At 38.2% G+C, this 243,793-nt stretch overlaps 2 protein-coding genes across 10 annotated transcripts; both read left to right on the top strand.

Annotated features, from left to right (window-relative positions):
- The first annotated feature begins 6,254 nt into the window (after positions 1-6,254).
- Positions 6,255-95,158, top strand: LOC306888502 (myocyte-specific enhancer factor 2A-like). 7 transcript variants are annotated; one of them, XM_079446844.1, is made up of 11 exons: positions 7,616-7,802; positions 11,517-11,659; positions 32,793-33,013; positions 45,017-45,220; positions 70,715-70,846; positions 72,984-73,209; positions 85,130-85,314; positions 87,837-87,863; positions 89,719-89,845; positions 90,088-90,211; positions 91,291-95,158. In XM_079446844.1, the coding sequence occupies exons 3-11, from the start codon at positions 32,960-32,962 to the stop codon at positions 91,631-91,633; spliced, it is 1,422 nt and encodes a 473-aa protein (XP_079302970.1). In that variant the 5' UTR covers positions 7,616-7,802; positions 11,517-11,659; positions 32,793-32,959; the 3' UTR covers positions 91,634-95,158. The 7 variants fall into 7 exon arrangements, with proteins under 7 accessions (XP_079302972.1, XP_079302971.1, XP_079302970.1 ...); XM_079446842.1 differs by having other exon boundaries at positions 85,127-85,314; positions 87,834-87,863; XM_079446846.1 differs by lacking the exons at positions 70,715-70,846; positions 87,837-87,863 and adding an exon at positions 70,912-71,046 and having other exon boundaries at positions 6,255-7,802.
- A 1,338-nt stretch (positions 95,159-96,496) lies between these two features.
- Positions 96,497-150,717, top strand: LOC306888474 (multiple C2 and transmembrane domain-containing protein 2-like). 3 transcript variants are annotated; one of them, XM_079446809.1, is made up of 25 exons: positions 96,539-96,641; positions 103,434-103,610; positions 103,721-103,807; positions 103,910-104,498; positions 105,203-105,256; positions 105,417-105,528; positions 110,811-110,953; positions 111,553-111,629; positions 111,720-111,831; positions 111,927-111,962; positions 114,717-114,887; positions 115,602-115,732; positions 116,566-116,752; positions 116,940-117,033; positions 117,170-117,272; positions 117,361-117,463; positions 117,556-117,657; positions 117,743-117,817; positions 118,096-118,215; positions 134,450-134,569; positions 136,566-136,607; positions 142,836-142,945; positions 145,034-145,143; positions 146,380-146,477; positions 150,038-150,717. In XM_079446809.1, exons 4-25 carry the CDS (start codon positions 103,938-103,940, stop codon positions 150,104-150,106), a joined length of 2,730 nt encoding a protein of 909 aa, XP_079302935.1. In that variant the 5' UTR covers positions 96,539-96,641; positions 103,434-103,610; positions 103,721-103,807; positions 103,910-103,937; the 3' UTR covers positions 150,107-150,717. The 3 variants fall into 3 exon arrangements, with proteins under 3 accessions (XP_079302933.1, XP_079302935.1, XP_079302934.1); XM_079446808.1 differs by having other exon boundaries at positions 103,895-104,498; XM_079446807.1 differs by lacking the exons at positions 103,434-103,610; positions 103,721-103,807 and having other exon boundaries at positions 96,497-96,641; positions 103,895-104,498.
- Positions 150,718-243,793: the final 93,076 nt, after the last annotated feature.

The raw sequence follows: 243,793 nt of genomic DNA, 5'->3' as shown, positions 1-243,793 counted from the left end.
TTGTGAAGTGATAAAAGCCTCTGTGTTTTAGTTCTGTGTTTGGCCTTATTGATCAAATGCGTTTTATGGTGTCTACCTTACTGTCCTAACTTAAGATACTGTAAAGTGCACAAGGATATTGATTGTTCTTATTACACTTTTTGTTTTTATTTTTAGAGAAAGGTGTTCAATATTTAGCTTGATAACAGGCTGCATTAGATAGAGGGCACTTGAATACAAGCAGAGGCCATCTGACCAAAACATTATCATGAAGGTTGTCAAGGCAAACATGAATGATTTATTACGCATTGTATATTGGAGATTAAATAGGATCTGAAAATAACAAACAAGTGGTTTGGAAAACCTGACCGCATGTATGTGGTAATATAATTATTAGGTCAGTTTTATTGCATTTAACAACTCTAAGTGAACAGTTTAACATTGTCACACTTTTTTTGTGTGAATAATAATAATAAAAAAAATCTCTATGTAGTTTAACAAGAGATCATTTCTGTTGATAATTTCTGCCACAGTTTCAATCTTGTTTATCAAGTAGATCTCTAGTCACGTTACCCGACAGCTGTGTCAAAGTAAATTAATTTGAGGCCATTTTGCGAGATTAATTAAATGATTCTTGATATTAAGGACTGAATGAAAAATGAGAGGAATGGTTTCATTTCTGACCTTACTAAATTTTTAATGAACTCGCTACGGCTCGTATAAAATCTCTCTCTCTCTCTCTCTCTCTCTCTCTCTCTCTTATAAATGGTGCTGTACAGTAACTTCAACAAATGGTGGGCAAATTAAAGGGCTTTTATTGTCTCTGGAAGCAGCTGTCTATAAGTCGTTGAAAACTAGACGATTTGAAGGATACGCTAACGTACTACATTTATAAGTTGTGAAGTAAAAAATTTAAAATTAAAGTTGTGAGAGTGTCAGGTGTATAATTACGAGTTCTGATATTAGTTACTTGAGAGTGGAAAGGAGAAAAAGTCAAGTCACCTTTATTTATTTATATAGCGCTTTTGACAATGTAAATTGTGTCAAAGCAACTGCACAATATGAAAAAAGGAAAATAGTGTGTCAATAATGTAAAATGAAAAGATTAAAAAAAGATTTTCAGTTAAAGGCATTTCATTATTGAATTCAGTGATGTCATCATCCAGCTCAGTTTAGTTTAAATAGTGTCTTTGCAATCAGGTCGCTGGAAATGAAGTGTCCCCAACTAAGCAAGCCAGAGGCGACAGCGGCAAGGAACCAAAACTCCATCGGTGACAGAATTGAGAAAAAAACCTTGGGAGAAACCAGGCTCAGTTGGGGGGCCAGTTCTCCTCTGGCCAAACGAACCAGCAGTTCAGTTCCAACTGCAGCGAAGTCAGATTGTAAGGGCTCAACTGGTTCCAGTGGCTGGTTCCTGGTCTCTGGCACTCATCTAGGTGTCCTGGTCTCCGCTCACGTTCAGGGCTGTAGAGGTCGTCTCTGTGTGCTGATCCACCATCTGATCTGGATACGGACTGGATCGGGTGGCTACGGTGACTAGGGATATGTCCCTGGGGCTCATCCAGGTGCCCGGCCTCCGCCGACGATCAGGGCCACATACATCATCTCCCGGCGCCAATCCACCATCTGATCCAGACACGGACTGAGAAATAGAATAGAAATAATATTAGTTATATTAATATTAATACAAATATTAGCGTAGATGCCATTCTTCTTATGATGTAACGAGTACATCATGTGTTATGGGGAGTGTTCCCGGTTTCCGGTTGATCTAATTAATGCAGCCTAACAATCCTTTAACGGATTTGAATAATAGAAGTGTATTAGTGTGTTGTGTAAACCAGGTTAAAGAAATGTGTCTTTAATCTAGATTTAAACTGACAGAGTGTGTCTGCCTCATGAACAGTATTAGGTAGATTGTTCCAGATGCTAAATAGGAAAAGGATCTGCCGCCCGCAGTCAATTTTGATATTGTAGGTATTATCAAATGGCCAGAGTTTTGAGAACGCAGCAGACGTGGAGGACTATAATGTGATAAGAGCTCGCTCAAGTACTGAGGAGCTAAGCCATTCAGGGCTTTATAAGCAATTAACAAGATTTTTAAATTTATACGATGTTTGATAGGGAGCCAATGCAGTGTTGACAGAACCGGGCTAATATGGTCGTACTTCCTGGTTCTAGTAAGGACTCTAGCTGCTGCATTTTGGACCAACTGTAATTTGTTGATCAAGCGTGAAAAACACCCACCCAATAATTACAATAGTCTAACCTTGAGGTCATAAATGCATGAATTAGTATTTGTGCATTTGACGTTGAGAGCATAGGTCGCAATTTAGATATGTTTTTGAGATGGAAAAGTGCAGTTTTACAGATGCTATTAGAAACATGGCTTTCAAATGAAAAATTGCTATCAAACAACACACCTAGGTTCCTAACTGATGAAGAAGAATTGACAGAGCAGCCGTCAAGTGTTAGATAGTGTTATTACATGTGGGGTTTTTAGGTCTGATAATTAACACCTCTGTTTTTTCAGAATTTAGCAGTAAGAAGTTAATCGTCATCCAGTTTTTTTATATCGACTATGCATTCCGTTTGTTTTTTTTAATTTGGTGTGTTTCACTGGGCCGCGAAGAAATATAGAGCTGAGTATCATCAGCATAACAGTGAAAGCTAACACCATGTCTCCTGATAATATCTCCCAAGAGTAACATGTAATGCGTGAAAAGTAACGGCCCTAGTACTGAGCCTTGAGGTACTCCGTACTGCACTTGTGATCGATATGATGCCTCTTCATTCACTGTTACGAACTGATGGCGTTCAGATAAGTACGATTTGAACCATGCTAATGCACTTCCACGAATGCCAACAAAGTGTTCTAGTCTATTTAAAAGAATGTTGTGGTTGATAGTGTCTAACGCAGCGCTAAGATCCAGTAGAACTAATAAAGAGATACAACCACGATCAGATGATAGAAGCAGGTCATTTGTAACTCTAATAAAAGTAGTTGGTGAAAACTTCTGAGGTTTTGATAAGATATGTTACATAGATGCATGAGTATGTGACAGTTGTGCGCAGTGCTGCGCTACTCAGTGCTGGCAGGGCATGCTCAGTGTTAATTACATGCGGTAATGAGAGAACAGAGCCAGACTGTGAGACACAGGGTATTTTTAGAGCCTCTGCAAATTTATCTAATGCACAGACTCAATCTGCACAGAGACATACTGATGTACTTTTGCATTATTCCAGTTCCTCTCTTTATTTTGTCATCCTACCTTTAGGCTCTGTCTACTGATAATTTCAACAAGTGTGTAGATGGTGACAATTTTAAAATAATGTGTGAAGAATGGCGTTATTATTAACACTTCACTATAAGGTTTAGTTAATACCATTAGTAAATGTGTTTTTTCAGCATTTATTTGTCTAGGTTATGTTAATTTATGCTATTTTTCATTACTCACTCATGTTAATTTCTAATAACTAATGTTCATTTGTACAACTTGAAATGCTAAAATGTATTAGTTTATAGAATTTAACATTAACCTAGATACCTAGTGCATTAACAAGTGTTAACTATTGTATCAAGGTGCTCTTTTATAATATATGAATATTTCAATATTTTTGGATAAGGTTAATAAGGTCAGATAACACTTAACACTGAGAAACATTAGCTGGGAACTGTGGACAATGAGCGGGGTATTTGAAAGAGTTTGGCTAGTTCTAATTGTAATGATGTATTAATCAAGAATCTTCTGTCAAAACAATGACCTTAAGTGTGTTTATGAGTCCAATGAGCCTTTTGTTCTTCAAAAAGAAAGTTCAGACAGAAACTCTAACTCTGAATATGGTGCTCTAATAGTCTGTTATATAAGCGATATTAGAAGATCCTTTATTTATTTGGTGGCGTAGTATCTAAGCAGTCTGGAGCTATTTGTGGTCTGGTACAATGCTGAAAATGTCAGACGTCTTCTATTTGAGTATGTTTTATAAACCCCACTGCAATTCTCTGGGTCTTTATGACCTATCAATACAAAACTTTAACTTCAGCTGCCAGGGAAATATAAGTGTTTCAGCTGGCTTGTTTTTCACTACTCTGTTGAACTCAAAACTTTATGGCAACATAGTCTTTATTATGAGAAAGCGAACCGACAGGGAATTCTTTTCTTCTTTCCTCCATCTCTTGTGAATAGTCAGGCATTGTTGTTCTCTGATCAGCACAATTTTTCACTTTTATTAATAATAATAACAACACAAAACACATCCAACACCCTCAGTATTGGTGAGTGACAGCTGCGGCTGGTCCACCACTCCCCTGAGCCAAGCCCTGTCACATACACGCATGCCCAGCATGTCAGCGTCCATCTGGGATCCTACCCTTCAAACTTCTGTCGCCCAGCTCCCTTCCGGCAGAAAGACCCAGGGACGAGAGTGTGAAGTCAGGCCTCACAGGGGCAAGAAGAAAGCCATCCAAAGCCAGCTGGTCTGGCTTTGAGGAACGCGAGGGAGATAGAAAGCAAAATAGAGAAAGAGAGAACGTGAGAGAGGAAGGCAGACAGAAAGAGAGACAGAGAACGAGAGAGAAAATTCAAGCAATACAAGGGAAATAAAAAAGTAAGAGTGGCACACCTGAGAAAGATACCTGAGGAAGGACTTAGCAGCAGGTACTGTGAAGGTAATCGATCATCGCAAGAAACAGGTGAGATACACAGCCATTCACAGATGGGGAGGGGCAATGGGGAAGATGCAATGCATGCAAAATATTAACCCATGACCTGACTGCTGGTGATTGGTAAGTAATAGAATAATGGAATAAAGATGGCCATAATCTTTATAGCTATCTTTTAACTTTCTATATTTTGTTTTCTTCATATTTTCTGTTTTCTTCATCATAATCACGCTCAAAATAATAAAAAAAGCGAAACACTGCAAGTTGTAATTTTTTTGCAGGATTGCACCACTTTCATTTTACTTTAATAAAACTGTGAATAGAGGGAACCAGTTTTCTAGGAGGATCTTTTAAAGGTTTTCAGCTTCTTTTGGTTCAATATTGAAGTATATATATATATATATATATATATATATATATAACTGCAACACATTTTATTATGTTATTTAAATATTATTATATATATATATATATATATATATATATATATGATTAATTGCTAAAAACTTAAAATTAATGTTGCATTTCATAATCTTTTCACTCTGCTTACTGGCTATTATCTACAGTATTTTCAGTTACAGCTGATTAAACACTAAATTTGATGCAAGAAGAACAAATTGTTTCTTTCTATCTAATCTCTTGACCACAGGTGTTCATTGTAGTTTGTTAGGGTTCTGGTGCCAATGGGTGTTTGCACAGGGGATCCGGAGTATGTGCCTTGCCCTGATGTGACTATTTTTATGTACAGCTCCAGCTTTACAAGGCTCCAAATAGAATGTGAAAAAATGTGAAGTCACAGAGGGCACATAATCAGAAATTTCATCAATATGCATTTTCCAGGGATTACGTGAGTTTGCTGTGGATTCTACGGCTATATCTTCTATTAGTTTATTTCATGTGGCACTGGTTCTTGTCTTAAGGAACTGATATAATTAAGTACTTTTGACACAAGTACTTTGACAAGATTTGTTACTATCGTTCTAAAATTCTGCTAAAATGTCAATAAATTTACTATGTTCTTAAGATGAAATATAAAGTGCATCCATGCAATTGCTCATATTTACCTCCATGATTTAGCCTATGTCCAGGTCCAAAAGTGCTTAAAACACTTGATATTGAGGGCAGTGTGTGTTATTAGTAATATCCTGGTGAATTAATCTGCATTGTTGCATAAATTAAACTGTACTGTGGATTAGAAAGTTAGGACACTCTAACAGTATTTTAGTAATAAGATAGGCCTAATGTAGTGTTTCAAAGTAAAACAAACTTAATTTTATATATGTAAATCATTTATGAAGGCCTCAGACTGATTCTGGTTTGTTTTATTTACTGCTCTCTGTATAACCTCTTTGCATTATTTTAACGTGTTGTAATTCCTTTGATCTCCTGCGTGTCCAATTTCACATGTGGTAAAACAAATTCCCTTAAGTCCCAGCAAAAACAACTCATGTTCAGTCGGCTACCACACCTCATCCACAGATCCTACAACTACACGTGACACTGCCACATGCAACGTAAACCGCAGCCAACCTCTTTTCTCTGATTGGTCACTGACAAGCCGCTGAGGGATTCGATTGGATGAGAAACATGTCACTTCAAAAGCACTGGCCCTATTGTTACTGTTGTTTTATAGAACTTGCTTCAATCGTATCTAAGGTAGTGTCAATCTAACAACCATAATAAATATTAAAATTGCTCTGGACGTAACGGGCTTTTAGCAGCCAGCCAGTAATCGTTGCTGTGTTGGATTTTACTCAACAGTGACGTCTTTGTTAACTTTTTGCGCGACTGTGCCTGTGACTTCCTCGATTCCATAGCATGCACATATAGTTGGCTATAAAGGGTTGTTTCCTCGCTTTCTCAAGCTGTTAAACACGGTGATGTCATGGTGTGGCGGTTAGGGAGCCGTTTCCTTTCTCACTTCATTTCTCGCGCTCACTTGCTTTGTATCAGTATCGGAATACTTTCGTGGGGTTTTCATCATGTTTAAGTCACTATTCTTGAGTTTTTAATATTTGTTTTTAAACTGAAGATGAGACACGAGTGGAGGTTGATGAGGCGGTGTTTTATGGCAAGCTTAAGTAACAATTATTTCTTACATACTACGAAGTAGCCTAATCCAAGAGTGACCGATAGTTTGACACTTTTTTTTTTGGGCTACTAGCTACTATCCTGAAACTGCTTATTTTTTCCTCATTGAATTCTAGTTTAGATAACGACTGTGCACTTTTAACTAATAGTCTCTGTTTTCAAGTTATTGGTGGTACCTTTCCCAGTTTTAGTTGTAACTACTTTATGAACTAGTATGTCTTAGTTACTCCAATAGTTTTCCTAATAGCAATTAAATAGACAGTACCTATTTACTAGACACTAATATGCAGTCTGATAATAACTTATAAAACGTCCAACTTTACTTATAAGATTCAAATCAGTCTATAAAGTAGTCAGTTTGACTAGTTATTAAGTAATATGACATCTTTAGGAACTAGATCTAGTAACTAGTACTTGTAGTAGCCTACTTGTATTCTATTGTATTCTGTGTTCACGCCAAGGATGATAACTTGAAGATAACGATAAAGATGTAGTTCTAAAAATCATTCTCAATATTAAAAAATTGGCACATCTATCTATAAAGTAGTCTGTTTGACTAGTCATTGCATAAAATATAATTAAAAATGCATTTGTACATAGGGATATAGTAGTGACTATTAAGTTTAACGTGGAATTTGCACCAGTGTCTTAACAACAGGTACAGTAGGTCTACTATCTAATAAATAAGTAGGCCTACTAGTAGAGCTATGGATTTCAGTAACCTGGTATGGTTAATAGGAATAGTTACTAGTGAAATTGAAAAATAACCTATTTCATATTTTAAAAATCAAGTAACAGTAATGTGGCGATAGACAGTTTTGTTTTAAAGAATATATGTTAAAAGGGCTTGCCATAGAAGGTTGACTCCGTCAAGCGTTCGTCATATTGGGGGAGGAGCTTATGTTGTGACCAGAGCGACTGCTGCTTCTTCTGAGTTTGTCAGCTCAGCTCCCGAAAATAGAAGCCGTGTGTCAATGTGACTGAAAATACATTTATGTCACAGTGTATCCACGGGAGCCACCGATACACAGTATCTATATACAGCGAGGGGGACCGCGAAGAAAAAAAGGTGAGTCGCAAAAATAGCAACAATGTTACACAGCAGCAGAGTCAGAGAGAGAGGAGGGAGTCGTGGAGTGAGACTAAATGAGCGCAAATTAAACGCGTTACAGTTCGTTTGGGAAGCTAAACATGTTTGTCATATGTGTGTCTCGGTGGTCGGCAACACGTTTGGATGTGTTTGGTGCCGAGTCGCGAGCTCCAGACTGAAGGACAACAATGTTTTTCGTGCTCGTAATTCACTGTGAAGAAGAGCTCGTGCGTGGTTTTGGGTTAAGTCCACTTTGACACTTGGCAAATGTTGCGCTCTAGTCTCGCATCATTATTTCCCGGGCGGTGTTAAATATTTATGCAGGGGCGATTGAAAACGACAGATATTAGGAAAGCCAGCAAATATTTACTGTAAAGTTAGAATTTGTGTGGATATAGCCTACTTTAAAAATCGGCAAGCTTTCGTTTCTGAATATGGTTGGAAAGTGTCACCTGCAGATGCTTCGAACTTCATAACAGGGCGAGATCAACTTCAGGACCCGTGTGACATTATATTTCTGTACTTTGTTTGGTCTTCGAAGACTGGTTGAAGTTGCAAGACAGATATTTATTGCATTCTATCTTGCTTTTTGGACGGAACAGTTATTTAAAACATCCAAACTAGGAGAGACAACTAGATATACTAATTTATTTTACTTCGGACACTATAATTAGGGATTAGAAAATGTTTTACATTTTAAGACACTTTTAAACACGCACAGTCAACGGGGTTAAAATGTAGGATATAATCTCAGTAGCCGCTAAAGCACGTACGGCCACTTTATGAATATTATGGAAAGTTATTGATCTTTTATTATGCCGAACTTCTAGAAAGATTTTGAAATTTGCAAGTGATTGTAGATAGTTTTCTCTGTGAAATCTAGATGTGCTGGTCTCTTACAGAGCTTTGGATAGTTGACACCAGTAACAGCACGAAGTGTCACGTTGGTGAAGCTTCGCAGGGTTTATTGGAGTCTCTCATACTGTATGTTAGTGAATAAACTGAGACAAGTGTAAATTGATGCCATCAATTATTTTATAATAGCATATTAATTTCAGTTGTGATTTAATGTTATTCTTGAAGACACAAGGTCTTGTTACAAACTAGTGAGAGGTCTAGCTATTGTGTGGTACATGATTGTGACTCATTTGCAAGTTCATTATTACTACATTAAAGTTATTCAATTAAATATAATTTTAATTTCATTCGTGTTTAATTTGGCCATTAACCAACAATGGGGTCATTCATGGTAGTTAAAAAAAAATAACATACTGTTTCACTTTATGAAATTTAAAACTGATATTGAATTAATAGTTTGGTATTTGTCTCCGCACCTTAATAAAAGCTTGTTTAAAATGTTAGCTTTATTATTTACTTTACTTATGGACAGAGACAAACTATAAAAGAAGGTTAAATAAAAAAGTTAGTGCTTTAAATGCTTTACCTTTATGTACAACAAGCATTTATTGTTTTTTTTTGTTTTGTTTTTTTCTGTAAGAGCTGCTGACTTTGACATGCACAGTGAAGGAACAGCCTAAAATCCAGAGGCAGAGAGTGTAGTACTTGTGCTTGTAGGATTACACATGCCTCTGTCAATGGCCCTGTAGCCCGCCATTTAGTTATCGGTAAAGTGCCTTAGACTCGCCTTAAAAGCAACATTTCAAGATGGTGTCATTTTGACCTTTACAGAATGTTTTGGGCATGTCAATTCTAAATATTTAACAATAAAATATTTATCAATAGATACAGATATAAAATTGATCAAACCAATACTAAAGTAAGCCACAATGTCTCGACCTGTTGTCCGAATGTCAAAGGCTAAATGGGGCTGTGTTCATAGGGTTGCTCATTGCTTATGTCTGACAAGCATTGTAATTACGAGCCACACGAGGCAGGCAATCAGGTCACGGTACATCATCATGAAAATGACCTCCGCAAGAATGTTTTTCTGTCCCACTGATTGTTCGGCTTTTAAAAGGCTTACAACCAGTAGTCAGGGCCCAGCACACCATAGATTCATTGATTAGTTCAATATTTCAAGCTGCGCAGAGAAATAATAGGTTTAGGTAGGTATAATAGGAAATGAAGTGCCAAAAAAAAATAATCTTGCACATGATTGCTTATTTAGCACTTGCTTGTTTTCGTAGTGATATATTATAAAAAATAATTGTATGTTATTAATTGTAATTAATTGTATTAATTTCTGTAATTATTCTCTAATTATCAAATCTATAATTACACTGTTGACCCTATCCTTACTCTTTAACTCACCCTTAAACCTAACCATACAGCGAATCCATATAACACATATTGCACCTCAATAGCAGCACAAGTATTTTCCAGTACAACTTGAATAATAAGAACGTTGTACCAAACTCTCTTTTTTTAACGTAAATACATAGTAGTTAAAGACACTTAATATAAAGTTCGACCCAAGTTTTATGTAATATCATAAGTGAATATGAAGTATGTATTTGTGAAGGACAGGAATTTAATCAGCCTTGATGTCATAACTGGTTCATTTTGATTGTTTGATGTCCGTGCACTCTGACTGAAATATTGGTTCATGAACTGTGCTTATAGCACGCACAGAAGCTATTTTGTTGCAAACCACGTTAAAATATGTTTTAATTAAATTTGTTTTGCTGCCCTCGTTTTCACCTGAGGTACATTGTAAAGAACTAATATCCCAGTCAAGTGTATAATGCCATCACACTTTTTCCATCTGGCTTTCTGTGCGACTTCATTATAGTTTATTAAGCCCAAACTAAACATGGGTGCAAAGTTAGCACGGAAAACATCACACTGAAACTCAATAGCTTTCTCTTTACACACTCGACAATGAATTAGTCAGCGAAGGAATTCTTTTAATATTCTGAATGCTGTTCACCCAACATGCCCCTCTTCAAATCTGATAAAGCACAACATCACACTTGAAATTGGTGTCGTGTTGTGCTCTGTTAATAAAGCATCTTTTGTTTATGTATGGTTTCTTTATTACTAGATGCTGACAATATCAGTGCTTTTTTTATCTGTACATGACGCTGCTGTTTCTGTTTTTTTCATGCATTCATTTAATTTAAATCACTCCTCTTTTCGACCCCAGTTACTGCTAATCTAGTTGATTCAATCAGTATATAACAAGATTTCCAAGTTAGACTCAACTGCCTTAATTGTCATTCTAACAGACATGTGACTTTTTGCATCTTCCAGCTTGAGCTCTAAATGCACTTTGGCTGTAAAAGTTTTCTCAGGCCCGCTTCTTCACATTTCTCCCACAAGCTTGCTGTAGACTGTAGCTTACACTTCATCCGGTATAACGCAACAGATTTATAGCATATGCTATACGATGCACTCTCAGTGTGCAACGTCCCATGGGCGTCTGTCCATGCCTGTGCCGTTCTTGTGAAATAAAGTCAGCCGTGGTGAAGTCGAGCTCCAGAGGTGGTGATTGGTGTTGCGCAGAGTGGGGGTTAGAGCATCTCCCACTGTGCTGTTCATAGCACTCCAATCTCACAGCCTGCTCTCAGCTCCTTCCAGGAGAGAGTGAATAGAGAGAGTCTGGAGTGTGTGGGCGAGTCTGATCTGCAATTAACGCTGGTTGTCAGAAAGAGAAGGCTGGCGTTTACACCATGCTTCTGAATCACTGAGCGAAACATTTTTCCTCTCTTTTTTCCTTCCCCCCACAAACAGGGCATTTTACCCGAGGAGGAGAAAGCACCAGGAAGCTCCAAGTAGAGAGAAGCACTGAAAGCGAAGGAAGAAAGAACGTAAATAAGACTTGAGCTGGATATATTGGGTCCAGGACCGAGGATTGCACTGATTCGTTTGTTAGGGTAAGCTCAGCTCAGCTCTTCTCTTCCTGTCAAACAATGCTGCATCTGTTTTAATTACACAGAGGCTCACTTTTTTGTATTAAATCTAATGAAGTAAACATGATACAGTGCCATATGGTCAGTTGACATCTAATGTTGAGTGCCTGCCGTAATCTACATGCACAATATGATTTATATGGTGAAATTCTGTTGAAAACAAGTTGTTTGTCTTGTTCCAAATAGGAGTTACACTGGCCATGCAGAAGCTGTAGTGTTTAATTTGACGTTTAATTTGACGTTAGCTGAATTTAAAGTGAAACACCCTGTTCTTAAGTGTCTTATTTGAGTCAGCTGCAGCTGGCAAAGGATGCATTGTTCAGTCTCAAAGTTAGCCACAAATGTTATTTAACAAGTGGAGGCTGGACCTTTTTTTAAAACAAGGGTACTGGTATGTAATTTTGCTAGTCTGTAAGTTTTTCTTTATTTATTTTTTTATTTGTATTTTTTTAGAAGTAAGGTTTATTCATTTATTATTTGTCACTGCTGATAATGTGATGCAATCTATTATTTAGAGACTCAGATTGTGTAAAACCTGTATGTTTCATCTGCATTAATTATCTGTAAGTTAACTGAGCTTAAGCGAAATGTTTGAAATGTTAGTTTGCTGTCATTGCAATATAAACCAAAACAAGCAACAACAAAACCACTCAATGACACATTTAATGACACATTTGTGCAGTCCTTACTGGAAACAAGCCGTTTTCAGGGGACGTCATTGACTCTGTATTTGACGCGTCATGATCATTAATTGTTTGAACGCTCTTGTTGCAGGCCTATTCTTTTTCCCAGAGTGTGAAGACACTTTAGCAGTTCTGTTCTAAATATTTTTCAGATCAGCCTAATGGAATGTGCACCACGTCCATTAAATCACGCTCGGTTTTCTTTTTGCGCAACGGCTCTCTTTCACGCTTGCTCAGAGCAGCATGATTCATTGTTTATTGGAACCCTATCATTGAGCTGGAGATTCCAGCATTCTCCCGTGAGACCTGGAGGCAGGATGCAGAATCTTGAGCCCAGCAGATAATGTTTGAGCCATAGTTTGCTTGTGTGGGCAATGCAGGCCTTTTTCCCTCCTCTGGGAACATCTATGAGGATTTTTTTTATTCGATAAAAGGCGTATAAATGGGCCGCTTTTATCACCATAAAGGGCAGAGTTATGAATATGCATCCACATGCATATATTCAGTTGATGTTACTCTGCGCTGACTCTTCCCTCTCTATTATCTGAGGTTTCTGGATCGGCTCTCTAACCCAGCGGAATGTACGATGTCCCAGCGGGGTCACCCCATAAGTAGCAGCTCCAAAACCAGAAACCTCTGGCTGCCTCCTGTCCCACCACCACGCCACATTGCCACACTTTTGATTCTAAATAAGTTACCAAAGGATATGAGGAACATGTTAGGCAAACAGAAAAGCCATCATTTAAGACGTGTATCAAAATATTAGCTCCTCATTTACCTCGCATGCACACACAACTGCGTCTGTTGCAAGCCGTAAATAGGTTTCCACTGCACTTGCCAAATAAAACCATCTATCAGGTTCTTAGGCTGCTCAGTTTTAGCTTTATTAGGCAGCTTCTTAATATGTAGTGATGATGATTTCCAAACCATTGGCCTGGGGATTAGCATCCAAGTTGGCAGAGGCCTCCTCACCACATGAAAATACAGCTCACTTTTTGACATGAGGTTAAGATTTCAGAGTTAATATTGGTTAAATCGTATTTAAAGTGCATAGTCAGTGTTGCAGAATGGCTGGGGCAAAAAAGCATGCACAAAATTATAATTAAATAAGAGCATGTGAGAGGGACTTACAACTGAGAATTATCTGGCTAGACACACGTCAGCTGAATGTATTCATGTTTCTCTATTTGTCACTACCTAGAAAAGCCGTTGGGTCTGTCTGGGTCATCAAGAACCAAATTTAGGCAAGAATGCTGGGATAAGTTGTCAGTGTTACCCAACCAAAACAATTGTAAACACAAACTTTCTACTTCCATCTTTGTAGTTCAAATATGTTTATTCAATTTGTCAATAACCTCCATTTAACTTCTGACATTCATTGAAGGCTATTAAACATTAATGACCATCAGAAGTTTAATGGAGACTTTGTAGTCCCAGAGTGCCATAGCCACACTGTATCAAATTTCTATTTAAACAATATGAAGATCATTTTTAATATTGTAAGCATTTCAGAGCTTCTAGCAAACATTGTATCGTTAGGTTCAGTTTGTAATTTTGAACTGCATTGGCCAACCAATTTGGTTTTTCCATGCATAAAAACACTTTGGAAACCCATACATGTTTGATGTAATGGCAGAGTGAAAGCTATGCCTGCGTTGTCTAAAGAGACAGCTAGCATTGACCTTTCGACTGCCCTGCCCTTGGCTGTGACCTCTGGTGGTAAGCCACCCATACGGTCCACTCAGCACATGTCCTGCTGAGCAGTGCAGAGCGGCTTAAGGATCGACAGCCTCTTTCCTGTCTCCTTCGCCCTTCCCAAAGATGCAGTCATGCTTGACGACCTGGCTTCAGGTGTCCCTTTCGCTCTAGGCCATGGCTGGGTCCTCGGCATCATGAGTGTGAGGTTGGAGCCAGAGCAGCAGCCCAAAGCTGCTAATCCTCTTTCCCTACTGATCCTCTTCCTCTCTGCCTCCTCACCCTGCCACCATGCTGCCCTCTCTGGGTTAAGAGGGCAGCTTAGGGAGGAGTGCCATGTTACTCAACACCAGACCAAAACAAAACAAAAACCTTCAAGTGTTGAACACTAATCCGTCTAGTCCATGAAGGGTAATTTACCATAGATTATCTCATTTTGCGGGTCAACGATTAGCTTTGACACAAGCTTCATTATGAACTCCTATGAGTGCCGGTTTATCTTGAAGTGCCACTGTGATCAGGATTATGTCTTTTATCTGTTGTTGTACTTGTCATCAGAGTGTCTCTTTATCCTTCTGGGACCCAGCAAATCATTTTTGTCCTCTGTCGGGGACATATTTATTTATTTAAATTTGATAGAAATATCAGTTTTATAGTAAACTAATCAAAAACGACAGTCAATATGTATCATTTTACAAAATATTTCTATTTGAAATAAATGCTGTTCAATAAAGAATCCTGAAGAAATTTAAAAAAATGCTGAAAAAAATTATCATGATATTCTCCAAAAATAAAGAAATGTTTATTGAGCACCAAATCAGCATAATATAATGTTTCCTAAAGGATCATGTAACGCTCTTTATCCTTCTGGGACCCAACAAATCATTTTTGTTCTCGGTTGGGGACATACTTATTTAAGTTTTATAGAAATATCAGTTTATAGTAAACTGATAAAAAATGACTTCAAAGAGTATCATTTTACAAAATATTTCTATTTCAAATAATTATTTTGAAGTTTCAAGAAAGAATCCTGAAGAAAAAGAATGCTGAAAAAAATCATGGTGTTTACAAAAATAAAGAAATGTTTAACTTTTTTTTTTAATAGTTAAACATTTTTTGTCATGTGATGTCACTGAGGGTACACATAAGCAAGTGGGGCTTTGAGGTGGGCTTGTGTGAATGCGTGGTAGAGACAGGCACGGCTGATGGCTCGGAGGAGTGACGCAGACTGCACCTGTGTTCCGCCGACCCCCCCACTGTCTCTCATTACCTCTGCTCTGTGGGCACTCATATGTGCTTCAAACTGCAGCCGTGTACTGCTCCGCGTGCTCAGGATATCATATCAGCATTGAATGCTATCGTGGACACACCTAAAGAGAGAAATGTGTCCCAGTAGAACCATACAGTAATGTTGTGCTTTATATTGTTTTGAGCCGACTTCCCTTCTGGCTTGTTGTTTTTCTGTTATATCATAGTGGGTGGGTTTTGAATGTGATGTTGTTTTCATGCCATATTATTGGTTTCTATCACCACTGTGTTTGTAGTTTTAAGGAATTAATATCGCATAATGGCAAATCATCTGTCACTCATGACAGAGTTGTAATGACAGAGTGTCTGTAATGCTTTCAGCTCAAAGACAAACACTTCTTCTAAAAAGATACAATACCACTATTTTTAATTTCTACTAGTTAGACTTCCTTCACAATTAGTGATGACAAAATCACTGTAGCATTTAGCATAGTACTGTATACATTTTTGTGTTGCAGTCACACAAGTGAGATTTATAAATTGTTTTGAGTGAACCCTCGGATATTCACAAATTGCAGTTTAAATCAGACACTAGTGCTGGGTGAAATAGCTAGACAAAACTCTTGATGATGTTCAGTAAATAACTTAATATTTATTGCTTAGAATTTTATATTAATATTATTTAATATTTTGATATTTATTGATTGAGGAACTGTCAGTAAGTGCAACTGAGCAACCACTGTAGCAAATTTGAAAAGTTTAATGCAAAAAGTCAAATTCAGTATATTTAGTTTCAGTTAGTTACAAATACAAATAATCTAGATAAAAATAAACAAGGTATATTTTCCAAAATTCTAACTAAATGTGAAAAATGTAAAAGAAGAATATGCAAATAATTAGTTTATATGCAATGATATAACAACACATAATAATAAACAACATTTAAATGTCTGCATATTTATTACTAAAACTTTTTTTTAAAGTCACAGGGACAGCAGATTAATCATTTGATTGACAAAAAGTACATTAATCATAATTTTGAATTAGTTAATTGAAACGGACAGTTTGATTCACAGAAATTAATTTAATTTACCAACTCAAATGCTGTTGACATCAGAGGCTAGGCAAAAGTGCATTAAACTCATCACAGTGTTCACAATGTTGCTTTGTTTTATGGTGGCAACAAAAGTGTTGTGAATAAATTGTGAAAATTCAATAAATTGCCCAGCCCTATGTCTCAGTGAGCTGAAAGCATGTTTGGCATGTAAATCATAATAGCAAATAGGTGTGCCTTTTTTTTGTTTAACAAGACTTTTCCTTCTTGCCAGAAGCATAGTTCTCTTAAACTCACTTGAACCTGACAGAATGATAAAATGATAATGCTAGAGTAACGCATCCAGTCATGAAGGAAATAAAACTATGATTAATTACTGATGAAAAAGATCATTCCAAAAAACGTTTTTGTCACACTGTATCAGTTAATCACGAATGAGCATTGTTGCGGTTCAAGTCATGTCAGAACCTGTGGCACAGTAGGAAATAATGCAGCTGTGCTCCACAAACAGGAAGAAAAGGAGCCCTCGTCCATGTTTTTCCCAGTTGTTGGAGAGATTTGGTGAGTTTGTGGTTGCAAAAGGATATAAAAGATGTGATACATGACAGTCAGAGAGCCATACTGTAAATTGTTATTAGTGGACATTTAATTATTGACTTTCCTTCTTTGGATTGAAGTTTTAGCACAGAGTTATTCTGATCACGAGCCACTGCGAGAAGAACGAGAAACCCATGCTGGAGATGAGGCCATTATATCATTGTAATGACAGGAAGATATGTTCAGAATATAAAATGCTAAATTACTGTCTTTTGTACAGCGCGATTCCTCTCTAACCCTAAACACATGTCCGATCTGGCTGTGAACCCTGCCGATATTCTTATGGCACGATGTCAAATCTAACTGTGAGGGAGTTTTAAATTACCCTAATCCCCTGAATTTGCGAAGACGTAAATTCCAGTAATATATGACTCCAATGATTTGTCAAGGCCACCTGGAATATTTTCCATCTTTCCACTATCTGCAGCACACTGATAGCAGGATGTCCATGTAAAAAGCTCCATCCTGGATGTAAATGGAGCTCTTTGTCTTAACTGTGCTGAGAGGGAAATTGCCCGTGCTTTTAGATCCATATTCAACACGACGCTATTTCAATGGGGTCTTTTATTTTACTGGTGTTCAGCTGAAGAATTCACACTATAGCTGGGCCCTCTTCCATCTTTATTTCTATTCTGTTGCCGAATGGAAACAATCTTCAGAGCTTCAGAGAAACATCAGCCTGTTTTCTGTCCATTCAGTCGAATTCAGCAAATTTAATTGATTTAAAACCAGTATGACATGACTTGACTAAGAACAGTATCTGCTAGCTTCAGGTGCTTTGGCTGTCGTTGAGATTTTCTCTCCATAGTCTTGTATCCTGTTCTGAGCCGTAACCGAATATCGTAAATAGTTAACCATAGTAAATATCTGTAGTGTGTACATGTTTTATTAGGTTTCCCCTTTTATTGATTTTGCACATTGATGAGATTAACTCAAACAGGTCAGCAGCGTCCATCTATTTATCACTCGGCTTGCAATGCCGATACCCTGATATCGCAGAGGAAGCATGGTGAGATTGGTACGGGCTGAAAGGCCGATATGAAGTAGTTGACCTCTGCCATGTAAGGAGAAAGAAGTGGAAGCCAGGACAGGGAGGTATCAGTTTTACAGGCATGACATCACCCTCCCTCTGGTGCTGGCACTTTACAGTGAGGGAAAACATGACGCCACTCCCTCAGTAAAAGTCTGAGCAGTTTAAAACACCGCAAAGTACATAGGACAAGATGCACATGTGACTTTTTTCAGTGAAGTATTTTACTAGTACTTTAATATGGGTCAATCTTCAAATATGGTGACAGGCAAGTATTCTAATTGGTTATATGTACATTGTTTCGGTATTTTAGTGAGAAAATTGAGGTCATCACATTCCGCCAAGTGTACAATGTCATGTCACTGTGTTCTCAAACTCTTGGGTTGTACTACACCCGTAAGTGCGTAAAGTTCTGCTTGTTGCCAGCTTTCTCTCTCTCTGCTGATCCAGGTGAAATAGAACTCGGGGCCTGGTATCTCAGCTGCTCTGTGGCCATACTTGGCCAGCATCTCTGACACCCGGGGTCTTATCTCTTGCTCAGCCGCCCCCCTCCCCCTCTTCGCCGATTGGCTGTCTGTCAATGGCTTAGCTGCTAGCCTGCTTCAGAGCACACATGGGAAGAGAGCTAGGCCGTCACTAACCACCCAGTCAGGCCACAGGCTATCAGGGAACAGTTGGGCTGAAAAGATTCCTGGGAAGGCAAACAGCAGGGCCTCACTCTTGCTGGCACAATGTCACACTAGACCCTTTTCTCTCTGTATTTTATTTTTAGATGTTCCTCTCTCTGTCTTAAAGCTAGTTTTATTGACGTTGATGATAGAAATGAGACCTGTCAGGTCAGGAACAAACCTGCATTTCCCATCAACCCCTATGCCACATCTCTTTCACTGGTGCGTCTGGACCTCTAGTGGCACATGAAGTCAGCAGTATGCAAATCCCGTCGGATTCAGTGATGAATTGGTTTATCAGACGCTCTCAGGAATAACCATATCGTGTTCCTAAACCAATGTTTGCACTTTGTTTCTCTGCATATTGGAAAAGTCATTAGAATAAGGCAGCTGAAAGATTTGCCTTACCTAAAGAAAGCATTATTTGTTATGCTACACAGACCGAAGAATTCCCGCTAACCGAAAAGCAAACATACACAGAAAACGCATATCTGTGCACTTCAAACATTAGTTCATTGTGTAGAGTTAAGAGAGACTACATTTAGAGTCCATTAGTTAAAGAGAAGCATTTTCTAAAGAAGTGCCTCCATTGTACAGTACATTGCATAAACACCAGCGCAGCTGCAAGCAGACGTTTATGTAAGAGCATATCTATATTTTAAAATTGTTTTGCGCTGAATGGAGGAAGTAAAAATCGTCACGGCAGCCTCTCCAGAGCATGTATGCTACGGCGACATTCTTTTCTCTCATTTCTTCTCGAACCATTTCTCATCAGGCGGTCTTGTTCTGCATAACAAAGAGTCAGTGGTTTTAACCTTCCGCAAAACTTAACAACAGACTCCAGCTAAATAACGCTAAGTGGATTCTACCGTTTCAGCCCATAATGAAATTAAAAGAACAGTTTGACTTGCCAAAAATATGTTATTTTTGACATTCTCTTGAAATTGTAGGGTACTCTGCAATTTCATTTTTCTTCAAGGGCCCCAGAGAGATGCAGCTTATGGGTCGGGTTGCCATCATGTCATTTTGAAAAATCACACAAGGGGAAGCATTTTTATCCTGAACAGCTTTTTGCTTTAGATTTCAAGCAAATGACATGTAGCTTTATTGTTGCTGCCTTCTTTTCTTTCATACAATGTATTTTTTTTTACCTGCTACGCTGTCTGTGTTTGTCTGTTGAGAGATTATTGTGCATCAGTCTTTCTATATATATATATATATATAATATTAAAAAATCTCATCAGTTCACAACCTTTCCCAGTTTATGAGTCATTGGCATCCATGCTGCCCGGATTGCATAAACCTTTTACATAATGGAGTATTGTCGAACAGTGGGACTGAAGAGGATTGAAATGTCATAGGGAAAGAGCATTGAATCAAATATTTATTGTAAGCCGTTCTAAAGTTTTCCTGTAAAAAGCTAAAGTATCTCACAGGTCAGGCAGAGGAAAGCATTCGGTGTCTGCTGTGACAGCTGGAGTTCTAAAGTGAGGATTTTTTTGTTGTATTTGGCTGCAGAGATTACCTTAGTTATCGGACTGTAGATGGTTAGTCATCTGTTTTTATATATTTTTTAGATTGCATAATTTTAGCGCCGGTGGTTTAATAGCACACTAACTGCAGGCTGTGTTTTAGTTGTTAGACGATTTTTGGTAAAAGTGGCTTCTTTAAATCCATTCCTTGTAAAGCACAACTGTACTCTAAATAGGCAGCTCACTAGATTTTGGAAAGCGGTCACAGCATTGTGAGTGATTTGTCTGTGCAGAGGAGGTTTCTGTGAGTTGTGTGCGCGTTATGCATTAATGCACGGCATCTTTAATACTCATGCGCCACTGTTCCCTGAGGAGAAAATCTCAATTCATCTCCACTGTTTATCATTTCTGAGCTGAGATCTGTGCGACATCAAAAGACCGCCATGCCAGTTAACACAGCTCACAGGGTGGCTCTGGGCAAAATGGGGGGTAGTTCTGAGGGTGGGCAGACACTTTGTGCATCAGTGGGGGATTAGTTATCTCTGGTGATGACTCTGTTTCTCTCTATGATGATGGACAGTCATGCAAAGAGAGCCAGGAACACATGCCATCACTTCATACAACAAGTCCAAAAGAATGCTTTCATGCAAACATCTAGAGATCACACCGACTGTGTGTGTGTGTGTGTGTGTGTGTGTATAACGCTGTTAGTGTGTGAGAGAGTAGGTGAGCGAACAAGAGGAAAGTCAGAATAAATCTTTGTATAAATCATGCAATTGAAATGAATCGCAGTAGCTTCGGTTTCATTTATCGACATATTCATAAAAAAACTTGAAAGATTGAAAGTTTTAGTGCCAAAGTTTGACCTGTGAACTCAAAAAAATAAATAAAAGTATAGTCGAAGAGCACATCAAATAAAGTTTAATAATACATAATCTTGAGACTCACCAAAGTGGGGAGTAAGAAAAATCCTATGCTGACTTTTGTGTCAAGACATTCTGTCGGCACATTGACATACTGTCATAATGGATTTTGGTGATGAAATTATTTTCAAGACAAACTCACAGTTCTTTCCTTTTGATTTCTCTTGTGATGGATATGTTGAGTGAGCTGGTGTAGATACGATGTCAAAGACAATCACACATCAATCAAAGACCCTGATATTTTGGTTGGTAAGCTTAAAGACAAAATAAAATTGCATTTGCAACTGATTTTACTCCTCTGATGTGACACATTTCTGAGTAAAATATTCATTGAGGAAAAAAATAAGGGCATGACTTAATTTATGCATCAGAAATTGATTGGCTCATAAAAAGTTTGTTTGCACCAACATTTGCTTAAAATAGTATTTTAAAAACATACTGTTTTAATAAATGTCTCAGTGATTCATCAAAGCATATTACGGTAAAGAAATTATTGTTTTCATATTTTTTTATCAAAATGTAATAACTTGCTCCACTTTTGAAATTACTTTTCTTTTCTGCTGATGTAACCAAGGTCACTTGGGTGAAAAAAAAATTAGAAAATTATAAAAAGAGAATGATTTTTTTTAAAACATAATTTCCCACTGAAATGGTTTCATTCGAAAATATGTCACATAATGTAAGCTAAATGTGTCTTTGTCAGTTTGTTGTCTTTACTGTAGATCATGTTAAATAAACTCTCTCGTCACATTTTAGCTGGAAATTGGCCGATAGTTGAACACAGCCTGTTTCAAATATTCAGTTGTTTAGTTGATACCCATTTAAAGACTTCTGCACTAAACTGATGGCTTGGAGTTCCATCACTTTTATTATAAACTCTAAAGTCCCAGATCCCAGTCACAATTAACATGAGCAAACATTCACCCACCCAGCGCAGTGGTCTCCCCACATGAAATGGATCTAAATGTTCGGAGAGGGTCATCGCTTTATCCTTGAGAAACTGAGAATCCATTCATCGGCTCGGCTTGGAAACCTGACTGACGCAAATGGATCACTGGGAATATGAGTGTCCCAGCAGTAATTATGTTACAACGCTGCTACCGCACACGACCAGAGGGTAGGGGGGGTGGGCGGTGGTGAAGAGAATAGTGATACTTCTCTTGTTTCATTACAAGTTTTTTTCCCCCTCTTTTGTCCTTTTCTTATTGCCTGTCATATTCACACACACACACACACACACACACAGACAGTACACAACGAGTGCCTGCTTTAAATCAGTCATGACATTTACCATGTGCTGAATAGTGAACTTCACAGTAGCACGTCACACCTAACGACTGTGCAATCAAAGGGTAGTTTTAAGTGAGGCTAGTTGCACTATTTCTTTTTGCTCTTTTCTGCTTGTGACTTTCTACATTTTCAGATGTCTTTGTCATTTTTTTCTGTGAAACATTTAGCGAGAGCTGAAAGAAATGATGTAATGGATGATCAAGGAGGGGACAGTGGTGGGAACAAGAGCCATATTGAAGTTTTCTCCATGGCTTTTTCAGCTCGGCCCCCAAGGCATCTTCTCAGTCAAAGTCACCTTGTGTAGTCCGCCCCTCTCCCAGCTCTCGACCTTGCTGAAATCCTTGATTGATTGTGGGCACGTCTAGTGCGCACTCTGCATTCTTTCACTCTGAATGTAGCATGTTTGTATTGCTTTTATAATTTGAAATAGACATTCTATTCATGACAATAGCTTGGTTTCTAGTGTATTTTCCCTTTAAATTTTGCAATATTGGTTAAAAAATTGGATGTTTTTACCCTGAATTTTTGCGCTGATTTACAGTCTAGAGAAGTTGACGCTAGCTGCCGATAGTCAGAGCCATTCTGCAGATTTGAGTTGAGAGATTAGAAAATCACTTGGTTTATGGTGGTCACAGACTCTATTTTTTTAACTTCGGATTTATGAATCCATCCAGTCAGAGGATGGCAAACGTGTGATATTTTGAGCCAATTTTAGAGCACACATTGTTTTCATAGTTTCTGCGCGAGTCTGTTGTAATTGGAGCGACTTTAAAGTCTGGTAGTGTATGATGTGATTTTCTTCTGTGACTACTTAGAAATTCAGTAGTGTATGATGCCTAGTGTTTTATAATCTGTTCAGATTTTAAAAGTCGTGTAGTGCATAACAGCCTGAAGATGTGAACAACTTTTACAGATTGCTTATAAAACTTAATTGAGCCTGATAAATGTTTAATTTTTTATCCATTCATCCATCCATTCTCCAAACTGCTTGTCCTATATACAGGGTCACAGTTAATGTTCTATTAATTTATTATTTAATTGTTTTTTTTTAATTAATATATAGCTTTTCATTGACTATACAGTAAATTAAATAATTGATAACATTTAATAAAAGAGCCTCAGTGGCTATACCTTTTAGTTTCTAATTTGCTGTTTTAATTGTTTTTTTTTTTTTTTTATAAATTTTGATGCATTAAAGCCACAAAATTGAATAGAAACAGATTAAGAAAGTTAAAGGTAGCAACAAAGCAAACAGAAGCCATTCAATTTAATGATAATTGGCATTTTGAGATGGCACTTACCTATAAATGCCTCTTCGCATTTTAAGAATAGAAAGAAACCTGATTAATCATGCATTTTGGGAATTTTTCTCTCTTGTTACCGTACCTGCAGTTATTACTGCCGTTCAAGCCTGGGAGAGTTTGGATGTGGTGATGGCATTTTGGAGGTGAGAAGTGGCTTTCTTTCCCTCACCTCCCTGCCTCTGACACAGAGCTGTCCCCTGTTATAGTTATATGCGAGCTGTGTGGAAGATCGTCTCGGCTGGCATTGATCCGGACAGGGAGTATAGCGTGGTCAGAGGAGAGTTGTTGAATGGAGCCTGTAGTCATTAGCAGAGATTAACCACCCAATGGCTGTCTGCTCAGCAGTATCAGAGAGCTGCTCATCAAACAAACACTATATGAGCATCTATATCACACCACACACACTCTTAAATCCAAGAGTATCGCACAGAGTATCTAATGCAGAGATAATGACAGCAATCAGACTTAGAACATCGGCGGAGGGTTTGAATGAGGGGTTTGCAATATCAATGGCGCAAGGTTGATATGGGTCATCTTGTTTTCTTGGGAATGTCTTTTTTTTGGTTACACAGGACTTTGTTTCTCAGAACTGTGTCCAGCTTTGTTTTTGGGTCAGCCAAGGATAGACACAGTCTCCCGTAGTAACCTGGAGCTCTAGGGACATGTCTTTAGATCATATTTCACAAATAGTATAGTATAAAGTCCCCTTTAAGCAAATCTTCACCTCCTCTGTCGTTTTCCATGGTGTTAAATGAAACTTGTTTATTTTTAATCACATCCTTCCTTTTTGTGATGCAAATGGCAAGTTTCCAGATTTAAGCATGACATCAGCTTTGAGTTTAGAATTAGTCACATTTTTGAGAACATCATTCAGTGACTTATAAGATTTAGCATGCAAATGTGGCCTCCTAGTTTTTTATTGTGTGCCAATCTATCGCATTGATCCAGTTACGCCTCTGAAACCGTGTGAGATTTTATATAGGATCATTTAGTTTTTCTCCTCGAACATTATCTACACACTCTGCCTTATTCTTTTATTCTGTTCTCTTATTATATTTTGCATAATGAAATGCTGAAATATAAATGTAGAGAATCTCTAGTTCACGCCTGTGTAAGAATCTTCATATTTCAGTCTCCCCTCCAGGGCTCTTTTTTTGTTGACATGTACATATGTACCATTTTCCTGAAACACTGCTCATATCCTGATCATCTCAACTTGAGAAGAATGTGTTTCAAACTCATTTGTCCTGCCGCGTAACATCACCTTAAGCCATGTTTTAAAAAGGAAGTTAACATGGTGTGAAAAGTTCGTTACGAGTGAGCGCGCGCAGCGTTATTCCATCTGCGCTCGCACACGCTCCTTCTCCGAGCCTCATTTTCACTCATTTCTTCAAGCACACCCCTTTGCTGGATCTTATTAATTATATCTCATTAGTTGCCTTGGAAACAGAGGTGAGGGAATGTAGAGAGAGGAAACTGAGAGACTTAACAAGGGAAAGAATGAGAAGATGAGAGCCACAGAGAAAGGAAGCAAGGAAGAAAGACAGCAGAAAAAAAAGTGTGAGGTGGAAGAGAGGAAAGTGGCGTTGTCAGATTAGCATCGGGAGACATTAACAACGACAAAGCTGCCCGGGCCGGATGCTTTACCATGGACTGCTGGAGAGGAAGATAAGCACATGTTCACAAAGGCAGACACCAGCAACCCTGCTCCCTATCCAGGCCAGGGCCGCCACATCTGCAGGTACACAGCCACCTCTTAGAAGCCAGAGAACAAAAGCCCAGGCTCTCCACCCTCCCCTTCTCCCTTGTGTTCTTATGTCAACGTCTCAGTCCAAATGAATCCTAAAAGTCTTCCCACCAGACCCGCAACTGCAAGACCATACTAAATGGAGGCAACATAAATCCATTTATGTTAGGAATCTGCTGATTGCTTGTGATCAGTAAGTGTGGTCATTTATTTTTCAAAGTTCTACATGGTCTACTGTCCCACTTTGCGGCTTCATCCTTCTTTGGTGTGTTATCGAATGGTGATTCATAGTTATGTAAGCTGGGAAGGTTTGAGCTTCTTATCAGTGGAGGCCAAAAAAAGGGAAGCCTGGTGTTATAGAATAGAAAGTGAGCAAGAGCTCGGAAGAGCGTGCTGGAGTCGCCTGCGAAATGGCCCTGGTTGTAAACATAATAAACATGGTGGGAGAATACACAGGAGATGGACTTGTGTAGTTGTTTAGTCTCCTACAGACAGGAAGATAACAAGGGGAAGGATCAGAGCAGATGCTTGTCCCAATGGCTTCTATTTCTCCCTTTCTTCTCTCTCTCTCTCTCTGCCTCTCGCTTTCTCTTTCCCACCCTGTCTAGCTCTTTCTCTAATGTCTCTGGCTGGCTGCTATTGGTCATCTGAAGGGGTTTGAAAAACAGGAAGTTGAGGAGCAGGATGTAGGGAGAGCGCTCTGCCCACGGCTTGTTCTGGGACGTTAAGCTTTCAGGGCGGCTGTGCACAGGAAGCGACGCTGTCATGATGGTGCCCGAGATTCTGGACACTGCCTGAAAAGTAAAAAGAAAAGTGACCCTCTCTTCTTTTTCAAGTGATGTCATTAGGTTTCACTGTACACCATTGAAGTAAGGTATGGAGGATTTTTTCTATTGATATTGCATTTATATTGTCAGAAGCCATTCACTTGTTAATAATTCAGTTTACTCCTTGCTCGCTTGAGTATGTGTGCGTGTATGTATATATATATATATATATATATATATATATATATATACACGTGTGTGTGTGTAGTTTAATGTTTATTTTACTTTTAAGTAAAAATACATTTTTATAAAAAAACAAATTATATTGTGTGTGTGTGTATGTGTATAATTTTTTTTATTTGCTATTTCTTTTACATTTTTTAACGAAAGTTCAAATTTAAAATAAAACAAGGATTCAAAGTTTATTTTATTTTAATAAATATATGTTTGCTATTTTTAAAGTTCATTTTTTAATGAAAGTTCAAATTTAAAATGAAACAAGAATTCAAAGTTTTTATTTTATTTTAATATATATATGTTTGCTGTTTTTAATGTTAATTTTAAAACGTCGATTCTGTTGCAGATCTGGCTGTTTTATTTTTTTAAATCATTTAGAAATACTTTATACATTTTTAATACTTTTCATGCTTATAATTTAATGTGTAAAACTTTTTTCAATGGAAAACACTTTCACACTTGTTGAGCTCTATAAATATACAGTACGTGGAAGTTTATTTGTAGCCCGTAGTTGCTCATATTCTTGATATGTTTTCAATATAGCTCAGGAAACCCCAGTTTATACAGTTAAGGGATTAGAGGAACACTCTCCAAAATGATAGGTTTGTGTAAAAGTGAGGTAGTAAAGGTTTGGCGGGCAGATGAGGGAACGTGGTGTGTGAGTGTGTGTATGTGTGCGGTAATTACAGTGGGAGTAGGGCATGTTTTATTGAGTGTGAAAAGGCCTGACCCCAGTACCAGCCCTCCTACTCTCACATTGGCACGTTCCGAAGGGAGAGAGAACGAGAGGCCTATCACTAACACATGGCTTGTTTTTTTCACACACGCTCACACCCACTCGCACACGCACGAACAGCGCAATCATTTACATTTATATAGACCCTCTCATCATGGGATCATCTCAGTTACAATACACAATCCTCCCTAGCAGTATGAAGGACATGGGAGTTAACTTGTTTATAAGACAAGGGAGTGTCAGCATGTCATGTGGGGCCTCTCCTCTTTACATCTCAAGCTGTGTGAGATAAATGCATGGTTCATATCTCACATGCAAACCAAACCTATATTACGTTACACAAGATAATTTTGTCCCCTGTTTCAGTGTGTGTGTGTGTGTGAGTGTGTTCGCACCGCATGTGCACCTGTGTTCGTTGGTGAGCAAGTGAACGATCCGTGTGTAGCAAGGTCAGGGTCAGCGCAGTGAGCACATGGACATGTCTCACTAGAGATCGGCTTTGCGGTGCACATTCTGTGGGTCATGTACTCCTATTGATTTTCATGTCAGGCCCTGGCAGTTGCTCCTATAGAGACATATTCCCTGCTTATCGATCATAGTGACTGCAAATGTTTGGTAAGCAGCTTTCAAAACTGCTGGACTGGTTTAAATCAAAGATAAACTTTTGACAAGGTGCACCGCGTCAAGAGAGAGATTTGGAATGCATTTTTTCAGAATATATTATTGCATGTTTTATCAAAGAACTTTACTGTTGCCAGAAATTACATCACATGTCAGTTATCTTAATGTTCACTTAGTTTTACATTCTCTCCGGTTCATTTTTGGATTGAATAGCGTGCAGTGAAAGAGTGTGTAATATTCAGGAGAGCTGATGTAATCGGCAGTGGATTCGGACTGCTGGCTCTGCTGCCCGTGTCCTGGAGCGCTGGAGTGATCCAACAGACTCTTAGTGGATCCCACCCACAGCCAGCAAGCCCCACTGCTTCCACCCTACTTTTCTATAAACCCAGCTCAAACAGGAGATTTTTTTTTTTTGCTTACTGCGTTTTTGATGTGACTTCTACTTTGTGAGGTCACTACATACAGTATCTTCTCTGTTGATCTGAGGTAAACAGTGTTATACCACACTGACCACAATCACAAATTGTTAATGGCAATTTCATGCAAGTTTCATGTCATCTTTAATAGGTATGCACTGATATCTAAGCAGTACTGATAAATTGAAAAGAAAATTCAGTCACAATTTATTTAAGGTCCAATTCTTGCTATTAACAAATTACTTTTGCTTCAATAAACTATTAATAGTTAGTAAGGTAGTTGTTAAGTTTAGGTATTGGATAAGATTAGGGATGCAGAATATGTGCTTTATAAGCACTAATAAACAGCCAGTATGTTTATAATATGCATGCCAATAGGCAACTAGTTAATAGTGAGAATTGGTCCCTATACTAAAGTGTTACTGAAAATGTACATATTAATACATTATTTGGTTTAAATAAATTATTTTATATTGCAAGTGGGTTTATTTTGAGATATGCTGAATAGTAGCCTATATTTAACTTTATTGCTAAATTATTTGTTTGTGTTTTTCTGTTCAGCACAAAAGATGTGTATTAATACAATGAAAGTCAATGGGGTCCAATTGTTGTTTGTACCCCAACATTTTTTTTTGTGTACTGTAGAAGAAAGTAATACATACAGAATGAGTACATGATGAAAGCATTTTCATTTTCTGGCAAACTAGCAGTTTAAAAGTGATTTAAGGGTAAAACATTTTTTTCTGGCTATCCAGAATGAAGGGGCTTGAACACAAGACTCAACTTGAGCTGTAATACACTCTTTTGGACCAGATTAATTATAGGGAATAAAGGTGAAGTGAGGGAGGAGGAGGGATGCCAGAAGCGTTGTCATTGGAATGAGGTTTAAGCAGCCGTTTATATATCATTATTATTGTGATTGACAGCGTTAAATGATCATGCCCTTGGCACTTTTTTCTTCATGAAGACAATAAAGAAACACCCTGTTTGTCATGAAAGCTGGACTCTGTAGGGCTGGTTGCACACGTGCACATTCCTGTTTGCTGTAAACGTGTTAAATAAACATAGTTTCTATCAGATACATTCACATAGATGCCTTCAGTTAAATATGACTGTAGCAGATAAGCCATGTACAAAATATTATCAACAAAACAGTCAGTACAGCGAGATAATTGGAGAACAAGTGTTTATAAAGAACTAGAAATTTGCATTCCTTTTTAATGTTTTTGTTTTTAAGCGCGTCTAGAGAGCTCTCAGATAAAATCTCGTGACCATGGTTTTGACAAAAATATAATGCAGCACAACATTTTTCAGCTATGCTTTTATAGGAATAAATTTCATTTTAAAGTATATTGAAGTATAAATGTTATTTACTGCATTTCTGATCAAATAAACGCAGCATCGATGAACATAAGAGACAAAAAATCTTACCAACCTCATATTTTTTACTTCAATATATTTAACTTTTTTTGTAATTCTTTGTAATTAATTCAAATAATTAATTATATAATTGTATGTGTTCTGTAATTTTACATTAACATTATAGTCTAAACAAATGTCTAGGCTCATGGACAACCTGAGTGAAACCAGGCCTTATGATACAGGGCCAAATGACATCCATTCTGTATCTCTGTACAAGATATTACCACTCCACCAGCGTGCCAGAATGTCTCCGAGAAATAAACAGAGACTCAAGATCAACAAAACACACTCGTGCGGTAATAGAGTCCCATTCTGGCGTGCGCGACACAAGTCATTCAGAGCTTCACCCAGCCTGCCAGCCCATAGCTTGTCTATGTCTGTTAAGTTGACAGAAATGTCATGACACAATGCATTACACTTCTGGACCCACAGTCTCTGAGACAGCTCACAAATATGATTTAGAGCTACAAGCCTGGATACATGTAATTATGTTGTGCTGTGTTTGGATAAGCAGAACAGCATTGTTATGCACACAACAAACACAGATAAAGCCCTCAACTTCAGCCACGTAAATTTTCAATCAAGGAGCTTCGAATGGTTAATCCAAATGTTTTCATTTCAGTTTGACTGATTAAAAAGCGAACAAATAAACCGTTTGGTTTAAATCACTCAAGTTTAAAGTTGTTCATCGACTGTGAATAGAATATGATGCATTTGCAGTCGATCCAGCATAGTTTCAGCCCAGCACAAATCCCCCCCCCCCCCAAAAAAAAGAAAGGTTGTAGGTTTTGTAAACACATTTCCATCATGAAGGTTTTTCAGTATTGAAAATGAGAATAATTATTATAAAATTTGCATATTAGAATGATTTCTGAAGGACCATGTGACACTGAGACTGGAGTAATGGCTCCTGAAAATTCAATAAATTACATTTTAAAATATACTGAAATATAAGCCAATGAGTTATTTTAAATTGTAATATTTTTGCTGTATAAAAAAATGTTAGCAGACCCAAATTGTGAATGATAGTGTATATCTTTAAAATTAAATGATTAAATTAATAAGAGTAATGAATACTAAATGAATACTCTGTCAATTCAATTCAAGTTTATTTGTATAGCGCGTTTCACGATACAAATGGTTGCAAAGCAGCTTTACAGAACGTTTTAAGTTTCTATTTCAAAGTTTCTATATTCGCTCTGCATTCTTTCAGCCTAACTCAAATCACCCTGGAAAAACGTCCATTGTTGTAGGATTTCTAAACACATTTCCATCATGAAAGTTTGAATATGCCCGGCACTCAAAACAAACAATGCGCACATGTCGTGAGGACAAACATCGAACGAAGAGTTGTTTTTCCTTCCTGCTGGGGGACATGGTGACTGAGAAAGAATAGTGTTGGACTCAGAGGCCTGGCGTGATGCGGTATAGGGAAATGTCTGATTTTGCCTGCCTGTTGTCAGAATTTCCTTCTGTGGACAGACAGCGTGATCTCACTCCTAATAGAGACCTGCAGACACCTAAACACCCGTTTCTGTTCAGCCAGTAATTATAGTGTTTATTTCCTGTGGGTAACTCACAGCCTCCTGGTCATCAACTTCCACATCTTTTTGCTGGCATTGTGCGGCTACAAAGCGCGTGGCGCTCTTTCGGCCTCTCTGGAGGAGAGAGTTTCTGCCCTCCCTCAGCGTCTCTCAGATGTGAGATGTGGTTACATAGGCATTTTCTATTTACGTGTTCATCTGTGTTCATGCTGGACGGAGATGATGAATGCTTCCTCTGAGAGGTAGCTGGCTCTTTGTGGGCAGGTTAGCAAGGGGAGACAGGGACAGAAGTGGGAGAGGGGGCGACTCGTGGGCTCCCCGGGGGCAAACTGTGCTCTGAACCTTTTTGACTTGGCTTCCACACTCTCTCTCACGTGTGAATTGCCTCATCTGGCCCAGAGGATTTAAACTAATGTCAGCCTGAGACTGGTTGCACTGTTAATCATCTTAGGAGTGAGAGCTGGCAGCAGCCGGGGTTATGAGAGGGAGAATGAGGCCTGCTTACTGTCTCCTGAGACGCTGTGCAGAAGCAGGGTGTGTGTGCTTGTTTCCCAGGTTGTGTCAGAGAGAGATGCAGAGAAACGAGTAAAGAAAACAGGACGAGATGACCGAAGAGACATTATGCACCGTGTGCATTCTGAAACCAGACAGATGACTTTATGACCCGCTTATTGGTGTCCTATTGGCTTATCTGCTAAGGCTTGCTTCTCTTTAAGCCTGAAGTCAGCAGGAAGCATCCACATGTTTTTCGTCTTTGCATATTAGTCTGCTTACTTTCATTCAGTTAACTGTCTATCACATACTGTAGCTGTCAATCACCCATGGGACGCCATTATGATGCTTATTAAAGATTTTTTTAGGGAGTCTACAGCTGAGAGAAAACTCTGATGGAGCGTTTGACAGATAGGATTGCGTAGATGTTTTTGTTGGGTATGGAAAGAGAATTGATTGACAATTACATTATAAAAATCTAAATTCTTTAAAATTTTTATGTGAATTTAGGCATTACAGCATTGTTAAGATTCCATTAAATTCACTGTAATGTAATATAAAGTCTAATTTTAAAATCTTTGGCCAATATGATTAATATTAACATTATTATTAATATAATAATGGCTCATATATTAATATATGAGAAATATATTTACAGTCAGAAATTTTTGTATGCGGTTTTTCATATTTGTGAAAAAAAATCAAACCTGATCCAAATTGTTTTTATGACAGACGAAAGTTTTGGAAGCAGTGTGTAAACATAATTGACACACGTAAGGTCGTATTTATTTTGTAACGTGCGAAAAGTTCTGACTCCGTGTGCAATGACCTTAAGTCAGTGTTAGAGATAAACAGTGGTAATCTAAATGTAAAAATTACAGATCCACTATATAGCGTTTTAGAATTTGAGGCTAATAATAAATGTCTTGTGAGTGGGCCGATCTCCAGCTGTTGAAGTGAAGCAGGTGTGAAGATAAGAAATCATTGTGGGTCTCCGTCTTATATCCTTCCTGCGTGTATCAGGCAGTGGAACACTTTGCATTTAGTCACTTTCATCTGCATCAGACCTCCTCTTTTGAGTTTTGCAAAAAAAAATTTAACGTGTTTTCTTTCTTTTTGTCTATTTTTCTCTCTCTCATTCTGTTTCATAGATCGTGGTGTGGACACTTGAAGAAAAAAACGCAGAACGAAAGAGAGTGAGAGAGAAAGACTCGAGAAGAAAGAGTGGAGTACAATGTGCTAGGGGAGTGAAGGCGGACAAACTCTCGTGTTTTTCTGATATTCTCGGGGTGTCAGAGAGACCAAGCAGGACGCCAAGATGGGACGGAAGAAGATACAGATCACACGGATCATGGATGAGAGGAACCGGCAGGTCAGTAGCATCCTTCTTTTATGCCCACAGTATCTATGTATGTCTCGGAACCTAGTGAGATGCTAGCTAAAAAGCATTTTTTGACATTTGGAATGAGGCATGCATAATATATTGGTACCAAATTGATTATTGATTGATATTATAGACTTTTAATTTATTGTATCCTCTATTTGTACATTTATGTAGATTACCTTTCCTGTCAAAGTTATTTTTTAATAACACTAATAATTTAATAACACTGATAAATGTAATCTTTAGCAAAACTCAAAATTAATATCCATTTTTAATTATGTAAAATAATATTGCAATTCCTATAATTCACATTTAGCTTTTAAAAAAATAGGATTTATTTAGAAAAAAAATATTTTAATATTGGACATATTTAACATAATCAGCCATATCATCCTGAATTTTAATATTGGTGCGTCCTTTATTTGGAGAATTTGAAACCCAGAGAAAGAAAAAGTCTGTGCACAAAAATATCTGTATTTTAATTTAGATTTTTTTATATATAGATTTATTTTTCTAGTTTTTGATAATAAATATATAGCTTAAAGTCAAATTGAGGATGCATACACTTCTATTCAAAAAGTTTGGAGTCAGTAAGATTTAAAAAAAGAAAATAAAGAAAAGAAAATAATTTAATACTTTTATTTAGCAATGATGCATTTAATAGTTCATAAGTGGCAGTAAAGATGTTAATGAAATTTAAAAAGATTTCTATATAAATGCTGTTCTTTAGAACTTTCTCTTCATTAACAAATCCTGAAAAAAATGTACCCACAAAAATGTTAAGCTGCACAACCACTGATAACTATAACAATACATTACACCACTGATACAATACACCACTGAGAACTATAACTTACATTTCACTGCTGGTTATACTCTGTATAATTGTGTATGTGACAAATAAAATCTTGAATAAAATCTTGAAACAAATGTTTCTTGAGCAAATCAGTATATTAGAATGATTTCTGAAGGGTCATGTAACACCGAAAACTAGAAGAGTAATGGTGATATATTCAATAGAACTTGAATGCCTTCATGATTTTGTACACAGCAAACACAACAGGCCTGAAAGACCCATTTGATTATTGCTTAGTTTGGGCCATCTGTTCATTGGCTAAACATGTTGTCCCAGCATTCCTGGATAGACACACAGCAAGAGCCATAAAAAGGGACTGGGACACATTTCCAGCCATATTTACAGACGCGGCTCCCACACACCACCCTGCAATTTGGGTCCGGAGAAGCTGATGAGGCAGACAGAGCTGGTGCGAGCCAGTCAGTGTGGCAGCGACTGGGAGCAAGGGGTGACTGGGGTGAAGTGGGGCGACTATGGCCTCTCCCTTTTTCCCCCCTCTCTCTCTCTCTCTCTCTCTCTCTCTCTCTACACTGGTGGGTTTGTGCTTGCAGCTGCTTGGTAGTAATTAGGAGCAGCCACTGCACCACGGCACCCTCTCATTACAAGGAGGGACAGTGGGACGCGCTGTGCCCTTCTCTCTCTCTCTAACTTCCTCTTTCTGCTTCTGTCTCTCTCTCTATTTTCCTGTCCTTTCCTCAGAAAAGTGCCAATGATCTGGCCAGCGACAGAGACAGACTGGACTTCACCCTTGTCTACTCATGCTAAATATAAATAACATAACACAGTCCTGTCTGGTTGCTGTCGTTGCAGAGAAGGGAAAACACACATACAAAACAGATGTGGGGCACGTACAGTTCCGCTCAAACATACATGGCATGTCTAATGTCCGTTTGAAAGGGGAAGCCACTCTATTTGACATGCTAAAGGATTTGATAATAAAAAAAAGTATGCGTCAGTCCACGTCTCTCCAGCTAGACTTGATGCACCCATTCACACACCCGCTCAAAATATGATTTGCGCTGTCTTGTCGGTGAAATAACTTTCTTGCCATGCTCACGGAAAGCTAATTGAGGTTTTGCTCACTCTCCTGAGGGTGATAACATAACAGCCCGTGCACTCCTCCCTCCTTGCCCCCAGCTCTCCTCCCACCTCTCTGACAGTTACTGTGGAGGTAGCAGTTCAGCCAAGTGAGAAACTCAAATTTACAGGACAGGCCAATTATCAGCATAACACCAGGTCCTGGGTGGGATCCAAATAGGAAGGCAGGCAAAGAGAAGATGTCTACTAGAAACATCAGCATCTGCACTATCTGCCCCGGCTTACAACATCAGCAAAAATAAAAGAAAAAGTAAAAAGCAAGAGAGGGGAGAAAGAATCACGAAATAGAAGAGAAAGTTACTGTAAAATCACTTTGTGATTGGCTGTTTATTTGATTCAGTGTATTAAATTCAACCGATCTTAATGGGATAGTTCACCCAAATTTAGCTTGTATGACGTTGTTCCAGCGATGCCGCAGAAATAGATACCTTTTTAAAACAGAATCCGCTGTTACTCATCGCGACTACCTTTTGTCGTGTATTGCAACGTTAGAATATTTTTTTGTGTTCCACTGAAAAAATAAATCATACATTCTTGGAAGGACATGAGGGGGTGTAAATCATTTTTGGGTGACCCCTTTAAGAATTTATACTGGCTGTGGCTCAAAACTTTAAACAGATCACAATACCACCTTTTCTTTTCTCCATTGTTATTGCCATATACACGTAAGCACGAGAGACAATACACCGCACGTTAATTAATAGCGCTCTTGTCCGTCAGAATCAGAATTTCACGGCACTCATTGGAGAGAGCGGTTATCAGTGGCGCACAGGCTCAGCCGTGAGTGTGGTCTGCTTGCTTAGCAGAGAGTTTTTGGAGACAAACGGAGAAAGATGTAAGCCCTTTATTCGAGCTTTTGCGTGCATTCGCACAAAGTTCTTCTCCCTTGCTAGCATGAACCCAGTCTCCTACTCGCTCTAGGGTGCTCTCCTCACCCTGGGGAGATGGCCATTAGCATACTGGGCCCGCTGAAAGAAGACAATTAAAATCCTTATCTGCACGGCTGTGCCGGGAGCTATCTTTATTCATTGCATTAGAATGAGAGAATGCCTTAAGTGGCCTAATTAAATACAGTGGCGGTACTGCACGCAGCACGGGCTTCAGCAAGGGCATCTTGTATCATTATGAGAAGGGCTCTGGAAAGCCTGTTGACTTATAAGGATTTATTTAGGAGAGCGTAGCGGGGGTCGAGAGGTCTGCAATTGCAGTATCTGTGAAAACAATAGGTTCAGAGGCAAGCCACGGGATGTTCATTGTACACGTATCTTGCGATATTATTCACCCCCGAGGGGTTGGGAAGATCTTGGTGAGTGTCAGATCCAGCTCTTTGATTGATTCGCCAGGAAATTCACCAGGAAAAAGCCTGAACACACAACAAACGTCGATTCAAGCATTGATTGAGTCCCATCAGTGGAAGAAAAAGATATGAATGCATTATTTTATGAGAATGAAGACCGCGAGTCTCTGCTCTCACTCGGCAGCGTGTTCACACTTTATGAAATATGGAGGAGCTGGAGGTCCTGTCATGCATGCAGCCCTGTCCTTCTGGAGCTTTCCACCAAAAGCCCCTTAAGTGTGGCCTGTAGGAGGAGGAAGGAATGACAGCGAAAGGAGAAGAAGAAGAGGAGAGGATTTGGTGAGCCTCACTGAACAGCTCAGGCTGACATGCTAATTGCAAAGCTGTGTAAGGGGGACGACTGCCATAATAGCGCAGGAGGACAGAATGATCCTGAACCCCCCCTCCCTCTCGCTCTCCACCTGTCCATCGTCCACTCGGTACAAGCTCTGATTTCCTCTACAGCTCTTCAAGCCTGTAATTATTTGTCCTGATGATGTCGTACACCTGTCTCATGTGATAGCGGTAGTAACATGCTTTTGAATTACTCCCCTAGTAGAAAACTTATAATTACGGTGATGGTCTCAAAGGACCCTAATGAGTGCTGCCTGTCAGTGTGAAAACAGCATCACTCCATTGTAGCTCTGATTGTGTTGTGACAGCTCTTTGATTCACAGAGGATGGAAAGTATTATCATGAACACTAGAGTAAAGACTCAAGGGAAGAGTTCTGCAAAAGCACGCACAGGAAAACTCCTCGTTAAGCCGAGAGAGAAAATTTGTCACTCGTGATTTCATCAGGTACCTTTTGGCTTTGTTTCCATACAATCGACATGCTCTCTCACAGCTGCATTTGTGTGCCAGTGTGTGCGTTTGGACCTCTGTGCCTAACGACGTCCGCTGTACGCCATTAAGCAGGCTCACTAGGGGTAATTACCCAAGTCATTAAAAGTTTGATGATTTCACTGCTGGGTGGAGTGTCACCCGCCCTTGCTTTGGCATACTTTTGCTTCCGCACGTCACATGTTCAGGAGTGTCGAGCCTTGCGCTCTTCGTTTTTCATCCCTCTTATTTTTTACTTTTTTTTTTAGGAAAAAAGCGATGCACATCCTTCCATTTTATCAGACTCTTCTTCTCTGTCTGCTAAAGGGTTCTGAGAGAACACCATTATTCTTTAATGATGAAAACATGGTTTAGAAACCAGGAAGTGAAAAAAAGGCTTCAGAAGAAAAAAAAGATGGCGTTCACTTAACGTGCCCTTTCTAATATTGGGCATCCTTAAATGATAGGCTGTAATTTCAGCTAAAGTGGATTATTTGAAGCAAAGGGAGTTTTGTTTTTGTTTTAACTGCATTAGAGTATAGCTGTTGGTTTGTAAGGGGAAATAGTGTGGGTGGTTTTCTGTCTGTAATTCATGTTTGATGACAACTACAATGAAATGCTCTGAACAATGAAAACTCCACCCACCTCCCTTCAGTTATTCATCGTGGTGGCGGAACATCAACAACAGAGAATGAAAAATCTTAGCAATGCAGATGATCTTTCTATCCAAAAGAATCTGGTCATTGATTTATTTTCCTGTCAAGCCTGTTGGCCTCATTGTTCATTCAAGAAACTAAACAAGAGCTATCTTCCTAAATCCAGTGAGCGCTTATTTATTAATTAATCGATTCATTATATATTAATTTATAATCAACATTTTGTATAACATCTTTGATTTTTTTCAGATTTTTATAAACCAGTCAGGTAAATCAGTCAATTATAAATCAATTGGATGTTATTTAATTATGATTATAAATATATGTATTATTATTATATATATATTTCACCAAGCTTGTTATAGACATTTTCTGTGTCTGCCTCCTTCGTGAAAACTATTTTGCTTTGAAATTTTCCAAAAAGTATTTGTGATGGCAGCATAAGTAAGTTATATACATTTAGAAACATCTCACTGGGTTATGGAATCACATTGCATGAGAGTACCTTTTGAAACTGTTTTTTTTTCTAGCTTGTTTTTACTTAATTGCTTTGATAACTGACTTAGAACAGAATATAAGAGGCCAATTATCACAGGTGAAGGTCATGTCGTGAATGAGGGTGAGAGATAAATGCATAGAGATCAGTCTAATTACAAGGTTACACTGGCTCAGTCCCAGCTGGCTGGCCCTGCCCTTTGGGTAGTCAAATGCTCAGAACCCAGCAGTGAACTGTGGACCTGGGGCTTCCTCTGCGTCCTGTGAAAGCTGATCCAGCCGGACAGGAGGGAGGGACCGCTGCCTGTCTCCCAGGCCTGAGTGCTCTTTGCTGGGAAGCTGGAGCCAGGGGGCTTGGGTCACTCTGCCAGCTGGTGCTATGGCAGAGACTTTCTCTGGACTTAATAGACCTCCTGCCGTTTGTTATCGAGATCATTGAAGCTGACATGCTGCTTTCAATGATATGTCACCCCTGGTCCCTTACCATGCTCTGTTTTGATATAAGATGCATCAACTCCAATGCCAGAGAACATTACAGGCCTACATGGCTTGCTTTTCCTGTTGACTTCCCTCCCTAAGGACAGCTTGTGATGGAGTCTTTGACTGACAAGTCAGACCTTATCATTTTTCTGGGGTGAAACAAACACATCCAGATGTAAACATATCCGCATATGCTTAAAATACGTGGGTGCATTTCCTCATGATCTACTTTGTCTCACCACGGCCCACAACTAGGAATTCCTTAAGATTCTGGTCACGTAAATGCATTACTCAACACTTTTCACCCACACATATTGCCCATTTCCTCTTTTATGGGAGCAAGGATTTATTTTTTACTTACCAGTGAATCAAAGCAAACGAGGATGTGTGTATCTTGAAATTCTTAGAAGCCACAATGCCCAGTGGTATACGAGTCGGCCCAGTGCGCTGGCAGCAAAAAGAGGACAGACTGAGAAAAGTAAGAGATAAAACATGGAAGAGATGGCAGAGCAGAATTAGTACCCCTGCTACTACCTGATATGCTGAAAAAGTTGTGAAAAGGTCAGCGTTCTTATTCCTGCTGTACAATTAGATGAGAAATGCTAATATAATTACTGGATGGCTGGGATAGAATGACCTTATCAAAAACTGCCACAAGTTGGAGGGAACAAAGAGAAGTTTGGAGCACAAAACATGACTCATATCATCACTTCTTCACACTTTAGTTTCTCTGGGTGCTGTGTTAAAGTGATCCCGAAATCTGTTTGTGGAATGGATATTCTCACCGATATGTTTTATTACCAAACATAGCAGTTGATATTATATTTATGGCTAATATTAGGGCTGTCTAAATAACTAAAAAATAAAAATATTCAACAAAATAAGAAATATAGTGTAACATTTTACTGTAAAATAGTTAAGAAAAAAACAATATTATAATAATAATAATAATAACAAAACAATATTCTTCAAATGTGAAACCATTAGTGTTTATTTCAGTGGAAAACTGCAGAAAAAGCTTCTCTTTTGTTGACAACAGCTGGTTTAGAAGCACTTCTCATTACAAGTATGGGAAGATGTTGGGGCATGTTGCGTTCCCAAATGCACATTATAAACAACCCAAAGTCAGAGCAGATGCATAATGAGTTCGTGTGGAGCAGCATTTGCTGTGAATCGAACAGCTCTGAGATTAGGGCTGGGCAAAAAATCGATTTAATCGATTTATCGATTTTGTAGTTTAAAACGATTTTTATTTTGCAAACTCGAGTTTTTTGCCACAATAGTTTTTTCGGACTTTTCCGCGTTTCGTCCTTGTGGGTTACTGTAGCGCGATATGAGCCAGCCCCCGCCCCGCGTAACACAGTCAAAACAACATGGCAGCGTGTAGCAGAGAACTACTTCCAAAGAAAGGCACAGGTAATTCCGTAATTTGGAACTGGTTTGGTTTTGATGCAGCAGACGAAACACAGACGAAGCCTTGCTGCAAAATATGTTTCAAGGCTGTTGCTACTGGAAGCAGCAGTACAACAAATCTTTTCCAGCACCTGAGGAATAAACATCCCGAAGAATGGGAGAAGTGCAGCCGGCTCCGTAGCGAAAACGGCTCCTCTAGCACACCTGCTAAAAAGCAAACTACACTTCCTGAGAGCTTTACAAACTGTGTGCCTTATGATAAGAACGGAGCGCGATGGAAAGCGATTACAGAGGCGATCACGTTTTATATTGCCACAGACATGCTGCCAATTTATTCCAGCCACTAGTGCCCCCTCAGAGAGGGTATTTAGTGTGGGTGGGGGTATAGTTACCTGCAACTGGGCCTGCCTTAAGCCAGAGGTTGTGGACAGGCTCATCTTTCTTGCAAAAAATGTTTAGAATGAGCATGCACAATGTTTCAGAGATCTAACAAGCACGTGTTTTGTTGTTATAGATAAAAGTTTACATTTGTTCACTCTTTGAGCAGGCTATATGTCTGCCACAGGCATATTTCATTTTTTATATTCACACTATACTGAGAAGAGTTTTTTTTTTTTAATTGTAATGTTATATGTTACAAAATTTGTAATTATCTGATTTCTTGAACAGAAAATTTAAGCTACTGTGAAGTTGCTGCACTTTTGCTTAAACCTTGGTTAAAGCTTGAAATTGTTGAATGACAGAGCCTCATTTATTTTTTGTTTTGGGATTCTACGCATTTTAACTCTTGAGTACAATCATAGCAATAAAGTTGCACTTTTGACACTATATCTGATGCCTGCAGTAATTTTTTAAGTGCATTGGAAAAAAAAATCGAAAATCGAATCGAAACTCGAATTTTTCTTTAAAAAATCGAAGATTTTTTTTTTAGGCAAAATCGCCCAGCCCTATCTGAGATACTGAAAACACACGAGCTGCTCACGTGTAAAAGAACACAGTGCTGCTCTTCACTCTGAAAAATGCAGTGCATACTGTATATTTATTTAATTAAACCACAGCTTTTGTGATTTGATAATCACAATAAGCCATATCGAGATTTGGGTTTAATTTCAGTTAATTGTGCAGCCTTAACTCAAATCACAATAACTAGGTCAGTATATTACAGTAATGTAGAACTGGAACACAAAAAGTCTGAAATCAGTCACACCCCAGCCGGGAGTGTGTTTCTCTGTGAGCTAGTGGGGAAAAAAGCCCCAGTGACCTCAGATCTCTCTGTGGCTTTTCACTGGCTCAGCAGTGACCCGATAGACTAGGGGTGTTGTTTGGGGACTCATCCAAAAGCCCTTGTTGAAGCTAGAGTGCTTATTTGTGGCATTCTGATACCATAGTGGTTGGCACACTGTACTTATCATACAGATGACAACTGCGTTTGTCATAACTGCAGTCACAGATGTGCATTGTGCTGCCCAAGGCTGAAAAGAGTGTAATTGCTCTTTTTATGATAAGTTATGAAGTTAAACATGAGTTAAAAGCTCTCGTTTGAGTGTGAATGTTTTTATGTGTTTCTACATACGTCTGTGACAATGTCCTGGACTGCAGCTGGAATAAATCGTTACTCTGGGTCAGCAAGCGACTACTCTGAGTGCTCTGAACAGAAATGGAGTGGAACAATGTCACCACACACACTCTACAGCAGGGCCTGTCCCGTACTAAAGGTGACATTTTCTTCTGCTGCCTCAGAGGTCAATTTCAACCTGAACTATGCCACCTATTTGGACTGTGGTTCCCATCTCTTTTTGCACAATTAAATCTGCCATTTACGGTAGGAAGAAGCATTTAATGATTATATACTTGGAAAAGGCTTGTCCAGGGAGATTTTGAAGGCTGCTTTGCCTTGTGTTTGCTCTGCAATAGAGGCAAGAGGAATATAATGACAGCTGGGAGGGAGCTGGTCTCTGTGGCTCTGGGAATTCACACTGCTGTCTGCCTGAGCTCAACTTACTGTTCTCCCTGGACTGCTCAGGTATACAGTCCTGCTCCACCAGCACACTCCATTCACTTCCCGTTTATTGATAATGAAAGCTGCTGTGTGTCATTGCCTCATGTCATTGGAGGTTGAATGGATTTAGATGAATGTGTATCAACATAACATATGTCCTGTGCAGATTTGATTTGGTTCAACAGTTACTTGGTAGCTGTCATAGAATTTTAAGCACAAAAGCAGTCTTGTGAAGTGTGGCATGCTTGTATAATGTACAGTGTGTATGTGTGTATATATACACATGCATGCATACATACTGCATATATATGTATGTTTCAAATAAATGTTCTTGAAACTTTTTTTCATCAGAGAATCCACAGTGTCCACAGTAATATTATACAGCATTTATTTATTCAACATTTATGAATTATACAACTGTTTTCAACATTGATGATAAGAAATGTTCCTCTAGCACAAAGTCAGCATATTTGAATGATTTCTGAAGAATCATGTGACACAGAAGACTGGAGTAATGAATGCTGAAAATTCAGCTTTGCCATGACAGAAATAAATTACAGTTTAACATATAGTAAAATAGAAAACAGTTATTGTAAATTTCACAATATTACTGTATTTTGCACATTACTGATTTTATATTTAATCAAGTAAATGCAACAAATACTTTTTTTTTTATTAACTATTTTTTTCTTTTGAACATTTATATATTGTATATACTGTACGTTTTGTCCTGTTATTCTAATTCTTGTTTTTCTTTGATTGCCTTATAATGACATGATATATCTGTCTTTTTATGCATAAATTGCTTAAATCAAGTGCCCAAATGTTTTGTTCTTCTGAAAACACAATTAAGCATTGTAATCACCTGTAATGCAGAATATGTGACACTCCACCTATACAGTTGGACAGAAAACAGTATGGATTCAGAGATAGTGTGTTGCTCATTGGATTATATTGCATTGTACCATTTGAAATGAGGGTTTCTGCAAGCTGTGACCAATTAAAGTTGAACAAAGCCAGCTCATCTGCTCAGCTCTGCTTTGTAGGTCAGTGAAATTGGCGGAAGTAATCATACAGCTCTCTCTCTCTCCCCCTCTCCCTGCATGCATACGCTCTCCAACTTCTTTTCGCCCTAGGCACAGCTTTCCATGGCATCTCTGTAAGTTTTGCCATGTGCACGACACATCCTGCTCATCTTGAGTGTTCATATGCTCATCCACGATGTCGTTCTGACGCTTCCATATTATGAAAGTAAATCTGCTGCTATCTCCGCTGTACAACACTTGTTAAACATGAGAGCTGAACAAATGCATAATTCATTTTCAGGCTTTTGAAGGATCCTGAATGAGCTTCTCATGGATAATAGGACACATGCTTGGCTTGGCTCACTGTATAGCAGGATCAAAAGAAAGGCGTATAGCTTGGTGCATAATGGCTGGTCATCTCTAGAAAAGTCAGATAGTTATGGGCGTGTATGTGCGACCTGCAGAAGCGTATATGCCGGCTCGTGTTACAGCGATGGCCCTGCAGGAAGAGGCTGTCAGAGGATGCAAGCAGGAGTGATGGAGCCCGCTGTCTCCCTAATGGGCTGATTGCACAGGCTGTGGAGCCTCTGTTGCGTTCCTCACGCTGACCTTCTGTCTGACCTGCCATGACATCAGTGTGGCAGCTCTGCTGTCTGCTTGACTCATTATCTCGCAGTAACATGGCCCAGGATAGATGGAGACCACTAAAACAATTAGACTTTATCAGATTCCGATAGACAGTCCAAAACCATTGTAAGGGTCTCCACCACAATAATTTTGATCTGTCATTTAAAGTTATAGTTTGAGTATTTGTTAACTTTCTATTAAAGGGATGTCTTGAGTTCCTATCAAACAATGACTTTGATTCGTCCCTTTTTTTTAACACTATTACTATTATTATATTATATTATATAAATAAGCGGTGACTTCTTTAACCATGTAGTGCTACGCCTCCCCACAAATATGCTCCTCAGAAATTTTCACTTTAATTAGTTTGCTCAAGCATGTTGCCAAATAACATGTATACCTTCAACATGCTTATAGTATAGGCCAACAAATATAAGAAGATATATTTTCAGTGAACTTGATTCAGGAAAATATAGAGTGACTTTTTTCCATTTGATTTAGTCATGTTAGTTTTGCATCAAATACAATATGATTTTTGGTGATCGAGACCTAGCAGCAACAGCACATTTTTTCCACTTGTGTGAGCAATTAACGGACAGCTTTTCTTGTGCATGGAATCACCCACATTCCAACAAACCAATGAGAATGTGCAACAGTAATGACGATTCATGATAATAGAGAGTAGGTGCCAAAGCTATTATGTATCCACTCAACCAAATTCCATCCTGGCACAGATTTACAGAATATTACTGTCAGTTGGCAAATAAATAATTTATAGACAGTTACATACATATTACCAATATTTTTTTATGTAAGCTTTATGTTGCATCTCAAATGACAAGGAAATGTATAGTAAAACATGTGTATAGTATTGTTTGGACTGACTGTAAGTCCCTGATTTGTATATACAGTATATATATTTTTTTATTTAAAATGATTTTCTGTGGTTTGCCACAGATGTTATCAGTAGAGCATAACTTGTTGTGAACATGGAACATTAATGAGATTTCCTTTTTTATTGTTATTAATTGTTGGGCTAATGAACTAGAACAGTGTGGTATTTTCCTCTGTATTCTCTAGTGATCATCTTGATTGACTATCTATATAGTAATAAGAAGGCAAATATTGTGGTGTATCTGTGTTAACATTTTACTGAGCATTCTTATTTTCTCTGTTTTTTAACAGGTTACCTTCACAAAACGGAAGTTTGGTTTGATGAAGAAAGCTTACGAGCTCAGCGTATTGTGTGACTGTGAGATTGCCCTGATCATATTCAACAGCTCGAACAAACTCTTTCAGTATGCCAGCACTGACATGGACAAAGTCCTGCTTAAGTACACAGAATACAACGAACCCCACGAGAGCAGAACCAACTCTGACATTGTAGAGGTGAGTGTGGCCTACTTCTAATTCCTGTAACAAACAATCTTCAATGATTGAATGATTTTTCCATTTACTGTAATGCAATTTCAGGTGTACTATGGCCAAAAAAGTAATTGGACTATTTTGGACATTGACATCACATTTTTAAAAATTTTACTTATTGAATTAGGTAACACAACATCAAACCAAGTGACGTCTTCGTGTATATTTGGCTCGAGCATTTCTCAGAAATATTTTTACATCATGTAACCATTTTTGCTTTACTTTTGCCCAATATGATTTTTTATTTTTTTTAATGTATGACATAATTTACTCTCATGGTGTGATAATTTATTATGTAATGTGCAAAGTCCAAATACTTTTTGGGGTCAATCTATTTGTTTCACAATTTGACTACCTCTTTGTAACAAAATATGAGACAGTAATTCCCTCAAAATATTTAGCCTTTTGTCAATATCTAGTTCAGCAGTCAGTTTTAGGTTGAAGTTCAGAAATGATCTATGCACAATGTTCAGCATGTGTGCCCCATAGTGCCACAGGGGACAAACTGATGTCTGGACAGCATGTAACAGTTTCCTTCTCATCCGTGCTTAGATAGGGTTCAGGACGTCTGCAGCCGCTGATAAGTCCAGACGTACTTAAGTACCGCAACTGACAAAGGGGTATAGATCATGTAACTGGGCACATGGCACTTTTTTTCTCCACCATTCATGTTTGCCTCAATTAATGAGTGTGTGTAAATTTCACTTTATACAATTTGTAAAATTGTTTGCTCATCATAAAGCCATCCCAGCTGGCCGTATGAGTGCTGTGCAAACCAAAACCATACTACTGTAGTGTTCAGTGCACAGGAAGCAGGATTTGCCAGGCACGCACTGTCCTCATTCGTCAAAGCAGCATTCCAGTTTTATAGGTCGAGACAATCAGTGAGCAAAGAACAAGAATGCATTCAAAACCTCTCTCTGATGTCATTTTAGATATTTCAGTGCTCGATCCCTTAGCTAAATAGAAATTAAAAATATCAGTGTGGCATCGGTAATACGGACAGAAGATTTTTTTGAATGATTTTATCAAATATGCATACAAATTTGCTTATGATTCATAAATATTTTTTATGCTTTCAAATATTCTCAGTTTTCTGCATGGTTCTTATATATTATTAATTCTCACGCACTAGATATTTTCTAATGTAAAGTAAAATTTGAGTGCAATTTAAAAAATCCTATGTATAATTATGCAGTTTTAGACATTTTTTAAGTAAAATAATTTAAATGGATAGTTCACATAAAAATGAAAGATCTGTCTTTATTTACTCACCCTCATGTCATTCCATACAGTGTATGGCTTTCTCTCTTCTGTAGAACACAAAAGAAGATATTTTGAAAAATGTCTCTTTCTTTTTATGTCATATATTGGACCCCACTGACATACATTTTACGGTGTTCTGCAGAAGAAAGAAACTCCTACAAGAATGACATGAGGCTGAGTAACAGAATTTTCATTTTTGGGTGAAGTACCCCTTTAAAGTCTTTTACTTAAAAAAAAAAAAAAAAGTCTGAAACTGCATAAAAGAAGTCAGCTGGGCCAAGTTATCTTTTATTCATGCTGATGACACTGCTGGTGAATTACCTGCATGGCAGAGCTGCAGAAGAATGCACAGAGCCATCCATGAGGCCTGAGCTCTCCATCAGTGGCCCATCTGCTCTCTTCCCTGCACAGAGAGGGCCCTCACCTGCATTAAAAATGAATGGACACACTCTTCCCTTATGTAACAGCCACCCCATGTCAGCTTTACCTCTTTACAACAGCTTTTAAAGAGGATGCTATGCCCCCTCTCAATGGCTTTATGTCTTTCCCTCTGTGATTTTAAAGAATGGCAAATCGCTGTGTTCTGTTGCAAAACATCCTCGTGCAGCACTAAAGAGCATCTTTGCTGTTGTGGATTGCCTTTCAATGTCTTTTTAAAGTGAAAAAGGGTTAGTTAAATCCTGTAAGTGTCTTGTAGGACACCCACAAACACATGCAGAGACATGTACATCTACACAACCAGGCGTCAGCAGATTTCTTTCTGATGCTTAGTGATGTGGAACGCTAGCTGGTTGCAAGCTGCCGCTTTTCCCACGTTGGCCCTCCGGCCACTGTGGAGGAGCCTGACCCATTGCATGAAGGACCCCAACAAAGCAGCCTTGTCCCTGCTCAGTGGGCCAGCATCTACTCATAGCTGCAGAGATCGCCCACAGCCAGCTCTCTTTCTGTGGCCATGAAGAAGCAAAGCAGAAATAAGCTATTGAAGCCTCCACTCTCTTTTCCTGCCCGGCTAGTGCTGGAGAAACCAGGAGCAGAGATATCAGCCCTGGACTTCCATCTGAAGTGCTGCTGACTTTGATTCTGGTTGAAGGCAGGATAACTCCATCGAGACACATGTAAAGATCTGTGCAGGAGTGTACAGTATACCGATATAGCCAAAGGATATCAGTACCCAGCAATATTGATTTTATCTGTAAAAACACAGGCCTGTGTTCTCATTTTGTACAGTGTGACATTCTGAAAGAGGATACCATATAGTGATATTATTAATCAAACAGCATGTACAAGGAGGAAGTAACCCAAAGCCCTTTTAAGAAAAGTCGGGCCACTCTGTGGCCATCTAGGCAACGCTCTTTGCAATGTAGGTACTCAATTTCAGCTGCTGTTTAGTTCAATGGGGGTAAATTCGTCAAAACTTTTCATATTAAAACAGATTTGACAAAATAGATTTGTTAAGGTTGCTACTTTATTTGCAATCAGGCTACACTGAAAGCTGAAAACGTTTTTTCTCAGTTTTTTTATTATTATAATTTATTAGTATTGGCTAATGTTAGACATTTAATTGCACAGTTATTTCCAGTTATTTGTGCTTAAAATTAAAACAAATGATTTCTTAAGTTAATAGCAAATTTTGAAAATGAAATATAGATTTTTCATACTATGTACATAATAATGTTCAGATGTAACTGTAGCATTTAAACCAATTTAATTACAGTAATAAGTTATTGGCCATAATATAAAAAAAACATTGACTTCAATATCAATATTAGCCTGACTTTTAATAGGGGTACATCCCTAATTTTTACAGGCTATAAAAGTTGGTTCTATAGATTTTTCTAGAGAATCAAGACTATTTAAAAATTTAATTAGACTAAATTTTACATTTCAAGACTGTTTTGACTAAATGGTGGGACTTTCCATATTAAGCATTGCCATTTGTGACCATGGACCACAAAACCAGTCATAAGTATATATATTTTTTTAATTGATATTTATACATAATCTGAAAACCGAATAAATAAGCTTTCCATTGATGTATGGTTTGTTAGGATCGGACAATATTTGGCCGAGATACAACTATTTGAAAATCTGGAATCTGAGGGTGCAAAAAAATCTAAATACTTTAAAATTGCCTTTAAAGGTTCTTAGGAATGCATATTACTAATAAAAAATTAAGTATATATATTTTTATGGTAGAAAAATGACAAAATATCTTCATGGAACATGATCTTTACTTAATATCCTAATGATTTCTGGCATAAAGGAAAATGGATAATTTTGACCCATACAATGTATTTTTGGCTATTGCTACAAATATACCCCAGCGACTTAAGACTGGTTTTATGGTCCGGGGTCACATTTCATCCATTTCGTCCTCCTTGTATTGTTTCTGAAATAACTTTCTGCCTAACTGTTTGTCCAGCTTTATAGAAACTGCTTTCTAACAGATCAAGTGTTATGGAACCTTTACTTTTTTTGTTTTTGCTATGCAAAAGCTTGTCATAAAAAGGTGAAGAGTTAAACAACCGTTTAAAGAATCGATACACCACTCTCTAAACCTCTCGTTTCCATTTCCTGTTCCTTTTTCTTCTGGTGAAATGTGTTTCACATGGAGGCACTTATCTAAATAAATAGATTGTGTTAAAGTGATAAATGCCACACAAACAATCGCACATTTTTTTTCTCATTTGTCCTTTTTCCGCCCAGTAGAACAAATGAGTACTTTGCTGCTTTTCCATTGACCAGCATAAATTCCTGTTCCATGTGAGAAGCCAAATCAAAAGTCACATTCCTACTTGCCACCACCATCTGCAGCAAAAGGCCTGGCCTTGTGTGGTCAGAGGAACAGATGTATTGCTTTCCACAGATGGATGTGTGAGTGGGGCACAGTGTGACGACCAGGCTCACGCTATGGACTTTGTCTCAAGTCTGGCCCGCAGTCGGTACCGGAGTGCTAGACCGAGATCACCACGCCTGAGCAAAAAGAAGCGCGTGCATGTGTCTTTTGGTGTGTGCCGCACCATGGTTCAACTTCAATAACACTCCAGGCGACAGGTGAAGTGTTGCGTGAAATCTCCCTTTGTGCATCCTGTCCACTTCTCTGTCTGATTAAAAGTGGCCGCGATCCCATCTGTGTCTCCCTTTTCAAAGGCTGTGGGTCTGAAGCAAGCCCTTTTATTTACTGGTAGCAACACAGGATTGATGGAGCGTTTCCTCAGAGGTTACAGCATGTCCATTCAGCGCCTCGCGGGGGTCTTTAAGGACCACCGGTGTTCCACAGTATTGCGTCTCCACTAGCACACTTTGTCCTTGTTCTCACCTTTTGCGTTGCTCGGAGAATGTGAAAGAAAGTGGAGTTGAAAGGACTTTTCATGTATGATGGACCTTATTCTAGAGATTGTGGATAAAAGCATGGTCCAACACATTTCACTTTTCGAAGACCCTCAAAGTTCTCTGACCTTTTTTGAAAGCATAAGTTATTAAAGGTGCCATAGAATGAAAAACTGTCTTTACCCTGGCATATTTAAATAATAAAAGTTCTGTACATGGAAATGACATACAGTGAGCCTCAAACACCATAGTTTTCTCCTTCATATGTAAATCTCGTGATTAAAAAAGACCACTGAAAAACAGGCGAATCAGAACATAACACCGACTGTGACGCAACAGTCGGGATCACTACGCCCCCAACATTTGCATAAACCCGCCCTTGTTCTAAGCCGGCCGAACCATCAGAAGCTCTGCAGGTATTGTAAATAAACAAGCGCGGACAACAGCGAAAATAACACAATAAATGTTATGTTCCAGGCCGTGCAGGGGGTGTGAAGTGCAGGGATGGGTTGGTGTCTGTATTCAGAAAGGCACAGAAAGCAAATAACGCGAGCCACTAAAGGGACATGGTTAGCTCCTTGCTAGCGGTAGCCTGTTACAGTACATAAGATTTCACTCTCAGTAAGGAGAGATGAGGATGATGGCGAATGACTTACAGATCCTGAGCACCACTGACAAGCATCTGATCTTGTGAAATGTGTGGTAAGTACTGTTGCTCCATAATGTAAACATAGTTTGTGTGATCGCATCTCTTGAAAGTGAAACTATAACGCGATCGATGGATCGTTCAAAAGCAGTTTCAATGGCTCGCATATTAATAACGGCTCCCTGATGCCCGCGTTTTATATACAGTATAATTACCCGACGATATAACTGCGAGAGAAAGTATTTAAATATATATTTTCCTCCCTGTGCTTCCTTCTTGCTGATGAGCCGTACTGTGAAACAGCCAATCAGAGCAGAGCTCATTATTATTCATGACCCTGCCAAATAAGCCAATAACAGACCGTTTCATTCTAGGCAGAAATCCTAGAGTTTTAAATGGACATGTAAAATCGTTTCTGGAGATTTTTTGCCCTTACTTAAGCCACATACCTTCTGTGTAGATATCAGAGAACAATTTAAAATACTGTATCAAATGCATTCTATGGCACCTTTAATGATTTTTTTTAAGCCATATTCACTGTGTTTGTGTTTCTAATAGAAAAAGTTAAAGAGATGTTCTGGGTTCAAAACAAGATAAGCTCAATCTTAGACATGCTGTTAGCACAGACAATCATTTGGACTCATTCATTAATTTATTAAAAAGAAAAGTGGAAAACGCTTTACATAGGGCTCATTATATCGGAGTTGTTTAATTATTGGTATTGTCGATGTACACAATCATTAACATCAGCTAATAATAAAATCATATCTTCTGCTAATTATTTTCCAGATACATTATATTGTTGTGATCCCTAAATCCAAGTTTGAAATCAATTAAAGTTTTAGTGTTTTTTTATTATTTATTAAGACAAAATGCTAATAATAGAATCTTGCTATTGTCCATCTATCAGTTATTACTCATATCTTTAAAATAATAATTGGCTTACTGGTGAAAAAGTCATTTTCTGGTATTTTAGCACATATAATGGGAAATTTGCCATTTTTATTGACTTTACATAATTGTGACTATTAGAAAAGTTGTAAAATAGTCACAAAAATATCACACTAAACTCAGGTTAACATGCATGACGTTTAAGTCTTGTGTATACTTTCAAAACTCTGTATACTAAAGGTAATATTGGTGCATGGTAAATGTATTAGTGTGCACATGACATTTGCTTGTTTTGAGCTTAAATAATTATCTGTGGTAATAGAGCTTAACTTGTATCGATACATTCCTTTAATTCCTTTGAATTTAATTTGGTATGGAATTTCCTCTTACTGTAAGTCAATTTCAATTAATAAAAAGGTAGACAGACAAAGACAGTAGTATGAATGAGCAAAAATACAGTCTTTACAGTTGTCCCGTCCAAAGAAAGTCCTTATAGTTGCTGTTGTTTCAAATTGAATTCGGTTTGTGCTCCAAATGAAAAAGCTGCTGCAGGTAATTAAAATAATTAAATCATCCTTCCTCTTGTTCCTCTCCAACTGGAGGCAGTGAAATCTTAGTAGCCCTATGCTGGTTTTCTGACTACAGGTCTCTCAGTGTGCACATAGGATTTCTTGAAATCAGATATCAAGTACACAGCAGATATGTGGCGTCCATTTTTCCCTTTTACCCCCTCGCCTCTGTTTGATGCTCTCGACAGCATTACTCAGCCGTGCTGATATCAGTCCATTCTCATTAGCCCAAATTATCATGGTTTGAACACATTAGCAGTCCCAGCTAACAGCTGTTCTATTGGATTCTGGGTAAAGTGTGGAAGCTGCAGACTTGCATTCACATGGCATATGTTTGCTTTCATTAGATTTACATGTGTGACTTTTTTCCACCACTGTCACCATGTTGCAAATAACCGAACCAGTGTGTGTGTGTGCTGTTGTGAATGGCCAGCTGTTGCCTGAGGTGTCATTTACCTGGTTCAAATAGTAAGCAAATCAGGGAATGATTCAGGCAAATGTTTTTGGGCCTTCATAAGAGGCTTGCATTGTTGTGTGTGGTTTAAAAAAAACAAATGCTTTTTTCTTTCCTGAAGAAATATTCAAAGGCTGACCAGCACAGTAGACTGGTAGTATCACCGGAATATTCAAACAAAGAAAGCATATTATCGTTAAGTTGATAAATTTGTATGCTGAAAGGGAAAGTTCACCCAAAAATAAATTCTGTCATTATTTAAAATACTAAAGGATGAAAGAATGTTCATATTGGGTGAAATTAATTTTCACAGAATTTTTGAAAATGGTCCTCGTAGCTGGTCTCGAGACTTTTGAGAATTATTTCCTGGCAAAGGCATAATCAAGAATCGCAGGATATGTAAATCTTGACCATTCCCAAATGTCAGCCCTTCTTCTGTCTGTTCTCCATGAGATTCTTGTTTTGTTCCATGTGAATAACACCATTGTTTTACCACAAGCACGGGACAAAAAGCAGTCACTCTGCCTTTCATCCGAACCTTTGAAGCTGCATTCGGCATATGAGCGTCTCCAAACAGCCGTGCAACTGTATTAGCTATGCTATGCATATTCATGTTCGTGCAGAAGCTCTTGAGCTCGTAACAAGAGCTCGCTCACAGTTTCTATTGGCTCTGAATGTGGATGTAGTAAGGAGCCGGTGTCTGGGGAAGAGAGGAAGGAAATGAGGCTATGCTGTGGGACTGGGGGAGGGAGATATTTTTGATAAGGGACTTTTATTTATCACTCTGGTTGAAGGCAGGGGGGCACGAGGGGACGGCTGATGTCATTGGGTCTGGGGATTTTTGGGACATTTACCACAACACACAACTCTGTTATGTCAGTCATGTTGCCAAAACTGTTAAATCAATCATTATTTTATCCAACCACAACGCCTCTGTAAGACTTGTGAAGATCTTTTTTCTTTAAATATGCACACTTTACAAGATAATTGCATTTATTTTTATAGCTGCTGAGCTGAATTTGACTGTTTTGTTGGGAGCTTTGCATTGAATTGTTTGTGCTGTCAATCAAAGCTCATGCGGTGATTAAGACCCGACTCTGCCTTAATGAATGCAAATTGGCACATCTGCTTCTGTGAGCTAGCTGGCCAGACTGTTCAATTAGCGTGATTGATCAATTATCCTCCTCCTGCTGATGTGAGCATGGAGAAAGAGTGGAGGAAAGAAAGAAAAGCAACAGTGCGAGAAGTGAGAGAAGGCGAGGAATGCTTCGGTCCAAATCCCTTTACTCTGCCTATTAAAATATACTCTTTAGATTTGATTAGACTAAATTGAAAGTGATGGAATGATTTAAGTCATGCTTACACTTTCAGCAACACAGATGTAAAATTGACTTTGACAAGACAAATTGAAATCATGACATTTTTCAGGAAAACTAGACTGTGATGTTTTTAAACTGCTGGGAAAAGTTCCTTGTTTGTAGATGTAGATGATCATTAATGTGCAATTTCATTGTTAAATTTGGCATTTTGGCATTTTAAAAATGAGCAGTTATACTACCGTTCAGAGGTAAGGTAGTTTAAAAAAAAAAAAGAAATAATTCATCAAGGCTGTATTTATTTGATAAAAAAAAATAATATTGTGAAATATTTTACAATTTAAAATAATATATTTCTATTTGTATATATTTTAAAATATAATTTACTTCTGTCATGGCAAAACGGAATTTTCATCAGACTTCAGTGTCACAAGATCCTTCAGAAATCATTCTTGTATACATTTTCTTATTATGTGCATTTACAGTAAAAAATACTGTAAAAAAAACTAATTAGGCCATGAGGAACAAGACATATATTAAGTCTTAAATGGAGGATATAGCCACACATAAAGGGAATTTTAGAGACAGAATGCAGTAGAAACCCCTTTACTAATTTCACAATACAGTACAGCCTTGAGTGCCTTTTTCTTTTCGTAAAATTGCTGTTTCACACAAAAAATATTAAGAACAAAAATGTAATCTTCTATTTACATTATTTATTTTATTTTATAAAATAGAAGACAACATCCCTGAAAATTAACAATAATTCTGCAGATGCTACACAGTCGTGCTATATATACGTGCTATAGCTGGTGACCAATCAGCGTCCAGGACTGGAACTATCCGTTTCACAAGCGACATTCTGAAATTGCTTTTTACATTTGTCAACATTTTAGCCTGCTGTAATGAAGAGAGAACTCGGTTGTCTCCTCAGTATGTGTTGTTAATACCTTGAAAATGACAAATTCATCCCTCTCTTAGCAGGCTTAGGTGGCAGTGTAATGGGAGTATTATTTATATGGCCTTGATTAAGACTTAGCTGCTAAGCTCATTTTCCAAACATTAGCGGTAGCGTGTCTGAGGGGCCTGTCTGGGCTGTTTCAGAGACAGATCAGGGCTGGAGTGCTGGTATCTTTAACGGTGACATACCCAGATAATAGAGCCCTGTTAACAGGCACCATATTCAGGCCTGAGTGTCCTTCCAATCACAGTTGCCCTGCCTTATGTGGGGACACCAGACTTAACAGAGCTTTTTCTGCTCTCTTATTCTCAAGATATCAGGATGTTATCATTTGATACTATTAGAAAGACAACCCAGGGATAAGATCTTACACACATAATTGATCTCGTTTTGACCTAGTCCATCTCTTTAATTTATGTCATTGTTTCAACACTGTCAAATAAATTAGGTCACTTTGAAAGTTCATCCAGCGATAGGGCAAAATCTGAAAGCAGGGGCACCTGAGTCCTTCCTTGAGGTTTTTTGCAGGCACGCCACTAAGGGATCACTCACTCGCACAATGACGCCACTCACCTAACGCTCTGGCGCGGACGACGACCCCTACGGTTCTGGACTATTAACCTAGTCTGCAAGGATTAATCCAAAAGGGGTCAGGGGCTTAATTTGTGCTTGATATGCACAGATGACAACACGCAAGAAAAGATTGCATTTTAATTGGCAAACACTTAACTTAGTGGCTTGACTTTGGGCTGGCCAGGGGCCAGATTGACTGTGTGATCTGCTAAAGCTTTGTTTGACATTTGAAAAGGCTGAAGGGGGATGCATGGTCAGTTACACTGCTCCGCTCATCCTGGGTGGCTCTTTAAACGAAGCAGACAACGTCTTCAATTTTTCCTGAAATACATTTATAAATGATGCCATTATTGTTTTTATACTCACTCCATAGCATTTTTTTGCATTCGAAGGTCTTACAAAAACATTTGACAAGATCTCACTGATAATAAAATTTGTACTTTTTTTTGACAAGTTAATCATTTTCGTTATCTTCATTGTCCCTGTTTAGCAGCTGTCAGTTCTGTTCATAACTGATTTTCACACTGTTTTGATAAACTGCATATTAAATCTGGTCTAATTTCCCTCATGATCTGTAACATATCACTTCATTTCAGCGATCTCCGTTTCATTCTATTCTCAATTCCCACTGCTTACTCTTTAATGTCTCATCTACTGCCACTCTTATCCATTCCCTCCTCCTCATTTTTAATCTTTTTACTTTTTTCATTCCGCCGCTTACTCTCACACCAAGCTGTCTTCATATTAAAGTGCTTATTAAGTCAAACAAAAATGTCAGCAGTATTGACATAAAGGAAAGGTGTCTTCTTTAGGATATTCTGATATATGTGCTCCAATATCCCTCCAATATTATTTTTAATAATGAGCTGAAACCCTATATTTTAATTGTTGTGTGCACTAAGGTGGACTTATTTTATTAGTCTGACTTTTGTTTGATTTTCTCACCATTTCTATATAGTTGCTCCATAGCGTCACCACCAAGCACCACCATTGGTGTTTTTGAGGTGTGAACGGCGAGTCGCGGCACATCATTTTGAATTTTGACTAATATGCTATCTTGGTCTCATCTGACCACAGAATCTTTGCCCTCATTGCAACTGGGTCACTTTTTTTGGCAAATTATAGTTGTGCTTTCACACATTTTGAACGCTGTAGATCCTTCAGAATAACCATTGGCATGTTTTGTTTTTTTTAGGGAGGGTTCTGGATGGTTTGATGTACTTTCAATTTGCTGATAATTGAATTGACAATTCAGTTAGACTCTTTAGTCATTATTTTCATAGCTATTCTTTAGACGTACAACCTGAATAATGAAGATTTAATAGTGTTTTTGTCCTGATAATGTAGTAGCTGTTTTAATGATTCACAGGTACATGCAATTGTTATAGTTTTTTAGTTTTACAAAAGAAAATGATTCACCATTAATGAGTCACATGGAGGTTGTGTGGATTATTACATTTTAGGGTTATTAGATATTTTCATAACAGGATGTTTTTGCATGCATGTTTGGGGTCTAACTGTGTTAGTAGTGCAAGTTTTTATGCACAAGTCTGATTGTGACAAGAAATGCCCTCAGCATTTGACCTTGTACATGAAGATTTTATAAGGAATGTTCGACCTCATCTTAAAGAGGCAGTTTACCTAATAAATAGTTCAAGTAGAATTGTTTTCTTATCACTGGGGTAAATCAATGACCAAACTGTGGCAACAGTTCACCTGTTTTGTCAATCTGCCCACTAAAAACAAACACTCCTTTCTCTAGTCTTGGTATTTTCTGGAGGAAAGTGTTGTCATTTCTGCTAATTATAATACGAGGAATCAGAATTGTTTAGGTTTAGGGCAAGAATTAAGATAATTCTACTGACAAGTATACTACAGACATTTGTTTCTCCTAAACAGCACTGAAATGACACAGAGAATAAATGGAGACTGTTGTGGTTGTTCTGAAAAGTGCCGTATGTAGAGTTTCTCTGCTCAGATTTTCTAAGACACCAATGTCTGCAATCAGAATTCAGTTATTTCAATGTTTTCTTATCAAATTCTTACAAGACCACATAATCTTAGCTAACACATCCACATTCATTTAATAGCTCTACGCTCTTACTGTATTTCACCTAGTATCATGTTTGTTTCTATTTTTACATCTCGTAAATAATTTTAGGGGGAACATCTAAGACTTTGATACTTAACTGAAACATAACTGAGATTTCTATTAATTCCAAAAGGGCCACTTCGGAGCAATACAACTTTCCTTTTGGATGCTATTGATATTTGAACGAGAGTGTGACAAAGAGTTTGACTTTGACCAGAGGATTGTAACATTTTGTTAATGGACAGTGTCATACAAAAAAGATAATTTGTTTTTGCAATCACATTTTATTTTTAATTTGCATGGAAATGAACATTTACTCTTCGATGGGCTTGTGAAAAAGTCACATTTTCTAAATGAATGGTCTATTCTTACTGGAGTGAAGTCACACGTCAGGTTAATAAAGCACTGTCTTAATATACCACACTAAGAGCTGCAACAATAATGGTGTTGAATCAAGCCTCCTGCAGCTTTTCAAAGTGCCCTTTTTTATAGGACAAGGACTCCCTTTCCTCTGGGCTTTCAGTCTAGAACAAGAGCACAGCCCCTCTTTGGAACAAGCCATTTTCTCTCTCTTCTGAAACAAAGAGCTACATTTGGTTCATTCTTCTGATAGCCACTTTATAAGACCCTGTGTCTCTGACACCTCTCTATATGCAAGGTCTGAATTCGTGGTAATTGTTGTTCTTTTCTCTTTCTCACATGTTAAGTGTGACCAGGTTGCTGTGGAAACACAGTTTGGTGTTTACCTCACAACAGAGACCGAATATTTCTCTTTTACTTAAAGTATCCCTCCCAGAAGCGAATATAAAGGATGTAAGATATTAAAGGATTTAAAGTAAGGCTGCGTGCCACATCAAGCCAAACTTTATGATTCCAAGCAACCACGTAAGTGGAAAATGGACTGTTCACAGCCACATTATGAATGACACATCATTTAGGAGAGCACATTTAAAAGACTAGGTGCACTAGGGGTCATTTGTTCACTGTAAGTATTGATGAACGCGAAACCCTGAAGCGCACCGGTCTCGTACCCTCTCGCAGTGCTCTTTGAGACTGTCCCTGCTCCCTTTGAGCATGATGCTTGTTACCTGGTTACTGCCAAGAGATTCTTGTTTTCAGCACATATCGTACCTCATTGACGTCAGAACCTCTTTTTTCACCCCCCTCCTCTCTCATTTTCTAGAAAGACTGATATTTTTCATTTAAAAACCAGGCCTTCTTCAAGAGGCTGAAATAAAAAGAAGACAAAGCAACAAAAGGCCCAGAGCGAGGTGGGTCTTTTGTAAACATTAGTCTCCAATGAGACTAATGAGGCAGGCTCTAATCTCAAGTGCTTGAACATAGACGCGCTGACTCTTGAGTAAATAACCCTGGTGCTCATTCACAGAGGAAACAAGAGGGGGACGAAGCACGCTGCAAATGAATGACTAATTCTGAACTATCATTTTCACTCTCAGATCTCTGGATAAATACGCTGTTTCTTGTCTGCGTCTCGATGCTGTCCAGTAAATCTGTACTTCAGGATTTACAAATGTATTACGTTAAGGGTAAATTTTCTATTCTCGTCTTTTCTCTTTTTTTAACTGATGCTTATACTACTAGTTGTCCACCTTGTTAGAGTAGCATTGTTAGGTAGCTGAATTGTTTTTAGGCTTTCAAAGGAACATTAGTCAAATTGGTACCCACTATATTTTCCTCCAACTGGCCCACAACCAGATGCCTACATATGGTGACTACTGAACTGACTATAAAGTTTTTTGCTGGTAATGAGACAAATGTTAATATTGATTGTCCAGTAATAACAGTTATTTGACTAGTGACATGGAAACATTTCCCGTTAATTTAAGAGACGCCCAACCTTGGTCTGGTATTGCCATGATTTCAACTTTGAATCAGAGTTCCTACCATTTATTAAAGGCCAGTTTATCAACTGAAGTAATTATTGAGTTTAATCTGCTAATTGCTTAGTGTAATGAACAGAAATCAATAAAACCATCCTTCCAGTCAAGACTGACAGCAAACCTTAAATGTTTATAGTTAGTCCTGTGTAAACAGTTGTATTCTTTTATAATATTACTTTTTTATATGTATATTTAATTATTAATTATAATAATTTTATGGATTACAGCATGTACTTTGCTGAACTCTGCTCTTCTTGCCAACAATGAGATTAAAAGATTTAAAGAAATACAATTATAATATCACTCAATATATACATTATTCTTATTATGGATATATCAATATATTTTACATTTATTTATTTTTGAGAAAACGTTGTTAAAAATGTTTTCTGTTCATAGGGGCAAGTTTGTGTACATCTCATTTGTTATCATCAGAGGTGGGTAGTAACGAGTTACATTTACTTCGTTATATTTACTTGAGTACATTTTTTGGGTAACTAATACTTTTAGAGTATATTTTAAAATGGGTACTTTTACTCTTACTCAAGTATATTTTTAGAGAAAAAACGGTACTTTTACTTCGTTACTGTGGGCGACTCTCCTCTCGTTACTGTATCTTAATGCAATACAAGTTAAAAATGCTTCGGTTTATTCCAAACGCGCCGTCTACTTTTCTCTGGGCAATGAGTGATGCCCATTCGCGAATGATTCATTCTTTTGAGTCGATTCTGTTTAAAGGCTTTATCAAACCAGTTGGCAAACCAGTGAATCGGTTCGCGAATCAGTTTGAATGATTCATTCAGTTCCCTCCCGCACGCGCTGAGTCTCTGAAGCGGTTCTCACTCAGATAACAGAGAGTTTAAGAACATCAAGAGCGTTGAAGACATGGCTTTGTATTTACAGTCAGTTGAAAGCAAATCTGCAAAGGCTTGTTTGCTAGAGCTATATGAAGATCTTTTAGATGAACACCACGTGTGCTGTCTACTGTTCCACAGGTATAGGCCACGATACCACTATGACGTTACCAGTTTGTTGTACATGTACCTTACATTAAATACAATGTATAATTTATACATTAAATAAGCTGTCACAGAGTATGAAATGAACACCCGCGGAGCCCGCGTTAGCTCTGCGCAGCGGCGCGCGGCCTGTTCTAGACACAATTAATATTCATATTTTTGCAATATTTACGCTTGCAAAAATATAGGCTACATTTGTTTACATTTTGCAGAACAGAAGATCCGTCATTATGCATTTGTTTCGTTATGTTCAGAGCAGTCATGTGAGGCGTTTTCAGAGGTTTCAGTGTCAGAGGTTATAGGATAATACATAATTAATTTACTTTAAAATATAATTTAATTCAGTGATGCAAATCAGAATTTTAATCAGCTGTTACTCCAGTTTTCGGAGTCATATGATCCTTCAGAAATCATTATAATATATCGATTTATTACCAGTGTTGGAAACAGTTTTGCTGCTTAATATTTTTTGGAACCTGTGACATTTTGTTCAGTATTCTTTGATGAATAGAAAGCTAAAAAGAGCAGCCCTGATAATAAATCAACATGATTTCTGAAGGATTATGTGACTCTGAAGACTGGGGTAAAGGCTGATGAAAATTCTGATTTGCATCACTGAAATAAATTACATTAAAATATATATATATATTTTTTTTATTTTATTTTTTTGAACGGCAGTGTGTGTGTGTGTACACATACACATTACATAAATGTAATCTATATATCTAAATAAAAATAGTCTATATTCAGTATATATATGATCCAAAGTAGCGAGTAACTAACTACTTGAGTAGTTTTTTTATCCGATACTTTTTTACTCTTACTCAAGTAACTATTCAGACTATTACTTTTACTTTTACTTGAGTAAATATTTCTAGAAGTACTTTTACTTTTACTTGAGTACAGTTTTTGGGTACTCTACCCACCTCTGGTTATCATTTAGTTTTGTCCTTAAATTGGCATATTCGAGGTTGTCTGTTGACTGCCTTTGCTTGTTTTGTATATCTTCTCAAGTTATTGTGCAGCATAGAAGTGTTGAATGAAAAAAGCGCTAGAGAAGCCACATCTGGCGGTTGTCTTCACCCTTGTGCTCTCAGCCCTGTTAAGTCCTGATAGGTGTGCCCTTGACAGATCCATGCCTGCCCTCTCCTCGATGGGTTCTGTAGGTCCTCCAGGAAAAACATCACATTGATTGACAAACAGAAAAAAATTCTGTGTAAGACATCCTTGCATTCTCATAATATTTCTCATACATGCTGTATGGACATGACAACCAATGATAACAAGCAACAGTTCCAGAATAGGGGGCAGTTTTGAGGCCGTATGCTTTGCAAAACGGTCTCAATAAGAGGTTTTCAGTCATTGTCATTGCTGAGATGGAGTTAATGGAAGAAAAAATGGAAACAATAAAGGGCCTAGTCTACTTGAACTTAACAAACCTCTCTCCTCCCTTCTTTCTTTTTCCTGGTTACCATCAGAACCAGTCCCTAGATATAAGGCGCAAAAGCTAATGGAAGTGTCCTCTTTGGCTATTGATTACGCTCCGGTGGGAGGGGGGAAAAGCATCTCCGACACGGGCAAACATGATTGAATGTAATTCAATAAGAGCAAGAATGGGACCTTCTCTCTCGCTCTCTCTCTCTCTCTACCTCAGATACTGTTCCATGGTTCCCAGCTCAGCGATCTGGCACGTGTTTACCGATTTCAGCCATGAATTATTCTCAGATGACGTAAGGCCAAATAGCCTCTGTAGCGATTTCAACGCCGATGTGAATGATCATGTTTACTTACTTCGGCATTATTTGTAATATAGAGGGTACAGAGTTTGGTGAAAATATCAATCGGCATTTAGGAACTTGCACATGTAGCGATGTTATGCTTTCAATTAAAATTTTTCACTTTCAGCAATGCATTGTTTGTTCTTTGCAGGAGTGGGTTGAACTGATCCTGAGGAAGGATTTTAAATCAGTTGACACTGCTTATGTTTTGGTTTTTGCATATGCTTTGATTCATAGTAAAAACTTGGCGGCTCACCACGGATTTGACTTCAAAGAAAGTTTTATGTCTAACACATTCCCAAATGTCTCAGATGTGTTAAGGTAGCATGTACCTAATTTTACAAAACCAATTTGCAATTGCAAAACAAGAAATTATTTGGGGAGTTATATGCACGCAGGCAAAGCGAAGAAATCCACACCTACTCTGTTTCTTCCTTTCCGCTTGAATAAGTTTTAGGACAGCAACACAGCACAGAACAGCCGGTTTACTGAAGAGTAAAGTGATAATCTCTCCCATAATGCCCTCCCTTTTCATGGAAACCAGAGTTTTGCGCTGTCTGAGTCATGTGTAGGAGGGCTCGTCGTCGCCTTTCCATGAAAGATAACCATGCATTCAAAGTAAAGTTTCATCTCAGATCAGCCTAAACAATCATTACGCATCTGTGGGTATCACTTAAAGGCTTATCAGGATTACAGACACTTGTAGGTGTGCTTACAGTATCTGTTTCCAGTGTCTTTTTAAGCAAAGACAGCGTGCTTGACGTTTTACATGAAAGTTGTCAACCTGAAACCACCGTGCTTTGTGAGTTCAGGAAATTATATTATTCAGTGTTGATGACCTGAAAAAAGGCAAAACCACCGACCACCTCATATAAATGCCTGTGTGAATCAGTCTACCACAAGCCCACAGGGTTGTTTGTTAAATATGTTTGCCAGCCCATTCGTCACCTCTGCGCCCCGTCCTTTGACCTACCGCACCGCACAATGTGAGTATCAAGGCTGCGGTCAAGGCCAGCGGTTTTCAGGGGGCAAGGTACGTGAGGAAAGGTGCGCTCTCACAGATTGATGAGGCCTGCTCAGTGGCAGGGGTATAGAGTGTTACAGAACAGACGTCCTGCTGGCACGACCTACCCTCTCTGCTTTCTCCTCTCTGCCTTATCGGAACTCCTAATTGTCCTTATGAATATTTTAGAGGGGAGCAGGAACAGAGGAGTTCGGGTGGGGGGGGGGGGGGGGGGGGTATTGTTTCAAGGGCTCTGATGGGTAATGATCCAGTCTGCGGGTCAAGACGGGTGGGAAAGACAGACAGGTAGCGAGCGAAAGAAAGACTAATGTGTTCGGGAGGAAATGGCGCGAAAGATGAGGAAAACGATGCATTTGTCTCATCGAAATCTCCCTCTTATTTCTCCCTTTGTTCGTCATTAACTGTAATAGTTTTACTGTAGATTTGACTGTTGAATAGATGAGAATTTATTTAGGCCAGTGGGACTGGAGAGCAACATCGTTGGAAAGAAACTTGAGCGATGACTTTGATATGCCTTCACCTCAATTTTGATTTCAATTCCCAATCTGCTCTCATGTCTCAAAATACCCTTGATTGTGAAAGCGTTTCTTCCCTCACTGTGGCTGCTAATAGCTTGATCAAACCCGCCAGCGTACAGTCTGCGAACATCTGCTTGTCTTTGTGGGAAACTATTGCTCCTGGAAGTGTAACACACTCTTACGAGCTAATATGAAACGGCGTATTCGTATAAAAGCAGCGATCTCAGCGGTCAGCCGGCGGTAATTAACTGCAGTACGTGGCGAAAGAGATGCATCAGATGCTAAAACGACTGTCGTTTTATGCAGCACACATTGTGAGGCAGACTTTGTCGGCATGGATTTCACAGTATACTGTTTTTCTAAACAGCTGCACAGAGATCATAATTACCAAACGTTCAACCGGACTCACTTGCTGAAAATGAGCCCCTGTGGTACAGCTTCCTCTGAGAAGACTGTTCAGACAATAGCACAGAGGCAGGAAGGACACGCATGAGGTCACATCATGGTTTATGACTCAGTAGCCCTTAGAATGAGATTTGACAAAGTACAGCACACAGAGAAATTTCTTAATAAAGCTATTTTTTACACACATACGTTAATTATAAGGCTCGTTATTGCTGTTATTTGTTCGTTACAGTATGTCTTGTTTTTTGATTGAATGGGTATAAGGTCAAGTCAAATTCACAATACACATTGTTTCAGAGCAGATTTACAGACAGATTGTGATGTTAATGTTTATAATATTTTAATATATTCATGCCTTGTAGTCGCATTTAGCAGATGAGCTGGGTGATAATATTTTACGTTCTGCAATGATACAAGCAATCAAGCTGTTGAGATATGCTATGCAGTATTTAGTACTATCTGTCTGTCTGTCTGTGTGTCTGTCTGTCTGTGTGTGTGTGTATATATATGTGTGTATATATATATCTATCTCACCCTACATAAGTATCTTGTATCTCACCCTACATAAGTATTTTGTATGTATGCGGACAAAGTTGGATATACTTTTCCAACTTTATACAAAGAGCTGGGTGATAATAATGTATAGGGAGAGAGAGAGAGCTGTGCGATAATACAGTTTACAATTTGTGAAAATCTTACCACTCACACATCTGAGATTTGTTATATGGTATATATTGTTTTACATGACTGTTTGCAGGTAAATAATGTATGTATGCAGGTTAAGTAGAATTAACTATATATCAAAGTTTACTGATTATATATAGTTTATATTTTATTTGCATCGACGAAGTGAGGATAAAAAGTGTAAGAGCAGTTCCTTACGCTCAAAGCCGACTACAGTATTATATAAAGGCAGTATTCCTCAACAGATAACAGATTTCCTAGCAACACAGATTTTTAGGGGTACTGCTCACTCGCCGCTTTAATAATCATTCTAAACAAAATGCACTGGACACAGTGGTGATGTCATAAGGATTAGTATGCTGCTCAGTGTTGCTACAGGGACGGCGGCTGCTTCACAACTCTGCAGGGCCAAAGATATGGAGATGCCTGCTGGAAATGAGGTTAGGACAGATTACACCAGCCGCCCAGAGAGAAACCGGACCTCCATTTTGAATGCAACAATATTTGATTGAGCATGCAAACATTACAGCAGAGATGGTTTATCTTAGCCAAGTATAAAATATTGTCCACTTCTTTCTCAGTCTTTTTCAGTCTCTTCTCCACACACACACACACACACACAAACACACGCACACACTCAGACACACACACAGCTGCGTCACCGTACTGTATGATTTAATCAGAAACGGACGATAAGCTCTCCACCGTCACTCCACCCATAACACAGCTCGCACTCTATCATCAACCTCCATTCTTTCATCGCCATCTTTAGTTTTTCTTAAGCTTTTGCTTTATTTTCAATGCTGTGCTTTTAGACCTACATTTTCTGTCTATATTTGAATCTTCCTTTTATCCATGTGCAGCACATGAATAACTCAAATACAAAAGACCTTTGACAGAACGGGGAGTATGAGTGTAATGGTTTAGGTATACTGCTTGAGCAATTTCACTGTGTATACCTCGAGTTGTAAGGGAGAGTAGGTAAGGACTAAGGCTTATACAGGACATTCATATTTTTATTTAAATGCATCAGAAGTGACAGACAATTATAATGTTATAATACTTTCTTTTAATCAAAGAGTTCTGAAAATATCAGAATATTAGAATGATTTCTGAAGTTATTTAGAGTTATTTTTTTATGATCATAGTAATGGCTGTTGAAAATTCTGCTTTTCCATCAGGAATTAATTAAATATTTTACAATTACATATAATTAAATTATACCGTTACAATTATATACATACACTACCAGTCAAAAGTTTTTGAACAGTAAGATATATAATGTTTTTTAAAAATTCCCTTCTGCTCACCAGGCCTGCATTTATTTGATCCAAAATACAGCAATAGCAGTAATATTGTGAAACATTTTTGCTATTTAAAAAAACTGCTTTCTATTTGAATATATTTTAAAATGTTATTTATTCCTGTGATCAAAGCTAAATTTTCAGCATCATTACTGCAGTCTTCAGTGTCACATGATCCTTCAGAAATCATTCTAATATGCTGATTTGCTGTTAAAGAATTTAAAAAAAAAATTATCAATATTTAAAACAGTTGAGTAATTTTTTTTTTTTTCAGGATTCTTTGATGAACAGAAAGATCCGAAGATAAAAATAAAAAAGCTTTGTAATATTATACACTATAGCATTCAAAAGCTTGGAGTCAGTGTGTGGAGTGCATATGCTTTATATGTTTGTGTAAGGCTTGCGTTTGTGTAAGGTTTTTAGGTTTTTGTCAGATTTTTAATATTAGAGCAATCCTAGAGATACACACTTTCTCCAGTTTGACATTTCTGGCAAACCATGCCTTTTTTGTTGAGCTTGATTGTGCTTTCTTATGCAAGAGGTTTAACTTGTTTCTCAAGTTATTTCTCTTTCCAGTAATCTTTCCAGTGGCTGTTCAGGGAGTGTCTGAGAGAGGGAAGTTGTGTGTTGTAGAAGAGAAAAAAGGGCTTTTTAAACTGTCTGGTTTCTAAGTATGTCTCTCTGTCCCTTTCTTTCGTTATTTAGTTCTCCTTTTATCTCAAACACACACACACACACACACCAACATTCAAATGCACTCACTATGCAGTTATGTCGTACTGGCTTTACGTCAGTCTCTCATTTTTCGTGTGGACTGCAAAAGTTTTATCAATACAGGTCTGGCATGCATTCTATTACAAAAACAAAACAAAAAACGAATATTGGCATGAATATTGGCAGCTATCCCACTGTCCTGTCTCTGAGCCATGCGGGACATGCTGAACAGATTACACAATATGAGTTTTCAGCTCCCTCTCCAGAACCGCTTACGCCAGCACTGCCCACTCTCCCTCTTTCACACACTCACAAATCAGTCTCACACACTCACACTCACACTCACTCACACACACACTCACACACTCACGCACACACATACACACATACACACATACATGCATACATGCATACATACATACAAACATACACACACACACACACACACACACACACACACACCTCCATCCCCATGCTCCGATAACAATAACACTCCATTTCCCTGACAAAACTTACCATATCAGACAATATTAGAACTGATTAAGAAAATGTTTGTTTGGATGTTTATAGCATATATTTAATACACAGTAAAATACTGTCCAGATAGGCAACTCAAAACCATTATAATTTTTTTTTTGCAAAGGTTGGAAGGATGTTGCATGCAGTCGCCACCTTGGCCTGTTGATGAGAGATCATGGCAGCCGTACACTTAAAGGTGTAATTAAGAATGCAAATTATCCGGTTTAATCAAACTCGTGATCAACCTCATGCCCCCATCTGTGCTTGTATTTAATGGATTCACTTGTGTCGCTCATTGGTAGCATCTTATTTTCTGCTGTAGACAGATTTTGATCACTACGCATAACGCACCCTTTTATGGCCGTGCTGACGTGCGGAGGCTGCTGATTGGCTGCATCGTGAGGTGAAGGGGCTGACAGGTGTTGGGGGAGAGGGACACCTGTTTGGACATGTGCTGATTTAGTGATCCATTTACTAGAGCTGCGGGCAGTGTCTGTGGGACACCCAAAACATGCCAAGCCATTTAAGAAGGACTTAAGGACTTAAGAAGTGCCATCCCTGTCCTTCAGACTTCAAAGCACTCGGGGGCATGGTTCAGTCTGGGAATGCACAAATGTGATCTCTTTTGCAAGACAAAAGGCCATACGAGTGCTATTGTGTTGCTTTATTTTGGCATATGTCACACTGTTTATGATTTTGACTCACAATATGATTGATTCTATGCATAATAGACCTTAGTGCCATATTTAATTTTGACAGGAAATGAAAACAAGGCTGTGAGGGACAGAACTATAGTGTGTTGAGTGGTGTGGGATTTTCTTTGAAATAACTTTTAACTCAGAAATTGCTAGTCAATTTTAGAAATCATTACAAAGAAATGGCAAGTATTTTAAATATGCAATTTTGAAGTAGAAAGACTGAAATAGTATTTTCTTGTTAAACATACTCTAATAATCTTTTTGTTTATAGCTTTGCAAAGTAACAATTTTCAGTCAGAACTTGCAAGTAAATTTTTTACAAATAATTATGATGAAACGGCAAGTAACACATTGAATTAAACATGAAAATTGTACTCCAATAATGTTTTTTTATTTTTTTACAGTGTACTGTTGGTTAACAACATGCCAATTGTTGAGCTGACAAAACATTTCCAAAAGACTTTCAGTAGACAAAAACTGAAAAAAACTTTATATAAGACCTGCATGCCATTGTATTTCTGTAAGTCTATCCCTCACATCCCCATTTTCATATGTGTAAAATTCAGTATGGCATCTGCTCTGATTAAGGTCTATAATGTAGTTCCATCACATTCTTTGTTTGGGAATGTTGTTGTGCTCATCAGCACTGTGTACCCATGAGAAGGCCGGCCTGGTGGTCTGCGATTTCCACAGGGGCCCTTCCCTGCCGACTCAGGCCCCAGCGGACGGGTGTGTCCCTAGGGTTACTGTGGAAGTCAGTGGCCCTGCCCTGCTCACACAGACCTCGCTGCCCAGCTCCAGCCACAGCGCTTGCCACATAATGAGCCGGTTGGGACTATAATTTGCAGGTCCTGATGGAATCTGTGGCACTCTGGGGGAGAAAGTGCATAGTTTCACTGGTAAACACAGTGTTTCAGAGAGCCACATAGGGCCCTGTAAACAGGAAATGACCCGGGAAGGCGTTTCTCAGAAAAAGCGAACGAGAGCCACCTTCGGCACCACACCAAATAGCTTCATGGTTACAGATGGTCCCAGAAAAGCCATGTATCTGTAGCTAGAAGCTGTATACCACTTGCATTTTGTGTTTCTCTTAGGCATAGGCACATTGTGTACATCTATCGATTGGTTTTATGCATGTGTGTGAATGCACTCTGAGGTTTGAGTTCACACCGTGCGGAGCTTGGTTGCATGTTGTTAGATAAAGTAGATAACAATCAACAAAGATCTCACTCTACAGTCAAATAAATACCAGAGGACAGCAGCTGCACTCTAAAGGCACTCTCACACACACCCACACACGTACCTACACTCTCACACACATCGTGATAGATGCAAAGACTAAGGGGCTTGTTAGTGTATATGTGCTTTGCTTCACTTCCTTCCAAACATGACTTTTTCTTCTGAAAGAACATGTAACCTCTGCTGCCAAACCAACCCGAGGTGCAGTACTCTTATTACAGGAGCTCTGTGTACAGTAGTAAGAAACAGACCATTGCATCAAATGAAGATTTCCCTTGTTTGAGAACCTGGCATCCTTTGCTGTCATCGTGTTAATGTAAACAGTCTGTTGGGTATAGGGGGAGTTAGAAAAATTTAATGAGTTTAACACTTTACTTCATTATGAAGATATTTGTAATATCATATACTGTAATTGTAATGCATTGTCTTCTTTTTCCATAAATTGCATTTCATTAAAATATTAATTATTAATTGTATTAAATTATCTTCATAATTAATTATAATCCATAATTATGCATGACATTTTGATGCATTTCTTAAATTATCATTATCATTATGATCATACATGCTTGATAGTAGGCTACAATGCAATTTTTGCCTGGCAATGTTTATACTGTACCTTTAAAGGCTATAAGGTATTACTGTACATTAAATTATGTGTTGTGATAATGCGTTTTAATGCATTACACTATTTTAAGGACCAGGTAAATATTAAAATGCATTATCCAGGCCTTAAGTAATGTGTTACCAATTGACTCCCTTCTGACAAAAGCGATACAGACTTGTATATATTAAAAACTACAAAAAAAGCTTCCGTTCCCATGGCTAATATTACAGCAGGTGCTCTGCCCTTTGCCTTTTGCACTCTGCTCTCAGAATAATCAGTCCTCTCCACACTTAAATAAATGTTAGTGACCGGATTTGATAATCCGTTCAATTTGTACATTGCTTTCACTCTGATAGAGAGAGCTTCTAAAGCACTGCACTGTGGGATCCTCTTATATGTGTGTGTGTCTTCCAGCTGGGTGGCTTATGATAACTGAACGATAATGAAATATGCATCACAACACACACATGCTGAGGGAAATGTATGTTCCTAAGAAAGAGAGCAAAGAGGAGGAAGGGAGAGAAACGCAGAGAGAGAAGACGATTTGGTTTTCCCCAGCCTAATGTTTTTAAGGGAAAGGATAAGGAGTGACAATTCAATTTCCTCCCCAGGGGCTAATGCAATAGGCATGGTGCAACCATCAGCGCATTAGCTCTTAATGTATTTGCCAAATTATCCATTGAACTGTTACCAGTGCAATTTCAACATCCTGATCGCAGCTCTTCTGTGTTCACTAAACAGCATGCAATTGTAGCAAAGTTCAGTAACTATTTCTTTATTACATTCTGTGAATTATGCATTGTATCAGATGTTCTGCCCTAGATTAAGTAAACTGTCATATTCACTAATCAATCAATTGTTTTTTTTATTGTTTAAATGAACCCAACAATAACTGCTGTTTGGGTTTACATATGTCTATGTATGTGTGAATTTTCCAATTTCATTTTCAGAAATTAAGAAACAAAGGCCATAATGACTGTGCCAGTCCCGGTCCAGATGACTGTTTCGGTCACAGTCCCCTCATGGACGACCGTTTCGGCAAACTAAACGAAGAAAGTGATTTAATGTACAAGCGCTGTGGTGTAAGTACTGCTTCCTCCCTGCCTTTTTGTGTTGATCCCTCTTTTTATGTTGATGTTCACTACAGGCGCTTAACAAGAAAGAACACAGAGGCTGTGATAGCCCGGACCCTGACGCCTCATATGTCCTCACCCCTCACACAGAAGAAAAATATAAAAAAATTAATGAAGAGTTTGATAATATGATGCGAAATCATAAAATCGTAAGTAAATGCAACGTTTTTGCTTGGCTTTGTGGCAGAAAGGATACTCCCCCTTCCCCCCCTTTTTTCATTGCCTCACCCTGCAACCTCTGTCAACAGTTAAGGACTTTTTACATTTTTTTTAAAGCATACTCTTAGTTTTTTTTTTTAGTTTTTTGTCTGTTGGAAGTGCACTTTTTCTCATAAATTTTGCAGCCTTTTTCTCTCACCCTAATAAGATCACATTGTTTAAACCTTTCACATCATTAAGACCACAATCTTAAACCTTTTTTTTGATCAATTTGTAAAACAATAAGCTATTTTTAAATACTGTATATAAAGTGAGAAATAAAATTGAGAATTGTCAAATATGTTTTTTAAATTACAAATTATAAAATTTAAGTGAAAAGTTTAATTAGAATCAAATTAACATCACTGATTAGCTTATATAAACTTGCACAAACCTGTCCAAATTTATTAATGTAAAAGTTTTTTTGTTGTGGATTTTTGAGCCCCACTGAATAAAAAAAAAAAGAAAAGGAAAAAAAGTTTAGTACAAGTGTATACAGTATTTTTTTTTTCCGGACAGAATGTCTCTATGTCCACCTTCTGGCTAGAATACTGACAGATTCATTGGTTGAGGTAATTGATGTGTTCTTCCCAGCACTCACCCCAACAGATCTGGAAATTGAATCTTTTCTCTCAGTGCTGTTCTCTGTCCAGGTCATGTGATGGAGAAGATTTGTCATTGTATAAAGATGGAGAGACTCTCTCACTGTTTCTCCTCCACTCATTAGAACTGATTTCTTTTAGTCTCCCTCTTTCTGGTGGGTTGCAACACCTGGGTTTGTTTGTTCATTTCCCTGGACATTTTTTTAGTCCTTCCAGAACCCAGAGTCCTAGCACAATCAAATAGCTGAACCATTTTCAAGTCCAAGCTAGTAACAAATAAATCTGGGAGTATTTAGTTACAAAATCTCTTTTTGCAGGTATTTTTTTTTTAACTGAGACAATAGTGATCTTATTGGGTGATGACCATAACATTCTGCACCTTATAGTGGGTGCCAGACGATTGTTTTCACTGCACTGAATGGACATGAACAAAGCTCGAGTTCTGTGTCATTAACACACTAATATTCTCACTAACTGGCTCGCTGCACTATTAAGTGAATGAACACTGCCCCTGCTCACACTCACTCTGGATAACTGTATGGATAGTCAGCAATGCACTGCCTGTTGATATGATTAAGATGCCAGTGTTGCTGTCAAATGATGTAGTTATTTCACCTCTTTTTTCCCCAATATAAAATGTATGTATATTGATTTTAAAAAAAGAAATCGAAGTATATTGTGTTTTTGTGTGTGTTTTATTTGTTTTGTTTTGTGAAAATGGCCAAGTGCAGTGCTGGCTATAGCCAAGCTATTTCAAGATATTTCCCAAATTTGCATGCCGTCGTAATATTTCTCATGCCAAAATGTTGTTTTATGTATTGAACCTGGGTCAAAATTGGTGTTCCGAGCACAGTGAAAATGACTCCCAAACACTTCATGCCGGGCTTTTTGGACAGCCCAAGGTGATCTGGAGATTTCCCTCCTGAGATTACATTTTTCCACCCGGCAATCTATCTCCTGTTTTCCTCCATTGTATGATAAAAGCACCAAAGCTCAGGGGTCATCTTTCACTTCTAGTAGAAGCCTGAAGATATGTGCAACGTACCATTACAGGCCATTCTACCTGAATATCCAGGCTAAATGAATCTGAACGCTGCACAGAACCAACTCGCCACCATTCTCCGATTGTACCGTTTCTTGTTGAGATATAATTCAGTTATCTGTGTGAATGTCAATTTTGAAACTGGGATATTTAGATGAAATTTAAGCATGACAGGTTGCTTTTAAGAGTCTTTGATGCCTCCCACATAAAGCTGTATGTGTGTGTGTGTGTGTCTCTCTTCCAGCCAACGGCCTTGCCCCTGCAGAACTTCTCCATGCATGTGGCTGTGCCAGTGACGAACCCCAATGCCATGTCCTACAACCCCGGGGCCTCTCTGAGCAGCCAGAGCCTGTCAGCCGCCGCTGCCTCTCTGAGTGACGGTGCCATGCTGTCTCCTCCTCAGGGTTCCCTGCACAGAAATGTAGTGTCTGCCGGGCCCCCACAGAGGCCCCCCAGCACAGGCAGCGCAGGTTAGTGCTATTCCCTCGACGTTCTTTCATTTCTACCAGCAAAAGTGGGGCAGGTTCTAGGATTCTGGGATTTTAATGGCTTGTATATCAAGAGATGTGTTTTCCGTCTTATTGCTTTGCTTTGAAAATTCAATACAGATGTTGTTTTTCTACGTCTCACATTGAGAAATCTGTAATAATGGAAGAGTAATGTTGTTTCCCAGCTGCTATGCACAGACATCTATATGTTTCTTGTTATGCTTTGTGTTTCACACCTTCTCAGCACTACATGAGTGGAAACGAAGTGAGATCAATTAGTAGTCTCCTGGAAGTGGTCTCCATGACGACAGCAGGCTTTAATACCATCTGATCTTTAATCTGGTCTGACAGCAGTGGGCTCTGTGGCTGGGAGACAGACAGACAGTCAGACAGAATGACTGTCATGCAAATAGTGGATTCATTTACAGTAAATGTGTTTCTGTTATGACAGATGCAACAGAAAGCTTTTTAGATTTATACTTAACCCCTATGAGGAACCTTGCAACCTGAAAATCCATAAATAGCTGTTTTGCATTTGGCCCTTGTAAGCCTTACATGTCTTCAAGTTATCACACGAGTGTTAAATGCATGTTTTTCTGCACTGGACACATTAGTCATCCTTTTATCTCTGTTGCTATGTAGGAGGGAGGCATGATCATAGTAAAGTGCAAAAACACTGCTGCGCTGCATCGCTGCAGAATAATGTTTGATGTTCCAACAACACCCATTACTGACCTCCACAATACCCAAACACTCAACCTTCACAGGCTGGCACACGCTCTCTGGAGGTTGTCCAGTCAGTACAAATACTGCTCGAAATCACGATGGCAAGATTTGATCAAGATTATCTTGTGTTGCTGAGATTTCGTGATTCAGATTTGTTTATGTTCACATTTCTATGCTTTGATGTTAGTTTGTTCGTTTCTATGAGTACTTGCCTTTCTTTTAGATATCTTTTAGATAAACTAAAAGTGAAACTGAAAATGTCTGGGCCAAAAGCCACTTTGTTTGTGTGTGTGTGTGTGTGTGTGTGTGTGTATGTGTGTGTGTGTACAACACTAATTTTTTAAATATTTAAAAAAACATTGCGAGTGCTATTCAGTTGTACCTTACAATATATAAAATGAGAGTCTCACACTCTTTATATATACTCTTTGCATATTGCAAAGAAGTATGTGTGTACAGTCTGTTAGATAACAGAAAACATTCTTTATTAATCAGCAAGTGAGATATGTGACCCTGGACCAAATATGGTCTGGACCAGTCATAAGGGTCAATTTTTCAAAACTGAGATTTATATATCACCTCAAAGCAGAATAAATAAGCTTTCTATTGATGTATGATTTGTTAGGATCGGACAATATTGGGCCGAGATACAACTATTTGAAAATCTGGAATCTCAAAATCTAAATATTGAGAAAATCGAAGTTTAAATGATCCAAATGAAGTTTTTAGCAATGCATATTACAAATCAAAAATGAAGTTTTGATATATTTACAGTAGGAAATTTACAAAATATCTTCTTGGAACATTATCTTTACTTAATATCCTAATTATTTTTGACATAAAAGAAAAATCTATAATTTTGACCCATACAATGTATTTTTGGCTATTGCTACAAATATACCCCAGCGACTTAAGCCTGGTTTTGTGGTCCAGGGTCACATATATGTTACTGTTCTAATGTTTGTGGTTTAGTAAGGTTTTTTTGAAAGAATTTGATCACAAATACAGTAAATATCATAAAATATAATTATAATAATAATAAAAACTAGAGAAATATAAAACAAGCAATATTATCAATGTTAAAAGCAGTTGTACCGTTTAATATATTTGTGGAAACCATGAATTTTTTTTTTTCAGAATTCTTTAATGATAGTACAGAATTTATTTGAAGTAGAAAATATTTGTAGCAATATAAAAGTTTTTACTGGCACTTTTGATACATTTTCTGCATCCACGATGAACAAAATTACTACAAACATTTGAACAGTAGTATGTAAATGTAATAAAATGTTAGGTGATATAAACTAATTAAAGAAGGAAAATACAAATGAAGCAAATGTCATCTCCATGATGTGTTTTGGGTGATTTTACTGTTGTTATGCAGTTGCTAAGGTTACGTTCTAGATGGTTGCCTGGGCATTGCTATACTGTTGTAAACTTGTTCTAGTTGCTAGGTGGTTGCGTTTGTGTTTTGTGTGGTTGTTGTTTTGTGGCTGTTGACTGGCCTACCTTAAATTCTGTATGTTATTGCTCCATTAATGACTGGGGTCTCTACTTCAGTGCAATGTTTTTTTTTCCCTTTTGATTGCCTGGCAGGTGAAAGTTGTCAGATCAATTAGATAAATAGTATCACACTTCTTCTAAACAAGCCATATGATTTGAGTAATCATTCATGTCTGTATTATAAGGATGCATACCAAAGTGTAATACTTGTTCAGTACAAGCAATAGCGATTCTTGCTTTAGCAGGTTAGCAGTTTCACTCCTTAAAATTGTGTAACATTCAAATGTGTTTGACACACTAAAAGGAGCAGAACACTGCGTGTGAAGGCTGGCCTGTCACACACATGTACCCACACACTCGGAGATAAAAGATGCAGATGGTTAATCATCTCATTTTGTGCAACTCATTAGGTGACATGCTGGGTCCCCTCACAGAGCTCGCAGTGCTGAGCGGTGTCGGCTCCAGCCCTTTGGGTAAGTCCTCTGGGGTGACTGCATCAGCTCCTGTGTCAATAGATGTTTCGTTTCATAGGGGTTTCTAAATCCGCTTCCTGTTTTTGTGATTTATATGGTTGATTTGTTATAGGGGATATCATTTTCAGGACATATGTCATCCTCTTTCTTCGTCCTAATGGAGTGGCACCATCTTTACCACATGCGACCAGATAAGCGGGTCTCCTTCAATCACTTCTCTTCTGCTTAGAGTATAACTGGCATGTTACAGTAGAGCACACCACCCCCTTCTCTCTCTTGATATTTGGAAATCTAGGCCAAACCGTTATGAGCCAGTGATGGATGTTGAAGTGACTCTGCCCTTTATGAGGACATCAGAAGGATATTATCAAGGGTTTTTCAATGGCTTCTCATGAAAAAAAAATATTAGCATATAACAATTATCATTCACAGAAAACCTCAGAGGTTGTGTGTCACAGGCCTCTGAGCCGCATTTTCCACCCAGATGGAAGAGTATTAAGTTGTGCCAGAGTTGACTTGTGGTTCGGGCGTTTGATAGAGTGTGTGTAAACAGTCATGTGATGACGGGAAATGGCGGCGGCGGCAGCTGCAAGCGCCTCTGTCCCGCTGCTGGTGTGTACACACACTGTCAAGTCACCAAGGACACACACAAGGTCATGTGTCCAACTGTTCCTCCCTGACAGTTACAAATACAAGGGTTGCCTCCGTACTCTAGTGGGCCGCTCTGTCTATGTCAGCGATAGAATAGGGCTACTTTTTCAACATTACAAAGCACCCAAGCACAAGAGCGTGACTGCTGGAACAACAGGCCGTGAGATTCATGCACTCTCACACGATCTTGAAGATTCCGCCTGCCCTAATTGGCTTTTTTTTCTGGAAAACTTTGAATAATCATCCCTACAGAAATCAACCAGGAACATCAGACGTAGTGCAGGTGCAGATTAGATGCAGCTCAGCAAGAAGTTCCGTTCCGTCTATGTCTGTGCACGGAACGGTTAACTGTGTTTCAGCAGCTGATTCAGACAGGCAGGTAAATAAACTCAGCATTTCCTTTAAGGCCTCGGCCCCCTGCCTCCATCCCTCCTGGCCCCTTGAATTTCCTTCCCCCTATTGACAGGTGCATCTGTTTTCCTGGTACTGTTGCAGTCCTTATACGGCTGGCGTAAGCCTGCTAAATGCCTGACCCAGCAGAACCCTGCAAGCATTCGGACCATGACATCCCTCTGAGACTGTTGTGCACAATGACCAGGCAACCTGTCATAAGCATTCTGTGGCGATGAGAGGCAGGGACAGGTGGTATTTAACCATCTTTTTGCCAACTACACTCTCTCACACACACACACACACACACACATATATGCACTTACTGAGTGCTAAGTGTCCGAGACTCACTTGATTGAATGTACACAGTGGGAGATAATATTGGCTTTTGAGTCTCCTATGAGATCGTGTACAGTATAACATGAGCTTTTTGGTAATGAATACCTCAGAGTACTTTTTCAGTAACATAGAGGAGAATTCATTGCTATTATGCGCATGATGCCTCTCATCAGTCTTTTAATAATTGTCAGACATTTATGAGCCAGTCCCCACTAGCCTAGTCCCTTTGCGACAGTCGCGTGTCTCTGTAGAATCAATATTTAGAGATTTGATACAAGGATGTTGCTAGATATAAATGACACCCGGGGGTTAGCCTATTAGTGCTATATCATAATTCAAAAATATCTACACCATTTAAATCGGAATTCAATATTTTAAGGGAATGTTAACTTGGCTATTAATGCTACCGTCAAGGTTTGGTAAAAAGACATAAGCAAAAACATACCCTTTGTGTATATATATATATCAGGGGTGTAACAATACGCGTATTCGTATTGAACCGTTCGGTACGAGGCTTAGACTAGGGATTTAGCAGATGTATTTAGCATAGTATTTGGCATTTCCAATTAATGTAGGCCTGTTACATTCTTATTTTTAGTAGACCTATTATTATCATGAAGTTACTTTTATTATTAAATTAAAATTACTATTAATTTGCCCCGCAATAATTACCACATAACTGACACGCTGCGAGGATAAGATTAGGCTATTTACTGCTCAATTAAAATGTTTTTAAAACAGGTCTATTAGGCTATACAATAAATTATAGTCCTATAATTAAAATATTAACACTGCAGGCATCAATAGAAATCAATGAAATAAAAAGGTTTTATTTCAAGCACCGACTTTCAAAAACAACCTGTTTAACACGAAATACGTTTCTTCTCATTTTTTTTTTTCACTATGTATGGGCCACAAGAGAAATATTAAGGGAATAAATGAAAACCGCTATAGGCCTAGCCTATATCTTTATCAGCATCTGTTGAAGTAGATTCGTCTATCGTCGTCTCTGAGAGAATAAGCTGCGTCAGATGCCGAAAGCTCTGTCATTACTCCATCATTCCATTTTTAGTTTCACTTTCTGCATAGAGAATTGACTGAGATTAAGATGTTCACCAGAATAAATATTGCGCAAAGTTTGCACGTGTGCAAACGCGTGCTTGTGTGATATCCATTGGCTTACCTTCATGGTTTAAAACAGAAATAGGCTATTTCCAACATTGCGACGTAACCAATTACCCTGCCCCCGTATCGAAAACGTACCGAACCGTGACACCACTGTGTGGTACCGAACCGTGAATTTTGTGAACCGTTACACCCCAAATATATATATATATATATATATATATATATATATATATATATATATATATCATTTTGATAAGAAATAAAGTCTTATCTTTAAAATTGTCAATTTTTTTTAAGGAAATTCAAACAATAAATGCCGTTTTGGTGCTCTTTGCTTTGGCGTAACAGATCTCTGTATAAACTCCTTAATTCAAACTGCGGCGTGGCGCCCGATCATCCCTTCCTCTTTACTACTAGTTTTAACACAAAATAAACGTGAATGAACATTTCATGCCTCACGTAATCACTCAATCTGCATTTCAACCGCGGAAAGACATCAATAAAACAGTTTCTAAACAAAATGTAATGTAGCATTTCATTTATCTCAGGCAAGTCATCAGTGTCCCACAGCTCTTTAGCTCGCTAGAAAAATTAAGTCTAGAGAAGAGCATTTCACGAAATATTAGACTATTATGGTTTACTTGACCATTATAGTCTACCTGATGTCTTTTTATTTTATTTTTATTATTATTTAATGTATGTTTAAATCTGTTATGAAACAAGTTATGTCAGCTAATTAATATATTTCAACAAATAGAATTTTTATCATTTAGAAGTTAGACTATAAAAACTGCATTTTGTGCTATTTACATGTTTGCATTTTTTACTAATTGTTAATATATATAACTTTATAGTAATGTAAAAGGGCACCCTATATTTTAGAGCATAAGCTGTGGTAGATTTATATTACCAAATGCTAGTTATAATGTAATTTATTTAAAAAGAAAGAGCTATATATATATATATATGTATGTATATATATATATGTATATGTGTGTATATATATATGTATATGTGTATATATGTATATGTGTGTATATATATATGTATATGTGTGTATATATATATGTATATGTGTGTATATATATATGTATATGTGTATATATATATATGTATATGTGTATATATATATATATATATATATATATATATATATATATATGTATATATATGTACGCACGCACGCACGCACACACTGTACGGTGCCAATATAACCCCCATTTTTGACTTCAAGTGGGTGCAAAGACTTTTCCCATAGGCAGACTTTTTGAAGCAGTAATGAGAGGGAGAAGCGAAATATAGCTCAGAGAGAGCGAGCACAGTCCCGTGAAACTGTCGCAGATGAGTGATAGGGAAATGGAGTGTGCGAATCTATGCAGGAACGGCGCCCTGTGCTGCCCACGGGAGCGCTGCCGTCTTTGCCTTCATCTCGAATGCATGAAACCGCAGATATATTTGACTCTAGTTTGATAAATGTTTAGAATGATTAGGCCCGTTATTGATTAATATACTTTTGGTGTAGTTTGTTTATTAATTACCCATAATTAATGCAATTGAAGTTAATGTATTTTTAATTTAGGAAAGATTTGGGGCTATGGCCCAGCCCAGAGTGTCTGGGGGGATTTAAGGCACTGGATGTACAGTGCTTAGCTGAGAGTGGCATTATGGGGTGTGGCGAGGATCGTGTGCCCAGAGGTCTCTGGCCTTTGGCTCTGTGGTCACATAGCGCAAGCCTTTGGATCTCTGATCACATAGCGCAGCTGTTGTTTGTTCCAAACAGCCTCGACCAGCGTGGCTGCCTTGGAGAGGAACCACTTCAGTGCTCCTGTCAGATGGCCATTCCTTGCATACTTCTGATTTTTCACAAGCAGAAGGCACTGGGGGAGCAGGGACATCTCAGAGCAGAGCCTGCAGGAATGCGGCTCACAGCACACTTCTTCTGCTCTCTCCCCTGTGTAGAGCGACCTCATATTGCCTGAATGTGTTCAGCGCAATGCTCTGATCACCAGTTAAGCCAAAGGAATGGTGAAGAGGATCCAAGCGTTAATCCAAGCACAACACCGGCTCTCCTCTTCGGGGAAAGAAAGCTTTTTCATCATGTTGACATGCCCAGCTGGGGTGCAAATGAATCTTTTTGTTCGTGAAATATCAGGCTCGTGTTGTAGCACAATTCTTTCTCTTTTGAAGCGATTCTGTGTTATCTAACTATGTACAGTTGCTGGAGGTCAGGATGAATCATCAGCACTGTGAAACAAAATGGCTTAGTTTCCTCTCAGAGTTCTCTGATATGGAAGCTCAGCATGGTTCCAGCAGAATGTTTGGTTTCGGATCATTTTCGTTTCAGATTTAATTTTTTTGTTGACTTTTGTGGGGAACAGAAGGCCTAGTTTCTCTCAAATTACCCAGATCCCATTGTTGACTAACAAATCATTGGCACTGTTTTCTGTATTGACGCAAAAGAGAAGAATATCTCTTCCCATATGGTGAATTTTCTGACTTAAGCAGTGGTTACACAAAATTTCATTTAATAATATTTTTATTTTATATATAAATTGTTTTTATTATTATTGATATACTTTTGCTTATTTTCATTTAAACTGTTTTTTAATTCATTTTAAAAAATATAAACGTAGTTCATTCAGATTGGAAAAGGTCAGAACAGTACATTGTAAGCCTGAATGAGGCAACTTAAGCTCAAGCTGGGCATTATCAGTTCTCTCTAAATTAGTTACCTTTTTTTGTCTGTTGTCCCAGCATACTTTAATGTCTGTCCTGGTTCCTTACGCACTGTTTCTGGAGTTCTGTGTGATGTTTATTTGTGTGTGTAAATGCAGAATGGAGAAAACCCAGCACAAAACCACTTATGACTAAAGAGCCCACAACTCCAGAAGGTGAACTAGTCCTTGATGCTTTGTGCTCAATCTCCTTTGATCCAAGAGATCTTTCGATCATCTCCATCTTAACAGCACCACTTCTAAGGTCTGTGTAAGGGTTTGTGCTTCGGAATTGGATAACCGCAAGTACGTAACATGTTAAAACCTTGTGTTTTCCGATAATGCTGGAGTGTCAAGTATTAAAGAGCTAAATTGCCATACATTCTGTATGTTCAAGCAGCAAAGTTGCTGGTTTGGCAGCCTAATTTAATTAAAAGTAAAACGGTGTAAAGTCTTGTAAAGTTAGATGTGCTTTCGTCATGGGATCACGGAGGTGTGGCTAATACACAAGAAGAGCAGATCCCACACATTCAATTAGTGCATTGCAATAAATTTGGCACTACGAGTTTGTGTTAAAGACACCTTATTCAAGCTGACAAGAGCAAGCTCTCAGCTTTGCAGATTATGCCAAAGTTCACAATGCGTGATCGTGCACAAAGAGGAAGTGATGCAAACATAATGGTTCCAGAAATACATCATTTGTGTTCTGATGAGCACCAATTAGCAATCTGATGAGCCGATCTTTGAGGAGATCTCGAATTCAGTTTTGAGTAACGTGCACAGATGTGCTTTTTGGCCGTTCAGGACCTTCTCAGTTAAAAACGAGGGTGGATTTGGAGTTGTATCTCCGTTATGCAATGTGCCTAGAAGCTGCACAGCTTCCTTCATTAATACTAAAGAATTATAAGCTGTTGAGGAGCAATTTAAAGCCCTGTTTGTGTGTCAAAAGAATGTTTCTCGAAAGACTGTCAGTTACTTAACCATGTCTTGAGGTCCACGTCATCCCGATCCAGTGCCCTCAGTATGTCTTTTTTCTTTTTTAGATTCCTCATGGAGGTATTACAAATTATATTTATTTTTTGTGCAAAGGGGCTCTCCAAGTAAAATATGAATAGGATTTTTTTTTTTTTTTTTGGCATCAACAGTTGGAACTCTTTTACCAGCTAACATTGTTCCTGTGCATGATTTCCGGAGCCAAAACAATATGGCTGCACCCGTTAAAGAGGTACTGTTCAGCCTCATTAATTAAGACTATAATTAGAATTTGGATTCCGTTCCTCTTAATCTATTAGGGAGGCGAAGCTTTGATTCTGAAATCCATTAGTCTTTTCTCATTCATGCATACTTTGCCCCTTTCAAGACACTATGTTGCTCAAGGTAATGATGACGTATAAATGGTTAGGACTTACCTGGTGCTTTATATCAAAACAGCCTTGCTTTGAAAAGAAACTAATTATTTGTTTTGTAAAAGTGGGCCATTATGTAACCATGCTCTCATAGGATCATGCATTATTCAGAGCTGAGCAAGAGACTTATTTTTTGAGGGTAAGCAGCATTGTTTAAGACAGATGTCTGTATTTGGTGTTCATTTAGGAATTGTGACTCTGGGTTCACTCTGTTCAGTGTGAGAGGATTCAATGTGCGACTTGCATAGAGCGAAGGGGTGGGGACACTGGTTACAGCTCAGAATCAGAGCAGCTTATGTCTGAGTAGGGCCTCAGTTACACATTCCGCCTTTTTGAGAACAGGCACCTTTTTCAGAAATTGGGAGCATTTCAACGTGATGAAATCCTCCTCCCTCCTTTTGATCATTATCAGAGTAATGCATTGCTACTGTGCTTTTTTACAGTAATTACAAGATATTTTTCCTCCCTCTCACTACAGGTTCACACACTCCAGTGCTCATATTCATCTTATATTTCCTGTCAACTGAATAAACATTTACAGTACCAGTCAAAAATTAAGACGCCGTCTTGTTCTGCATTTAGTCATCAAAGTATTACATATCAAATGGGCATTAAAGTATACATGTATGTGTTTTTTTTAGCTCTAAGATTATACAATACAGATAAAATAGTAATATAAATAATAAAAAATGTTTAACTTACAATTAATTCGATTTTTTTATATTATATTATATTACATAATACAAATAAAATTATGCAGTTTGATTATTTATCACGGTAAATATATGTGTAAGTGCATTGAACATGTTTCTATTCAGCCTTATGTATGATTATATATTTCTACTTCTACTTGTGTTAAATTATTCCACATTTTCTATGCCACTTTAAATAAAAGAATCTATAAAATGAATAAATGTTAATGTTCTACTTGCCAAGTTTGGTGAAAGGTATTTATTATTCTTAGACAACTGATGAAACATCTGACGTAGTCCTCAAGTTTTTAATTACAGCCCACAAAAAGTTTGCTTTTGTTTGTTGATCCAAGTTAGATGGGTGATATTCATTGAGTTTTAAAAACTAGAAAAACTGCATGAAGATTTAACTTCAACTGAGATTCACTTGCAATCTGGTACTAAGATCTTGTAAGTTGTCTCAGTGACCTGGTGAGTAATGAACTTGCACGGACATGTTATGTGCGAGCGAGTTCAAATCGTGCTTGGGTCATTTCCTGAACCCACATCTCTTGATTGTTTCCTGTCTGTTTTTGAGAATTTCTCTCTATAGATATAGCCCAGAAATAAAATGCGTATATTGAAAATTGAGCTGTGAGAATTACGTGTACGTGTCGCTGTCCCACAGCAAGCCCCCACAGGAAATGAGAATTGGGTGGGGGGCATAAAAAGACCCATGACTAACATTTAATCAAGCTACTGTTATGGAGAAAACACACAAAAATGACATTGCATTCATTGCACTTTGCTGTATGCACAGTTCCAAGCAAATGGAAATGAAATGGACCTTTTCTGAAAACCAAAAGGCATTACACTTGTTTGCCTGATTGCTGTTGTTGAGTTGCTCAGCATTTTTCATACTGAGAGAGAGAGCAAACATCGAAACGGAGACCTTAGGGATGATTGTGCTTTTGGGTTTGAACGTCGGCCAATTGTAATTCCTGTGTTTGTCTTTGGAGGTTACACATTGTGTGGGTAAATTACCCATGATTGTTAGAGAATATTTCAGATGCTTGTGTGAAGGAAGTTGCTAACAATGTGGGCCAACAGATGGTAGAAAGACATCTTTGTAAAGCTCTGACGTTCATATGAAACCAGAAACCCGCAATATATATAGTATACGGGTGTGAGGTCAGTCAGGTGCGGACTTGATGGATTAGACTGTTCGTTCTCATATGATGAGATCATTCGCGCACAAACTTTTCAGTATTTGTTGTTGATGTTCTGCAGACCTAAGTTGGGTTCCTCTCATTGTGCTTTTTTTGGGTCATTACGGCATGTGCTAACATTTAAACGTACCCCGTTTGCACTAGATTCAGCAGGAGAAAGTTCCCAATGAAAGTAGCTGTAGTTCAGTTTTGAAGTAGGAATGGCATAGTACAGCAGATGTAAACATACCATTGACACCCCACCAAAGTTTTTAGATTTCTTCTCTAAAATGGCACTTTAATTGCCTTTGATAGCAGTGAATGGCTGCACTCAGTTGTAATGACTTTAGCCATTCCTTCTTAAAGAGCTCAAGTCACACTACATTTGTTAAACTGAATTGCTTTCCTCATCCTGGGACACACAAAGACAGCTTTGACGACATTGTACACCAACAGAACCAAAGGCTCATCAATTTCAAAATTTATGTTTTATTTTCGTAAATGTGCGGGATAATTACCAGAGTCTTATTAGAACTTTCCCAGAGGGTCGGGAACACTTAACGTTGCGTGCTATGAGATGCTACGACTGCAGCTGGGAAATGGCATGTCGTCCGATTGACTGATGGCTGTTGGGGATTGGTCGATTAGAGCACAATCCCATGATTCTTTCCGCCCGTATGTGTGTCTCAGCAGGAAACGGCTTCGTTAACCCGAGGGGCTCGCCGGGGCTTCTGGGTACACCCAGCGGGAACGGGCTTGGTAAAGTCATGCCTGCGAAGTCACCGCCGCCACCGGGGGGCAACATGGGCATCGGTAGCCGCAAGCCAGACTTGAGAGTCGTCATCCCCCCATCCAGCAAGAGCATGATGCCACCCCTGGTGAGTATGGAAGAATTGATTCTTCATGCATGCATCCACGAGATTGTTGCTTCAAATCAACAAAAGATGTTGATCAGCACACACACACACACACACACTGGTTGAGCGAAATTATGGTCTTTACATCAGATCAGTGAAATTACACTAAAATAGTCTCCGTGAAACAACAAGCAGCACAGTCAGAAATCCAGGTACCCTCACTTCTTCTATTATTCATTTAGAAATTAGAGGGCCTCTCAAATGATTATAATTAAGGTGCAGAGAGCTCTGGCCACATTCAGCACCTGAGGCTACACCCGGCTGTCAGCCTCATTAATCACTCAAATATAAAATGGGAAGCAGAAAAAAAGATTATTATTATTATGCTTAAATATGGTCAATAATTGGTTTGTTTCAACTGTAGAAGCCGCTCAGGTTTCTTCTACAGCATTTTTACAGCGATTCTTGTTTGGTAAACGACTGAGATTATGCAGGGCTCTCTTAGCTCAGCGTAAATATACATATGCATGCGAGTGTATGGAATACCACGCCAGCGTCTGGAAGCGGTACAGTTTCTTACCCACCAAGAATCAAAACAAATCCCACATGCCAAGCTTGTGGCATCTGAAGTCATCAGTAGTAAGAAGCCCAGAGGATTATTCATTTGTGTATATTTACGTATATGGCGAGTGTCCTTTTGTGTGTGTGTGTGTGTGTGTGTGTGTGTGTGTGTGTGTGTGTGTGTGAGAGAATGAACTGCCTCAGACAGACAGACTAAGGCAGGGCCTGTGAGTGAGCCTGCAGACAGGCTGTCATTAGAACATAATGGTATTAAATTAATCACATCGCAGTGTGACAGAGTGGGGATGAAGGCTTAATCAGAAGCCCAGAGTGTGAGCCAGATAATATCTTGTCGCCCTTGTCGTGTCTCCCCACTGTTATTGATTGAGTGCTGGTATTAAGACAGCACTGGCCTGGCACTACTGAGAAGAAAGCTCAACGTCCTCGATACAGTACAACTCCACACTGTCAGCTGGCTTTGAACAAAGAGATATATGCACATGATAAGAGACGAGAATTAACACCTTAAAATTCCACCGAACTACTGAATGAATGAGAATATACAGTACATAGAGACAAACTGTGGATTACAGTGTGGATTACACATTGCACTTAAAAAGTAAGAGATCTTGTTGGCAGTTTATTGTTTGTTTTTCCTCTGTTGTCTGTTATCACCAATCTATTCTATTTTTAATGGTTATTACTTTCTGGATTTCATTTCTTTTCATACTTTATCAAATTCAATTGTTAAATTTTATGTTTGGATTAATTTAATATGTGTAATTGCAAAGGGTTTTATTTTGCGAAATAAAAATAAATAAATAAAACTCTAGAATATACATAGAGAAAGAGAACAGGAAATAAGTCTAGTTTTGCAATTTGGAGTGACATTACTATTGCCTGGAAAAATAGTAGTATTTGTTCAAATATATATAGAACTGTGCAAAAGTGTTCGGCCACTAGTATTTTCACCAACAAAAAAGGTTTTAAGTCAGTTATTTCTATGTTTTTCTGTAGTGTGTCAGTAGGAAATATCAGTTTACATTTCCAAACATTAATTTTGCTATTAATTGTAATTATGCAGTGAGATGTTTGTTTGAACAAGGAGTCTGACAACAGCCTGGTCTCAGATCTGATCTCATCATCATCCAGTCTGTCTGAACAAACTGAGACAGGCTAAATCCTGGCAACATCTCCAAGATGCTTCAAGAAAATACTAGTGACCTAAGACTTTTACACAGTACTGTATATTAAAAATTCTATATTTAAACAATGATACGAATATATTATAATACAAATAATAAAAAACTAGATAAAAATTATTTAAAATTTTTAAAATTACAAATAAATACTTTTACATAAGTTAAAATGCACATATATATTCATTTATTCTTATATTCTCATGAGTTATCAGCTACATTTTCTACCTCTCATTTAGCCTAGTTCCCCTCTTGTAAATAATCAATTAAGGCAAGTGGAGGGCTCTGCCAATGGATGCAAAAGGATTGATGCAGATATTGGACACACAAGCTCATGTATGGATGAGTGTCTGAGGTGAAAGGTTAAGAACACCCTAGCTGTGAGGTCAAGCTCCTCAATGATTTTCTTTTCCTTTCAAGGACTTAAAAAAAAACATTATTATTTCCTCTTACTCCACTATTGCTCTCCCTTTGTTCAGCATTTTGAACTGGAAGTCATCTTACATTTACCTAATGGCTGTATCGGACAAACCACATGGACATGAGGAATGAAAACATTGTGTATTTAGTGCCAACAAATTTGACTTTTCATTTGAATTTGACTCTGAATTTGAATTTCAAGTAACCTGAAGCAGCGTTCGGTTCACGCTTCTGTCTCTGAATTTGAATAAGTTAGTTTAAAGACGCGTCCTGGTGAGAATGGTGGGTTGACCCTGTTGAGCTTTAGGTGTGCCACCTGGCTCTATACTGACAGCATCATCTGCTCTTTTCTGTTGGAAGCAGTCGGAGGAGGAAGAGATGGAGCTGGTGGTGAGTTTCACAGAAGGCTGATAAGCTTTTTAAAATCACACTTCTTTAACGAGCAGAGCCACTCTTAGCTTAGAGAAATGACTCCACTGCTTGCGATGAAAATAGACTAAACCCAACGTGAACTGGATGAACTTAACGAGTGTTGTGCGGATGTCTGGTCTGCGTTGTGTGTGACTCACATTGCATGTTCTGAGTCTTTTTAAGGAAGTTTAAGAGATGCACAGTATGTCCAGAAATGTATGTGTATGTGTTTGGGCTAAAGGAAGAGTGTTGTGGGTGTATTCGAAGAAAGGAGAATGATGAATCCATAAAATCCCCAAAGATGCAATCATCAGTAATTATTTAATATTCCCCTAAGATCTCCGCAATAAACCTGGTATTAGTTTTAATATTGAAGCAACATAAAAGCATGGATCAATCAAAGCAGAATGTTAAGAAACGCAATCCACATAAAACATGTTATTACAGTCAACATATTTGAACATTACCCAAATTCTTACTCTCTTGTGTTTCTTGTTTTTTGGCCTGGGCTGTGATTGCTTTACTTATGATGATGTCGGTAAAATGGAGTTGAGTCCAAAATGATGTCATCAGTTGAGGAGAATGCCAAACGCTGTCAGAGAATATTTTCACTAGCAAGAGGAAACTAATGTGAATGCATATTACAACACTGAAACAAATCCAGGCTTAAATTAGTACTAATACAACTGTTCTGTTGAATCTTTATTACATTATTATTTATTTATTTTATAAAGTACTTAAAATAAAGTAAAACCTCTCTAATAATATTTTAAATATTTTTAAGAAACTGTACATAAAGTCCCTCTCAAACTCAATGTAGATTGAATATTCATCTACCTCAGCTAATATAAAACTGAGCAAAATTGCACTGAATTGAATACACATCTCCAAGTTATTATATATTTTTTTCTCTGAGTGTGTGAGTGTGTGTGTATGTGCACTGCATGTACACACGTTTGACTTGAGGTGACTGTAATTTCACTGCATGCTGGATGCTTCTTGGATAACACATTTTCAGATCCAGTAAATAAACTTAGATCTCTTTAATATCAGTAATATTAATATCAGTTGTTTCTCCTAAACAGCAGTTACATTAAATAGAGAGCAATTTAAGATGTTCTTAAGTATACTGCCTCTGATTTTTCTCGTGAGAACAAGACTAAATTTATCTCACATCTCTCCAGAGTTTCAGAAGAGACCACAACTGTGTCTCAAACTGTGCTCAGATTTAAATATGAACTCAAATATTTCTCAGCAAATTCTACCACATTTTCCTCATAATTGTATAGCTCTTACTCTGTGTCAATAATTGTTTATTTATTATTATTTCTCCTAAGGTATTTAGTAGAAACATCTTCAACAAATTTTAAACTGGCATGTCCAATAAGTCCCACAGCTTTGAATGAGCAAGCTCTGAGCAGTTTTTCCCATGGAAACTGTTCAGACAGGATAAAGTTTCTGATCAAAACATTTTTGAGACTGGGAATAATTAGAAAGAGAGTTTTGTTTTCTTGTGTATGTGGATGTGCTTTAGTCAGGTTAATGCATATGCCTTACCAAAAATTAGCAGCGATCTTGTAGAGTTGTGCCATACATTGTCCAGGGGCTTCTGAATTATAGTTGTTTAACTGACAGCAACCTGAAAAACAATTTGATTTCTAACTAGAATGAATCTGCAGCGCCTCTTATTGGTGTAAAATGGTATTACCACATAATTTCCATCAAAATCACATTATTCTGTTGACAGTGCTTCACGTGGTTGGTTAGAGTGTGCATGTATGTCTGTGATGGAATTTGTATCTCATTACGTTTGTGTATTTGGCTCTTTGTACAGAACACCCACAGGATAAGCAGTTCCCAGTCGACCCAGCCCCTGGCCACACCGGTGGTCTCTGTCACCACCCCGAGTCTGCCACCACAAGGCCTAGTCTACTCAGGCATGCCCACTGCCTACAACTCTGGTGAATATAAAAAGTCATTCTTTGCTTTGTAATGTATGCATTCATTCATGGTTTTAATTTCATTTCATTCTTCTCTGAGTGGTTTAATAAACAAAGAGCAAGACCCTACAATTAATGACATCATCCAACTCTGAGCTCAATTCATAACAAAAATACTTGAAACGCTTGACTGTGTGAGTGCAGAGGTGTTTGAGTGACTCATAAACTCTGTTGTTGTTTGTTGTTGTGTTATTTTGCTCTAGAATACTCCCTGAGCAGTGCTGAGCTCTCCTCTCTGCAAGGCTTTGGCTCTCCAGGGCTCTCTATAGGCTCAATGTCGGCATGGCAACAGCATCAACTGGGCCAGGCAGCTCTCAGCTCGCTGGTGTGAGTAACATAGATGTGTGCAGTCACACACAAAGCACACACACACACACAGGTTTGCAGAACACTAACTAATGTGCCCAGTCATGAGGTCAGTTGCACTCTTAGTTGCCATATGTTTTCATTTTATTTATTTTTTCCTCTATAAAGTGTAATGGAAGAATGGATTGATGTCCACGCCATATTACACTCTGAAAATAAAATAATATAAAATCATATTTTTTTATTAAAACTTTTTTTTTATCAAAAAAAGTATTTTTGATGTTGTAATATATCTGTTTTGCCTGTTTTGCCAGCCGGATGTCACTGTGCTTCTCAAGTAAATGTGCCTTGTTTTAAAGATATTCAGTGAGAAAATATTTTTTTGAAGCATGGAAGCCAAAATATTAGACATTTCACCTTTTTTATGAAACCTATTTTAGAATTTTTAATTTAGATTTAGAATTTTAATTATTAAAAATGGAATGAATATTTATGTCATGATAGTATTTATACAGATTTAAATACAAAAAAAGAATAATGAGAAGAACAATACAATTTAATTAATTTAATAAATCGTATCTGTCCTAAAAAGTTTTTTCTTTATGCTTATGAATATGATTTAAATTTATTTTTTTATATAGATAGATAGATAGATAGATAGATAGATAGATAGATAGATAGATAGTGGTATAGAGGGATATGCATTTATATAAGTATATGTCTGTGTAGTTAGTTTCTCTGTAACAGCAAAGTGCATGACTCACAGACAGAAAAAAAACTGAAATGTTATGTTTCCAGAGCCTGTGAATGAAAGCTTTTATTTAAATGCAGTGGTTGTGCCATCAAAACATTAGTGAACTGTTTTCGTCACATTCTGCCAGGCATGCTCTAATTAGATACCACCCTCTAAAATGATTCAGGTGCTGTTATTGCTGCAAGCGCCATTGAGTAAACAGATGGAGTGCAGGATATTATTACTGGGCTATCTGGGTCTCTGTGTTAGCGTCACATGGTAGCTGCTGAGTTTAGGAATTTCTGCAGTCCACAGACATAGTTTTATGCACTAATTTTTCATTTTGTAATTTCCTCTCTTTGTTCAGAGGTGGCGGTCACTTACCTCAGGGCTCAAATCTCTCCATCAACACCAGCCAGAATATCAACATTAAATCCGAGCCGATCTCTCCTCCACGCGAGCGCATCACCCCATCCGGCTTCGCACCCCAGCAGCAGCAGCAGCAGCCTCCCTCCGGCCGTCCCGACATGGGCCGCTCGCCCGTCGACAGCCTCAGCTCCTCCTGCTCCTCCTATGATGGAAGCGACCGAGAGGATCACCGGCACGATTTTCACTCCCCACTCGGCCTGGGTCGACCCCCAACTGCTGGGGCCGAAGAGAGGGAGAGCCCCACGGTCAAGCGCATGCGCATGGACACCTGGGTGACATAAAGCTAGTCAGTCACACGCAGGGCTGGGCAGGGGGAAAGGGAGAGAGGAGTGACAGCAGGGAGGGTCATTATTGTTATTATTCTATTGTTATAATTTAACGTCATTTCACTTTTTTTGTAAGTAGGTAGATGAGGAAAGAAATCGAAAATGTCCTGACATATCGAAATTAAGCAGATGAGTGGAGAGAGAGAGAAAGAGAATCTCAAGTCAAGCAGTCAGAATGTGTACTCAAACAAACAGGTGTTATCAGGTACTTGATGCAAATTGCATTGCGCGAAAGTCCAATGTATGAAGAAAACATTTTTGATTATTGCCGTCACTGGTGCAGTTTGACACTCGTAGCTGTTTTCGCTGTTGATTTTGCAAACAATCAAAGAAAGTTTAGGGGCGGCTTTCTGTCCGAAGGCTTCTGCCTGCTGGGCTCATGTATTAAACAATCTGTATCTGCACTCGCCCTTATATGAAGTATGTCACTTATTAATTTATTTAAAGGTATTTGATGATAGATTTGGATCAGTTTTACGGGGGAAGGCTTGTATCTAAAATGAAATCACTTTTCACCTCAGTTAAGACATTAAGTAAAAGAAATGCAAATGTCTCTAAATTAATATCAATATCAATTTCCAATCCTTTTTAACAGCGTTTTTAGCAAATGGGATAAGAACAGGTAGCCCAGTCGATTTAGAGATGATAGCAAGTCGTTGTACATTCATGCAGCTCCAACAACTCAATGGTAACGCAAGCCAAAGCCTCTATGTAATTTTGTCGTACTGTAGTTTGGGAATTTTCATTATTTCATATTAGTTATGTCATAGTGTGCGTTGTTACAAACATTGGAAAACAATTAACATGCAAAGCAGATCTTGAAACGATATCTAAAGCCATGAACACTTGCTGTTCTGTTTGTAAATTAAAGATTTGAGCCAAACTTTTTTTTTTTTTTTTTTTTTTTTGTTATGTACATAGCAACGTTAATATATATCACTTTTGGTGTAAGTACGTATGTATTGTACCTTCACCAGATTCAAGAAAAAAGTATATTTTTGTGGATTACTGCCAAGTTTACAAGGCGCGATCCTTATTAAGTAGAGTATTCACTGGTTAATATTTACTATTTTGTTAAACTATACTGTACTTTCTTCAAATCTGACTATTATTGGTAATATTCAAAGTGTTTTTTTTTCTTCAAGAAGGTCGTTTTTGGGTCGTTTACCCTTTAATGGTGGTGAATGTCTGTCCATAAGAAATTGTAACAACAGAGCTGTATGATTCAAGCTCAGCTGTCTTTATTTTGTTTTGTAACGATACTCGTCATGCTAAGAAAAGAAAAAAATATGGTTGCATTTCTTACAACTGTTTTGTGAGGGATTAGCCTGCAGCTGCTGAATACACTGCCTACTTTAACCCATCACGGCTTAGATGCACTATTCATTGAGATCCAGTACAAGACACATTTCTCTTTACAGACATTCCCCCAAGTTTGTATTAAAAGCTCATGTTACTAAATTCATTTCAACCAAATCCCTCATATATTGTAAATACCATAACTTTAGGTAACCCTAATACACACATGCATACTATGTACAGGACACCTTTCCAGTTATTTTGTGAATTGGCTCATCTACAGATTTCCTCATGTAAAGGAGACACCTTAAGGAGGCATCAGTCGCAACGTTCTGTATTGCTGGACAAGAGGGGGCGCTGTAGCTCTCTCCGCCGTCGCGTTTTGCTCTCTGTGTGCATATTTCTTCATGTGTGGCTGTTTGTTTGTGCGGCACAAATGTCTGGTAGCAGTGGCCTCTGGCTTGCATCACACCTCACTGCCCCTCAGCTGGCAAAGCGTCAGGGGATTCAGCAGCTAAAGATGGAAATACTAGACAATGCAAACTGACTTGGACATGATCTTTCTAATGGATTGCACAAAAAGTTTGTATGTTCAAGTTTGCCATCGGACGCTTTCCTCTTTAGATTTGTTATGTATTCGGTCAGTGTGCGCATACCTCCCTGCCCTCTTCAGCAACTGGCAATAAGCTGATATTAATCTATGCAGTCCCCAACCCACACATAGCCAGGAACACAAAGCATTCACATTAAAAGTGGAATTTTTAATGGGATTGTTTACCCAAATATGAGAATTCTGTCATTTACTCGCCCTCAAGTTGTTCCAAACCTCTATGAATTTCTTTCTTCTGCTGAACACAAGAGACGTTTTGAATAATGTGTGTGACCAAACAGTTGATGGTATTTTCCATACTATGGAAGTCAATAGGGACCATCAGCTGTTTGATTACCCACATTCTTTCAAAATATTTTAAGCTTAACAGAAGAAAGGATTTCATACGGGTTTGGAATAACTTGAGCGTAAGTAAATGATGACAGATTTTTCATTTTGGGGTGAACTATCCCTTTAATAATAATAAATTGATATGATAAAATCATGCATATTATAATATCACGTCCATTAATTACACAATGTTGCCTAGTTCATGAATACAGTGCTCTTTTTTTAGAGCAGGTGAGAAAACGACTGTTAACCCTTTGTCCTTAAGTGCTTGCATATTAAAGAGATAGTTCACCCAAAAATGAAAATTCTGTTATTATTTACCCATTTGTTCCAAACTTGTGACTTTATTTAATTTTTGGAACACAAAAGATATTTTTACAATTATAGCTGATGTCCATAGCATTGACATTCTCTGAATGAAACATTCATCACAACTGGTTTTGAACAAGATTACCGAATTCTCTCTTTTTTTTAGGTGAACTATCCTTATATGATTACGTACAAAGGCACACTGACTAAATATGAAATCCACAAGAGCCATGCAAACACTGCTTTAGACTTAACCTCAGATGTACAAGCTTTGTTGTCTCAGCTGAATTCAAACGCCCATTAGAAGGTTTTACGATGTCTGTCAAAATCATTTAAAGTTGATCACAATCAAAGCTTTTCAGGGTAGACAAGCAATAATGCCAGCCCAGTGTTATGAAAGCACTGCGGCCTAAAAACATGCAGGATTTTCAAACTGCAATGAATGCACACACAAACACTCAACATTAGTGCTTGATTAGGAATCAGGGAGTTTCTCTGCTACATGCACAATTAGAGCCTTATTCCAAAGAGTAGCTGGTGTTCGGAATCAAATATGATATCACTCATCGCATTTTGACTTCATCAAAACAAAATCACCCTCACGTCAGGGGTTCCTATAAATGCACCGGAGAAATACATAAGAGATCTGAAGAGAGGAGGCTGTTCCTTTGGTGCGGAGTGCTGTGTCACAAACTGTTGAATGTGAAAGGAAGGGATAAAGAGGAAACAACAATTGTTTGTTGTGTACTTTCTTCACTTTGCTGTGCAAGAGTACACTGCTTTGCTTTATGGCTTTTTCTAAATCATAATTATGTATTTGGTAATTGTTTGTAGTTACTAGTTCACTTCAAGAAGCTGTTTGCGGTTTGGATGCTCAAACCGTTTGGCGGCACAAGCTGGACTTTGTTGCCATAACTGAAACAAGAGGTTTCAAAAAGAAGAAGAAGAAAAAAAAACACAACAACAACAAAAAAAAAAAAGGAAAAAAAAAAAAAAAAAAAAGAGTAAAACATGAGAGAACTTTAAGTTAATCTGCATTATATTTCCCTTGAATGTGTTGTTTTATCTTCATTATACAATAAATATTCTAGTGAACTTTTTATTGAATGACTAAGATATTATGCTAGAGATTGTTGTACAAATTTGTATTCTGCATTCACTAAAGTAAAGATATTGGCTTTTATTGTGTAACATAGGTTCTCTCGCTTATTCTGTGCAAACTGAAGTGAACAGTTCTCTGAATCTGAGTAGAATTTGTCCACATGTGAAGTCCCAAACTTTAGAATCTGTTCGCTTTATTAAAAACATCATTGTACCCTCAAATACTCACTCTATGTGCCTTCATACTGCATCTCTGAGAAACACACAGTCAGTGCACATGGAACTTCACAATATAGATGCGAGCAACATATATTTTGCCCATGATCTAGATTAGAAGTTTATTAAACATATAGACCAGAATATGGACATGCAAGAACAGTTATTTGAAATTCATTTTTATACACCGTTAAAGTCATGGAATAGCTCTTTAAGTTTATTGGAATAGATTAAAACAACCTTCTGTAGGTTTATGTGTGGGTCAGTGACAAATAAAAAGGCCCAAGTTAAAGAAAAGGAAAGAAACAAACATAAATAAATATTGTGAGTAATTTGTAATGTCAGTAGGTTTTAAGGTTTATGCAGTTTAAATGAACATAAAAAAATATCAAAATATGTAAAACCTTGACCTTTATACATTCATGCATACACAGTACAACCATGATAATATTTTTGTTTTCCTCTTACATAACACCATAGTTTACAGACAAAATATTCAAATATTATATTATTAAATACAAATATTACTTGTAACAAAATCGATTAATTAAAATGAAAAGAATGCATATTAAAGGGCAATCCCCCCCAAAAAAATCCAAATCACTTAACTCATTAAAAGAAAACAAAACAAAAGAGAAAAAAGAAGAAAAAAAGTAAGCATCGCTGCAATATGAAAAGCGTCCAGCAGGTGGCACTGAGTTTGCATGCAGCCCAAACAAATGAATGGACATCATCTGCACCATGCTGTACAAACGTTTCAGGTTTAATCCTAAAAAACACTGGAAGGAAACAGTTACTTCAGATACTATATTTTAGGTCGAAACCACAACCAATCATACTATATATCAGTTTATGGGTGTTCACTGACATTTTAAAGTATCTAGAAAAGTATCCAGTAAACACAAAGCATTTAACGCAACACTGCATGAACTCTCGAAACTAGTGATCACCCCACCCTACTACAGAGACAAACCGGTCCAAGCAGAAAACTCTCCACAGACACCACAACTACCACTTGCAGGTGGATGTGAAAGTTCACCGCTGTTGTCAGACATGTTTTCTAGAAGAAAACACGTCCAGTAATTTATCTGGAAAAAGGTAAGTGTCTGAACTCTGTTGTCAATGCTCATTCTCTCATGGTAACTTAGTTTCTGCCTAAATATTTGAGTCACGGGTGTTGTTACAACTGTAAATCCATAATAAATTTCAGATGTATCGATCTACTCAAGTAATTATCAGGAGTAATAGCGTTATTACACTTTGTTTTGCTATAAGTTTGTAAATGAGTTAGTATGATTAAATTTGTTAACGTGAATTGACTAATCTTTTGAGCTGCCGAACATTATACCAACAAAAATGCAAAAACCTGTCCAACACACCTGCTTAAATAATGTACACACCACACCTCTTGAACAGTTTAATTTGTAGTAGCATTAAATGGTGTGTGTGTGTGTGTGTGTGTGTGTGTACTTGTTTATGCTACATTGTGGGGCCCAAATATCCCCACAAGGATAATTTTGATATCCCCACAAGGATAATTTTGACCTGAATTTTTGATAATTTTGGGGATAATTTTGACAATGTGGTCCCCACGAGGGAAAACATTATTAAAATAGTAAATTATGTTTATCTGAAAGTGTAACAATGCAAACAGGTTTTCTGTAAGGGGAAGGTTTAGGGTTAGGGGATAGAAAATATTGTTTTGTCAGTATAAAAGTAATAGAAGTCTATAAGTCCCCACAATTCATAGAAACAAATGTTTGTGTGCGTGTGCGTTTTTCTTTTTTGTATAGCGCTTTTTACGATACAAATCGTTGCAAAGCAGCTCTACAGGAAATTAAGTTTCCACAATATATTTTTATATTGCAGAACCTTAGAACCTTAATATATTTAACTTATGGCAAAAGTTGGCAATTCTGTATGTTGTCTGAGCATTAGCATCCTCTGAGGGGTTGGCTGGGAGCCAAATGTGAAAAAGCTCTACCTCCTTTAGTGGACTTTGCTATCCTAGGTACTACCAAAAGTCCAAAGTTTTGCGATTGATTGTAGCGTGGTAGAAGACAAGTTAGGTACGCAGGAGCTAAACCATTTAGAGCCTTATAGGCAAGCAATAATATTTTGTAAATGATACGGAACTGAATAGGTAGCTTAGAGTAATATGATCATATTTTCTTGACCTGGTAAGAACTCTAGCCGCTGCATTTTGGACTATCTGTAGCTTGTTTATTTAAGATGCAGGACAAGCAGCTAGCAGTGCATTACAATAGTCCAGTCTAGAGGTCATGAATTAATGAACTAGCTTTTCTGCATCAGAAACAGGTAGCATGTTTCGAAGCTCGGCAATGTTTCTAAGATGGAAGAATGCTGTTTTTGTAACATGGGAAATATGATTTTCAAAGGACAAGTTGCTGTCTAATATAACACCCAGATTTTTGACTTTAGAGGATGTGACAGTGTATCCGTCTAGTTGTAAATTGTAATCCAAGAGATTCTGTGTAATGTTTTTGGTCCAATAAGTAATATCTCTGTCTTATCTGAATTTAATAGGAGGAAATTATTAGTCATCCAATCTTTTAAATTTTTTACACAATCTATTAGCTTAGATAGTTTAGAAGCTTCATCTGGTCTTGTTGAGATATATAGTTGAGTATCATCAGCATAACAATGAAAACTAATCCCGTATTTTCTAATAATATTACCAAGAGGCAACATGTATATTGAAAATAGAAGAGGACCTAGGACAGATCCTTGTGGTACTCCATGCTTTACTGGTGATAACTGTGCTGACTCTCCATTTAAATGAACAAAGTGGTAGCAATCGGACAGGTATGATTTAAACCAATTTGTAATTTTAACAAGTGCAGTTTCTGTACTATGGTGAGGCCTGAAACCTGACTGAATTCTTCATAGAGATCATTTTTTTGCAAGGAGCACAATTGAGCAGACACAACTTTTTCTAAAATTTTAGACATAAACGGAAGATTTGAAATGGGTCTGTAATTTGCCAGTTCATTAGAGTCTAGTTGTGGTTTCTTAATAAGAGGCTTAATAACCACCAGCTTGAATGGTTTTTGGATGTGACCTAAAGATAACGATGAGTTAATTATATTGAGAAGCGGTTCTTCTGCTACAGGTAACAACTCTTTCAGTAGTTTAGTGGGTACAGGATCTAATAAACATGTTGTTGGTTTAGATGCACTGATAAGTTTATTTAGCTCTTCCTGTCCTATAGTTGTAAAGCTAAAAGCTGATATACTAAAAGCAGTAGAATCTACATTTAATATTGTATTTCTGATGTTATCTATTTTATTAGTATAGAAATTTATAAAGTCATTACTATTAAACTGTAAGGGAATATTTAGATCGGGTGGGGTCTGTTTATTTGTTAATCTAGCCACTGTGCTAAATAAAAACCTTGGATTGTTTTGGTTATTATCTATGAGTTTGCGGATATGCTCTACCCTGGCAGCTTTTAGAGCCTGTCTATAGCTGGACATACTGTTTTTCCACGCAATTCTAAAAACTTCCAAGTTAGTTTTTCTCCATTTGCACTCAAGATTACGAGTTTCTTTCTTGAGAGAGTGGGTATAACCATTGTACCATGGCGCAGTACGTTGTTCTCTAACCTTTTTCAATTTGAGGGGGGCAACAGCTTCTAATGTATTAGAGAAGATAGTGCCCATGTTGCTAGTGATTTCGTCTAGTTCATGTGTATTTATGGGTACACAGAGCAGTTGAGATAAATTAGGCAGGTTATTTGTGAATCTGTCTTTGGTGGCTGGAACAATAGTTCTGCCCGGACGATAACGCAGAGCCATATAATTAATATCAGTAATACGCAGCATGCACGATACAAGGAAATGATCAGTAACATCATCACTTTGATAAATTCCATGCGATATAATTAAATCTAGCGTATGATTAAAACGATGAGTGGGCCTGGTGACGTTTTGCTTGACTCCAAAAGAGTTTATTAGGTCAGTAAACACAAGTCCTAACGCATCATTTGTATTATCAACGTGAATGTTAAAATCTCCGACAATTAGCAGTTTATCAACATTAACTAGTAGATCTGAGAGGAAATCTGCAAATTCTTTTAGGAAATCTGTATATGGCCCTGGCGGTCTATACACAGTAGCCAGAGCAAGAGATAAGAGAGATTTATTTTGCATATCTAACAGTGTAAAATTAAGCAGAAGTATTTCGAATGAGTTAAACCTCCTGTATCCTGTTTTCTGAGTAACATTGAGAATATCACTATATATTGTTGCAACACCGCCGCCACGACCAGTCTGACGGGGCTCGTGTTTATAACAGTAGCTTGGTGGAGTAGACTCATTTAGACCAATATATTCATTTGGTTTAAGCCAGGTTTCAGTCATGCAGAGTACATCAAAATTATTATCTGTGATCATTTCATTTACAATAACTGCTTTGGGTACGAGTGATCTAATATTTAGGAGCCCAAGCTTTAAAAATTATTTTTGTTCATTTATTTAGCGTTTTTCTGGTTTAATCACGATCAGATTTTTTCTAGATCCTGCATAAAATTTATATTTTGACCTCGCTATTTGGGGAACAGACACAGTCTGTATAGGTTGGACAGTGCAAGTACTTCTATCTTTTAAGTGGGTAGAACAAAAGTCATCATAGCAGTTATTTGAGAATTGGCTTACTAGTCATATGGAGAGTAGCGTCCTGGAGATGTTGTCCGACAAGAGTTCCGCTTCGACAGGCCATCAGCAGAAAAGGACGCTCCCAGAAAAGATTCCAATTATTAACAAAGAGCAGTTTCTGTTCTTTACACCATGACAATAACCATTCGTTTAAAGCAAAAAGTCTACCGAACCTTTCGTGTCCTCGTCAATATGTGGGAAGCGGTCCTGACACGATGACTGCGTACCGTCTCGATCAGGCTCCTGAAGTCCCTCTTCAGTGTCCCCGTCTGCCGCAGCTTGGTGTCGTTAACCCCCGCGTGCAGCACGACAGCACCGATGCTCTCATCGGCCTTTAGGATCGCGGGTATCTGCGCAGAAACATCGAGAACACAAGCACTGGGGAAACAGTGAGTGTGCACTTTACCTTCAGCTAACGTAGCACGGACGTGCCGGATGATGGGGTCTCCGACGATCACGGCGTCGCGTTCCCTCTCACGGAGGGGAGCGAAGCGGTTCAGGGTGGAGATCTAGAAGACCGGAGGCGTGGAGGGGAAGAGGTCATCGCCCGGGGCCTGGCTCGCGTCTTCCGCTGCTGGTGCACCCAGGGTCCGTGGCGTCCCGGCGCCAGAGTGAAAGACATCTGGGAAGATCGCGTCCTGGGTGCACAGGGTCTGTGCAGAGAAACACACGGAGTAGAGGTGGTGGTAGTGTTAGCAGCGTGCTGTATACTTACCCCAGACTCTGCTTCTCCACGGCCTCCAGCTCCAGCTGCACATTTTGTGACAAATGAGGACATAAATTTGTATAATGACACAGGTATGACATAGGTATTACAAGGTGAAGGTGATTTATGAGGACATTGCCCCATGTCCACACTTTTCAAAACGCTTATAAATCAAGTAGAAATGCACAGTTTCCTGTGAGGGCTAAGTTTAAGTGTAGGGCAATAGCACTTACAGTTTGTACAGCAGGGGGGTTTCTCCTGAAGTCCACTATCATCTCTACAGTTTTGAGCGTGTTGAGCTTCAGGTTGTTGTGACTGCACCAGACAGCTAGCTGATCAACCTCCTGTCTGTAAGCAGACTCGTCAACGTCCTGGATGAGGCCGATGACTGTAGTGTCATCTGCAAACTTCAAGTTTGACAGAGGGGTCTTTAGATGTGCAGTTGTTCGTGTAGAGGGAGAAGAGCAGTGGGGAGAGAACGCAGCCCTGAGTATAAATTAGCCCTGAGCCCTTTAGTATAAATGCTCTATACTAAAAGTTTTATTGTTACCTCGATTTCATGTAGAAGTATTTATACATTTTTGCTCATCATGACTTAATGTATTAATGTATTAATGTATACTTACATTTCTTTTGTCAATTTTACTGACTTCAAATTACTCCTTGCTGAATCTGCTGCTGCTGAATGTATTTTAGGCAAAGCTATTACTTCCTGAGGATGTGATGTAATAGATTGTTATATAAAGTATGCACTTGAAACATAATTTAATAAAAACATGTCCTCCAATAGTTAATAAACGTTTACTTTATTTGAGTGCATTAAAAAGTAGCAGTAACTACTCAAGCACATTTTTGACTTAATACTTTGACTTAATTAAAACTAAAATAAACTTCCAAACATCACTATAATCAATTCTGTGTTTGATGATCTAGACATGGAAAGCATGTCATAGTGGTCTGCATTGTCATGTGATAGTCTTCAGATTTGGTCTGTTATGCTTACATTTATATAACAAATTAGTATAAAGACTTTTCATCTCAGTGAAAAAAAAGTGAAGCAGTGTGACTAGTTCTTGAGAATCTTCACAGTTCCACAACATATGCTCATGCTCTGCAATGTGGCAATGTAATCAGCACATTTTCTGCATACTTTGCAGTTGCAGGCCATTGTACTCTACACGCACTGTTTCATGTCGAAGTGTAAACACTTGACATTATCTGTGTTTTTGTCAGTTTCATTTATAAAGCATCACATACAACAGGGATGACCAGTCCTGCTTCTGGAGGGTCATTAACCTGCAGAGTTTAGCTACAATCCCATATAAACACACCTGAACAAGCTATTCAAGGTCTTCAGGTTTACTAGAACTTCCTCAACTTGTGTTGGGGCAAGTTGGAGCCAAACTGCAGGAGATTGGCCCTCGAGGAACAAGATTGAACACCCATTAGCTTACAGCATTTGGTTGAATTCTCAGAAATCAGCTCAAGATATTAGGAATGCAAAAAGAAAGCTAATCATTTCTTTTTGCATTCCTTTTTGTCTCCTTCAGTCTAACACCATGCGATCATTTACAAACAGAAGTCAAACTATTTTTTGCCAAAAAGTTAGCATCAGTTGCTAATGAAATCTTATAGAACGATGTCTCTCCAAAATGTTATGCTTATACTATTTATGCTTTCCAACACTCTTTCCATACTATTTATGGTTTCCAGGAACTCTGGGGACTTACACAAGGTACATATATATAAGAGAATAGAAAAAAATAAGTATATGTATTTAAATATGAACTTTTAATCTACTAAGTTCATATTTAAATACATATACTTGAAAGTAATATGCATCTAGATGGAATAAGCAGTAGATTTATGTACAGATGTGCACATTATGTGTACTACATATATGTACTGTATTTATGTTTTTGAAAGTTTCTTCTGCTCACGAAGGCTGCATTTTTTTAAAAGTAAAAACAATATTTGCAATATATTTAAAATGTAAAATAACTGTTTACTATTTTAATGATTTATAATGTCATTTATTTATGTTATGACAGCTGAATTTTCAGCAGCCATTACTCCAGTCTTCAGCGTCACATGATTGCTCAGAAATTATGATTGATGCTGATTTGGTGCGCAAGAAACATTTATTATTATTATCAGTGTTGAAAAAGTTGTGCTGCTTAATATTTTTTTGTGTGTGTGGAAAATAAGATACCTTTTTTGGGAATTAAATTAAAAAATGAGCTTTTTAGCAGCAAACACTCAAGATGGGTTTGGTGAACTCAGGGATAAAAAGTACCCCATGTGTACAATGAAATATACTGCTGTATTTTTGATGTTGTGGGCCTATATTTCTGCTGGAGGTCCTAGACATCTTGTTTAGACACATGGCATCAAATACCAACAGATAAAAAATCAATAAGTGACTGACTCTGTTAGAAATCTTATAATGGGCCATGTTTGGATCTTCCAACCATACAATAATCCAAACACAAACCTCAAAACCAACAGAAAAATGGGTCACTGAGCACAAAACCAAGCTTCTGCGATGGCCATTCCAGTCCTCTGACCTGAACCCTGTAGAAAATGAATGAGGTGAACTGAAGAGAAGAAGCACCGTCATGGAGCTGTGAATCTGAAGGGTCTGGAGAGATTCTGGATGAAGGAAGTTCTCTGATCTCTTGTCAGGTGTTCTCTAACCTCATCAGGCATTATAGGAGAAAATTTAGAGCTGTTAAACTTTTTGTAAATTTTTTAAATAAAAGATCAAAAGGATTAATGCAGATTCATTTTCACAGCCTTCTTTGATCATATTTACCAAGGGTGCCGAATATTTTTGGCCATGACGGTGTATATATATATATATATATAAACAACAGTGTACAGTAAGTTCACATTGTTTTTCTTTGATTCTTTAAACTGTTTTCCTCAAATTTATACTTTTCTCCCTCTTTCTATCTTTTGTTTGACAGTTGTTTTAATTTTAGCTGAAGTGCGGTTTCATCTGCAATCACAATGGAGCAAAAGAAGAAAGTCTGGCCCAATCTCCGTGAGAGAGCCATGTTCAATCTGAAGATCGGAAAGAAGGGTCTGGGGAAGAAGAAAAAGACCCCTCTGAAATACAGGAGGAGTATGTCAGTACCAGACCTCAGGATTAATCCCAGTGCCATGCTGGATTTGCAGGATGATTCCAGGACACCAGGTCAAGACTCCGTCTTCTTTGGAAACGTGGAGGGTTCATGTGATTTGGATGAAACAGCAAGTGAAACCTCCAGTATTGCCTTATCTGAGCAGTTAAGTGTCGCTGACATGCCATACTCCTGCAGCCCCGCGCCAACAGAGAGATCAGTTCCTGTTGACTTTCCAGTTTTGTTGGAAACTGATAAGCGGCAAAGAGCCACAAAGTGGTACGTAGATGATTTAGATGCAGTGGCTTCAGTGAGAGCTTCAGATGAAATGTCTACACTGACCACCATAGGGTCAGTCAGCAGTACTCCACCTGAGGAGAAATGTCCTACCGAGCACCAGCCATCCTCTCCAGTGGAAATGTTCATTGCAGGGTCAGCTGAGGACATGGCAAGTCTCACAAAGTTTTGTTTTCAAGTATTATTGCTACATAAATATGCACTACCATTCAAAAGTTTGTGCTCAGCCGTAGAGTTTCTTACAGTTACAAAATATTTATATTTCAATTAAATGATGTCCTTTTGAAAACACACAAAATTAGCAGCAACTTGTTTTATTAGTTTATATTCATTGGCCATTGTGAGTTTTAATTTTAATATTTTATTGTTAATTTGCCTTATAGATTTAGATATTTTAATTAATTCTTAATAAATCTTTTTTATTGAACACTGTGAAACATCTCGGCCAGTATTCATGTTGTTTTAAGCTGCTATACAATTTAAAATGCCCTTGACATTGACCAAATACATGCAGCCTTGGTGAGCATAAGAGACTTAAATGATGAATAAACCTTTCTGAGCTCAAACATTTAAAAAGTAGTGAATACAAACATAACTAATACTCAGGTGGTGTGCTTTTTGAAGGACATGGTGCCAGGTGGAGATTATATGTGTGGTTATAATGTCTTCTGTAAATTTTGCCTTATAGATTTATACTCTTAATAAGAGTATAATTAAACATTAAAGTATTAAACACTAAGTATTTTCAGTATTATTTTATTTGACATCAAAAAGAAATGCATGCTGCCAAATTCTGAATTTACTGTAGACACTAATGCCTGATTTATGGATGACAAATATTAATCTCTTTTTCAGGACATTCCCAATGAAACCAGTGACTTTGACCCACTTGCAGAACAAGAACGAAATGTGAGTATTTTAATAAGAGGAAGTGTTGTCTTGAAGACAGAAGAACAAAAAAAAACAACAACAATACAGTGTAGTATTTCTTCAAGTACTTCACTCCAGAATAGTCATAATCATAATAATCATCCAACACTGACTCAGTCTTTTGCTCTCTACTTGTCAGTTCCCAGCAGGATTAAATGATAGTCAGAGTGCTTCAGCACTGCAGAAGGTCCAGTATCTCCTTACCGTCAACTTAAAGGAAGGCAAAAACCTGGTTATCAGAGACCGCTCAGGTACCGACCTCTGACTAATACAGATATTTAAACTAGGATGATGTTGGGTGGTGTGGTTTACTCCAGGCATTGCATTGGCTTTGTTTGTATAATTAAAGACTACATTCCTCTAATTATAAATGAATGAGTAATGTTATTAGTAGATCATAACATACGTCTTATTCCGCTCTGAAAATCCTGATTTGAAGATCTTTTTATTGGCATTGAAAGTGTAAAAGCCACCCCCTGATGTTTTGACTGGTTTGGCATCAGATGGAATGATTCATGCATTGAGAGACTTGTCTTGATGTTACATTAATTTCCACTTCTTTCTATTCAACTGGCTCCTAAAATGAAATGTCTCTTTACATGCAGCTTTACATGTTGTTCTACAGAGAGTTTTTGATGGTCTATCTAGTCTTGAAAGTGCATGTACACTCTTGGCTCTGGGAGCCTAAACAGAACAGTGACAGGTTGCATCACCTTTTTGTTTCGTCTTCCTGAGGACCATTGAGTTCTTGATACAGATCCTAAAAGTCTTGTTGAACTTGTTTTAGTGTAGACTATTCAAGGTTTAGTATGTGGCATTGAATCATATTATTTCTTGTGGGTCAGCCTGGGCCTGGAAGACTGGATAACATGCCTATGCTGTCTTTCTTCATTTCGTTTCTGACATACTTCACATTACTCACTTTTATGCAAAGTGATTTACAAATAAGGAATGCTTCAACAAAGATGATTCATTTTAGGACTAAAGTACCATGAAAAGTGTCACAATACAAATGTACAGAATTGCTCAAACAGTATAAAAGCATGGGGTCAGTAAGTTTTTTTTTTAAAATAAATAAAATCTTTTAATCAGAATGCAGTAAACTGAGCAAAAGCGACAGTACATGCATTTAGAAAGTTACAAAAGCTTTCTGTCTCAAATAATTTTTGTACTTTAAATTTTCTATTTCTTGTCCTGAAAAATAAAATAAAATAAAAATGTATCATTGTTTCAAAAAAAAAACTTTTGCTCAACTGTTTTGAAAATTTTTAATAATTAGAATGATTTCTGGAGGATCATTTGACACTGAAGACTGGAATAATGACTGCTGAAAATTAAGCTTTGCCTTCAATCGTATTCATTGTAATAAGGTTTCACAATATTACTGTAATTTGAAACTGTAATTTTTACTGTTTTTATTGTAATTTAGTCAAATACATTCTAAAATCTGCCTTGATGAGCATATAGAGACTTATAAAAACATACAAAAAATCTTACCCCAAACTTTTGAATGGTACTATGTAATCTGATGCTATTTTGTGAAAAAATGTACTAAATGCGGAACTTGACAAAACAGATTCTTCTGTTCATAATGTTTGTGCATATGCATGACGGCAGGCTGGGGATCTTGTATATCTACATTCTTAAGTATATCGGATGATTTTTTTTTTTTTTTAAGGAACCCCGGAAAGGTTCCTTATTCTAATGATTTATGATGAGGTCTTGTATATCTACATTCTTAGTGTAAAGTATATCAGATGAAAATGTTTTTTTTTTTTTTTTTTACCAGAACGTTTCCTTATTCTGATTATTTCTAATGTTCAGAGTGAAACTATTGTATTTTTTCATTGCTGATTGTGAAGAGGGGGGATATCTGTTGAGAGGAGTTAGATTATTTAATTGATAACTGGCAGTATAATTAAATGAGTCAAAATTTAACAAACATAAGAGTAATTTATTCTGTGGCAATCATCTGAGCTTTCTGTGAAACCGCTAATGGATGGAATCTGGACTCCCAGCACAAAAAGGCCTGCAGTCCTTGTACTGTAGACATGTAAATGAAATCATATCTGGTTTGGGAAGGTTCTGGAATCTTGTAAATTCTAAATTCTTCAGATTATGAAGATTGTTGTGTAGGTTCTTCAGTTCATAGTCAGAGAATATGTGAGCACAGTAATTGTTTTCATTGTCATTCATCTCAAAGTTAAAGATGTTGGCTCAGTGATCCTTAAAATCCTTAATCCTTCTGTAGAAGAATAAATTAAAATGGAATTTAAAATAAAAATAAAATCTAAAATAAAATAAAATAATTTAGAGAGGAGTTACTGAGTAATATTTTTTTATGTAATGCATTAAATAATCAAAAAGCAAATTAAAAGGAAAAGCAGGGAGAACTGAACTTTTTAAAGATGAAACATTTCCAAGTTACTTCAGTTCAGCCTGGCTAGTCATTCCAAATCTGCAGAATGCAGTTGGACTGTAACCATGTTACATTTAAGAAAACAAAAAAGCTATTTCTGGAACTATTGTTTGGCTTTAGAAGTCATCATCAACGGTCTTCCATTCAAATGCTGTACCTTGATTGCACAGAATCAAGTCAGTTTTATCATACTAGCGCTGGGAAACAAATGAGCTGGCCTTGTTCTTTTCCTACTACAGAGCCAATGCAAATAGAGTCATGTTGAGGTGTTGTTACCTAGAGGCTGTACACAGTCCCTGTGTCATAATGCAAAATGTGTCTGTTTTATCTCTTAACTATTTGTTTATGCGAGAGAGCGATAGATACAAAGGGAAAGAGTGAGAGAAAAGAGGGATTTAGCCTAAGGTTTCCTGAAATCCTACAAGCAAATGTTTGTACTGAATTTCCATTTGATACCCAGAGCGGTTCTTCAGACGTAATGCCAGTGTATCTGGCAGGCCTGACCAAGCTGATTGGGCAGCTCATTCTTATGTTCAAAGTCACAGGTGTATGCCCAGAGGCTATTAATTACCATCTCTACCTCATTATTTTTCATAATTATAATATATTCCAGTGATATTCCTCTCTGCCAACTGAATCTAATGAAATGGTCATGCACACTATAGACTTGGTGAGGTTACTGGTGGCACAAGCATGCCAGATATCCTGTGCTGAATCCAGGCATGTGCTTCCTCAAAGCCTTCAATGTATTGAAGCCCAAACAACCTCACAATTACCTAAATGATTGTCCCATATATATATAATTTTTTTTCAAAGGTTTGTTACTTTTTTTCCTTTCTGTACTCTAAATTCTGTGCAATCATATAGTATGCACTAGTGTTATCTTTTTTAGAGTAAAATGGGATATATTGCCACCTGCTGGAGAAAGTATAAAACATATACTTTTTAAAATAAATAATTAAATGCATTGTATATATTGTTTTCAATAGAAACCTAATATTAATAGCTACATAATATATTTATGAATAAGTCAATGCTTTTGAAAATAATAATATTAATATAATGTGTTTGTTATAGACACTGGAATGTCAAGTTGAATTCTTTTGGAATTCTTGTGAATTACACTTTGCAGTTGTGATCAAACCTGATTTGTAACTTCATAAAGAAGCAACTGCCTTTATCCACTTTCTCAGTTTGATGGAGAAGCTGAATGCCAATAACCAACAAACCTGAACAGAATGATGAGGAATTGAATTGCTTTTTGTTTATTTACTTTGTATTTCCTAATTTCTACTCCAAGCTCTTTTTCTTTGCCCATGTAAAACAGTATTGAAGCTATTAGGGGGTTGTTACTGTATTTTGACCAGTAACTTTACTGTTTCAAGATATATTCTGCATGACAAATATGTAAATTATGGATATAAAGAGCCATGTTCTCAGCTATGTTTGGTTATAAAAAAAAGCTTTAACAGTTTAATATGACCCTGATATAACTGCAAAAACCATATCATTAAATAATAATAATAAAAATATGCAAATTAAATATTTTTTTAATAATATATTACAAATATTTCTCAATTTGTTTAATCACTTCTTGTTTTTGCCATTCTTGCTCCTTAAAGATTAATCACTTTGTTGTATTTTTAAGTTGATTTAGATAAAAGTGTCTACTAAATGAAAAAAAGATTTAGATTTGTGGAAATTGCGACCTCGTGTGGTGGTCTTTGAGAATAACACACCACCTCATGTCTTTAATAAAGTTTGATACAATTTACTCCAGTCTTCTTATACAGCAAATGAAATGAAGCAGGTGAAGAGTCTTCTTCATATTGAGATATTTTCACTTTCAGACTGATATTCTGTCAAAACCTCTAGGTCAAATGTGTATTTGGCGACTTTTCACGGACACAAAAACCTTTTGTTTTGAAAAGTTTTGACTCTGATATTTTAATTTTTTTAAATATAATTTTTTAAGCACCATTAAAAATATATATATATTTATGTAGGTTAGGTTTTACCCTTTTCCATTTTGTGCTTTATCAATACGATTCAGACATTGTCTGAAAAAAGTCTCCGTCGTTCAGTAGCCATTATTAGTTGAGTCCTCACTTGGTCTGACATGACAGCGTGACGGCGATGACGCAGTCCACCTCTCATGCCTTTTCCAGCAGCTATATTTGCCTAACAATTAACACCCAGCTCGCTCCCTAACTGACACTACATCGGAAAAGCGGCCCGCGAGTCCCCTCTCTCCCTCCCTTCTTCGCCGTCCTCCATTTTCCTTCTGTTAATTTCCGCCGTCACCGTTTTCAGTCACGCCGGAGCTCTTCCCCTGGCTGCTTGAGCCCCTTTCCTCCTGTCAAGCTGCCTGGAGGTTTCCTTGTCAGCGGCTGGCAGGGAGGAGCTGCCTCCTGGAGATGTTCATTTGGAGAGGCGAGCTGACAGGCCTGACAGCCCGTCCCCACAGGGCTTTTGTCATGTGATTCCAGGCTCCCCGCAGGTTCTCTCAAGCACTCCTTTATCCATCCATACAAATGAAGCGATGGACTCTTTTTCTCTCATATTTTTTTTTTCTTTTTCTTACCAGCCAATCTGCATACCACAGCATAGACAAAGACGGACCGCTCTCCCTCCCCTCTCGCAGACAGACTTTCTTAACAGGCTTTGGAGATTAACACTGCTTGCTCCCAGTTTCTGGGGTTTTAATGCACCGGCATTAAATGAACTGATTCACGCTGGCTATCATTTTTACTCTTTCACAGTCAGCCAGCTCCCATCACTCTGAAAGAGACAAAACGTCCACCTCTCTGCGCTAAGAACGGCCGCCTAAATAATGAGTCTTCTGGATTATTCAGTGTCTGGATGACTGTATCTGCGTTCTTGTACAGTGTGATAATATGAACCAGTTTCCACCAGGTTTTGTCATTAAATAATGGTTCCTGGTTCAATATGAATAAAGCTTAATCAACAGCATGTGTGGTGTTAATCATCACTAAGTAAATAAATACATTTATACTTGTTTCCTTCATCTGCAAAATCATTTGCAAACATTATGCAGCAAATTTGAAGACTCATTTTTTGTTAGTAACATTGATAGCTGTTTGTTTTCAACAGGTACAAGTGACCCGTTCGTCAAATTCAAATTAGATGGCAAAAACATCTACAAAAGCAAAGTTGTGAACAAGAACCTGAATCCCGTCTGGAATGAATCATTTTCCTTTCCCGTCAGAGACCTCAATCAGACTCTTCATCTTAAGGTTTGTGAGGTGTTTACAATTGTTGAATTATAACTTCTTTATCTCTTTTATTAATTTTGAGGTAAATCAAAAAGATTATCAAAGAAAAGACTCGACAAAGCCTGAAAACAATGTTTTGTTTTGTCAGAAGATTGTAATTCATTTTTATTACACCAGACCAGAGAACAAAGATAATGTTCTAGAGACAATGTGGTGATTTGTATTTGAACCATTATCACTTTTAGAGCTGTATTCAAATCATATCAGTTTATCGGAATTCATAAAGATCTTTAGATACCATATCAGTACTCTTTTTGGGACAAATATTTATTCAGAACAATTTATTTTGAATATGTAAACCAAAAAATTACTAAATTCTAAACACCTAATAGGGAAGAATTGATTAATGTAAAAAACGTATATTTAATGTATATTATTTAAAACAATTGTAAACAAAATAGATTTTTCCCTATTGTTGTAACTAAAGAAAATGCTTTTTTTTAACATATTTATTTTATATTTAAATAGTTTGATTGTATAAAAAAAGAAATCTAAACACTATTTAAACGTACGTCTGAACATTAATAGTCATTGTCATCTCACAATTATGACTGATGCAGGTATATGATCGTGACCTCAGATCCAATGACTTCATGGGATCAAGCAGCTTTCCTCTCTATAAACTGGAGTTGGACAGGTGAGGAAAACCTTTTCATTCCATAACTTCCATCATATTGTACTGGTAAATTTTCTCTGATAATTACCTCAACGAATTTGCTATCTGCAGAATAATCCCAATGACGCTACCTCTGGAGGACCCCAACAGTGCGGAGACCGATATGGGAGTGATCGTTCTAGAGGCCTGCCTGTCTGTCCGAGAGGAACCTGCCAAACGAAATGTATGGCTCCTGAAAATACACTTTTTTTAGTGGGAAGAGTCAAATGGCAAGAGTTTTTCTAACACAATTTTCATTTGTAATCATTCATTTTTCAGAAGTGGCTACTAAGAAGAAAGGGAAGCTTTAATAAGGTATGGCATTCTACATATTGACCCTATAAATTCTGTTTAAGTGTTCCATCTGCCTACGAGAATGAAAAGTTACCAGGCCGAAATGCACAGAATACATTGTTTAAATGCACTAAGCGACCATTTTATTTATTAAAAATATCACAGCAGTAACTTTATTCATGTATCACATCTGTCCACTGGACGGCAGTAGATCCTTACCATCTTCCCCACAGATACTTCACTGATGTTATGTACAGCATTTATTTAAGTTTATTGACTTTACCTTTCTTTCACTTTCACTTAGTTAAAAATTGCAGAACTTCAACAGAGCGAGAAACTTTTGTTTGTGGCTGCGACTGTCTGATGCGCTGAACCAATCCATGATTTCCAAAGTAAACGGATCACTGTGATTTAAACAAAGCACAAGTCTGTCTCGCAAGTCTGTCTTGCATTTTGTGCAGGTCAATTATAAGATGAGCGTTTATTTACCTCCCAGCGGTTGGCAAATAGCTTTTATTGTTCAAGGCTGTTCAAAGCTTGCAATTTAAGATTTCTCTGAAATCTCTGCTGCATTCTACTGTAGAGTGGGGTGCAGAGAATTTACTTTTAGTATACCGTGTTTTTATGCCCAGCATTGAATTTCATATCAGTTAAACTGGAGCAGTAAAGAATAAAATTCTGTATATTATATAAGTTATAGCCTGTTTGGACAATAAATACATCATATTAACGAGGACTCGTTTTACAAGTTTAGATTTGATTCTCTTGTTAGATTTGTAGACAAAGTCTTGTCTTAAAAAGGGTGAATCTTTTAAAGAAATGCCTGGGTTAAATATCACTCCAAAATTAAAGTAAAAATAAATAAATAGAAATAAAGAAATACAAATATTTTGTGTAAGGAGAATAAACTTTTGGGATTATAAGGTTTTTTACATTGTGACATTAATTTCATGACATTTATAAATGTGCTATAGTACATTTTAGTTGTAAATCTACATTGATAGCTATTGTTCACAATTAAAATTATGCTGATTTTAATAAAGCCCCAAAAAAATGCTGAACTTTAAAATGCATGTTATAATTTAAATATAAATATCATAAATTCATAAATTTTAAAATGGGATTCGCATTAGCGTAATTAAAAAGCATTTTCTGAACATTTGACATAGTGGGTTAAATGTGCTTTAATAATGTCACAGTGCAAAATATCCTTTCTTGTTTCTTTCATTTGATTTTAGGGTTAAAATGTCCCCAACATTTCAGCAAATCAATTGTGAGATTGACTCAAACGGACACCTGCTAGATTATATGATCAGGTATAAATCAGTATGTGTTTTGTTGGTGTTTCTACCACAGTGTGTCCTCCACCAAAACAACTGAGATCTAGTTCTATTTGACACCTATCAGTAGAGGAAGAACATGTCTCTCAATTCTTACCTCTCCTCCTCTATCACACTTCCTTCTTCACAGCCATGCCACACTTTCTTTGAGATGGAAACGGGCAACAGTATTGGCACATGTGGTTCTTCTTCCTGACAGCGTCTGGAGTGTGTGTAATCTTTGAGGCACTATGCCAGTGTAAGATGCTGAGGATATGTGCGATGGCTCATTCCCAGGCATGGTGAGCTATAACCCAGATGTTGGGATGTAATATCACAGCTGTGGACGGACAGCACTGAAGCTCTAGCCAAATGGGTACGGCTTTGGGCTTGTCCCCTTGTCCCCATGCTGCTCCACCATATGGAGGCAATCCCCCAGCTCTTTTAGCACCAGGAATAGCCTCTCTTTAGGGGCCACTTACTCTTAAGCGGAATTGTTTTATTGGCCACGCCGATCACAAATTTGTCCAAAATAAACACTTGGGAAGACTTGGCTTGGATGGATATTATATTTCTCTCTCCGCTCCCTCTATTACTACCCCCCTTATCCCTCGCTCTCTCTTTAAAGAGGCTTGTTTATGGAGATGTGGCCATTACATTAAATGTTAATGCTGGTTTGTCTGCTGTGCTGTGTATGTGTGTGTGTGTATGATTCTAATGGAGCAAAGGCTCAGTCACACTCTCCGAGCAGCCAGGTGGGAAAACAGCTCTCTGGTCTGTGATTACTGGCAGAACAGACCAGCCTCTTCCTGATGCTGTGTTTTTTGAAAGTGCAAGGCTATCAACCCACAAGTCATCTCTGTACTGTGTACTTATCCATCTGCAGTCTTGTTGATGGACCTGTTTTTTTTTGTTTAGTTTTTTTTTCTCTCCAAGTTGCCAGGATCACCTGTGCATTTCATCTAGCTGTTTTGAAAAGCTTTTATGTCATAATATATTTTGTTACAAAAACGGAAAGTAATTTTATTTTCTTTAAGATGTCACATTTATACTTTTTCTTGTTATTTTGATCAAATATGTGTGGCCTTGGTGAGCTTAAGCGACCCGTTTCAGAAACATTCAAAAATCTTACAGACTGCAAAACTTGATTGACTTTTTTTTTCATTGATAGCTGGAAACTTTCATCAAACGTATGATAAAAAAAAAAAAAACGTTTCTTTACAGTACAAACATTACTTCACTGGTTCCAGGACTATCACAAGTCATTCTCACAATTTCATCAAAACCTCATCTTTCTGAGCCAAGTATAATATGTTACCGTGGCAACATATTTAAATCGTCGGAATATATAGCAACAATGTTAAATACACAGAAAACTGAATGTTTAAGTTTGCAAATTGTAAAAACATGTTTAGATTCAACACTAGTACAATGTTGTGTGTGTTGGCTGTTCCAGGGACAGCCGATAAGCCCGGCGCAGGTTATGCGGCTCACGTGTGGACAGAGGAATCAGGTTTGGACTGGAATTTACACTGTCATCCTGGTGGAAGGCCAAGACATGCCTGACTGCGGTCAGGGAGACGTCTACATACGCTTCAGAATGGGCGACCAGAGGGTCAGGAGCAAGGTGAGATCCTCCCTCTCTCCCATCATCCTTTCGCTTCTCTTGCTTTCTCTTTTTGCCGTGCTCATTACATCAGCGTGCTTTCTTTGTTTCTAAACCTCTGTCCTCTGTTTCTCTCAATACCTCATTAAACCCTTCCCTCCCCCTCTTCCTCCTCCCGTACTTTCTTAGTAGTTCACATACCTCGCTTTAGATATTCCCGTCCACTTTACACACCTTCCTTCCTCCTCCTCCCCCTCTTTCGGATCGCTTCTCCCAGGCTTCACTGCTCTGGTGACAGAGGAGGCTACTCATTAGATCGGCCGTGTCTGGCAGGGCGTCTCTCCTGATGCTTCTGTTACCGCGTCTTGTTCGGCTCATTTGCATACCCAGAATACCTTGCTCATCAACACCCCCCCCCCCCCCCCCCCCCCCACCCCGTGGTCTTGTATTCTCATGTCATCTTTTTTATAGAGCCCCTTGGCTCTGTTTGGGCATGTTTGCTTGTTGAACAAAACTAGTTCTAATTGGATGCTGTCATAGTTTATAATCCCAGCGAGAAGAGAGGATGTGTTCTCCAAAAGACGGCTGCCCCTCCTCCACCACGTCTTATTGAAGACTTACTGAATAAGGCTTAATACACCTGTCATGTTAGCTGTCTCAGTTTTGAGTGCCTTAAAATTGACACAACTTCCTCTGTCTCTCTCTCTTTCGTACTTGTCTATCTTTCTGTCTCAGAATCTGTGTATTAAGGCAAACCCGCAGTGGAGAGAGTCCTTCGACTTTAACCAGTTCCAGGATGCTCAGGAAAACCTCTTTGTGGAGGTTTGTTGCAAGAGGGGCAGGAAGTCAGAGGAGTGCTGGGGAGTGTAAGTTTGCTGGAGCGACACTGCATACTGGTTTAAAAGTTTGAAAAGTTAGAGAAAAGAGGGGAGAATGGGGCAAGATGTGCCAGTTTTCTCTTCAGCTGTCTTCTAGGCAGTGGGAAATGTGATAAAGGTACTAAAATGCCTAAATATGCTGTATTTCAGGATGTCTGCTATCAAATGAAATTTGAAGAATGTGCCTATAGCATAGAGCCATAGAAATATGACATCCCAAATAAAAGTGATCCAGTTATACAACTGTTGGAGGAAGCTATGATATCTTAAAAGGAAAGCTTAACCATTAGGGAATATGTAAAAGATTTACATTTCAAATGAACACACAGTATACAAAACCATTTTAAAGTTTGAGATTGGTACAGTTTTTTCATTTAATCTTTTATGCTTACCGTGGCTGCATTTATTTGATCGGAAATACAGTTAAAAGAGTAATATTGTGAAACATTATTACAGTTTTAAAATTTAACATGTTTTATTCCTGTAACTGCAAAGCAGATTTTTTAGCAGCCATTACTCCAGTGTTGAGTGTTACATGATCCTTCAGAAATCATTCTAATATGCTGATTTGATGCTCAAGGCACATTTATTATTATCACACTTTAAAACAATTGTGCCTCTTAATATTTTACTGGAAACTGAGATACCAGATACTTTTTCCCCCCAGGATTCTTGAAGTTTAATTTGAAATAGAAATCTTTTGTTACATTGTAAAGTCTTATTTCACATTATATTTTTATTTATTTTACATTTTTTGCTAGTAACACACATGCCTATCCAGTATTCACTGATGAAATACTAATAGGTTCTTCTCTTCTCAGACTAGATATTGACCTGACCAGACTTCCTGTCAATCAGAGGCAGTTATATACTCGTGCGCTGGACGACGACAAGGGCCGACTGGTGTTTTTGGTCACACTGACCCCATGTTCTGGTGCGTCCATCTCAGAAATCCAGTCAGCTCCATTAGATAACCCTACAACCTTTGAGAAGATGCAGGAGAAATATGTGAGTATTACATTGTGCTGTTTTAGTTTTCTTTTTTCTTAGTTTTGTGTATTTATTTCACTTTTTATTTATTGATTTTTGTTACCTCCCATTAGCTTATACATATTTGTACATTTATATAATTATATTTATTTATTTTTTTTAAGATAAAAGATCATTTTATCATTAAGATCATTTGTATTTACAGGGACTGATGAACTGTCTGCGGGACTTGAAGGATGTTGGCTATCTTCAAATCAAGTTAATAAAAGCCACAGATCTTCCATCAACAGATTTAAGTGGTACTTATCTGTATTAAATATAATACCATAATGTATGTTGGGGATATTGTACAGTCAATTAGTTATTAAGTAATGTATAGCCTATTATAAATATTTATTCAGTCATAATAACATTATAATATCTTAACTTTATCAGGTAAAAGTGACCCTTTTTGTACCCTTGAGCTTGGTAATAGCAAATTGCAAACTCACACAATATCCAAAACCCTGAATCCTGAATGGAGAACAGCCCTAACCTTGTAAGTTATGCGGATGTTGTAGATATCTCGTTGTATCAATATGCATGTTCATGGCATTGGTATCACATTCATTTTGACATGTCCTTAGTCCCATTAAGGACATCCATGATGTTCTGGTGCTCACGGTCTTTCATGATGATGGGGACAAAGCTCCAGACGTCCTGGGAAAAGTTGCCATTCCATTGTTGACTGTAAATACCACATAAAGAATTTTTTAATCATTGTTGTACGTTTTTAATCATTGTGCCTATATTAACATACAGTACCACTGCTTTACCTTTAGGTTTCTAATGGCCAACAAATAACCAGAACGCTGAAGAAGAATAATCTATCACGGACAACGAAAGGAAGCATCACACTGGAGTTGAATGTTCTCTACAACCCTGTAAGCGCATTAAATTAAATAAATATGATTATTTCTGATCATTAATAATATTGATGATACCAAATAGCCTTTACTTTTTTTCCAGATCAGAGCAGGTGTGAAAACCGTCCAGCCGAAGGAAACAAAGTTTGCAGAGGACAACCCAAAGTTTAACAAAAAGGTGAGCTTTATCGACAACGATTACAGCATAATTTGGCAACATATTTTCTACTTTCTCTTAATATTAGGTTTGTTGTTGGCACCTTTAGAGACTCATTATGTTCAGTTTTTCCTCCAACACCGCCTGAAGCTCTTTAGACACCAACGATGACTTGACTTATTAATATTTATCACCAATGAACCTTCAGTTTAAAAGCCTCTTTACACCTGAGTGAATGTCATGTTGTGAGCATTACGTCCTCAGGCACATCTTGCTAACTACTGCTTTGTCCCCATTAGCTTTTAGCACGTAATATCTATCGAGTGAGGAAGATCAGCATGGCCATTCTCTATACGCTGCAGTATATTAAAAGCTGCTTCCACTGGGAGAACACGCAAAGGAGCATTACAGCCTTCCTGGTAAGACTTCATACCACTGTTTACAAGATTTCAACTCTGTGGCCCTTTTAGTAACCTGAGGTTAGAGAACGCATCTGTGTAATCCCTCTTTGAAGCAAACGCTCTGCTCCTTAATAGCAACTTTTCACAAGACGGAAAACAGACCGTGCTTATTTGGCCCTGCCCTGTCAGGGTGCAGCTATAAAGTGTTGTGAATCAATGATTTTTTTTCTGTTCATTTTTATTTTATTTTTTTAATAAATAACTGTTATTGAACACCCACCACAACTTAATCCACAAAGGAATTTTTTTTTGAGGATTTAAAAAAAAAAAATAGGAAGTGTGTTTTACTGGAATTGTTGCGACGTGTTTAGAGTTCTTGCTTAGAGGGTTAATACATGTAGTCCAGCCTTATTGAGTTTCTGTGGTTATGTGGGAGTTTTAGGTTTATATCTGGGCCAAGTCATGTCCAGATACTGTTAAAAATAAGTTCTTGTCGATTAAACAGTGGCAAAAAGGAGCACATGTGCTCTGGGTAAATTGAGCTCTGGTGCTTATTTGAGAGATTCAGGTTTGAATCTGGTCTGAGACATGTCTTGATTCCATTTCAATCATTTCATGTCAATTGAACAATGCCAAAAAGGAGCCAATATGCTCTGGTCATATCAGGCTTCGGTACTTATTAAAATGTATTATTGAACTTACTTGAATTTATTAAAGTTCAAAAAAGGCTGGCGAAGTAGCATCAGATTTCCTGTAATCTGTTTGTTACAATCACTACCATTCATAAGTTTGGGGTTGGTAAGACTTGTGTAATTATGCTTTCCAATGCTGAATTCAATCAAAAATATAGAAAAAACGAAATATTGATATATTATTGCAATTTAAAATAACTGTTTTCTTCATTAAAATATTTTAAAATGTTATGGTAAAGATGAATTTTCTAGCAGCCGATACTCCAGAATTCAGTATTACACGATCCTTCAAAAATCATTCTAATATATTGATTTGCTGCTCAGGAAGCATTTTTTTTTTATGAAAACAGTTGTGGTGCTTAATATTTTTGTGAATACTATGAGTCATGTTTTTCAAGAATCTTTGGTGAATAATAGAATTTTAAAAGAGCAGCATTTATTTGAAATATAAGTTTTTAGCAACATAAATGTCTTTATTGTCACTTTTGATCAATTTTTACGTGTCCTTGCTAAATAATAATAGTAATTTCATAAAAAAAAAAAAAACGTACTGCTCCCAAACTTATAAATGGTTGTGTACTATTATCAACACTAGCAGTAAACAGACTGAACTTTAATGCGTGAGCCCTTCCAGTGTGTTCCAGCACGCAGTGCTGTGTTTTATTGTAGCCAAGTAGGAAGCATTTTAAGCCTTGCTCTAACACACAAGCAGTTATTTTTAGAGGCTTTCTTGGAACCGTAGTGTAATCAGCAGTCTCCCGTGCTGCTGCAGCTTACTACTGAAATGAGCAGTGCCCCCTGAAGGGGAGTCGCTGGATGTGTGTGCGACCATCCACCTGAGGAGACGGGGTGTCAAGCTGGCAAGAGGCAAGGGTACGTCCTGTTGCCGGCCCTATCGTTGTCTGCACACGTGGGGTTGAGAACAGAAAGAATATCATCTCATCTCCACTACCATGTGGCCTGTTTCCGCACCACTGCATCCAGAGCTGTGCAGGTGATGCTGAGGTATGGAGATGACAGGAAAAATGAAAATAGGGCACCTGTGTAAATCGTCCAGGCCGGAGGGGTGAATCTCAACTATGCCTTTTTTTACGGCTTTAAAGACCAATTTCATGCTTTTTTGTGCTCTCTCATAATGTTTAATTACCATACATGTTGCACAGCGTCTATAAAACAGCATGTAACCTTCAAGGGTTAACAAACACATATCTGTCTTTCTCTCACTCTATGGGTGTATGTATATCTGTAGGCTGCGGTAATAAGGTAACAGAGTCAGACATTGACAGATGCTTGCCTCTAAGAAGAGCATAATTAGAGGAGACCGTGCTTTCCTCTACGTTTTCTCATCCAATCCATGTCATCGTATTCATGTCAGCCGTTTAATTTGTAATGTAGGCCTGTATACTTGGAATGTAGTACATAAAGTAACCAGCGAAGAGAGGATACTATTTACTTTACAAACATATATTTAAAATACATTACAATACATTATTCATGGAGTCAGTGGAGTCTCTGTCCTTTAGCTTTTACACTTTACGCAACTTATAATGCATTTGCGGTGCTGCGGTTTCTTTGTCCAGGTCTGTAGGTTGCACAGGCAGCGCCTGTTCCCGGAACACACTCCCACCCCAGTGCTGGAAATCCCAGAGGTCAACACCCCGACCTGCACACAGCAGAGCGCATATAAACGCACCCTCTTGCAAAACACAGCTTTCATCCGAGGAGAGTGGGAAATATGTGTGTGGGTGCATGTTTTAGTTTGACTATCCTCTGCTTTGTGCATTAATATATATGCACAAAACTTTTCTATATTGTATAATAGTTTATTCTTTGGTATGGAAAGAAACTTTGATTGGCCCTCAGGAGGAGGAAAACATAACATATAGAGTTAAGTTTAACTTAAGTGCACATGTAAAGTCCCTAGTTGATAGATTTGGCCACAAATGGCTTTTGTATTTTAAGTTTTTGTACAGTATGATCAGAATGTCTGATCTCAATCGGAAACAAAAGTCACTGCAAAAATAACTCACTTTTCATAAGTGTTTTTGTTTTGTTTTCCAGGAAAAAAACACCCCTACATTTACTTGAGAAGCCAAATTTAATATATATATATATATATATATATATATATATATATATATATATATATATATATATATATATATATATATTTATAAGAAAATAAGATAATATTGTGTTATATAAGATTAATATAACATGGTTTAAGTAATCAAATGTATTTATTAAATATTTGAGTGCCCTTATTACATGCACATACTATAATACTAGTAAATTACAGTTGCAAGCAACTAACACTAAACTAAAACCTAATTATAACCCAAACATTACAATTATGTTGTAAATTTTATTCAGAACTTAATTGTGTAATCACACAGTAAAAAGGACAGCTTAAAAGTGTAACCTTTAATTTTACATTTTAAAATGTTTAATTGTAATTAAAAGAATATATAAATATATATATATAGTTGTTTTTCTTCAAAGTGTTGTGAGGTTTATGTTTAAAACAAGGAAAAAAAAGTGGAGTGGTTTGCCTCTTTCTTTTTGCATAAATCCCCCTGTAAATATTCCTTTGAATTTTTCATGCATGTCCAGCTAAGGCACTGTTTTTAAACACTACCAGTCTCATTAGAAGCATCTTCATATGCATTTGAGGAAAAAATCTTGATATATCTCTCAAAAGTATGCAGCCGTGCTCTCGTAACCAGACAGACTGCTTACATACATATTTTTTATTGCTTGTTTATGCAACGGTAATGAGTCTAGAAACAGTACTTATAAAGTCCGACAACTACAGTGAGACTGAGAAGGAGGGCCATGACAGATAAAATCTTTATAAAATACCACTTTTTAGATGTGGCTTGCACTTAGACTAAGAAAGATGAATGTGGCATACATCAGTGGAGACGGCAGAGGGGTCACAAAGAGTTCTCTGCTGCACGTCTCACTTTGGCCTGTAGATGGAGCTACAGCACTGTCGAAACATGCACTCTCGGGGGCCGAAGATAAGAACAGGTATTAGTCAAGAGCACGCTGATGACAATTCTGATGCTAAGCATTAAGCAAAGTAATTTCTTACAGCGCATTACACAGAGCAAACAGACTCCAAAAAGTTTCCACCACAGGCTAAATGAGCATTACCCAGCCAGGCATTAACCGGTCAAATTCGCTGCTTCTGAACTCTGTAGTTCCAAGCATTTTCAATAAAGATGAAAGGGATCGAAGGGTGAGGAAGAAATAGATTATTTACACTTGAAAGCTGATTTGGAGCTTTGCTGTCATTAGAGTGTTTTAAGTATTTAAGTAGAATTAATATTCTAACATATGAGCTTGCTTCGTCTGTCAGTAGTGTGAACTAGAAAGGAAAACCTGGATGTGTGTTTGTGTGTGTAAGTGTGTGTATGTTTGAGAATTTTTATTTTTTTTCCTTTTTGACACTGCCAGGTAGCAAGCGGTTTCGACATCATTTGACAGGCTGTGAAATGCTGATTGCTTCACATCACAGACCGTAAAGATGGCATCTGATGAATGTTTGATGCCGTGCAGCTGTAAACACAGTTGGCAGCTGTGACGGAGCGTTCTCTCTCTCTCTTTCTCTCTCTTCCTGTTGCTGTCTAACAGAACGGCCAGCACCACATGATAGCCGGACGGGGTCTGCGCAGGTTCCTGGGTCCTGAGGGAATGCTATAGAGTGGCGGGCACGGTCTAAGATATTAACTGGGTTACTGAGACAGCCAGGATTAGACTGATTATCAGCATTTCCACGACCTGATTCGTTATTCCAGTTAACTCGTGTAATGTCCTCAGGAAAACGCAATGATCTTCTGATATTGAGGGGTTTTCCTGGATTGCACCTCATGTCTGTGAGCAGAGAAGAGCAGGCTGTCAATTTAATGTTAATTTAGTACAGTTAATTACATTAAAATAAAATATGCACTTAAAAAAATACTTTAATTGTAATTCCCCAACAAGGACTTTTTCCCATTTGAGCAAGGTTTTTAAGAGAACGCGTCTTTAAAAGTTGAACTGTTTTAACTTGACACCTAAAAACATGGTGTGGGACACTGAAAAGCAGCAAAACGTAATGGCTGTATGCATCCATAAAAGTGTGTGTTACAAAGTAGTGCAGATGGAATGCAATCACACTTCCTGTGTGAACTACTGTAAGCCAGCTTCGCTGTGGCCTGTAGACCAGTGATCAGCTTATGTTCAATGATATGGAAATAATGAAAGCAATATACTGTCTTCTAAATCATTCTAGTTACATCTATAATGATTTTTTTAAATTTAATCATTTATTGTCCATAGTTATAGTGATATAAACCCAAATGGGGTGATCAGGTTGTGACCTGCTGCATATTTTTCCTTTAAATGCTATAATTGAGCAATCAAAATTAAGTATGATAGAGAAAAAATAACAATAAATAAATAAAAATAATTTAATGTAATAATTTAATTAATAATACGAAGAAAGGTTTATATTTTAACGCTCTTTTTATAGCATTAGAAAAGAAACAAAATATAGATACTTCTGTGATGGGTCATGGGTGAGACAGGCAAAAATAAATGATACATCGAAGAAAACATTTACACACAACATCCAACAATGATATATTAAAATTACATTTAAATGCCTTTGAGTGATAGGTCAACCAGAAATTTTGTCATTTATTCACCCTCATGTCATTCCAAACCTGTATGACTAAGATATTTTGTGGAATGATGGTACAAAAACATTTAGTTTACCACTGAGTTCTACTCTATGGACAAAATATACAAATATTTGAGATATATCTCAGAATCCTTTTGGCAAAAGAAAGATCCCTTTAACTCTTTTAAATTATGAGTCTTTCCTTACCAAATATTTAAATATGCAATTAATTTGATTATTTAATAAACGTCATTCACTTAAATGTTTTAATCGATTAACAGTCCTAGTCTTTGTGTTAGATCTTTGTCTGTCTGAGATTTCTTTGTCCCTCACCTTTGTTTCACTTCACTCGGAAAGTTTCCCTGGACAGCAGCTACATTGAAGCGGATGTGCGCATATGTGTGTGTGAGTCCCGCTGTGTGCCTCGTGGGCTTTAAGAAACTGTCAGGGAGTTTGTGCTGCGAGTATGACAGGAGGGCAAACCCTTGATAGTGATATATGTGCACGGGCTCTTCCTGAAATTCTGGAGGAAGGGATTAATAATTAAAGAGCTGGATTTGAGCGGCTGCTAACAGTGCAGTGATGGCTGGAGATTTGACAGTGTCAGTGTTGTTATTGAGATGTGTATGCTCCGTGTCATCATACCGCTCCTGGGGCTCAACGCCGAGTCTGCCTTGACCCCGCGAGCATCCCTCTTATCCTTCACGCTGACAGTAGCACCGCTGACAGCTCCTCCCTTCGTCTGTATGTTTAACGCTTATTCGCTCTACTTATGAGTGAAGTGCTTCATTTAAATGTGCGCTTTGCATGTTTACATATTCATTGTTTGCTTTGCATGATTTGTGTATATTTTTAATATTCTTGTTCCATCTGTGCATAAACACGCTTTAGCATAAACAGCTTGCACGCCGCACTATTACTGCCGGCGAACAAGCATGCTCCGTCTTTAACCCTGATGCACATATCTGTGTGCGTTTGCGTGTCGTAATGACCAGCACTAACACGCTCGCCACCTCCACAGTCACAGAGGACAGCTCTCCCCAGGCGCCCGTGGCCGCAGCCCGTGACGTATGCGCGCGTATGTGTGTTTGAGCTTCCATGAGCCGAGCTGACACTCGGGGTGCCGCTCGCCCCAGGGGAGAAGGCTCGCATGGCAGATCTGTCACCCGTGAGGTCGCTGAATTTTAACGCTCCCAACATGGATTAAACACTGGTGGCCAGTGCGGCGGGGTGGGGTCAGCATGCCAGCCACTGACAGTCACCACAGGGCTCTGTACGCTGGCCTCCACACTGCCGGTGACAGAGAGACTTTATCTCTTCCTCTCTCACTCTCTTTCCCTCTGGGCGCACGGTCCACTCCAGCGCTCCGCTGATAAGGACATGAGCCGCAGTCCAGCCGGCTGTTGCTGTGAATTACAAACACGAATCATACACTCACAGCCTGCAGTGTGTTGTAGGATCACGTTCCAATGCAAATTATATGCAACAGCTACAGTTAATCTATTTCAGTGTGTTCGTGATTGGGAATTATTCTATTTTCAAGGAATTATAAGTAGACTCTTTTTGTCTTCATTTCAGAATTATTTGTAATGATTTGTAACTGTTTTCAGGAATAGCCAGATGAGACCATTTTGAAATAACTGGATTAAAACATCCATCATTATATTTTAAGACATTTACATTCTAACAGATTAAATGTTTTAGTTACATTAATTAGCCACCAAAATATTCTGTAATATTATAATAAAACTTTATCAACTTATTTTTTTAAACATTTTAAAAATAAATCAGATGAACCTCAACTGCTTTTAAAATGGATTTGCAGATTAGTGAATAACAGAGATATTATTTAATATAGATCTTTGGTTATACTCCAAATTAGGGAACCAAAGATAAATTATGAGGAAGAAAAAAAAGATTAGTTTATATTTCGAGTCTTTAGTTAATTCAGAATTCTGAATGTCTCCAATTTGTAGATGAGCATTTTGGTAAATAATACATATAGATATATTAGTAGAAATATAAACCTGATAGCTGTCACACCATTTATACAGGCCTGGAAGTTTCCAATCTGACCACAACCTTATTGGTGTTCTTTTACCACAGATGTACACGACACAACCTTTTTCTGTGCATCTCAAGCTTTGTCTTTTGTCTTGCATGTAGACATGCATGGCTTTAGCGGCCACTGGAGCCTTTGATTCACTGTAAATGTTATGTCATTTTTCTGTATTTTAATCAAGACACCAATGTAGGTTACTCGCTTCGCCCTCCATTTCACCTTGGAAAAAAGCCAGACAAAGAGAGGAAAGTGTGGCGATGCTGCAAGGATCCTCTGTTCACATTAAGGTTGCCGGTTTCATCGGCTCTCTCGAACACACACATAGCATTAAGCCTGCAGCCAATAGTCAGCCTTGTTAGATTTGCACAGATACGTTCATGTAATCTGGCATCCGTCCACAGCCCTTCGTCTGACCCTCATAAGGCAGGCTGGCACTGCTGCCGTTGTTTGCGTCTCGCTGCTGTGGAAGATAAATGCATGAGAGGGACACAAGAGAGACTCAAACTTCCCCTCATGGTTTAGTTAGTGCTCACTTGCGCTGAGAGGATACACACACATAATAGATTTCCCCCTGTCAAAATGCAGAAACCTGAAATGTTAATGCTTCGAGAAGCATAACAAAGTTAACCATGTAAAGTGCTTCTTAAAAATTTGTTCAGCAATCATTGAAGAGATTGGTTGATATCTTATTCATTTGCTTAAATCTAAATTGTTACAAAGTCAAACCCGCTGAGACTTGTCTATTTAGTTGGCTTGGCTGTGTTGCTGCTCAAAACAGTTTTGAATTTTTCATATGCATCTTAGAGCAGTCCAATATGTTCAATGTTATCTTGCTAATTCTCCCCACGTTGCCGGTCAGTTCTTAAGTATTTATGGACTCCCGACTGCTTCAGATTCAAACACCAACTTTACAGGACATGATCCCTGCTCAGTTTGTCTTGCTGTATTTGTTAGCTGAACTAATTTATATTGCTCCTATGAAAATGATTTTAGCTTAACTAATCTCCCTTTAAAAATTCTGGGTTATTTTAGCCAGTCAGTGTTGTGTTCTTTTGTATACACGAGGAACTGTAGTTATACAGTGGGTTCCAAAAGCCTCAAACCATTAAAAACCTGGGATTATATATATATATATAGTCTGGGGTCAATCAAAAATTGATGCATTTTATTGAGCAAAATTGACAGTGAAGACAAATCATTGCTCAAATAAATGTTCTTTTACAAATTCTATTCATTACCTGAATTTAAACAAATATATATATATATATATATATATATATATACATATATTCAACATTGATGATAAACCAAATGATGATCCATCCAAGTCAGCATAAAAAATATGATTTTTGAAGGATCATGTGGCACTGAAGACTGGAGTAATAGCTGCTAAAATTCAGCTTTCCACATTACATTGTAAAATATATTAAAATATAAAAGTAATATAATATTGTAATAATATATGTTAATAATGTAAATAATAAATCATTTTTTTTTTTTGTTGTTGTTGTTGTTGTTTTTTACTGATTTTGATCAATACATTGATGAAAATACAGTGAGCATATGAGTCATATTTCAAAAATCTTTAAAAAGTCCTACCAACCCCAAACATTTCAACATCATCCAAATAAATAAATACAATTGACTAAAAGGGGGAACTCTTTTCTGTTATTTTTTTGGATGATCTCAAATCATACTGGAGAATATAACAGAATATCAGGTTTCACTAACACTTGTGGAGTTCCTGCAGCTCGAGTGCTGCTGTTATTAAAGCAAAAGACATTCTGAAATTCATGTTAATTTAATTATTTCAACCTAAATAATGTTTGTGCTTGTGATACAAACTTTAATGAAACTTTGTTTTTAATTTAAGTATAAGTATTTCCACTACTGCTCTCAGACTGTTAACCCAACTGTACAGTATGTATATATAGCATACATTTTTCTCTACATGTTCTGACTTTGAAATTCAGATGGATGGAGGTTATTGTACTCCTACAGTGATGCGTGTTTACATTTAGCAGTAGCTGTGGAGTGTTGTTTCCCAGCCCTCCACACCACTTGTGTTTAGTCTGTCAGTAAGTAGTCTGATTTGGTAGCCTCTCTCCACCCCTTTGCCGTTTAATCAATTTGCAGGATTGTATAAACTCTTAGTGAGGGCGTCTTTGTCCTTTTGTTCCTGCCGTGGCTCTCCTCTCCCCCTCCCTGGAGAGCGTGGGTGGCGCACTGCTGCCAGCCTGTCTTCGGCTCCAGGACTTATTTTATTCACACTTTTAATCGCTGAGTGCTTTATTATTAGGTATAGGAATTCCTCCGACCAGGGGATCGTCTAGAGAGGCCTCAGAAATACAGTTAGTGCAATCATATTAGCTGCTTGCGAAAACATATCCGTCAGGCGGTTCTTAACCCCCTGCTAGGCCAGTCTTCTGGTGGTCCTTGTTGGTGCCTGAGGAGAGGAGAGAGAGCTTCTACATCACCTACAGCAGGCCACTCTAGTATAATTCAAAGTAATCTTTTCCTCCTTGGACAGTCAACATCTTTCAATCTAAATGATGTTTAGGTTCATACAGCTGCAGACTATGTGTGTATGCTTTGCTTAATATAATGTATATACATAATATAATGAACTGATAATTGCATTATTTAACCAAACTGACTCTCTTAAATGTACATGACTCACACCTGCAATTATTTGGTGTGAATGGAAACACACAATGCAATAGCTTATCTGCACTGTATATATGCTTGTCTTGTGTGTGTTGCTTTCTTGCTGTGTTGGAGAACTCTCAAGAGTTAGAGATATGAGCTGTGTGTCATCAGAAGATTTTAGATTGAGTTGCTCTCTGTGTGGTCTGAGCTCAACCCAAAGTCTGGGCTCATTGTTGCCAGATCTCACTAGAAAAACAATCAACTGGGTCTGACAAAACAAGCTCAAAATAACTCACTTTCTTCACCTAAATAAGCCCAAGTACACGACTACTTTCTGGATATAAGACTAAAAATGTTACAATATTTATACATGAAAGATCCCTATTGCACATATAAATAAGAGGACTTGGCAACACTGGCTGTAATATACTTGGTTAAAAAAAAATAAGTCCAGTTGTAAAGTGTTAACAGAAACACTTTCTGGTCTTATAGAAGTTGTCTTCTTTGGTATTTATTTTCGTTACATCACTGTCATATTAATAGAATAGGTTTGACTTTAGTTGCTCATACTGTAATTCAAGAAGTATTTAATCATGGCTGTTAATGGCTCTTCACCACCTTTTTTAAATTTTATTTAGTTTAGTCACTTGTTTCATGTAGCACACTGGTTTAGTGTCAGCAGTTAAGACCTGCTCTCTGTGGCCACCATGTGGAATGCATAGGTTTGATTCCAGCCATGTCATGTTCTCTGTAAGAAAAAAAGGCCTGGAATTGGTTCAGTAAAACATCACCGCATCTGAAAATAAGACCAGTGTACAGCTGGATTTCTTCTTCAATATAAATTAACTCTAATGTCTGTCAGGTTTTACCTCATCCTCCCTTTCCTTTAATCACTGCACTAATAAAACGCAAACCACTTAGTGGAGAATTAGTCGAGTGCGTTCAGCAGGAGCAGTGCAGGATTTGAGTAGCAGCTAACTCTGCTTATTAACTCGAGGCTATCAGACACCGCCTTCGCACTGAAATCTGCAGGACTTTTCCATATGTTCACTGTTCTGTTTTTATTAGCACCGGGGGAAAGGCATGTCAATCCAGCATGCTTCCACATATACACATGCACACACACCATTGGGGACGAAATGAAGAAATTTATGACAGGTTTTGTTTATCCAGTCATTTAGATGCTAAGACATTTTACTGTATTTCCGTGTGCTTTTATCTTGTCCACCAAGCCTGTGAGCAGTTGAGCGGAAATTTGCATTAGTGGACGATTATGAATACCTGTGACAGATCCTCTCTCTACACTCCCAGGCTGCAAATGAATGGTCTCCTACTGTTGACTCGCATGGGAAGACAGGGACCAGGCAATTAGACTTTAGTAGTTAATGTAGAAGCTTCTCCAGGCAGGGCAAGCGGGTTCAACGTTCCTGCTGGGCTGTCGGCAGGTTTTTTTCCATCTCGGCTCTCTCACTTGCTCACTTTCTACCTCGACTTCTTTGGAAGGTATCACTTATGACAGCTAACCTGTTGATAAGCCCTTCGAGTTTATCTGAGGGTGAGGATGAAGGCGGGCCCTTCCGCGTAGGGTCCCAAAAGCGACTACAGCGGGATGCCACTCGTATTCAACCTTCACGAGCTATAATACAGTTTTCAGCCTGAATCTGTGCGCTAGCACAGATTGAATAAGGAGTCAAAGAGATTCAGCCATCTCCTTCGACAGTACAGTGTGACTAAATTTGTAATGAATTATTAAAGAAAGACCCAGATGTGTGCACTGTTGTTGTTGTGCCTGCAGGGGTTGTTGTCCAAGTGCTCTGTGCATTAAGCACGATTCTAATATCCCTGGTGGCTTTGTGTGTGTGTGTGCAGGCATGTGTGAAAGTGAACCTATCATGGGAGTGGCAGTAGGTAGGCTGCCCCCAGAGCACTATGTCTGGTCACTGGCTGATATGACAAGAACATGCTGGTACTGTACTACAGCTAAAGTATGGCCTGCAGGCCCCGGCTAACTTAAGTCAAACATATTGTCTATAACAAGCCTCCAGCATGCCATGTAAACGCAAGCCTGTTTTTCTCTGTAGGTGCAATCGTACAAGCTCTATCTTTTGACCTTCAAATGAAACGGAACTAACTCCATGTGCACATTGTGCACAATTGTTACTCCGCAATCGCTTGAGGTTGTAGCATCCAGTGTTGACAGAATTAATTATAATGAGTTTTACTGGCTTTTAATGCGTCACTTGAAGTGTAGGAACAGGTGTAAACATTCAGATTTATTGATTTAAATTCAGGTTACATAGATGATTGAGCTGATTTTATTGTGGAAATACACTGATGCAGTGCAGATATTACTATTTGTATTACTGTATTCATTTATTTGGACCAATTCTTACTGTTAACTAACAATTAACTACAACTTTTTCCTCAATAAACTGTTAATTTGCTGCTTATTAATAGTTAGTAAGCTAGTTGTTGGGGATCTAAAATACGGTAATGCAGAATAAGGCAGTAATATGTTCATTATAAGTACTAATAAAACAGCCAATATGCTATAATACAGTATGCATGCTAATAAGCAACTAGTTAATAGTGAGAATTGGTCCCTAAACTAAAGTGCGACCATTTATATTTATTAAATATCAAAATATTCATATTTTAGTTTATATTATGTTTACAGATTAATTGTACAGAATACATCAGTGATAGACCAATATATTATTTGTGAGATTATCATCCTTTGCCTCTTTCCCATTGTATAAAGCACATTTACTGTTTTCAAATATTTTTAGTTCTTGTATGGACACCAACAGAAACATCAATTATTCAGCATAATTTAAAGTATGAAGATGAAAGATTCACTATTAAACACTCAGTATCAGCCAATATACTGTACAGTATATAAAATATTAACTGATACGGGTACATTAAAAATGTCTGATTTACAGAGGTGGGTAGTAACGAGTTACATTTACTTCGTTACATTTACTTGAGTACATTTTTTGAGTAACTAATACTTTTAGAGTATATTTTAAAATGGGTACTTTTACTCTTACTCAAGTATATTTTTAGAGAAAAAACGGTACTTTTACTTCGTTACTGTGGGCGACTCTCCTCTCGTTACTGTATCTTAATGCAATACAAGTTAAAAATGCTTCGGTTTATTCTAAACGCGCCGTCTACTTTTCTCTGGGCAATGAGTGATGCCCATTCGCGAATGATTCATTCTTTTGAGTCGATTCTGTTTAAAGGCTTGATCAAACCAGTTGGCAAACCAGTGAATCGGTTCGCGAATCTGTTTGAATGATTCGTTCAGTTCACTTCGGCACGCGCTGAGTCTCTGAAGCGGTTCTCACTCAGATAACAGAGAGTTTAAGAACATCATCAAGAGCGTTGAAGACATGGCTTTGTATTTACAGTCAGTTGAAAGCAAATCTGCAAAGGCTTGTTTGCTAGAGCTATATGAAGATCTTTTAGATGAACACCGCGTGTGCTGTCTACTGTTCCATAGGTAGAGGCCACGATACCACTATGACGTTACCAGTTTGTTGTACATGTACCTTACATTAAATACAATGTATAATTTATACATTAAATAAGCTGTCACAGAGTATGAAATGAACACCCGCGGAACCCGCGTTAGCTCTGCGCAGCGGCGCGCAGCCTGTTCTAGACACAATTAATATTCATAGTTTTACAATATTTACGCTTGCAAAAATATAGGCTACATTTGTTTACATTTTGCAGAACAGAAGATCCATCAATATGCATCTGTTTCGTTATGTTCAGAGCAGTCATGTGAGGTGTTTTCAGAGGTTTCAGTCTCAGAAGTTATAGGATAATACATAATTAATTTACTTTAAAATATAATTTAATTCAGTGATGCAAATCAGAATTTCCATCAGCTGTTACTCCAGTTTTCGGAGTCATATGATCCTTCAGAAATCATTATAATATATCGATTTATTACCAGTGTTGGAAACAGTTTTGCTGCTTAATATTTTTTGGAACCTGTGACATTTTGTTCAGTATTCTTTGATGAATAGAAAGCTAAAAAGAGCAGCACTGATAATAAATCAACATGATTTCTGAAGGATTATGTGACTCTGAAGACTGGGGTAAAGGCTGATGAAAATTCTGATTTGCATCACTGAAGTGAAGTGACATACGGCCAAGTATGGTGACCCATACTCAGAATTCGTGCTCTGCATTTAACCCATCCAACGTGCACACACACAGCAGTGAACACACACACACACACACAGCAGTGAACACACACACACCGTGAACACACACACAGCAGTGAACACACACACACACCGTGAACACACACCCGGAGCAGTGGGCAGCATTTATGCTGCGGCGCCCGGGGAGCAGTTGGGGGTTCGGTGCCTTGCTCAAGGGCACCTCAGTCGTGGTATTGAGGGAGAGAGCGCTGGACATTCACTCCCCCCACCTACAATCCCTGCCGGCTCGAGACTCGAACCCGCAACCTTCGGATCACGAGTCCAACTCTCTAACCATTAGGCCACAACTTCCCACAAATATACAAATATGAAATAAATTACATTAAAATATATATATTTTGAACGGCAGTGTGTGTGTGTGTGTGTGTGTGTGTGTATACACATGCACATTACATAAATGTATTCAAGATTTAAGATTTTTATTCGTCACATACACAATTATACAGAGTATAACCAGCAGTGAAATGTAAGTCAGGTCCGCTCCAAGGACAGTGCAATTATATAGAATACAAATATTAAGAAAAAGAAAAGTAGAAAAAATAAGAGGAATAAAATAAAATAAAAGATAAAAAAATATAAATATAAATGTGCAGGTCAGTACAGGTCAGTATGTTGTTGACTTAAATAGTAATAAAGAGGAATGTGCAAAAAGTTGTCCAGGGCATTTCAATATCAGCAATATGAGGTAGAAAGAAATTATGAATAGCTTATTGATATGGTGATATTTACATGGAGTCAAGTGATGTTATGACACAGAGTTAGAGTTTAGGAGCCTGATGGCCTGGGGGAAGAAGCTCCTCCTAAGTCTCTCAGTTTTTGCCATCAGGCTACGGAAGCGCTTACCAGATGGAAGCAAAGTGAATAGACGGTTACCAGGGTAATCTATATATCTAAATAAAAATAGACTATATCCAGTACCTATATGATCCAAAGTAACTAGTAACTAACTACTTGAGTAGTTTTTTTATCCGATACTTTTTTACTCTTACTCAAGTAACTATTCAGACGATTACTTTTACTTTTACTTGAGTAAATATTTCTAGAAGTACTTTTACTTTTACTTGAGTACAGTTTTAAGGTACTCTACCCACCTCTGCTGATTTATGAAACCGATATATTGTGCTTCCCTAGTTTTCTTTGAGTACAAGCAACAATTATTTGTAGCTGAACACTGATTCAGTGTTCTGACATAAATACACAATCTGCTTAAGTTTAGATGTCATGTTACAGATTGTTCGAATTGTAATGTGCAGATTGCATTTTTACAATAACGTCTTGTTTTACAGTTGTCCCTGTGTGTGTCGTCTTATTATTTCTCAGGCTCATTAAGTTGCCGCTAGCCGGGTTTAAATTCAGCCGTCCAATTAGCGGCGTACTGTGCGGTGATGTGGGTGTTGCGCACCTATTTCTCTTATGGAATTCTGAAGGATTATTCATCTTATTTCTACCATGGGTCCCGAGAGTTTGCAGTCTCTCTCTGCAGAGGTAAAATGCTACAACCAGCCCTTCTGCAGCCATGCTTGCGTGCCATCAGTCAGGCAGCAGAAACGCAGTGCATCAGAGCAAGTGTGGAGGACCACTCCTATCGGATGCTCTGTTCTGTCACATCCAAATTACACACTACCAGCACAGTGTTAATCAATGCAAATGGATTTTTGAAATCCTAAAATCTCCTATAAATAAATGAGGTGCTGGAAGGTCTTGCGGGATGCTCGGATACAGATTTGCACTAGTTTTCTTGTTATGACGAGGTTTAGAGACCCGGTGTCAAGTCTTTCTATTTTCTAAGAGTTTATTTTCAATGTAAACTCTTAGAAATGCATATTAGAGGAAATGCATATATGTGTGTGTGGGCAGCATTGCCAACTGTGCTGTTTGTGATTCTCATACCCTATTTGATACCCTCTCTCTTTCTCTCTTTCTCTGTCTCTATTAGATATTTGTGGTGACAGTGTGGCTTTGGGAGCTGTACATGTTGCCTCTCTTCCTCCTTCTGCTCATTGGCTGGAACTACTTCCACATCACACCAGGCATGGCCAGCTACAGTCAGGACTTGGTGAGTGCTGTGATGTCGCCCACTCAGCTGTACAGAAAATGCTCCCTAATAAGTCAGAGTCAATGCTGGTGACTCACAGGATTAAGAAACAAGCATCCATTTTAAACCTCACAGATTCTATTGAAGAATGATTACAAACTAATAGACTTTCTGTATACAGTGTTGTCATTTGTTTTTCACAGCCAAACATGAACAATATATGATACAATGCAGGAAAAACTTTAATGCTGTGACATTATTACAATTTCAAATAATTATTTTAAAATGCAATTTATTCCTGTGCTGGCAAAGCTGCATTTTCAGCATTATTAGTCCAGTCTTCAGTGTCATATGAACCTTCAGAAATCATTCTAATATGCTGATTTTGTGTTTAAGAAACATCAACAGTTATGCTGCTTAATCATGTGTTAAAAACTGTGAAATATTTTTGAGGATTCCTTGATAAATTATTTTTTTAAATGTCTTTAATGTCACTTTTGATAGGTTTAATGCTCCCTTGCTGAACAAAAGTATTACTTAGAATTATAAAACTTGCTGACCCCAAACTTTTGAACAGTAGTGTAAGTATTATTTGCATTTAGCCATTTAGCTGACACACTTATCCAAAGTGACTTACAAATGAGGGCGATAGAAGCAATCAAAACCAACAAAAGAGCAATGATATTTAAGTGCTGTGCCAAGTCTAGGTTAGCCTAACACAATATACGTAGCAAGGTTTTTTAAAAATAATAAATAATAAGAAAACAAGTAGATAGAATACACAAACAATAGAGAATGGTAGTGTTAGAGGGTCTTTAAAAAATAATAATTTAAACAATTCAAAAGAATAGAGAATGCCAGTGTTAGAGAGTCATTTATAATAAATTAAAAGAAAATAAGTAGACTTAATAGGCAAAGAATAGAGAATGCTAGTGTTAGAGGCACTTTTTTTCTTTTTAAATAAAACAAGTAGTTTGAATAGAATTAGAATAGTGCTAAAGTTAGAGGTCAAATGTATTATATTATATTCATAGTAGTAAAACAAAAAATGACTGTATATTGTACCATTATGTATATTATGTCATGGCTAGTTGTCAACCAAACAAACAAGAAAAATAGTCATAAAATATTAATTTAAATTTAAATTATTTCATAGTGACTTAAAACAAGCACAGAATGTAGGAAACCTGATATACACTTTATATATTATACCATCATCTGAATGTTGCTAATTGACCGCTCAGAATGAAGCATTCCTCAGTACCTCAGAGTCATTAGTTGCAATTTATATCACATTACAAGTCTTTTTGGAGTCTTTTTACAGCATTTCTAAAGACATTAATTGGTCAGTCCATTGTAATTACATGTCGTCTATGAATTCGACATTCACAAAGGTTAAGATGTCTGAGATGCTCCTATCACCCTTGGTTGTGAGTTTTAACACAGCCGTCACACTTTAAGTGACCTTCATCTCCAGTGGGTTGTATAAACTATATTTGGGTCCTTACTCAGAATGTAGCAGCTCTTTTTGCACCAGAAACCCATCTCAGCGCCGTATCTCAGGCTCGGGGTGGGGCTGCGCTCTCTGGGAACGTTAAAGCCAGCATCACCTCGCGCTCACCCCTCGGCCTAGTAGAGACAGAGCACCACGGCTACATTCAGTAGCCTCGAAGGGTCAGGGATGACTTGATAGAGAGCGATCTAGGCACCCGAACGGCTGAGATTAAATGCCTTCCTTTTGGTTTCAGTTGCATGTGTGAATGTGTGTACGTGTTTATGTTGTGAAGAAATGAGATTGCTTGGTTGTGACATCGCTCTTGTGAGGAAGGCCCCTCTCATTCACCTCCTCCTTTTGTGCAAGGTCACCCGAGAGGCAGTTGCTACGGCAACAGGGCCTCTCCCAATGGGGGTGTATATACAAGCGAAGGTTTCATTACGAGGTGTTTGTTAAGAAAATGCTCCATTGCCCACGTGTGTCTCAATCTCATCCGCTCTCTATCTCTTTCTTCTTTTGCAGGAGAACATGTCCGTGGCTGAGGATGAGGACGAGGATGAAAAGGTATTTTGCCGGTGCCACGTGTGGTTTTTGATTAACCGCTGACTTTTATAGAACCTGTCCTTGGGGTGCTGCATAGATGGGCTGTACGCTGTACCTTTAATACTGCATTTAACTCAGAACTGCTACTTAAATACGTTCAAAATGAGGACAGACGATTCAGCAAGCCCATTTTCCCTCCAGTACTTTCACACTAGTCCTCTGGGAATTTGTGCTCATACGACAAATGGATTTGGTTGCTTTGCTGTGGTCCTTTGAAACACAGAAATAAGCACAGAACGGCATCATTAATTGAAGTTTGCCTTCCGCTGGGGAATAGAGGCATTGTAAGGATTTTGAGGCAGGCATGTCTAAATAGGGAGGCTAGACTGCAGTTGAACTTCCCCTTTTTGCATTTAATTTTAATGCTTAAGATGAGTCATTAGACTAATTACAAATTCTCCCAAATCTGCTTAGATCCAATTATTCTTAAAATATTCAGTCATTAGAAACAGTACAAGCATCTTTATTTAAAAAAACAAAAACAAACACATTTAAGCTAGTATGTAGGGCCCTTTGATTTCCACGATGTGGAAAATGGGGATGGAATCCAGTCATAAAAATGGAATTTAGTGTATAATGTGGAATGTCATGGAACTTTCCCAATTTTAGATGAATACATCAAAAGTAGGCTAGTACACTTAAATCAAAACATGATATGGACTAGTGTCTGTAAATATTAAGCTGCAAAAAAACTTTTTTGTTCCGCGTGGCGTAGCTGACACAGAACAGCATACGCTGTAAACGGAGGTCTTATGGGTTTGGAACGACATGAGGGTGAGTAATCAATGACAGAATTTTCATTTTTGGGTGAACTATCCCTTTAAAGGTCTTCACAGCAACCCGTCAAAATAAACGTTCGGTTTAACTTGAAGAAACTGTAACAAAAATATATTACTTAATGTAAAGATAGTGCTACTACTGTTAATACAATTACTATGAAAACTTATTTTTTAAGGAAATTTTACCAGAAAATTATTTACCAGAATTTATTTACCAGAAAAATATAGGCTAAATAGACAACAGTATTTCTGGAAAAAAACTAATAATCATATTTATAAAATCAATTAATTAAGATGCATTTGATTGATTAGACATGCTTTTTGGTTAATCACATTTTTAGTGTCTAAAAAAATTTGAACTGAAAAAATTAAAAATTAAATCCAGAAAAATTCAAATAGAGGGGGGGGGGGGGGGGGGGGGGGGGGGGGGGGTGGTGTCTAGGAAAAAGTAAAATGGATTTAATAGGGACCTAGGTATGGTTTCATTGTTTGGCGCATGTGGCTAGTAAACGATCACAATGGTCAAAATCTGAATGCTGAGTGCTGAATAAATTCATAATGAGGCAGGACAGGCTCATAATCATTTTAGTCTGCGCTGTCTGATTCGGAGAAGAACGGGTTAACAGGAAGATAATGCGTTATTGCTTTCTGACTTGGATGTGCGGAAGTGCGCAGCTCTGAGCCTCCGAGCGCTGACCCTTGTGTTATACGGCTAGGGCCTAGGATTCATATCCATAATGTGCTCAATATATTCTGCTATGATGACCGCAGGCTAGCTTCATCTGTTGAGAGGAACCCCTCTGTTAAAAACAGCTTCCTCTTCCAAATCCTATCCAAGCCAAGCAGATAATTCACGGATGAAACGCATGATATGTGTGTGCAAGCACATTAGCTTACGCCCAGCAGCTAAACAATTGTAATATATTTTGGAGGGAGAAACAAGAAAAAAAAAAGTATAAGTATGTGGATTGTGATTGTGTGCTTTTAAATTAAGCTAATGTCATAAAAATTATATTAGTTTAGTTTATTTATATAATTAGCCTGAAATATTACACCTTGCGTGTCCATTCCCATGCATTTATTTATTTTTATTTCATTATTTATTTTTATCAATTGTAATTACGAGTATCAGAATTAACAGTATTTTTCTAGTGAGGTATATTGTGTTTTACACCCTTTTACGTCTTGTGTAAATGAAATATCTCCTTTCATTTATTTAATTACCCAGATGTCCGTGTTTGTTTTAAGTTGTCAGCTCTAATTTAAGGTGGCTTGTTTCAAAGTCCCATTTTGTTTTTTCACTTGGACTTCAGTATCACGCAAGCAGATCAAACAGTCTAACTTTACTCTTCCTATCAAAGTCATCGCAGCTAATGTTTTGGGGTTGGAGAATGATCGGTGTTAAATTTGATCACTTCAAAAGTGCCGCTTTTTCCTACTCTTTGGTTAACGTGGGGATAAAGGCTGTCCCCTCTGAGAAGGTTACGATTACCGCCAGTTTTTCTGTGTGTTTTCCCCTGGAGGACGTGAATATGTAATCCTGCAGCCGAGCGGCGCAGATGCAATGGAATTAAGCTAAAGAAAGTCGATAGGAGAGGCCACGATACTGCAGAAATAATACATAACAGATCTCCTCTATGAGCACGAATCTGTCCTGGGGGAGGGAGGGAAAATTACAAATCACATGCTGCAATGTAACTTCTCTTTGGCTTTCGGTATCAGTTGTGTTGACGCTGGTTTAATCGCATCAGAAAACAAGAGTATGGAAGAGAAAACAACCCGCTGGATGCGGGTCCCGTATGACCAGGAGGTCTTGTTTGCTTGGCCCTGGGCACAAGGTCACCTAAGAGTACCATGCTTTGGTTAGACAGGCAGAGAGCTGACCCCCTTCTTCTGCCGCACCCCAGGGTACCATCGGTGGTCTCCTAACCCGCAAGCCCTCTCCCCCCTCACATCTAACATATCACCTTCAGCACATACCACAAGGACAGTGTGTTGATGTCATAATCATTGTGTATTCCAGAGTGCACAATCCTGTGACATATCCATTTGGGAGTGCTGGGTTTTGTGCTTGTTTGTACTCTGGTTGTCAGCTTTAACAAACCCATTTGCAACACATTTTGCCAATAACGCAGGTGTTTTATTTAGGTGCGTTCCTCTGTTTATTCCATTGTGGAATAAATGAGTCGCGAATATTTGCACCAGCTTTGAATGAATATTCAGATTTGACGCCATTTACCCAATTAAAGGAATGTTAAATGAACCCTGCCTTGCAGTATTTTGATTGTGCCGAGCATCCCTGTGAAACTGCATTTTCTGTTCGCCTTTGTGCAATCTGTTCCCTATTAAGCTAACATAAAATTTATTTGACAATTTCATCTGAATTGAGAAAATGATCTGACACAGGTTTTCTAATAAGTAGACGTGTAGCTCGGATAGTTTATTTGTGCTAAAAAAATTGTTTCCACCTCAGAGGCAGAAAAAAGAACGTTTGACTTCAAGGGGGTTCAGGGAGATGAATCGCAGTCGTCCAGAAAACCTGCACTTCTATGAATGCTTACACTGTTATCTTTTTGTCTTCTTTAATATGAATTTTTGATGTTTGTCATTTTAAAATCTTACAGCTATACCAAAGCAATATGTGACAAATGTTACCAAACGTAGTGACCCAAAATAATTTTGGACACTTAAATCACACTTTAAAATATCATTAGATAACAAAATATCAAAGCAAACAAACAAAAAGGCCTTTAAGTCAGTGCTGCTCAGGTGTCCTTGCAGAGTAACCACAGGTGGAGCTCATCATATTAACTATTTAGTATTTTTGAACAGCAGATATTTTATAATCTTACGGTTTACGACACATTAGATTAAATAGATTGCATTGGGGAAAGACTGAAAAAGTTAAAATTTCATACTTTTTACTCAAGCTCAACTGTAGGGGTGTAACGGTACACAGTACGGTTCGGTTCATGCAGTAAAACAACCAATACAGTCAGTCACTGGCAATCAATCCAAAAGGGGGCACACATGGTAATGCAACAATAACTGTCACAACAGGAAATAGTAGAAGGAGAGACAATCTACGCACAACCCAAAACAGATTGGCATGCAAGGGCTCGAAGAACCGCCTGCTTGTTTTGGGAAAGTTTCAGGTTCTGGAGGTGCACCGGTTCGACCGGCTATTAATCGAAAGCCTTTATTTTGGCCAATCTCTATTCCAGAATTGCACAAACTGCATTGCAATCAATTCCCCACATGCAATTTGTGTAGAATTTTTATAAAGTATGTAAAGAGGAGAAAGTACTGTACAAGGCAAATCAAGCTCACTTTTCTTGAAGCTTAAAATATAGGAAAACAAATATGTGCGGGTTTATATGAACATACCTTTGAGAGGAACTGACCATCTTCATTTTTCCATGGCATTTTCTTTTCCTCTTACCTCCATATAATATTACCTCCATTAAATATTCATTTAACTAATGTTTATAAGCGCAGCTGTTTAGTTTACAGTGATAACCAAGGCGCTATATCTCTGCTGTTCCGTAAGCACCACCTGCTGTCAGAGAATAAATTTGCATTTTCACTCTGTCCGTCTGCTTTTTTGTTTTGTGCAGGTGTCTTATTTAGCATAATTTCACAAATAAATTTTGCTTTAAATTATACAATCTAATTCCAATCAAAAACAACTGCTCATGCTACATGTAGCACTACTGTCTGTTAAAAAAAAACAAAAACAAATCATGTTGTTCCAAACTCGTATCAAGCCATAACCCCAAAACGTTACACCCCTACTGAATTGTGCTCCTAGGTTTACCTAGTAAATATCTTTTCTGTCAGATAGCAAAGTTTATGATCTCACTTATGAACTGTAGAAAGGACCAGAAAAAACCTTTGTGTTATATTCATTAATAGTCAATTATTATTTTCTAATAACCTAGCATATTTGTAATAACCTAGCATGTTTTCCTTGAAAAGAGTCTTTGGGATTATTTAAAAAAATGCTACTTGGTTTGATATTTTGTTATATAATATGACTTAAGTGTTCAAATATGTTTTGGGAGCACTGTAAGTTCATTTTTCTTGCGGTCGGTCGAGAGTCACACTGTTCATTAAGCAAAGAAACACTAAAGACATTTGAGGTGATTTCAAACACAGTTGATACACTGAAATAATAAATCTTCTTCTGCACTTTATCCTCCTTTGACACTTTCCTCACAAAGCAGGGATTTGAAATGACTCATAACAGGAGGCATGTTGATTTTCTCTTGATTGATATCCTAGTCTCTATGTTAGGACATGCTGTGTGCTGAGTGGAGGCATGACTGGCTTCCTTTGGTTTGCTGTGTCTGGGGCCGTATGGAGAGTGACAGTGGGGAGTCTGGACTGAGCTTTCCCAGGGGCCGGCTCACCGGGGCCGCTGTCTGGGGGACGGTCGCTTAGACAAACATATACAGCGCTCGATCACACGTTTGTCTTTCTCACCACCCCCCATACTCTCATTTATTCTCTCGCTCCATCATTACTCCTGTCATTATTTTCTCCTTTTGATGTGAGGGCTTCTTGTTTCTCTCTCTTTCTTCTCTTCCCCCTTTGGAGAACTATACTCATGGGCTCTTATGCCAGAGGAATCTCTGATGTGATCATGTTGCTTTGGACGTTAGATTACCCTAGCAATCTTCTTTAAGTAAAATGGAATAGAATTTCTTTCTTTTTTTTCTCATCGAAAGTCCATTTAGCCCATGTCTCTGAATTACACAGCAACCCAATACTGTGTGATGCATCAAATACAAGAAGACAATGGGATTTCCCATCTCTCTTACAAGAAGTAAAAACATTGCTTTGTGTAACAGGATTACACTCAGACATTGCAATCTTTCTCCCATGAGCTCGGATACAGAAAACGATAAATCTAATGATTTCAACCCTGCACTCAATCTTGCCATAAGGTGGGCAACTCTTAGCTTTCGTACGCCAAGAACTGGTACTCGAAAAAGCTCGCACCCCAGGAAACGTGCCAAGACTTGCCCGGCAGAGACTCACGGATTAGACGACCTCGCAAGTTGGCGTCTTATGCCGTCTGTGTTCTCAAACTCCCAAGTCCCTCTCTCACTGTATGCTTTCTGATTGCCATTTTTACATCTTTTTCCTCCTCCACTTAATCTTTGATTGTGATGCACCTTTATTGTTTGCGCCTGACGAATGCTGAAATACTCCCAGATCCGTGACAGCTCTGGAGGAGAAGCTGACACATTTTCACGTCTGAGGAGATGTTACAGAAGCTCATTACAGGCCATTGACTAGATGAAATACTGGTGATGGCACTCTGGAAATAAACTGCTCTTCCTTTGTCGGCGTCTAGCAGCTGACTTTCCTCATCAGTCTCTGTCTTTTTTTTCTTTCTCTTCAGGAATCAGAGAAAAAAGGACTGATGGAAAAAATCCACATGGTTCAAGAAATTGTGCTTACAGTTCAGAACACTTTAGATGAAGTGGCTTGCATTGGGGAAAGAGTGAAAAAGTAAGAATAGAGCATTTTATACCTCTTATGAAGCTCACGTATGCAGTTATGCTCATAAGCTTACATACTGTGTTAAGTTTTTTGTTGAATAGATTCATTCATCTGTTTTTTTTTTTTTTTTTATGAACCCTCTATTAAAAATACTGTTTTAGTGGCACATTCAAGTTCATAAATTTATAAATACCAAAGATTTATTTGTTGGTAAATACCTTCCTAACATATGATTTATCAAATCCATTTTTTTTTTTACTTAAGTGACCTATTCCTATTGTGATTATTATTTATGCCTTTTCGTATAATGCACTATTTTTTTGTCTACTTTATTTATACAGTTTTATACCTTCAATCTCCAAAATTTTATGGCTTCTCAAAAACGTATGTTTTTTTTTAAATAATAATGTAATCTTAGATTTTTATTTTATTTTGCACTAAAACTCTGATGTAGGAAGGTTTATGTTAACCTGAACTGTTAATAATTACAGTAAATGTATTAATATAGTATTTACAGGTACATCTAAAAAAATTAGAATATCGTGAAAAAGTTTTTTATCTTATTTTTTAACTTATTTCAAAAAGTGAAACTAAAAATATTTTCGATTCATTACATGTAAAGTAAAACATTTCAAGTTTTTTTTGTTTTAATTTTGATGATTAGAGCTTACAGCTCATGAAAATCAAAAATCAGTATCTCAAAATATTAGAATATTTACATTTGAGTTTCAATTAATGACCATCCCTACAGTATAAATTACGGGTATCTCTTGTTCTTTGAAACCACAATAACGGGGAACACTGCTGACTTGGCAATGATCCAGAAGACGAACATTGACGCCCTCCACAAAGAGGGTAAGTCACAGAGGGTTATTACTGAAAGAGGTGGCTGTTCACAGAGTGCTGTATCAAAGCATATTAAATGCAAAGTTGAGTAGAAGGAAGAATTTGGGTCGGAAAAGGTGCACAAGCAACAGGGATGACCGCAAGCTTGACAATACTGTCAAGCAAAGCTAAGTCAAACACTTGGGAGAGCTTCACAAAGAGTGGACTGAAGCTGGAGTCAGTGCATCAAGAATCACCACGCTCAGACGTCTTCAGGAAAAGGGCTACCAAGCCACTTCTGAACCAGAGACAACGTCAGAAGCATCTTACCTGGGCTGTGGAGAAAAAGAATTGGACTGTTGTTCAGTGCTCCAAAGTCCTCTTTTCAGATGAAAGTAAATTATGCATTTCATTTGGAAATCAAGGTCCCAGAGTCTGGAGGAAGGGTGGAGAGGCACAGAATCCATGTTGCTTGATGTCCAGTGTGAAGTTTCCACAGTCAGTGATGATTTGGGGTGTCATGTCATCTGCTGGTGTTGGTCCACTGTGCTTTCTGAAGTCCACAGTCAACGTAGCCATCTACCAGGAAATTTTAGAGTACTTCATGCTTCCTTCTGCTGACAAGCTTTATGGAGATGCTGATTTCATTTTCCAGCAGGACTTGGCACCTGCCCACACTGCCAACGGTACGAAAAGCTGGTTCAGTGACCATGGTGTTACTGTGCTTGATTGGCCAGAAAACTCGCCTGACCTGAACCGCATAGAGAATCTATGGGGTATTGCCAAGAGGAAGATGAGAAACACCAGACCCAACAATGCAGGTGACCTGAAGGCCGCTATCAAAGCAACCTGGGCTTCCATTACACCTGAGCAGTGCCACAGGCTGATTGCCTCCATGCCACGCCGCATTGATACAGTAATTCATGCAAAAGGAGGCCCAACCAAGTATTGAGTGCATAGAAATGAACATACTTTTTAGAAGCCTGACATTTGTTTAAAATATCCTTTTTTTTAATTGACCTTATGTAATATTCTAATTTTCTGAGACACTGAATTTTGGGTTTTCATTATCTGTAAGCCATAATCATCAAAATTTCAAGAAATAAAGGCTTGAAATATTCTATTTATGGGTTTCACTTTCTGAAATGAGTTACAAAAGAGATTGACCTTTTTCATGATATTGTAATTTTTTGAGATGTACCTGTATGTACTTGTATAGTATGTACATTTAATTTGTGTGTAAATTAACTCTGCTTGTGTCTCCATTGACAGCACATTCAACTGGTCAGTACCGTTCTTGTCGTTTCTGGCCTGCCTGGTTCTATTTCTAGCGACTGCCACCTTGTACTACATCCCACTGCGGTACATAGTTTTAGTGTGGGGTAAGTAAGTGAGACACCATGTGTAGCCCTTTCACCCACTCATGCGTGATACTCCAGTGCTGCTGTTAAGCTGTCTCCACTTTCTTTTAAATGGAAGTCATGCAGAGGTGTTTTAGAAAGAGTCACACTTTGCTGTCTCTGAGCTTTGAGCTTGACTCTTTTACTGATGCCTGACGAAAGCTATTTAAAAAGTGATCCATTTCCATAACTCTACCTGTGACAGCTGATCAGAATCATGAACATGATCCGCTGTTGGCTGGGAAGGTCAGCTGCACCTCTCCTGACTGAGGCTTTGTAAACCTGTGAAAGTTTGATGATGTATGTACAGTAAGAGAGAAAGAGTGAGCGAGTGAAGGCATTATTCTGCTGTTAATGACCCTAATTTTGCCTATGATGTTTGGTTTTCAAGTGTGCAGGAAAAAAAGAAATGTACACATTCTTATAAAAAAAAAAAAAAACTTTTTTGCCTTAAATATGAAATTCTACATATTTGAGGTTAGTAATGTTTATGAAATATGTCTGTTTGCTTACCAAGGCTGCATTTATAATTAAAAATACAGTAAAAATATTATTGCAATTTAAAATACATTTAAAATATATTAAAATAGAAATCTATTTTAATATAGAAAAGTACCGTTTTCAGCTGCCATTACTCCAGTCACATGATCCTTCAGAAATCATTCTGATATGTTGATTAGCTGCTCAAGAAACTATTCCTATTATTACCAGTGTTGAAAACAGCTGTGCTACTTAATATTTTTGTGGAAACAGTGATACATATATATTTTTAGGATAGTCTGCTGAATAGAAAATTCAAAAGAAATGTATTTATTTATTCATTGTAACATTATACATGTCTTGTCACTTTTGATCAATTGACGGTGTACTTGATGAGCATTAATGTATTATTATTATTATTATTATTTTTAAAGAATGTTCTTATCTTCAAATGGGAAAATTATGAAAATTTGTTGGTCAGATAATGTGGGATGTTTTCAATGTTGGCTCAATGATGTCACTGTTGCAGTTATATGGCATCATACAGTAGAGTATACCGTGATGACCATGTAGCAGACCACATGTATATATTTATATGCACGTATGATCACAAACAGTATGAATTTTATACAGCATATAAAGTGACAAATGTTTGTTGGTTCAAGGTTTGTTTTGTCAGTAAGATACGTGCAGGTGCGGCGGATAACTTTATTTATTAATGCACGCTTGTTTTCACAGGTGTTAACAAATTTACCAAGAAGCTTTTCAACCCATATGCCATTGACAATAATGAAATACTGGATTTTCTCAAGAGGGTGCCTTCTGATGTTCAAAAGGTAAGGGTCCAGTTTTACATTTAGAGAAAGAGGGAGGGACAAAGACAAGGAAGGAATTCCCTGAAGATGTCTGCATTATTTGCACTAACAGAATTCCCAAGTGTTACCCAGGATATTTCCTCTGGCTGTGTTTGATTATTAATGGACTCACGCCTTTAAAGGCGCCCCCCGGCCCAATTATTTCCCAGCATGTCTTGATGGAGTCACCCGGCTGCCTGGATGGGGTCTGCTCTGATCTATCCTCGGCCGTAACGCTTCAGCCTTGTCCCTGATTATCAGTTTTGTCGGCCTGTGATAAAAGAAGGGTGCTGTTGAGGGTTCAGGGATTGGCTAAGGGGTCGGTGTCTGCACACTGGCAGTGTGGCGGCCCCCGTCACATCAGGTTGGAGGACTCGATTAATGAAGTGTTGAGCCAACGCCATCCTGCTGGGCGCCATATGTGATGAAACATTAACCATGGCTGATATGTCATTCGGGGTTACATCATAAGCCCACGGACGTGCAGCCAAACTCTGAGAGTCTTGCTCTGTCTTCCGGACCCTGAGCGAGATTCTGAAGTCGGGATGTGAAGCGGGTCCTGCTGTGATAATTCTCTCCATCATCAAGGCTATTTAACTGTTGTCAGTGCTTCCTGTCCTTCTCAGATACTGGAGAGCTTGAGTGATTGGCTCAGACGAACCTCCCGGGACGAACCTCTGCAACTTTACGTTAACATATGTCTGTGTGGTTGGATGAAGCCAGCATGACACACTGGTTTTGGCATGTGGAAGCAGCAAGTTGGCAAAACAAGATGGAAACCATTGCTGAGTTTTTAAGCCTTTTGAAGTATGTTTTCGTGGTTGGATGAACTGCCTGCTGTTCATTTAAATGGAACGCACCAAAAATGGGAAGACAGAATGATCTTTAGAAAAAGCTAAAAAAGCTCATGCCACTTTTTAAAGAACAAAATGCCAATAAAATGGCACAGTGGTCATTTAGCATACCAATAAAGACCAAAAAGGTATGCAAATCCTCGCTGTCCCTGTTACGTTTAACATGTCCGAACCTTTATGCTAAAAATGGATTGACCAAATAAACAGCACGTTACAAAAGCTCAAATTGACTCCTGTCTCACGGTTCTGAAAATGACTTGGCAATTAGTACCTGTGCTGTTCTTCAAACGAAAACCCTCAAAACTGGACTTCATACAGCAGCCCACTGTCCTAAAATAAGCAGCATCTGTCAGTTCTGAGGACAGTTTCATGTTCTGAGGCTGCCGCGTCTCTTTGTTCCCTTGTGCTCCATCTCCCATTCTCATAATCAGGGCCTGGTAATTAGTGTGCAGTCCCTACCTTGCATATACACCTCCAGGTTATTGTTTAGTGGAGAAACAAACAAGAAAAGCATTTGGACGCATTCTCCACACTGTCGTGTCCCATCAGCCTCATGCCGCATTTAATTATTTGTCGATGCTGTATGTTGTTTGGACTGCACGGTGAACTTGGACAAGAGAAGATGCCTTTAATTCCATATTTAGACGCTGATGATGAAATCGTAGGGAATGCTTTTGGAGGTTATTATTACAATCCAGGAGCACTTGGGCTCGATAATGTGTCCAAAATATTCTTTATGATATATGTATTGAGTAGTGGTCGACAAGTATTGATTTTCCGATATCTTGGAGAGCTGATGACCAATATAAAGCCGATATATGATATCACACTGATTAATTTCAAGATTTAAAAAAGATAGTAAATAACACATGCTGCAAGTAAATTAATAATTATTTGACATATTTACTCAATTAGAAATTAAAAAAATAATCAATATAAAAAATTCTGGATTTTATGAAGTTTGCAAGATTCACTGAAATTAATATTTATTAGGTAGCTAAAGATTGGTTTAAATTATATAAATGCATATTTGCTGACATCATATGAGGAAATTTTACAGTGTCTGCGATAAAATGCTATAATACTTCTTCATATACCGTGTCCTTTAACAGTGTATTAAATTGCTTAGTCTTTTTGCAGAAAGAGAAGGACTGACTTTTTAGTCATATAGCCAGTGCTTGAAGTGGGTCGGTACGCAGTAATATTTTACCGGCACTTCTATATTTTAGCCTTTAGAGTACCTGCACTTTTTGTGCGTACTAGCACTTCTGACATGTTGCCGGTACTCAGAGTAAAATCGTCAGGGTCTGGGTGATTAGGCTATATGATCCCAAATATGATTAGAAATGATATAGAAACTATGTAAATCACACTACCCAGGCAGGATCACCGCTCATCTCGACCAATCACATGAATGAACGCAAGCAGAGTTGGTCTACTTCATTGTGTGGTGCGCGAGAGCATGGGAGGCGCACGGAGTAGTAGAATAATAATTAATTATTGATTACTAATTTGAATTAGTACTTTATAACGAAAATCATATCTTAAAATGAAAAGAAGCAGGCTTTTGCAATCACATCATTTTAAACCGTAAACTGGAAAGTCCAAGGATCCAGTGAACGAATTCAAACATTAAGCTCAAAACAGCGCTAATGCAGAGAAAACATGGCCGATTTCATCATCGATTACGGAGAGAATAGTGACTTACGTCCAGATGTCAGTAAAATTATTCTTTTCAGCGTGTATTTGGCTTAAAAGCAAGAGTGTTTTATTATGAACGCTGATTATGCGGTGGTCAGAGATTTAGCGATTCTGAATGGATCCGTATATTAAAGGCAGGCAATTTAGTGGTCTTTGGCGTCTCCCTGTGGTCCTGTTTGGTATTGCAGCTTGACTTGTGCTAATTTACGATACATACATTGTGAATTATTAAAAAGTACTTATTTAATATAAATAAATAAATATTTACGTGGGGGTGGGGGGGTTGGTTCAGGTGAGTACCGGCACTTCTTTTTTCCCCACTTGAAAAAAGTGGGGAAAACTTTTTCCCACTGCATATAGCTACTTCTTATTAAATGTTCAAAAGATGTGTTTTTGAATGCCAGATCTGAACGTTTAATTGCAGTCTAGTAGTTGTATGTGGATAAGCTGTGAGCTGCAGGAAAAATCTTTATTCAGTTGCTCAGTGAAACTCTACTTTCATCATGACGACCTTCACCTCTGACCTGAGTTCACTCCCTGCTTTAAGTAAAGTAAACAGCATGTTCATCTGAAACGGGGGAAGTGTGTGATCATCTGTAACCGCAATGCCCCAGTCAGAGCCGTACAGGCACTTACTCCTGCCTACAAGCTGCTATAATTAGTCTCCAACAAACTTTTCTCAGGAAGGACACAACTCGCAACTCCTCGGTTTGCGAGGACCTAAGACAGCGTGTCTGCTCAACCGGTATAGTTCCCTTATAGGTGGGGGTGGTGTAGTCACCGCTGTGTCGGTACGGAACTCTTGACTTTTCCAATCTTTCCTCCTTGTGATTAATCCCCTCTGCTCCTGTGTTTAAAAAATGATTCATTACAGCCGCGCCCGCCTGGCTTTCCCCCTGCACCGGCTCTCCTCTGGGGAGCCATTACCGTGAGCGGGCCTCAGCTCCGATTACCTGCATCTGACCAAAGAGCTGTTTGTTTTTACAGGTGCAGTACAGCGAGCCGAGAGCTGAGCTTGGCAACCAGGGCCCAGCGAAGAAGAAACGCTTACGCTGAAACCCGACGGACGTGTCGGATGAAAGGGACGGACAGCGTTTCAAGACATGGTCTGTTTAAGTCATAATGCCCCGTGTGAGTGGAGGAGGAGCCCCCTTGTGCCAAACCACCCTATTTCCACTGAGGTGTATTCATCGGTTGTGTGATACTGTGCGTGTGTGTGTGTGTGTGTGTGAGAGAGGGGCCCATCCTGACAGTGCCCTTTGGCCCTCGCGAACTCACATGGTCACAGTGTCTGAGCATATGAAGGTAAAGACGAGCTTCACCAGCCTCTGCATGTGGTCATGCTGAAATGCAATGAAATACAACGCAGCCTTTTCATATATTAATGTCTTTTTAGAGACCACATTCTGGTTCATTTAACAAACTAAACATACGTGCTTCCTATTGCTTGTGTTTACAGCAGGGAATATTTAAATGAGGGCAAAATATATTTATGATATACTTGTTTAAACAGTTTTAAGTGCCATTTATCATTTTTATTTCCGCAAATGCAGCCTACTGTTCAAAATCGTTATTTTATAATGTATGCTTTTTGTTTATTCTATGAATCTTCCATGTTTTGTACATTTATCCAGAAGATAAAGATGACTTAAAAAGTTTGACATCTTAAATGTGTTTTTCTTCTCTCGCGTCCTTAACTCTGCGTTATTTGTGAAAGATACACACAGTATTATTACCCAGCCCACACTTCAGAAGAGGATGCTGGTCACTGTTGGAGGAAAACATCAAAGTCTCTGTGTCCAGAGCAGTCAGCTAATGCACCGATTTTGTAGTTCGCTGACAATAACAAGGTCCAGATGAGAGAGCTCATCTCTCATAAAGAGGGAGGGAGACTGAGAGAGAGAGGAAGAGAGAGTGAGTGAGTATATACACTCCATACACCGCACTTAGCGTCTCCCATTTTCATTAAAATCACCTCCAGTGCCTAATGGCTCTCTACTAGACCCATCACTCTGTAGTGTTAGCACCAGTGATGGGGCTTCAAGTAGAGCAAATGGAGATTTCCTGCCTCATCAACTTATTTATTCATATTACAGACATATTCCAGCCTCTCCGTTATCAGAGAGTCATTTTTACAGAAAGCAACATTTCCAAAGTGGTGCATCTTGAATGTTGGCATTCAGAGCGTCAATTTGAAATTAATATTAAGCGATTATTAACATATTAATGAAGTTAACAGCGAGCGCAGTGTTCATTTGCACCTTTTTTACAGTGCTAAGTTTTGTCCTTCGCCTCAATGTACAGACAACTTTATCAGAGCGAGCCGGGAAAAGTTTCTTTCAAAGAAATGTAAAACCGAACAGAAAGAAGAAACTTCCTCAGATGTCGTCCGCACGCCTGCTCTCCCTCAATAATTTAGCGAGCGAGGTAAATAGCCGAGCGGATGCTTTTGTAAAAATAGCCGTAGCCATACAGATGAGCCCGAGACCCCAGCTCAGGGAGTTTGTTCAGACTGATTGGAGTGCTCAGCATCCCAGCCTGCCCCCCTCCGTCTCTCCCATCCTCCCTTCACTCCTCTGCAGTTTGGTGCTGGTGAAAGAGCATCAGTTGGTGCAGCGTGAAGAGTTTGATTGGCTCTCAGGGACCTGCTGGAGCCTGGGGCTATCTCTTTTGACAGTCTGATAGAGACATCACGGCACTCTCCCAGGAGCTGCCACCGGGGGTCCGATTCAAAGCGAGGGGGAGTGGAGGTGACCCGCGACGCTCTGACGAGAGAAATCCCACACACAAACTCCTGCACTGACTCCGCTGGGGGCCACAGAGAGGGAGAGCGAGGAGGGGAGGGCCAGTGTCCCTTAGCTCAGTAAATGAGACCTCATCAGATGTCTGCGTGAGGTGAAACCAATTAAACAATGCTTGCAGGAACGCGCTAGTCGGCGGGTTGGCACCAAAACTTGAAGCGAGTGAGTGTTTGTGCTGGAGGAGAGCAGCGGTCTTCAAAAATTCAAGACCGTCTCAAAAATGCAGATGAAATGAGAGGCTGCCGATTGGAATCTCTCGTAAAGAGAGGCCCGACGCAGCACTCATCTCCGAGAGCTCGTGTTGACAAGTATTTTTGAGTAAACTGCCTTGATGAAAATCTTTATGCTTTGATGCTTCAGACATTTAGAAAAGTCAAATTGTGGGCCGAAAATGAATGCACAAATATTAGCACACCCTCTAACATTCAGCTCTCAACTGTCAACTAAACAGCTCTAAACATCATCAACTGTAAATGGTTTTTTTAATAGGTTGTTTCAACAAAAAACAATTATGTCATCACATGGCCTGTGACATTGTTGCGTGGTGTATTAAGAAGACTGAATTTTATAGATAAGTTCATTGAAAAATAACTCCTTAAAAATAAAGATTTGTTTACTAATTAGGCATTGCTAATTATTAAAGGATGCTCTCTTCTTCAACTTTAATGTTAAATATGCACTATAGACCCATTATAGAGACTATAGAACTATAGATCAACAGTTTTATACACGTTTTGGATCGCATTGGATAGAAACATGCATTCAAAATCAAATCAAATAAAAAAAAATATATAAATTCATACATGCACTTGAGATTTTTATTTATTTATTAATTTATTTAACCAGTGTCCTCCTCAGTGGCTTTATTTTAGATTTCTAATTTGTGGCCAAAAAAGTGACTTTGACAAAAACTATTTTATTCTCCTGAACACATAAGATTGAAACTTGCTTTATTCACAAATTGCTTTTGCAATATTTAATTTTTTTATTACATGAATTAAATGTTCAACTTTGATAGAAACCTAGGTAGTGATGGAGGACAATGGAGACAATACTCGGAATAATCCCCCCCCCCCCCCCCCCCTCCTGTGTTGTCTAATAAACAAAATCATGTTAAAAAAATGATTTGCCTCAGTCTCCTGGGATTGAAACCTCAAACCTCTATAGATTACTAAACAGGCAATATGGTCCCTGAATATGTTCCCCAAACTCACTAATGAACATCTCATCCACACAGCAGTTAACACTGCTTGCATCATTCTCTCCCTCTCTTTTTCTCCTTCAATAGTTGTTGTTTTGCTTGGTATGAAGCTGATGTCTTCATCAGCCTGTCAGAAAGGAAGTGCCTGCAGCTGTGGCAGGTCCCCCTAGAGCCTGTCGCACTCCTTGTTTCCATGGTAGTCCTTCAGGCAGCACCATGGGCAGACTGTGCGCAAGCACCCCTACAACCTGTTTTTTTTTCCTGATATGCAGCCCCGAAGCGGGCGTCAAACTGAAACGCCAAATAGCGAGACTGCTGCAATACTTCCTTTGCAGGTGGTGCATTCTCTTTCAGAAGCAATGCCAAACAAATCTCATCTTAATAAGATGCCCCTGTTCCTCAATTATTGTTACGCGGGTACTTTCATTAAAGGGAAATGACCCTCCCTCAACTCGCCGTGTATTCCTGCGGAGTCTTCATAAGGCAGCAATAAGCAAAAGCTTCTTGTTAACATACAGATTTACTTTTGATTTTTTTTCCTTAGTAGTACGTCAAAATAAAAACACATCAGAGACTCATCGTGTTGCTGAGGGGCTCAACATCGCAGTATTGAGATCGCCGAGGTCAGGCCTCAGTTCTGACACCAATAATGAGAAGAGATTTCGTGGAATCAGACACCAATGAGATCCAAATGACAAAACCGATTGTTTTTACTCTTCTCAGGGTGGGCCGCACCAACTGAAGACCTTAACCTACACGCTTAGCCTGTCGAAGATATTCCCACATCTCCTGTCTGTACTTCGGAAGAAAAGCCGCCGTGGATCAGTCAGCAACGTATGAACAGTAGATGAACAAAGACTAGCCAACACGAGAGCAAAGATTACAGTCAGAAGCGGGTACAAATATTAATTACATTTTAAAGTCACGACTGCAATTAAGCCTGAGGGTGCGCGCCTCTGTTCTGCAAACTCGTAGTTTGCATCTTATTTATACAGTGGGCGTATTACGCTCACCGACTCCGAGCCGTAATTTCTCACAATACATCAAGTGCACTGGGATAGCCTTTAAGAGCTTAAATTAAGCCGCTGGCCTTTAAAAGCATCTCTCTTAGGGGCCTGTCCGGATTAATAAATTCAACTGATTTGGCTTTAATATTATTCGGAGTGCGTTAGAATGTGGCTAACAGCTGGGGTGGTGGCCAGTCTCAGAGGCATTGGCAGGGGTGAGGAGTGCCGCTGCGATACGGAGTGCGAGTCTGAAGGCAGGCGGGCGAGTGAGCAGCGTGGGGCCAGAGGTCCCTCCGTTACAGGTGCGGCCCTGACAGGCTCGGCTCTTGGATCAGAAAGGCCAGGCTCAGATGAAAGGACGATGAGGAGGGCTGCCGACCGCCTCGGAAACAAAGTCACCCCTTCTGCGCTGCTAACCGGTTGCAAGGAGCGTCCTTACTTTCTCCATCCTTTTCTTTTCCTTTTATCGTCAAAGCTAGGAAATGTTAAACAAAGTTAATAGAAAAGGACAGCCCTCTTGGTGACACATTATAACAATAATCAAGAAAAATGTAGCTTAATAAACATGGGAAATCTCTTTCTCTCCATCCCATGACTGAATTGCCTTGTGCACCCTTGAGGAAGGACCTTGAGAACAGAGCGCCACGGAAGTGGAAATTGGTGAAACGATAGAAAGGAAGATATGGGGATGGAAAGAAAGAGAGAAAGACACCTTTGTTAGCTATCTGTTGTCGCCTCAATGGTCGGCGTTTAGCTTGCGCACACCCCATCAGGCAACAATACACAGAATAATTTAACCGCATATTTCATTTTAATTAACAGTGATATAATGCAATGTGACTCTCAGCCTCCAGAGGAAAGAACACAATATTTGGCTTGATGAATCTACTGGAGCCACTCAGTTTCTCTTCTTACCTCATGGGATTCAGGTATCATTAGAGATAAGCAGAGATCTGCTTTTTGTCTCACGGTAAAAAAAAAAAAAGGTGCAGACACATGGGTGACTGCAGAAGTGTTCAATATTAATAGCCTTTGATCAAGGACACAATTAGGACACCTTTATTTGACACATTCTATAGGTGTCAGATGAATATGTATATCTGGTGTTCTGGAATGTGCCAGTGCACAAAAGCGACAGAGTGGAATCACGGGATGGTAAAGGCTTACTCAAAAAGACAATCGGATCGATTGCTTTTTACAGTTCAGTCCGGTTCATGCAACAAAGCACAAATAGTTTGTAAGCAACAGTGTAACTGCAAAAGTGACATTAGCGCTTTCAAACTGACAGTTTTTACTACGCAGCAGAACTGCAGCTCGATAGAATAAAATAAAAATAAAATGAATATTTGTAGCCATAAATTATGAATTATCCACTAAATGAAACCTAAAAATAAACTGCTTAAATAATTTAAATTCAGTCAGAAAGTGCTGCTTGTGTGATGCTATTTTTCTGTTCAACTTGTTTTACAAATCTTGAAAATATTAAATATAGTGCTTATTTGCTTCATTTGTGTGCAGTATTAAACAGGGCTAACTCTATAGTAACAAAAGGTAAGAATTTACAAACATAATATATATATATATATATATATATATATAAGGTTACATTAAAAATGTATGTGCTTTATATTACAAAATGATATCAAAAATGTTATTTTAACACATCAACAAAGGTAATTTTTATGGGTTAGATCATGTTAAAAAACAAATTAAGGTATCATTTGCTGGTTATCATGTTTTCAGAGAAGAATATACTAATTTATGGAAAGTTGCATGCAAAGCATATTCTCTGTTGGTCTGTTCCCTTTTTTTTTTAACACAATCATATAAAAACATGCATTCACACTCACCAATTACTGTAGCGGTTGGTCCCTGGTGAAAATAATTGTTACATTTGTCTTTCCTTACTGTGTAAAAATGTCTTTGTTTTACACCAAAAATCAACTTAGAGTTATTGAAATCACCCTACATATCAATTATAATTGGAAGCTGAAGTTTACAAAGGTCACTGCCCACTGACACTGATAGTACAGTCAATCTTCGGGCAGGCTTTGCCTCCTCTTTCATTAACAAGGCCTGCTAATTACAGCCATATGAACTGTCCTCCAGATCTAAAGCATGCCACTGCGCACATCGTAATTGAACACACCATTGATGTGAAAAAAAAAGAAAAGGATTTAACTTCATTTAAAGCTCCTGACTCAGATTAATTAGATGTGGTCTTGCGTTGGAACCACTTTGCTCTGTGATCATGGTTTAAAGGGTCCAGTTGTGGAGATACTGAAATGATGTTTGTTTTGCTTATGAGTCTACGGTGTCAGCCACCAGGGCCCAATTAGCCAGCAAACTGAAGCCTCTGTTAGTTTCTCCTCTTTAGCTTTGACAAGCAGTGGAGGCCCATGTGGTTATATTTTTCTACTTACCCCTGCTACAGCCGCGCTTTGCTCTGTTCAGACATGCGGTGACCGTGTAGTGAAATGATAATTCCTGGATTACAAACACGTCTGTCCCTCTTCAGAACTGCAGGGAAGAAGCAGCATAGTGGAAAATGGATATTAGTACATGACATACAACATACGACATAACTGTACATAGCAACAATGGCATTTTTCAATCGCTTGTTGCATATGAAAATTATATGAGTAGTTAGAATTAAAATTATTAAAACACTGGTTAAAATGAATGTGTATATAAATAATGTATGGAGTGTTCCAATTTTTGTGGATATTATGACAGTTGCCATATTTGTAAGCCCGGTAAAAAACGTACAATGAACAGTAAGATGATTTAGTGCTTGAAGGTTTATAATAAAAATCATATTGGATAAAATGTTCAAAACTCACACAGATGTCATCTTCCTCCCTTTGTGGTTGGAATAAACATTTGGTTCTTCAAGACAAATGATTTAAAGCAAACTTTGAAGACACTGATCATCGTCCAGGTTGTCTCTCAGCGAGAGCAGCACGACGGTAGATACTTTCCATGATTTGTTCATATTCTGCCTTTTGAGAATGTCTCCCAAGTGCATCATCTGACAGCAAAGACTTTTTATTATCCTAAAGGGATAGTTCAGGAAAAAAAAATCTAAAATGTAATTTACTCATTATTGTGTAATTTAAACACAATAGAAGCTGCTATTTAGGGGAAATTTAAAGCTGCTCTTTTCCCTAGATTGAAAATGAATGATGACTACTTTTTCCAGGTCCTCATTGTATGGAGAAAACGAAGCTTGGACATTATCCTTTGCGTTCCATTCAAGAACATCTCTAATGTAACAACGACATGAGGGTGAGTAAACAATGACTGTATTTTAATATTTGGGTGAACTACCTCTTTAAGTATTTTGATGGACAGAAGCATGCGAGTGTGTGTCGGAGGGGTACGGGGTGGATGATGGCAGGAGGGGGGAGGAGTCTAGGCATGAGACAGACAGGGGGAAACAAAGCCATCATCTCCCTGTGCTTGCCCTTCTCTCCCCTCTCCTCCACTGCACCAATTACTGCCTCCCCAGCTCACCCATCAGTATGCAGCAGGGCTCACTCGCAGCACCACTCGCCCCAGGCCATTGAATACGTTACCTCTGCTATGGGGTGAGGGGCTCCGGGGCAGTGCGCCCCATAACCCTGTGAATAATTTGGGATTCCTGCTCCCCACTGACGAGGAGAGGAGTGGTAAAAAGAGAAAACAAATAAAGGAATAAGGTCTGCCCAGACACCTACCCAGAGATCTACTGCTTTATTGATTCCTTCATTCTTTCATTTGATTTGTGTGAAATTGTAATTAAGCTAGCTATTTATGAGTCCTCCATGGCAAGACTTTGGCTAACACTATATTGTATGGTACCTACAGGTAGAGCTGTTCGCAATACATAATGATCTCTAATCTGTTCGCTATGGAATAACGAGAAGAAGGCACTCGGTCCAGTCTGATTATGATCCAGTCATTATAATAACTTAAGCTAATTATTTGAAGCTTTTGGCTTGAATGACAGTGATGTCGGGGACAGAAATTTAATTTAACAGATTTCAAACTGAGAAGTTGTTTAGTTGTCTTTAGAAATCATGGTAATATAGAATGAAAAAATTAAGTTTTAAACAAGCCAACTGCAGTTTACTGCATACATCATTTTGTCAGCATAAGTGTTCAGATGCAAAAGCCTTTAAGTGCCATCTGAAATTTTCTTTTAAAATGAACATTCAGTTTTTTCACTTTAATGGCAGTGAAAAGAACCTATTCACTGCCATTCAAGTGAAATTACTGAACCTACACATAGGAGCCTGATAAAAAAATGCTAATTTAGAAGAAAATTTCAAACAGCACTTAGAGGCTTTTGCATCTGAACTGTTTTATTTGGAATTGGAGGGATGCTACTCCTCAACTTTTAATGTGAAGGGTTAGTATATAGTGAAAAAACTGCTAAATTAAGGCTACTCACAAAACATGGACATGAAAAATGTGTTTAGGTTGAAGTGATTTTATAGGCTAATCTTAACTGTATATTATCTTAATGCCTACAAATCAACCAGCCTAGCAACAAGAGGAACCAGCGCAACAATAATACAGTCCTCTGAGGTAATTTTCATTAACTGAAAAACTGATGCATGATGGCGCCAGTTGCGTTTGTTTTGGTGTGTTCAAGTCATGTTGGATAGATTGTATTTACATGCTGAACGCACAGGAATGCCACCATAAAGTCATTATTATGAGTGGGAAACTCGAAATTTTGGAGGAGCGTCTCGCTGCAGCCCACAAGGTCCAGGGGGCGTGGTTGGATTTCAGATCCAACTCCTCTCACCTTACATTTACCATTCCTGGCTGGTGGAATAATCTTCCCACCCCTATCCGGAACGCCGGATCCCTGGCAATCTTCAAGCAACAACTGAAAACTCATCTCTTTCGGCAGTGCTTGACTTCATCCTAAACTAAAAAAAAAACAAAAAAAAAAACTCTTCCCTCTATCTTTCTCTCCGCTTACTAGCTTGTACTTATTTGAACAATGACTGAGACTTGGTATTACGAGCACTTCCTCTGTCTGATTGCCTCTTCAAGATTAATCGCTTTTTGTATTCCCCAATTTTAAGTCGCTTTGGATAAAAGCGTCTGCCAAATGACTAAATGTAACCTAAACCTACCCATCTCCACGCCCTGATCCCTAAACCCACCCCATCTCCACCCCTAAACCTACCAATATGATGTCACACTTGGATGTGGGCAGGGTTGGATGTCCACCGCAGGATGCAGTGAGCCCTACTTGAAATTTTGAGGCGTGTCGGTGAGAAAACCAACGTTATCTCACGGCAATTCATACGTATTTTACGAGGTGGCTAATTTGTATGAATTCGTACGACCTCACTCTTACGATTTTGTACGATTTGTATAAATCCCAGTGACGGGTAGGTTTAGGGGTGGGGTTAGGTGTAGGTCATTCGTACAAATTCATACGTAGAAGATTCCAGCGACAAACAATAGGCTTGTTTGAGATGAGCAAAATCTGCGCAGAACCGATCACCGGTGATCAGCGCGAGATGCATGCCGGTTAGAAATGTGTCCGAGTGCGGTCCGCCTTGCTCTGATGTCATGCTGACGTATGTCAAAAATCTCTCGTGAGCGCAAGGCGCACGTGTCGGATTCTGCAGTTGAGCGCAGTTGCTCTCCACCAACTGCGCTGATCAAAAGCATCATGGGAAACGACTTGCTGACGACACAGCTTAATGCTTATTGGCTGCGAATGTCATCTGATATTTTTTCCCCTTAATCCTAAAAAGTCCATTAGCTATAGCCTAATACTATTTACTTTTTCTATAGTAATTTATTAGTAATTAGGACATGTGCTTTATTTATTTACCCTTTTATTTTTATTTTCTTGGTTTGAAGTCCTGTTTGTTGTAATTTTCTCTTTATGTATTGTATGCTGGTGTTAATTTTGTACATTTACATTTTTGTACAACATTATTCCATTAAATAAATTAGTCAATCCATCAATACATGCATGCATAGGCTACATCTAATGTGACGGTTTTGCAATTAGGCCTCATGTTTGTGTGTTTTTATCTGAGATCTTTATCTGGGTATGTCTTATTTCAGGAGTGCAGTAAACAAAGCCCACACATGCATGCTAATTTCTTAATTTAAAATGTGTTTTTGTTTCATATTAATTTTGAATAATAATTTGCTGTACACAGTTTTCCTAATCATTAAACATGAAATTCAAATTTACATTAAGGTGACAAACAATTGTGTAATATATTTATATGGAATATGTTTCATGTAAAAAAGGGATAGTTCACCCAAAGATTTTTTTGGGGGGGTAAACTGTCCCTTAAGTAGGATACACATAATTAGGTTAATCAGCTGTGCCATATCCCACTCTGAAATATTTAACCCATAATTAGGGATAACAGTGTAAATTTAGTGCAGCATCTGTGTGCTCCTCATTTCTCATTATGGCTTTGATTATAAAAGGCATCCACAAAGTGCGATAAAGAACGCGAACGCGATCTCTTCCATTGCTGACGTTTGCAGTCCAACAACACAACGAGATTCAGGAAGTGTCCGGCTTGCCTGCACTTTTTTCACTCCTCCCCTCACTGCAGCCGCCTACTCTCGGCTAAATTACAGGCGAGGCAAGGCGCATCTCAAACAAGCCTGTTTTGTCTGTCCAAACAACTGTCTGACGCAACAAAATCACTAAATTCTAGCCAATCAGAAAACCATGTGGGCGGGCTCTCTCTCAACCAGCACAACTCTGGCTGTGTCCAAATTCAGGGTCTGCATCCTCCTTAGGATCCTTCCTACCCGGTTGAAGGAGGAGGGATCCTCCGACGTCCGCAAAACCCGGAAGTCGGTGTTTGTGAATTTGGACAGCCTACCCTTCTTTCAGTTCCCTCCCTTACCCGTTGCTCATATCCTGTCGCCTAGCAACCGTGACAGCACCAAGCAAGAAGCGGGAAAATGGACAAACAAAGAGTTATTCTCCTCATTTTAATTCTTTTGGAAGAAATAAAGCAATTAAATAAATTAAATACTTTCTTTGCTCGTTGTCGGAGAGTTTTTTACTTTACTTACTTACTTTACTTTTGTCATTTAGCAGACGCTTTTGTCCAAAGCGACTTACAAATAAGAAAAAGTAACTAAAACTAAAAAGTTACAACTCTATAAATACTATCTACCCACATATTTAAGAAAATAAAGAAATTAAATAAATTTAACACATGCATATAACAACAACATTTCAATAATAAACATATCAATGAAAAAATTAAATAAAAAGCTACTACTATCCCTTGCCGGTGTCCCTGCCCGGTGGAGTCGCACGGTAGAGTCGATGGTCTTTACACTCTTTGGTCTTCACACTAAGAGGGCTTCACACGACGACTGCCGCGACCGCTGCCGCGGTATAATAACCTTTATTATACCAATCTAACAAATGATCGTTTCAATTCAGCTGGACCCACTTTCCTGTTTATCAACTACAAATGGCCAAGCAAGTGCACACACTGACAAGATACACGATACAGTACGAGACCAAACGCGATTTCAGCAACTCTCATCCTAGTAAACAAAATAAGTTTTTTATATCAGACTACAAGACAGTCACATCCAGGTAAGCCATTATAGCCTATTTTTATTTGTTTTTAAGTATTCTACTAATTTCTCCTACAAATTCATTGAGCCGAAGCATAAACTTTAGCTTGTTTTGTCAGAGAAACTCCTCTCCCACTCCGCTACCGCTCGCTTCGTCCGCCATTACGCTCTGCCGAAAAGAATTATGGGATAGGTAGGACGGGAAAGGATCCACCACACCCATCCTTCCAATTCGGGGAAAAGGAGGACGTATTTGTGGGCCGCATTTGAAGGATCCTACGAATTTGGACAGCCTTCGTCACGGCGCTGTGACGTAACATCCTTCAAATGAGTACTCCGAAGGATGCAGACCCTGAATTTGGACACAGCCTCTGTCTTGTCTCACGTACAAGTACACAGTGAAATTAAAGGGGTCATGACATGAATTTTTTTATTATTTGAATATGTTCTTTGAGGTTTACTTATAATGTTAATAACGTTTTTTGCACAAAAAAACAAAACAAAAAACAAATAAATGTGGAAAATGATTATTTTCAACCCCCATTCTGAACTTCTCTAAGAAACAGGCTGTTTTCAAGGGGCGTGTCCTTTAAGCCTTCTCAGTAATCAGCCACTGTTATGATTGGCTAACGTCATTGCATAGGAAACAGTATAAACGCCCCCTCGCTATTGCATGTTTTGAGTATTTTGAGAACATAATACAAATAAAATGGTCATTTCCAGACAAAGCATTATGAAATCATTAACTTACAATGTAATGCAGCTGCAGTCAGATCTAGTATTCAACAAATGTTTCTTTGTGAACTCTCCATGACACTGTGACTCGTTTACAAAACAAAATGCTCCGATCGATCCTCAAACACGATCCGGGGTGCCATTAAAAATAAACTATCCACTTGTTCCTTAAGCAGGGATCCTTCTGATATCTGTACAAAGACGCAAACGTTGTGTAATCCAAATGTGTCAAAGTGAACATTCTTTAAGTCCATTTAGTATTTTAGGGTGGCGTAACGGCGTAATGAGCAAATTGAAGTAGGCTACTGACTACTGAGTGTTAATATAGGTCCACAAAGTGTTTATCTAGTTTATTTCAGAACTTTGCACTTGTCTACTAGCACTTTACCATTATTTTATATTTTGTTCAGCATAGAAAATTTGAAAAAACAAAACATAAGAGAATATTTGTTGAAGCTGCTTTGCATAGCCTCTATATGTAAGTTTGCTTATCCGTCGACTCCTACACGCTGGCCTTCAAGCCCTAGCCAGGGCTCTTCCCACTCGCCAGCCAACAGATGCATGGAAACAAACGCTGCCCCACAGAGCTACTCTTGTCATGTTGGAATAAACGGTGCGATGAAATTCTGCAAAACGGGAAAAGCATACCAGGGAAACTTTCCACTTCATTGTGCTACCTAACTAAGTTAGCAGCCGAATGGGCAAAGAGAAGAAAAATGGGAAAAATGCTAGAAGCGCTTATCATCAGACAAAGCTCACATTGCACCCAAAACATTTTAGAACCGAGCGGCTGACATAAATGCCTTTTTAATATGTCTCTGTTTCTCCCCCAAAAAACATTTAGAATAATTGATTATCGCATTAGTTAATGTAGCGATGAATGAATTATCAAATGTGTCAGTCCTAGCCGGGGAAACAAGCGAGGACTAGAAGATGGTAGACAGTGAATGTTATAGAGCCATGGGGAATTAAGGGACTATTCAGAACGCTGTATTCATTGGCTGCTGGAACAATTGTTTCTCTCTGCGCTGCGGTCTGAGTTGAGAAAGGGCGAACCGAGGACATTAAATCAACTGGCCAAGAAATCTAACGGCACGATAGTTTCAAATAACTCTAGAACAATTAATTGATGAGGTAAAGTGAGATGAGGTAATCCACTTTCAATAATTGAACAGCCAGCATGATATGTTTTATAAAGTCGGAACAACACAGGTTAAAGCAAACACAATCATGAAATGTAGCTTCTCTAATTCATATCTCAAACCATCTAAATAGATCAGTATAATAAAACGTTACGTTTTATGTCAGGTGCATGCGATATTGTACAAAGCGCTTGACACAGATAATAAATCAAGCAATAATTTCAGATGATTTTTATTATGTTTTAAAAACAGACCATTAGCAATTTTAATTATTCATGTGCATAATAATAAGAATAGAATGTTAGATACTAGACGGCAATATTATAATGATTACAATTTTTATATAACGTAATAATCCTAATTTTAAATTTGTAGAAAAAGCATGGCAAAAATTCTAATTCAAGCCGTTTGAATCGAGTCCAGAATGCTGCAGTTAGTTGAGCTCTTCAAGGCAGATGATATAAAGTGAAGCAAAAGCTTTGACGCTGATCATTTTCCAGGTTGTCTCACAGTGAGTCATAGAGCAGCATGATGGTAGGTAGTGTAAACATTGTCGGTCTGTGGTTAGACGTGTAGGGGAAGCTCTCTCCAGCAGAGGGGCACCTGCTTCTCAAAGCCGGGCTGCTTAATCACTTTCATCTGGGCCCCCTGCTGCCTCGCTAACCTGGTCTTACTTTAGAAAGCAGATCTGTCTTTCACATCCTCACACACGCCTCCCTTTCTTTTGCTTTCAGCCTCGGTTGTTTTACCTTTCTAATTCGGCCCAGATGTGACGGCCCGCTCCGCCGCCCATTCTTCCCCCTCTCCCTCTCGCGCCCACCTGCTCGCTGACCTGCGGACCCCACACCCAGTCTCTCATTTGATTTCCCTTCTCTGGAGTGAAAGGGCTGTTCTGTAGCTCATCGCAGTGCCTCTTTTTGCTTCGCCCCTTACTGCCTGGAGGGTCTGTGTTCTGCATTGGTGCCGAGAAGTGCTGGCAGACCCCTGTCTCAGTCGCAAGCCTTCATGGCTTTTGTTACTCCTTCAATGACTCAATCAGAAGCTCCATGCCTGTGGCCTCTGAATAACCCACCTCCCATGTAGATGGCTCTAGACCAAGGACTCATACAGGCAGTCTTTGAGGATGCACACACAATAGCAGTGGTGTTATTTTTGACTCAAGATGTATAGGAACTATTTCAATCTAAAAATGAATTCCGACACACTCATACTCTGAGGAAATTACAATATCGGCCAATTATCATCTGAAGGAATTTCATTATAGGAAAGAAAGGGCTGGTTTGTGGAATCATCTCGGCTTTAATTGGATTGGTCCGGTAGGACATCCCAACTTGATGGACAGCCCAGATCTCTCTAGACCCGCACAAGTCTGCCTCTGTTGGACAGGCCTCAGTAAATAATCTCTTACTGTTAAATGCTCACTGTTAATTGTGTTTCCTTTTTCCCAGATAATTACGACAACACCTCTGCGCCTCAGCTTGAAGGACGCACTCCGCCAGGGCCTAAGCAGGTGCCTCTTACTGACTGACAAGAGCTGTCAATCACCCGTAAAGAGCTCTCCACTTTCCTTCAGCTTTATGCTGCGATATTCCCTTTTGTCAGTTTATACCAAACAAAATGAAAAAGCTGAGGCTTAACCAGGTAGCAAACAGGCCCCAGACTGTCAAAGGGAATTAGAGCAAGCATGTCTGCTTCTCTCCACTCTATCTATGAGGCACTCGCAGCGCTGTTCCTCGCACATGATAAGGGCTTTTACTTATGGGACCTGCCGTGATTAAGAGTCCCTGGGTAATAGAGCCTTGCTGCCGCCGTTACAATAGTCGATGAAATTACTGACATCTTTTCAGTTACAGACTGATTTCTCTTAGCCAAGAAGGATAACCATGTATTTAAAGGCACAGTTTACCCAAAAAAATTTTTTTCATTTACTCACCCTTATGTCGTTCCAAACCTGTATGGATTTCCTTCTTTAGTTTTAACACACACACAAAAAGATACTTATATTTCAGAGCTATCACATAAGAAGACTGAATATAGTGAACAAGACAGCTCCCCATCCACTTTCATTATAAGCCGACTTTTTCCCGAACAAGATGAACAAGATGAAGGTGAGTAAATAATGACAGAATTTCAATTTTGGGGCAAACCATCCCTTTAAGTGTTCACAAACCACTTGTTCCTCTAATCAACCCAGTCGTGCTTGCCATTTCAGCACACAAACACTGGTCAGACGAAGCAAACAGTACAATAATAAAAAAAAAAAAGTAGAGCATCTCTTGTCTGCTCACTCTCCACATCTTCCACTTCCATTTGCATGGCCACAATTAAGAATGCTAATAGAACAATCCAGACCCTGCCTTTGAGGAGGATGGAGAGAGGCACCCCTATTGTTATTCTTATACCTGACCTGGAGGGCACTGTCACGCTGTGCTGAAACAGCCGGGCTCTCAGGAGAGCATAATAAACTAACCGAATCAAAGATGGGCACGCTGGTGTGGCCTGGCACTCCTAACACTGGTCCTTGATCAGTTAGACGAGCCGGAGAGATGGAGAGCCAGCGGCCATTCGTGCAGAAGTGGCTGAGGCTGAGCGGGAAAGCAGGTCAGAAAGTCAGGGTCGCTAAGCACCACTGTGCTATAGAGCGTCTCTGACAGGACAGGGCCAAGAACGGGGAACGACATGAGGTTTAGGGGAGGGGAGGTCAAGAGCACTACTAGTTTCTTATGTAGTAGTGGATGAGTATAATATGTGTTTGGAATATGTTCTTGAATGCAATAGAGTGAGACTTACAGTATAGTCATAAAAACATACATTCACTTATATACAGTATGCAGAGAAAATCAAACAGATGTCACAATATGTTCCATCACAGAGTCCATCATTTGCCATGCCGTCTGTTAACCTGAAATAGACAAGCTAACTTTTTTTTAATTCATTAATTACTAGGAATTTAGCTCATAATATCATGATGTGCAATTAGAAACACTTGGACATTGACAATTTCCGGCCCGTATGTGCACCATATGTGCAGCCTTCAGTAAATCATATCAAATTTGCTTCTGTTTAAGCGGTCAGCTCTTTAGATCTGATACTTCATCAGCGTGATGTGTCCTGATATCGATAACCCATTAATTCAACCTTCGCGAGACATTTTCCAATGAGAAGCCATTTCTGACACACACACACACACACCACAGCACTGGAGAGATTCCGAACTCTCTCTGCAACCTAGCAACCAGTCACACATAGACAGGATCTAGACAGGCACTTTAGGGGAATTCAATTCACTTGTCCACAGTGAATAAGATTGAATCACTTAGACATCTGAGGTGATTTAACAGTGTTAACATACGTAGTGCCTCAGCACAATGACACAGTGAAAAAGGGGCTCTTAGGATTATTACATTGACTGAAAAATAAGCCACTTTCCATGGTTCGCAAATATCATTTTTTTGCAAGATACTTTCCAGATAATAGCAGATAACTTGGGAAATTTCCATATTATTCATGTCAATGTTTAAGAAATTTGTGCTTTTCCTGGTTCTATTGGGCATATGCTGCACGTTAAGCAAAGCACGCACAGCTAATGTATTTACACCCATTACCAAATCACACGAATATGGAAATAAAATTAATTCCAGCACCAAATGGCAGGACACGTCAGGTGTCCTTTTCAACACATGTCAAGCAGAGAGTATTGGAGTACAATTCTGATAAGTAGTCAAATGTTTCTTGTAATTAAGTTTTGGCCATCAAGTATAACACAGGCACACACACAGCAATAATATTTAAAACCAAGAAGAAATAATAATTTAATAACTTACTGTACTTTCTTGGAACATATTTATAATACTTGACCATATTGCAATTGCCTATTTAAATGTTATGCAAAACAGAGGGCAAACAAAAAAAATATGTTTTTTCAACGAAGTCTTCAAAAGTTTGACAGTTCCCTAAACACCTGGAGAGCGGGACAGCAGCCGCGGGACGTCTGTAAAACAGACGAATGAATAAACAAATGATGGATAAAAAGCGGCAGAGATGAGAGGATGTGAAGAGCGTAGGTGGCCTGGCCAAGACTTCCTCACAGTCACTCTTCTGACCGTGGGAGGATAAAAATCTGGAAACATACTTTGGCTTTTTTTTCTCTTTTTTCTATTTTATCATCATCATCATCATCTCCCTCTTGCAGCCTTTCTCTTTTTCTTGTTTTTTTTTCTTTTCATTTGCAGTTCTAGGCCTGATACAACGGCCATGGCCATATTCTTGGAAGATAAATGAAGTCTCAATATCTGCACCCTTCCGCAGCTGCTCTCCTCTTATAATATCTTTTATTTTGGAGATATGGAAAAGCTCATCTCAAATGAATGATTTATATGCATACATCTGACAAAAAAGACCCATATAAATATTTCACAAAAATTTTAATAACTATATTAATTCATGCACATGCATGCAAGGGAAAAATCTGTGATCGTATTGGCTAGTTTTTGCATATATAATTCTACATTTCATATTTATGAAACATTTATTTCCGTAAGTAAAGGCTATAATAACGGGCCTCAGTTGGGACTCCAGCCATTTTTATTTTTAAGTCCATAGGTGGCAGTACGCCACCACAAAAAGAGCTGCAAGCATGTCTGCACCACATGGCAGAAGCAAGTCTGAGCCTCCTTCACAGATTTAATTAGACAGAAACAGATACGTACATGTTCAGTCTTCAGCTGCCATTCCTCATTTTTTTATCGTCTGCCAAAAAAAAAAAAAAAAAAAGCTAATCCTCTTTTGGTAACTTTTACAGCAATCATAAAAATGAAGTCGAGTTTTTTTTGTATGGAGAGTCAAGTGTTAAAATGTTGCTTCACACCTCTGAATGATCAAGATGATTGTGGTCAAAAATGGCAAGTTAAAGCAAAAGATTCTATTATTTTTTTTTTCTTTTGAAAATTATTTTAAAGAAATGCATTTGACTACCACAGGCCAAGAAGGGACCCATATGGAAATCCACACATAGGCAACTGATGAAAGAAACTTTCATTTGGATTTAGTTACAATTATAACTCTAAAGTAATTTACATGACGTAACCTTGAGATTATCTGCCACTCAAATTGTTTAAGAGTGAATTCTGGATTGGTTTTAAATAATGTATTACTAGTTTTCAAAAGATATGATACAGTAAAAGCAAATGACTAGATTTTGATCAGGAGGTAATTTGATATTCACATATGCATGGAAGGACGTAAAAGCCTCAGAAAATGAAATAAAGGTATCAGAAAGAAAAGAACTCTGTGTAATATCCCACGCACCCTTATGTGAATCACAAGGCAAACGCTTGCAAATGAAAACGGCCTGGTTAATGAACCCAGACAATCTCCAGCACACATATGTATGGTTTTGCACAGAACTGTACCAAAAATAGTCCACCTGCCTACAAGGCACAGCAGAGAGCTTACAACTCGGTGAGCTGGAGTTTGATACTGTTATGACAGACAGAGAGGACAAGCAGACAGGACAGAGATACGGCCTTCCTCTTTCCACATTAATTAAAAAAAGGATCAATTAACAGCGATGAAACCCACTGCAGCATACCGACTAGCTGGTAGTCCAATCAAGCCTTGAAATGCAGAGCAGTTGGCATGTCTGGTGTTTCTTTCCTTTTTTATCTATTCAAACTTAATTGCAATTTTCCAGCGTAGAATGACGTGATGGAAATGACCGGGTAAAATTAGCATCATATGAATAACTATTTACAAGCTATTGACAAAACACTTGCATTTGCTCATTTGTGATTTCGACATTAAAGTGTGTCCAACACTGAGCTTCATGCTCACGAAAGGAAATATTATGCGGATCGAAAAGGGCCTCTTCATTTCTACGACTATTCTTCCTACCCTTTTTCCATCTTTGTGTCCACCTTTATCATGGAAATTCAGAGCAAAGCCGGGCTATTACCGACATCAGCGTTAGCTTTTGCTGACTCGCAAAACATCTCGAGCCGGGGACGGTTTTGCCCTCGCAATCGTGCTGGATAAACACAATATGGTCACAATATGGGAAATGGATTTGCGAATTGAAACTTGATATTGACGGCTCTTATGAAAATCCCACCAATAAATGAAATTAAAAAAATGATGACTTTCAGAAGTATATCCATCAAATTCAAATTTCAAATTCAAATTTTATTTGTCACATACATATACATACGTAGTACGACATGTAGTGAAATGTATTGTACGACTGTCCAACAAATTGTCCAACAAAATTAAGAAAAACCTCAAGTTTACAAAAATACAAATAGAAAAAGTACAGTAAACATATATACAGAAATAAACTAGCAATAAAATAAAATAACAAATAGATATGATAATAAAAATAGATATGAGGAATAAAAAATAGAATATGATTCTATATAGATTCTATAAAAAGTAAAGTGTATAGTGTATACACATAATTACATATAGTGTATACACATAAAAGTAAAGTGTATAGTGTATCACATAATTAATTCATAGCATGTGGGTATAAACAAAGAAAAATTATTGTGTTAAAGTTGAGATTTTTAGATAACCCCTAAATTTGGCAATTTAACAAATAGAACTACATAAATAGCTAGTTTTACTGCTACGTGTTTGCACTATTAGACCTCCATATAAACAATCACAGTCTGCAGTAAGCTCAAGTCACACACACGATTGGAAAACACGGTAGCACAGCATTCACACAGCCTTCCACACACTGGTGGTCTTAGGATTATGTAGTCATATATTTGCTTGTTTTTAATAATTCATCCAGTTATTATAACAATATTAGCAAAGATTAAACACAGGGGCGTTGCTCATTACGTCGGGAACACAGCACACCAAAAGCTCATTTCCTGTGGAGGAAGCCTGACTAACCCTGACTGACCTCTAGATATTCCTATTACCATGTTCCAACGCTTAAGCATAACAGAGCTACAGCTCGAAGAAATGCACAACCCTTGTTCGTTCTTTTTTAAACATTAGCAAGGAGGTTACGAGAAACATTGCATCAGATGTTATATAATTACTAATTGAAGCGATGAACCTTTTGAGTCTAAGATTTCCATCCAAACAGATGGGAAGGACCAAAGCATTAGTAAAATCCTTTTAGCAGAGTTTTGAGGAAAGTGCTTATCTTCTGAGGGATTTGTATCATCTGTGTCTTGATGAATATTTGGTGCAGATCAGGCTTACAAAGTAGTGTCAAAAAGGTAGCTTCCCTTTGAGGTATGTGACTCATTTATTTAATCTGTTTTTCTTTGAAAGCTCGTCCCTGGGGAATATTTATATCCACCTGTCAATACAGCTCCGCAACGATAGTGCGGGACTTTATCCATCCACATGGTCTTTAAAATAGCGTTTTCTTCCAAAGAACGAGGCTCCACAATGGCCAATTTAAGCTAAGACACCGTAAATCCTGATATACTTCCATCCGCCAAAATCAGACATCAAAAATCAACCATTAGTGACTGAAGCATCCTAACGCCGTACTGAAGATCTTTCATCTTGATCGGTGGCGATAAAAAAAAATGTGTTTAGTCTCATAAGATTTCCAAACAGAGCGCTCCTGGAAAGGCAGAATAATATCTGCGCTGTATGTAAATTTTCAAATTTGTAAGATGACAGTGAAAGCTGAAGTCTCTGTACCAGGGGGATACTTGAAAGCAGAAGCCACTATTAGACCTATTTTTCTCGTCTTTATTCGCGCTCTACGTCTGTCCTCCTTGAAACTGTTGACAGTTGTTGCGGAAGCAGGATGTATGCTAAAAATATAACAAATAATCGCTAGAATTTATAAATAGGGCCCATCACGTCCAACTGAGTGCATTATGACAAGGAAGGAACAGATTTGATCCAGTCATATAAATACAACTACTGTAATTCTTCACCGATATGTCTATCCAGATAATTATCTCAAGTGACTGAGACACCTGAGACAGATAAGCACAATGACATAGGAGCGATGACTCTAATGGGTCTGTCCAAGCCACAGCAACTAGCATGAACCAGAACGCAGTCATTTATTTCAAAATGGTAACATAATGCAATAATGGTAAGCAGCGGTTGTTTTGATTGGGGAAAGGATACCCACTAAAACTGCAGTTACAGCGTGAGAACATAATATTAGCGTCTGTCATCGAAAGGAGCTAACAGGGTTTCGGTTTCAGCTCTTTCGGAAATCAAATTAGTCAGCCAGACATCCAATTAGTGTTTTTGTTTAGTTACATGTCGGAGCTGCTCAGTAGACTGTTAAGGGGTGTGGTGGAAGTGGGGGGTCGTGAGGGGCTCTACCCTCTCAACCAAGCTTTTGGGGTTATGTAAACTTCAAACACTTACAGGAAAAGTAGCGTGGCAACAGCAAAGCGTGCAGGTTTTGAATGATTTACACGCAGGCACCATTACAACCCTCGGAAAGTGTTCGCTAAAGCCATCAGCCACGAGAGAAAGAATAGATGTAGTTTGTCGGGAGATTTGAAGCCACAATTAAGGCGAGTCCCTAGTTACTTAACGGCTAAATCATATCAGATAGACTATCGACAGCCTCCTGTCAGTGAGTGAGCCCTCTGAGAGCTAGCTATTTACACATTGACTGATTGACTGTTTTTTAATAGACACATAATTGGTGACAAAGACCTTCAAATGGAGTGTCATTTGCCAGAACATTTGCGATAATTCACAGTCAGTCTAATTTTCCATTGGACACAATCCCAATGACAGGGCTGCAGAGACGGCTTTACAGCAGTGACATGAGCCCAGGGAAGTGTTAAAGCTGGGATGTAGGATGTTTTAAGAGAAAGCGAGAGAAGTAAAAAGTTTGTATGTATGTATGTATGTGTATATATGTATATAAATCGCTCTCTATCTCTCTATACACACATTATAATTATAGTTCATAGGACATATAATGCTGTTTATATCATGTAAATGTACTACATATCAGTGTTATTTCACATTTCACATATTTTTAAGCTTTTTATTATATTATTTGTAGTAGTTTTATGTGCCTTTTTGTATGAATTTGTAGTTTTTTGTAGTTTTAGTTAAGTTTAATTTTAGTATCAAAATAACAAAAATGTTTTTAATAGTTTTAATGATATATCCCATTCGAGTACTGTAACCCCCACAATATCAGCTGAGTAATTTCCACATAAATACAGCTTTAAGTTACCATAATAACTGAATATAAATACAGAGCAAAGAATAATCATGCAAATATTACAGTTCTTTTGCTGCAGTGCGTGACAGGTGTCCTTCACATCCCCTTGCGCTGCCAGCACTGCCACAAGCTTGCTATCATCACTAGTCATGGCACAAACTGAAAACACGAGAGAATTAAAAAGGCAGGAAAAAACACGCTATAGATCTCGAAGCATTTCAAACAGGCTTGGCTTTTCGTAGCAGCTGCTCGGAGGATGTTTTTAACATCTATTAATGCTGAATTACTCCAATTACAAGCTTTCTTTACACCCAGGCCCCCTTGTCTAGCCCATGCGAGATGGCATCCACCTCCAGGAGCCAATCACAGCCGGCCCCAACCACCAGCAGCAGATGTAAGCAATTTACTTCTGATTTCTTCATATTCAGTGTGAGACGAGCTCCTGATGACCTGCGACCCTGGAGCCTGCAGGATTCTAACCCTATCAAATTAAAGCTCTCTGCTCACTTATCCCCCAACGCTCCTCTGCTGCTAAGCAGCCATCTCGCTGCATAGCAACGCGGGGCCGGGCGTGCTGGCTCATACGCCCTGCCTCATCAGCCGCTATTAGGGAAAATATACAGTGGTCTAATTGGATGAGATTCAGCTAAGGAAGTGCAGTTAAAGGTCACGGAGCCGCCGTGTGTCTTCTGCTCTTCAGAATAATTTTCAGTGTCCTCCGCTGTTAAACAATAGGGCCAAAGTTGCAATCTCTCTCGTTCTCTCCATCTCTCTGAGCTCCAGCAGGAGGAGCGCCGGCCGCCGTGATGAAAGGAGAGACCCGAGAATCATATAAACAAGATGGCGAGGCTTTGACTGTTGTGCTTGGCGCCATCTGCACGTTTGCCCGCTCCGAGCATCCGGGCGCTTGTGCCGCGGCCTTAACATTAGCCAATTTCATACATTTAGGATGATTCGTAAGGCCACATCCTTTCTCTAATCAGTCCTTCTTTTGTTGCAAATCCTTCATCCATGGTGCTAATTGTCAAGGCTAGGTGCTCCCGAAGATATTTTCATTCAATTTCTGATTAAGGCAGTAACTCCGTTGGGCACAGAGGAAGCTTGATGTTTATCAGAGCACCCAAAAAGGACTAAACAAACACAGGGAAGGTTAATGGCGTGTTTATGCTCTGACTTTTAACTTGATCATTTCAATTCGAACAGGCAATTTTAAGAGTTCATTTCTTGTTATTAGGTCAATAGTTTTTTTTTGTTTTTTTACAAGTAAACATATGCAACACTGACACTTCTAGAAGTATAACAATATAGTATAAGTAATTTTAAGAATATTTTTATTTTAATATCAACTAATAGACTGCTTGTTAAACACACAAGCATGTATACAGCATGTCTTTGGGTATGGTGGATCTATATCTTGACAGATTATCTAAGAAACATTACCTAGTGAACACTAAAATACTCAACTGCTCTGCAAAACTGTGTTCCATAAGTACTGTAAGTGGAACTACTACCAGTATACTTCAGGTACACTTTAAATATCGTGCATTAAAAGACAGAGATCACATGATCCTTGTCAATAGTGAGTGACATTAAAACATTTTAGGTATGATATTAAGAAATGTGCATTGTGCAATAATAAATTATCCAAATAAAGTCTAATTAAATGTGTTAATGGATTTGAAGTATACTTCGTATAAAATAAGTGTATGTTAAATACATTATGGCATAGGTATTTTTTTTCTAGGGTATTGTGTGACATTGCTTCATTAGCATTTTTATTTTCACTTCACTGAACTTTTCATATTTTACTTTTGCAGTCCTCCAATACTTTAAAAATAGCTGTGAATAGCAAGCTTTACAACTTTGCAAACATTATGTTATGGTATTCGTCAAAAACAGCAGAAAAAAAACACTCTTGAACTTCTTAGAAAACATAGTTCACCGTGTTTTGCAACAAACACAACCGTGGGCTGTTTATTCATGTGTAATCTCCATATGTGTGATAACGGTTGAGGTTTGGGAAAAAGGCATGCTTGCTTAAGGGGGCAATCAGGCCTGGTAAATGCTGCAGTTGAGTGTGTACCCTTCTAAGAGTACGGGGCTTTTGAATCTCGCTGTCAGCCAATTTTACAGCTGGAAGGGCAGGGACCTCTGGAGCCGGCCAGCTGAACCGAGCCGGCAGAGTGGGCCGCACCCACCCTCCTACGCCGTCTCCCTATCTTTTGTTCCCCAGAGAAAAGCTCCTCCGCCCCACAACGCTTCACTAACCACTATGTGTTTGCTGTTGGAAAAACCTGATTAAAGTGGCCAAGACACACACACCACTGAACACACACACGCCACTGAAAACACACAAACACAAACATGGACTAAGCCTATCAATGACTCCCAGCTTCCCCCCTTTCGTTCCCCACTCCCAGAAGACCCGGTATTGGCCCTGGCAGCGCGGGAGCTCCAGGAGAATGCCGCCATCCATTGATCTGTGCCTGATAAAGCCCTCGGCATGGTGTGCACGCTGCTTCATGGGCTTCTTTCCGCTCAGCCGAGTCCATTTCAGGGAGCTGTGCTAGAGCTAATGTGGGCTGGGCCGCACTAGGCATGGCCTTTGGGATTTGGCCTAAGTGCTGTTTGCTCTAACGCTTTGCTATGAGAGTCTGAGGGACCGTGCAGAAGTACTTTCACACTTCCCCCCCGGTCTCCTCTACTCTTTAAGATGTCTGCACTCAGCCGAGAGAGCAAAAGATTGAAGAAGAATCAGAACCAAACTAAACACACGTTTGTTTTCTTAATAATTTTGGCCTGCATGTGGCTGTACCATAGCAAAAAATCATGGCTTAAAAATGTAAAAAAATCAAACCTAAATGAAAATGCGTGTATACATATCTCTTAGCTTTGGCAATTTATATTACTTAGCCACGTACTCCTAAAAGTTAACTTTTAGCAGATTTAAAATCTCTTTAGAAAATGGACCAAACACATTATTGACCCATCCTGCACTATACAGATTTTCATCCAATGAAATGCTCTCTACAATGAGAATGTCCCTCCCCCAATACCACCTGCCACAGCCTAGCAAGTAACAAATCATGATTCATGCCTTTGAAATACACTACAGTTCAAAAGTTTGTGGTTGGTAAGATTTTATAATGTTTTGGTCTCACCAAGGCTGCATTTCATTGAGAATACAGCAAAAACAGTAATATTGTGAATTATTACAATTTACATTTTAAATTGTTTTGTATTTTATTATATTCTAAAATGAAATTTATTAAAATGAAATGTATTTCTGGGATGGCAAAGCTGAATGTTCAGCAGTCACTACTCCAGTCTTCAGGGTCACATGATCCTTCAGAAATCATTCTATAAAGCTGATTTTGTTCTCAAATAATGCTAATCTAATTATTATAAATCTTTTGTAACATTATAAATGTCTTTACAGCCACTTTTCATCAATTTAATGCATCCTTGCTGAATAAAAAACATTTTAACAGTGTGTAGTGTGTTTGTGTGTAATTTTAGAAAAAAAAAAAACTCTTAAAAACACACTTTTCACTCTCTAAGCTTATTTCATTTGCCCCAATATCAAACAGTGGAAATTATAGGAAAAGTTTGATACTTTGTCATTTGTTTTTTTTGAAGGTCATGAATATTTCAAATAGCATTCTGTTGTGGAAATGACATTTTAAAAACTTTGGAATGAAATGGTCTACTCATTTGCCTAGCTAAGGTTAATTTCATAGCTAGCATTTTATGTATCTTTAATACACACACAAATAATATTCACACACTTTGTTGCATTATTTGACAGCTCAACTGGACATGGCACAAGATACAAAATATGCAGTTCACTAGTGATATTTCATTTCATACCTTCATTTTCAAGCTTTGTACTCTTAATAAAAATCAATACGAGACATAAAATTGACACAACTACAACCTACTGGTTATATGGAGATAAAAGGGGACAAGCCCTTTAATATGTCCTGCCCAAGCTTCCCGTTTCAACAGGAGATACATCAGCACAGGAAAGTAAACTGCGCTCTTCAGGCCATATCATAAGGTCTTTAACAAAGGTCAAGACATAATCCTTTCAGCGTGGTATTTATGTATCTATTTATGTTAAATATAACAAAGCATGCATTAAACACCAGCTGAAATGTTTTTTATAAGGTCATGGTGTGATCCAGTCCCTGTAACCTACATCCAAGTATCTTTAAGACATGATCTACTCTATGAATGCTGAGCAAACAGTCTTGTCTGGCTGATGTGACAGATGCTCAGTGGTCTCTATTGGCTTTGCTCTTGCTGCCTGTCACCTTTCACATCTCCGTGCTTACAGAGGTGACCCTCGGCGCACCCTCCAGCTCCATACGTTATCGGCACTAACCCAATCGAACACAGATTTCTGCTGAGGGGGTGGAAGAAGAGGCCAAGACCCAGAGCACAAAGAGAGCCAACCGCCAAAACCCCTGTGACCTCCCACCACCTGAAGCACGACCCTCATTTACAAGTAGGTCACCTTTGCTACAAATGCATTTGCGCAGGGTCAGCTTAAGATATGTGTCCTCAAAGGAGGCCTGACCAAAGGAGAGGTCTAAATTATGAAGGGTTCCCTGAGAGGCAGGCCTGGCCTGCACATGGGCACTCTTAGAGAGCTGGTGCATGACCCTGATTGGGGTAAAATTACAGTTATTTACAGCCGAGCTCAACTGGAGGTACCTGAGGGTGCATTGTTGCAAGTCATTGAGGTTTTACTGCCGATCTTCCATTAATGCCATGTGGTCATACAAATGTTTGAAGAGCAATAATCTAATTGGACAGCACACACACTGCACGTTTTCCTGCTAGCCCAATAATTTGTCTCTGTCTGATTGATGCTTTCATTTTTAAGGATGAGAAATGTCCAGATGCGACTGAAAAAATCTACCAACACTACCAACTGTGAGACAAACATCATCAATCTGTTCTCATATCCACGGTGTATCACGACATGTCAAAATTACTATCAAAACATCAGCGATCCAACACAAATCAAAGTTCTCCTCTACAAAGTACACGATTTTAGCTTCAGCCAACATTCCTCTCTTTTCTGAGCACGGGTACATCACAGGCTCCTCTGAACGCCGTGCAACGGGAGAGATGAAAGGGGGCGCATAGAGGTTCATTGTGATGGAGCCTCTCCTGAAATACAGCTGTTCTGAAACAGAGCCCTTTTTGCTGAGATGTCTCAATAAAAGTGAAGTTGAGGTCTTTTTTTATGCTGACCTTCTGGCAACACTAAATGGCCCTAATAGGGGTGACATAATGCACCATTTTATGGTTAATCAAATTCCCACGGAGCTCAAGAGCTGCAAATCAGCCTACAGTTGGAACTTCACAGATGTTGGCCAGTGTTCATCTGCTTCACATTAAATAGATACTGACTCATTATGCCAAAGATTCTGAATGTTCATTTCAACTGGCATTGCAGATCCATGAGTCTTAAATGGAGAAATTAAGGAGCATTGTTCCAGCTCTATTAGTTATTCGTCTCTACTACAGCGACTTTCCAACATAAAATATAAGCATTGTCTGTGTAATAGCAGTCCTTCACAAGAAGGATTTGTTTTCTTCTGTTTACTTTAAAAAATATTTTAATCATATATACACTACCATTCAAAGTCTGTGGTCAGTAATATTTCTTTCTTTATTCAGCAACAACAAATTAAATTGATCAGAAGTGACAGTAAAGACTTTTAATGGGCATATCATTGTAAACATTTCTATTTCAAATAAATGTCATTCTTTTGAACATAGTATTCATCAGACAATCCTGAAAAATGCATCACAGTTTCCACAAAAATGTAAGAAAGCACTGTTTTCAACATGGAATAACACAGGACTTGTGTCATTCCAATACAGGAAAAAATTACATTGTAAAATATTGTTTTTACTATATTTTTAATCAAACAAATGCAGACTTGGTGAGCATAAGAGGAATAGGTAAATTTATAAAAAATAATTAATTTGCAATAATAGTTGTAAATTATTTAGCTATAAATCCATAAACACTCAATACTGTGATTTATTTAGAATTTTCAATCAATTCAAAATTATACTGTATTTCCAAGATTCAATTTTGACAAAATCTCATCTCTGTTTGTCAGGTATATAGGTATATCATAATTCAGAACAAAAATCTTACATAACAGAAAACCAAATGTTTATGTTGAAAACCATAAAACACATGTATATGTTCCAAGAATGCAAAACATGGTGACAGCACAGCAACAGCAATTTATTTATTGTTGATCATACATGTGTTTTGTGATTGAGAGCTAAGTGGAAAGTGTAACAGAAATGACAAAAGTAACATGCAGATTTATGGCTAAAAGAGTTCAGTTCTGGCAGTTGATGGTATTTGAATGTTTTAAGACTTAATGCAATGATCTTTATCCTATAGCCAATGTTCCAAAATACAACTAATTATACATTTTTTTCCAGAAGAAAAAAAGACAAAAAATGCTCAAATTCAAGTGCAAAAGTGAGATGCACACACACATACACACACGTTTACACAGACAAAGTGACAGTGAGTGAGAGCGAACGAACAGACAGAGAAAAACAGGGGGTGAGAGAGAAAGAGAGAAGGGTCACGTCGACCGTGTGATGGTGGCTGACACAGAAGTTCACAGTGCGGTCAGGGTACACAGTTGAGGCTGGAGCTGGAGGCACAGGCCAGACTCTGTGTGCAGGTGCCCTCTCACTGCCCCGCTCACTTTCATCCCTCCTCCACTCCCACACTGCCCCAGCCGGCCTGCCTGCCATCCGCCAATCGGATTGTGAGGGGGTTGCGGCACAGCGGGGCTACATCAAAGGCCCGTAGCGGTGAGAGGCTCAGGGCCTGATGCTGGCACACAACAAAGTCTCACACAAGAGAGACAGAGAGGGAGCAGAGACGGACAGTTTTAAAAAAGCAGTCCAAACTCACCCCTTCTCAGAGAAGGGCATCAGCAGAACAAAACATTTCATTCTCCTCCCTGAACCAGCATTATGCCAGCTTCGCATCCAACAACCCCGACGAGATTCTTTTCCCCCCTCGCTCGCTTTTCTCGCTCCCCCTCGTCTCCTTCTTTCAGCGCCTACAGCCAATGGCCCCCTTGAGTGTGTGAACAAGAGAGATAATTTAATAAAGAAAATCCAATCTTCCAGTTTGGGGAACAAAGTTAGATTTGAATGGGTGCAATATGTTCCCCCTCTTCCTAGCACCCCCCATCTTGAATTATAATTTCATTTTGAACATATCAAAGAAATGTTGGGGCTCCTTCATCTTTTGAGAGCCTAACCTGAAACCGCGCCTCATTCGCTGGCTTTTTCTCTTATAATATGTATTCAAACTTCTGGAGGGCCCCAGAGCCAGTTTATGTGTCCGTTTATTGAATATAAGCCTAACTGTGATGAGTCATACATAAATGCATTCGCTTCACATAATGAAATTCTCACATTATTAACTCTATATTATCATACGATAATATCTGTTGGATCAAATTTCAGGTTCAATATTGAATGGACTCCTTGCATTGTGCGATATTAACTACGGGTGTTTGTCCTCTAAAAATAGAGGAGGAATTATTTTTACATCTCTGACAAACCTAATTGAATACTTAAGATTAATGAGAGCGCAGTTTCACAATAGCACAAAACTTATAGTCTTGTAAACGGACTGCCAGCTATTCAAATTACAGACTGACTCACTTATGATGTTTTCCTCTTCTCCTGAGACTGCCTCCTCGGCAAACTTTGAATGACTTTCAATGTAAATCATTTCAGAGAAACTTTCAAACTATGAAGCACCCTCACACATGCCGGTTAGCAGCCAAATAGTCATAAGAAGTGGGCTGCCGAACGAAAGTGTGTCAAGTCCCGAATTGATTATACTGTAAAATCCAGCGCTCTCTTACATATGTACAGCATAATAATGGGCTCCTATGGGGGAACATGAACCAAAGCCTGAAACTGAGTTTGACTAGAGAGAAAGAAAGACATGAATCAGACATTCTAACCGTCATGGCTGATTCCAAGAACTGAGTATTAAATTAAAAAACACATGGCCAATTACATGACACAATGACGTTGCTGTATTAACAACTGCAACTCTTAAAGGAAGAGTTCAACGAAAAATAACAATTTACTGAAAATGTACTCAACATCGGGTCATCCAAGATGGAGAGTTTGTTTCTTCATCAGAACAGATCAGGAAAAATTTAGTAATATATCACTGGGTCAGCAATGGATCCTCTGTCAGAATGAGAGTCAAAACAGCAGATAAAAACATCAAAATAATCCACACAAATTCAGGCCATCAATTAATGTCTCAAAGTATAAAAGTTGTATGTTTGTAAGAAATGAATCCATAATTAAGGGGTTTTAATTGCTGCTTCTGGTCAAAATGTGAGTCCATAATCCATAATGCTTCCTCCAGTGAAAAAGTCCATCCCCTGTTGTCCTCTCAAATTACTGACATGTGTTTAGTTATGTTTTGGTCAGTTTTCACTTGTAAATGATAAATCCGTTTCAATGAAGAAACAAACTCATCTACATCTTGGATGACCTGCGGGTGAGTAAATTTTGCATAGTGAAGTTGCTTTAATTATTATTCTTAATAAAGCATTTAAACTGACAGTTCATCCAAAAATATAATTCTGTCATTGAATTAATATATTAATGTCATATTATCTGTCATTACAATTCTTTAAGTAAACCATTATGCCATTTAAAATTTTATATTTTTGTTCATCCATACATCAATGGGGTACAGAAAAAAATTCCATGAATGAAAAAAAAAAAACATGAATGTAAGTAAATGACAACAGAACTAAAATCTTTGGTTGAACAATCACTTTTAAGTACTATTTTCACCTTATGGATGAGCACAAACAACTAATCAATACAGAAGTAGTACAAACCAACGCTCTTGTAACTGGAAATGGATGAGATGGTAAAGCACTGCTGTCGGTTTTCTCTTGCTACTCTTTGTTTTATATACCCAAACACACACTCGTCTGAAAATAGCCCCTCCGCATTGCTCCATGAGTCAGCCAAGCATGATGGTCTCAAGGGTCACCATGAACATTAAAACCACCTAATGTCAGAAAAACAAACAAACAATAACAGCCAGAAAGGTGTTACGCCTCAGATGAACACCAACTAGTGAGTGGCCATTGTTGATCATTAGTCCTATATGAAGTCTATCTGTCAAGGCAGCACTTGAGGTGCTAAACCTACAAGCGTGGAAAAGTCCTTATTGATGGATGTCAAAAATATGAGACAGCAGCAGAAAGCCCTCAAATAGTTCTGCTTCATAATGGTGCTGCTAGGCACCATGAGGGCTAATATAGACAGAGCAGTGCATCATAATGAAGACTTATTGATAGCCTGTGCTGTTGTAATGATGCTATTGACTAAATGTACACACCTATTATTTGTATTTCTTCAAGAGCTGTAGGTGTGAATATGGAATGAGGAGTCATCTTGACACGTGTCAATCATGCAGAACAAGGGAATATTGTCGGATTTGTATTTTTTTTTAATCTGGTGGAAATCACAATTGAATGTTTCACAGTTCTTAATATTTTTAGGGCTGTCAAAGTTAACGTGTTAACATTTGCAATTAATTAAATATGTTTAACGGCGTTCATTTTTTTTTAACGCTGTTAACGCATTTATTCAATTTGCATTCTTTGCATGTTGAAATTTAATTATCATCAAAGCTCAACAAGTGAAATATCACCCGTAAATGAAACATTGTCATTCACAGAAATAAGCAGAAGCCTGCATGTTTACACATGTAATGTCCATACATCAATAAAGTGTGAAGAATGTTTTACTATGGAATATTTGCATCTCCATGTTTCCATTTCTTATGCATTTTAATGTAGTTTGAGAAGTAAAGAATCTGTTTTCGTGTAAGTGAAATGAAAAAAAGAGCCTTGTTGCATAAATTTACAATTCAAGTGTCATTCACACAAATAGCTAAAACTAATAGTTACACTTTGGCTATTTCCTTTCCTTTCCCTTGAAAAACAAACTGGATGTGTTAATATGGTAATTATGAAAAAAGTAGAAGATTTAATGAGATTAAATATTTTAACCAACAGTCCATATTTTCAGATCATTATAGCATACCATTACCACATACCACAACTGTTAACAATAGGCATATCACAAACTAAAAATACATTTTAAGTATGTAAATTTCACATTTGACATTACTGTAACATCACCATAAAATTAGCTTATTATTCTAGGTTAAGTATTAAGCATTATTAGCTTAATTATTAGCATTAACCAACATCGAAGCTGTAAAAAATACTGGTTACACTTTATTTTAAGGTGTCCTTGTTACAGTGTAACTATACATTTAAGTACTGAGTAATATTAATTAACTACATGTACTTACTATATAGTTAGGATGAGGGTTTGGCTTAGGGTTACTTGCATGTAATTATGCATAATTTATTGTTATTATAATAGTAAGTAAATGTAACGTGTAACAACGACACCTTAAAGTGTTACCAAAAATATTATTTAATATTTATATGTAAAGTATTATAAAATCTTTATTTGATAAAAAAAGAGAGTGATGTTACTGTAATGTCACGTATGAGATTCTTACCAAGTAAAGTACTTGAAGAGAGACTCAAGACTAATAATAAGTGTAAACGATAACGGAATATTTTGTTGGCAACTGCTTGAACGGTCCATAATGAGACTTGGCATGCTATGTATTCAGCAAGCGCACACTTTACTGCACAAGCCACAAGAGGAACTCAGACTATCGCAAGCTGTTTAGTGCTGTGGACTTGCTCTGAAGCTGCTGACTTGCATTGATGCTGGACGCTAGACTGATAAATCCTCCCTGTGTTCACTGGGCCGGGCCCAATTTGCTCCTCCTCTTGAACATATTTGCGCCTACAGTCTCTCTTGTCAACGGTTGCACGCACCCTATCCGTCTTCCCTTATTGTGCATGGAGGTGACAGCTGGCATTCAGCTGTTTGTAAAAAGCCCTTTAAAAAACACACAGGGGCCTTCGTCCTCGGCTACATTAAAGTAATTAGCTGCCAAGCAAGTCCAAAGCACCCCCCGCCAAGTGCCAGCAAGACAGCCGATTGAAGCAGGCATCCTGTTTGACACATCTGGGCAAGGGAGAGTAATGAAAACAGCTGCTTCTGCCCATATGGCATCCAAAGGCTGGCAGAGTGGCGGAGCGCCGTGCCAACCATAGGCAAATTATCCATCATTAATCCCGGGACCTGACCAGCATACGAGTCGCTGCTAATCAAAACATCTGGGGGTAGAGGCATAAGAAGGGGGACGTCTCACTTGAAAGGGCTATATTTTGCAACTGAAGGGGATGCAAGTCGACTGCTCAAACAAAAACGCTCAGAAATATTAAGTGTGGGAGCTTGTGAAATCCCCGCAAAACTTCCAGACACACGTGCGAGGGAGAAAGTGAGTTTGAGAATGGCTTTGACTCTTGGCTATTGATCACTGGCAGTAACTGCTACCCAAATTACTATGAGAACTTCAAGTGATAAAGCCAACAATGAAGGAAATTACTACTAGCTAACCAATCCATCCAGAAAGATAAGTGAATTACGCCCACACACAAAAAAGGACAGGTAGCATAACCAAAAAGTGCAAACTATTAAAGGGATAGTTCACCCAAAAATTTTTATTCTGTCATTAATTACTCACCCTCATGTCGTTCCAAACCCGTAAAACCTTAGTTAATCTTCGGAACACAAATGAAAGATATTTTTGATGAAATCCAAGAGCTTTCTGAACCTGCATAGACAGCAATGCAACTACCATATTCAAGGCCCAGAAAGGTTGTAAGGAAGGACATTGTTAAAATAGTCCATGTGACATCAGTGGTTCAACCGTAATTTTAAGAAGCTACGACAATACTTTTTGTGTGCAAAGAACCAAAAATAATTACTTTATTTAACAATTTCTTATCTTCCCTGTCAGTCTTTGATGCATGTTCACAAGAGTACAACAATGCATGCGTGTGCATTCCTCTGCTTGCAAACAAGGCGCAACACATCAAGGTTCATCAGAAAGCCGGCTACTGCGTCATCAGCCCCACACTCATGTGTCGTGATTTTATCATGAACACGTGTCGAAGACTGCCACGGAAGAGAAGAAATTGTTGAATAAAGTCATTATTTTTGCTTTATTTGCACTCAAAATGTATTGTCGTAGCTTCTTAAAATTACGGTTGAACCACTGATGTCACATGGACTATTTTAACAATGTCCTTCCTTACAACCTTTCTGGGCCTTGAATATGGTAGTTGCATTGCTGTCTATGCAAGGTCAGAAAGCTCTCAGATTTCATCAAAAATATATTGTGTTCCGAAGATGAACGAAGGCCTAACAGGTTTGGAATGACATGAGGCTGAGTAATTAATGACAGAATTTTCAGTTTTGGCTGAACAATCCCTTTAAGATTCCAAAATAAAATAGTCCACGTTAGACATTCTGCAAACTATAAATAACTTTGACTCTAGTATTAGTAGACTGTTAGGTTATGGTTAGAGTTGAATAAGTTGGCATACTTGCAAAGTTACTTACTGTTTAGTCAGTACAATGCCTGTTGTGGAACCATCAAAATAAAGTGTTAGCGGATATTAAGCAGACAGTTTTCTAATACTCTAATGACTGCTAGCTGACGTAGTTGAAAAGTTACATATAGTTAGTAGAATGTCTAAGTGTAACCCAAATGATTTTGGGAGTAAAGCCAATTTATATGTAATTGAAAGATTACATCAAACTAAAATCTTAATCAAAAATGTCATCTCCCGTTCCGACTCGCTCTGTCAGTATCAGCTCCATCGTACGGACTCTCCGAGTCATGAATACTAGCCCACCCTGTGCAGTTTACAGGATTAACCATGGGAACATAACAGTTGACTTTTAAATGCCGTCAGCTTTTGAAATCCATGCATGGTAAACTTTTACATATAGAGAAATCAATGCTCGGACACAATTTGATTAGCTGCAAATTGCCCTCACATTTGTCTATTGCGTGTCCTTTTCACTCATAGGCTGGCCTGTTCAAACCTGGGCTTCAAATTCCCTCAGAAAGTCGGTGACATTAAAATGTCCTTTGATGTGCCTTGCCTAAGCAGGGAATATGAACAGTAATAGTGATTCTTTAACTTAATGCTTTTCCGGGGATCAATAGCTCTTAAATGCTACAGAGGGACAATTAAAAATAAAAGGGAGGTTGCAGGAGTTGGAATCAGATTATCCGCCGTTGCCCCTAGCTGGCCCTCAAAAGCACAGTATGGTTTCATCACTAGTCACCCGCACAGCACTCCTGGTTTGTGTGCTGCACATGCATATGCAAGTGGGGCTGCCTTTAAGAGCTCTCAGATCCCTCATATGCCTTGGCCTCCTATCTGAAGGGGGTTTACAGTCTCAAACATTCAGACTACACTTAGTCACTCACTTTCTGCGTCTTGATCGACTGGATTGCTCTATGACTTGATACACACATTCTATTTACACCTGCATAAATGTGTCTTCAAAAAAGAGAGAATGCATTCCACTAATCCAGCACTATATGTAACTATACAAGGGTTCACTTTTCTGAAGATGCTAATGCTATCCATCTTTTAGAAGTCTTAAGGGCATTAAAATCAGATATCTGTCCAATTAGTAAAATGTAATGACGTGACCAAGTGTAAATAAACCTATACTTAAACAGAGACACTACGAACAGGGCCTCAACCAAAAATACTATAATTACTTAATTTAAGAGGAAATGTTATCTTATCTTGGTTATTATGCTGGATTCACAAGAATGTACATAAGCTTGCTGTTTGGAGATTGTTGATGTTGATGAATCAAGATTCAATGAAGGAACTTAAAGTCAGTTATACCATTTTAAAACCAATTGATACACAAACACCTTTAATATAGGCCTAGACTGATTTTATAATAATACCTTTATAAATAAAAAATAATTAATTTTAGTTATCATTCGTAGTAATACTGTACACTACAATTCGCAAGTTTAGCATCAGTAAGACCGCTTTATGCTAACCAAGGCTGCATTTATCTAATCAAAAATATAGTCAAAACAGTAATATTGTATACTATTTCAATATATTTTAAAATGTAATTTATTCCTGTGATGGCAAAGCAAAGTTTTCAGCAGCCATTACTCCAATCTTCAATGTCACTTGATCCTAATGTGCTGATCTGGTGCTACATAAATTTTCTTATTATCAATATTGAAAACAGTTGTGCAACTTCATATTCTTGTGGAGACTGAAATACCTTTTTCAGGATTCTTTGTTGAATAGAAATAAAAAGGGCAGCATTTATTTGAATTTTCTTTTTTTTTTTTTGCAAAAATGTGAAAGTGATCATTGCCAAATTTTAATTAATTTCATCCCCGCACAATCTGGAATATTGACACATTTTCTTCATGCCTTGTTCTTGGTGATTTCTTGGAATAACATCAACAAATCTCAAGACTGCGATCCCAAGTTTGCGATACTCCATGGCCACTTTAAAACTTGCTCTGTTTATGTGCTGATATAAATGTCTCCCTCATTCTTCTCTGCCGCTGGCTTTTTGGAAGCAGATCTGTCTGTAAAGGTGGTGGAAAGGGTCGTGAGGTGGCCCAGTCCCCCCCAGCGACTCCTGCTGTAATGTCAAACAAGGGTAATAATACAGCTGTAACTGGAGGCTGGAGCATGATGAGCGCCAGCTCCTGACAGACACGGGCAAATCCAACACAATTAGCCTGGCGACAGCAGGTGCTGCCTGCCTCTGCCGCGTTAGCACGTCTCAGGTTTCCCCCTTTAATGGCCACAAAGTGATCCTAACTTTCAATTAACACATTACCCCTGCCTACATGGCCCCCGCCTGCCTCTCATTTCCCAACCCAGACCATTACCTTGCATGCATGGAGAGGAGTTATGTAGAATGGCCAAGTGTAGTGTGTGATCTTTCATCTCATCATGGGACGTAAGCTGTCACAACACTGTTAATGACCAGAGTAAAAATGACCTTTATGAGGTTCAACAGCTGAACACATAGGAAATTATGGTAAACCTGTTATGTAAATTGAGATAAACAATTGATGAGATGAGATGGTTTCTAGAGAAAACATAATTTTTGCTATATTGTTCATTTTAACACATGAAGATTCTAAGTCAATGCTAAACATTTCCTAATTTCAGCTATTCTTTATATGAGAGAGTATTTAAAATAATTAAAGTTAATTATATGTAGATAATTACAACATGGTTGCCAACCTCAGTGGTGATAAGAAAAGTCCAAGCAATGCTATTACATAAACGATAAAAGAAAAGAAAAATAAATAAATACAATAAAATGTGGGACTATGGCCTGTTTCACAGACAGGATTTAGACTAAACCAGGATTAGGCCATAGTTCAATTAGGACATTTAAGTAATTTTTGTAAATGTGCCTTAGAGAAAACATTACCGGTGTGCATCTTGAAACCAAATAAAGGCACTGACATATTTTAAAATCAGTTAGTGCAAGTTTCTTTCAGTTGAAACAGCTCAGATTTACATTTTAGTCTGGAACTAGGCTTAAGCCTTGTCTGTGAAACCGGGGGTATAAGTTAAAATAACAATCCTTCACCAAGGAACTTATACATGCTTCACAGAGACATTGTTTTTCTTCAACTCAGGCATTCAACCTTGGCAATATTTCAGACCAACAATACTTAAAACAACTCTCAGTCGAGCTAGAACAGGCATCTTCAAATCTGGCCCACTCCTGCAGAGTTTAGCTGTAACCCTAATCAAACACACCTGAGCATGCTAATCGGAGTCTTCAAGATCATTAGAAAATCACAGGTAGGTGAGTTTGATCAGGGTTGGAGCTAAACTCTGCAGCTGATTGGCCCTCCAGGGAAAGATTTGAGGAACCCTGAGCTACACTCTTAAGAAAAATGGTTCTAAACAGTACCAGAAAAGGGTTCTTCGGCTTGTAACAATAGCAGAACCCTTTTAGTGCTAAATAGAACCTTTTTATAGGGTTCCATACAGAACCATGCTTTGAAAATGCTATATAGGACCTTAATGGTGCTATGAATAACCTTTTTAATGATAGTTTTTCATTAATATTAATATGTTAATATAATTAATATTAGTATTATTTGTATATATTATTTATTAATATAGTTTTTTTACCCCCCTATCTGCCTGGTTTTATAATCTATCTTACCTATCTTATATCTTATAATATACTTGTAATATCTTATATTATAAGTGTCTATCAGGGTTTTACATAAAATCAACAACATGTAATTTTTTTTTTTTTTATTGATGGGAAATTTTAGCATAAATGACAGTGTTCTAACAACAGTTATTAGTAGAATACATTAATGAATGACAATGGACACTTAACATAAATAAATACTTTAAAAAGTAAAACAAAATAGAACAAAAAATAGTGTATTGAAGACCAAGCTCCAGTAAAATATCTTCACAATCCTCTATGATGCCTTTAAGTTAATAATTATCTGTATTTTGGTGTGATTGAATGGCAGTTTCTCTCTGCAGATGATGAGGTTGTAGCATCTGAAATGCACAATTGAGTTTAGATATACAATGTGTCTCCTTTCATTTGTTTATGTGAAAACTTGTTTATGAAGGCCAAAAGTATATGTGAGAACTTCACAATGTTAAAAGGAAAAAGTAATATAAAGTCATGGGATAGCTGCATGCTTATGCATAAACCCTAGTAATAAAAATATCTAACAAAATGGATAATAAATTCAATATATTTGTTACTTGAAGAAGAGGAGAATATCCTTAACTGAATAGAGCTGGTCACACGTATATGTTCTCTTAAACTAAAAAGAGAAAAGACATAGAAAAACCAATTAGCATTTGAAAGTTATAATTTATAGGCATTTTAAGAGAGAAATAACTTACCTGTTGAGAGTGTTGACAGTCTGTGTAGTTGGATGGCTGAGCTCCAGAAAATCAGTAATGATTCATCTTAGAGTGTAGCCTCGGTTAGGGTTTCACATTAAAACAACAACAACAATAACCACAACAGCAGCATGTTTAAGTATGTTTTTATTGACATACAAAATTGTCAGTGCTCATAACAACAGTTATTAGCTGAATACATCAATGAATGACAATTGACAATGAACATGAATAAATACATAAAGATGTAAAACACAAAATAAGAACAAAAAATAGGTGTGATGAAGACCAATTTTCAGTGAAACAATCACATTTCAATCAATATGATGCCTTTAAGTCCACTATTTTAGTGTGATTAAGTGGTGATTTTTCTCTGCAGATGATGAGGTTGTAGGATGTGATACATCTGAAATACACAATTGAGTTTAGAGTTACAGTGTGTTCATGTGTTTTTGTAAAAACAATTATGTTTATGAAGGCCAAAAGCAAAAAATGGACAGTATGTGAGCCCTTCACAATCTTAAAAGAAAAAAGTGATGAAAAGTCATGGGATAGTTTTAATATTTTTTTGTGACTGGGTATGTTTACACAAAAAACCCAAGTAATAATTTAAAAAGACTAACAAAATGAAATATAAATTCATTGTCATGTCATTGTTTACTTGGTGGAGGAGAGGAGAGAAGTTTCCAAAGCTTAGCAGAGCTGCACACACTTAGGCTATATGTGACCAAAAACAAAACAAAAAAAGATAAGAACATGTTTGTTTGGAAACCGGTTACAATTTTAAAGTTAAATTTGTATTTAAATTTAAGAATGAAATAATTTACCTGTTGAGAGTGTGTTGAAAGTCTGTGTAGTTGGATCCCTGAACTGAAGTGCTTTGACAGTTACAGATTTCGGCATAAAAGGGTTCTTCAGAATGCTATGGTTCTAAATAAAACCATTACTGAGTGTAAAGAACCTTTAAAGAACCATATTTGTTTAGAGTGTAGAACAACCAAAATCTCTCACTAGCTTGTCAGTGATGGAAACACTCCAGTGCTGGACCCAAGGGATGACAAAGAACCAACAGCTACAAAAGGCCAGACTAAAGCTTACTGTCAAAATATGGAGACTATGATGATGATAAATATATTGTTTTGATTTCCACAACACCACAATGTGTAGACTGATTCCAAGTACTCTCCAGTGTCTTTTCAAGCTGATCAAATGTTTGTAGACAAAACAAGCCAAAGACAAATCCAGGTCATTACTTGACCAAATGAACTTAATATTGCAAAGTTGAAAAGAAGCTAACGGAGTCACGTGACATGCTTATGAACCTAGTCGCACTCGAGTAGAGCCTATTTTTGCTGATTTTTTTCGTTTTGTTTCAAGTTTTATTCATTGGTGGTGCTTTACCTGATGGCATGCAGTCGTAAACACCAGTTGTCGTCTCCATCGGCTTCTCCGATTAAGAAGAAATCCAAGCCACCGACCGCGAGCGATATGATGGACAAGATGGCGAACACTGTTACACACTCTGAAGATATTCAAAGAACAGAGTTGACGGCGATGCGAAACGAGATCGCTTCTCACATGTCAGTTGTTCAGTCGCTATGCTCTAAACTGGATCTTCTTACAGGGGAAATGAGAGAACAAAAGAAAGTTGTTGCAGATCATGATAGGCGAGTAGCCACACTCGAGCAACAGGTTGTGGACTGACAGGATCGCAATAGACGCAGCAATCTGCGTCTGGTCGGATTGCCTGAAGGACCCTATGGGCTTTTTGAAAAGATCGCTACCGACGTGGCTCCCATCTCTGGCGGGCAAAGAGATTGAAGTGGAGCGAGCGCATCGCATGTACACAAGGCTCTCCTCAGATTGCGCGAAACCACGGGTTTTTATCTATAAACTGCTGCGGGACACGGACAGAGAGCTCATTCTGCGGGCCACCAGACTTCATGCCCCGGTGAAAACTTCCGATGGAGCAACGATGTCTGTCTTTCCAGATTTTTCTCCGGTCACCGCAAAAAGAAGAAGTGCATTTTCACCAATTAGGAAGGAGATGAGAGACGCTGACATCCATAATTTTCTCCTTTATCCTGCAACGCTGAAGGTCATTCTCAATCAAGGTGATCCTAAAATGCTACACTCCCCAGAAGAAGCAAGAGATTTTCTCAGATCCCATTCATCCACCAACTCTCAGTGAACTCCAGCTGGACATTTGCTGTCTAATCGGAGAAGAGATGCTCTAAATGGTTAGGTGACTGTGTCTTTCACTGTTCACTTTAATGTTCACTTCATAGTCACTTCAGCAACATAACATGTGAATAAAAAAGAAGGGGCATGAATACATTCGCAAGGCACTGTATATTGCAGTTTTGTCTATACAACTGTCTTCCACATACAGATCACATACATACAGTAAGGCACTGAATGTCACAGCAATCTATTTCATTAATATAATCTTTGTAGTGTAGAAGAACAACAAAATGAAGCAGCATTAGTTCTGTTGTGAAGTTAAGCAGGTTGATAGCGGTTCGTGTGATACAGCTCCTCAGGCTTAGTCAAGCAATAGAGTCTGTTAACGATTTAATTGGCAGCACAAGTACAACCATGCTGTGCTACTTTATATCTCTATTAAATGAACTGGACAATGTAAGGGGGGTCAGGAAGACGGCTAATTATGCCTTCTTTTCATTGAACGTACTGTATACACTTTCAACTCAGATTCACAATCGAGCAGTCATGCTGAATCTTTAAAATGAGCCCACTTAAAACAATACAACATGATGGGCATTAGAATCTTGTTCTTTAATTAAGACTGAGGCACAAAAGCTGTAAAATAATTCTGCATTGAAAGGACTGAAAGCTATTCAGCTAATACTGTGAAATCACCTTCATATCTCCTACCTGTATCTTTCTAAGCCTATGTCTCTTCCCCTCCAGGTGGTTATTAAAAGATACGCCAGAAAGGACTGTCTAGTTATTCAAATTATCTCTAGTATTTATACATTTCATCACTGCTGCGATAGTTCTTATGAGAGCAGATAATAATAATCAAAAGGACCAAAGGGTGAAATCAATGACCCTCCGAGGCCCTCCAGAGAACTGACTAGCCACATATATTACACACAAACCATATCTCCTCCCACAAATTGAGTTTCTATGTTTGCTATGTAATCAGAGAAAGAATAATCTGGCTTTCCTCAGCACAGTGCACTTTTGACAATACAAAGCGTCCTGCTCTCGCCAGCACAATACGCTGAATACGCTTTGTTCTCTGGGGAAACTCAGTCACAAGTAACTCATGTTTCTGTCTCTCTCCTGACCTTGTATGTGGGGCAATGATAGTACTAGTACCCTTTCCTCGTTTCCTGGGAGCAGGATAAAAATTACAAGTCCCTGCAGTGCCTGGGTAAACATGTGCTCTAATGAAAGTTGGGTGTAATTTGCTCTTTGCCATCTTAACTGTAGTTATTACTGTTTTGAATAGATACATCTGTCTGCGTGAAGTCTTTCATTACCTTCACTCATTACGGGGAACAGTGCATGTCTCCCCGAGGACACACCTTTTACGTGCTCATCTGCTGAAATGCACATTAATGTAGCAGCCTACCTCAAAACAAATTTGTGTGAAGCAATTAAAAATATCACTATAGGATACCACCGCTCATAAAGCATGTTTCAGAAAATCTATTCTTCCACCCACTTCTCTCTCTCTCACTGTCTTCGCAGATGGTATTTGCATGAATGGCACAATGAGCAAGAATTAAGACGGCCTACCTGTGTTCTCACTAGTGTATTGCACTAATTTGATAGTAAAAACAACAAGGCTTAAAGTAAACTAACATTACAGACACGTAGAAGCTATTATCAAATGCATATAAGAAAAACTTAGCATCTGATAATCATACATTTACACATTTAGCAGACACTTTTATTGAAGGACTGTTACATAGAGACTGCTGAACAGACACGTCTAAGATTGAAGTAAATAAATCTCTGTAAAAGTTTTACTTTCAATTTTATAACACTATGTTGTAATTGTGTCCCATCTAATCAAAAGCTCTACCCACTCTTGTAGTCTTTGTGCCCACTTGAGTCACTGAATCATTCAGCTCTGAATCATTCAACATTTAAAACACTGATTCATTCAGGAGCTAAACAAGTCACTGGCTGTTTCTCAATATGCGTTCTTCAGCGATCTTGCATCCTTGTGTTCTAACTCTACGTCATCATTAACCGTCGAAGTTCAGTTCCAATTCTCAAGAACGCAAGTACAGAGGACGCATGAAAGTTCCCGATATCAAGGATGCATCGAGTGCAGACTAGAGACAATCGAGCCGTTAGAAATCCCAGAGGACTCTGTGGGCGGCCGGTGTACGGAAGCCTGTAAGCTATAAACTCGCTCTCACAAATACCTGACGGCTCTTGAAAGTAAACATTTATCGTTTTGTTTTTGCTTAATTTTCGTAAAGATATACGACCCGGAGAAAGTCTGCAGTATTTTTTTATTGGCATATTAAAATGAATCTTAACATAGTCATAGTTAAACATATAACGCTGTAAAATAACACGATATACAATTATATGAAAATCCAGATAAATTCAATTAGTATTTTGTTAGATGGGTATATAAAAGCTTAGTTTACCGCGGCAGTTGTCGTGTGAAGGCCTCCTTGTGTGAAGACCGATGAGTATAAAGACCATCGACTCTACCGTGCGACTGCACCGGGCAGGGACACCGGCAAAGGATATAAGTAGGTATCGCTTTTTATTTCTCCTCTTTTCTACTACTTGTTTCACTTCTGTTTCAGTTTTTATAACCATTTCTTACTATGTGTACTTAAGTTGTTGTTTTTAGCATGTGTGTTTGGCAGTGTTATTTCTTAGGATTACTGATAAACTATACTGTCGTGATTTGTATTTATTATTTATTTTAATTTTAGTTAAATAATGTCTGAATTTATTGTCTGTATAGGTCTTTTATTAAGTTTTAGTTTTATTTAATTTGATTATTTTAATACTTCAACAAACTAAATGGAAATGAAATATATATATATATATTGAATTTATAAATGTGTATGTATATATATGTATGTATGTGTGTGTGGTTGTACATATACATATGTATATAGTTGTTGTTTTTGGTGTTTGGCTTAGTGTTATGTTAGAATCATTATTATACTCTTATACCTTTTGATCTTTAATATTTTGAATTTTTAGCTTTATTTTATAATTTTTTTCATTTAAATGTTACGTTTTGAAATTTTGTTGTATTCATTTGTCATTTTTATTTAATTTCTTTATTTTTAAAATGTGTATAGGTAGTATTTATAAAGTTTTAGCTTTTAGTTTTGGATCTGTTTTTAGTTGTTTTAATACTACAATTGATTGCTTCTGTTGTCCTCATTTGTAAGTCACTTTGGATAAAAGTGTCTGCTAAATGACTAAATAATAATAATGAATAATGAAAATAATATCTATAATAGTATGAAAGGTTTAATAAGTTATGACATTTGTTTGTAATGTTATGTTATATTTATTGTACATTGGCCACTGCTTATGCTGTGACTATACTGTCACTTAAGCAAGAATGCAGCACATCTCAATTCTGCGTTCTGTTTTCTCGCATCCTTCCGAGTTTGCTCTTCCAAGGAATCTTGGCAAGTCCATTCTTTGTGTTCTTGGTATTGAGAAACAGCCACTATATCTTTGAGGAAGTCACTGAATCATTTACTGAACCCACTCGGTCAAAACCACTGATTCATACAGGAATGAAACAAGTGACTGTCTTTGAGCGAGTCATTGAATCACTCAATCTTGAATTTTTTTTTCAAAAATGCTGATTTATTCAGCAACAAAACACAACTACTGTGTGTTGCTCTGAGACATGTAACTGTTGCCTTATTTGTGTGGAGCTATTAAATACAAAATCGTTACTGGTAATATTGTCTAAAATGTAAGTCCTCAATTTTAAATTCTTTATTGAATTCAGCAGTATCAGACCCACAATTGTACTGTTGATCTGAAAATTAGCGGGAGAAGTGAATTCCTCAGTAGAAAGAGAAACTACAATTAAAGGAACTGCAATTTTGGGTGAAATGGTCATCTGTGATTCATTCTGACTGACATGTCCTGCATGCCAAAAAAGTGTGAGAATGATATGTAGAGAGGCCTTAGATGACTGAAGGGTATCTGTGAGGGTCTCCCATGTATGAGGGCTGTATTTAGTTTCACTTTCACTTACGATCAGAGGTGATGGCCCACTGACATTTGTTTTTACTTGTGAGTGCTTCATGACATCACAAACTAAATGCTAACATGTGAGTTTTAAGCCTGCACTGGACTTTTCTTCATGTTCAATGGAATCCAGGTGAACCAAAGGCCACTAGAGACAGTGAGGACAATAACAACATTACAAAGAAATGCAACATATCATGAATGAAACTATTCAGCAGTCACGAGCAATTGTAATGATGACGGTATCACTTTGTTCCTGACCTCAGTCAGAGTTCAAAGTTCACTGTAATGGCAGTTCTACTGAACGGACTCAAAATTCAACACATGCCTACACTTATGGTAATTAGGCCTAATGCTCATTTCACTGTATCCATGTTTGTGTCTGAAAGAGCCGCGTGAGCGCAGGGCCAAAGCAATGGCAATTAAATAACCTGCCTGAAACAGAATGCTGGAAGTAATCTGGGGAAGGTCATTTTTGACCGGTGTCTTCCCTTCAAACCTTTCCCCCTCCATTATTTCACTGAATTATTAGCTTCCTTTTGAAAATATTGGCCAAATTTATTTAATAATGTTTGTACAGCTGTGCGGTTAAGCTGTGCACACTCGCTGACCGACCCGTGCTTCCATATCCAGCCTGATCTGCAGGACCCTGGAAGCCAGGCACGTAGATGTAGCTTTGATCTGTACTCTGAGACACACACAGTCACACACATGAAAACACACCAAAACAGCTTCAAAAGAGACTATCTGTATTCCCCTATCTACACTTCATTTCCTACTGACATGACAATTTTGTAAATCAGCAATAGGTGCTTCTGGGATAAGACATGGAAGCTGCTGTGTAAAAGGACATATTATTTTACAAAGAAAGCAAACATTTTAGTATTATGATATTTGAAGAAATATAACTGACAACACATCCAGTTTTTGAGGTTTATGACACAATCCTCATAACCACCACCAGACTTCTACATCCATATAGCTTATTTCTACAACAAGTAACTTTAGAATCTTCTGTTAAAATTATTAAAAGCTATCCGTAACTATTATTATACTACTATTGTCATTGATACAAAAGTGAATCCAGAAGAACACTGTTACATTGTTCCTCTTTATCTAGCATGATAAGAAAAGAAGGAAAGATATTTAAAATTGACCCGCACAAATAATTAAAATGCAATTTTGAAACAATACACACTTCTTGTAATTAACGGTCCATGAAAGTGTTTTGTAGGTCATTTGTTTTCTTTATAGATCTTTTTTTAAAAGAGCACTTCCATGCTGGATTTTCCACGGAGATCATCAAGATGATTAATCTTGATCACATCCACTATAGTGATGCATAACAAATGAAACCATTTTCAGAATGACAAAGACCCCTGTGCCAAATGCCAACTATTAAAAAAATTAAAATAAAATCTTCTGATATTTAAAGGGCATTTAATCACGAAACTTATATGGCTCTTCTACTTTCCCCACTACATACATTTTATGATAATCAGTAAAAGAGATAACAAATATTCTAGAATTACAATAATAGTTACAAGAGTTTATATTCCATTAAAAACACTTTGGTAGGAAAAACTATTTGTGCTATACTAGTCATTTTTCATATTTCAACTTCAATCGTATTCAAAATAGTTTTATTTTTAAACTTTCTTAATTTGCCATCAACATTATTAATTTATAAGTCCTATTCATTTGCTCACATTAAGTTTCTCTTTCGCCACCCTCCCCCCTCCTCTTTTTTTCTTTTTTTAAGATGGCTTAATTCCGATTCACGCAGAATGGATTAAAGTGTCCAGAGGGCAGCCATGACGTATCCGGCTGCAATCTTTCCCTGTCAGAAGACCGGAGCTCATTGGTGAGCCTGATGAAATAAACGCTGGCTGCTGACTCCTCCAATTTCACGGCACTCCTCAGTGTCACCCCGCGTGCCTTCCCGCAGATTGAGATATTTGCAAACTGTCATCTCCCATAAATAGCTGTCTGTGGTGACAGTGCTTACGGGGCCCTAGGTCTGGTTTTAAGAAGGTTTTTGCCTACGCTTCCTTATCTCCTCTATCAAGCCTTTTAGTTTTCTCAGCACTGTGACAAGGAAGTGCCAGCGGAGGGCCAACCCCACTGCCCACAAGAACTTATCCCATTCTATCTATTTTTTAACACCCTCATCGCTCAGTGCATACGGACGCTGCTTATGGTTATTAGTTATCTGACATGCTGCAATCATTGAACTCCATTAGGCATGGCAAATCCCTCTTCCCTGTCTCTGGGATGAAATGGGCTTTGCCATTCTTCCCCTGATGAAATTAAAATGTGTCATGTCTGCTGTGGCCACAGAAGCGGGACGTGTCCGGATGGTCCCAGTGAATCATTTCTGGCAGCCCCTTATTCCGTGTACATTCCTATTAGCATCACAGACACCAGTGAGGTACTTATCAGTCTTTTCATCACTGAATGTCCTGCAGACCTTGAGAGTATACCAGTGTAAGTGGCAGCCAGCTATAGTAATTATGCCTTTTCAGCTAGCTGAATATCAAAATGAACAGCTGCTTTTGATGTTCAGCAATTACAGATACACTACATCTTTCCCCTTCTTTAGAGAAATCGCTTTCGATTACATAGAACAGACAGCGTTCTGATGAGAGGGCACTGCTGCGTTTGAAGCGTTTTTGGCTTGTGTTACAGGGCGCGCGCAACTCCCCCAGGTAACGCTACGCACTTCTGCGAGCCCAGGTGTAAAATTAAGCCACAATATATCTAACAAAGTAGGCTGGAACTGCACGGTATGTATTTAACTCCCACTTTAAACAGGAAATTAACAATTCCCATGCTCCACTCGTCTAAGAAGTCCAAAAACATCTACATAAATATATCTACTAAAAAAGCCAATTCTCTTACTACAAAGACCAATAATCAGAATGCATCTCGCATCATTTATTTAAATTAAAAATTAAGTACGAAGCCTGTGTGAACTACGGTCTAATTTTTGACTCACAAGCGTATGGCTGCCCTCTTTAAGCACTGCTAATGACGGCCAGAGTTTGATATCAGATGCAGAGGAGGAAGTTTAAGGAGGCTAATGAGGGATTTAACCATGGAAAATGAAGCCATGAAGGAAAAGAGAAAATAAACAAATTTTTTGTCTGCCTCCATAAAAAAAAAAAAAAAAAACTACAAGCCTTTCTAGCTGATATTTCTCAGTTACAACAGGAAATGTTACAATCTCAGCGGTTTATAAACTGGGTTATTACCACTGCTTCCCCACACTTAATAGCCACCCGATACACCCAGAGCACAATCAGCCCGGTCACGATAATATCATAACCAAGTATTCACCAAGGAGGTGTTTAAGATTTCCCAGATAAAACCGAAACATTAGAGGGCCAAATTTGTTAATATCATTAAATGATATTACCAGGAACCAGGGCTGACAGAATACGATCCCTCAAAGCCCAGGAGTCTGTGGAAATAATTTATGATGCAACAGCTATCAAACATGTAAAAGTTATCAGGTTCAAGACCTGTGACAGTATCTGAGCTCTCTGGTTACTGTGGCTCTAGACTGAGCCAAAGTATTTAAGCAATTAAAGGAAATGGCCCATTGAGTATCTGTGGTGAAAATGCAATTTCATTCTACCAGCAAATTCAGAGATGCGTTTAAACTTTTAGACTTACAATAATGCTGTAGTCTGGGAATCAAAAAGATGCCAAAACAGCCTTGTGCAGCAATGCTTCAGGTGACGACCCAATTTCTCGACTTGAGGTTCATTGCTGATTCCGTTCCCTCACTTCCTGTATTTCCTTATCTATCCTGTGAAAACTAAAACAAAAACTGAAAAACTGCAGTACATGTATTAACTCGAAATACCATGTACTTTACAGCGAAAAAGATTTTAGCTTTTCAGTAATATAAAACAAATGTAGGCTAAACAGTTATGCCTACTAAATCAATGTTCAACAAGTAAAATGTGTGAAAGACGTAGCTTAGAGGCGAGTGGTATTTTTCTGACCTTCGGTATTGACCCTTGTTTGTAAACTGTCCAGGCAAACAGATTCTAAGAGGTTTGGCTTCTGGAAATTGAGTGTAGAAGGTCAGGGGAAAAAGAAAGGATGATGGACCTCGCAGATGAACTAACATAACTTACTGCCAGCTATTCCAATTCGTTGTACACTTGTATAATAAAATCATTGATTTGTATTCTGCGGTGTTGTCCACCTACCCATGATTCCTACAATGTCACTTACACTTACGACAGTGGGTTTATGTGTGTGTTTGTTTCGCTTCGTAGTGTGTATTTATACTCCAAGGTGACAGTTGGGCGGGTGGAGGGGGCCGACAACTTATCAGCATCAGCAAATGGACCATAATAGTCCCTCAGGAGGGAGAAAAGAATGGCTTCACTTGACTGCCACAGTGTTCCATATTGGCTTTATTTTATTCACAGTGGTAATGCGATATGTCACAGTGTTGCTAATACACTTCTGTGTGCTGTCATCTGGCTGTAATGCTTATCAGATCCCTGTGCTGATGATTTGCCCTGCTGTCGGGAGCAATTATAGCTGAATGCGGCGGGGTTGAAGGCTCGGCGACTGTTATTACTGAGAGATGGGCATGACGTGAGCACCGCATCTCCTCTTTCAACGCGGGGCCTGGAGGTTCTAAAGGTGCCCCTCCATTGCCGGGTTCAGTCATGGCCAAGTGATGGACCACATTTGTGTGGAAACTTACCTTCAATAGCTGAAGTGTTGTGCCTGCAACTGTAAAAGGCAGAAAAGGTTGTGATGCATTCGAAATGCTGGCCAGAGTTGAAAAAGTCAATTAAAACGGCAGGAGCGCAGAAAGAGGCCGTTGTTTGCAATCTACTCCAGAGCGCACAGTGATTAACCACCACTGTTTCTTTCATCTGCTAAATTAGTGGTAGGTGATTGAGGCGCTGCTATCACAATCCTCTATTCAGATTTACAGTCATGCTTCTAATACTGACTTGCGGATTTAAAAGTGCAAGCTTTAGGTTTGACCTTGAGCAACTCAAGTTGTGCACACAAAACATAGGACTGCATTTCCCTACAGTGCTTGACTGAAGTAGCACCAACCTTTTTTGAGATGTCAAATGCATGTGTGAATAAATTCTGGTCAGAGGTGCGCTATTTTATGTTTTGTATTTAATAAAATTAAAGAGGGGCTGTGAAAAGGCACCATTGCATCTCCAAACTGTCATGAAGGTGAAGTCCTCATCAGTGCGGTGTGTAGTGGCAAACAAGGACTGTAGTCTTTGGTAAATCTCTCTTCATGTTTTTTGCTTGCCATTGACATTTTCCCTCCTAAAATAAAAGTTGTTGTCTCTGCGACCTTCCTGTCTCACTGAAGAGTGCAAATCCCTTTTCCCTCTGCCAGAACCCTCTCATTACTCCCCGTTTTAAAGTGAAACTCTCTAGTCCTGGAGGCCTCATTACTGCTGGAAAAGACACCCACGGGACAGGCAAGGAAAACCACAGAAGGGACCCCCTCCTCCGACAAACTGAACTTCCTGAAGTCCTACTCAAGAATATAAAGAAAAGCCCCCAGCCTGCTGCTCTCCCTGAAGGCAGGACGTCTTTGAGGTACATCAGCTTCATGGCTCAGGCAACCTTCATTAATAAAGTCTGGCACCAGTTTGAGCAAGTGCCAGCTAATTGAAGCACATATGCATAGTAAAAAGACATGGCGCTGAGCAAAAAGAAACTTCAAGAACAAGACTAGCAATCCATTTAGAGTTTTCCCAATTTAACTAATAGCTCAATTGCTTTTTTGGAGGATAACATGGAGCACCTGATAGCCAAAGCATCTTTTTGCAGAAAACTGGAGGGCAAATGGTATCACAATTATTGTCTTTCATATTAGACTATTTATAGGTACTGCTTATTTAGTGACCTTGAGGGGAGAACAGAAAACACAGCTGTGCCTTTAGTTTGACTAAAAATGTTATTTGAACTAACAAACTTTGGACCTATGGCTTTCTTAAGAGAAACATGGTACGGGAGCCAAAGGAACCCCACACACAATTAAATTTTCCCACAAAAATCTGACAGACGGTTTTGTTTTAAAATTGCTGCAAGCTGTGATTCCCACGTGAAACAGCTCGCGTGAGCTTCCTCCCCCTGTCAGTCACTTGTAAGGGTGGAGGGTTTGGTATGTTAAAGTCACGACCTCCTGCTTCAGGGCAAGTGTTGCTGTTCTCTACTATCTCTACTGTCTCACTGATACAAGCTGCATTACAAGCAAGGAAATTTAGTAATTATAGAATAAACAAACACTTCATTCAATTCTTGACAACCTGCAGACCTGTAAATCTAACAACTTCCCCATGTTGCTCAGGCAGCATCACTATTGCTGTGCTAATACTGAAAGTTCCACACAAATGGAAGAGTCCAGCAGCTATAGTGTTGAAGCAGTGCCCTCACTTCAGAGCAGAAGTGCATGTGGAATGACCTAATGGTCTCTCACTCATGTCCTAAGAGTTGCCCCGGACCCTGAGGTGTCAAATCTATTTGCCCTCTGATACATGCATGTTAACGCTCAAATCTACAAAAAGCAATGTGCATACAAGTCCATATAAATGTATTAAGTGAATAAATCAACATGATGGAAAGTATCTTAAAGAATTCAAAAATAAAACTTAAAAATAAGCAATTTTTGTTTGTTTTTCATACTTTATGCCATCGCAGCATCTAAGGCTGATTTCATTGCAAGAGCAATATAAAATCACTTCAAAATAGATAAACAAATAAATAAACAAGGAGATAAAGGACAGACAGGATAAAAACATAGTAATAATAATAATAATGTAATATTATATATACAGTTTAATAAAAATAAAATAAAAAGGAATTAACAGACATAGACCTGTATTTTAAGCTTTTTATTATATATAACAATAACAGGGCACAATTAAACATTATTTTAACTTATCCTTTAATCAAATGAAAATTAACCCCTCTATTTTTGGCAAACAAAATGCTGTACAGCAGAGATTTAATGTTAAAATTAAATAAAAAATTTGATTATTCCTTTAAAAATAAAGTTTTAATATTTATTATTATTATTAGTAGTAGTAGTAGTATTGTTATTACATTTTGTCTTACATTTTACTGCACAATAATAATATACTTCTGTCACAGTTTCTTCAAGTCAAACCAAACTTTTGACAGGTTGCTGTGAAGAACTTGCAGATGCTGTGTATGTGATATGATGGTAGTTTTTCTAAAATGAAACCGTAAAATGCTAAAGAAGTGTCTCTCAGAGCAGATGGAGATGACGTTTGTGTGTTCATATGGTCATATAGTAAGACGCGTGCTAGTATGTGTGTAGTAAATGAAAACATCTGCACCATTCAATCATTGCGGAAGCGACCTATGCTTGATGCCAAATACTTCCGCAGATTTGTAGTATTACTACAGAATTTCACAATTTTTCACCCAGCCCTAGTTAAATGACACCTTACTGCAAATTCTTAACATAACATTTTTAGATGTACTTGAGACAAAAATAAAAAAATGAATAAATAGATTTCTCGTGACACTTAAACATCCTTAAGCAAACTTTTTTAATAAAATAGAAGAGATAAATAAGCATTACAGGTACATCTCAAAAAAATTGAATATCGTGAAAAACAAAAAAACTTTTGAAATGTCTTACTTCATATATATTTTATATTCATAAAGACATTTCAAAAGTTTTTTTGTTTTAATTTTGATGATTAGAGCTTACAGCTCACGAAAGTCAAAATCCAGTATTTCTATATATTAGAATATTTATATTTGAGCTTCATTAAACGACCATCTCAACAGGATAAATTCAGGGTATCTCTTGTTCTTTTAACCCACAATAATGGGGAAGACTGCTGACTTGGGAATGGTCCAGAAGACAATCAATGACACCCTCCACAGGGTAAGTCACAGAAGGTCATTACTGAAAGGAGTGGCTGTTCACGGAGTGCTGTATCAAAGCATATTAAATGCAAAGTTGACTGGAAGGAAGAAATTGGGTAGGAAAAGGTGCACAAGCAAAAGGGATGACCGCAAGCTTGAGAATACTGTCAAGCAAAGCTGATTCAAACACTTGGGAGAGTTCCACAAGGAGTGGAGTGAAGCTGGAGTCAGTGCATCAAGAGTCACCATGCTCAGATGTCTTCAGGAAAAGGGCTACACCCAAGCCACTTCTGAAACAGAAACAAGCATCTTACCTGGGCTAAGGAGAAAAATAACTGGACTGTTGCTCAGTGGTCCAATGTCCTCTTTTCAGATAAATTTTAATTTTGCATTTCATTTGGAAATCAATGTCTGGAGTCTGGAGGAAGACTGGAGAGGGACAGAACCCAAGCTGCTTGAAGTCCAGTTTGAAGTTTCCACAGTCAGTGATGATTTGGGGTGCCGTGACGTCTGCTGGTGTTGGTCCACTGTGCTTTATCAAGTCCAGAGTCAATGCAGCCATCTACCAGGAGATTTTGGAGCACTTTATGCTTCCATCTGCTGACAAGCTTTATGGAGATGCTGATTTCCTTTTCCAGCAGGACTTTAACCCCTGCCCACAGTTTGCTGACCATGATATTACTGTGCTTGATTGGCCAGCCAACATGCCTGACCTGAACCCCATATGGAATCTATGGTATATTTTCAAGAGAAAGATGAGAAACAGTCGATCCAACAATACAGACAAGCTGAAGGCTCAATGGTGCCTCAGCAGAGCCACAGGCTGATCGCTTCCATGCCATACCTCACTGATGCTGGAGTTTGTGCTAAAGGAGTCCTGACAAAGTATTGAGTGCATAAATCAGGGGTGTCCAAACTACGGCCCGCTATCACTCCTGTGGGATTTTTAAAAAAAAAAAGAATCTGCAGAGGTGGGCAAACTACTTCATCCAGTCCGTGAGGCAATGTTCCAATATGTAATATCAGTCAAATCCAATAGATGGCGCTGTAGCCTATAGTGCAGTATATAACCCCTGATTTACACCATCCTGCCGCTCCGACGTGGCCACCGGAGCTGATCGCGCCCACTCCAGTCGATCCACGGCACATTTCAGAAGCGGCTCTCCACGCGGCTTCACTAAAGATAGGCACCTAGTCTATTTTGTGACGGATGCCGCGTTCAAGCCGCATAGCAAATACAAAATAAAAAGTCAAAATAGCTATATATACACGTTTTAAAAATGTGAAAGTGTTCATTTGTTTTGAAAAATGAACTGTTTTAAAAATGCTTAAAAGACTATCCAGTATCAAAACAAATGCCAGTGTTATCCTCCTGCTCACGGGTGCTGTAATTTGGGGAAAACATGGAAATAATTTGTAATTTTATCTTGCAAAGATATGATTTCTTCTTCTGTTTCCCACACACATTATGAAAATGGATATAGTACTGTTTTTTCTGGATTACAAATCACGTTTTTTCATCTGAAACGTGCTGCGATTTCCAAGGTGACATATAAAGCAATCAAGGTCAAGCGCAAAGCGTGCTCATCAGGAATGGTGATGAATGAGAAAAGGCAAGTGAGTTTAAACTGTGCATATTCCAGCAACCACACCGCTAGTTTCAGTTTCGCTTTAAATATTTAAGGCTGGGCGTTTATAATATATGTTTATGGTGAAAGTCACTATAAGTGTTTGTTTTTTACTTATGTTTTCATCTTTTTCCTATTCTGAACACTGCTAAATTTACAGGATTGTGTAGGGAATATGAAAACATGTTTCTAATGTTTGTAAACGTTTCATTTATTTTACATTATTTCTGAATGAAATGATAAAATGTGTCTTATACATCAATCGACTTGTACACCAATGCAACTTATCTGTGTGTCATAAAGTGCTCATAAAAATAGGTAGCGATGGTACAAGAAAAGAACTGCCAGGTATGTACAAGTATACATAGTACAGTAGTAAGTGAGTGTCAATTTAGAATTAAAAAAAAAAACTCAAAGCTTCATTTGTCACTGTGGGAAGTCGTGGCCTAATGGTTAGAGAGTCGGACTCGTAATCGAAAGGTTGCGGGTTCGAGTCTCGGGCCGGCAGGAATTGTAGGTGGGGGGAGTGAATGTCCAGCGCTCTCTCCACCCTCAATACCACGACTGAGGTGCCCTTGAGCAAGGCACCGAACCCACAACTGCTCCCTGGGCGCCGCAGCATAAATGGCTGCCCACTGCTCCGGGTGTGTGTTCACGGTGTGTGTGTGTGTGGATTTGTTCACTACTCACTGCTGTGTGTGTGCACTTGGATGGGTTAAACGCAGAGCACCAATTTCGAGTATGGGTCACCATACTTGACAATACGTCACGACTAAACATATTATGCGGCCCCTCACTTAATGTGGAAAATTGGATGTGGCCCTAGAGTCAAACAAAAAGTTTGCCCACCCCTGGCATAAATGAACATGCTTTAAAGAACTTGAACTTTTCTGCTTTGCAAATCCTTTTTTTGATTGATCTTAGGAAATATTCTAATATTTTGAGATACTGGATTTTGACTTTCATGAGCTGTAAGCTCTAATCATCAAAATTATTACAAAAAAACTTTTGAAATGTCTTTACATGTAATGAATCTAAAATATGAAAGTTTCACTTTTTGAAATAAGTTACAAAAAAAGTTCAGTTTTTCATGATATTCTAATTTTTTTAGATGTACCTGTATATTAGCAAGACACTGTTAATCCCTGCATATGAGCAAATAAATAAAACATTACTGGATCAAATTAATGAAATTTTAAGACATAACATTACTAACTTATTAGATCTTATAGATATCAAGGTGTTTGAGACAGAGCGACAACAACTCGCTTAGGTTTCTGTGAATACATATGTAATAGCTTTCAGGCTTTCAGAATGCAGATCTATTTCATCCACGGTGGAATGTAACACAAGGTCAATATTAGCTCTGGGTGACCTCAATGCCAACAGAGGTCAGAGCTTCTAACAGCTTGCACGCAGGCAGATGGCATCTCTGAAAGATTTAGTAACACGTCTAGTGAGGTTCCCTTTAGGGAGCACCTTAGCCCATTTATAGCCTGTTCTTTTAGCACATTCTTCTCAGCCGTGTACTGAAGACAGCTCACATTGCAGCAGTAAAACTTGTTAAGCCATTGACAGCACCAGTGTAAATCCATAAAAATGCGTGTCATAAATCATAATTGTCCACCGGGAGCTTGTCATGGTGTCATTTTTAATCCGTGAGTGGTGTCAAATCTACATTAGTTTTAGTGAATTTGTGTTTGTTCGGCTGAGAGAAGTATGAAAGATGAAATTGTGCGTTTTTACAAGCTCACGGTGACCCCTAAGCTGTCTTTTTAGATTTTATACCATTTAGTCAGTTGGAAACACCCTGTAATGTTACATCCATCACACCATCCTACAGTAGACTTCTGCTTCTGTTTTGAAAACCCTGAGGTTATATTTGAAGTTTCTAGATGAGTAGGTGTGTTACTCTAAAACCAACTTTCAATTTGCATCCATTCTTGATGAGATAAGCCCGGCAACAGTCTCAGAGGTGTGAACGGAGGCGCTGTGAAAGTAAATCAACATTTAGCTCTCGTCGCATCGATTGCTGGCTGTGAATTTGCTTTGTTTATGACATTGAAGCCCATTGATTGCAAACAACCGACTCTACACATGCAGCCCAAAACCCTCCAGTACAGCGTAGGCAAGAACTGTTGAGCCAGAGGGGAGCACTTATTGATGGGCCGGCAAATGCTGAAGTCATTTTAATTGATCCGCCTCGGAGCACAGCAGCCCATCCTTCGACGGGAGATGTGTTGGTCCGGGGAGGTGGAACTTGAGAGCCATTAGGGTCTAAGCGAGTGTGAACAGATTACTGTGGCTGGTTAAGCTTTAAAAGAACACTGATCGCTGTGATTAGCTCTTCACTGGGAACACTGTGAGATCACTGACACTTGCCAAACTCGTGGAAGGGTGAAACGCCATACTCCTGGTTCGTCTGAGCACAACGGATCAATGCGCCACTGTCTGTTTCCTGTAACGCTGCTTGTTGTTCCAACAACGGGTCACAAGACTGTAATTTTGCTAATAGCCATTTTACTGAAAATGTTGAATGTATGTCTGAGATTTCCATCTACTATCACCATATTGATAGAGTACTCACTGGCTACATTTACAATAAGTTAATTTATTTTGACAAATTTTAACATTGTTAGACATACTTTCCAAAGAAAGTATAAACATATACATATACGTAAACATAGCGACAAATAATTAGAAAAAAGTCTTTAAGGTGTTCATTTTTATTCATAACCATTTCAGAAAGCTCATACTGCTTTAAAGTCAGCATTTACAATAAAATGTTATTCATTTTATTGTAAATGACTCATCCAAATGTTTCATTTGTAATAATTATTTTTGACATCATTTTTAATCAAAATGTCATAACTTGACCTTCCGGTGAAATGACAGCCTTCTCAAATTATTTTATCAGCATAAACTGGTCCTTTCTTACAATAGACTGCAAGTTCACATTCAGATCAGCCTCCATCCAATAAACAGCCAACATAAATTATCAAGAGACAAAACTATTTGGTTTCACTCAGATGTACAAATATGTCAAAATACGAAAAAAATAAATAAAATCTCTCTACCTACATCACAACTTTAACCCCAAGTCATTTAGTCATTTGTGTTTTTTGTCTTTCTACTTCTACAAACAATTTACCCAAAATTAAAATTGAAAATTCTATCATCATTTATTCATTCTCATGTCTTTCAGAATCTGTATGACTTTTTCTTTTGTGGAACACAAAAGTGGAAATTTACAGCAAAAGGTACAATGCTAATTAATTGTGACTACATTCGTCAAAGTAAGATTTTCATCGCATAATTACTTTTGCATTTTAGTCTGCTTTTGTATGGCTTAAGACCACTTATGGAAGACTTATTTGGGCGCAGAATTTAATTACATTAAAGACAGCAGTTCAGACATATTATCAGACATCTGATAATCATCAATTATGCAAGTGATGGTGAGTAAATAAAGACAGGATTTTCATTGAAAGGTCAACTACTGCTATATCACACGCAAAAAGGGCTGTCAACTGTACTCTGAGTCAGTCAGAAAAATCTATTTTAAGTCAGAATAAGACAAAATATCAGGAAACTTTAAACGGAACAAAAGGAACTATTTGATTGGGGATCCAAATAAAAAAACAAAAACAAAAAAACCATTAGGGAATCTGTCACGCTGTACCTATCTTTATTTTCTTTCAATGCATTTCATTCCTTGTAATGCTTCATGAATGACAGAATGCTACAAGATGTCCAAGCTGGTAAAGACTTTTCAAGTTGACTGCAAATGGGGAGTGGGAATAAGACAGTGACTGAAATGCCAAGCAGTTACCTTCAGTAACAAGGGCCTCAATCATAATGTGAGTGACTCACTTTCAAGTAGCTGTTGAAAGAGCAAATGGATATGAGGAGAGAACAAAAAGAATGTTTCATCTAATTTCCTGTCCTCTACCTCCATAACTGATGCTTTCTGCTCTCTCACTCTTTATAATAATGAGCTCACCTTAATATCCTGCCATTGGATCACAATAGTTATATGGAATAAAAAAAGAGCCAAACTAAGTTTGTATGTGACAAAGAGAAAAAAAATCTCATGTCTACACTTCTCTGAGCTGATTCTGAGCTGTCTAAGAGTTGTCAGGATACAATTGATTCATGTGCAAATGTCCTCCATTCCCCAGTTCACAGTCAGAGGACATAAAACTCACTTTTCCCTCGACGAGAATGACAGCGTGCAGCCAGCGAATGCAACAAAGCTGTCAAGTACAGCTGTCTGCACAGTGAAGGATCATATTTATTTTCTGACAATAAGTTAACAGACTAAACACTGGGGTATCCAGTCAGTTTGGAGAGAGGATGCTAATGAAGTTATGTGAGATACTTAGCAGGAGTTATCATTTATTACTTGTGAGCACTTACTCAATTAAACTGTTACATAACTCCTAAAGGGAAATGGAGAATTGTGTTTTAAATGAGCAAAAAGCCTGCTTCCAGTTTTAGAAAGAAAGAAATTCACATTTATTTGTAAAAACTGATTTAATTTTAATTCTAGAATGAATACATAGAGCAAAACTGACTTGACGGGGTGGGATTTTGTATTTTAAATAAAAGCTCTTGTATGTGACAATGATATTAACCATTTTTTGGATCACATTTTATGTATGTATGTGTGTGTGTGTGCGTACGTGCATCTGTGCATGCATTGCATGTAAGTATTTATGTAATTATGTATTTATTTATTAATTATTACTACCTCGGGTCTTTGTTTTTGACAAAAAAGGAGCAAAAATAATATAGGATTTATATAGGTTATTTTGACCTTTACAAAGTATTATACGGTATCTCATAGAAGTGAGTACACCCCTCACATTTTTGTAAATATTTTATTATATCTTTTCATGTGACAACACTGAAAAAATGACACTTTGCTACAATGTAAAGTAGTGAGTGTACAGCTTGTATAACAGTGTAAATTTGCTGTCCCCTCAAAATAACTCAACACACATTCGTGTCTAAACCGCTGGCCAAAAAAGTGAGTACACCCCTAAGTGAAAATGTCCAAATTGGGCCCAATTAGCCATTTTCTTTCCCCGGTGTCATGTGACTCGTTAGTGTTACAAGGTCTCAGGTGTGAATGGGGAGCAGGTGTGTTAAATTTGGTGTTATCGCTCTCACTCTCTCATACTGGTCACTGGAAGTTCAACATGGCACCTCATGGCAAAGAACTTTCTGAGGATCTGAAAAAAAGAATTGTTACTCTACATAAAGATGGCGTAGGCTATAAGAAGATTGCCAAGACCCTGAAACTGAGCTGTAGCAAGGGTCAGTCTGTCAGTGCTCAGACCATACGCCGCACACTGCATCAAATTGGTCTGCATTGCTGTCATCCCAGAAGGATGCCTCTTCTAAAGATGATGCACAAGAAAGCCCGCAAACAGTTTACTGAAGACAAGCAGACTAAAGACATGGATTACTGGAACCATGTCCTGTGGTCTGATGAGACCAAGATAAACTTATTTGGTTCAGATGGTGTAAAGCGTGTGTGGTGGCAACCAGGTGAGGAGTACAAAGACAAGTGTGTCTTGCCTACAGTCAAGCATGGTGGTGGGAGTGTCATGGTCTGGGGCTGCATGAGTGCTGCCGGCACTGGGAAGCTACAGTTTATTGAGGGAACCATGAATGCTAACATGTACTGTGACATACTGAAGCAGAGACTGGGCAGCAGGGCAGTATTCCAACATGATACGACCCCAAACACACCTCCAAGACGACCACTGCCTTGCTAAAGAAGCTGAGGGTAAAGGTGATGGACTGGCCAAGCATGTCTCCAGACCTAAACCCTATTGAGCATCGGTGGGGCATCCTCAAACGGAAGGTGGAGGAGCGCAAGGTCTCTAAAATCCATCAGTTCCGTGATGTCGTCATGGAGGAGTGGAAGAGGACTCCAGTGGCAACCTGTTAAGCTTTGGTGAACTCCATGCCCAAGAGGGTTAAGGCAGTGCTGGAAAATAATGGTGGCCACACAAAATACTGACACTTTGGGCCCAATTTGGACATTTTCACTAGCGGTTTAGACATTAATGGCTGTGTATTGAGTTATTTTGAGGGGACAGCAAATTTACACTTATGCAAGCTGTACACTCACTACTTTACATTGTAGGAAAGTGTCATTTCTTCAGTGTTGTCACATGAAAAGATATAATAAAATATTTACAAAAATGTGAGGGGTGTACTCACTTCTGTGAGATACTGTATATTATAGTATAACAAAAACAAGTATAAAAGGTTTATGATGATTTCAATTTCATAGAGTTAAAAAAGACAATTATATATAAAAAAAACAACAAACAAATTATATATATATATATATATATATATATATATATATATATATATATATATATATATATATATACACACACACATTTTTTGTAATCATTTTATTTTCTCTTTTTTTTTCAAAAAAAAAAAAAAAAGGATTATGCCATATTAGACCTGTAAACATAACTGAATTAATGTTTTTCATAATCAATGAGAAGGTATCCCAAACTTTAGACTGGTATTGGTTTCACTCAAAAGAAAGTGGTGTAATTTCTGCCTAAAAGTCTCAAATCCAATAGGGGACATTTAGAGCATCTTTATCCATTCATGTAGGTTTTTGGGCTCATGCATTCTAGGGTTAAATGATCTGTCTGTATACGGATTCCTTTATAAACGACAGCACAACTATAAACCACAGACGTTCGAATCAGGCCATAACTTGTGTAAGTCACTTGCCATTAAAATAAGCAGAGGCAACAGCTTGAATGATCTTCTAACACAGAGTGCACAACCCCTAGAGTGACAACTATCCTCCCAGATAGAAAACTAGTGCCCTGTGGTTAATGTAATAATCTCTCCAGATTAGGCCCTCTTAAATGGTGGGAGTAATAACACTTGTAACCGTATTTGAGCACTGAAGAGCAGGAACAGCTTGATGCTTGGCATTTGAGAGGCATAAGAGTTTAATCTTACTCTGAAAGAAAAGAAAAAAAACATCCTCCTATCTTCTTCAAATCATACTGAATTAGTGTACTTCCCCACTGGCATCCATTAGAGAAGGTGACCACAGTGTTTGTTCCAGGCTATTAGATCTTATCCATTTAGTGGATCCTACCGGGAGGAGTCCATTTGGAGATGAGGATACACACAGAGAAGTGGCCGCTCCCCTGCTCTGATCGAGGCAGAGAGGACAAGAGACCACCAGCTGACATGGGTAACAGCTTTCACAGAACAGCTTACACTGTGTATAGACTCAGATATAATGAGAATGGTGAGGGGTCAGATAATCTTAGAGGAAGCAGATTAAATAGTGATTATTTGCTGAAAGTCCTTGGTTAGAACCAAACCAGAGCACAAGGAAGATTCATGCTGTGCAGATGATAAGAGTCATCATACTGCAGTTCATTTTATGTGCAATTAAGAAATTGTAATTCTTGTTTGTTCATTATGTGCACGGCACAGAGTTATCTGTCCAATTAGGTTCTTTGTATTGAGGAAAAGTAAAAATCTTACAACTGGATCCAATGGTGTTATATTAAATATGCATTGATAACTGAATTAAAGCAAATATTTTACAGTTAACCTTACACGATATTTCAGAGTCTTGTCAGAGATCAATAAAATGAGCCATCAATATGACCTCCTTCAGCAAACTCAAATAAAATAAGGAATTAATAAAGAAAATAAAGAACGTGAACATCTTTGGGTCCACTTTCTCCAATGCCAGGGGATTCTGAGCTTCCTTGTGATATGATTTAGCTGTATCACTGAAATGCAAGACCTCATATTGTGATGTTTGAAATGAAGGGCTTTTTCCCCCAATTGTATCTGATCCACTCATTCTGGCCCCCAAAGATCAGAGGCTGTGTTTCAGAGATTGTGCACACATCAAAGGCCTTTTGGACAAGATAATCCACCTAACTAGGTAATAATGCTATTTTCTCCTCGCAAAACATGTTTTCAATGAAATTATCACCACTGGATTTCAACCAAAGGGCTTTGGAGCTTCCGTTTCTGATAGCAGTTAGTGTGCAGGAAGAGTGCAAAGCTCTCTTTCAAGTAATTTAAGACAAAAAAATATCTCAGTACCTTGTTGAGCCATGCAAGTGTATTAGAAGAGGAAGGAAAGCAGCAAAGCTGCCACTCCACAAAGCAATTATCCCCTTTCTTTACTCCATTTCAGATTTAGATGCAACAATTGTGATTACAATTGTTCAACGGGGTAGTGTTTCACAAAGATTACCAGAAAAAAAGCAAATGGATGTTTGTGCCAATTTACTCCTATTTCCTGGAACAAAAAAATATGTATCAGTAAAGAAGCACCTCTAGGAGACTCTCCTTCGGCCAGCTGAAAAATATAAATGATGAATAACTATTGTCAGTTAAGAGCTATAGCGGCAAGGCCACAAAATAGGACAGTTTTGTTATGTGTGCAGGTGAAGATATGCAATATGACCCCAGCGGGACCTTCTATTCTCTCATTTCACTCTCATATTTGCCATCACTTCCTCCACAATGCAGTGCAAATAATACCCAAAATTAGGTGACATATGCTCATACCCCTTCCTAGCGTATTAGAAACTAGTCAAACACTGTGGGCGATGAGATGGCCTTTCATTTCCTTATTCAAATCAGTGAAATTGATTGCCTGGGACACCAACAACATGATTGTTGGAAAGGAAGCTGTTTAGATTCACAGTCCATGTTCTCATATTTATAGAAATGTGTTAATTGAAACGAGGAATGGCATTTTGGCATTTACCATATCTTACAATATCGTAAATATGAAAGTTTATTTGAAGGAACGCTCTATTGTGCAAATGTTTCTCGCAGGCTGAACTTCAGGTTATGTAAGGAGTAGGAGGCCATGTCTAAAAAAGTTCACAGACCGTTCTCTATATTTCATGTCAAGATCTAAACAACACTCCCACTCCAATCAAGCTCTTATTTTTAGACGTGATCCTGTCCATCATTTCCTGTTACAGTCATCATTAGCACCTCTCTATTCCAGCATGATGACTGCCAACTGTTCGCTTCCGCAAGCCTCCAAACAGCAGCTCTGACCCACGACTACACATGTCAGCCACAAACACACACATGCAAACAATGTGTGTGGCCCAGACAACATACATCCCACCTCAGACATGTTTAGTACATGCTAAACAAAAATGGCTTTGATCAACATAAGAAAAGGTTCACATAAAGGGTGAAGAAACCAATATGCATAGCATTAAGGGGAAGAAACTGATATCTGCAGAGCTTGTAAGCAACAAACATGTCATTGCCACTCCATTGAGCATGCGACAAACACTGAACATAGCTAATATTTCATATGCGTTACATTTATTAATAGCATACATAGCCAATCCTGTAGGTGCTTGGGGCTCAAGAATCCACAGAAATGCCCGAGTACTCACATTGGTGGATAATAATACACACAAATGCCTGTTTAGAGTGGTTAGTTAACTAATATATCTACATTGGTTGCACTACATAGCTACTATACCTGTTAGATAACCCTGTTGAAAACAAAAACAGCATATGCTGGTTAGGTATGTTTTGAAGCATGACTGCTAGTTTGAGCTGGTTTATGCTGGTTCTTAACTGGTCATGAGCAGGAGCTAGTTGCTCAGGACCAGCACATGACCAGCTAAGGAGGACCAGTTTAAACCAGCTCAAACCAGCAGTCATGCTTCAAAACATACCTAACCAGCATATGCTGTTTTTTTTTTTCAGGGAAAGTTGCTTGTTAGTGGTAAAGCTACACTATTATAAAATTACTGCTATGATACTTACGTAGCTTTTAGATAGTATCACCTGAACAAGAATATTAGACACTCCAGAGTAAAGCAAAACCTTACAATTGTTATGAAACAGCCTCTCATGCAAACAACTCTCAATTAGAGACCTCAACCACATTACAAAGTACAACTCTGAAAAGTTCACAATAGTGACACTCAGGAAGCCGGCCCGGCTTTCAATCACTGCACTCAAGTGCCTATTTTCCTGCTTCCATATAGATCGGTAAACAAATCATGCTAAAATTATGCCGGGATGGCTCATTTTCTTATTGACTCCTGTGTGCAGCTATTTTAATCATTACCTAATTGTCTAGCTGCTCTATCGACAGAGTGGTGGCCCTGCCGTAGTGATTTGTGCTGACACTGCCAGGTGCCCATTGGATCTGGGTTAACCTTTTGATGTCCATCGACGCTCTGTGCACTGATGATGATTGATCGAGGTGGCCCTTGCCGTTAGATAATACCTAATCAGCGTTCGGAGTAATTTGTGTAAATGAGACCTCATTATTGATGATGGCAACTTCAGAAGCCTTCATGCACACTAATGCCGGGCCACCGATGGATCTGCGAGAAAACTTTGTTCCAGAATGTCAAAAGAGTGTAGAGGCGAAATGTTCAAGAAGTCTATGTTCAGACTGTGATGAACCAAGCTGATTTCTCTCTGCTTAAAAGTTACAAAAGGTACAAATTATCAAATCATATGATGCATTAAAAATCACGCATGCAGAAATCTAACTACCCCTCAAAAGCTCTTTATGGGGAAATGCTTTTTTTTTTTTTTTTTACAACAACCACACAAAGAAAAACTCAACTCTACATTATTCATCTCATAAAATCACTTAATTGCCACACGCATTTTGCTAGCCATCATTTGCATATTCTTGATATGACTTAAAATTCACTCCATTATGTGACTCCTTTATCTTTTTAAAGTTATCGGCTAGTGAACTATGGCATAAATGACTTTCTCTTTCCTAAGACTACTTAAGAAATCATTTTGTCAGCAGCCAGACTGAAATAAATGTGGTGGAGTATTAAAATGATAATAGGTGGTGCAAGTTCTTTTGCGGTATAGCCATTTGCTAAAACCTGGATTATAAAAAGCTACTATTTAATATATCCTTTCTTGAAAGCAATTCAATCTCCAGGTAACAATGACGAGAGAGAGCCTTTAAAATAAAGGGTGGGCGATAGAGATAATGAATTATTCTAATTATTTCTTAAAGGGATAGTTCAACCAAATATGTAAACATCTGTATTCATTTACTCACCCTCATGATGTCGCACAACTGTACGACTTTTTTTTTTCGTTGCGTAATATACACAAGATATTATGAAGAATGCTGGTAACCAAAAAGTTTCAGTGACCCTTGATTTTCATTGTATGGAAAAAAACACTGGTTTTGAGCAAATGAAGACTGAACTTTCATTTTTGGGTGAACTACCCTTTTACGGGCGATACATGCACTTATGGAGGGCAAGAATGCACTGATGACAGTAACAAGAGGAGAACAAACTTGCCTCAGTGAGATGACAAAGGTGGAAGTCTGCCATATATGATATGATCTCTGTGTGCTGGGCAGCATCTGAGGTTCGACTGTAATCTCATAAAGGATGTTCACATGTGTTCGTATGCTGGAGGGCTCTTGTATCTGCTCCAGTCTGGCTCCTGAAGATGGAGCTCTGCTCCAGCAATGTGGGTGCAGGGCTCGGCCACCACCCCAACGCTCTCAGGACCTGATGATGATTGATCATGTTGTTTTCTTCATTACTTTAAACCCAATCAGTGCTTGCTGTAATTTGAGTAATGATAGCTCATTATTGCCAATTGCACATTTAAGGGCTTAATTTACCCTTCTCTGGTGCACCTTTGGGACATCTGCATACGGTGGACACCTTCGGGATAAGGGATCGATAATTCTCCATCTTCCTCTTTTTAACTAGAATTCCTCCCGTTTAAGAATCTTTTTTGATATCTGCAGCTGGGACTGTGAAAAGACAAAACGAAAAAAAAAAAAATAACTGCATATTTTCATTTTGAGTTTTGTACAATTTTTAAAGGATTAGTTCACTTTTAAAAAAACTTTTGCTGATAATTTACTCACCCCCATGTCATCCAAGATGTCCATGTCTTTCTTTCTTCAGTCGAAAAGAAATTAAGGTTTTTGATGAAAACATTTCTCCATATAATGGACTTCATTGGGACCCAAACAGTTCAAGGTCCAAATGACAGTTTCAGTGCAGCTTCAAAGGGCTTTAAACGATACCAGACGATGAATAAGGGTCTTATCTAGCGAAACGATCGGTCATTTCAAAAATAAATAAAAAAGCTTAAGTTTTATAAGCACAAATGCTCGCCTTGCTCTGTTCTGTGATGCGCGTTCGTGACGTCACGTAATACGCAATTACGTGGAAAAGGTCACGGGTTGAGGTAGGCGGAAGTACATAGTACATAGAAGTACATACAAGAGCATAGATAAGACCCTTATTCATCGTCTGGTATCGTTTAAAGCCCTTTGAAGCTGCACTGAAACTGTCATTTGGACCTTGAACTGTTTGGGTCCCAATGAAGTCTATTTTATGGAGAAATGTTTTCATCAAAAACCTTAATTTCTTTTCGACTGAAGAAAGAAAGACATGGACATCTTGGATGACATGGGGGTGAGTAAATTATCAGCAAAAGTTTTTTTAAAAGTGAACTAATGCTTTAAGAAGTTAATTTTAGTTTGTGGAAAGGCTGAAATGTACATTTGAGGGTTTGTGGTTCAGAAAAATGTGTCAAATAAATGCTGTTCTTCAGAAATTTCTATTTATCAAAAATCCTGAAAAAAGTGTCAGTTTCCACAAAAATATTAAGCAGCACAAGTGTTCTCAACATTGATAATGAGAAACACTAACATTTATTTATTTGAACACATAAATAATAAATACATAACATTTTATAGCATTTTGTAAATCTGAAATGGCAAAGGCAATTTCATTCCAGATATGAACGTGTTATACACAACCTGTTAAACAATTACACTGATCAAGCACGCAGATGTTCTGTGTTGTTAATAAATTATGAAAAGTAATTAGTAAAGTAATTCATGTATTTCAAGGGCTATTGAAAAAGTATTCATACAGGTAAATGATCTACATTTCCGCTCCTTCAGATTAAAGACTAAAACAGTAAACTCATTTAGAAAAAGCTTGGATCGCCTCTCCGGCAAGCTGAGGCTCAGACGCAGTAGAAAAGAGAGTGTCAGCGAGGTGGGAAAAGAGGGGTCACACGTTACACACCGGGATCAGAATCAACAGGAGATTTGGTAACAGAGGGACCCTTCATCCTCCAGGAATCTTTGTCAGATTGGGGTGATTCATCATGCTAGAGCATTATTGCTGCCCTGATTTCCTAGGGTTTTGGCACACAAGCACACTTTCAGGCGTAATCATCACAAAGAATAAGGGAAAAAAGGTGAAAACTCAATAGGGAAGCATAATTATCTATTTAAATATAACTGCTGTTTAAGCTATGTAAAAAATTTCATATTGAATATGCCTGATAATAGTCTGTGGCAAAACAAACCATCCTGAAAAAAAAAAAAAAAATAGTTCTTTACAGAAATAGTTCACTCAAACATGAAAAATCATTTAATCCTGTTGTTCCAATAAAACATGAACATGCATTAATGTGTTGGTCACTTTATTCACTATAATGAAAGTGAATAACTTCAGAAGACATTGATTCATCAACATGGATCGAATGGAGTACCTTCGGGTTTGTTTTGCATGGTTTCCGAAGAGTCAACTTTAAGGTACCTATCCACTTGCATTATATGGACTCACAGAGGTGGGTTCTTTTTAATAAATATATAAATAAAACAAATTCTCTGTTTGTGTTCCACAGAAGAAAGAACAACTGGTCATACAACTGGGATAGCATGAGGGTAATTAAATGAGGAAAATATAGTTTTTGGTTGGTAAATTTTGGTCTGTGTCTTACTAAATTATATCGCATGGCTTCAGAAGACTTGGAATATAGAGCACAAGTTGTATGGACCATTTTAATGATACTTTTATGGTGCTTTTGCATCCGCTTGAAGCTGGGTTTGGAGTCGCATAAAGGTTAGTAAATAACATCAGAATTTTCATTTTTGGGCAAACTCCTTTAATGGTTAGTACTGTTGATGCTGCACCACGATATAAACACCACTCACCAAATTCTTTTTGTCAAAAAAGAAGGGGTTTCAAAGTGCTTAAAACGGGTACAGGTGTCTTAAACCAACAATGGTCTCTTTGAAAGTACTCAAAACAACTGTGATCCTGTGGGGCGCTGATGTCCTAAATTGCAGCAAAAGAATGGAGCTTTCTGTCCGTGCTCAGGTACCTATGATGCCGTTCTCGGCACACAGTCATTGCTGCCCTTTTCATCTTCCTGCCTTCAGAGAATTCCTCTAGAAAATGTTGCCTCCTTTCTTCTGCTGAAAATTTCAGTTCATCAAAAGAGAGGTGAATCTAAGTCCTTATATTGTGGCCACAGCCATGTACAGTATCATTAAAGGGTAAAATGCGGAGGGCCTACAGATAGGGAATGTCCAAGGACATGCACAAACACACTCAAATACACACTCACACATACACAGAGGGGCATTTGATGTTATTTTTTGTCAATGTTTGAAGCCAGATTCCTGTTATCAGAGTGCTGTTCTGGGCTCCATTTCTTGGCTTTTTGAGAGCAGGTCAGGGGCTTTCATGTGAGAGACACACTCACAGCATCTCTGCAGACGCCAGCCGAGAAGGACCACAGCTTCAGTGCTGCTTATCTTCCCCAAACGCTCATGTTCACAGATAATATAAATATATAACCACGTGGAGGCCATAGCGAGTGCACAAGAACAACACTACTGGACAAGAAGTTTGACACATTCTGAAGATTAAAATTGGAAGATTAAATGTGTCAGTTTAATAAAATGGATAGAAATATGCAGGCTGCTATATAAATATCTTTCTATTGAATAAAAAATTAAAATAGTATCATATTCTTCACATTATATATGCCACACTGCATTTATTTGACCAAAATATATAAGAATAGGAAGATTGTAAAATATCAAAATGTGCAATTACAAAACAAAATAACCGTTTTCACTTTTAAAATGTATTTTATTTCTGTAATGATAAAGCTTAATTTTCATTTCTAATATGCTGATTAGATTTCTTATTATTATCAATGTTGAAAACATTATTGTCATTTCACTAAAATGAAAAAAAGTATTTCAAGCTTTTTTCCCTTTAATACTTTTCCTTATTTTTTGCTTAATGCTGAAACTTAATACTGAAACTGAACTTTTTTATGCTTTAGAAGACTTGGAATATAGTATAGCCATGCAATATGGGCTACGTTTTAGCAGAAATTATAGATATTTTATATTTATAATATACCCTTTTATGGTGTACAAAAGAAAGTAAGTCATATAGGAGTAAATCTTGACAGAATTTTCATTTTGGTAACTATACCCTTAATCTAACACTTCAAAACTTCATCCAAACAGAACATGAACTGTGATACCGGGGTAAAAGTTATCGAAAAGCATAAAAGATCAGTGCATGACCAGCATGAGCTCACATATGCTTTAGTCAGTCATTTTTGGGCGTTATGCTCTTATTTAAACCTCCCTGCTCAATTTTCCCATTTCACAGGCCTCCAACCAATTATAGGCTATGTAAGCAGTCATGTCACCCCCCTCCGTACTGATGTGGCTATTTCCTGTTTCAGATTAGCCTTGCAAAACTAGAAGAGCCATGACTGGGGAAGGCCTGCAGTGACACAGCACTATAAAGCACAGGGCTGGAATAAAGGAGAACTGAAATAACTCAGACATAAAAGTTTGCAATAAAATATCTTTTTTATTTCCCTTTTTACGCACAGGAAAACTTAAGCAAGGCTAATCTACAGTAAGAAGTTACAAGCCTGAAAATCTTTCCCCTGTGTTTGTACCATAAAATAATTGGTGTTTAGGCCTATTTCACACTAGGAATTTGAACCATATGTGCCTTCAACGAGTCCCCCGAGAAAGGCAAGAGAGGGAGAAAAGGGGGAGGAAGAGAAAGAGAGGGAGGAAGGAAGAAAAAAAGAGAAAGTTTATGGGTTGGATTTTCTATTTGACTGTAATCACTTCTCTGGAGGCCCATTGGAGTCCCCAGGCCAAAGAAAACAGTTATGATTGGAAAGTGATACAGCATGCTCACATGCTGATAGGATGGCTAGAATGTTTTTCTAAGATGTACTCTTCTTTTACATCTCCTGTAACTTTGTGCTCCAACTTCTCTGTCATGAGGGAGTAGATGCAGAGAGGAAATGGAAAAGAAAGAGGGGGGTTGAGGAAAAAAGTCTGGTCTCTTAAACCCTTGAGCTGCCCCGGGCTGTTTTCTCTTGTTAATGACCACCTATCACCCCCTCACTCTTTTCACAAAGATTTACAAGATAAGCGAAGGGCAAATTACCATGAAATGATTCGGGCTCCTCCAGAATGTCAGGTGGTATTTGTGTGAGGAACGTGCATCTATAATCTTTCAACCATTTTCTGACTACAATACAACAACACAGTCGACGCCGGGGGAACTGATATAGGTAAGGAAGCGACCGTGTTTTCCAGCCAAATACTAGCCTGAGTATCACAAGCAAATCTCCTACATGTGTGAGTCAGGGCAGAGAGAGCGAGACAGAGCAGTCCAAACAGAATATGCATTTTTGCTTTTAAAAAACTATTCTGACTTGAAATGTGAAACCAGATTTTCATAAGTTCACCTCTTTCTTCCAGCCACATGAGGAACAGACTCTTTCGTTCAACCCTGAAATGATTCCATGTGCTTCTCTCATTGGCCCAACACATCCATCTGCCAACCATACCAGTCCTAGCTGTGCTACTTCCAGGACCCCACTGAATATTTACTTTTTTTTTAACATTGGTTATTTCACAGTGTTACAGGTTGATGTTAGCTACTTCACATTTACACTACTGTTCAAAACACGTTTTTTAAAGAAATGAATACCTTTGATTAGCAATGTTAAATTAAATTGATCAAAAGTGATAGTAAAAACTTTTATTAATTTTATTAATTAATTTTATTCATCAAAGCATCCTGCAAAACAGCCTATATCCTAGTTTCCACAAAAAAGCACAAGAGTTTTAAAATGTGATAAGAATGTTTTTTTTTTTTTTTTTTTTTTTTTTAAGAACCAAATCAGCATATTAGAATGATTTATGAAGGATCATATCACACTGAAGAAATAACTGTGAAAATTCATCTTTGCCCTCACAGGAATACATTTAATTATTGTCTGTGACAAAAAAAAATTTAAAATAGAAAACAGTTATTTTAATTTGTAATAATATCTCACAATATTGCTGTTTTACCTATATGTTTGGGCCTTGGTGAGCATAAGAGGCTTCTTTCATGAACACCAAACTTTTTAACAATATAGTAGTATATGCATTTGGTAGATGCTTTTATTCCAAGCGACATAGCATTCAAAGTATTTTATCAGTTGCTTTAAAGTTGTGCACAACTCATAAATAAATTGAAAATTCCAATTCATTTTTTTAAATTGATTTGAGGTTGCAAACAGGATACAGAATTGCAATTTGAATATAAGAAATCAGAATTAAGTTAAATAAAAATAAATTCATTAAAAGAAATCCAAAAATAAGTTTTAGTGTCCAACTAGAAATCTAAACCCTGTCATGCAGGCCCTGGGAATCGAACGCATGACTCAGGTGTTGCAAGTGGCATGCTTGTTTGAACATGAGGAACACTCAACATCGCACGCTTTCACAACCTGAACATACATTTCTTCACTGCACTGATTATATTTCATTTTCTCTAAATTATTTCTCCTCACAGACAACAAACAGCAAATTGCGCTTAAAAGATCTCAAACACATGAATTATTTACTCTCGCAGCAGTTCGTTTCAGCGCGGTTCCAGACTACGAAAGCAGGACACCACAAGGTAATTGGAGTTAACAGATGCTTCAATTCCCACAGATTCCCTCACGCTGAAATCATTAATACACAATTGCAACCAGAAGGACAGCATTCTCTAAGTATAGATTCATTACGGTGAGAACGAGGGATGAAATTATATTCACACGCTCATCCCCTCCCCAAACGCTCCAAAAGAGGTCTACGCTATAAATACATGGATGCACAAGCAATGCAGTGTAACAAAGTGTAATGGCGATAATCAAATGGGCCTTCTGAGTGTCGCCTGCAGTAGTACCTCACAAAGTCCTGCACTGCTGGATCCTAGTTCTTCTAGGTGTATAAAAGCACATTTGACAGACTTGAACTGACAGAACCTACCTAACAGCTTGTATAAAGGCCAACCGTGTGTTGGCAGTCTGCCGCTAAGTGAGTACTGTCTAACGTGCTTGATGCATCATATCTCTCACTGCTGCTCTGTGCAATCACTGTGAGTAAACATACAGTAATGGTGATATTAGCCTGCGTGCCTGCTGATGTACAGTAGTTCAGGCACAGACGGATAGCAACAATTACAGGCCCACATGCTACGTTTAAGCTCAACTTAAAGCGCTAAGATGGGAGAGCGGCGAGAAAAAGGACCGGTATGGGCTTTTTCATACATGTAAGGCATAAATTATGTCCAATGGTGCGAGCGCAATGCCACTGTTGAACAGCCAGTCAATGGAGAGGGCAGGGAGAGGCAATGGAGCGCGGTAATGTGTAATCTTACTACTCAATGGGCTGTGCCCAGCAACGGGGCTCCAAATGCTGGAAGTGTCAGAGAGATAAATAGCAGAGTGTCCCCCTCGAAAAACATGATTAATACCCCAGCTAGTGACGCTGCAGAAGATGAAGTGGGAGCAGCTGGCTCAAGCAGCGCAGGCACGCAGGGAGAGGTGGGGGAGAGAGACGGGAGCGAGCGCAGCGGAGCAGAGAGGGCAAAGAGGAGGACACACCGGCAGCCAGGGGGAGGGAGGCGAGGCAAGGGCACGCCAGGCCGCGGAGTGAGGAGAGACCCCCTCGTAGCCCCGGCAGAGACACCAGAACCGTCCTATCCGCCGCCAATCTCCATTCATTATACACCTAGAGCTGCAGAGATAGAGGAATATTTCGGCCACGAACACCAATTCTGTCATCATTTGCTCACCCTCAGTCATTCTAAACCTGTATGACTGACTTTCTTCTGCAGAGAACTGAGGAAAATGTTTTGAAGAATGTTTCAGTTGTTGCTGTCCAGACAAAGTCAATGCGGAGCAAAACAACCTCAATGACATTCATTGTATGGTGGAAAAAAACAACATGCAGGGGAAAATATGGGTGAACTATCCCTTTAATTCAAAAGCATTTACTGTATAAACACTTTTAAACTTCTATGCTGCTGCACAAAAATGCAAGAATGAAGGCAGTGGAATGAAAATATGCAAGGTCTAGAGAATTTTTTTTAAGTTGAACTTTTAACTTTTTCGTTTTTGAATGATGTGTCGTGCCAGATGCAGCTAAAGAAAAAAGATGCAAATGCAACAGTAAATCACGTCTGTCTAACGCATGTTTTCATAGGAAAAACTATGAAAAGCAGCAAAGTAAATTGAGATTTGAGACTTGAGATTTTTGAAAAGTTTAACTTCTTTTTACTTGAAAGCCACATTTTTAGAAAGACATGCAAGATGCAGTGTAGCAAGTGTAAAAAGTTTGTCTAGCGCAGGTTTACATAAAAAATATGGCAAAAGCAACGAAGCTCAATTCAAAAACATGTTCTGTGTGAACAGCTAATATTGCAGGAGAGTAAATTATGGCGCACAAGAAGATGCTTTTACATGCAGACTATTATGTTAACTCAACATTTGAGAGACATAACACACAGACGAGTGATTTAATGTGCCATACCCCTGAGCCTGATGTGGACTCTCTCACAGATAAACAAGTTGAATTCCCAGGTCTGTCCTGTTGTAAGTAAACATGTCGAGGGGCGGGCCACTTTTTCATGGTTCAGGGACCCCCACCCTCCCCACAGACAATTAACTTTTGCGGTGTAATGAGATGATTGATAAGCTGGAAGTTTGCGCTTTAAGAAGATATTAATCATTCCCTCTGGTAATTTTAATCATGCGTTCCATCAACCCCAGATGCTGAGGATCACCTTCCTGGCAAACAAAGGGCGGCCGCAGTGCTTGTGCAGTCATTTTGTTCTAGTTTAACTTTATTTTGCGCTGGTTTGTTCCTCCCATCTGTTCGCGCCAGCCTCGGCAGCCCACATTGCACGTCGATAAGCCGAGGAAGCAGCATGTGGGAGTGCGCTTGCGAGTGTGTGTGTGTAAACTTTAGAAAAAAACAGGCGTCTTTGAAATGGTAAACCAAATCCTCTAGGTTCGTGACTATCTGTTGTGCTGACACCAGCCCACCGTATAAGCGCAAACATGCATACACACAAACAGTGATGTTACCACATGGTGTGGGCAATATGTCTCAGAAAAGCACAATTTGGCATTTGAACTGCTCTTTAGAATAGGGAGCACGTAGTTCCACTGCAGGGTAGAGTTGGACCGGGGAAGCCTGGATCCTTGACATCCCTTTTAAAGCCTGAGAGATAAAAACAGTCTCTGATTTGTTCATGTTCGCTGAGTTCATTAAGTGTCAATGTTAGATCAACTGACCTGAGGGAACACCGCATTTGGGAGTGAATTCCAAATCCAGAGTAGCTGCGAACTGCTTTAATAGCATAATATGGACAGAAATAGCCACAAGGATATTTACTTTAGCCTTGAATCGCACAGTACCACAGTCCAACTGCGTTCAAATTACATTTACACTAAAACCTCCATTCAGTTCAAATGAAAATACGTTACAGTCAAAGCACTCAAAATGATGCAAATAATTCAGTAATACAGTATAATGTCTAAGGGGGGAAAAAACACTGAGTAAATTGCTGTAGCGCCGTCAATCTAGATTCTAGAAGACTAGTTTAATTGAACAGCCAGACACAGAGAGCGATCACTCAAAATCAAATTAACATGAACAACATCAGCTGCATAGAAATCATATTGAAGACTACTTCAAATGTCCTACAGCTAATTATTCTTACAAAAAACTTGAATTTAGGCCCTAATCACATACACCCCCCCCCCCCCCCCCCCCCCAAGTGCTTTGTACACTTACCCCCTAAAGTTGTGTTTTGACAAGTGTCAAGCAGACCTGCTTAATCAGGTGCAAAATTAATAGCAACAAAATGACAGACATTTCCTCATCGTGTTTAAAGTGTTTTTTTTTTTTTTAAGATACTGAAAAAGGTCTCTGGGAACAAGAACAGATCCAAATTATAGTCTGCACACAGGGGCCTTCATTTGATAGGGCCATCCCTGGAGGGGATGATAGGAGACATACCTAAAAGCAGTGGGACTGCACTGCCTTTTACCACCATTAATTGCAACCAGTGTATATATATATATATATATAAAAAAAGCAATTTAATTTTACACGAGGCCTGGCCTCATCTGTTATCAGTGCTGCATTTGCGCAGAGTACAGAGAGGTAATAGAGGTTTTCAGGGGCTATTCCCTGCATATTATCTAATAATGATGAATGAACAGCCCTGGAAGTGACAGCTGTTTGGATACTTTGTTTGCAGTGAAGCATCCATTTGTAACTTTCCTCTGAAAATGTCCATTTGACTTTGAGAACAAGGTGCTAAACTGCTACTAGCTTCACTTGGACAGGTTGTTAAAAGGGTCAATGATATGTACTATCAAGAGAATCTATGATATACAAAAGAAAAACTGGTTGGTAAGATTTAAAAAAAAAAAAAAAAAAAAAGAAATTCTGAAAGAAGTCTTCACCATGCTGACCAAGGCTGCCTTTATTTAAAAAAAAAAGAAAAAAAGAAAGAAAAACAGTAAAAACAATACTATTTTAAAATTCTAAGCTCTATTGTAATATATTTCAAAATGTAATTTATTACGGTCATAGCAAAGCTAAATTACCAGCAGCCATTCCTGATATTTCAGAAAGCATGCTGATTTGGTGCTCAACAAACATTATTGTGAGTCAAAATTATGTCGAAAAGAGTTAACTAAAAAAAGGCGTAGTTGTCTTACGAAGTCCAAAAAAAATATAAAAAATAAATAAATAAATAAATAAAAAGTTTACAAATATGTTTTTCAAGGTAAAAAATAGCACAAATACCACAAATCCATAAATACAAAAAAATCAACTTGAAATATTCAAAATAAATAATAAAAAATACTGACCTATTACTAAAATGTCCAACTTGACCTAATTTTGTCAAAAAAAAATATATATATTATTTTAAGATACTTATGGACCTCACTCAAGAGGATCTGCGGATGTCCTCTATTTGTTTTTTGTTTTTCTTTATGCTGGTTGAACAAAACTTTAATTTGGTGGAAAAGTTTTTCAAATTTTAACAAGCAGTTTTGTATTAGCTTATTTTACCAAGAAAAAAAATTACATAAAACAGATCAAAGATTATGCCTAACTACTCAATAACAAAAAGAGCATCATGCTATTGAACCAAAAATCTGTTTTGATCAATATGCTAAGATACCGAATAAGTAACATCATACATTTTCCATGTGACATAACGACAAGGGCCTGAAAATAGCATAAACGTAACTCATGAGTCCATCTACCCAAATTCCTCATTTATGTTTGTTTGAACAGTCCAGGTGCACGCTGTCATGTGGAGCATAAGAGCCGTGACTGTAAAACCCCTATAATCCCTCCTGAGCAATCCTAGACAAAAGACGGTGAAATATTTCACTCTTTCGCTCGTGAATCTCTGTCAAGATTCGACTTCATGGGCGATCAAAGCCTAGCGCATAAGGGATCAGGCTGTTAAGATAATCAAGGATGATGACGTGTAGGAGGTCAAGAGGAACGTATTGAAGTGCAGAGGTCACGTTATCTCATGGCCGCCTACGACTGTGCCAGGTGTTCGGATGAGGGGTGGGTGGCAGAAAGCAGTTTCAACATTATTGTTATGGCATCATCTTAAACTACCAGTGATCCCCTAAGTTATGCATGTATGCTTACACATTGGAGAATGACTGCACTTCTACAGCCCACCATCATATTCACAGGCTTGTTTTTCTTTGGCACTGACTGCAAAGTCGAAGGAGTGCAATTTCAGCGGCGTTGACAGGGCTTTTAAAACATGCCTCTGTTGAAGTGTGGTTTAAGAGAAAACAATAAGCCCCCTCAACGGCCTTCATTATCTGCGACTGCCTCTGCTATGGCCAACATGCTCTGACACACTACTAAAAGACAATTAATCCTAATAATCACAGCACCACAGCATCATTCCTCATTCTGGCAGGCCTCTTTCCTCCGTAGGGTTGACTGGGGAGGTGTTGAACCTTGGATCGGTGGCACACAGATGAACCCACCGCAGATGCTGGGAGCACAAGCTGGCTGGATGAAAAATTTCAAACGAATCTGTGTCGTCATGAATGCCTTTGTTCTGCTGAATCATTCATGGCTGTGAACGGACTCAAGGGTGAATCAGTATTCTTAGCTGTGCAGATCTGTGTAATGATGACACGTGTTTGTAAAGTGCAATCAATCTGGTCTATTCAATGTAAAAATGGCTATTCGTTATTTTGACTTTGAGGTGATAGGCCGAAGTAATTTAGTGCTGGTGATGTGCCCAAATGGGTAAAAGCAGGTAAAGCTACCCTGCGCATATTTTAAAACTCAGTTTCTCATTCCATGTCATGGTGGTGTACAAAACGATCAAACGGCACAGATTTTCAAAATATAGTTAAATATTAATAAAATAGTAATTATTTTGTGTTGTGCATGCATTCACACATACATTTGTATATACACACACACACACATATATATATATATATATATATATATATATACATACATATATATATATACACACACACACATATATATAAATATATATATATATATATACACACACATATATATATATATATATATATATATATATATATGTGTGTGTGTGTGTGTGTGTGTGCCATTCATGAGAGTGAATGATTAAAAAAATATTTTTGGTTGAAATATTCCTTTAATTTTTTGTCTTCATTAGTTTATTTTAAAGTGTCCCATGGTGTGACAAATTTATTTTAAAAAATACAAATGTTCCATCTTTTTTTTTAAATACAACCAGAATTCCGGAAATGTTGGGACATTTTTTAAATTTGAATAAAATGAAAACTAAAAGAATTTCAAATCACATGAGCCAATATTTTATTCACAATAGAACATGGATAACATAAATGTTTAAACTGAGAAATTTCACAAATTTTATGCACAAAATGAGCTCATTTCAAATTTGATGCCTGCAACAGGTCTCAAAATAGTTGGGGCGGGGGCATGTTTACCATGGTGTAGCATCTCCTCTTCTTTTCAAAACAGTTTGAAGACGTCTGGGCATCGAGGTTATGAGTTTCTGGAGTTTTGGTGTTGGAATTTGGTTTCATACTTGCCCGATATAGGTTTCCAGCTGCTGAAGAATTTGTGGTTGTCTTTGACGTATTTTTCATTTAATGATGCGCCAAATGTTCTCTATAAGTGAAAGATCTGGACTGCAGGCAGGCCAATTCAGCACCCAGACTCTTCTACTACGAAGCCTAATAATAATAGCTGCAGTATGTGGTTTTGCATTGTCCTGCTGAAATACACATCATCTGAAGGGGAGCATATAGTATGTTGCTCCAAAACCTTTATATACCTTTCAGCATTCATAGTGCCTTCCAAAACATGCAAGCTACCCATACTGTATGCACTTATGCACCCCCATACCATCAGAGATGCTGGCTTTTGAACTGAACGCTGATAACACGCTGGAAGGTCTCCCTCCTCTTTAGCCCGGAGGACACGGCATCCGTGATTTCCAACAACAATGTCAAATTTGGACTCTGACCATAGAACACTTTTTCACTTTGAAACAGTCCATTTTAAATAAGCCTTGGCCCACAGGACATGACAGCGCTTCTGGACCATGTTCACATATGGCTTCCTTTTTCCATGATAGAGCTTTAGTTGGCATCTGCCGATGGCACGGAGGATTGTGTTTACCGACAGTGGTTTCTGGAAGTATTCCTGGGCCCATTTAGTAATGTCAATGACAGAATCATGTCAAGGAGTGATGCAGGGTCATCTGAGGGCCCGAAGACCACAGGCATCCAACAAAGGTCTTCGGCCTCGTCCTTTACGCACAGAGATTTCTCCAGTTTCTCTGAATCTTTTGAAGATGTTATACACTGTAGATAGATGACTAGATTTGCAAAGCCTTTGCAATTTGACTTTGAGGAACGTTGTTTTTAAAGTATTCCACAATCTTTTTACGCACTATTTCACAGATTGGAGAGCCTCTTCTCATCTTTACTTCTGAGAGACTCTGCCTCTCTAAGACATCCCTTTTAAAGCTAATCATGTTACAGACCTGATGTCAATTAACTTAATTAGTTGCTAGATGTTCTCCCAGCTGAATCTTTTAAAACATTTTTTTTTTGCTTTTTCAGCCCTTTGTTGCCCCTGTGCCAACTTTTTTGACACCTATAGCAGGCATCAAATTTGAAATGAGCTCATTAAGTGGATTAGTGTAAAATTTCTCAGTTTAAACATTTGTTATGTTCTCTATGTTCTATTGTGAATAAAATATTGGCTCATGTGATTTGAAAGTCTTTTAGTTTTCATTTTATTCAAATTTAAAAAAACGTCCCAACATTTCCGGAATTCAGGTTGTAATATGCATACATCATAATTCAGTTGTCGATCTACACCTCTGTCTGTCTATCTGTCTACCCATCTATCCATCTATAAATCAAATGATTAGCAAAATTCTTTTTAAAAATGGCATTAGTACCACATTAGGACTTGTCAGCTTCCTAAAAGTAACTCATGTTAACTACCCAATTGCTCGCAGAATTTACTACAGCTAAATCAAGTTTATTTCTTATAGGATTAGTGGCCATGATTCATTTGGATCACTCAAGAGTTTCTCAAATACCTAAAACAAAAGCTTATATATAGGTAAACAAAATGTGTTGGTCCGGTTTTAAGAACTGCGCTACAGCATCTCAGATAATTAAAAACTTATTTTAAAACAAGTTTATTTTAATACATCACAGCAGGGATTATTGCATCTGAGTTATTGTCTACAGAATGGCACAACAGCTTGTGGCTGAGTACAGCTCTCACTGTTTAAGGAGCATTGTGTGTTAGCAGGGGACTGGCATTGTGAGTTGTTACAATCAAGCAGATGCTGGGGGCTTCGAAAACTGGAAAAAAAAAATCATTATCATCATAGTGTAGCAATTATGTGTGAGCAGCGCTGAAAAAGTCTCAGTCTCTGTCTCTCTTAGCAACCCACACAACAAGCTCATTAAGGCCCGCTTACATAGTCAGTCTTATTTAGGCTTGAAAAATTAATGTACTCACACCTGGAATCACACAGCCATTCATTCTGCCTCAGCGGCCCGCATGCCCCGTCTAGGCACTCTCGGCTTTAAAATAGAGGGCGATATATAGTCACCTCTGTTTAGTTTTTAAGCAACACGCATCTCGCTCTGCCTCTCCCTCTTTTTTCCTGAAGAGTTACAGCAGGAGCTACCATATTAATCACACTCACAGTCGCTAATGCTAACAATCAGTCAATGTGCTTGGCCAGGCTCTCCATCTCCTGTGACAGCGAGTTTTGTCCTGAGGCCTACTGATTCGTCCTGCCATAGTTGCCTGTAGGACAAAATACACAACCGCAGTCTTTTTTCCCCTCTTCTCAACGTCAATACTCTATGGATCTTAGCGCAGGCTGACATTTTATTTGAATATCGGTCGCCTTAGCTTAAAGACTAAACTGTCAATGGGGCTATGCTGGGAATTTTACTGATAATAGCACGCAGGGAAAAACGAGTTATTTGTTCCTTTAAATGCGCATTTTGGATAATTTTCGCTCATGTCTTGTGCCTTTTTAGGAAATTTGTTTTGCTCCGAGGAAGCCTCTTCAAGCCGTCTTTATAGTTTAGGCACAGCTCAACACATCAAATATTCAACTATTGTCTTTGAACAATATATTTCCAGACCCAAACAGCTGTCTGGTTACAGAGGAAGAAAAGCACATGCTGAGATATTCCTGGACTGCCATCCAAGTGTCTCGTATGAGGCAGGACTGGCATGTTTGCATTCGCACAGGAAGAACGCAGCTCTTTTCTGACAGCTTCAAGCTGACAACTGTAACAGTGACACAAATCATATGAAATCAGTGCTTGGCTCTTTCCTCTCGCAGAGAGAAAGAGAGAGAGAGACTAAGAGAGGGAGGGAGCTGTGGATGGGGTACAGCCATGGACGACAGCCTGTGGTGAGCACTGTAATGGATGGAAGGATGTATGTGTGCATATTTGGCACTGAATTTTTTCTCTCTCCCTCGTTCCCTCGCTTAAATCTGGGTGCTAATTATTGGGCTTCACATAGCGTAAAATGTACAGCTGTGGTGACTGTCAGTGCTCCATGGGCTGTTAAGTTTGTGTGCATTTTGACAGTGGGTGGGTTTACCCCCCACCCACAACCTCCACCGCCACTGCCTCCCTTTCCCTCTCCATCACTCAGTGCAGAAAAACTACAGAATTTCACCAGCATGCCAGCCTCAATCAGCCGGCTTTTTTTTTTTTCACTCCCTTCTCTCTTCTGTGAGTAGATCACAGTTGCATATAAACAGCTCAGGCAGGAGCAATACGGAAAGTGAGAGAACTTGCCTGAAGGGAAAAGAGAGGAGCTCAGAGATAACAGCGATCAATTACAACTTTCTTTTACAACATATCTGGCTGTGCAGAACAGCTCCAGCAGGGAAAAAAGGAAAGACGTCCAGGGTTATGATAACCCAGCAAGAAAACTGTCACACAGCACCGTCAATCTGAATTCGTAGAACTTTTGAGCCAAGCACTAGATTCACTGATAACAGATGTATGCTGAAATAAATGATCATATAGCATAGAAAACTGCTATAGGATTTGAGCCAGATTGCTCACTCTGGGGAATAAACTTCATAGAGCAGCTTGACGTTGATTTTGATTACTTTATTTCTGAGGTGTTCCAGATGTTCTGATTTGTGATTGGGTAATCTTGCTAGGGGAAAACTGGGGGTAGGTTCCAAAAGAAGCCTGAATGTTTGCATTTGGAACCAATTATGAAGCCACCTAAGCCTAAATATCAGCTTTCAGTATTCACATAACATCATTACACACTTAACACCTTTATATCATTATTTAGAGGGGCTCGGAATACCAATGGGTTACAAATGACTAATGTTTTCTGTAGATGGCAAATAAAAGTGTCATGATATAATTTCCTGCCTAGGAAAGGTGGAATATTGCTGCATTATCTACAGTCTTTTTTTATAAAAAAGCATTTCTGTTCCAGCTATATATATATATATATGATTTCTGGTTCTACTTGAAAATTATTATTATTCCATTGTTATTCCATGGTGGTTTTTAAATAATATAACTACATAATTATAAAACATTAAACAATTTTTTAAACTGTTTTAGATGGAGTTCCACACCACAGTCAGCTAAACAAATCTGTGTAGCAGAATTAAAAGAAAACTGTATGAAGCCCTACGCATGACATGCAGAAGATAAAATAGATATCACCGCTTATTAAATTGTAGCCACATTCTATCAATTCATTACCTCATTTTAGTTAAACTTTGGGCAAGATGTTGTAATTATGTTCCCTTGTTTTAATTTTGTCAAATTTCGGCTATGATTTTTTCATTTTATGATTTAATTATAGTTAAAGTTTTGTTATGCGTCTTTGTCATATATATATATATATATATATATATATATATATACAGTATATATATATATATATGTTTTATTGTTAGTTAGGTTTCAAGGTTATTTTAGCACTTCAACGTAAACCAAATTGAGAAATGCTGAAATATTAACTGAAATAAAATAAATTAGAAAATATTAAACCTCTAAATTTCACTTTGTTTTAAAAATGGTTTTGAAATGTTAATTATTTTTAATGGTTTTAGCTTTAATTAATAATAAGCCTGCACTCAAAAAAGCTTTTTTTTTTTTTTTTTTTTAAGATTTATGCAATTTAATTAATAGTGAAATCCGAGCAATTGAATACCCCTTAATCAATTATTCAATCAAAATACCTATGGATTATTCAATTAATTTTGATGGAAATTTTACTAATAAATTGTGTAAATCTTAAAGGTTTGATTTTTCTTATTTAGTTATATATATATTTTTTTTTTTTTTTTTTTGAGTGAGAAATTCTACCTAAACAACAAAGTTAAATCTCATTTACCAGAGACTTCTACACAAGAATCGTCCATCTTCTCATTTTGTGGAGTATCACAGTTGTCTTAAATTAACTAACATTTTTTGAACAGGGTAAGGGTTAGCGGTTACTGCAATTGCGGTTGGCACAATGACAAACATCACACAGGCCACAGAAAATGGCTTGAGGGCCACATGCGGTCTGCGTGCCGCCTGTTGAACTATGCTGCTCTGAAAGATCATGTTTGAGAGCTGTGAATAGCATCCTAGGTCCTAGACTTGACTGAAGCAAATGTATATACACTGTGTACATTCCCCCTCTGTGTGCACAAGCACAAAGTGTGCAGTTCATACTAGAGTGCCACTATTGATCATGCAGAGTCAGAGTGCAAAAAACTGAGAATGTAACTTTAGCATGCACATGCTTTAAAGACACTTGGGTGATTTCATAGCCCCATGGAACCAGAGAAACACTAGCACTGAAATGCTCTTTGACCATGAAATGGCCTGAGCTGGTAATAGTGGTTAATAGGTATGTGGGGCAGTGGTGCAGCAGAACAGCAGAGCTCAGCAATGGGCAGGAGGTAGACTGACTCAGGGGATTCTGGCTGTTAGCAGGGTTCCTGTACAATGCAGGGGACTGTGAGGTTAGTGTAGTGATGATAGCATTCTCCTTGACGTACTAAATGGCAGCCCACTGCCATGTGGGGGCATCGGTGGGTTAAGACGGAGTTTTTGACTTGGTCGGAGTAATTATAGCTGCATGAAAGGGATGAGACCGGAGCACCCACTGTTATCCCTCAAGTAGATAAAAATCATTATAATGGTATCTGGTTATGTGTGTGTGGCAGAGGCGTATGAATGATTGGGCCTCTTTTAGAAAGCCAATGGGTTTATGTAAAATATAATGCAAAGTGACACTGGTGCAACACTCCAGAATCATTATACATGTATAATATATACTAGGGCTGAGCAAAACAATAGATTTTTCGATTAATAATTTTTTTAAATGACATCGATTCGATATCGATTATCAAAAGCCGCAAATCGATCTTTTCCTGTATTTATTTCAGCAAACATTTAAAACAAGATCTGATTAATGTGAATCTTATCATTAGTCTTCTCCACTAGATGTCACCCTCTTATTTACCTTGCGCGATGTTACAACAGAAAGCCCGTCATTCATTCAGAGCTTATCATGGCGGACATACTGTTGACAAGAACCAAGAAACAATATGTGTGATATGTAATGCTCAGGTAAAATTCTATAGTAATACTATAAATCTGCGGAAGCATTTGACATCACGCATAAGGCGGCGTGATTTCCGCAATGAGTGAATAGCAGATAGAGCGGAAGCACTATTTTGTTGACTATACTTAAAGCGCGTACGACGCTCGCGGTGTTTTCAGCTTCTGCCGTCTCACTATTTGACGATAAAACACAAGAATATCATCTCCAGCTACTCTAGCATTGCACCGTTTATTTTAGAAATCTACCTTCATATCAAATACACAGCAGCTGCCAGTTCCTCACGGCAACCCGTCAAAATAAAAGTTTAGTTTAACGCGCATGATAAATTTGATTTGGATAAATTAAATTAATGTTTTATGCCTTCATCTGATTACCAGAAAAATTAAGAAGAGCATTTTATAGGGACCTATTTTTGTTTAAAAAAAGGACCTCATACAAAAAATGAATAGGTTTAAAATACAGGCCTGTGGCTCTTAATTTCTTTTTATTAATTCACCATTTGTAAACTGATGTTTACTGTTCATTTCTTTAGAAATATCAATTGCATTTGTATTAAAACTATATTTACTGAATGTAATAAAAAAAAATATTGAGAATCAAATCGAGAGCTTGCGAATCGAAATCAATTTGAATCGGGACATCTGAATCGATACCCAGCCCTAATATATACTTAGTATTATATTTTACATATGCATACATGCACACATATATACACTGCATATACAGTGCCAATGTAGAAATATGAACAAGCAATATGTGTGTCCTAACAGACTGGAATTTCTCTTTAGCTCAAGATCAAAAATGCTCAAAATGTGTGGTACATCATACAGACTTCTTGTTGCTCATGGTAGATCTGCGCTGGTCTTTCACACAGGCTACTTGCCTAGATAAAAATTGAGGGGGTGTAATTTAAAATGTCCAAATCACAGTGGGCCGCTCAATCATATGTATCGATTACCTGACCTTTGAGGTCACGATAGGGTAAACATGTTTTTGATCAGGTGACTTAAATTGGCAACCGCTGGGCCAGAGAGATGACCAAAAGAATTGCTCCCTGTGTGGTTTCATTAGTAAAAGCCTTTCAAAAACCATAAATCATCCTCAATTAAAAAGACTGTGTGCACCACAATTCTTAAATGAAAACAGGTAAATAATACATATTATACTACAGAATATCTACATATATATCGAAGATGGCTTATTTATTTAAATTTATTGAGTATGTTAACAATAGTGCCTTTATTTAGAATGGAGTTATGTTGTTGGTGTAGTAAATTAGACATTATTTAAAAAATACAAAAATCAATAAAACATTATAATCAGCTCTGTCAAAGATTATTTTAACATTTAATCAAGTAAAAAACTAAATATAAAAGGAAAAAAATTTTTTTTATATGAGTGTATTTAGTATTCAAAAAGGTCAGCTAACTGATCTTTACAGAATCTTTTCTAACCAGCTACTAATTAAATATTTTCCCCCAAATGATTCCTCATTCTATCTACAGCTGATATTACACTAATTACAGTTTAAAAATAAATCCACACATTTGAAATGCCTCTGAGTGACACATTGCCCTCATCTTTTGAAGGTCTCATCATCCTGTCCTCCAGCTAAATTCTGCAAAGGGCAAAAATTAAACCATTTGTCCCTCCACATGACAAGGGCCGTGTCAGAGGCCAAGGGTGGCCAAAAGAGGCCGTTTTTGATAACCATCTCACCATATTGCCAGTGACAATGAAGAGGTATCACAAGTCCTTAATTTACTGATGTCTCCATCTAAAGGTCATTACAGTGATGGGGAATGAAACATGACTAGACAATAGGGTGACTGTTCACCTCTGACCTAAGACTGGGTCTCTCAGGATAATGTCTGTGTTTTGGCTACGCTAAGAATTTGATGTTAAGCTACAATTTTAATATCAGTCTACATTATGCAACTAAAAAGCTTAAATACTGAAACAGAGTAACAATTTTAAAAGACATTTGTGCTTGTGTTTTTAGTCAGCAAAGCGGCATTTATTTGATTAAAAAAAAACAATACTGTAGTAATAGTGAAAAATTATTTCAATTTAAAACAACTCTTTTCCATTTTAATATATTTAAAAATGTAATGTATTCCTGTAATAAGAAAGCCATTACTCCAGTCAGCAGTGTCACATGATCCTCCAGAAATAATTCTAATTTGCTCATTTGGTGCTCAAGAAACATTTCTTATTATCATTATGATAATAACAATAACTTATTATCATTTTTATTTTTGATGAATAGAAAGTTCAAATGAACACCATTTATTTGATATATAAAAGTTGCTTGTAAAATTGTAAAGGACTTTACGGTCACTTTTGACAATTTAATGCATTCTTGCTGAATAAGCACTGAAAACACTTCACATTTCATGCCATACATCCTCACAAAAGTTTATCTTTAGAGTGTCCTGTTAAATATCTTATGATTTATTAACAGTGTTCACAGAAGTACGACTTAAAAGAAGAGCCAATTTATTTTTACATTTCCCGAAAGAGCAATGTGTTGACAACAAAGAACCATTGTCTAAAACACCTTTGCAGGGTCTCTCAAAACACTGACTGCTTAGTTATGCTCACCTGACTGGTATGGTGCTGTGATGCTTAAAAAACATTGTCAATTGCTTGTGAGAGTGGTGTCACTTTAATGGACGTGCCCTTGCGTTTAAAACCGAAGGGGAAATGCCACTTAAAGGCACACGTTTCCCCAAGCGCTTCATAAAAGTAAATTCCCACGACTGAAAATACAAGAGCTGACGCTAAATCTTCTTTTCATTCAGTGCGGGAAATGAGGTAAAATCCTGCCTGAGTCAAACACTCTCCATTGTGTGCGCTGTTATGTATACTGCTACTGCGGTAGCTGAAGGTATCCTCTTTCCCGGACCGCCTGATTCCCCTGAAGAAGTGTTGTCAAATGTCTCAGACACACCCTATTAACTCTGTTTGTCCCAAAACAGCAGAGAGGATGGAAGTGGATGGACCAGGATGTTCACATCCTCTGTTCTAGAGTGCCTGAAGTCTGACTTTACACACACGGCTGCGGTATAGCAGTTCAAGTCCATCTGATCTGAGCCTTTGATCCATGTGAGTTGATGGTATAACGCGACCTTCATGCATGGCAGTTACCTCCCTGCCCTTTCCTGACCTCAGGTCTCCAATCCTGAAGACAATTCAGTGTCGGTTTACACACAACGGAGCTTAGCGATATCACTTTACCGCCATCCCCTGCTGGGACACGGGCTACGGGGGCAGGGAGATCACCACAGCGCTGGATGTTATCTAAATTGAATAGTTTATACAAGCGACATATCATTATGATCTCACTTAGAGGTAATGCCAATAAACTCTCTAAACCCGAAAGAATCTGATGACTACAAGCATAATACGATCAGCTTTGGGTTACAAAAGCCATTCCGATGAGTAATAACAAATTAGCAACAATAACACCAACTCGCAAGTCCTCGCAAGCGATCGGCTGAGCACAAAGCTGCGACGCAGCTCTCACCGTACCTCCTGCCAGTCTGAAGTTTGCACATATTCAGATGGATTATGTTTTCTGGCAGTTAATTTCCTTCTTTGAAGTGCTTAAACAGGAGGTCAGCCTGGATCTCCATATCAAAGGCGTACGAATTAAGCCATTTTCCCTCTACTCTTATTTTAAGGGAACACAGAGAAAAGTAGCCTGCAGTGATATGCTATTGTCAGCTTCTACAGAGGCTGTCTTTAAAGCAAGGGTAACATTGCGAGGGAGAGAATCAGCAGCATTCTAGTGAAGCGGAGAATGAGATCACTGAGCTTTTTCAGCAGGGTCAATGGGAAGGCGAGGCACTGTCACGTTTAAAATTCAGCCCTTTACCTCACACACTGGGCCCAACACAAAACCTGCATGCCTTTATGTAAAGAGAGGCCATCTTTAAGCCAATATGTTAGCTTTAATGAATACACTGATCTCGGGTGAGAGAGAGTCTGTTTGTGTGTGTGTATGTTTTTGGGAGCGTGTGTGCATGGGCTTGTGTCTTTTGCGCCAGTCAAGCAGGGACAGGGTCAAAATCACAGAGGGAGTAATCCTATGCGTCAACATGAGGACTGTTAGCTCCCACCATCACAACCTGCAGCTAAATTTACAGTGAAGAGAAGCCTGGCATAGCGGCTGGCTTTGATGGGTTTAATCTATGCACAACTGAAGTATGAGACTGCACACTAATGCCTGTGCTTAGCAGTGAAACTCATGTGAGCCAACAATGTCCTAAACTGTCTTACTGCATCTATACATGGTGTGCCTGTCCCTGTAGGTGAATACGACCAAACATGGGGTACGAATAAATGCTAAATAGTACTCGACATTATATATATTTACTGAAATAGAGATGGTTGTGTGGCACAGTGGGTAAAGCTCTAGGCTGAAACCCCAGCTAGGATATCCTCAAACTTGAGTGTGGCAATAGCAAGGTCAAGGTCATGGGTTTAATTTCCAGTAAACACACACTGAAAAAATAGTATTAAATGTGTTGCCAGTCACTTAAAGCAAATGGCTAAGCAACAAATAGGAATGGAAAAGGATAAGATGAAAAAAATAAAATAAAATAGGCTACAATTCCATTTCCAAATGACAACGTTTCAAAAATAAATTAATTTAAAACAGTTCCTTCAAAAACTGCGTTTACACCAGTGGTTCTCAACCAGGAGGGAAAACTACTTTTTATTTTTTTTTTTTTACTTTTGCAACCCCACGTGACACCACACACAAAAAAATCTATCAATCAAATCGTCATCTGTCTTCTGATTTGACCGTAACCATGATGCAAAAATGGACACTTGACTTTTCACCTAAATGACTTAATTGAACAATATCAGAGAATTTTTATGGATTTTCACAATGAAAAAAAAAAATTACTTAATATATTTATATATTTTAAATATTACAAAAAGTCCCATGGGTAAACTATTTTTAAATAGACTAAAATAACTACTGCTTTCTGGAATATGACTACATTGATTGCACTGCATTTTTTGACTCATTAAAAAGGTCTAAAAATAATGTCATTAGGTGTGGATTATTTATTTATTTATTTTTTAATGGAATTGGTAAATAAGAACAATTCTCTTAACCCAGTCCTTGTCGTGCTTCAATTCAATGTTTCTATTAACTGCAGATAAGTCTTTAACTATGTCAGTCTTGTTGAATATTCAGCATTTCTACATGGTCCTTTGTTTCCTTTCCTCTTTGTCTGCCCTTTATCACAGGCCTGATCTGATCCCAAAGTTCAGAAGTAAAAGCACTAGGACAGCCCTGGTATGACATGTCACAGTCTGTAGGTCTGGCTGGGGGCTCGCTGCCCCGCTGGCTGTGTCCTCTGCCTCCCCCGTTTGCTTTGGGAGACCGCAGGGACACGGGGCATGACACGGCAATACTGCAGCTCAGGCTGGTGCCCTCTTTCATTCCCACTATCACACAGCTCGGTCCCATAGAGACGTGGCCACACAGAGACACAGCCCTACCGGCTTTGACTGGGCCAAGATCCGATCAAGCCTGAAGGGAAGGGTCATCCTCCTCCCTGACTTCAACTTGCTATGATCTTTGAGCCGAGTCTAAACAGGGCCCCTGACTTGATTTGAGCAGACAGTGCCTTTGAAAGCTTCTTTGCATTGGGTCACTGTAGCCTGGAAAAGGAAAGAGAGGGGTCAGGCTGCACACAGGCAGGAAAAAGCAAGGATGGGGGAATGCAGCCGAAAACCACGCTTGGAGTGCAGATGGCAAGATGTTTTATGTGTGGCCTCAATGGATCATGTCAGCCTGGCCACTACACAAACAGCGGCACAAAAGAACATGTAAACACGAGGTGCTTGTAAGAGTGTCCAACAAATATCTTTGGTTTAACAAGATATGAAGCGTAAAATATGAGCAAAAATACATGTTTTTAAGATGTACATTTCCAATATTTTCAGTAGCACATTAGTTTAGGGACCAATTCTCACTATTAACTAGTTGCTTATTAGCATGCCTATTATTAACATATTAGCTGTTTATTAGTACTTAAGCACATTATTCTGCATGATCATATTCTACATCCCTAATCTTACCCAATACCCAAACTTAACAACTATCTTACTAACTATTAATAAGCAGTAAATTAAGAGTTTGAGGCAAAAGTTGTAGGTAATGATTTATTAATAGCGAGAATTGGACCTTAAAATAAAGTGACCACTTTTTCCAAAAAAAAATTGTCAAAAATATGGTAATGCAGAATAAAGCATTAATACGTGCTTTATAAATGCTTTATTACAGCCAATATGCTGGTAATATGCATGCTAATAAGCAACTAGTTAATAGTGAGAATTGGTCCCTAAACTAAAGTACTACCGAAAATATTGGAAATGTACATCTTAAAAACGTGTTTTTGCTCATATATTTTACACTTCATATCTATATATGAAAAATATATTTAGAATGTGGCAGCAAAACTTTTTTTTCCACTGCAATTTGTGATTTGATCAAAGCGGACACTGCCTCAGAGCACTGGGAACCAGCGCAACCCTGAAAACCAGCCATGGCCATAGGTCAGTAGAGGGGAAGTAAAGATCCAAGTCCCATCCGGTAGTGTGACACGCTGCCTTCACCCGCTTGCCCCAGAGGCTTAGTATTCGCGTTAACACTTCAAACACTCGATATCTTCACTAGACACAAAGGACACTTCTGCCTGCCATCATCACCATTTCTTCCAGGGAAAAGAGATATGGATCCGTCCCAAAGGTAGCAGGCAGTTGAAGTCGTCTTGATTAAGTCCAAGGTTTTGTTTTCTGACTTTTCCCCAGCTGAAAGCAGGACTTTTCCATGCAAATGGCATCTCCTGTCTTCAACGGAAGCCAATTCGAAACCAGCCTTTACAATAGGTCAGTAGATATTGTAAAGCACTGACAGGCATTTTCATGAAATTTAAATGAGTAGCTCTGGAATATGGCAGCTATTTTTTTTTTTGTCCTACATGTATTCTTCTCTTCTATTCTTATCAAGGCTTATGACTTGACAAACAAAGGTAAATTTTTTTATACAAACCTCAATCTTTGCTGAAGTGCTTTGTTGGTTACTGCTAAAAGAGACAAGCTTTGGAGAATTAACAAACACTGCCAAGTGTTTTGTTGTACATCCGTCAATTTCAACCCAGAAAACCTTACAATAACCTCTGATGTATTACAGATAATACAGAGATGTTTGTGCACAGCAGTCTTCCACAGCTCGATATCACGAAACAATGATGTGATCGGAATTTAAGTTCACAGGCGGTGCAGAAACAAAGAGGCTACACAACTTTACATTCAAAACTCAAAACAGGATGTCAGAGTTGTGGCCAAGTGATCAGCCTACAATATAATGAGCTGTGGTGCTCTTGTGGGCAATGCAAGTTCGAATCAGGATAGTGGCATTTCCTGATCTCTCTTCTGATCATTTCCTCATATACAGCATCTCAGAAGTGAGTACACCTCTCACATTTTTGTAAATATTTTATTATATCTTTTCATGTGACAACACTGAAACCGCTGGCCACAAAAGTGAGTTCACCCCTAAGTGAAAATGTCCAAATTGAGCCCAAAGTGTCAATATTTTGTGTGGCCACCATTATTTTCCAGCACTGCCTTAACCCTCTTGGGCATGGAGTTCACCAGAGCTTCACAGGTTGCCACTGGAGTCCTCTTCCCCTCCTCCATGACGACATCACGGAGCTGGAGGATGCTAGAGACCTTGCGCTCCTCCACCTTCCGTTTGAGGATGCCCCACCGATGCTCAATAGGGTTTAGGTCTGGAGACATGCTTGGCCAGTCCATCACCTTTACCCTCAGCTTCTTTAGCAAGGCAGTGGTCGTCTTGGAGGTGTGTTTGGGATCGTTATCATGTTGGAATACTACCCTGCTGCCCAGTCTCTGCTTCAGCATGTCACAGT

This window comes from Barbus barbus, assembly GCF_936440315.1.
Source record: "Barbus barbus genome assembly, chromosome: 22".
Lineage (NCBI taxonomy): Eukaryota > Metazoa > Chordata > Actinopteri > Cypriniformes > Cyprinidae > Barbus > Barbus barbus.
This window is presented reverse-complemented; position numbering and strand designations above follow the sequence as displayed.

Coding starts and splice junctions, on each gene's coding strand:
- LOC306888502 (XM_079446842.1), top strand. CDS start 32,960: ATGGGACGGAAGAAGATACAGATCACACGGATCATGGATGAGAGGAAC. Junction 33,014..45,016: donor TGGATGAGAGGAACCGGCAG/GTCAGTAGCATC, acceptor GTTTTTTAACAG/GTTACCTTCACAAAACGGAA. Junction 87,864..89,718: donor AGGAAGAGATGGAGCTGGTG/GTGAGTTTCACA, acceptor CTCTTTGTACAG/AACACCCACAGGATAAGCAG.
- LOC306888474 (XM_079446807.1), top strand. CDS start 103,938: ATGGAGCAAAAGAAGAAAGTCTGGCCCAATCTCCGTGAGAGAGCCATG. Junction 105,257..105,416: donor TTGCAGAACAAGAACGAAAT/GTGAGTATTTTA, acceptor TCTACTTGTCAG/TTCCCAGCAGGATTAAATGA. Junction 117,464..117,555: donor TTGCCATTCCATTGTTGACT/GTAAATACCACA, acceptor CTTTACCTTTAG/GTTTCTAATGGCCAACAAAT.